The 283,999-nt window shown below is 30.7% G+C and overlaps 10 protein-coding genes and 1 long non-coding RNA gene across 12 annotated transcripts; 5 read left to right on the top strand and 6 right to left on the bottom strand.

Annotated features, from left to right (window-relative positions):
* Positions 1-10,412: 10,412 nt before the first annotated feature.
* On the bottom strand, positions 10,413-12,446 carry LOC135126593 (venom acid phosphatase Acph-1-like). Its single transcript, XM_064052623.1, has 6 exons — positions 12,307-12,446; positions 12,020-12,118; positions 11,728-11,967; positions 11,492-11,680; positions 11,119-11,445; positions 10,413-10,800 (listed from the first exon to the last, which is right to left on the bottom strand). The coding sequence occupies exons 1-6, from the start codon at positions 12,409-12,411 to the stop codon at positions 10,618-10,620; spliced, it is 1,143 nt and encodes a 380-aa protein (XP_063908693.1). The 5' UTR covers positions 12,412-12,446; the 3' UTR covers positions 10,413-10,617.
* A 7,914-nt stretch (positions 12,447-20,360) lies between these two features.
* Positions 20,361-21,221, top strand: LOC135127275 (large ribosomal subunit protein eL24). The gene is made up of 4 exons (XM_064053721.1): positions 20,361-20,446; positions 20,570-20,645; positions 20,749-20,996; positions 21,045-21,221. The coding sequence occupies exons 1-4, from the start codon at positions 20,442-20,444 to the stop codon at positions 21,181-21,183; spliced, it is 468 nt and encodes a 155-aa protein (XP_063909791.1). The 5' UTR covers positions 20,361-20,441; the 3' UTR covers positions 21,184-21,221.
* Positions 21,222-21,325: 104 nt separating this feature from the next.
* Positions 21,326-23,040, top strand: LOC135127274 (uncharacterized protein). Its single transcript, XM_064053720.1, has 5 exons — positions 21,326-21,565; positions 21,612-21,932; positions 22,086-22,434; positions 22,489-22,799; positions 22,848-23,040. Exons 1-5 carry the CDS (start codon positions 21,401-21,403, stop codon positions 22,935-22,937), a joined length of 1,236 nt encoding a protein of 411 aa, XP_063909790.1. The 5' UTR covers positions 21,326-21,400; the 3' UTR covers positions 22,938-23,040.
* LOC135127273 (catenin alpha-like) lies at positions 23,031-35,808 on the bottom strand. The gene is made up of 7 exons (XM_064053719.1): positions 35,481-35,808; positions 33,698-35,268; positions 33,588-33,648; positions 33,464-33,543; positions 33,235-33,416; positions 23,293-23,653; positions 23,031-23,240 (listed from the first exon to the last, which is right to left on the bottom strand). The coding sequence occupies exons 1-7, from the start codon at positions 35,782-35,784 to the stop codon at positions 23,088-23,090; spliced, it is 2,712 nt and encodes a 903-aa protein (XP_063909789.1). The 5' UTR covers positions 35,785-35,808; the 3' UTR covers positions 23,031-23,087.
* A 218-nt stretch (positions 35,809-36,026) lies between these two features.
* Positions 36,027-42,670, bottom strand: LOC135127278 (14 kDa phosphohistidine phosphatase-like). Its single transcript, XM_064053724.1, has 2 exons — positions 42,472-42,670; positions 36,027-36,532 (listed from the first exon to the last, which is right to left on the bottom strand). The coding sequence occupies exons 1-2, from the start codon at positions 42,633-42,635 to the stop codon at positions 36,124-36,126; spliced, it is 573 nt and encodes a 190-aa protein (XP_063909794.1). The 5' UTR covers positions 42,636-42,670; the 3' UTR covers positions 36,027-36,123.
* Positions 42,671-42,754: 84 nt separating this feature from the next.
* LOC135127276 (tyrosine-protein phosphatase non-receptor type 9) lies at positions 42,755-121,286 on the top strand. Its single transcript, XM_064053722.1, has 8 exons — positions 42,755-42,884; positions 72,765-72,995; positions 73,072-73,302; positions 111,785-112,052; positions 112,150-112,599; positions 112,660-112,889; positions 120,027-120,234; positions 120,290-121,286. Exons 1-8 carry the CDS (start codon positions 42,849-42,851, stop codon positions 120,517-120,519), a joined length of 1,884 nt encoding a protein of 627 aa, XP_063909792.1. The 5' UTR covers positions 42,755-42,848; the 3' UTR covers positions 120,520-121,286.
* LOC135127280 (uncharacterized) lies at positions 112,904-116,509 on the top strand. Its single transcript, XR_010280188.1, has 2 exons — positions 112,904-114,306; positions 116,194-116,509. It is a non-coding gene; the product is annotated as an uncharacterized LOC135127280 (long non-coding RNA).
* LOC135127277 (uncharacterized) lies at positions 121,281-129,978 on the bottom strand. Its single transcript, XM_064053723.1, has 9 exons — positions 129,870-129,978; positions 129,426-129,553; positions 129,125-129,332; positions 128,455-128,631; positions 128,249-128,405; positions 122,361-122,541; positions 122,029-122,301; positions 121,584-121,974; positions 121,281-121,533 (listed from the first exon to the last, which is right to left on the bottom strand). Exons 2-9 carry the CDS (start codon positions 129,540-129,542, stop codon positions 121,403-121,405), a joined length of 1,635 nt encoding a protein of 544 aa, XP_063909793.1. The 5' UTR covers positions 129,543-129,553; positions 129,870-129,978; the 3' UTR covers positions 121,281-121,402.
* A 7,395-nt stretch (positions 129,979-137,373) lies between these two features.
* LOC135127282 (histone deacetylase complex subunit SAP18) lies at positions 137,374-138,057 on the top strand. Its single transcript, XM_064053727.1, has 2 exons — positions 137,374-137,535; positions 137,581-138,057. The coding sequence occupies exons 1-2, from the start codon at positions 137,476-137,478 to the stop codon at positions 137,998-138,000; spliced, it is 480 nt and encodes a 159-aa protein (XP_063909797.1). The 5' UTR covers positions 137,374-137,475; the 3' UTR covers positions 138,001-138,057.
* LOC135127281 (uncharacterized) lies at positions 138,043-154,427 on the bottom strand. Of its 2 annotated transcripts, XM_064053726.1 has the most exons (4): positions 154,316-154,427; positions 146,249-146,450; positions 145,944-146,188; positions 138,043-138,528 (listed from the first exon to the last, which is right to left on the bottom strand). In XM_064053726.1, exons 1-4 carry the CDS (start codon positions 154,349-154,351, stop codon positions 138,103-138,105), a joined length of 909 nt encoding a protein of 302 aa, XP_063909796.1. In that variant the 5' UTR covers positions 154,352-154,427; the 3' UTR covers positions 138,043-138,102. The 2 variants fall into 2 exon arrangements, with proteins under 2 accessions (XP_063909796.1, XP_063909795.1); XM_064053725.1 differs by having other exon boundaries at positions 145,944-146,450.
* A 109,471-nt stretch (positions 154,428-263,898) lies between these two features.
* Positions 263,899-270,934, bottom strand: LOC135126594 (serine protease snake-like). Its single transcript, XM_064052624.1, has 6 exons — positions 270,830-270,934; positions 270,582-270,782; positions 270,391-270,533; positions 264,576-264,688; positions 264,170-264,521; positions 263,899-264,117 (listed from the first exon to the last, which is right to left on the bottom strand). The coding sequence occupies exons 1-6, from the start codon at positions 270,900-270,902 to the stop codon at positions 263,947-263,949; spliced, it is 1,053 nt and encodes a 350-aa protein (XP_063908694.1). The 5' UTR covers positions 270,903-270,934; the 3' UTR covers positions 263,899-263,946.
* Positions 270,935-283,999: the final 13,065 nt, after the last annotated feature.

Raw genomic sequence — 283,999 nt, forward strand, 5'->3', positions numbered from 1 at the left:
CCCCGCCGCTGATGTGGAGACTAGGCCGTGTCGTAGAGCTGCACCCAGGAAAAGACAACGTAGTGAGAGTAGTGTCGCTGAAGACGAGCAGCGGTGTAGTGAAACGTGCGGTTAATCGGATTTGTGCGCTCCCAGTGGACGAAGTTGTTGATTAAAATAGAAAGACAGTGAAACGTAAATTACAGTGAATTCAAACAAATAGTGAAAATAAAAAAAAAATTGCGTTTACTGTTCGCATCAAAAAATTGTATAAAAATTACATTATGTTTCATTACAAACAATTGTCATTGCGTTATTCTCGCTGTATACTGTATATATCTTATTTTTCATTAATATAATGTTTGGAGTTGTATTTTATGCTCTTTGGTCATATTGGTGATGTCTTCATTGTGTGTTTGTAAAAATTGTGTTTTGTACCTTTTGTCATTTATGCTGTTTTTAATTATGTCCTTATAATTTAGTGTTATTTGTTTTAACTATGTGAATTTCTAATTTAAGGGCACATTTTAATATGATTTATAACTTTTGAATACTTCAACGGGGGGAGTATGTTCGAGCCACCTGCACGGCGGCTCTCTCACCCGACTGCAGCGAATTTCTTAATCACCCAATGTGAGGGTGCGGCACCCTTTTGTGGGGCCAAGTCTTTATAATTAGGTATAGTTTGTAAAAATAGGAGAGTAAGAATTTGGACTTGAGACTGTTAACATCGTACAAATATACATATTCAAGCGCCACCGTATTTTTATTGTATTTATTACAATTGGTCCTTCGAGTTATCGCAACAACCCTCTACTTTTACGTTTTCTCGACCTTTTCGTGACCTCTAGAGTACGAAGAAATAAATCTCCCGATTCCGTCTCTCATTTCCGTCTGCCTGTCGGTCTGTCTGTCCGTCTGTCTGTCGTCTGTCTGTCTGCCGTCCTGGATTATTTAAAATTATTTTTATCTTTTTATAGTTTTTTGATCGTGTTTTTTGTCTCTTTTTTTGTCGCGTTTTTTTTTTGTTGTCTTTTACTTTTATGTGTTTTTCTTGCGATTTTTTTGTCGCCTTTTATCGCTTTTTATATTGTTGTTCATCGCCTTTTTTCCGCCTTTTTTGCATTTCTTTGTTGGTTTTTGTCATTTCTTTTATGATTTTTTTTCTTTTTTCATCATTTGCTTCTACCTTTTTTGTCCATTTTTACTTTTTTGTTGCGTTTTTTCGCTTACTCTTTGTCGTTTTTTTCGTTTTTATCGCTTTCTTCGTTAGACTTTCAGCGCCTTTTTGTATTGCCGCCGTTTCTTTTGTTGCCTTATTCCGATTTTTTTTCCCATTTTTGTAGCGCTTTTTTTTTGGTTTATTTTTGATGTATTTTTATCGTCTTTTTATAGCTTTTTATATTGTCTTTTCATCGCCCTTTTTTTCGCCATTTCTTTGTTGGTTTTTTCCTTTCCGTTATGAATTTTTTGCCATTTTTTTGAACTTTTTCATCATTTGCTTCTACCTTTTTGGTCCATTTTTTCGCTTATTCTTTGTCGTTTTTTTAATCGCTTGTTTTTTGTTAGACCTTCAGCGCCTTTTTTTAATACCTTTCATTGCCGCTTTTTCTTTTGTCGCTTTTTTCCGATTTTTTTTGTTCACTTCTGGCCTTTTATAGTATTTTCATTGGTCGCATTTTTTGTTCGCCCTTTTTCTTCTCGCCAGTCTTTGTTGCTTTTTCGGCACTATTTTGACGGATTTTTGTATTTTTCGAATTCTTTTTAGCATTTTTTTGTCGTGTCTTGTTCCGTTCTTCGTAACTTCTTTTTTTTTGTTGCGTTTTTCATCTTGGCTCTTTGTCGTATTTTTTATCGGTTTTCATTTTTTTGTTGTCCTTTTCACGCTTATTGTTGTTGGATTTTGTCGTTTCTTATATGAATTTTTTATCATTTTTTGGAGTTTTTTTATCATTTTCTCTATCTTTTTTTCGCGTTTTTTTGCTTATTCTTTGTCGTCGTTTTCCGTTTTTGTCACTTTTTTTATAGCCTTTTTTCCCTTTTTTGTCCACTTCGCCTTTTATAGTCTTCTTATTAGTCGCTTTTTTCTTGTCGCCATTATTTGTTGCTTTTTCGTCATTATTTTGTCGGATTTTTGTATTTTTCGAATCTTTTTTTATCATGTTTTTCCCGTTTTATTTCCTTTTTTATCGCCTTTTCTCTTGCCACGTTTTTTGTAGCTTTTTTTTGGTTGCCTCTATCGTATTTTTTATCGTTTATATCTTATTTTTTTAGCATTTTTGTTGCTTTTCTTCATCCTTTTATGTCATTTTTTACATTTCCTTTTTGTTTTTTGTCGTTGTTTTTTCTATTGTTTTTTTTTGTAGTATATTATCTTTTTCTAGTCGTCATTTTTGTTCCCTTTTTTGCCTTCTTTCAGTCGCCTGTCATTGCTGTTTTCATTTCATACGTTTTACTTGTCACTTTTATTGTCACCTTTTCTCCTTAAATTATTTTTAGCTTTTTGTGGTCTTCTTGGTCGCGTTTTTTATTGTTGATGTATTTTTTGTGACTTTTTTTATAGTCTTCTTATCGCTTTTTATATTGTTTTTTCATCGTCCCTTTTTACGCCTTTTTTGCCTTTCATTTTTTTGAACTTTTTTTATCATTTGCTTCTACCTTTTTTGTCAATTTTTACTTTTTTTTGTCGCGTTTTTTCGCTTATTTTTTTGGCGTTTTTTCCGATTTTTTTTGTTCTCTTCTGGCCTTTTATGTTCTTCTCATTAGTCGCGTTTTTTGTTTGCCATCATTTTTTTTTCGCCATTCTTTGTTGCTTCTTCGTCACTATTTTGACGGATTTTGCATTTTTCTAATCCTTTTTACCCTCTTTTTGTCGTGTCTTTTGTTCCCTTTTTATCGCCTTTTTTGTCACCTTTTCTCTTGTTGCTTTTTTTGTAGCTTCTTTTTTTGTTGCGTTTTTCGTGTTGCTTTTTGCTGTATTTTTTATCGCTTTTAGTTTTTTTTTTTGTTGTCCTTTTCTGGATTTTTTTGTTATCATCTATTGTGGCTTTTTTCGCCTTTTTTTAGTTTTCTTTGTTGCTTATTCTTCAGCCCTTTTTTTGCCATTTTTCACTTTTCGTTTTTGTTTTTTGTCGCTATTTTTTCTTGTGTTTTTTTTTTGTAATTTATTAAGTATATTTTTTAGTCGCGATTTTTGTTCCCTTCTTTGCCTTTTTTTGTCGTTTTTCATTGCTAATTTTTTTAATACGTTTTTCTTGTCAGTTTTATTGTTACCTTCCCCTTTTTTTATTATTTTTGGCTTTTTGTACTCTCCTTGGTCGTGTTTTTGTCTCTTTTTTGTCGCTTTTTTTCTTTTTTTTTTGGTTGCCTTTTAATTTTGTGGTATTTTTCTTGTGACTTTTTTATGGGCTTTTAACGCTTTTAATTTTATATATATATATATATATATATATGATATTTCTTTTTTGGTTTTGTCGATTTTGTTATAAATTTTTTGTGATTTTTTTTTGGTCTTTGTTTATCATGTTTCTCTATCTTTTTCGTCTATTTTTACTTTTTTCTCCTGTTTTTTCGCTTATTCTTTGTCTTTTTTCCGTTTTTATTGCTTTTTTTTGTTAGACCCTCATCTCCTTTTTATTGTTGCAATTCTTTGTTGCTTTTTCGTCACTATTTTGATGGATTTTTGAATTTTTCGAATTCTCTTTAGCCTTTTTTATCGTGTCTTTTGTTCCCTTTTTTATCGCCTTTTTTGTCACCTTTTCTCTTGTTGCGTTTTTAGTAGCTTTTTTTGTTGCATTTTTCATGTTGTCTCTTTGTCGTATTTTTTATAGCTTTTAGTTTTCTTTCGTTTGTTTTTTTTCTTGTTCTTTCCTCGTTTTTTGTTACCGTCTATTGTGGCTTTTTTTCGTCTTTTTGTAATCTTTCTTTCTTGCTTTTCCTTCATCTCCTTTTTTGCCATTCTTCACTTTCCCTTTTTGTTTTTTGTCGCTATTTTTGTTGTTTTTTTTTTTCATGTAATTTATTATCTCTTTCTAGTGGTGATTTTTGTTCTCTTTTTTGCCTTTTTTTTGTCGTTTTTTTTTGATACGTTTTTCTCGTCACTTTTATTGCCACCTTTCCCTTTTTTTATTATTTTTAGCTTTTTGTAGTCTCCTTGGTGTTGTTTTTTGTCCCCATTTTTGTCGCGTTTTTCTCTTTTTTTTTGGTTGCCTTTTATTTTTGATGTATTCTTCTTGCAATTTTTTATTGTCTTTTATCGCTCTTTATATTACTTTTTCATTGCCCTTTTCTCGCCTTTTTTGCCTTTCTTTGTTGGTTTTTGTCGTTTCCGTCATGAATTTTCTGTGAAATTTTGAGTTTTTTTATCATTTTCTTCTACTTTTTTTTGTCCATTTTTACTTTTTTTATTCTTTGTCGTTTTTTCCATTTTTGTTACTTTTTTTTTGTTAGACCTTCAGCGCCCTTTTACTGTCGCGATTCTTTGTTGCTATTTTCGTCACTATTTTGACGAATTTTTGAATTTTTGAATTCTCTTTAGACTTTTTTGTCGTGTCTTTTGTTCCCCTTTTTATCGCCTTTTTTGTCACCTTTTCTCTTGTGTTTTTTGTACCTTTTTTTTTTGTTTTTTGCGTTTTTCATATAGACTCTTTGTCGTATTTTTTTCGCTTTTAGTCTTTTTTTGTTTGTTTTTTGTTGTCCTTTTCTCGCTTTTTTTGGTACCGTCTATTGTGACATTTTTCACTTTTTCTTTTTGTTTTTTGTCGCTGTTTTTGTTGTTTTTTTCTTGTAATTTATTTTCTTTTTGTAGTGGTTATTTTTGTTCCCTTTTTTGCCTTTTTTGTTGCCTTCTCTCTTATTGCGTTTTTTGTAACTTCTTTGTTATATTTCTTATCGCTTTTAGTTTTTTTTTGTTGTCCTTTTCTCGCTTTTTTTGTTACCGTCTATTGTAGCTTTTTTCCACCTATTTTTTTGTTTTTTTTGTTGCTTTTTCTTCATACTTCTTTCTGCCATTTTTCACTTCTCCTTTTTGTTTCTTGTCGCTGTTTTTTTGTTGTTGTTTTTTTTTTTGGTAATTTATTATCTTTTTCTAATCGTCATTTTTATTCCCTTTTTTGCCTTTTTTTGTCGCCTTTCATTGCTGATTATTTTGATACGTTTTTCTTGTCACTTTTATTGTCACCTTTCCCTTTTTTTTATTATTTTTAGCTCTTTGTAGTCTCCTTAATCGTGTTTTTGTACAATTTTTTTGTGACGTTTTTCCATTTGTTTTGCTGCCTTTTAATTTTGATGTATTTTTCTTATGATTTTTTTATCGCCTTTTATCGCTTTTTATATTACTTTTTCATTGCCCTTTTTGCACCTTTTTGATTTTCTTTGTTGGTTTTTGTCGCTTCCGTCATGAATTTTTTGTGATTTTTTTGGACTTTTTTTTATTTTTTTCTATTTTTTTGTCCATTTTTACTTTTTTGTCGCATTTTTTCGCTTATTCTTTGTCATTTTTTCCATTTTTATTGCTTTTTTTTAGACCCTAAGCGCCTTTTTACTGTCGCGATTCTTTATTGCTATTTTCGTCACTATTTTGACGAATTTTTGAATTTTTGAATTCTCTTTAGACTTTTTTGTCGTGTCTTTTGTTTCCTTTTTTATCGCCTTTTTTGTCACCTTTTCTCTTGTTGTGTTTTTTGTAGCTTCTTTTTTTTGTTGCGTTTTTCATGTTGACTCTGTCGAATTTTTTTCGCTTTTAGTCTTTTTTGTTTATTTTTTTTTGTTGTCCTTTTCTCGCTTTTTTTGTTACCGTCTATTGTGGCATTTTTCACTTTTTTTTTGTTTTTTATCGCTGTTTTTGTTGTTTTTTTCTTGCAATTTTTTTTCTTTTTCTAGTGGTTCTTTTTGTTCCCTTTTTGACTTTTTTTGTCGCCTTCTCTCTTGTTGCGTTTTTTGTAACTTCTTTGTTGTATTTTTTATCCCTTTTAGTTTTTTTTTTGTTGTCCTCTCGCTTTTTTTGTTACCGTCTATTGTGGCTTTTTTCACCTTTTTTTTTAGGTTTTTTGTTGCTTTTTCTTCATATTTCTTTATGCCATTTTTCACTTCTCGTTTTTGTTTCTTGTCGCTGTTTCTTTGTTGTTGTTTTTTTTTTTTGTAATTTATTATCTTTTTCTAATCGTCATTTATATTCCCTTTTTTGCCTTTTTTTTGTCGCCTTTCATTGCTGATTATTTTGATACGTTTTTCTTGTCACTTTTATTGTCACCTTTCCCTTTTTTTATTATTTTTAGCTCTTTATAGTCTCCTTGATCGTGTTTTTGTCCCCTTTTCTTGTGACGTTTTTCCTTTTGTTTTGCTGCATTTTAATTTTGATGTATTTTTCTTATGATTTTTTTATCGCCTTTTATCGCTTTTTATATTACTTTTTCATTGCCCTTTTTGCACCTTTTTGATTTTCTTTGTTGGTTTTTGTCGCTTCCGTCATGAATTTTTTGTGATTTTTTTTGGACTTTTTTTATAATTTTTTTCTATTTTTTTGTCCATTTTTACTTTTTTGTCGCGTTTTTTCGCTTATTCTTTGTCATTTTTTCCGTTTTTATTGCTTTTTTTTTTGTTAGACCTTCAGCGCCCTTTTACTGTCGCGATTCTTTGTTGCTATTTTCATCACTATTTTGACGAATTTTTGAATTTTTGAATTCTCTTTAGACTTTTTTGTCGTGTCTTTTGTTTCCTTTTTTATCGCCTTTTTTGTCACCTTTTCTCTTGTTGTGTTTTTTGTAGCTTCTTTTTTTTGTTGCGTTTTTCATGTTGACTCTGTCGAATTTTTTTCGCTTTTAGTCTTTTTTGTTTATTTTTTTTTGTTGTCCTTTTCTCGCTTTTTTTGTTACCGTCTATTGTGGCATTTTTCACTTTTTTTTTGTTTTTTATCGCTGTTTTTGTTGTTTTTTTCTTGCAATTTTTTTTCTTTTTCTAGTGGTTCTTTCTGTTCCCTTTTTGACTTTTTTTGTCGCCTTCTCTCTTGTTGCGTTTTTTGTAACTTCTTTGTTGTATTTTTTATCCCTTTTAGTTTTTTTTTTGTTGTCCTCTCGCTTTTTTTGTTACCGTCTATTGTGGCTTTTTTCACCTTTTTTTTTAGGTTTTTTGTTGCTTTTTCTTCATATTTCTTTATGCCATTTTTCACTTCTCGTTTTTGTTTCTTGTCGCTGTTTCTTTGTTGTTGTTTTTTTTTTTGTAATTTATTATCTTTTTCTAATCGTCATTTATATTCCCTTTTTTGCCTTTTTTTTGTCGCCTTTCATTGCTGATTATTTTGATACGTTTTTCTTGTCACTTTTATTGTCACCTTTCCCTTTTTTTATTATTTTTAGCTCTTTATAGTCTCCTTGATCGTGTTTTTGTCCCCTTTTCTTGTGACGTTTTTCCTTTTGTTTTGCTGCATTTTAATTTTGATGTATTTTTCTTATGATTTTTTTATCGCCTTTTATCGCTTTTTATATTACTTTTTCATTGCCCTTTTTGCACCTTTTTGATTTTCTTTGTTGGTTTTTGTCGCTTCCGTCATGAATTTTTTGTGATTTTTTTTGGACTTTTTTTATAATTTTTTTCTATTTTTTTGTCCATTTTTACTTTTTTGTCGCGTTTTTTCGCTTATTCTTTGTCATTTTTTCCGTTTTTATTGCTTTTTTTTTTTGTTAGACCTTCAGCGCCCTTTTACTGTCGCGATTCTTTGTTGCTATTTTCATCACTATTTTGACGAATTTTTGAATTTTTGAATTCTCTTTAGACTTTTTTGTCGTGTCTTTTGTTTCCTTTTTTATCGCCTTTTTTGTCACCTTTTCTCTTGTTGTGTTTTTTGTAGCTTCTTTTTTTTTGTTGCGTTTTTCATGTTGACTCTATTTTTTTCGCTTTTAGTCTTTTTTGTTTGTTTTTTATTGTCCTTTTCTCGCTTTTTTTGTTACCGTCTATTGTGGCATTTTTCACTTTTTTTTTGTTTTTTGTCGCTGTTTTTGTTGTTTTTTTCTTGTAATTTTTTTTTTCTTTTTCTAGTGGTTGTTTTTGTTCCCTTTTTGCCTTTTTTTGTCGCCTTCTCTCTTGTTGCGTTTTTTGTAACTTCTTTGTTGTATTTTTTATCCCTTTTAGTTTTTTTTGTTGTCCTTCTCTCGCTTTTTTTGTTACCGTCTATTGTGGCTTTTTTCACCTTTTTTTTAGGTTTTTTTGTTGCTTTTTCTTCATATTTCTTTATGCCATTTTTCACTTCTCGTTTTTGTTTCTTGTCGCTGTTTTTTTGTTGTTGTTTTTTTTTTTGTAATTTATTATCTTTTTCTAATCGTCATTTGTATTCCCTTTTTTGCCTTTTTTTGTCGCCTTTCATTGCTGATTATTTTGATACGTTTTTCTTGTCACTTTTACTGTCACCTTTCCCTTTTTTTTTATTATTTTTAGCTCTTTGTAGTCTCCTTGATCGTGTTTTTGTCCCCTTTTTTGTGACGTTTTTCCTTTTGTTAAAGGAAATATTTTTTGATGTATTCTTCTTATGATTTGTTAGTCTTTTATCGCTTTTTATATTACTTTTTCATTGCCTTTTTCGCACCTTTTTGGAATTTCTTTGTTGGTTTTTGTCGTTTCCGTTATGAATTTTTTGTCATTGTCGTCTATCTTTTTATCCATTTTTACTTTGTTGTCGCGTTTTTTTCGCTTTTTCGAATTCTGTTTAGTCTTTTTTATCGTGTCTTTGATTCTCTTTTTTATCGCTTTGTTGCAGTTTTTGTAGCTTTTTTTTGTTTTTTTTTTTGTTGTCCTTTTCTCGCTTTTTTTGTTACCGATTATTATGGCTTTCTTTTTTAGCTTTTTGTTTTTGTCGATCTTTTTGTTGTTTTTTTTTCCTTGTAATTTATTATCTTTTTCTAGTGGTGATTTTTGTTCCCTTTTTTGCCTTTTTTTGTCGCCTTTCATTGCTGTTTTTTTTTTGATACGTTTTCCTTGTCACTTATATCGTCATCTTTCCCTTTGTTTTAATTATTTTTAACCCTTTATAGTCTTCTTGTTCGCGTTTTTTTTTGTCTCCTTTTTTGCCCTTTTTTATTGGTTTTTGTCGTCTCCGTTATGAATTTTTTATTTTTGGATTTTTGTTATCATTTGCTTCTGCCTTTTTTGTCCATTTTTACTTTTTTGTCGTGTTTTTTCCCTTATTCTATGATTTTTGCATTTTTGTTCGCTATTTTTCTTGTTGCGATTCTTTGTTGCTTTTTCGCCACTATTTTGACAGATTTTTGTATTCTTCGAATCCTTTTTGAATTTTTTTGTCGTGTTTTTGATTCCCTTTCTTATCGTCTTTTTTCTCACCTTTTCTCTTATTGCGTTTCTTTTTTTGTTGCGTTTTTTTCATGTTGTTTTTTTGTCGTATTTTTCATCACTTTTAGTTGTTTTGTTTTGTTTTCTTTTTTCTTCTTTTTTCGCTTTTCTTTGTTTTTTATTTTTTTTTCAATGTTAGTTTTTTTAGCCTTTTTTTGATAGCATTCTTTGTCCCATTTCTTGTTATCCTTTTTTTCTCATTTATTTTGTCGTTTTTCTTTGTTTCTTTGTTTTTTTTGTTATGTGACAGAATCTTTTGGCGCGTTTTTTGGTTTATTTTTAATCATTCATCAAAAAATAATAACATCATCACAAAATTCTCCATACGAAAGCTGTTTTCATTCTAGGAAAAACATATCTAAAATTGTTTAAACAATTTCCTAACTTTAGGTAAACATTTTAATGGAGACAAACTTATCAATTTTAATACGAACAGGTGTGTCCAGAACTTCATAAAAATTCGATAAAACATCCTTCATTAGCAGTTCTTAAAATAAATTTTGATTAGTATGAAAGCATATTATTCTGACTATTTCAAGTGAGATTTGAACAGATAAATTCTGATTAACGATTTATAACCTTAAAAAAGGTGTGAAAAATTTCAGAGCAATGTTTTTTTAACTTCCAAGAAAAATTGTATATGATTTTGTCCCCAAACAGTTGGAATCGAATTTTCTTAGCAAAATTTTAAGACGACGTCATCAAACTTTAAGTGGGGACGAACAGACTAATTCTGATATTGTTCTACTGTCAACACTGTAATCTTGAAACGGATTTAGATCCGTCCGGAGTTTCAAACAATATCTAATAACTAACACAGAGTGATCAATAACAAAACAAACTACCCAATCAAACAACACCCACCCCCTTAAAAACTAAAATCCGAATGAGTTATATCGTCCGAAAGAAACAGCCCAAGAAACATGTCGAAACAATACGATACACCGCGATAACGATTTTACAACTTCACGTGAATCAAAAGTGTTGCAAGGACTGTGCGCACGTGTTGACCTTTTTTTCTTTTGATAACTTAGCACACAATTTTTCTCGTCGTGCGTCACCCATTTTTTATTCAGGAAAGAAACAAACAAAATGCACTCGATTGATAACGCTCTATTTTCAATAAATTAACACATTTACGCAATGCAAAATATTAAATACATAAATATTTTAAATAACAATAAATATAATACTGCTGCGACCGCCATGGCGGCGCAGCCATTACTGGCACCGTGGCGCCATCCAGCGGCGACCACGTCAACTAAAAACTAGAGTGCTACAATACTACAGGTAAAACTGCGTTCAAAGCGCGTTGGTGTCTTGAGCGACATCTACACTGTCTCTTTGGCAAGCTTCCCCGATGCTAACAGTCGGTATTAAGTCTTTCTGTAGCTCCTGGAACTGGTCGAAAGGACACAAAATGTCGCATCCGGGGATTTTCAGATCGACGGGCTCGGTGGCTTCCGTGTCGTTTCGGTAGCGAAGCTGAAAACACAAAACGAACAAGGTTGTAATTACAAAAGAACTTGGTTAACCTTGCATCTAAAGAGTAATTAATTTTTTCGCCCAATTTTTGTAATTGATGCGTCACCAAATGATATAAATAAATTTATCGAATTAAGTGGACTTTAACCGATATTTTTATAACTCTATTGTTTACTAAATAAAATATAGTTATGTCGCTCTAATTGAGTTTTTACTGTTCAGTCCAATTACAGTTATCAAAAGGCCTCGACCTTGCTAGCGCGTAATTAAAACCTAATATTAGACCAATTTTTCAATTATGGTATCTGGAAAATTTACCTTGACATAAAACTGATCGTTGGCGCGGTGAATTTCAAACGAGATCGCGCTTCCATATGGGGGAATATGGGCGTCATAGACCTTCAAAGCGTCCAACATGTAGCCCAACGTGGACTCATGACCCGAATACAAGTAGATTTTCTTTCCAGAATTCTGCTCGATTTTTTTCTTCGAGTCGTCCAGAATCTTCTTCAACATGTATCCAGAGTTGATTTGTTTGACCCTCTGGTCGTAGTTATGGTAGCCATAAACCAGAGCGCCGATGCTTTGGGTGGGTTCTGGGAAAACCGTCTTGGTCCACTCTGGCATGATCAAACCCATGTCGCTCTAAAATTTTGCGTCAGATTTTCAAAACCAACATTCTTCGAAATACCTCTGTCTTAAAAATGAAGAAAATGTCTTGGAAGTCCGCCGGGTTGGTCATCGACTTTCCAGATTGTTCCTGGAGGTAGACGTACGAGTCGTTGTAGGGGGTGACATAAGTGTCTTTTATTTCCTGGATTTCGAGCTGGTGGCTGAGGACTTGGGACTTGTATGGACAACTCCCCCACGGGTGGAACAACTGCAACGACAATTTGAAAATCGTGTCACACGTTTCTGGAAACTTACGTCTTCTTCAGCGTCTGTCTTGTACGAGACTGGAATGGGCTGCCACATTAGGTCTTCGTTCCATAGCTGGATGGGACTGGGTGGGAACAACCCGGCTAGCACCAGTTGGGCACTCATTTTGGTCCTTGTGACGTCGGTGCTTCTAACATCGACAATGTCTTCGGTGTAGACGTCCCCAAGAAAGTCACCATAGACGCTCTTGAGGTAGCGGCCAAGTTTGAACTCTCCAAGTTTGCCCTCCTGTATTTTGGACCAAAAATAAAAACTTTTTTTTGAAAAAAAAAAGTCTTACGTTTGTTAAGCCGCCGAAACCAATGGGGTAGAAAGTCTCGTTTTTGTTGGGGTCGGTGGGGTAGAACGAATAAGTAGTTCGAGCTCCATGGCGAAAAATCTATAAAAAAAGGTCATAACAGTATGAACAATGTGCAATTAATATCCTTGTATGTTATATGTGTAGTGACAATTAACCGCAACCTTGAACACCTACCTACCCATTTAATCTTCCTATTATTATTTTTTTAATCATAATTATTAATAATAATAAGTGTAATAATAGTGAAAATAACGAAGGACACTTACCACGCTCACAAGGACCAGTTCCGTGTCCTCCTGGGTAGCAATAGAGGCGCTTTTGGCCCAGCACACAACACTAGCCAGTACGACAAATTTCAAAAACGGTGCCATTTTGCGATCAACTGTGGCTATGGTCTGAGCTTTATGTAATTTATAAATTTATATATCTTGCATTTCTCCCACCTTTCTTCTGAATTGGGTTTGTGTCCTTGAACCTTCATTACGTACATCCCATCTCACTGCAATCTTTGTTTTCGTCTGGAGTGTGCGTGACGTTATTTTCGTGGTCAAAAATTGACCCATTTTTGTGGCTGATAAAAGTGGCGCAAATATTTTCGAAAAAGAATTCAAAAACATGATTAGAAAAATGCGCACGTTATCGCTTATCATATCACTGCTTGGCAACATTGGCAAATTAGTATGGTATGACCAGAGATAAACAAGAGTTTTGTTTTTGTCTATTGTTGCGTGAATTGCAGATGTTGAGATTAGATTTGCAAATTATTTGGTTAATTTTGTTTCATTATATGTATATGTTGTGGTTTTAGCTGTACTATAAATTTGTGTTTATTTATTAAGGAAATTCCAGTTCAGATCTTGGCTTCTTTTATTAAATAACACACTTAGTGCGTGGGGAAATTTACTTTGATTGAATTTAAGGGAATTACTGCACTACCCGGTATAACTTATCATTACAACATAAACATAACGTTATTTTTAGATTTCTGTAAATTTACTTTATCTTAATCCGCTTCCGTATAAAAATGCAAAATTTTTATCTAAAAATAAACGAAAGTCCCTCCAGGTTTTTAAGACCTTGAGAGAAAAAAATGTCACGCTTAAGAAAAACAGCATTTATAGTGAAACAATGATGTAATTGTTAAAATTAGCTATGTCTTTAACATTAAGTTAATATTTGCAAGACATTAAAACTGTGGAAATTGAATTTGACAAATCAGCAACTCACTATATACATATACGTTATATAATTTGAAAAATCGTGAACTCCAAGATTCGAAAAATTTTTAAAATCGATAAACCGAGATGTTAAGAAATCGAAAAATGTAAAATTTAAAAAATTAAAAGTTAGAAATATCGAAGAATTTAAAATCGAGATGTCGAAACATCAAAAAATCGAAAATATGAAAAATTCAAAAATCTAAAATTTAAAAACCCAAAAATTGAGAAATCGAAACTCCTAAATTGAAAAAATCGAAAAATTGAGAAACCGAAATAGGCCAAATTCGAAAAATCGAAAAGTTAAAAATTGAAAATTGATAAATCGAGAAATCGAACAATCAAAGCATGGAAAAATTTTAAAAATGAAACATTAAAAAATCGAAAACTCGAAAAAACAAAAATTGAAAAATAAAATCTAAAACGGGGAAGTCGAAAAATCCAAAATTTTAAAAACGGATAAATTATAATATCAAAAAATTGAAAAATCTAAAAAGTAAAAAAATCTACACATTCCAAAGTCTAGAAATCAAAAATCGAAAAGTCGAAAAACCACAAACCTGTAAAGTCGAAAACTTGAAGAATTGAAGAACTGGAAAATCGAAACGTCGAAAATCAAAAAATGGGAAAATCAAAACATCCATCGATTAATTATTGAAAAATCGAAAAATTGAGAATTTAGTAACCCAAAACTGAAAAATTGAAAAATTAAAAAATTGAATAATAAATATGTAATTTGAAAAATCCAAAAACAAAAATTTCTAAAATTTGAAAAATTAAAGAAAAACTAAAATATCTGAAAAATTAGAAAATTGAAAAAATGAGAAATCAAAAAGTCAAAAAGTGAAGTCGAAAAAACAAAACCTAAAAAAATTGAAAAATTTTAAACCAAAAACCTAAAAAATTGAAAAATTGAAGAATTGAAGAAATGAAAAATCGATAAACTAAGAGTTTACAAAAGTCAAATTTGAAAAATTGCTAAAACCAAATAAAAAATCTTAAAATTGAAGAGGAGAAAAATTGGAAAAACGTAAAATTGAAACATCGAAAAATTGAGAAATTGTAAAATAAATAAACTGAAAAATCACGAAATTGAAATTTTGAAAAATTGAAAAATGAGAGAAAAACTGTAAAATTCCAAAACAGAAACATTCATAAACCAAAAAATTATAAATTTGAAAAATTTAAAAATAGGAAAATCAAAAACCTGAAAAATCGAAAAATTGGAGAATTGAAGAAGTGGAAAATCGAAACAATCGAAAGTCAAGAAATGAGAAAATCAAAACATCGATTAATTGAAAATTCGAACTATTTAAAAATCGTAAAATTGAAGAGAAATAGTGAAAATCGAGAAATTGAAAAATTGAGAAATCGTAAAATCGAAAAATTGAAAAATAAATAATCTGAGAAATCCCAAAACTAAAATTTTGAAAAATTAAAAAATGAAAGAAAAACTGAAAAAGGGAAAAAGTAAAAAAATCTACACATCCCAAGACCTAGAAGTCGAAGAATCGAAATATTGAAAAATCCCAAAACTGAAATGTTCAAAAACTGAGAATCTAAAAAATTGAAAAATTGAGAAATCTAAAACACAAAAAAGTGAAGTCGAAAACTCGAAAGCTTAAACAATAGAAACATTAAAAAACCACAAACCTGTAAAATCGAAAACTTGGAGAATTGAAGAACTGGAAAATCGAAACGTGGAAAGTCAAAAAATGGGAAAATCAAAACATCTATGGATTACTTATTGAAAAATCGATAAATTGAGAATTTAGTAACTCAAAACTAAAAAATATTTAAAAATTGTACAATTCAAGAGAACAGTTGAAAAAACGTAAACTGAAACATCGGAAAACTGAAAAATTGAAATTAAGAATAACTGAAAAATTGAGAAATTGTAAAATCAAAAAATCGAATGATAAATAATCTGAAAAATCCCAAAACAAAAATTTCGAAAATTTGAAAAATTAAAGAAAAACTAAAATATCTCGAAACTAAAACATCCAAAAACTGAAAAATTAGAAAATTGAAAAAATGAGAAATCAAAAAGTGAAAAAGTGAAGTCGAAAAATCGAAACCTAAAGAAATTGAAAAATTTTAAATCAAAAACCTACAAAATTGAAGAATTGAAGAAATGAAAAATCGATAAACTGAGAGTTTACAAAAGTCAATATGTAATAAAGAATCGTAAAATTCAAGAGGAGAAAAATTGAAAAAACGTAAAATTGAAACATCGAAAAATTGAGAAATTGTAAAATAATAAATAAACTGAAAAACCCGAAACTAAAATTTCGTAAAATTGAAAAATGGAGAAAAACTGAAACATTCCAAAACAGAAACATCCAAAAACTAAGAAATTATACTTTGAAAAATAGGAAAATCAAAAAAGTGAAGTCGAAAAATCTAAACCTTAAAAAAAGAAAAATTGAAAAATTAAAAACCTGAAAAATCGAAGAACTGGGAAATCGAAACAATCGAAAGTCAAAAAATGAGAAAATCGATTAATTGAAAAGTCGATTTTTTTTTAAATCGTAAAATTGAAGAGAAATATTGAAAATCGAGAAATTGAAAAATTGAGAAATTGTAAAATCGAAAAATTGAAAAATAAATAATCTTAGAAATCCCAAAACTAAAATTCTGAAAAATTGAAAAATGAAAGAAAAACTGAAGAAGGGAAAAAGTGAAAAATCTCAAAACTGAAATATCCAAAAACTGAGAAATTAAAAAGTTGAAAAAATGAGAAATCAAAAAGTCAAAAAGTGAAGTCGTAACATCAAAACCTAAATAGATTAAAAAATTGAAAAATCAAAAACCTGAAAAACTGAAAAATTGAAGAATTCAACAATTGGAAAATCGAAACAGTTGAAAGTCAAGAAATGGGAAAATCATCAAATCATCAAATCAAAACATTCATCGATTAATTAATGAAAAATCGAAAAATTGAGAATTTTGAAAAATAAAAAATTGAAAAACCAAAAAGTCTAAATATACAAAAATCGTACAATTGAAGAGAAAAATTAAAAAAATCTAAAACTCGAACATCGGAAAATTGAGAAATTGAAAAATTGAAAATCGAGAAATTGAAATCGAGAAATTGAAAAATTGAGAAATTGTAAAATCGAAAAGTTGAATAATAAAAAATCTGAAAAATCCCAAAACAAAAATTTCGAAAATTTGAAAAATTAAAGAAAAACTGAAAAATTTCGAAACTAAAATATCCAAAAATTGAAAAATTGAAACAATCGAAAGTCAAGAAATGAGAAAATCAAAACATCGATTAATCGAAAAATCGAAATATTTAAAATTGAAGAGAAATATTGAAAATCGAGAAATTGAAAAATTGAGAAATTGTAAAATCGAAAAATTGAAAAATAAATAATCTGAAAAATACCAAAACTAAAAATAAAATAATAAATCCAAAAGTCAAAAAGGGAAGTCGAAAAATCAAAACCTAAAAAGATTGAAAAATTGAAAAATCAAAAACCGAAAAAACTGAAAAATTGAAGAATTGTAGAAATGAAAAATGGAGTTTATAAAAGTCAAATTTGAAAAATTGCGAAAAAAACAAATATTTAAAAATCGTAAAATTGCAGAGGAGAAAAAATTGAAAAAACGTAAATTATTATCTAAAAACTGAGAAATTAAAAAATTGAAAAATTGAGAAATCGAAAAACCAAAAAATAAAGTCGAAAAATCGAAACCTTAAAAAAAAGAAAAATTGAAAAATCAAAAACCTGGAAAATCTAAAAACTGAAGAACTGGAAAATCGAAACAGTCAAAAGTCAAGAAATGGGAAAGTTAAAACATCCATCGATTAATTATTGAGAAATCGAAAAATTGAGAATTTAGAAAAATCAAAAAATGAAAAATTAAAAAATCGAAATATTTAAAAATCACAAAATTGAAGAGAAAAATTAAAAAAAAAACGGGAAATTGAGAAATTGAAAAATTGAAAATCGAGAAATTGAAAGCGAGAAATTGAAAAATTGAAAAATAAATAATCTGAAAAATGCCAAAACTAAAATTTCGGAAAATTGAAAAATGAAATAAAGACTGAAGAAAAGAGAAATTGAAAAAACTCAAAATTGAAATATCCAAAAATAGAGAAATTAAAAAATTGAAAAAACGAGAAATCAAAAAGTCAAAAAGTGAAGTCGAAAAATCATAATCTAAAAGAATTGAAAAATTGAAAAATTGAAAAATCAAAAACCTTAAAAATTGAAAAATTGAAGAATTGAAGAAATGAAAAATCGAATTTATAAAACTGAAATTTCGAGAAATTAAAATATGAAAAACAGTGAAAAACCCCACAACTGAAATATCCAAAAACTGAGAAATTAAAAAATTGAAAAATCAAAAAATGAAGTCGAAAAACCGAAAACTTAAAAAGAAGAAAAATTGAAAAATCCTGAAAAATTTTGAAATTGAAGAATTGAAGAACTGGAAAATCGAAACAGTCGAAAGTCAAGAAATGGGAAGTCAGAACATCCATCGATTAAATATTGAAAAATAGAAAAAATGAGAATTTAGAAAAATCAAGAATTGAAAAATTAAAAAATCGAAATATTTAAAAATCGCAAAATTGAAGCGAAAAATTGAAAAAACGTAAGACTGAAATATCGTAAAATTGAGAAACCGGAAAATTGAAAATCGTGAAATTGAAATCGAGAAATTGAAAAATTGAAAAATTGTAAATTCGAAAAATAAATAATCCGAAAAATGCCAAAACTAAAATTTCGAAAAATTGAAAAATGAAAGAAAAACTGAAGAAGAGAAAAATTGAAAAAATGAGAAATCAAAAAGTCAAAAAGTGAAGTCGAAAAATCAAAACCTAAAAAAATTGACCAATTGAAAAATCAAGAACCTAAGAAATTGAAAAATTGAAGAATTGAGGAAATGAAAAATCAAATTTGAAAAATTGCGAAAACCAAATATTTGAAAATCGTAAAATTAAAGAGAAGAAAAATTGGAAAAACGTAAAATTGAAACATCGGAAAATTGAGAAATCGAAAAATTGAAAATCGAGAAATTGAAAAATTGAGAAATTGTAAAATCGAAAAATCAAAAAATGAAGTCGAAAAATCGAAGAATTGAAGAACTGGAAAATCGAAACAGTCGAAAGTAAAGAAATGGGAAAGTCAAAACATCCATCGATTAATTATTGAAAAATTGATAAAATTGAGAATTTAGAAAAATCAAAAATAGAAAAATTGAAAAATCGAAATATTTAAAAATCGCAAAATTGAAGAGAAAAATTGAAAAAACGTAAAACTGAAACATCGAAAAATTGAGAAATTGAAAAATTGTAAATCGAGAAATTGTTAAAATTGCGAATGCTGAAAAATCCCAAAACAAAAATTTGGGAAACTTGAAAAAAGAAAGAAAAACTCAAAAAACTCAAAACTAAAATATCCAAAAACTGAAAAAACAAAAAATTGAAAAAATGAAGAATTGAAGAAGTCAGATTTGAAAAATTTATAAAACAAAATATTTAAAAATCGTAAAATTGAAGAGGAGAAAAATTGGAAAACGTAAAATTGAAACATCGAAAAATTCAGAAAAATTGAAAAATCAAAAACCTAGAAAATCGAAATATTGAAGAATTCAAGAACTGGAAAAAAACAGTCGAAAGTCAAGAAACAGGAAAATCAAAACATCGGTCGATTAATTATTGAAAAATCGAAAAATTGAGAATTAGGAAACATCAAAAATTGAAAAATTGAAAAATAGAAATATTTAAAAATCGTAAAATTGAAGAGAAAAAGTGAAAAAAACTGAAACATAGAAAAATCGAAAAATTGAATACTAAATCATCTTCTGAAAAATCCCAAAACTAAAATTTCGAAAATTTGAAAAATGAAAGAAAAACTGAGAAATCTCAAAACTAAAATATCCAAAAAGTGAAGTCAAAAATTCAAAACCTAAAAAAATTGAAAAATCGGAAAAATGAGGGTTTACAAAAGTCAAAATTGAAAATTTGCTGAAACAAAATATTTAAAAATCGTGAAATTGAAGAAGAGAAAAATTGGAAAGACGTAAAAGTGAAACATCGAAAAATTGAATAACAAAAAAACTAAAAAATCCCAAAACTGAAACTTCGAAAAATAGAAAATGAAAGAAAAACTGAAACATCCGAAAATTAAGAAATTAAAAAATTTTAAAACTGAGAAAACGAAAAATCAAAAAGTGAAGTCGAAAAATCGAAACCTTAAAAAAACAGAAAAAGTGAAAAATTGAAAAACGGAAAAATCGAATCAGTCGAAAGTCAAGATATGGGAAAAAAAAAATCGATTAATAAAAAAAAAATTAATAAAAATTCATGCAAAGTAAATCATAACGTTTCCAAAATAATAAAAGTAACTACACTTTTCCCAAAAAAATCTATTACATGATAACGATTCCAACAAGATTGTTAATTTGCGAAATTTTGCTAGTACCAAACATAATTAAACCATTATTTCTTAATTAAACAAAAAATAGTTGACTTGAGTGCGCTCTCGTCTGTAGATCAAACAAGCCTCAGGCGACGAAACACAATTGTTGCAAAAATAAGCATAATCAGTCTCTGGAATGTCTAGCAATCTCGAAAAATTTTCTCCCTCGATTAGAGTCTCGTTAAAAAGAAATCATACCCTAATAGAACTCTTATTAAGGTGGAACCCTAGACGAGAGGTAATTAGGTAGAATAAATATTGTGAACAAAGATCAAAATTTCCTGGCTTGGACACTAAACTAACCATTCGTCAGTGTTCAATTGAAACCCATTTTTTTTCAATAATTGTTTGTTTTTGTTAAAAATGTTAACAACACACTAGATGCATATATCATTAAACACTGCTTTTATCGTATTTCCATTATTATACCCTCCTGACAAAATTTGAATCATCATGAAAGTTACGTGACATGCTTAACCCATGTGTATTTGAAGTTGCCTACACAACCAAAAATTTAGTGTTGTGCAAGCACATTCATGGAAATGCACAAACACAAAATAATATTTGAATTAAATAATTAAAAAAATAACAATGTATGGGTAACTAGTTGCCAATTCTCGTTAGATGATTTATTTATGTAAAATTTAAACTCCTCTGGAATCACCCTTGTTTAGGGATTTTCGCTCCAAGGTTGGCACTGAAAACTGACAGTTTGGTCTTTTTAGGTTTTCGCTGTGTTAAAGTGTCAACATGAAGTAAGTAAATTCCAATTTCTTAAATAATTTCAACCATCCCAACACAAAATGGACATTTTCAAACATAAAACAACAATCCCACCGGTAATATACATAGCAAACCCTAATTAATCTTTGTTTCAGGATTGGATTGTGTGTATACAGCGGGTACAAAATTTACCCCGGCCATGGCAAAACCATGGTAAAAGCCGACGGAAAGGTAAGACAAACCCCCCAACCCCCATCCAACCAAACCCCAGCCGCCCCATTCCTCAAACAACCCCACAAACTCACCTCTCAATAACATAACCTCACTCTTTCAGACGTTCACTTTCCTCAACTCAAAATGCGAGCGTGCCCACTTAATGAAACGCAACCCCCGCAAAGTAACATGGACGGTGTTGTACAGGCGTAAGCACAAAAAGGGGCAGGAAGAGGAAGCCACCAAGAAGCGCACTCGCAGGACCCAGAAATTCCAGCGCGCCATCGTGGGGGCTTCTCTCAACGACATCATGGCCAAGCGCAACCAGCGACCAGAAGTCAGGAAAGCGCAGCGAGAGCAGGCCATCAGGTAAATCTACAGTGTGCGAGATTCAAAGTTTGTAAAATGGGGTTCCAGGGCTGCTAAAGAGCAGAAGAAGTCTACCAAGACAGCCAAGAAAGCCACGGCGCCTGCGAAACAAGTCAAACAGGTGGCGAAGCAGAAGGCTGCCAAGAACATCCAAAAAGCGGCGCCGAGGGTAGGAGGAAAACGTTAAGACCACTAATTTTATAAATAAAGACGTTATCTATAAAAGTTGTTTTATTTTGCGTAATGCATTCATAGAAAAAAAGTGGTTGGAGATTGTATGACAAACAAGGGGTTGTGTTGGGTCTAGTAGGCGCGGTAGCGTGATTGGTTTGACATTTGACATTTCAGTTTGAGGTTATGTATTTACATGCAAATAGTGACAATTTTTATCCGTTTTATACACCATGAGTGCGCTGGAGGTTGAAGAAAACGTGAATTTGCACGAGTTAGTGTCAGAAAAAATTAAATTCGGCGAGGAATTAATCGCCACGATACACAAATATAAAAATTTAGAAGGGATTCAGAAGTTGCAACGAAAGATAACACAAGAGTTGAATTTCTTGCGACAGGTATTTAGTATAGGTGTGATTATTTTGTCTGATTAGTTTTATATAGATCGTAAAGTCGGGGAAGATTAAAAAAGAACACATTCAGTGCTCAAATTTGACACATTTCTCAGCGGTGGTCAATACCTTGGGAAACATTGAAAAATGTGTCTGTGTTAATAAGGTGGTGGTTCTGGATGATAGGAAAATTGTTATTGATATCATATGTGATGGGGGGTTGACTTGGATGAAAGTAATTGCTAGGAACCCTAAGTCATTGAGTCAGATTTGCATGGGTGATGCTAGCTATGGTGTGAGAAGTGTTATAGACCATGCTGAAGACTATCTAGAGTGTGCTAAACTAAACCCGCATTTATTTCAGATCCCAAAGGTAAGAAACAACTTCAAATTTACAAAATTTTTGTTTAATTGCATGCGAGCGCAGCGAGTCGCTTCAAATTAAAACATTGTAGCTGCTTTTGTGCATTTAACTCTATTGTATTTTCGTAAATTAATAATTTTTATTGCACTCCGTTTTGTCCAGGTAGTATTTGTTTTTGTTAATGGCTTAGGATCTAATCTGGCTGCCAAAATAGAGTCACTTGGAATTAAAGTGGAAGGCGCTAGATTGATAAACGTTGACATTAGCGAAACGGAAGACTCAAACGTGGATAAATTTCGAAAAACTGAAAGAAACGACGTAAATTTATCATCGCCGAATATTTCGCACATTACTAGATTAAATTTAGACGTGTCAGCAATGCTAGCGTACGTCAGTTCAGTATGTAATGGTAGCGCAGGTCTATATGAGTTTCCAAATGGGGTTCTAGCCCAACAAGCCGAGTGGGAGCGACTGCGACCACAGAAACCCATACTAGACGATTTTTTTAAAGGTAAATCTAACCAAAGATACGAGAATCATAATTGTTTTAATGTTTTGTCAACAGGGAAAAAACTGTACTGTTGCGAAACCGCTAGAGACAGTTTTATCAGCATAGTCAACACGGTTGGAGGACCTAGTGAAAAAAAGCGCTCTGAAGAATTTTTAAACCAAGTCAAAGTTCTTCCAGACGACGCTAGCGTCGAAGATACCGAAGAAAAAAATATCGTTAGAAACGTCCAACTAACCCCTGATAAAACCCTCTCAGTCGGTGGCAAAATCAAAGAACGGTCTCTCACGATCTTCACTTTCGGGGACCGCATTGGCGCCGTCACCGTGACGTCCAACGACGGGTTCGTGCGGGCGGCCAAGCAACAGGTCTCTATCAAGATGGTGCTAAGCGGTTTGTTCTAGTTTGGTTTTCAGGGAATCGATTTCGTGGTGTTCGTGCACGAATCGCGGGCCTTGACTGAGCAAAAGGAGCAAACCAGAGGAGTCCGAAGCGAGGAAAAATAGCAGCAGATTTTTTTTACACAGCATCACAGTTGCGTGCCTTTATTTATCAACTGCCAGAGTTTATAAGTTAGTTTGTTTGAATAAAACGCTCACTTAACTGAAACTGTTTTTATTAAATGTGTAAAAGGCTGCGAAAGTGGCGCAGTCGCATCAAATCCCTTCGAACTCGGCCAGGATTGTGATGGGCTTTAGGGGTTTTCGTTGCGACGCTTTGCGGATGACGGCGCGAACTTCTTTGGGTTTTTCTAGCCGGACGAGCGGTTTTTTCTCGGGGGCTTTCATCTTCCAGACGACAATCTGACTCTGAAAACATTTTCCAATAATTAAAATTCCAAATATTTATAGTAACACATACAGCAATTGGCATAGTCCGATTATACTTGGTCGACGCGACGTACGAAGACTTCACAGTTAGCACCACCGCGTTCATCAAATTCTTGGCATTCTCAATCAAAGAAGTCGCACTTTCCACGCCCGCCAGAATCAGCTCCTCGCTTGAATTATTCTCCACGTCGGTCTTCACTTTCGCGATTATATTAATCTGGTGACAGTACAGCGCTACGCGTTCCAAGTAAGCCAACAAATCTTGTTTGGTGGAGCTTTCAGGGCACTGAGTCGCGACTTGTCGCGCCAATTTGTCTAATTTGGTCCCCGTTTCCGAAATTCTTTTAGCTGCGTTGATTACATCGGTCGTGGTTTTCAACGGACCGCGTTGCCTAGAAAATCGGGTTATTGGGGCTCACTGCGCTCGTTGTACCATGATTTAAGTATATTATAGTTGGACAACCTAATACAAATTTTACTTCGCCTAAATAGTGAGCTTTAGGACAAAGAATCCAGGGGGCGCCATCAAACATTAGCAAAGGCAAACACCCTTCATTCTGCTCTTATACGAGGAGTTATCCATAAATCCATAATTAACATTCTTCCGTAAACAGTAATGTGTATAAACATATATGTACAAAATATGAAAATATACTTGACATAAAAAATATGAAGCAATGCGTTGTAACGTGACACGAAAGGATTGTATTTAAATCAATTTGACGCCTATTTTTATTTTACTATATCTGAAGACTGACAGAAACTTTCCAAGGGTTTTTAAACTGGTATAATTGTTTAGTTTTACAAGATTCAGTAAAATTTAGATTCGTGGTGTTAAAAAATATTAACACATTTACTAGTACCTGTTGGGATAAAACTTAGTCTTATCCTAACAGGTATTAGCCCCGCCCACCTTTTGGCAAATGAGATATCTTCTAAAAAAAGAAAGGGTGGGTGGGCGGGGCTAATATCTGTCCAAGATAAGACTAATTTTAGTAAATGACGTATCCTCTAAGAAGCTTAATTAAATTTTTATAAGAAAAGACACCAGAGGCTCCAAGATTGTTTTAAGTTTTTCAAAAAAAAAGGGTCCCAAAATTAACTCAAAAACAGGTCACGTCAGAATTTTCGAAAAATAGAACACCAAAGTCCTACAAAATTATTTGAATGGGTACCCAAGAGCCTCCTGGATTAAAAAAAAACTGTGGCACTCAATATTTTTTCAAATTCATAAAAAATAAAATACTAAACGTTCAAAAGATTTTATCAAGTTCATCCAGCAACAAAAAACCAGATTCATTTAAATTTATCCGGAAATAAAACACCAGGGGACTTAAAATTAGCGCGGACATTTTAAAGATATGATTTTGAAAACTTTGACAATTGTATAAACAACTGGAAATTCTGAAAGAATAGTAAAAAATTTCCGAAAAAATGTCTTCAGAAAACTTGTTGTATATTATTATATCAGAATCAATTTTGCTATAGATCTTCGAATAATAAGTTAAAAATGGGAAAATAATTTCCAAATCCTTTTCAAAAAACTGTTAAAACTCTTCAGTTCGACGGGAAAAGAGCACAACTTTATGGAAAATTCGTCCAGAACGTCTGAAGAAAATTCAGTTCTGAGTCATCAAATAACTGACAAACTTGAAAAATTAATTTGCCAACAGAATTTTTCAAAAACTCAAGCTTTTTGAGAATTCGCCACAGATTATTATTAGTCTGAAGTCACACTATAGCTCGTCAAAATAACAAATAAATGAAAAAATAATTTCGAAAATTTTTCGAAAAAAATAATCGAAATTATGAAAAAGTTTTTTGTATAATTTCGAAAGTGGGATTCAGGGAAGATCAAAAATTTCAAACGGAGAGAGGAGTATTGACTGAGATTTTGAAAATATCTAAAAATACAAAAAAAACTGGGGAGTATAAATTTTAATATTAAAATTTTAATTGCACGATTTTTCGACTTCGCCTTATTGGTTTTTCGATTTCTCAATTTTTGGATATTTCTTTCAGTTTTGATATTTTTCAATACTTCGATTCTTTTATTTTTCGACTTCTAGATGTTTCGATTTTTTATTTTTGGATTTTCAGTTTTTCGTTTTATATACTTTCGATTTTTCAATTTTTCGATTGTCTTATATTTCAATTTCTCAATTTTTCGACTTTTCCATATTTTAATTTTTAAATTTCTAGATTTTTCGGTTTCTCGAGTTTCCAATTCTATATTTTAATTTTTCAAATTTCCGAATTTTAAATTTTTTGAGATCCCAATTTATTGAAATTCGGATGTTTCGATGTTTTGATTGTTCAATCTCTCGCTTTATCAATTTTTCCATATTTAAGTTTTCGATTTTTCAACTTCTTTTTTGGTCTTTTGATTTTTCGATTTGTTGGTTTTTCGATTTTTGCTTTTCGGTTTCTCGATTTTTCGATGTTTCGATTTTTGATTTATGCGATTTTTCAATTGTCCAATTTTTTAAATTTTCGACTTCTCAATTCGTTGAATTTTCAGTTTTTCGATTAAAATTTTGGATTTTCGAATTTTTATTTTTTTGATTTTTTGATGTTTGGATTTCTCCATTTTTCAGTTTTAGGATATTTTAACTTTTCAATGTTTTAAATTTTAGATTTTTCGATTTTTCAGTTCTTCAATATTTTTTTATTTTTCAAATTTTGACGTTTCTGAATTTTTAGTTTTCGGATTTCTCAATTAATCTATTTTTTTATATTCCCATTTCTTCACTTCCCAAAGTTTCGATTTTTCAGTTCTTCAGTTCTTCAATTTTTCGATTATTCAGGTTTTTGATTTTTCAGTTTTTCGATTTTTTAAGTTTGCGATTTTTCGACTCTGCTTTTTTGACTTTTCTGTTTCTTAATTTTTTAATTTCCTAATTTTTCGTTCAATTTTGTGATTTTTCAGTTTTTCGATTTCTCAACTTTAACTTTTCAATTTTTGAATTTTTAGTTTTTTCGATTTTTTGAGTTTTCAGTTCTATATTTCAGTTTTTCAATTTTCCAATTTTTTAATTTCTCAATTTTTTGAATATTTCTTTCAGTTATGAGATTTTCAAAATTTCAATTTTTCGACTTTTCGATTTTTGAATTGATGGATTTTTTTTGATTTCTCGATTTTTTAATTTTTGGATTTTTAATTTATTGTAAAGTTTAAATTTTTCAATTCTGCGACTGTTTTATACTTCGATTTTTCAATTTTTAACTTTCCTTTTCGGCTTCCGACTCCTCAATTTCTCGATCCTTCGATTTTTCGATTTCTCGATGTCTCAGTTTTTGAATTTTTCGATGTTTCGATTTTTGAATTTCTCGGTTTATTGATTTTTTTCTTTTGAGCTTTCCAATTTCTGGATTTTCCAATTTTTCAATGTCCCGATTTTTCAATTTTTCAATTTTTTAAATTGAATTGGATTTCTCGATTCTTCAATTTTGCGATATTTTAATTGTTCAATGTTTTAAATTTTAGATTTTTCGATTTCTCGATTTTTTGACTTTTCAGTTCTTCAGTATTTAAATTTTTCAATTTTTCAAATTTTTACGTTAAATTTTCAGTTTTCTGATTTCTCCATTAATCTATTTTTGATTTTCCCACTTCACAAAGTTTCGATTTTTCAGTTCTTCAATTCTTCGATTTTTCGACTTCGCCTTATTGGTTTTTCGATTTCCCAATTTTTGGATATTTCTTTCAGTTTTGATATTTTTCAATACTTCGATTCTTTGATTTTTCGACTTCTAGATGTTTCGATTTTTTATTTTTGGATTTTCAGTTTTTCGTTTTCTATACTTTCGATTTTTCAATTTTTCGATTGTCTTATATTTCAATTTCCCAATTTTTCAACTTTTCCATATTTTAATTTTTAAATTTCTAGATTTTTCGGTTTCTCGAGTTTCCAGTTCTATATTTTAATTTTTCAAATTTCCGAATTTTTAAATTTTTTGAGATCCCAATTTATTGAGATTCGGATGTTTCGATATTTTGATTGTTCAATCTCTCGTTTTATCAATTTTTCCATATTTAAGTTTTCGATTTTTCAACTTCTTTTTTGGTCTTTTGATTTTTCGATTTGTTGGTTTTTCGATTTTTGCTTTTCGGTTTCTCGATTTTTCGATGTTTCGATTTTTGATTTATGCGATTTTTCGATTCTCTAATTTTTTAATTTCGACTTCTCAATTCGTTGAATTTTCAGTTTTTCGATTTTTAAATTTTAGATTTTCGAATTTTTATTTTTTTGATTTTTTGATGTTTGGATTTCTCCATTTTTCAGTTTTAGGATATTTTAACTTTTCAATGTTTTAAATTTTAGATTTTTCGATTTTTCAGTTCTTCAATATTTTTTTATTTTTCAAATTTTGACGTTTCTGAATTTTTAGTTTTCGGATTTCTCAATTAATCTATTTTTTTATATTCCCATTTCTTCACTTCCCAAAGTTTCGATTTTTCAGTTCTTCAGTTCTTCAATTTTTCGATTTTCAGGTTTTCGATTTCTCAATTTTCCAATTTTTTAATTTCTCAATTTTTTGAATATTTCTTTCAGTTATGAGATTTTCAAAATTTCAATTTTTCGACTTTTCGATTTTTGAATTTCTCGGTTTATTGATTTTTTTCTTTTGAGCTTTCCAATTTCTGGATTTCCCAATTTTTTTTGATTTCTCGATTTTTTAATTTTTGGATTTTCAATTTATTGTAAAGTTTAAATTTTTCAATTCTGCGACTGTTTTATACTTCGATTTTTCAATTTTTCAATTTTTACTTTCCTTTTCGGCTTCCGACTCCTCAATTTCTCGATCCTTCGATTTTTCGATTACTCGATGTCTCAGTTTTTGAATTTTTCCATGTTTCGATTTTTGAATTTCTCGGTTTATTGATTTTTTTCTTTTGAGCTTTCCAATTTCTGGATTTTCCAATTTTTCAATGTCCCGATTTTTCAATTTTTCAATTTTTTAAATTGAATTGGATTTCTCGATTCTTCCATTTTGCGATATTTTAATTGTTCAATGTTCTAAATTTTAGATTTTTCGATTTCTCGATTTTTTGACTTCTCAGTTCTTCGGTATTTAAATTTTTCAATTTTTCAAATTTTTACGTTAAATTTTCAGTTTTCTGATTTCTCAATTAATCTATTTTTGATTTTCCCACTTCACAAAGTTTCGATTTTTCAGTTCTTCAATTCTTCGATTTTTCGACTTCGCCTTATTGGTTTTTGGATTTCTCAATTTTTGGATATTTCTTTCAGTTTTGATATTTTTCAATACTTCGATTCTTTGATTTTTCGACTTCTAGATGTTTCGATTTTTTATTTTTGGATTTTCAGTTTTTCGTTTTCTATACTTTCGATTTTTAAATTTTTCGATTGTCTTATATTTCAATTTCTCAATTTTTCAACTTTTCCATATTTTAATTTTTAAATTTCTAGATTTTTCTTATACGAGGAGTTATCCATAAATCCATAATTAACATTCTTCCGTAAACAGTAATGTGTATAAACATATATGTACAAAATATGAAAATATGCTTGACAAAAAAAATATGAAGCAATGCGTTGTAACGTGACACGAAAGGATTGTATTTAAATCAATTTGACGCCTATTTTTATTTTACTATATCTGAAGACTGACAGAAACTTTCCAAGGGTTTTTAAACTAGTATAATTGTTTAGTTTTACAAGATTTAGTAAAATTTAGATTCGTGGTGTTAAAAAATATTAACACATTTACTAGTACCTGTTAGGATAAAACTTAGTCTTATCCTAACAGGTATTAGCCCCGCCCACCTTTTGGCAAATGAGATATCTTCTAAAAAAAGAAAGGGTGGGTGGGCGGGGCTAATATTTGGTAAGAAAAGACTGATTTTGGCTAATGAGATACCCTCTAAGAAGAGAGAGGGTGGGTGGGTGGGGCTAGTACCTGTTAGGATAAGACTAATTTTAGTAAATGACGCATCCTCTAAGAAGCTTAATTAAATTTTTATAAGAAAAGACACCAGAGGCTCCAAGATTGTTTTAAGTTTTTCAAAAAAAAAGGGTCCCAAAATTAACTCAAAAACAGGTCACGTCAAAATTTTCGAAAAATAGAACACCAAAGTCCTACAAAATTATTTGAATGGGTACCCAAGAGCCTCCTGGATTAAAAAAAAAACTGTGGCACTCAATATTTTTTCAAATTCATAAAAAATAAAATACTAAACGTTCAAAAGATTTTTTCAAGTTCATCCAGCAACAAAAAACCAGATTCATTTAAATTTATCCGGAAATAAAACACCAGGGGACTTAAAATTAGCGCGGACATTTTAAAGATATGATTTTGAAAACTTTGACAATTGTATAAACAACTGGAAATTCTGAAAGAATAGTAAAAAATTTCCGAAAAAATGTCTTCAGAAAACTTGTTGTATATTATTATATCAGAATCAATTTTGCTATAGATCTTCGAATAATAAGTTAAAAATGGGAAAATAATTTCCAAATCCTTTTCAAAAAACTGTTAAAACTCTTCAGTTCGACGGGAAAAGAGCACAACTTTATGGAAAATTCGTCCAGAACGTCTGAAGAAAATTCAGTTCTGAGTCATCAAATAACTGACAAACTTGAAGAATTAATTTGCCAACAGAATTTTTCAAAAACTCAAGCTTTTTGAGAATTCGCCACAGATTATTATTAGTCTGAAGTCACACTAGAGCTCGTCAAAATAACAAATAAATGAAAAAATAATTTCGAAAATTTTTCGAAAAAAATAATCGAAATTTATGAAAAAGTTTTTTGTATAATTTCGAAAGTAGGATTCAGGGAAGATCAAAAATTTCAAACGGAGAGAGGAGTATTGACTGACATTTTGAAAATATCTAAAAATACAAAAAAAAAACTGGGGAGTATAAATTTTAATATTAAAATTTTAATTGCACGATTTTTCGACCTCGCCTTATTGGTTTTTCGATTTCTCAATTTTTGGATATTTCTTTCAGTTTTCATATTTTTCAATACTTCGATTCTTTGATTTTTCGACTTCTAGATGTTACGATTTTTTATTTTTGGATTTTCAGTTTTTCGTTTTCTATACTTTCGATTTTTCAATTTTTCGATTCTTATATTTCAATTTCTCAATGTTTTAATTTTTAAATTTCTAGATTTTTCGGTTTCTCGAGTTTCCAATTCTATATTTTAATTTTTCAAATTTCCGAATTTTTAAATTTTTTGAGATCCCAATTTATTGAGATTCGGATGTTTCGATGTTTTGATTGCTCAATCTCTCGCTTTATCAATTTTTCCATATTTAAGTTTTCGATTTTTCAACTTCTTTTTTGGTCTTTTGATTTTTCGATTTGTTGGTTTTTCGATTTTTGCTTTTCGGTTTCTCGATTTTTCGATGTTTCGATTTTTGATTTATGCGATTTTTCAATTGTCCAATTTTTTAAATTTTCGACTTCTCAATTCGTTGAATTTTCAGTTTTTCGATTTTTAAATTTTAGATTTTCGAATTTTTATTTTTTTAATTTTTTGATGTTTGGATTTCTCCATTTTTCAGTTTTAGGATATTTTAACTTTTCAATGTTTTAAATTTTAGATTTTTCGATTTTTCAGTTCTTCAAAATTTTTTTATTTTTCAAATTTTGACGTTTCTGAATTTTTAGTTTTCGGATTTCTCAGTTAATCTATTTTTTATATTCCTATTTCTTCACTTCCCAAAGTTTCGATTTTTCAGTTCTTCAGTTCTTCAATTTTTCGATTATTCAGGTTTTTGATTTTTCAATTTTTCGATTTTTTAAGTTTGCGATTTTTCGACTCTGCTTTTTTGACTTTTCTGTTTCTTAATTTTTTAATTTCATAATTTTTCGTTCAATTTTGTGATTTTTCAGTTTTTCGTTTTCTCAACTTTAACTTTTCAATTTTTGAATTTTTAGTTTTTTCGATTTTTTGAGTTTTCAGTTCTTCTATATTTCAGTTTTTCAATTTTCCAATTTTTTAATTTCTCAATTTTTTGAATATTTCTTTCAGTTATGAGATTTTCAAAATTTCAATTTTTCGACTTTTCGATTTTTGAATTGATGGATTTTTTTTGATTTCTCGATTTTTTAATTTTTGGATTTTCAATTTATTGCAAACTTTAAATTTTTCAATTCTGCGACTGTTTTATACTTCGATTTTTCAATTTTTCAATTTTTAACTTTCCTTTTCGGCTTCCGACTCCTCAATTTCTCGATCCTTCGATTTTTCGATTTCTCGATGTCTCAGTTTTTGAATTTTTCGATGTTTCGATTTTTGAATTTCTCGGTTTATTGATTTTTTTCTTTTGAGCTTTCCAATTTCTGGATTTTCTAATTTTTCAATGTCCCGATTTTTCAATTTTTCAATTTTTTAAATTGAATTGGATTTCTCGATTCTTCAATTTTGCGATATTTTAATTGTTCACTGTTTTAAATTTTAAATTTTTCGATTTCTCGATTTTTTGACTTTTCAGTTCTTCAGTATTTAAATTTTTCAATTTTTCAAATTTTTACGTTAAATTTTCAGTTTTCTGATTTCTCAATTAATCTATTTTTGATTTTCCCACTTCACAAAGTTTCGATTTTTCAGTTCTTCAATTCTTCGATTTTTCGACTTCGCCTTATTGGTTTTTCGATTTCTCAATTTTTGGATATTTCTTTCAGTTTTGATATTTTTCAATACTTCGATTCTTTGATTTTTCGACTTTTTATTTTTGGATTTTCAGTTTTTCGTTTTCTATACTTTCGATTTTTCAATTTTTCGATTGTCTTATATTTCAATTTCTCAATTTTTCAACTTTTCCATATTTTAATTTTTAAATTTCTAGATTTTTCGGTTTCTCGAGTTTCCAATTCTATATTTTAATTTTTCAAATTTCCGAATTTTTAAATTTTTTGAGATCCCAATTTATTGAGATTCGGATGTTTCGATGTTTTGATTGTTCAATCTCTCGTTTTATCAATTTTTCCATATTTAAGTTTTCGATTTTTCGATTTGGGCCTAGTTCAGTTTCTCAATTTTTCGATTTTTCGACTTCTTTTTTGGTCTTTTGATTTTTCGATTTGTTGGTTTTTCGATTTTTGCTTTTCGGTTTCTCGATTTTTCGATGTTTCGATTTTTGATTTATGCGATTTTTCAATTGTCCAATTTTTTAAATTTTCGACTTCTCAATTCGTTGAATTTTCAGTTTTTCGATTTTTAAATTTTAGTAAAATCGAGAAATCGAAACATAAAAAAATCAAAAAAATTGAAATTGGAAAACCTAAAATTTAAAAATCGAGAAATTGAACAATCGGTTAATTAAAAAATCGAAACATCGAAAAATTGGAAAATCGAAAATTTAAAAATTCCGAAAATTGAAAAACTGAAATATAGAAGAACTGAAAACTCAAAAAATCCAAAAAACTAAAAATTTAAAAATTGAAAAGTTAAAGTTGAGAAATCGAAAAACTGAAAAATCACAAAAATGAACGAAAAATTAGGAAATTAAAAAATTAAGAAACAGAAAAGTCAAAAAAGCAGAGTCGAAAAATCGCAAACTTAAAAAATCGAAAAATTGAAAAATCAAAAACCTGAATAATCGAAAAATTGAAGAACTGAAGAACTGAAAAATCGAAACTTTGGGAAGTGAAGAAATGGGAATATAAAAAAATAGATTAATTGAGAAATTCGAAAACTAAAAATTCAGAAACGTCAAAATTTGAAAAATAAAAAAATATTGAAGAACTGAAAAATCGAAAAATCTAAAATTTAAAACATTGAAAAGTTAAAATATCCTAAAACTGAAAAATGGAGAAATCCAAACATCAAAAAATCAAAAAATTAAAAATTCGAAAATCTAAAATTTAAAAATCGAAAAACTGAAAATTCAACGAATTGAGAAGAAAATATATGTTCATTATTTTCTACATGGGAAAGTGATTGTCCGTATAGGTTGTCCAACTATAATATACTTAAACAATGGTTGTACTCACCGCACGAAGTCCGTCATCTGCATCATAATCATACACATGTATTTGGCAAGAACCACAATGTCGTTACCGGAGTCGTCCCATTTAGCTACCTCTCGATCAAACGTCAGCTTCTCAGTCTGGAAATTTTCGACTTGTTCCAAGATTTTGCTCTTTTCTTTCTCGGGGAGGGCGTTCATCGCTTGCTGAAAGACAATTTTAGAGGGTTTGAATGTTAAACAGTATCACGTACTCTGGCATAAGTCAGCCCGCCCATGTCATCCGTCTCCTCTTCCGTGGTGGTGGTGACAGTTTCAATAATGTGTGTAGTAGCTAAAACAAACTGTTAATTGAGGTTTCAATACACCAATACATACTTCTAGTCTCGGTGTAGGTGTCTTCCAGTTCCACTTCTTCCGGGTCTAAGTCCTCGTCCGCCTATAGAACAGTCGTATCATATTGCAAACTAATCAATTCAATGACTTACTCTATTCATAAGGACCGCTCGTCTCACGTCTCGAACTCCATTATACACCAACCTGGACGCATCTATAAACTCGTTCTCGTCGAACTCCTGGTCCGGATTCTTCTGGATAATTTCGACAATATCCTCTGTCTTGCGTTTAAAAGTCTCCACGTCCTCGTTGAGCATCTTAATCGCTTCAAGCACCCTCTTGGTGTACATACAGGGTTCGTAGTTGTCCATTTCGGAACTCACTACCCCCATGATCCGCTTCGTCCGACCCTGAATACCCTGTGCTACCGCACTAATCATCGCCGGGTTCCTCTCTTGCAAAGCGATCACGTACTGATTTACATCGTCGTACATCTCGTTGTCAAGAACCGAAAGATAGTCATCGATGGTTGTTATATCGTCTACCGCATCCAATAACAGTTGGACTTGACTCTCCCACTCTTTCTTGAAAGTGTCCATGTTTTCTCTAGCCACCACACTCTGTGGTTGCGCTGCTAAAATCCTAGCTGCGTTGATAACCCCTGGACACAGCTCTGCCAACTGCGTAGCTGCATACCGCACCATTTTCACCCCATCCTCGTTGTTGGACATCTCGCAGACCTGATTGGCCACCTCGATCAGTTTATTGCAGTGTTCGGTAAAAATAGCTGCACAGGTTTCCACTTCTTGGACGTCGCCTTCTTCAGCGGCGCGTAGTAGAGCTTGGAACGGCGAATTGGTGTCCAGGAAGCTATCAGCTACCTTGTACGCCAGCGCTTTTCGTAGCTGCCTCTCAAGGTCTTTGGTTTTCCGCGTGACGTCGTCAACGGCTCGGTTTAACTCGTCGCCTTCTGGTCGCTTCATTGACTGACTCAGCAGGTGTTGGAGAGCTTCACGAACCGCGTCACACCCAGACACGATTTTATTCTTGCGATCGTCTTTGATGGCCTCGGAGTCGGTGATGAGCATGGCGCCGTTGATGAGCTCTTCCAGTTGCTGCTCTAGGATTTGCTTACTACGGACCTCTCGGTAGTTTAAGGAGCCGGTGTTCTCGAGGTTGTCTAGGTTGTTGGCGAGTTTGCCGCGTTCTTCGTACTTGCCGGAGCCGTTCTTGGGGGTTTTGCCTTGGGCTGCGTCGTTGATGGTGTCCACGGCTTCGCAAATTTGTTTGAGGATTTGGTCCTTGTTGGCTTTAGCTGCGGGGAGGTCGGGGTGCGACACGTACGCTTTGGAAGCCGACATTAGCATGGTGGAGCTCTTCTTCAGCATGGCTCGAGCGGCTGCCATGTCGTCGCGGATCTGGGGGTCCTTGATTTCTTGCTGGCGTCTGGCAGACTGATTTAGCAAGTTGCGACTGCACTCGTGGTAGTGCTTGAGCTCTTCAATCAGCTGGTCGGTGTTTGGGGCCGTGCGAATTTTCTCGATTGAGGCCTCGACGCCTTGGACCGTCTTCAAAAAGAGTTGGATGTCGATCATGTCGGCGAGGATAAGCAGGCGCGCCACTGAGGCCAGAAGAAGCCGGGCTGCTTTGACCATTTCCGTGCGTTTAATAGAGGCGCAAGGGTCTTGGACGAACTCGTGAGAAGCAAAAGACATCGCGTTACCTTTAACAACGACATTAATACCGTCATTTCCGTGCAAAATAGTAGACAAAAATTAGTCATGACGTACTATTTAAATTTCAACCAATGAAACGGTTTTCGTCCGGCGGGAAATTCAAATTTCGCTCGTCCGACTCAATTTGAATCCCAGCGCCACTATTTACAGTGTTCTGTGTTAAAATTCAGCCGACGCTCGACCCTTGTAATTCACTTACCTGTGGTCCGTATTTCCTCGACAACGCCCAACATCTCCTCGCTTATTTCCGGGTTTTCGCCTGCGATTTGTTCGCCCTTTTCCATGAAATTCTTTATCGCCCTCTCCACTGCGGCCACCAGAACCGCGGCTTTCTTCGACTTGCCTTTCCCTTTCTTGCTTTTATCCGAGTTCACTAGGGTCGTTACCTGGATGATTAAGGGCTGCAGCTGCAGTTCCACCGACCTCGACTTCACCTCGAAGTTCTTGGGGTCCCATTTTAGCTGGATTTGGCCCGTCATGGCGTTGTTCTCAGGACAAATCATATACTGATTGGGGAATGAGTTCACCTCGTCTTATCGGAGCGTTATCACTTGGCAAACAATTTCATACTAATGATGAGTAATAGATAAAACCCGAACACGCCCTAAGCTATTCCAACAACTCAAAATATTGTTGTACCTGGAGCTTTATGTGCACGTTCGGGGCGGAATTGCACCGCGTGACTCATCGCAACACGTGTTGTTATGAAACGTAGAGGTTAGGGAAGATAAAACAAAAACACCAGGATTGAGAATTGCTTTATTTATTTATTTTTTTGTAATAACAAGACTGGTTTTTCGTTATCAGTTCAATGAATTTAGTTCGTAAAAATTACAATTTTACTAATACCCTTCATCCGACCACGTGATTTTGTAGTCGCCATATTTTTGCTTGAGAATTTCCACGGTGACCTGGTGATCCGCGGGCCCGAAGCCCGTCGAGTACCCGTAGACTTTTAATTCTTTGGATTTCGAATCGTGATTGATGCGTCCCCCTCCCAAGACTTTGGTGCGCCAGTCCCTAATCGTGTTGGACGACTTCAAGGCTTGCAGCTCCTCGGTGACTTTGTCGTTGATGTCGGCGTGGTACGGGCATGAGGCGTAGCCTCTGACGATGTTTTTATCCTGAATTTTTCCCTCGGTGTTGGGGGATGTTAGTTTGATCAAGATGTATTTAAAGACGCCGTCGGGGTCGATGTCGACGTCGGGGACTTGGGGGATGACGGATGCCATTTTGCACAGCTGACTGTTCCTGAAAGGGACAACGTATTGATTTATGAGTGTTACGTGGGGACAAAAATAAAATGTTGGTAATTTGAAATATGTCATTTTATCTGTTTATCATATCCGCCAAAAGATTAATGACATCACCACTTTTTCTATTTTTGACATATAGTGTCTCAAAAAAACAAAAGTAGAAATCGATCTATGTCAGATAAACAGTAATTTCTGTACACAATTAACAGACAAACAAAAATGACAAGCAGAGACAGAAAGAGGAAGTGAGATACAGAACGATGGCTAGAAAGAGAAGGAAACACTGATATGCCAAAGTGACATATGATAATAATATAAACATGAAACTAAGAAAAACGGATATGGTAATCTAGAGATAGTGATGGGGAAAAGAGAATAACAGCACAGACAGAAAAATAGGGAGAAGGGGGAGAAAGAAATGGAGAAAAGGAGAAGAGAGACGGTAAGAGTAAGAGGAGTTGAAAAAGCGACGGCGAAGAGAGAGTTAGGGGGACAAAAAAAGAGAGGAGCAGAAAAAGAAAAACTGAGAGTGAGGGAGAGAAAAGAAACACAGAAGAGAAGATAGAGAGAGAGAGAGAGAGCGAGAGGAACAAAAAAGGAAAAAGTGAGGAGAAAATGAGTGATAGCGGGAACTAAACATGAGACGAAGACAGGAGACAACAAGACAGAACTGAGAGAAAAAGAAAGAAGAGGAAGAGACTATGTGTGGGCGGAGAGAGAACAAGAGAGAGAAGGGAAGAAGAATGAGAGAAAGAGAGGGAGAAGACAAAAAACAGAAACATGGAGAAAAAGGGAAACAAAAGATGAAGAGAGGGAGATAAAAAGAGATAGGCAGAGGCCGAGAAAAAAAGATGAACAGAGGAGGAGAAAATATAATAGCGGGAGAGAGAATAAGACACAGAGGGAAAAGAACGGGAAGATGGAGAAAAAGATGTGATAAAAAAGCTATAAGAGAGAGAGTGATAAATGGGAGAATGAGAGAGTGATAAATAGGAAAATGAGACAGTGATAAATGGGAGAATGAGAGAGAGTGATAAACGGGAGAATGAGAGAGAGTGATAAATGGGAGAATGAGAATGATAAATTTGAGAATGAGCGACTCCTGTTTATCATTCTCTCTCATTCTCCCATTTATCACTCTCTCTCATTCTCTTGTTTATCATTATCTCTCTCATTCTTCAATTTATCGCTTTTTCTCTCATTCTCCCATTTACCACTCTCTCTCTCATTCTCATACAATCGCAGAGGACCAATTTAAAAAAATTCGAAAAATTAAGGGAGGTAGAGAAATTTGCTTTTTTCTCGGTTATTTGAAGCAGTACAACAAAAACGAGCACGGAATCGTAATCCTGGGGAAATTGCGCGTAAAATGACAGCCAACACGGTCGAAAAGGACCAATTTTGAAAAATTAGAAAAATAAAGGTGGGCAGACAAATTTGCATTTTTCTCGCTTATTTGGAGAGGTACATCTAAAACGAGCACGGAATCGTAATCCTGAGGAAATTCCGCGTGAAATGACACCCAACACGGTCGATAAGGACCAATTCTGAAAAATTCAAAAAATAAAGGGGGGCAGACAAATTTGCATTTTTCTCGCTTATTTGGAGAGGTACATCAAAAACAAGTACGAAATCGTAATCCTGAGGAAATTCCGCGTGAAATGACGCCCAACACGGTCGATAAGGACCAATTTTCAAAAATTCAAAAAATAAAGGGGGGCAGACAAATTTGCATTTTTCTCACTTATTTGGAGCGAGGTTCATCAAAAACAAGTACGTAATCGTAATCGTGAGGAAATGACGCGTGAAATGACACCCAACACGGTCGAAAAGGACCAATTTTGAAAAATTCAAAAAATAAAGGGGTGAAGACAAATTTGTATTTTTCTCGCTTATTTGGAGAGGTACATCAAAAACAAGTACGGAATCGTAATCCCGAGGAAATTCCGTGTGAAATGACATCCAACACGGTCGATAAGGACCAATTTTGAAAAATTCAAAAAATAAAGGGGGGCAGACAAATTTGCATTTTTCTCCCTTATTTGAAGAAGTACAACAAAAACAAGTACGGAATCGTAATCCTGAGGAAATTCCGCGTGAAATGACACCCAACACGGTCGAAAAGGACCAATTTTGAAAAATTCAAAAAATAAAGGGGGGCAGACAAATTTGCATTTTTCTCGCTTATTTGGAGTTAGATCAAAAACAAGTACGGAATCGTAATCCTGAGGAAATTCCGCGTGAAATGACACCCAACACGGTCGAAAAGGACCAATTTTGAAAAATTCGAAAAATAAAGGGGGGCAGACAAATTTGCATTTTTCTCGCTTATTTGGAGAGGTACATCAAAAACGAATACGGAATCGAAATCCTGAGGAAAATCCACGTAAAATAACACCCAACACGGTCGAAAAGGACCAATTTTGAAAAATTCGAAAAATAAAGGGGGCAGACAAATTTGCATTTTTCTCGATTATTTGAATAGGTACATCAAAAACGAATACGGAATCGTAATCCTGAGGAAATTCCGCGTGAAATGACACCCAACACGGTCGAAAAGGACCAATTTTGAAAAATTAGAAAAATAAAGGGGGGGGCGACAAATTTTCATTTTTCTCGCTTATTTGTAGAAGGATATCAAAAACGAGTACGGAATCGTAATCGTGAGGAAATTCCGCGTGAAATGACAACCCACACGCTCGATTCGGACCAATTTTGAAAAATTCAAAAAATAAAGGGGGGCAGACAAATTTGCATTTTTCTCGCTTATTTCTAGAGATACATAGAAAATGAGTACGAAATCGTAATCCTGAGGCAATTCCGCGTGAAATGACACCCAACACGGTCGAAAAGGACCAATTTTGAAAAATTAGAAAAATAAAGGGGGGGCCGACAAATTTTCTTTTTTCTCGCTTATTTGTAGAAGGATATCAAAAACGAGTACGGAATCGTAATCGTGAGGAAATTCCGCGTGAAATGACAACCCACACGGTCGATTCGGACCAATTTTGAAAAATTAAAAAAACAAAGGGGGCCAGACAAATTTGAATTTTTCTCGCTTATTTCTAGAGATACATCAAAAACGAGTACTGAATCGTAATCTTAAAGCAATTCCGCGTGAAACGACACCCCACACGGTAGATAAGGACCAATTTTGAAAAATTCAAAAAATAGGGGGGGGGCAGACAAATTTGCATTTTTCTCGCTTATTTCTAGAGATACATAGAAAACGAGTACGAAATCGTAATCCTGAGGCAATTCCGCGTGAAATGACACCCAACACGGTCGAAAAGGACCAATTTTGAAAAATTCAAAAAACAAAGGGGGGCAGACAAATTTGAATTTTTCTCCCTTATTTGAAGAAGTACAACAAAAACGAGCACGGAATCGTAATCCTGAGGAAATTCCGCGTGAAATGACACCCCACACGGTCGATAAGGACCAATTTTGGTCTCTCTCATTCTCCCATTTATCACTCTCTCTCATTCTCTCATTTATCACTCTCTCTCATTCTCCCGTTTATCACTCTCTCTCTCTCTCTCTCTCTCATTCTCCCCTTTATCACTCTCTCTCATTCTCCCATTTATCACTGTCTCTCATTTTCCCCTTTATCACTTTCTCTCATTCTCCTATTTATGACTCTCTCTCATTCTCTCATTTATCACTCTCTCTCATTCTTCCGTTTATCACACTCTCATTCTCCCATCTATCACTCTCTCTCATTCTCCCATTTATCACTGTCTCTCATTTTCCCCTTTATCACTTTCTCTCATTCTCACTCATTCTCCCGTTTATCACTCTCTCTCTCATTCTCCCCTTTATCACTTTCTCTCATTCTCCTGTTTATTACTCTCTCTCATTCTCCCATTTATCACTCTCTCTCATTCTCCTGTTTATCACTCTCTCTCATTCTCTCATTTATTACTCTCTCTCATTCTCCCGTTTATCACTCTCTCTCTCTCTCATTCTCCCCTTTATCACTCTCTCTCATTCTCCCATTTATCACTCTCTCTCATTCTCCCGTTTATTATTCTCTCACATTCTCCCGTTTATCACACTCTCATTCTCCCATCTATCACTCTCTCTCATTCTCCCATTTATCACTCTCTCTCATTCTCCCATTTATCACTCTCTCTCTCTCATTTCTTATTAAGGTGGAAAAAGAAAAATAGAGAGAGAGGTAAAAAAAGGAGTGAGGAGAAAATGAGTACCAACAGGAAACTAAATGAGAAAGAGACAGGGGGGGGGGTAGAAAAAGATAGAACTGGCGGAAAAAGAAAGAATGGAACTGCAAAGCTCTCTTTGGTGTTCCATTCTTTTTCCGTCAAAAAAAAACAAAAAGGACGAGGAAGAGAGAATGTGTGGTGGGGGGGAACAACAAGAGATAAAAGGGGAGAAGAAAAAGAGGGGGAAAAACAGAAAAGTGAAGAAAAAATTGGCGAGTGTGAGAGAAAGGGAGGTACAAAGAGGGCGATATAAGAGGTGGAGTGAGGAGGGGGGAGAAAAAATAGCAAAGGTCAGAGCAAAAGAAAGGGGAAGGAAAAGAGAAACGCGGAAAAGAGAGTTGGGGGAGAGGGAACAAGAGAGAGGGGAGAATTCGGAAACAGGGGGAAGATTGAGAAAAAGATGGCAAGGGGGAAAACAGAGGTCTTAAAGACAAGGGGAAAAAAGAGAAAACGGGAGAAAAAGAGGGACGATAACAGTAAATGAGACAAGAAAAACAGAAGGGAAGAAAAAGGAACAGACGAGATAAAGACAGCGAGGGGGAGAAAAGATAGAGAGAAAGAGAGAGAAGGGGGGGTTGAGAAAGAGAGAGAGAGAGAGAGGAGAAAAAAACGATAGAGAGGGGAGAAAATGAAACAGAGAGAAGATGGAGGAAAAGTGAGAATGGAAAGAAACGGATAGAAGTTGTAGAAGAATAGTGACAGGGGGAGAAAAAGAGAGGCGGGAGAGAGAAAAGGGGGAGGAAGAAGAGAAGAGGAAAAAAGGAGCGCACGTGAGAAAAGAAGAGAGAGAGGGACGAAAACGAGAAATACAGAAGGGGCAACGAATGGGAAAGGGAGGATGGGGGATAAAAGAGAGAGAAGGAAAAGAAAAATTGAATAAGAAAAAGTATCTCTCCTGTTTTTATTTGTTGGAAACTAGTGGACTGATGGGTCGAAAATTTTTATGTATGGAATATCGTGTAGATGACAAAACGTTGACGAAAATTCGTGTCGTCGTCTCCCATCAAAAATTTGATGACGTCAGTTCAAAATTTTGCCAAGTAAATCCTGTTTAGATTCTGCAAAGTAACATCTTTCTGCTGTATTTGTAATTTATTAATCCATTATTCCTAGTTTTAACTTTATGTATGAATGTTTCTGGAAAAAATACAATATAGAGAGAAGGAGAAAAAGAAGGGGGTGAAAGAGAGAAATAGGAACAAAACAATGAAGAATGAGATAAACAAAAAGAATAGGAGAAGAAAAACAGGTAAGGGGAGAACGAAGAGCGTGAAAATTGGAAAAAATAGAAAATAGGCAAACAAAGAGCATGGAGTAGGGTGGGAAGGCAGAAAATACCGAAATAAGAAAGTTAGAAAGCTGTAGAAAAAAAAGAGTAGTGGAACAAGGGGAAACAGAGATACAAAATTAGGGCGCCAAAAATTAAAATCAATGTAATTAACACACAAAAAAAATTAGTTGTACAGAAAAAATATGTTGCTTGCCAAAAGTGAACCTAGGAAAATAGGAAAATACCGCGAAAACATCAATGTAAACAAACCGTACGGAAATAACCTTTGGCTCAATTTCGCTAACTGCATTTGGGAAAATTTAGGTTACGTTACGTAACTTTATTGACGCTTTTATGAAAAAGAAAACAAACCCATTGTTTATTAAACAAACACGAAATCACTTCAATAAAGCTACAAATAATTGTAATATCACTCACCACCGGCTACAATTCAGTAACCTCGAAATCAGCAGATTTGACAGCATACCACGAATGACATTTGACAGCTTCACCGGTAATAAAATTGGGGATTTTGGCGAACTGATTGGTATGACAACTATTAGCAATAAAAAATCTTGAAATAGCAACAAATGTAACAACATCGACTAATACAAGTTACAGTTGCATCTGTAAACGTGGCGTTGTACTTTTTGTCCCCAACAAGTTGGAAATTCCTTCAAACGTTGATTAGCCTCGTCCCAGTTGAAAAGTAGGGATTTTCGCAGCGCGCCACACGTTTGCGTCACTGGTTGTCAACTCCGTCGTTTTTTCAGTCAGTTTGTGGATTGTTGTGTGAGGTGTTGTGTGCGTGTACAATGATGGCTGCTACGTTAACCCCAGAACAAGAAGAAGTAAGTTAAATTTAGACTTTTCTTGTTTTTTTCCTCGACTGTTTACACGGAAGAGGGTTTAAAAATAATATGCTTTCGATTTTTCGGCTGTTGCGTTGTTGAGAGCGCCCGTGATGACCGAAACACGGGTTTTAGGTAGGTGTTCTTGGTTAAATTACGGAATTGTGTATTTTATATTTCCTTCCCACGCAAATTGCACACATTAGTCATTGTTTCTATGCTTTATTGCCCAAGTTTTTACCAAATATATCGAGATTGTGTGGTTGCGATAAATTATCGACTACCTGTGGAGTAGATTGTTGTTATTGTGTTTTTTGTGTACTTGGGGTTGCGTGCTGAGGTCGGAAGTGAAATTTTTGGGGGTTTGGCACGCTCAGAGCGTGCGGTTTTTCATTAATTTTGATTTTACGTAAATTTCGACTATCGGGATTTTTTTATCAGGTTGAACTTATGCAACTGATTCACACGGAAGTGGCTTAATTGTGATCACTATTGTGCTGTAAACAGTAAAAATAAACAGGATTCTTATCACCTGTCAGATATTTGGGAGATTTGCGCCTTCCTTGTTTAGATAAGGCGTTTTGTTCGATTTTTAGTATCTTGCCTCCATGTTTTCCCTTCCCACTCGATTCTCGTTTTTGGTTTTAATGAGCACTTGATGCTGTGTTCTTTTTTTGACGGGCTTTAACGAACATTTTTTACACGGTTTTGCGCTTATTACCGTGATTAAAACTAAATATGTACCTTTGAGTGTGGCTGTGTCTGTGGGAGCAAAAATCGTTAAAAGGGAAAGTACACAGCGTTAGACCTACATCTACCAATGGAATCGGTTTAACTATTTATTAGACTCAGAAAATTCTGGATGAAGGAAATTGTTTTTTGTTTTGTTTATTTATAATCTCATTAAACTTTACATGTTAAAAAAGGTTTTAGTTTATAATATATAATCATTCAGCAATTATAAAAAAAGTCACTTTAATTTTTTTTGTGTTTTACTTCCCAAAACAAAAAAATATATATGTTATGCATTTTTTTTGAACTGGTATTTTTTAATTTCTAAAGATTCAAACTTTTCGGGTTAATTAGATTTTGTACCTCGCATCACTGGTTTCAATACCGTTTTTGACGGCCTGAAACCAAAAATTGCCGGACTAGTCCGGTAAAAAACCTAGGAATTTATTTATGATTATTGATATCTGTTGGTATTATCGCTTGGTATTATGTTACTGACAAATAGGTTATCTGTGCATGTTACTGCAATAAATAGATATCTCGATTTTTATTTTGCAATTTAAATTTATTCAATTGATGTCAACCTGAACCTTTCAATGATTCAGTTTGTTGTTTATTCCATTTTTAAATTTTCTATTTTTCAAATTTAGTTCCTTCAATTATTCAATTCTCCATTTTTCTATTAATTTGGTTGACGATTTTTGGTTTTCCGGATTTCGGAGTTCTTTATTTGTTCAATTTGTCAGATATTTCAATTTATTAATTTTTCAGTGGTTCCAATTTTTGATGTTTTTATTTCATTTGGGAATAATTTGTCGGTTTTCATTTTGCTTTTTTCGAGTTTTTAGTTATTCGAATTTTTATTTTTTGAATTTTTCAAATTTTTTGTTGCTTCAATTTTTTTACTGTACAATTTTTCGTTTTCTCTTTTCTTCTATTTTTCAGCTCCCCTTATTTAATTTTATTATGTTTCAATTTTCGTTTCTTCAATTTTTCCATTTTCCTTTAATGTGTTTGACGATTTTATTTTAGTAGGTATTTTTGGTTTTTCAATTTTAGATTTGCAATTTTTCGAGTACATATTTGATTTAAAATTCTTCAATTGATCGATTTCAACTTCTGAATTTTTTATCATCCGAATTTTCTGACTTTTTCATTTTTCACTTTTTTAATTTTTCGATTTTACAATGTTTTCTGTGTTTCGAAGTTGTCAGTTTTTCGATATTTCCTATTTTTCATATTTTCCTTTTTATCGAATATTTTTCAATTTTTCTGTTTTACATTTTTCCGCTTTTTCGATTCTTCTATTTTTTTAATTTTTTGATTTTTTAAATTTCGTTTTTTCATTTTTCCAGTTTCTGTTTAGTGTTTGACGATTTTGTTTTTGCTATTTTTGAATCTTGCAATTTTTCGAGTTTTCAGTTCTTCAGTTGGTCGATTTCAACTTTTGAATTTTTCGATGACCCGAGTTTTCTATTTTTTGACTTCTCAGTTTGTTGTTTTTTTGATTTTTCATTTTTTAACATTTCGTTTTTACAATTATTTCGTTTTCTCAGTGTTTCGAGTTTTCAGTTTCTCGATTTTTAATTTTCCAATTTTTGTATTTTTCGTTACTTCAGTTTTTCGATTTTTCAATTTTTCGATTTTTCCTATTTTCATATTTTCCTTTTTAACGAATAATTTATTTGTCGGTTTTCATTTTGTTATTTTTCGAGTTTTCATTTGTAAATGTTTCAGGTGATTCAACTTGATTTTCCGTTATTCAATCTTTGAATTTTTCGTTTGTACAATTTTTTATTTTTCTATTTTTCAATTTTTCTGTTTAACAATTTTCCGTTTTTTCATTTCAATTTTTTTAATTTTTTGATTTTTTAAATTTCGCTTCTTTAATTTTTCAATTTTCCATTTTCTTACTAATGTGTTTGACGATTTTGTTTTGCTACTTTTGAATCTTACAATTTTTCCAATTTTCAGGTTAAAATTCTTCAGCTGATCGATTTCAACTTTTGAATTTTTCTACTTTTTGACTCGTCAATTTTTTTTTTTTAATAATCAATTTTTGTTATTTTTCGATTTTACAATTTTTGTTTCGAGGTTTCAGTTTCTCGATTTTTAATTTTCCGATTTATCTATTTTTTGTTTCTTCAATTTTTAATTTTTCAATTTTTCAAATTTTTTGTTCCTTCGTTTTTCAGTTGCCTCTATTTACTTTTTTGATTTTTCAATTTTCGTTTCTACAAGTTTTCGGTTTTGTTTGACGATTTCATTTTGCTATTTTTGGATTTTACGATTTTAGATTTCCATTTTTTCAAGTTTTCAATTTAACATTCAAGTGATCGAAAAATTCAGTAGTTAATTTTTCGATCATCCGAGTTTTTTGTTTTTCGACTTGTGTGTTAGTTTTTCATCTTCAATTTTTCATTTTTTTAACCTTTTGATTTTGAAAATTTTTCGTTTTTTCGGTGTTTCGTGTTTTCAGCTTTTCAATTTTCCGATTTTATCAATTTTTCGATAACCTTTCGAATCAAAAACATGGAAAAATGCAAAATTGTAATATTGAATAATCAAAAATGATAAAAACAGGAAGGTATAAAATCAATGAAAACTTTGAAAATCTAATGAAAATTAGAAATCAAGAATTTGGAAAAATCGAAAAATTGAGAAACTTAAAAATCGAAATATTGTAAAATCGAAAAAAGCAAATATGATTAAATCAAAATGTTGAAAATTAAAGAAATCGGAAAATCGGATAATTGAGAAATCTAAAAATTGGAAAATTGAAAAATTGAAAAATTGAAAAATTCGAAAATTGGGGAATTGAAAAATGAGTGATTGAAATTTGAAGAATTGAATAAACGAAAAATGATAAAATCGAAAGAAACATTGAAAAAATAAAGAAAATGGAAAATGGAAAAATTCTGATACTAGATTGAAGACATGAAAGTGAAAAATTTTCGATTTTTCCTATTTTTGATATTTTCCGATTTTTCGAATCGACAAACAAATGATTTTCATTTTGCTATTTTCGATTTTTCAATTATTTGGCTTACAATTTTTTGAGATTTCAAATTAAAATTTTCAGTTGATTCAACTTTATTGTCAATTGTTCAATTTTTCATTTCTTCAATTTTTAATATTTCCTTTTATCGATTTTTTGTTCCCCCAGTTTTTCTATTCCACAATTTTTTAAATGGAAAAATTCAAAATTGTAACATTGAAAAATCGAAAAATTAAAAAAACGGAAAGGTATAAAATGAATGAAAACTTTGAAAAATCTAAAAATTAGAAACCAAGAATTTGAAAAATTGAAGAAACGAAAAATTGAAAAATCGAAAGATTAAAAATTGAGAAACTTAAAAATTGAAATGTTGCAAAATCGAAAAAAAGAAATACGTATTGTAAAATGGAAACGGTGAAAATTAAAGAAATTGGAAAATCGGATAATTGCGAAATCCAAAAAATTGCAAAATTGAAAAATTCGAAAATAGAGGAATTGGAAAATGAAAGATTGAAAATTTGAAGAATTGTATAAACGAAAAATGATAAAATCGAAAGAAAAGTTGAAAAGCAAAGACAATGAAAAATGGAAAAATTGTGATATTAAATCGAGAAAATGAAATTAAAAAGTCGGGAAAATGAAAAACAAAAACCCAGAGCTTCGAAAATTAGAACGAAAAATTTAGTTTTGAAAAATTGCCAATCCGAAAAATTGAAGAAACGAAAAATTGAAAATTTCGGAAGTCAAGAAATCGAAAAATTGATAACATGAAAGTGCAAACAAAATTTTTCAATTTTTTATATTTTCTGATTTATTTGTTTGTTGATTTTCATTTTGTTAGTTTCCGATTTTTCAGTTACTCGAATTACAGATTATTGAGTTTTCAATTGTATTCGACTTGATTTTCCATTATTAAATCTTTTAATTTTCCTGTTTTACAATTTTCCGTTTTTCCGATTCTTCTATTTTATAATTTTTTTGAATTTTCAATTTTCGTTTCTTTAATTCTTCTTTAATGTGTCTGACGATTTTATTTTGCTATTTTTGGATTTTACAATTTTAGATTTGCAATTTTTCGAGTTTTCAATTTAAAATTCTTCATTCAAATCAATTAAAACTTTTGAATTTTTCGATTATCCGAGTTTTCTTTCTATTTTTCGACTTGCTAGTTTTTTGATTTTTTAATTTTTCATTTCTTTGACCTTTCGATTTTACAATTTTTTCATTTTTCTCAGTGTTTCGAATTTCAGTTTCTCAGTTTTTAATTTGCAAAATTGTAACATTGAAAAATGAAAAATGAATAATCGAAAAGGCATAAAATCAATGAAAACTTTGAAAAATCTCAAAAATAGAAATAAAGAATTTGAAAAATTGAAGAAACGAAAAATTGAAAAATCTAAAGATTAAAAATTGAGAAATTTAAAAATCCAAATGTTGAAAATTAAAGAAATCGGAAAATCGGATGATTGAAAAATCCAAAAATTGCCAGATTTAAAAATTCGAAAATTGAGGCATTGAAAAATCAAAGATTGAAAATTTGAAGAATTGAATAAACGAAAAATTATAAAATCGAAAGAAAATCAAAAATGGAAAATGGAAAAATTCAGATATTAAATCGATAAAATGAAATTTAAAAATTGAGAAAATGAAAAATGAAAATCAAGAACTTGAAAAAGTGAGGAAACGAAAAATTAAAAAAAAATTAGTATCGAAACATTGCAAAATTGAAAACATCGAAGCGCAAAAATTTTTTTCGATTTTTCCTATTTTTCTTTTTATCGAATAATTTGTTTGTAGGTTTTCATGTTGCTATTTTTCGATTTTCCAATTATTTGAATTACACTTTTTTGAGGGTTGAAATGTATATTTTTCAGTTGATTCAACTTGATTTTCAATCATTCAATTTTTCGTTTCTTCAATTTTTATTATTTCTATTTTTCAAAGTTTTTGTTGCTTCAGTTTTTCTATTGTTCTACAATTTTTTAAATAGAAAAGTCAACAATGAAAAAAAAGAAAGGGTATAAAATGAATTTAAAAATATAAAAATCAGAAACCAAGAATTTGTAAAATTGAAGAAACGAAAAATTGAAAAATCGAAAGATTAAAAATTGGGAAACTTAGAAATCGAAATGTTGAAAATTAAAGAAATTGGAAAATCGTATAATTGACAAATCCAAAAGTTGCAAAACTGAAAAATTAAAAAATTCGAAAATTGAGGAATTGAAAAATCAAGGATTGAAAATTTGAAGAATTGAATAAACGAAAAATGATAAAATAATACATTGAAAAAATTAAGAAAATGAAAAATCGAAAAATTTTGTCAAGAACTTGAATAATTGGGGAAACGAAAAATTGAAATATGTATCGAAAAATGGAAAAAAATTATCGAAAAATTGCAAATCGAAAAATCGAAAATTTTGGAAGTCGAGAAATCGAAAAATTGAAAACATCAAAGTGTAAAAAGAAATTTTCGATTTTTCCTGTATTTTTTTCATATATTCCGTTTTATCGAGTAATTTGTTTGTCGATTTTCATTTTGTTGTTTTTCGATTTTTCAATTATTCGACTTACAATTTTTTGAGGTTTCAAATTAAAATTTTTCAGTTAAATCTACGATTTTTTTATTCTTCCATTTTTCAATTCCCTGCACTTAATTTTTGATTTTTCAAATTTAGTACTTCAATTTTGCATTTTCCATTCTTCCGTTTTTATTTTGCTATTTTTCGAATTGCAATTTTGCGAGTTTTCAATTGAAAATTCTCCAGTTGATCGATTTCAAATTTTCCATTTTTCAATTTTTCGATTCGCTATTTTTCAATTTTCGGATACATATTTGAAGTTTTCATTATTTCAATTTTAAAATTTTTCAGTTGCTCCATTTATGATTTTTTGGTTTTTCAAGTTTTTAGTTTCTCAATTTTTCAAAATTTTGCTGAGTAAATTCTACTTAAAATAGGCAGGTTTTTGGAAAAAAAAAATTAGAAAGAAGGGGGAGAAAAAGACTGAAGAGCGAGAAAAACATAGAACAGCAAGAAGAAAAAGACAAAGGAGAAAGTGGAACAGTCAAAAAGTTTTAGTTTTAACTTTGGTCATGTAAGTTTTTGAAAAAAAATATTGTACTATGTATTTAACTTAGAAACTAGAAAACCGATTACTTTGAAATTTTCAGTCTTTAAGGTTATCGGGACCATGGTAAGAATCTCAGAATTTTTGTACTTTAATTTAATTGTTGTTTAATCTTTTTTTAAATTTAGATACAACACTAATATTGAATTAACGATTATACAAGAATGATTAAAATTTATTTATTCGTGTCCTCTAAAAAGTTAAACAGGTCGTAGTATAACATTATTATTACCATATATTTCTGTTAAAAATGTGGTTCTAGGTATTTTTAATTTTTAGTTGTGCTAATCTGCTTTATCTTATATTTTCGAAATTATTAGAACACATATTTCTTTGTATGATTGATCTAAGAAAGTTCTTTAGTTGTGTTCTAGTTGCGATGGAAGTTGTTTTTTTTTCCTGGAAACGGAATTCTAAACCTAGATTTCTCTAGGTACATAAGAAAAGTAAATCCTAGCGATTAATTTAATACCAAATTTTTTTTACCGGGAACTACTAGAAGTGAAAGATCGTTAATTAGATGGAGTCATTTCACTAAATGGAACATTAATAAATACGATGTAAATATCTCTAAACGCATTCGTAAGATGTTTAAAAACGGGAAAGCAATGCCCAGTGTTTTAGTTGTTAAATTAAAAAAATAAATAAATATAGTTTTTTTTTTGTTTAATTGTGTATTATTCACGTCATCCATTTTTTGCGCCACGTTTGTTGAATCAATTTTTCCTTAATGGTCCGTTACGTGCAATTAAGCGTGGTCGTCGGGCATTTATCCGCTTTGATAATCACAAGTTGTTAAATAAGAATGGCAAAATTTGCGGCAAAACCGACCAGGTAAAATTGATTTATAATTACCGATTAATGAACATAATGACTAGTTGTTTCGAGGATTTATAACTGACATAAATCTCAATCAAGCCCTGGAACAATATTAATCTCCCGACTCGCTCAGAAGTAACATCTGATATATCCGCTTCGACACGTTATATTCACAAAAATAACTTTTTATAGTACCCATATGTCGGTTCATCTGGAAGTTTTCACGTAAACATTAGCCGCAATCAAATTCTCCGAACGCACATTCAACGAACGAATAACCGAAGAATTTCGATAAATCGGAGTGCATTAATTCGTTCGTAGTAAAACTGCGTATCGCCGAGTACTGCGTCGCAGTAACCAGCGATGAGCCATCAATGAAAACCACACAATAACCTTTATTTTTATCAGTTTCCATTTGTCATTCATGCACCTCCCGGAGGTCGACGCCGTCGAACGCACTCGGGTTTTAACACTCCGAAGAAAAATGGGAATAGACACCCTTTCATAAACACGCCGGAGCGGCCGGTGATTTTATGGCAGGCGTTGTTTATTTTTACGTTCGTTAAATGAGGACGCAAATAGAAGTTTCCGGTAGAGACGCTTTGGCAAGAGTGACTTCCGTTTTAATAATCGACGACTTTCCTCGGGTCGTGACTTGCCGTTTCGTGCCGTTAAATGGATTATTTGTCGGGTTTGGTGTGGCGTGGCGAAAAAATCGCGATTTTATGAGCGCTGGATTGTTTAGATGAGCGGAAATTGTATTACGTGGAAGATTCCCGGAGGAATTCGGTTTCACGGTTTTGAAAATAATTCGAAGAATGGAATGCTTGGCTGGCGATTGTTGCAGCGTGTTGGATAATTGCGGTTTGGGGGGCGCGGGAGGGGGGCTCGACCGAGGTACTTCCCCGATGACTAGTTTTAAAACTGGATTGAAGTTTGTGAATTCGTAAATGCGATCTTGGTTTTCTGGGTATAATTTTTGTCCTTTTGTCTGCAGGAAGTTCGAAAATGGATGGTTGTGATCTTTCTTTTTTACCAAAGTCTTCAGAGTTATTATTAAACCTTTCATTTTTGGAACAGGCTACCTAAAAATAAACGGTGCTGACGTCACTTGTTCGATTCCGTTCTCTTTATAAACAAAACAATGAGTACTAGTTTTGTCTTGAATTTACTACGTGACGCTCCATATTTAAAAAACATGCCTTTTTTAATTTTTTTTACCGATAACCTCTGCATACATCATTTCCGTATCCGTGTCTATTCAGTTTTTCGATTTTCGTATTGCAATTTTTCGATTTTTCAACTTTTGAATTTTTCATTTTGTCAATTTTCGATCAAAAAAAATTAGTTCAATGAAACTGAAATTAGCAAATTCTAAACAAAAAAGGTTTGCATTATTTTTACCGATTTAAACTTTAAAATCGAGAAAAAAGTCAAAAAACGAGTACCTAATTGAAAATTGAAAAGTCGGAAGATTCAAAGCAAGAAAAATTAAAATACACACATATAAGATATCTAAAAACTGAGAAATTAAAAATGGAGAAACTGGATAATTGAAAATTGAAAAATCGAAGTGTTGAAAAATTCCAAAGATGAAATCGATCAACTGAAAATTCAAAAAACCGAAGATCAAAACCTGTAAAATCTAAAAACTAATTACCAGATTGAAAAATAGAAAATTAAAAATTTTGAAAAATCCAAAAATTGAAATATCGAAAAATTAAAAACCGGGATTTAAAAAAAAACAAAAATTGTAAAATCAAAAACTACAAAATCGAGAAACTTGAAAATTGAAAAAAAATTGAAAAATTGAAAAAACGAATATTACAAAATTAGTATTATTTGTTATTAGAAAATCGAAAAATTGAAATGAAATTGAAAACTCAAAAAACTGAAAACCTGAATCTGCAAAATTTAAAAATAAATTAAACTTTACGTGATTGAAATATCAAACAATTAAAAATAGAGAAATTGAAAAATCGAACTGAAAAATTCCAAAGTTGAAATAATCAACTGAAAAATCTAAAATTGAAAAATCAAAAAGTTGTAAATCGAACATTGTAAAAATGAAACAAATTACCTAATCGAAACACAACAAATTGAAAACTAGGATAAATCCAAGAGTTGAAATATCGGAAAATTAAAAAAACGAAAAATTGTAAAATCAAAAATTATAAAATTGAGAAATTTGAAAATTGAAGAAATATCGCAAAATTGAAAAAGCGAGTATGATAAAATTAGTATTGATTGTATTATTGAAAAATCGAAAAATTAAAGAAACGAAATTTGAAAAAATAAAAAAAAAAATGGAGAAAGAAAAATTGAAAAGTCAAAAAATTAAAAATCGAGAAAATGAAAAATTTTAAAATAGCTGAAAATTCAAAAATTCTGGAATAAAAAAAATCGACATATCGAATTTCAAAGTTGAAATCGATCACTTGAAAAATTTGAAATTGAAAATCAGAATTTGTAAAATCAAAAACAAATTGCCTTTAAAGTTTACCTAATTGAAACATCGAAAAATTCAAAATACGAATGATTGTAAAATGTAGAAACTTGAAAATTGAAAAATCGAAACATTGTAAAATTAGTATTATACGTATTATTACAAAATCGAAAAATTAAAGAAACGAAATTGGAAAAAATCGGAAAATTTGAAATCGAGAAATTGAAAACTAGAAAAATTGAAAAAAAGTAGAATTTGTAAAATCAAAAAATGAAACGAAAAATTGAAAAATCAAAAAATTAAAAAATTTTAAATTGGAAACTCAAAAAATTGCAAAATTAAAACTAAAAACTCGAAAATATCGCAAAGTTAAAAATCGAGAAATTCGAGGAACTTTGAAATGGAAAAATTAAAAAATTACAAAATTAGTGTTATGTATAATATGTATATAACAAAATCGAAAACTTTGAAGAAACGAAATTTGAAAAAATCAGAAAATTTCAAATCGAGAAATTGAAAACTAGAACACAGAAACAAAATTGAAATTGTAAAATCAAAAGTTGAACAAGGGAAAAATTGAAAAATCAAAAAATTAAAAATCGAAAAACCGAAAAATTCCACATTTGAAATCGGATCCATTGAAAAATTTTAAATTGAAAACCTAAAAGATTGCAAATCGAAAAGTGAAAAATTGAAAAACAAATTACCAATCGGAAAATAGAAAATTGAAAAATCGGAAAAAACGAAACAAAAGCGAAAGGTAAAAAAAAATGAAAAATTAAAAATGGAGAAACTGGATAATTGAAAATTCAAAAAACTGGAAATCAAAACCTGTAAAATCTAAGAACAAAGTACCAGATTGAAAAGAAAATTAAAAACTCTGAAAAATCCAAAAATTGAAATGTCGAAAAATTAAAAATCGGGTTTAAAAAAATACCAAAATTGTAAAATCAATTTTTTTTTTCCTCTACTCTGTAATTTCTCTGTTAAATAATAATAATAATAAAAAAACTGTAAAATCAAGAAACTTGAAAATTGAAGAAAAATCGAAAAATTAGTATTATTTATTATTAGAAAATCGAAAAATTGAAATGAAATTTGAAAAAATTAAAAAATTTGAAATCTATATTCAAACTTTAAAAAACGAAAGATTACAATATCAAAAATTAAAAAATTTAAGAACCGAATTGTTAAAATTGAAAATTCAAAAAATTTAAAATCGGAATGTGTAAAATCTAAAAATAATTTCAACTTTACGTCATTGAAATATCAAAAAATTAAAAATAGAGAAATTGAAAAAATGAAAAATTCCAAAGTTGAAATAATCGTAGATTAAAGATAAGTTACCACATTACATAGCAAATTGAAAACTAGTATAAATCCAAGAGTTGAAATATCGAAAAATGAAAAAGTGGAAAATTAAAAATACGAAAAATTGTAAAATCAAAAATTATAAAATGGAGAAATTTGAAAATTGAAGAAATAACGAAAAATTGAAAAAGCGAATATTATAAAAATTAGTATAAAATTGTATTATTACAAAATCGAAAATTTGAAAAATGAAATTTGAAAAAATAAAAAAAATTGAAATCTAAATTCAACATTTGAGAAATAAAAACAAAAAATAGAAATTGTAAAATCAAAAATTGAAGAAGCGAAAAATTGAAAACTAAAAAAATTAAAAATCGGGGATGAAAAATTGAAACATCTAAAAATTAGAAATCGAGAAAATGAAAAACTTTCAAAAACGAAAGATTAAAATATCTAAAAATTGAAAAATTGTGGAATAAAAAAAAATAAAAATCAAATTATTGACAAATTCCAAAGTTGAAATCGATCAACTGAAAATTCAAAAAACTGAAAATCAAGACCTGTAAAATCGGAAAAGAAATAAATTACCAGATTGAAAAATAGAAAATTTAAAAATCGGGAGATTAAAAAAACGGAAAATCGTAAAATTAAAAACTGTAAAATCAAGAAACTTGAAAATTGAAGAAAAATCGAAACATTGAAAAACGAATAAGTATTATAAAATTAAAAAAAAAAAGAAATGAAATTTGAAAAAATTAAAAAATTGGAAATCTAAATTCAACACTAGAAAAATAGAAACAAAAAATAGAAATTGTAAAATCAAATACATATTTAAGACGCAAGAAATTGAAAAATCAAAAAAATTGAAATCGAGAACGAAAAATTAAAAATCGAGAAAATTTAAAAAACGAAAGATTATAATTTCAAAAATGAAAAAATTTTAGAATCAAATTGTTAAAAAACTCAAAAGTTGAAATCGATCGTTTGAAAAATTTAAAATTGAAAATTGAAAAAACTGAAATTCAGAATCTGTAAAATCTAAAAATAAATTCAACTTTACGTGATTGAAATATCAAAAAATTAAAAATATAGAAATTGAAAAAATGAAAAATCGAACTGAAAAATTGTAAATCGGAAATTATAAAATCGAAAAACCAGTTACCAAATTACATAGCAAATTGAAAACTAGTATAAATCCAAGAGTTGAAATGTCGAAAAATTAAAAAAACGAAAAATTGTAAAATCAAAAATTATAAAATCGAGAAATTTGAAATTTGAAGAAATATCGAAAAATTGAAAAAGCGAATATTATAAAATTAGTATTATGATTGTATTATTACAAAATCGAAAATTTAAAAAACGAAATTTGAAAAAATAAAAAAAAAGTGAAATCTAAATTGAACACTAGAAAAATAGAAACAAAAAATAGAAATTGTAAAATAAAAAATTGAAGAAGCAAGGAATTGAAAAATAAAAAAAATTAAAAATCGAGGAAGAAAAATTGAAAAATCGAAAAATTAAAAATCGAGAAAATGAAAAACTTTCAAAAACGAAAGATTAAAATATTTAAAAATTGAAAAATTGTGGAATCAAAAGTGAATGAAAAATCAAATTGTTGAAAAATTCCAAAGTTGAAATCGATAACTTGAAAAATTTTAAATTGAAAATTCAAAAAACTGAAAATCAGAATCTGTAAAATCGACTTGAAAACTGAAAAATCGAAACCTTATATAATTATAGTAGTATTATATGTAGTTATTACAAAAAATCGTAAAATTGAAACAAAATTTGAAAAAATTAGAAAAATTGAAATCAAGAAACTGAAAAGTAGAAAAATAGAAATTGTAATATAAGAAATTGTAGAAGCGAAAAATTGAAAAATCAAAAAATTTAAGGTCGGGAAATTGAAAAATCGGACATTTTAAAAAACGAAAAATTAAAAACTCCAACTGAAAAATTTCAAAGTTGAATTCGATCAATTGAAAAATTTAAAATTGACAACTTAAAAAATTCCAAATCGAAAATTGTAAAATCGAAAACTTAAAAATTTAAAATTCGAAAATTTCCACAAATTAAAAATCCAGGAATTTAGAAATTGAAAAATCAAAAGATTATAAAGTTAATGTTGGTTATTACATATTACAAAATCGAAAAATTGAAACGAAATTTGACAAAATCAGAAAATTTGAAATCGAGAAATTGAAAACTAGAAAAACAGAAAAAACAGTAGAAATTGTAAATAAAAATTGAGAGACTGAAAAATCGAATCGAAAAATTCCACATTTGAAAACGATCAATTGAAAAATTTTAAATTGAAAACTCAAAAGATTGTAAATCGAAGACCAATTTTCCTAATCGGAAAATACAAAATTCAAAACTTGACAATATCAAAAATTTAAAAATCGAGAAATTGAAAAACCGAAAAATTGTAAAAATCGAAAGTCGATAAACTGAAAAATCGGAAATTTTAAAAAATGAAAAATTGAAAACTCAAATTGAAATTGTAAAATTGAAAAACAGATTGCCTAATCGAAAAATTCAAAATTCGAAAAAACTGTAAAATCGAGGATCGTAGAAATTGAAAAATTAAAAGATTATAAAATTAATGTTAGTTACCGGAATTTGAAAAAATTTGAAAATTTGAGATCGAGAAATTGAAAACTAGAAAAATAGAGAAAACAATAGAAATTGTAAAATTAAAAATTGAACAAGCTGAAAACTGAAAAATCAAAAAATTAAATATCGAGAAACTGAAAAATCGAATAATTGAAAAATTACACATTTGAAACCCACTAATTAAAAAATCTAAATTAAAAACTCAAAAGATTGCGAATGGAAGAACAAATTTCCTAATCGGAAAATAGAAAATTGAAGACACGAAGATATCGAAAAATTTAAAATCGAGAAATTGAAAAAACGAAAAATTGTAAAATCAAAATCTGTAAAATCGAGAACCTCAGAAATTGAAAAATCAAAAAATTGTAAAATCAGTATTATGTATTACATATTACAAAATCGAAAAATTGAAGAATCGAAATTTGAAAAAATCAGAAAATTTGAAATCGAGAAATTGAAAACTAGAAAAATTGAAAAATCAAAAAGTGAATAATCGGGATTGAAAAATTCGACATTTCCAATCGATCAATTGAAAAATTTAAATTTGAAAACTCAGAAGATTGCAAATCAAAAAACAAATTTCCTAATCGAAAAATAGAAAATAGACAAATCGGAAAAAAAACGAAAAATTGTAAAAGCGAAAGGTGAAAAAATGAAAAATGAAAACATAAAAAAAACTGAAAATGTCGAAAAATTCTTATCGATTAATTGAAAAATTTGTAATTGAAAACTCGAAAAATTGCAAATCGAAAATTGTAAAATCAAGAAATAGCAAAATAAAAATCGAAGAAACTAAGTTCGGAAAATCAAAAAATTAAGAACCTAGGAATCGAAAAATAGAAGAATCGACAAAACGAAACATTGTAAAATAGGAAAACTCAAGGAACAAAAAATTTGAGGAATCGAAAAATGAAAAATTAAAACAACGAAATATTGAAACATCGAATATTGGAAAAATTCAAAATGACATCAGTTGAAAAACTAAGAAACTGAATAATGGAATAATTGAAAAATTCCAAAGTTGAAATCGATTAAATGAAAAATTTTAAGTTGAAAAATCAAAAAATTGCAAATCGAAAACAGCAAAATAACAATTTACAAACATCGAAAAATGGAAAATTGAAAAAACTAGATTTGGAACTTCAAAAAATCGAAAATCTTGGAACTGAAAAATAGAATAATCGAAAGAATGAATAATTGTGAAATATAAACATTTAAAATCGAGAAACTGAAAAATCTAAAAATTGTAAAACAAAAAGTCATAAAATAAGTAATAATAATAACTGAAAAATTGCCACGCGATCAGATAAAAAAATTTAAATTGAAAACGTAGAAAATTGCAAATCAAATATGTAATTGAAACATCGAATACAATAGCAAAATGAAAACCGAAAAAGTAAACGATGAAAAATAGGAAAATCGAAAAGTTTATAAATAGAAAACTCTGAAAAATCGAAGAAACGAAAATCGGAAAATTAAAAATTGAGGTACTGAAAAATTGAAAAAAAAAAATTTTTGTTGAAAAATTTACCCTAGAGAGAAGCGAAAAATCATCCTCGAAAAATTTTCGCGAAAATCGAGACCTCAAAGCCATTGTTTCTAATTCGGAGATCCTTGACGAGAGCGAAGTCAAGGACTACTCTGCTGGAAATAATTTTCATACACCAGGAGTAATTATTAATAATTAAATAGACAAATAAACTTTTTGTTTTTTTGATTGCGGGTTTTACCAAATACGAGGGCTACTCAGAAAAGATTAACAATACAATAGCAACGCCTTGCTTTCGCAACTGCTTTTTACATTTTTATTTCAGAGGTTTCTTCAACAAACAAAATTAATCAACGTTTCACACAAAGAATGCTCAAAATTAATACTCAACCCAATTGTTACACTAGAAAGAAGGCGACCGAAAAAACCGATTGCATTGTTTCTGTGTCACCAGAGATAATAATCGGATTAAATATAAATTATCAACTCAATGTCTTGTTTGTTAATGTGTCTTACTGTCTTCGTGTTGAGTTCGTGGCCGGCAAATGATGACTGTCAAAACGTTTAAACTTTCGTTTAGATAGTTATCAGAATTTACATAACATTTATTGTGTCCACCCTTCACTTCAATGTGGTCTTTATTAATTCTCGCGTAATTAAGCATTAAAATACGCATTTCTTGAATACTCTGTATACGAGGAGTTGGTCAGTTTCTGTTGCAAACATGACACGAGGTTTTCAGTTTTTTCTATCCGACTATTATCATCAGTGACTTAATTGAATATTATTGAATCGACTGACCTTGTGAACGCCACAATAAAACTTTTATCGACATTTAACTTCATGTCATTACTAGGACATTGCAATGGAGGTATGGGCGATAATAAATTTATTTTTTCTAATGTATAGAAGAAAAAGTGCGACCCTCAAGCCGGAGCCCTGAGGCTCTCCAGATGTTTCGAAACCCGTCAGTCGAACAACCATTAAACAAATATGATAATCATAATAATTATTGCAATGTTTCCCGTTTAATGGAGGATATTACAATTAATTCTGACTCACCTCCTGTACAAAACGGTGTTGCGGCTTTTATCGATGCAAATCTCCGACGATTTTCTCTCGCATTTATTTTTAGCCAGAAATTCAAAGCGACGATCGACGTCTTTAATTAGGAAGCGAAGAATTTGATCAATGCTTGTCGACACTCTATTTTTAATGTTATTTTGGCAGTGGCGTAGCTAACTTCCACTGCGCCCCCCGCAGTTTATAGTAAGCGCCCCCATACACTAAATTTAAAAAGTAATATAAAATTAATATAAAATTACTGGTTTTTTAAAGTTTTTTTTATAACACACTTATCATTTTCTTTCATCTCAATGTTATGTTGTTGTCATCCATTCTTAACAGAATCATTAAGGACTAAATTGAGGTTATGTGTAGCGCAATGAACATATTCGGCGTAATGATGTTGTTTCAAGTTCTTAATTTTTTCTTATATCATTTTCCCGATTTTTTAATTTTCATTTTCTGGATTTTATATCACAATTTTTCGTTTATTCAATTTTTCACATTTTCAATTTCTTGATTTTCCAATTTTCAATATTTAGATTTTACAATAATTTTCGTGTTTTCGACCGCAATTTTTCGATCTTTAAGTTTCTCAATTTTTAATCTTTCGATTTTTGAATTTTCCGTTTCTTCAATTTCTCAAGTTTTTAGATTTCTCGAAGCTTTCCTTTTATACTTTTGCGTTTTTTCATTTTGAGTTTTCAATTTTACAATTTTTCTATTTTATAGCTTTTCCATTTTGTTTATTCGGAAAGTAGAAACTTCGAAAAATTGAAAAATCGGAAAATTAAAAAATTGGAAAAAATTGAAAAAACCAAAAATTGCAAAATCGATAAAACGGAAAATCGAATGGAATTTGTTTTTACGATTTTTTAACTTCGATTTTTTAAATTTTTTAATCTGTATTTCAATTTTTCGATTTTTGGAATTTTCTGTTTATCGATTTTTTTAGTTTTTCGATTTTTCCGTTTATCTTTTTTTTAAGTAAATATTTCAATTTTGAATTTTCCGATTTCGGCCTATTTCGATTTCTCGATCTTTTTAAGTCTCAAGTTTTCGATTTCGATTTCTTGGTTTTTCGATTTTCAAAATTTTCGATTTTTCTAGTATATATTTTAAATTTTCGGTTTTTTAAATTTTCCATTTTTCGCTTTTATAATCTTTATGTTTCGATTTCCTGATTTTTATTTTTTAATGTGTTTCAATTTTTCCATTTTTGGAATTTTCGATTTCTCATCTCAATTTTCCAATTTTAAAAATTTTTCGATTTCTCGATTTTTAAATTTTTGGCTATCTCAATTTTTCAACATCGCAATTTTGGGAATTTTTCATTTTCTATATTTTTCAGATTTTCCATATTTTCATTTTCCCGATTTTGTAATTTTCATTTTCTTGATTTTATATCACAACTTTTCATTTTTCCATTACCTTTATTTTTTCAATGTTTCTTTGGATTTTATAATTTTTTGTTTATTCAATTTTTTACATTTTCAATCTTTGATTTTTTAAGTTCTTGATTTCCAATTTTTTTATTTTCCGAAGCTTTCATTTTGTACTTTTTCAGTTTTACAATTTTTCTATTTTATAATTTTTCGATTTTGTTTATTCGAAAAGTTAAAAACTCGAAAAAGTGAAAAATTGAAACAATGCAAAACTAAAAACCGAGAAACTTAAAAATCTAAAACAAATTAATGAAATTCTGAAAATCGAAACACTGAAAAAACGAGAAATTGTAAAAAAGAAAAGTTAAAAAAATGAAAAATAAATTAAAATATCAAAAAATTCAAAAAGTTCTAAAATCAAAAAGTCTAAAATTGAGAAACTTAGAGATTGAAAAATTAAAAAAAATGTGAAATTAGTACATATCATGTATTACATATTACCAAAACGAAAAACTGAAGAAACTAAATTTGAAAAACCCAGAAAATGAAAAATCGAGAAACTGAAAAATTTAAAAATTCAAAAAACCAAAAATTTAAAAATCGAATTGAAAAATTCCACATTTGAAATCGATGAATTGAAAAATTTTAAACTTAAAACGAATAATTCTAAAAACGAAAGGTAAAAAAACGAAAAGTTAAGACATTAAAAACTGAAAATATCGAAAAATTGAAAATTCGGCTGATCGAAAAATTCAAAATTTATCGATCAGTTGAAATAAAAAAATTGCAAATCGAAGGTTGTAAAATGCAAAAATAACAAAATAAAAATCTTCATATGTACAAGTAAATCGAAAAATTGACGAAACAAAGTTCCAAAAATCGAAAAGTTAAAAATCTAGGAACTGAAAAATAAAAGAATCGGCAAAATGACAGATTGTAAAATAGAAAAACTGAAGGAACTAAAAATTTGAGAAACAGAAAAATGTAAAATTAAAGAAACGAAAAATTCAAAATGACACCAATTCAAAAATTAAGAAACTGAAAAATCGAATTATTGAAAAATTCCAAAGTTGAAATCGATCAAATGAAAAATAGAATAATCGAAAATATAAAATTGAAAAATGAATTATCTAATCGGAAAATGAAAAATTGAAAAATCGAAGCACACAAAAAACGAGAAATTGTAAAATCGAAAGGTTAAAAAATGAAAGATTAAAAATATTTCAATTTTGAATTTTCCGATTTCGGCCTATTTCGATTTCTCGATCTTTTGAAGTCTTAAGTTTTCGATTTCGATTTCTTGGTTTTTCGATTTTCAAAATTTTCGATTTTTCTAGTATATATTTTAAATTTTCGGTTTTTTAAATTTTCCATTTTTCGCTTTTATAATCTTTGTTTCGATTTCCCGATTTTTATTTTTTAATGTGTTTCAATTTTTCCATTTTTGGAATTTTCGATTTCTCATACCTCAATTTTCCAATTTAAAAAATTTTTCGATTTTTCGATTTTTAAATTTTTGGCTAACTCAATTTTTCAACATCGCAATTTTGGGAATTTTTCAATTTCTATATTTTCAGATTTTTCATATTTTCATTTGCCTGATTTTGTAATTTTCATTTTCTTGATTTTATATCACAACTTTTCTCATTTTTCCATTGCCTTTATTTTTTCAATGTTTCTTTGGATTTTATAATTTTTTGTTTATTCAATTTTTTACATTTTCAATCTTTGATTTTTTAAGTTCTTGATTTCCAATTTTTTTATTTTCCGAAGCTTTCATTTAGTACTTTTTCAGTTTTACAATTTTTCTATTTTATAATTTTTCGATTTTGTTTATTCGCAAAAGTTAAAAACTCGAAAAAGTGAAAAATTGAAACAATGCAAAACTAAAAACCGAGAAACTTAAAAATCTAAAAAAAATTAACGAATCGAAGAATGGGAAAGAAGAAAAACCATTCGAATTGAAAAATCGGAAAATCCAAAAATTGTAAAATCGAAAAATTATAGAATCTTGAAAACTGTAAAGTCCAAAAACTGTGACATTCAAACACCGAAAAATTGAAAAATTCCAAAAACGAAAAACTGAAAAAGTGAACAACTTTAAAAATTATAATTATTAGGAGTGTTACATAATTAAAATGAAAACTAGAAAAACTGTAAATGAAAAATTAAAGAAACGGAAAATTGAAAGCCGAAAATTGAAAAAATAAAGAAAATTAAAAACCCACATGAAAAATTGCTAATCGAAAAATTGACGAAATTAAAAACTGAAAACTCGTGAAATTTGCAAACTCTAAAATTTGAAACATCTAAAAGTTGGAAAATCAAGAACTGAAAAATCGAGAAATCCAAAATTTTCAAAACTGAAAAATCGAAATTTTGGAAAATCGAAAAACCGACGAATTCAAACTGAAAAAAGATCGAGAATTCAAAATGTCGAAAAATCTAAATATTTAAAATTTAAAAAATAGAAAAATTTAACGTTAAAAAAAAATACAAAATTAAAAAGTCGAAAAATCGAGAAATCGAGAAATGGAAAAATGAAAATTTAGAAAAACCAAAGATTGAAAAGCATAAAAAAAATTTAAATCGGGAAATCGGAACGTAAAAAAAATAAAATCGAAAAATTGAAAAATTTTAAATTTAAAAATTCGAAAACTTGAAAAACCGAAAAACTGAAGAAATGAAAAACTAAAAAATCGACAAATTGAAAAATTTCAAAACTGAAAAGTCGGAAAATTGAAAAACCCAAAAATCGATTTCCGGTAAGTCGAAAAATCAAAATTTAAAAAGTTGAAAAATGAAAATATCAAAAAACTGAAAAATATAAGAAATGTTGAAAAATTGAGAAATCGAAAACTTGAAAAATCCAGAAATCGAAAAAATGAACGAAAAGTAAAAACATTTTAAAATCGAAAAAACGAAAAATCGAGATGTAAGAAATCGAAAATTCCAAAATCGAAAAATTGGAATACACATTAAAAAGGTTAAAATCGGGAGATCGAAGCATTACAAAACATAAAATCGAAAAATGGAGAATTTTAAAAATCTAAAAACTTGAAGAAATAAAAAATTGAAAAATGGCAAAGCCGAGAAATCGAAATTAAAAAATTGAGACATCAAAAGATCCGTGAAATGGAGAAATCGAAATAGCCCGAAATCGAAAAACCGGAAAATTTAAAACTGAAATACACATTTAAACTTAAAAAAAAAACGATAAATCAAAATATTCAAAATTCGAAAAATCAGAAATTTTAAAAATCGAAACATCGAGAAATCGAAATATCAAAAAGTGAAAAATTTTAAATTAAAAAATTGGAGATATTGAAAAATCCCAAAGTTGGAACAACGAAAACTTCAAAAATAGATAAATTGGAGCGAAAAATCAAAGAATTGTTTAATAGAGAAATTGAGAAATGTAAAAATGAAAATTAAAAAAAGGCAAAAATTGAAAAATTGTAAAACTGAAATATCGAAATTTTGGAAAATCGAAAAACCGACGAATTCAAACTGAAAAAAGATCGAGAATTCAAAATGTCGAAAAATCTAAATATCTAAAATTTAAAAAATAGAAAAATTACAATAACGAAAAATTTAACATTAAAAAAAAACACAAAATTAAAAAGTCGAAAAATCGAGAAATCGAGAAATGGAAAAATGAAAATTTAGAAAAACCAAGGATTGAAAAGTATAAAAAAATTAAAATCGGGAAATCGGAACGTAAAAAAAATAAAATCGAAAAATTGAAAAATTTTAAATTAAAAAATTCGAAAACTTTAAAAATTTCAAAACTGAAAAGTCGGAAAATTGAAAAACCCAAAAATCGATTTCCGGTAAGTCGAAAAATCAAAATTTAAAAAGTTGAAAAATGAAAATATCAAAAAACTGAAAAATATAAGAAATGTTGAAAAATTGAGAAATCGAAAACTTGAAAAATCCAGAAATCGCAAAAAAGAACGAAAAGTAAAAACATTTTAAAATCGAAAAAAATGAAAAATCGAGATGTAAGAAATCGAAAATTCCAAAATCGAAAAATTGGAATACACATTAAAAAGGTTAAAATCGGGAGATCGAAGCATTACAAAACATAAAATCGAAAAATGGAGAATTTTAAAAATCTAAAAACTTGAAGAAATAAAAAATTGAAAAATGGCAAAGCCGAGAAATCGAAATTAAAAAATTGAGACATCAAAAGATCCGTGAAATGGAGAAATCGAAATAGCCCGAAATCGAAAAACCGGAAAATTTAAAACTGAAGTACACATTTAAACTTAAAAAAAAAACGATAAATCAAAATATTCAAAATTCGAAAAATCAGAAATTTTAAAAATCGAAACATCGAGAAATCGAAATATCAAAAAAGTGAAAAATTTTAAATAAAAAAATTGGAGATATTGAAAAATCCCAAAGTTGGAACAACGAAAACTTCAAAAATAGATAAATTGGAAAGAGGAAAAAGCGAAAAATCAAAGAATTGTTTAATAGAGAAATTGAGAAATGTAAAAATGAAAATTAAAAAAAGGCAAAAATTGAAAAATTGTAAAACTGAAATATCGAAATTTTGGAAAATCGAAAAACCGACGAATTCAAACTGAAAAAAGATCGAGAATTCAAAATGTCGAAAAATCTAAATATCTAAAATTTAAAAAATAGAAAAATTACAATAACGAAAAATTTAAAATTAAAAAAAACACAAAATTAAAAAGTCGAAAAATCGAGAAATGGAAAAATGAAAATTTAGAAAAACCAAAGATTGAAAAGCATAACAAAAATTAAAATCGGGAAATCGGAACGTAAAAAAAATAAAATCGAAAAATTGAAAAATTTTAAATTTAAAAATTCGAAAACTTGAAAAACCGAAAAACTGAAGAAATGAAAAACTAAAAAATCGACAAATTGAAAAATTTCAAAACTGAAAAGTCGGGAAATTGAAAAACCCAAAAATCGATTTCCGGTAAGTCGAAAAATCAAAATTTAAAAAGTCGAAAAATGAAAATATCAAAAAACTGAAGAATATAAGACATTCTCAAAATTGAAATGTTGAAAAATTGAGAAATCGAAAACTTGAAAAATCCAGAAATCGAAAAAAAGACCGAAAAGTAAAAACATTTTAAAATCGAAAAAACGAAAAATCGAGATGTAAGAAATCGAAAATTCCAAAATCGAAAAATTGGAATACACATTAAAAAGGTTAAAATCGGGAGATCGAAGCATTACAAAACATAAAATCGAAAAATGGAGAATTTTAAAAATCTAAAAACTTGAAGAAATAAAAAATTGAAAAATGGCAAAGCCGAGAAATCGAAATTAAAAAATTGAGACATCAAAAGATCCGTGAAATGGAGAAATCGAAATAGCCCGAAATCGAAAAACCGGAAAATTTAAAACTGAAGTACACATTTAAACTTAAAAAAAAAACGATAAATCAAAATATTCAAAATTCGAAAAATCAGAAATTTTAAAAATCGGAACATCGAGAAATCGAAATATCAAAAAAGTGAAAAATTTTAAATTAAAAAATTGGAGATATTGAAAAATCCCAAAGTTGGAACAACGAAAACTTCAAAAATAGATAAATTGGAAAGAGGAAAAAGCGAAAAATCAAAGAATTGTTTAATAGAGAAATTGAGAAATGTAAAAATGAAAATTAAAAAAAGGCAAAAATTGAAAAATTGTAAAACTGAAATATCGAAATTTTGGAAAATCGAAAAACCGACGAATTCAAACTGAAAAAAGATCGAGAATTCAAAATGTCGAAAAATCTAAATATCTAAAATTTAAAAAATAGAAAAATTACAATAACGAAAAATTTAAAATTAAAAAAAACACAAAATTAAAAAGTCGAAAAATCGAGAAATCTAGAAATGGAAAAATGAAAATTTAGAAAAACCAAAGATTGAAAAGCATAAAAAAAATTAAAATCGGGAAATCGGAACGTAAGAAAAAATAAAATCGAAAAATTGAAAAATTTTAAATTTAAAAATTCGAAAACTTGAAAAACCGAAAAACTGAAGAAATGAAAAACTAAAAAATCGACAAATTGAAAAATTTCAAAACTGAAAAGTCGGAAAATTGAAAAACCCAAAAATCGATTTCCGGTAAGTCGAAAAATCAAAATTTAAAAAGTTGAAAAATGAAAATATCAAAAAAACTGAAAAATATAAGACATTCTCAAAGTTGAAATGTTGAAAAATTGAGAAATCGAAAACTTGAAAAATCCAGAAATCGAAAAAAAGAACGAAAAGTAAAAACATTTTAAAATCGAAAAAACGAAAAATCGAGATGTAAGAAATCGAAAATTCCAAAATCGAAAAATTGGAATACTCATTAAAAAGGTTAAAATCGGGAGATCGAAGCATTACAAAACATAAAATCGAAAAATGGAGAATTTTAAAAATCTAAAAACTTGAAGAAATAAAAAATTGAAAAATGGCAAAGCCGAGAAATCGAAATTAAAAAATTGAGACATCAAAAGATCCGTGAAATGGAGAAATCGAAATAGCCCGAAATCGAAAAACCGGAAAATTTAAAACTGAAATACACATTTAAACTTAAAAAAAAAACGATAAATCAAAATATTCAAAATTCGAAAAATCAGAAATTTTAAAAATCGGAACATCGAGAAATCGAAATATCAAAAAAGTGAAAAATTTTAAATTAAAAAATTGGAGATATTAAAAAATCCCAAAGTTGGAACAACGAAAACTTCAAAAATAGATAAATTGGAAAGAGGAAAAAGCGAAAAATCAAAGAATTGTTTAATAGAGAAATTGAGAAATGTAAAAATGAAAATTAAAAAAAGGTAAAAAATGAAAAATTGTAAAACTGAAATATCGAAATTTTGGAAAATCGAAAAACCGACGAATTCAAACTGAAAAAAGATCGAGAATTCAAAATGTCGAAAAATCTAAATATCTAAAATTTAAAAAATAGAAAAATTACAATAACGAAAAATTTAACATTAAAAAAAACACAAAATTAAAAAGTCGAAAAATCGAGAAATGGAAAAATGAAAATTTAGAAAAACCAAAGATTGAAAAGCATAAAAAAAATTAAAATCGGGAAATCGGAACGTAAAAAAAATAAAATCGAAAAATTGAAAAATTTTAAATTTAAAAATTCGAAAACTTGAAAAACCGAAAAACTGAAGAAATGAAAAACTAAAAAATCGACAAATTGAAAAATTTCAAAACTGAAAAGTCGGAAAATTGAAAAACCCAAAAATCGATTTCCGGTAAGTCGAAAAATCAAAATTTAAAAAGTTGAAAAATGAAAATATCAGAAATATAAGACATTCTCAAAATTGAAATGTTGAAAAATTGAGAAATCGAAAACTTGAAAAATCCAGAAATCGAAAAAAGAACGAAAAGTAAAAACTTTTTAAAATCGAAAAAACGAAAAATCGAGATGTAAGAAATCGAAAATTCCAAAATCGAAAAATTGGAATACACATTAAAAAGGTTAACATCGGGAGATCGAAGCATTACAAAACATAAAATCGAAAGATGGAGAATTTTAAAAATCTAAAAACTTGAAGAAATAAAAAATTGAAAAATGGCAAAGCCGAGAAATCGAAATTAAAAAATTGAGACATCAAAAGATCCGTGAAATGGAGAAATCGAAATAGCCCGAAATCGAAAAACCGGAAAATTTAAAACTGAAATACACATTTAAACTTAAAAAAAAAACGATAAATCAAAATATTCAAAATTCGAAAAATCAGAAATTTTAAAAATCGAAACATCGAGGAATCGAAATATCAAAAAAGTGAAAAATTTTAAATTAAAAAATTGGAGATATTAAAAAATCCCATAGTTGGAACAACGAAAACTTCAAAAATAGATAAATTGGAAAGAGGAAAAAGCGAAAAATCAAAGAATTGTTTAATAGAGAAATTGAGAAATGTAAAAATGAAAATTAAAAAAAGGCAAAAATTGAAAAATTGTAAAACTGAAATATCGAAATTTTGGAAAATCGAAAAACCGACGAATTCAAACTGAAAAAAGATCGAGAATTCAAAATGTCGAAAAATCTAAATATCTAAAATTTAAAAAATAGAAAAATTACAATAACGAAAAATTTAACATTAAAAAAAAACACAAAATTAAAAAGTCGAAAAATCGAGAAATCGAGAAATGGAAAAATGAAAATTTAGAAAAACCAAGGATTGAAAAGTATAAAAAAATTAAAATCGGGAAATCGGAACGTAAAAAAAATAAAATCGAAAAATTGAAAAATTTTAAATTAAAAAATTCGAAAACTTGAAAAACCGAAAAACTGAAGAAATGAAAAACTAAAAAATCGACAAATTGAAAAATCTCAAAACTGAAAAGTCGAAAAATTGAAAAACCCAAAAATCGATTTCCGGTAAGTCGAAAAATCAAAATTTAAAAAGTTGAAAAATGAAAATATCAAAAAACTGAAAGATATAAGAATTGTTGAAAAATTGAGAAATCGAAAACTTGAAAAATCCAGAAATCGAAAAAAAGAACGAAAAGTAAAAACATTTTAAAATGGAAAAAACGAAAAATCGAGATGTAAGAAATCGAAAATTCCAAAATCGAAAAATTGGAATACACATTAAAAAGGTTAAAATCGGGAGATCGAAGCATTACAAAACATAAAATCGAAAAATGGAGAATTTTAAAAATCTAAAAACTTGAAGAAATAAAAAATTGAAAAATGGCAAAGCCGAGAAATCGAAATAAAAAAATTGAGACATCAAAAGATCCGTGAAATGGAGAAATCGAAATAGCCCGAAATCGAAAAACCGGAAAATTTAAAACTGAAATACACATTTATACTTAAAAAAAAACGATAAATCAAAATATTTAAAATTCGAAAAATCAGAAATTTTAAAAATCGAAACATCGAGAAATCGAAATATCAAAAAAGTGAAAAATTTTAAATTAAAAAATTGGAGATATTGAAAAATCCCAAAGTTGGAACAACGAAAACTTCAAAAACAGATAAATTGGAAAGAGGAAAAAGCGAAAAATCAAAGAATTGTTTAATAGAGAAATTGGGAAATGTAAAAATGAAAATTAAAAAAAGGCAAAAATTGAAAAATTGTAAAACTGAAATATCGAAATTTTGGAAAATCGAAAAACCGACGAATTCAAACTGAAAAAAGATCGAGAATTCAAAATGTCGAAAAATCTAAATATCTAAAATTAAAAAAATAGAAAAATTACAATAACGAAAAATTTAACATTAAAAAAAAACACAAAATTAAAAAGTCGAAAAATCGAGAAATGGAAAAATGAAAATTTAGAAAAACCAAAGATTGAAAAGCAAAAAAAAAATTAAAATCGGGACATCGGAACGTAAGAAAAAATAAAATCGAAAAATTGAAAAATTTTAAATTTAAAAATTCGAAAACTTGAAAAACCGAAAAACTGAAGAAATGAAAAACTAAAAAATCGACAAATTGAAAAATTTCAAAACTGAAAAGTCAGGGGAATTGAAAAACCCAAAAATCGATTTCCGGTAAGTCGAAAAATCAAAATTTAAAAAGTTGAAAAATGAAAATATCAAAAAACTGAAAAATATAAGACATTCTCAAAATTGAAATGTTGAAAAATTGAGAAATCGAAAACTTGAAAAATCCAGAAATCGAAAAAAAGAACGAAAAGTAAAAACATTTTAAAATCGAAAAAACGAAAAATCGAGATGTAAGAAATCGAAAATTCCAAAATCGAAAAATTGGAATACTCATTAAAAAGGTTAAAATCGGGAGATCGAAGCATTACAAAACATAAAATCGAAAAATGGAGAATTTTGAAAATCTAAAAACTTGAAGAAATAAAAAATTGAAAAATGGCAAAGCCGAGAAATCGAAATTAAAAAATTGAGACATCAAAAGATCCGTGAAATGGAGAAATCGAAATAGCCCGAAATCGAAAAACCGGAAAATTTAAAACAGAAATACACATTTAAACTTAAAAAAAAACGATAAATCAAAATATTCAAAATTCGAAAAATCAGAAATTTTAAAAATCGAAACATCGAGAAATCGAAATATCAAAAAAGTGAAAAATTTTAAATTAAAAAATTGGAGATATTGAAAAATCCCAAAGTTGGAACAACGAAAACTTCAAAAATAGATAAATTGGAAAGAGGAAAAAGCGAAAAATCAAAGAATTGTTTAATAGAGAAATTGAGAAATGTTAAAATGAAAATTAAAAAAAGGCAAAAATTGAAAAATTGTAAAACTGAAATATCGAAATTTTGGAAAATCGAAAAACCGACGAATTCAAACTGAAAAAAGATCGAGAATTCAAAATGTCGAAAAATCTAAATATCTAAAATTTAAAAAATAGAAAAATTACAATAACGAAAAATTTAACATTAAAAAAAAACACAAAAATAAAAAGTCGAAAAATCGAGAAATGGAAAAATGAAAATTTAGAAAAACCAAAGATTGAAAAGCATAAAAAAAATTAAAATCGGGAAATCGGAACGTAAAAAAAAATAAAATCGAAAAATTGAAAAATTTTAAATTTAAAAATTCGAAAACTTGAAAAACCGAAAAACTGAAGAAATGAAAAACTAAAAAATCGACAAATTGAAAAATTTCAGAACTGAAAAGTCGGAAAATTGAAAAACCCAAAAATCGATTTCCGGTAAGTCGAAAAATCAAAATTTAAAAAGTTGAAAAATGAAAATATCAAAAAACTGAAAAATATAAGACATTCTCAAAATTGGAATGTTGAAAAATTGAGAAATCGAAAACTTGAAAAATCCAGAAATCGAAAAAAAGAACGAAAAGTAAAAACATTTTAAAATCGAAAAAACGAAAAATCGAGATGCAAGAAATCGAAAATTCCAAAATCGAAAAATTGGAATACACATTGAAAAGGTTAAAATCGGGAGATCGAAGCATTACAAAACATAAAATCGAAAAATGGAGAATTTTAAAACTCAAAAGATCCGTGAAATGGAGAAATCGAAATAGCCCGAGATCGAAAAACCGGAAAATTTAAAACTGAAATACACATTTAAACTTAAAAAAAAAACGATAAATCAAAATATTCAAAATTCGAAAAATCAGAAATTTTAAAAATCGAAACATCGAGAAATCGAAATATCAAAAAAGTGAAAAATTTTAAATAAAAAATTGGAGATATTGAAAAATCTCAAAATTGGAACAACGAAAACTCCAAAAATCGATAAATTGGAAAGAGGAAAAATCGAAAAATCAAAGAATTGTTTAATAGAGAAATTGAGAAATGTAAAAATGAAAATTTAAAAAAGGCAAAAATTGTAAAACTGAAATATCGAAAAATTAAGTAAACTAAAAATCGAGAAATCAAGAAATCGAAAAATTGTAATTCAGTTTTGTTTTATTTTTCCACAAAAATTTCGATTTTTAATTTATATAACATTTATTTGACAATACTGTAGAACTGAAGAAACGAAAAATAGAAACATTGAAAAACCAAAAATCGAGAAAAAATTAATGAATCAAAGAACGAATTAAATCGAAAAATGTGAAGTCCAAAGATCTAAAAATTAAGAAATTCCAAAAACGAAAAATTGAAAAAGTGAACAACTCTAATAAAAATTATAATTATTATTACATATCTAAAATGAAAACTAGAAAACCTGCAAATCAAAAATTGAAGAAACGAAAAGTTGAAAACAAAAAAAATTGAAAAATCCCAAAACTGAAAAATTTCAAATTGAGAAAAAGAAAAAATATAAAAACTCGTTCCTCGCGCGTTAAAATATATCGATTATTAATCGCCTTTATTGCGGGGTCTGCGGGGGTGCCATTTACGCCACTGTATTTTGGGCGTATTGTCTCCTTTTTTGTTATTTTTCCCTCGAACTGTTGTCCGCCTCGTTTTCGCCTTCCCAGGAATCCGCTGACTCCTCGTTTACGTTCCAGGCAACGAAAGATTTCATCGAGAAAGTCAACGCAAAATTCCGCCGAAAGTGGGGACCAGTCTCGTGGTCTACGGCTGTTCGATTCCTCTACGCCCGAAAATTCGACGTTCTTCGGGCCCTGGTGCTCTACGAACAGCACGGGCTGACGAGACAACGCGAAGGCCTAAGCTGTTTCGACCCGCACAAAGAACCCCTTCATTCGGAACTATTGACAGGGAAGTTCACAATTTTGGTAAGTGGGTTGCATATGCGCCTCTCCCGCTGACGTACTAATTAGATGTCTGTCATTACGTGTTTATCTTTTCCAGCCGAAAAGAGATGCCACCGATGCCGCAATCGCTGTGTTCACTGCTCACAAACACCAACCGGCCAGCAGCACCCACCAAGTCACTCTCCAGGGGGTCGTGTACCAACTTGACGCCGCCCTGCAGAACCCGGTGACCCAGAAGGCCGGGATAGTGTTCATTTATGACATGTCGAATTCGAAGTATTCGAACTTCGATTACGACTTGTCGCAGAAAATTTTAACTTTGTTGAAGGTAAGTAAGTCGCTCCGGAACGACATTGGAGATGACCAGGATTCGGCATTGTTCTCCTCATCCTGTAATTTTTTTAATTGTTTTATTCATTCAAATGACTTGGTTTTGAGCGCGTGTAGCCTTGACCTTGCCGGTGATTACATTTTCCCAATTATTGTGTATATGAACGAATGCTGTGGGAGTTCATAAAACAAATAATAAACATCAGTATTTTGCGTCATCTTTTATGGTCGGCTGTGTTATTGTTTGGTTGTGTGGACATTGAGAAAATGGATGGAGGGTAAAGCGCCCACATTCGTGTAAACCTTGCGTCGCAAGGTTGCTGGTTGTTGGAAATTGCGTGGTAATAAGGCTACCTGTGGAGATACTTTAAATATGACTAACGGACGGAGTTAGAAAACAGATAAAAGTTTGATTATGTGCGGGATTTAGGAGTGATGTCAGTGTAAACTAAGAATTTAGAGTTGCACAGTTCTAAGAGTCTGTTTTGAAATTCTCCGATCACGTTTTATGACACCACGCTCCTTTTTATTAATTCTTGGTACTGTTGTGCGTTCTTTGCAATTTCACACATCGTCATCTGATAAAAATTGTAATAAAACCGCAGTAGATGAGTGATGATTGGAAAGGGAGACCTACTTTTTATTTTTTATGAGCTGTGAAACGTCGAGAAAACATGACATTGGTCTGTCTGTCCGTCGTCTGTGTCAATTTATGTTAGACCGATAACCGCTGTTTTACATTTTATAAAACAACGTATTCCTATAGTTGTAGTTTATGAATCTGGGTTGAGTTTTCACCCGAGATATCCAAATTAAAAAAAAAAAATTAACCATTTACTCCCTCGAAAAATCGAAAGATCGAGGCAATCCATGCATCAAAAACCCGAAAAATCTAAGATTTAAAAAATCGAAGCAATAAAATTTCGAAAAATTGAAAACTCCACAATTTGAAATATTTACAAAATTAAAATGTCAAGAAATTGAGAAAATCTAAAACTTGAAAAATCGAGAAGTCGAAAAATGGAAAAGTGGAAAATTTAAGAATGGAAAAACTGCAAAATCGTGAAATTGAAAAATCCCAAAATTGAAATGTCGAAAAATGGAGAAAAATCGGAAGATAAAAAAATTGGAAAATCGAAACATCTAGAAATCGAAATGTCGAGAAGTCGAAAAAGCGAAAAATCGAGAAATTGAATTGGCATAAATTCGAAAAAATAAAAAATTGAAAGATTCACAATTCAAAAAAATTAATAGATCAAACAATCGAAATCTCGATAAATCCAGAAATTGGAATATCGAAAAATTTACAAACTCATTTTTAAATTCTCTTTTTGTTCAATTTATCGATTTTTCATTTTTGGTTTTTGTAATTCAATTTTTCAGTTTCTCGATTTTAGATTTTACGGTTTTTCAAAGTTTGCTTTTTCGATTGCTCCATTTTTCAATTTGTTCTTCAATTTAAAATTTTTCATTTTTTCAATTTTTCAGTTTCTGGATTTTTAATTTTTCAATTTCTGGACATTTTTATTTTTTGTTCTTTCAGACCGATTTTTCAGTCTTTCATTTTCTTAATAATCATTTTTCAGTTTCACCTTTTGTTCCATTTTTCGATACTTTCAATTTCAAAGACAGATTTTTCGATATTGCACTTTTGAATTTCTCAATTTTCGTATTTTAAAATTTCTAGTTTTTCAATTTTTGATTTTTTAATTTTTAATTTATCGATTTTTAAATCTTTGGAGTTTGCGATTTTACAATTTTGCAATTTTTCGCCTTTTCAGTTTTTTGATTTTTTATTTTCAAAGTTTTCAATGTTACAATCTTTTAATTTTACAGTCTTTCGAATTTTCAATTTTTGATTCTTGAAAACTGTGATTTTTAAATTTCTCTTTTTGTTTAATTTTTCGTATTTTAATTTTCCAATTTCAATGTTACATTTTTCGATTTTACAAATTTGCAAATTTTCGATTTCTCAATTTTCCAGTTTCAAAATATTTCTTTTTTTCAATTTTTAATTTATCGATTTTTAAATTTTACAATTTTCCAATTTTTCTTCTTTTTGAGTTTCTTGATTTTTCATTTTTCAAGTAGTCGACATTTCACTGTTGCAATTTTCCAATTTTTCATTTTCTAATCGATTTTCCAGTTTTCAATTTTATTGAATTTACAGATCGAGAATTTTACGATTTTTCAAAATTTTTGCTTTTTCGATTTCTCCTTTTATTTCATCAATTTTTCGGTTTGATTTTCAATTTAAAATTTTTCAATTTTTCGATGTTTCGTTTTTTCAATTTGTCTTTTCCGATTTTTCAGTTTTTCGATTTTCGATTTTTGAAATTGACTTGGCATAAAATCGAAAAAATAAAAAATTGAAAGCTTCACAATTCAAAAAAATTAATAGATCAAACAATCGAAATCTCGATAAATCCAGAAATTGGAATATCGAAAAATTTACAAACTGAAAATTCAAAAAATCAAAAATTTTATAAATTGAAAAATCAAATACTCTAAAATTTAAAAAATAGAGAAATTAAAATGTGGTAAAATTGAAAAATGAAGAAATCGAAACATGAAAAACATTTTAAAGTAAAGTTGAAAAATCAAAATATTGAAAAATTCTAAAACAGAAATATCCAAAAATCGATAAATCGATATATCTAAAAATCTAAGAAAACTTGAAGAATCGAAAAATTGAAAAATAGAAAATTCGGAAATTAAAAAAATTGAAAATTCAAATTTAACAAAATCCATAAATCGAAAAATTGGTAAGTAAATAGGGCAATTGAAAAATCGAAACATCGAAATCTCATTTTGAAAAATGGGAAATTCAAAAATTTAAAAACCGAAAAAGTGAAAAATCGGAACCAAAAATAGAAATATTGCAAAATTGTAAAACAGGAATATTAAAAAATTGATAAATCGATATTTCTAAAAATCAAAGAAAAATTGAAGAATCGAAAAATTGGAAGATTGGATAAAGTCGAAATTTCGGAAATTAAGAAAATTGAAAATTTAAATTAAAAAAAATTGATAAATCGAAAAATTGGGAAATATTACAATCGAAACATCGAAATCTCAGTTTGAAAAATTGGGAAATTGGAAAATGGAAAAATGAAAAATTTTAAACATCGAAAAATTGAAAAAACGAAAAATTGAGAAATTTAATTGGCATTAAATTAAAAAAATTTAAAAATTGAAAGATTCGAATTCAGAAAGTCTATAAATTGAACAATCGAAAAATTTAAAAACTGAAAAATCGGAAAATCAAAAATTTTAAAAATTAAATACTCTACAATTTAAAAAATAAAGGAATTAAAATGTGGTAAAATTGAAGAATCGAAAAATCGTAACATGAAAAAAATTGAAAAATAAAATTTAAAAAAATCGAGAAATCAAAAAATCGAAACGAAAAATTCAAAAATCAAAATATTGAAAAATTCTAAAACAGAAATACATATCTAAAAACTGTTAAATCGATATATCTAAAGATCAAAGAAAAATTAAAGAACCGAAAAATTGAAGGATTGAGAAAACGAAAAGTCAAAAAATAAATAAATTGAAAATTTAAATTAAAAACATCGATAAATCGAAAAATTGGAAAAAATGACACTCGAAACATCGAAATCTCAGTTTCAAAAATTGAGAAGTTGAAAAATTTAAAAACCGAAATATTGAAAAATCAAAACATCGAGAAATTGAAACATCAAAAAATTTAAAAATTCGAAAAACTGAAAAATAGAAAATCAAAGAACTGGAAAATCGAGAAAGCGAATAATCTAAAATTTAAAAAGTAGGAGAATTAAGCTGCAAAATTGAACAATCGAAAAATTGAAAAACGTAAATTTTAATAAATCGAGAAATCAAAAAGTCCAAAAATTGAAAAATCTAAATATTGAAGAATTCCAAAACAGAAATATCGAAAAAATGAAGAAACTGAAATTTTAAATATCGAGAAATCGAAAATTTAAAAAATTGAAAAATCGAAAAATTGAGGAACTGAAAAAGTCAAAATCGGGAAATTGGGACGTCGAGAAATCGAAACATCGGAAAAGTGGAGAAATTGAAAAGCCGATAATTCGATTAATTAAAAAATCGAACATTTAGAAGCGCCAAAAATTGAAAAACTAGAGAACCGAAAAATTGAAAAATAAAATTTAAAAAAATCAAAATATTGAAAAATTTTAAAACAGAAATATCGAAAAATTGATAAATCGATATATCTAAAGATCAAAGAAAAATTGAAGAATCGAAAAATGGAAGATTGAAAAATCGAAAAGTTGAAAATTAAAAACATTGAAGATTTAAATTTAAAAAAATCCATAAATAATAAATCGAAGATTTGGGAAAGAGGACAATCGAAAAATCGGAACATCGAAATCTTGGTTTGAAAAATTGAAAAATTTCAAAATTTAAAAACCGAAAAATTGAAAAAACAAAAAATCATAAATTTTAAACGAAAAACAGAACCGAGAAGTTGAAAAATCAAAAGGTCGAGAAATCGAAGAACTGAAAAATCGAGAAATCGATTGATCTAAAATTTAAAAAGTAGAAAAATTAAAATATAACATTGAACAATGGAAAAATTGAGGAAATTTAAAAAAATGGAAAAATCGAAAAATTAAAAAATCAAAACACTGAAAAATTCCAAAACAGAGATATCGAAAAAATGAAAAATCGAAGAAAAATTGAGGAAACCAAAAATTTGAAAGATCGAAAAATGGAAAACTTAAAAAATCCAAAAAATAAAAAACCTAACAAATTGAAGAACTGAAAAAATCGAAATTTGAGAACTTGGGACGTCGAGAAATCGAAACAGGAAAGTGGACAAATTGAAAACCCGAAAATTTTTTTAATCAAAAAATTTAAAAAGAATAGAATCGAAAAATTGTAAATTCAAAATACAATTGAAAAATTCCAAAACAGAAATAGCCAAAAATTAAAGAATCGAAAAATTGGAAGTTTGAAAAATCGAAAAGTTGAAAATCAAAAAAATTGAAAATGTAAATTTAAAAAATCGATAAATCGAAAAATTGGGAAATGGGATAATCGAAAAATCGAACAAACAAATATTGAGAAATTCCAAAATAGAAATATCGACAAATTGATAAATCGATATACCTAACGAAGAAATGAAAAATCGAAGAAAAATTGAAGAATCGAAAATTTGAAAGATCGAGAAATCGAAAAGCCGAAAGAATAAAAACTCAACACGGATTCATAAACCACAAATGGAAATGGCGGCATTCTATTGTTTCTGAAATGATCAGACAAATTTTGGTTAATGTTTGACATTCCTTACATATCTGTTTAAGAAAAATCGTCACAGATGGCGAATAGCCAGACGGACGGAAACTGGAGATCTATTTATTCGTATTAAGGGGTCATGAAGCGTCCAGAAAACAAACTTTAGCAGATAATTGCAAACATTTTTGATTTTGACTTTTCTCTACGCAGTCCCATTTTGAATATTATTTTTAAAAATAGTGGCATCTCATAAGAACGTCCACGTCCCTATGAAACTAAATTATTCTGAAGAAATCAACTTCGACAGTATATGGGCAGTGAGCACATGTAAGCTGGCAGAGTCGGCATTTTTTTTTTTTTAATTATTTTACACTAAGCCTTTTTTATATACGTTGTTAAAAAAAATTATGCATCTGTTAACTTTATTGATTTTGATAAAAATTATCATCAAAGAAATCTGACTTGACTGCTTAGGACTTGGTCCCGATCTGAGTGTGAGGAAGTACTGTATATATTCTTTAGACCGATTTTTTTAGAATAATTCTGTTTTTCTGTTTAAGATATCATAAGCAAGTTTTGGAGGCGTCAATCAGATCCAGCTGCCACCATGTCTTTTTAGTATTTTTTTATTCAATCGTAGAAAAGAAAAAACGTTATAAAATACATTTTCAGTGATTCTCAGTTCCGTGCGTGTTAAAAGTAAACGTACGTTTGAAAAGTCGCTATCAATTAAGCAGAACGAGAAAGTTATATGGGTCGCTTCAACGGAATTCGCGCTCGTTGACAGTTAACAAATTGGCAACACTTTCTTCACTAGTAAACATAATATTTTCAAGAAAGCAACTACACAGTTCTACTTTGCGTCTAACCACTGCTGCAATTATTGTAAAAAATCATAAATGTCACGTCAGGTGACGTCACTAGACCAGACATATTTCTACCATTGGGTAACACCGTTTAAATATTACTCATTTAAGTGAGTTTTTGTCATCTTGTTTGTCAACATAAGTACTATTTCTGTCTCAGGTTTCGGAAAAAATGATCAAATACTTGGTTTTAGTTACAAAGGAAGTGTGTCATTCCTACGTAAAATTCGGTATTGATTTTAATCACCGAGTTCGCATTTGAAAGAGATACTTTATCGGAGTCTGGTTCTTAATTTGCTTCTTGTTCGAATATTGACTTTACTTCATCCCCCACCTTTCTGCGAAATCACCAAAGGACTAATTTTAAACTCAAAGTATCTGCTTTCATAACAAACCAGCGTAATTTGGCCCAATTTGCTTTTTCGCAGAAATGTACATTGTATTATTCAAATATTGTATCTTGAATTCACACTGTGAGTAGATTGGATGAAATTGCGAACTTTATGTTCTAACTTCGTTGATGTTTTAAGATTGAAGAGACCACAACGAATTACAGTAACCGATAATAATATTTGTTTCTATATTTAAACCCAAAGTCTATCAATTATAATCAATTTTGTCGTTTTGTGATAAGCATACCAATGTCGTGCTGTTTTCATGTACTGAACACATTTACAGTTAACACGGTATCAGTTGATAACTGGTTGTCAATTAATCTGGAACATATTGTTACGATTGACGGACGAATAATAAATCGGGTGTTGGTAAAACTCAAAAAAAAATTATTTCTTCAGGTCGAATTACAACACTATCTATTGCGACGAATATGTACAGAAATTATTCCGGCGCTCTCGACTGTCTTCACTGGATGAATGAATCCATTACCTACGGTCGCCTCCATTTAAACCCATAGTCTCTGATCGAGATCCTTCACGAACATCCATCGCGACTCCGCTTCGAGACTCCCCTGGACGCCGCTTCGAGACGCTCCAGACCTGTCTTTATGCGCCCGCCTCTCGGCCGTCAACAGCGATGATTCACCCATCAGCGCCGTGCGTACGTCCAGAAGGCTCTCGACCGCCATAGGCGTCGTACTGGGGCGGCGTAAGGGTGTATTTCGTAACACTGCCCCCCTCTTCAAATCCGATCGTCCCGATCGGAAGCGTCTTCGTTGTTTCCTTCGTACCGTTTTAGTCGATCGAGATGAACGATCTTCATCTTCGTCTTTGGTCCACGTTGGATCCGATAAACTACGTCATTTATTCTAGTGACGATAGTGTATGGACCTTCCCAGTCAGGAGCCAGTTTTGGGCAACGTCCCTTCTTCCGTCGGGGGTTATACAGCCACACTAAGTCATCTTCCTGGAATCCGCCACAGTTGGCCTTCACATCATAACGGGTCTTCATTCGGTCACTGGCAATCTTGATCCGGCCCCTCACTAGTTCATGCACGTTGACCAACTTCTCTTTCAGTTCGTCCACGTAGTCACGTACTTCCATTGGTTCTTCGGATGGCAATCCAAAGACTAGGTCACAGGGCAGCCGCAGTTCCTTCCCAAATACAACGTGAGCAGGTGTTTGGCCCGTGGTGTCGTGGATAGCTGCGCGGTAGGCCAGCAGGAATAGTGGAAGGTGCTGGTCCCAATCCCTTTGGTGCTCTTCTACCACTTTCGAAAGGTGTTGCTCCATAGTCCGATTGAACCTTTCCACCATGCCGTCGGACTGTGGGTGTAGTGGCGTTGTCCTTGTCTTACGTATTCCCAGTAGCTGCATCACTCTTTGGAAGACGTTGGATTCGAAATTGCGTCCCTGGTCTGAGTGAAGTTCCAAGGGGACGCCAAACCTACTGATCCAATTGTCAACCAGTACTTTCGCGACCGTGACGGCTTCCTGATTTGGAATGGCATAGGCATCTGGCCACTTGCTGAAGTAGTCGCTAGCCACCAGGATAAACTTGTTGCCGTCGTTTGTTACAGGGAACGGACCGGCCACATCGATGGCGATTCTTTCGAAAGGTGCCCCAACATTATATTTCTTCATCTTTCCCCTCGCCCTGGTATGAGGACCTTGGCTGGCCGCACACGTCGTACACTTGCGACACCAACTTTCGACATCGTCACGATAACCTACCCAATAAAACCTCTCCCGGATTTTCGACAAAGTTTTGTTCACTCCGAAGTGGGCTCCAGATGTTCCGGCATGAACTTCCTCTAAGACCTTGGAAACCTTTACCTTGGGGAGTACCAGCATCGTCTTAGAGGTACGCCCATCAGGACTCTCCCACTTTCGCTTCAAGAGCCCATTTTCCATGACCAGGGAATCCCATTGGGCCCATAACGCCTTCAAACTGGGGGATTGGTCGGACAATTCTGCCCAGCCGGGTCGTTTGACTCCTTCCTCCTTCCACTTTAGTATTGGTCCGATTATGTCGTCTGCTTCTTGCTCACGCTTTAACCGCGCCGTTGTCCATTCTTCATCTTGCTCAAAAATCGTCCGACGAACGGGCAGGTTCCCTTCTTCCGCGTCGATCCTGTCGCAGTGCTTGCACTCTCCACACGGACGTCTTGACAAAGCGTCAGCGTTGTTGTGAAGTCGACCCGCTCGGTGTTTGATCCTAAAGTGGTACTGCTGTAGTCTTTCCAGCCAACGCGCTACTTGGCCCTCGGGATTCTTTATCCGTAGTAGCCACGAGAGGGCAGCGTGGTCGGTCCTGATCAGAAACTCCTGTCCGTATAGATACTTGTGGAAGTGGTTGACGGCTTTGACAATGGCTAGCAGTTCCTTCCTTGTGGCACAGTAATTTCTCTCTGGTTTGGAATGTAATTTACTAAAATATTCGATAACCCTTTCCTCCCCATCTTGTATCTGCGACAATACGGCCCCAACTCCCGAGTTACTCGCATCGGTATCGAGGACGAACCTTCCTTTGTCCCTGGGGTAAGCCAAAATGGGGCTGGTGCACAAAGCCGTCTTCAGTCTCTTAAAGGCCATCTCACATGTACTGCTCCACTTGAAAGTCGCCTTCTGCTCCGTCAGTTGGTGTAACGGTGCTGCGATGTCGGCATACCCTTCTACAAATCGTCGGTAATATGTGCAGAGTCCCAAGAAGCTTCGTAGTTCATGCTTGTCTCTTGGTATGGGCCAATCCCGGATAGCAAGAACTTTCGTCGGGTTGGTTTCTATTCCTTTCTCCGACACGATATGGCCCAGGAATTCGACTCTTTTCTGGAAGAGCGAGCATTTCTTGGGATTTAGTTTCAAACGAGCCTTTTCCATTCGTTCTAGCACCTCCTCGAGATTCTTCAGATGGTCGTCAAACGTTTTGCCCATAATCATGACGTCGTCGAGGTATACCAGACAGGTCTTCCATGTCAGTCCTTTTAGCACCATCTCCATCAGCCGCTCGAATGTTGCTGGCGCATTACATAACCCGAAGGGCATAACGGTGAAGTGATAGAGGCCACTTCCGGTGGAGAACGCAGTCTTTTCTTTGTCGTCCGGGTGCAAGCCTACTTGCCAGTAGCCACTCTTCAAGTCCAAGGTCGAAAACCACGCCGAGCCGGATAAGGTCGTCAAGGTATCGTCTATTCGAGGAAGGGGGTAACTGTCTTTCTTCGTGACGTCGTTCAGTTTCCTGTAATCGACGCAAAATCGGGTAGTCCCGTCCTTCTTGGTAACCAAGACTACTGGAGATGACCACGCGCTGTTGGATTCTTCAATTACCCCATCTCTCAACATGTTGTCCACGAGTCTTGTAGCTTCTTCTTGTTTGGCTAGGGGTAGTCTTCGAGGAGCCTGACGGATCGGTTGCGTGTCACCAGTGTTTATTCGGTGTTCTACGATGTTGGTCTTCCCGAATGGTTCCTCCTCTGAGGCGAAGACATTACGGTGCCTACGAATGAGTCCTTTGGCCAGTTTTCTCTCACGAGCAGACAGCTGGTCCCAGTTGACCTCCAAGCCTTTGGTATCCCCTTCCTTAGACTCATTCTCAACGTCTTCTTCCTCGCAGTTCAATACTCGGGCGACTGGCTCACACATTCCGATAATCTCCCCTTTTCTAATATTGACTGCATTGGGAAACACGTTTGCCACACGTAAGGGTATGTCACGATCGGTTTTGACTAGGGTGCTCGCGATCAGGAGCTTGTGGGTCGAGTCATGTGCCGGCTGCACCATCCCCAAACTGTATCCGGGGTTCGTCTCTACTCTGGCGGGGACGATGACTTCTGCATTACCATCTACCTTCGTTGTCTGACAGACCACTAGTCTGACTGTTGCAGCTTCCACATTCGGACGTCCCAACACAAATTCTTCGGCTCCGAAACGCAGAATTTTCTGTTCTGGGTCGATCATTAAACCATACCGGCTGATTAGGTCCATACCCAGAATGAAATCGTCAGCGATTTCCGCCACCAGAACTTCATGCTTTATTCGGAGTCGACCGAGCTCTACATTCACCACCGCTGTACCCAGAACCGGTGTTGTTTCTCCCGTGACCGTCTTCACATTCGTGGCGGTACGTACTGATTTAATTTGGCAATTTTGTAACCTGGATCTGCGTGCAAGGGACACTTCGGCTCCTGTGTCGATGATGATCTTCGATTCCCGTCCATTGATTTTTCCGCTGATTGTCGGACTGTCGACGCTCCCCGCGATACTTCTAACCATTACAGTTGTTGGGGCTTCTCTTTTAGCAGCCAGTACGCGCCCCGAGATACCGACTGCCTTTAGTTTTCCTGCTCCTGATATAGACGAGGTCGCGGCTGCGATCTCCTCATCGGCCCTGGCGATCTAACACGGCAATCCCTCCTAACATGCCCTTGACGCCCACACCTGTAACATTCTAGGCGCCCTCCATGTTGTCTAGAACTGCCCGTCTTGATTTCGGCAATTATTTCGCGGGCGAGTTTCTCAAAGTTCTCGCTCATTTTGTCGAGACTCTCTTGAATAGGGTTTACTTCGCCCTCAACCCCAATGCCTCGTATCTTAACGTTGGAACGAGGTGAGCTGTTGTATGCGGCGTCCACTTCTAACGCTCGAATCAGCGCCTCGGATGGTTTCTTGAACCCGGAGATTTGCAGGACTCTTCTTACCTCACTATCTCTTACGCCGTTTACGAAGGTTTCTGCTGCCAGTCTGTCTTGGAAGTCTTGCGGAGCTTCAGGATAGGCGAGGTGTACCAAACGTTTAACATCAGCCGCAAACTCCTGAAGAGATTCACTACTCTTCTGAATCCTAGATTTAAGCTGCGCTACGAAAACTTGCCGGAGGTGTTCATCTCCAAATCTGAGTTCGAGGGCGGTCGTCAAAGCGGTATAGTCCTTCTGGTTCTCTTCTGATAATGTCTGTAGAATCTCCAGGGCCGCACCTCGTAGTGCTACTACCAAAACGGTCGCTTTCTGTTGGTCATTCCAGCTATTCGACAAGGCCGCAGCTTCAAATTGCTTCTTATAAGTAGTCCACGACGTCTGCCCATCGAAAATAGGGGGTTGAACTCTCACCGGACTGAATTCTGCAGGGGTCGCAATTGTAGGTCGTGGTGTTTGCAACCTTTCTTCGAGCTTCTTGATCTTGTTTTCCATTTCATTTCTCACCTCGTCCACTTCATTTCGCACGACTTGGAGGATTTCGCTTCGGCTGTTCAAAAGTGTAGTTTGCATAGCTTTTAAATTTTCTTCCATTATTCTTTGATTTTCTTCCATTATTCTGCGATCTTCTTTTCCATTTTCTTCCATTATTCTTCGATCTTCTTTTCTACTTTCTTCCATTATTCTTTGATTTTCGCTCAACATTTTCATCATTTTTGTCAGTTGTTCCTCCATGTTGGCTGTTTGCGCTCTTGTGGTAGTCGGCATAAAATTTTCTTCTAGAAACTTCTAGAGCCTTGACAGATGTCAATTCTCGAAGCCAATGTCAGGTGATGAAAGTCTAATTCCGTTATTCCACTCTTACCGCGGGAGAGAATTTTCTCGAAAGTTCACTTTGTTCCGGTCTCCCCTAGTAGCACCAACCAAATTCGAATCCCGATTTATTTCACAATTAATCCCACTCCTGACACCAGTGTTACGATTGACGGACGAATAATAAATCGGGTGTTGGTAAAACTCAAAAAAAAATTATTTCTTCAGGTCGAATTACAACACTATCTATTGCGACGAATATGTACAGAAATTATTCCGGCGCTCTCGACTGTCTTCACTGGATGAATGAATCCATTACCTACGGTCGCCTCCATTTAAACCCATAGTCTCTGATCGAGATCCTTCACGAACATCCATCGCGACTCCGCTTCGAGACTCCCCTGGACGCCGCTTCGAGACGCTCCAGACCTGTCTTTATGCGCCCGCCTCTCGGCCGTCAACAGCGATGATTCACCCATCAGCGCCGTGCGTACGTCCAGAAGGCTCTCGACCGCCATAGGCGTCGTACTGGGGCGGCGTAAGGGTGTATTTCGTAACAATATTGTGTAAACACGTTATTGACATGTTTGAAAATTGATGGAACGGATCAAGAAGCTGACATGCTAAAAGAGTTGGATCTAGTTGGCTTGAAGTTGGGTGTACTGTACCTGAGATGACGTCATCAGTTGTTTGAAAGGGATATGCAGACACTTTAATTTTAAGCTTCCTGTAACCTGCGGATTTTTGATGTAATGTGAAATTAGACGTTTGTTCAAATGAATCTTATTTTAGTTGTTTAGCAGCGGAATTTTTTCAAGTTAATAGAGGTCACTGCAGTAAACAATGGGAAAGTCGGTAATTCTGTTGCAAGATGAAAGTTTCGGATGTAAAATACAGACATTAAGCAACAGCTGTGAATCAACAAAAAATCCAGGATGGGTAATCAAGACAAGATAAACTAATTGCAAGGTCAATCACTGCTGGAAGCTACAGAAATAGAACCAATATGACGATGTGGAGGATAAATTTCTTGTTGTGGCGTTTTACAGCTTTTAGAGGTTCCGTTTGACTGTCTGCCGTGTGTCTGTTGGAATTTTGCTTTAGATTTAGTTACAAAAAACTTACTAGATGTTAGTTTTATCAGTTGGAGGTTATGATTTAAAAAAATACAAAGAAAAAGTTCTTGATAACAACGACAAACTGACTCACGTTTCCTTTCGCTTAAAAACGACATTGTTTTGTTATCAAAATTAGTAAACTAAGTAAAGTCAAAACGACGACGATTTATTTCGAATTTACAGAGCCGTCTGCGTCGACAACTATTTTTTAATAAATGATTACATTTTGTTTTTCCTTTTGTTGTTATAAAATTGTAAATGAAGACGGCATTTGTGAAATTTCTTCGCAAAAATTAGCCCAAGGTTATCTAAATTCCCTCACTTTAGATTATTAAATAAATTTGTAAAATTTCGTTCGGCTAAGTTTATTTTTTGTGATAACCTTTGTTGAGTTAAAGTAGAAGTAGGTCTGGATTATCCGATTATTATTTATTGAACTACAGATAAAGAAACAAGCTGTGTCCAGTTGAAAAATTTGTGATTTGTCGTACAGAAGAATGTGGTGAAAAACGTATGTGTTGTATTGGTTCATAATATTGTGTGTAAATGACATTTGACACAGTCGTTGACAAGTATGTATTGATTTTATTATACGGAGAAGTGAGGTTAGGTTGTACCATAGAATATTCTCTCATTTGATTTGCCAATTTTAAATTCTTTGGTTTTTCGATTTTGCAATTTCTGGATGTCTTTATTGTTCGTTTTTTGAATTTTGAATTTTTGATTTTTCCATTGTCCGATTTTTCAGGTTCGCCATTCTTTCAATTTCTTGTCTTTTATATTTCAAATTGTAATATTTTTTCGATGTTGGAATTTTTCCATTTTTCAGTTTCAGGATATTTGTATTTTACATTTTTTTTATTTTTCAGTTTCTCCATTTTTCAATTTGCTTTATCAATTTCTCGATTTTACCAATTCTTCGGTTTCTGTTTTTCAATTTTTCAATGTTCCGTTTTGTTCAATTTTTCTATTTTACAAATTTCCGATTTTTCAGTTTGTCGATTTTCTACTAGTTTTTTCAATTTTTGATTTTTGAATTTTTAATTTATCGATTTTTAAATGTTTGGATTTTTCAGTTTTACAATTTTTCGCTTTTTCAGTTTTTCAGTTATCAAATTTTTAATGTCACAACTTTTTTATTATACAATTTTTCGAATTTTCAATTTTTGATTTTTCGAAAATCTGATTTTTACATTTCTCGTTTTGATCAATTTTTCGATTTTTAATTTTCCAATTTTAATATTACACTTTTTTGATTTTACCAATTATCACATTTTCGTTTTTTCAATTTCCCAGTTTCAAGATAATTCGTTTTTTCAATTTTACAATTTTGCAATTTTTTGCTTTCTCAGTTTCCCGTTTTTTCGTTTTTCAAGTGTTTGTGGTTTCATTTTTCATTTTTGGTTTTTCTAATTCGATTTTCCAGTTAAATTTTTTCAATTTCTTGATTTTATATTTTATCATTTTTGAAAGTTTGCTTTTTTTTGATTTCTTCATTTATTTCATCAATTTTTAGGTTTTGTTTTTCAATTTAAAATTTTTCAGTTTTTCGATGTTTTCTCTTTTTTAATTTTTCTATTTCATAATTTTCCGGTTATTTAATTTTTCGATTTTCCATGTTTCAAGTTCTCAATGTAAAATTTTACGATTTTTAATTTTCCAATTTTATAATATTACATTTTTTTGAATTTGCAAGGTTTCGTTTTCTCAATTTTCCAGTTTCGTGTTTTCAATTTTGCAATTTTTTGCTTCTTCAGTTTCTCGATTTTTTATTTTTCAAACGTTCGTAGATTCCAATTTTTCGATTTTTCATTTTTGGTTTCCTAATCCGATTTTCCAGTTCCTCAATATTTTCAATTTCCCGATTTTTCAAAGTTTTCTTTTTCGATTTCTCCATTTATTTCATCAATTTTTCGGTTTGTTTTTCAATTTAAATTTTTTCAATTTTTTGATGTTTGTTTTTTTTTCAATTTTTCTATTTCACAATGATTCGATTTTCCAGTTTTCAAGTTCTCAATGATAAATTTTTTGATTTTTAATTTTCTAATTTCAATGTTATACTTTTTCGATTTTACAAATTTTCAAATTTTACCATTTTGCAGTTTTTTACTTTTTCAGTTTCTCGATTTTTCTTTTCAATTCTTTGTAGTTTTTCGATTTTTCATTTTTGGTTTTTCTAATTCGATTTTTCAGTTCCTCCGTTTTTCAATTTATCAATTTTAGATTTTACAATTTTTTCAAAGTTTGCTTTTTTGATTTCTCCGTTTATTTATCAAGTTTTCGTTTTTTCAATTTTTCTAATTTACAATTTTCCGATTTTTCAGTTTCTCGATTTTTAATTTTCAGTTTCAGTGTTAAATTTTTGGATATCACACTTTTCAATTTTCCAGTTTTAAAGTTTTTGTTTTTTTTTTTCACTTTTTGTGTTTTCAACTTTTAATTTATCGATTTTTAAAATTTTTGTATTTTCAAGTTTTACAATTTTGCAGTTTTTCGATTTTTAATTTTCCATTTTTAATGTTACACTTTTTCGATTTAACAAAATTTCAAATTTTTGTTTTCTCAATTTTCCAGTTTCAAAATATTTCGATTTTTCAATTTCTAATTTATTGATTTTTCAATTTTACAATTTTGCAATTTTTTTTGAGTTTCTTGAGTTTTCATTTTTCAAGTGTTCGACATTTCACTGTTGCAATTTTTCGATTTTGCGTTTTGCTGATTCGATCTTCCAGTTTCTTAATTTTATGCAATTTCTCGATTGAGAATTTTACGATTTTTCAAGTGTTCGCCATTTGACTGTTGCAATTTTTCGATTTTCCGTTTTGCTAATTCGATTTTCCAGTTTCTTAATTTTATTCAATTTCTCGATTGAGAATTTTACGATTTTTCAAAGTTTGCTTTTGCGATTTCTGTTTTATTTCATCAATTCTTCGGTTTGATTTTCATTTTAAAATTTTTCAATTTCGTTTTTTCAATTTTTCTGTTTTACATTTTTTCGATTTTTCTGTTTTTGGATTTTCCATTTTTCTAGTTTTCAATGTTACAATTTTTCGATTTTACAAAATTACAAATTTTCGTTTTCTCACAATTTTCCAGTTTCAAAATATGCATTTCGTTTTCTAAATTTTTGATTTATCAATTTTTCAATTTTACAATTTTGCAATTTTTTTTGAGTTTCTTAATTTTTTTTTTCAAGTGTTCGACATTTCACTGTTGCAATTTTTCCATTTTCCGTTTTGCTAATTCGATTTTCCAGTTTCTTAATTTTATTCAATTTCTCGATTGAGAATTTTACGATTTTTCAAAGTTTGCTTTTCCGATTTCTGTTTTATTTCATCAATTTTTCGGTTTGATTTCCATTTTAAAATTTTTCAATTTCGTTTTTTCAATTTTTCTATTTTACATTTTTCCGATTTTTCAGTTTTTGGATTTTCCATTTTTCAAGTTTTCAATGTTACAATTTTTCGATTTTACAAAATTACAAATTTTCGTTTTCTCACAATTTTCCAGTTTCAAAATATGCATTTCGTTTTTTAAATTTTTGATTTATCAATTTTTCAAATGTTCGTTTTTTCAATGTTGCAATTCTTAGATTTTTCGTCTTTGGTTTTTCTAATTCGATTTTTCAGTTTCTTCATTTTTTCAGTTTTTCGATTTTAGATTTTACGATTTTTCAAGGTTTGCTTTTTCGATTTCTCCATTTTACGATTTTTGAATTTTTGAATTTTTGGACGTTTTTATTTTTTGTTTTTTCAGATCGATTTTTAGTTTTTGATTTTCTTAATAACCAATTTTTTAGTTTCTCCAATTGTTTCATTTTTCGATATTTGAATTTTTCGATATTTAATTTTTCAATTTCAAGGATAGATTTTTCGATATTGCTCTTTTCAATTTCTTAATTTTCCTATTTTTGCAATTTTTAGTTTTTCAATTTTTTATTTATCGATTTTTAAATGTTTGGATTTTTCGATTTTTCATGTTTCGATGTCACAGTTTTTGATTTTACAATTTTTTGAATTTTTAATTTTTGATTTTTCGAAAATCCAATTTTTTCATTTCTCGATTTGTTAAATTTTTCGATGATTGAATTTTCATTTCCAGGTGTAAAATTTTTGTTTCTTCAATTTTAAATTTATCGATTTTTCATTCTTTTCGACTTATAGTAATCGAGTTCATCGGACGACTTGTCAGTTTCATCTTTTCTCGACGTTTCATGACTCCTGGAGCATGAAAAAAGTGGTCTCCCGTTTCCGTCTGTCTGTCATCGGTCTGTTTGGATTGTTATTAGGCAATTTCCGAAACTACTGGACCGATTGTTGTCAAATTTTGTATGTATGTTGGAAATATCAAGTCATTTGAAAATTGTACATATTAAATGGGTTTTAAATTGTATAAAATAACATAGTACGTGTAGTTGATAAATCAGTGTTAAGTTTTTACCCGAGACATCCAATTTTTGAACTTTGAATATATATGTAAACAATATCTAACAAAATTTTGAATGACGTCATCAAGTTTTTAGAGGGAATGATGATATGAATTTTGGGTCGAGTTTTTCCATCTTCATGATTACACAAAATTTTAAAAATCGGGGGAGTCTTAAGCTTGATAATAAAAATATTGGCAGCAATGAAAGAGAATGTTATATTACTTATCATGAACGACTTCTATTATCTCTACTTCTCAAGCGTAAGCATGTTTTCTTGACGTTTCATGACCCGTACAGTACGAAACCTTGAATAAAATTTAGTAAATGGTTTTAATTTTACTAGAAAATTACAAAAATATGTTGTTTGGTTAATTCATGTGAATATGAGTAATCTGATTGGTGTTGCTATGCGGATTGTAGATTTGCGACGACTCGGCCAACTCGATTAATGTAGACTATGCAGAAAACATTAAACATTTATTTTATGATAGACGCTCAAAGGGCTCGCTATTTACGTCGTAACAATAATAAAAGTCTCAAATAATTTTTTTTAATTCTGGGATGTATCAAGTTTTGATTTGTGTAATGTTATTATATAAATCACTGTCAATTTAAGCTTCACCATAACGTTACATAACGAATAGCGAAGATTTCTTTGACAGGAAACCATGAAAAATCGTCCTGACATGTATAGGATATTGATTAGGTTCGGGAGGACGAACAATCACATCGAAACTCTTCACCAATTTTTTTTTGTGTACAGAAGTATGTACATACAGTGTCATTTAAAATATGATGGTAAACAACACACTGTGTTCAAACAGTGCGCTGTAATATTATAAATAGCGTTTTATTAAGTGCCAATTTACGTAGCAAATATTTTGGTCCCTGTGTGTTGTAAAAATTCGTTTCAGGTGGTCGACATTACGGGGAAGTTTAAATTTTTTTTTTTCTGTGGTGTCTAAGTAGAAGCATTTTTCCAAAAACCCCAAACCCACTAATCCAATTCCACCAGGGCCCCCTCCAGCCCAAAACCGCGTAACCCCGGCACCCATTTCCACAAAGCAAAACCTACTTATTACGGTGATTAAGCGTACGCAACCGCATTTTTTCCATTGTATTTATATGAACCTGTTACGCTAATTATTTCGAGCTTATTAATACGGCAACGTCGTCCAGCGCGTTTTAACAGTCGGAAACATCTCCAAGTGAGTCATTCGCATTCGTTCCGTGTTTGTAAACGCACACGTTTCGGAAGTGCCGTGCCAAAATTCCGCCGAATTCCCTTCCCCGAAATTTTCGTTTATTTTCGCGTCGAAATCGCCGTCGGTCCGGGGGCGGTGCGCAGGCGCGGCGTCGGCGGCGTCGCGACGAACGAACCATCGATTTTAGTCGCATGAAACGTTTTTGATCTGTTGCACCAGAAGGTTGTTCGGAGGGTAGAAATCACCCCGAGTGTCGTTAAAGGGGTCCGGGGTCGGTGCAGGGTCGGCGGTTGGTCTGGAGCCGAGGAGTAGGTAAGAGGCGAATTACGTAATTTCTGTGCGGTTTGGGTGCATTTTCGGCTTTTTGGGGGTGAAGTGTGCTGGAAAGTGGGAGGATTTGGTAACGATTGGTAAAAACTGAGGGATGATGCGGAAATTAGCGGGTTATGTTCTAGAAGCGACTTCTGCTTGTTGTGATGCACCGGGTGCAGTGAGGGGTGCGTTTGTAGTCGGAGGGGGAAATGCATGCTGCGAGGGGTGAAGGGCATTGGCGTAATGTGGGGGCAAAGGTAAAAGGTGTTATTGAAGCGGCGTTTACGTGGTAGAGGTGAGTGGGCATTTCCGATTTTTTTTATGTTTATTTACTTTTGTTCAGTAGTTGGATTGTGATAAGTGATTTAAAAACCTGTAATGGTAATTGTTGTATAATGTCGTTTTTTAATCATACGGTTGGGTAAAAACTGGAAAACGGTGTAATTGAATGCTAAAAGTAGGTGGGTATTTATTGACTGACGTATTTTGGCGAATTTTACAAGTGTCGTAAAGTTCGGGCGATAAACGCCATTGCTGCCAGAATCCAGCTGTCTGATAAACCGAACAACATAACCTCAAAATGCGGCCGTGAATGTCAAAAGTCACATCCGTGTACCGGTGTTTTAATTTGACAATAGCTCGCGTATTAGTGGAGTTATCGATCTGCGGTTAAAGTTGCTGGTTATGAAATCGTGTAAAACTGTGAAGGAAGGTCAAATAGGGACGGCATCACATTTTTAAAGGTTTTGATAAAATTATATTAGCATTTATTTTCCTTTAAATAGTAATAATAATAATTTTTAGTGTCTAGTGAATAAAAAAATTGTGAATTAAAGATTTCGTAGCAATCATTTGCACAGGCGATTTATTTTAAGATTCTAATTATATTCATTTTTCACGAGTGTGACAGTTTGGGGCGTGAGTCGAAGATGAATGTCGCAAACTTTGTTATTCGTGAAAAACGAGCAATCGATCATTTGCCATTTTTTTTAGCTCGTGAAACTTTTAGAAAATCCGAATTCTTTCATTGTTTAATAGTGTTTTATTTAGTCTTTTCGTGGCTTGAGTGTTATTAATTCTGAAAAATTGTATATATATAGGGTGAGTCACTTATCGCGCGCTCCTCGAGATCTCATTAATTATTAGAAATAGAAAAAAGCTCAATATTAAAGTTGTATAGTTTTCTGAGGACCTTATACAAAAATAATTTTCAACTATACAAAGTGTTGCGTATCAATTTTCTTGAATTTCTTTTAGCGACCGAATGGTTCAGGAGAAAAATCGCAGTGGCCTATTTTTAAAATCTGGTTTACAATATTTTGTGGAAAGAGAAATAAAGATCCGTGCTTTTTTGTGATATAGAGTTTAAGCTCTAATGTACAGAGAATTTATGAAAAGATTTAAATTGGAACAATTTTCAAATACATACGTACAAATCTTTGAAAACCTTTTTTATAAAAAATGTGAAACTACTAATTGAAAAAAAAATTACATTTCATGAAGAAACCACGTTGGAAATGAATTAAAAAAATTTTCGTTATGAAAAATTTTTACTTTTGTAAATATTTATGTATGTAAGCTCACAAAAAAATAAAATTGACTGGTAATTTTATGAATATCTAGACTTGAACAAAAATCATATTATTGAAATATCAAGAGAAAAAAATTACACTCAAAATCTTTGAAAACGTTTTTTTTTAAACGTGAAACTACTATGTAATTGAAAAAAATTAAATTGCATGAAGAAACCACGCTGGAAATTAATAATTAAGAAAATTTCCAAAAATTTTACCCCCATTTCAAAACACAAATGATACGCCGCTGGTCAAAGTCTAAGTGACAGATTATGATGACCTAACATGTACTTCTCACAATATTTCCACCACTTAAGATTAATATTTGGAAAATATAATAAGATAATTTTGGTAATAATTGCACTTCTGGCATTTTCAAAAATACCGAAAATAATTTGGACACTATCTCAAAAAAGTGACAATGTGGAAAAATTAGGGTAAAAACACGAACCATTAAGAAACAAAATCTTCTGGAAAATATAGAATCTGAAGCTTTCAAAATTGGCAAATTTTTGATAGTTTTGCGAAAATTTTCATTACTACTACGTCATATAATTTAAAATCTCTGAAAATTTTTACTTTTGTAAATATTTATGAATGTAAGCTCACAAAAAAATAAAATTGGTTGGCAATTTTATGAATATCTAGGCTTGAACAAAAATCATATTATTGAAATATCAAGAGAAAACAAATGACACTCAAAATCTTTGAAAATATTTTTTTTTAAACGTGAAACTACTGATTGAAAAAAAAAATTGCATGAAGAAACCACGCTGGAAATTAATAATTAAGAAAATTTCCAAAAATTTTACCCCCATTTCAAAACACAAATGATACGCCGCTGGGCAAAGTCTAAGTGACAGATTGTGATGACCTAACATGTACTTCTCACAATATTTCCGCCACTTAAGATTAATATTTGGAAAATATAATATGATAATTTTGGTAATAATTGCACTTTTGGCATTTTCAAAAATACCGAAAATAATTTGAGCATTCTCAAAAAAGTGACAATGTGGAAAAATTACGGTAAAAACACAAACCATTAAGAAACAAAATCTTCTGGAAAATATAGAACCTGAAGCTTTTAAAATTGGCAAATTTTTGATAGTTTTGCCAAACTTTTCATTACTACTACGTCATATAATTTAGAATCTTGGAAAATTTTTACTGTTGTAAATATTTATGTATGTAAGCTCACAAAAAGATAAAATTGGCTGGTAATTTTATGAATATTTAGACTTGTACAAAATCATATTATTGAAATATCAAGAGAAAACAAATGACACTCAAAATCTTTGAAAATATTTTTTTTAAAGGTGAAACTGCTAATTGAAAAAATTAAATTGCATGAAGAAACCACGCTGGAAATTAATAATTAAGTAAATTTCCAAAAATGTTGCCCCCATTTCAAAACACAAATGATACGCCGCTGGTCAAAGTCTAAGTGGCAGATTATAATGACCTAACATGTACTTCTCACAATATTTCCACCACTTAAGATTATTATTTGGAAAATATAATATGATAATTTTGGTAATAATTGCACTTTTGGCATTTTCAAAAATACCGAAAATAATTTGGACACTATCTCAAAAAAGTGACAATGTGGAAAAATTAGGGTAAAAACACAAATCATTCAGAAACAAAATCTTCTGGAAAATATAGAATCTGAAGCTTTCAAAATTGGCAAATTTTTGATAGTTTTGCCAAAATTTTCATTACTACTACGTCATATAATTTAGAATCTTTGAAAATTTTTACTTTTGTAAATATTTATGTATGTAAGCTGACAAAAAAATAAAATTGACTGGTAATTTTATGAATATCTAGACTTGAACAAAAATCATATTATTGAAATATCAAGAGAAAACAAATTACACTCAAAATCTTTGAAAACATTTTTTTTAAATGTGAAACTACTAATTGAAAAAAAATAAATTGCATGAAGAAACCACGCTGGAAATTAATAATTAAGAAAATTTTCAAAAATTTTGCCCCCATTTTAAAACAAAAATGATACGCCGCTGGTCAAAGTCTAAGTGACAGATTATGATGATCTAACATATATTTCCACCACTTAAGATTAATATTTGGAAAATATAATATGATAATTTTGGTAATAATTGCCTTTTTGGGATTTTCAAAAATACCGAAAATAATTTGAATACTGTCTCAAAAAAGTGACAATATGGAAAAATTACGGTAAAAACACAACCCATTAAGAAACAAAATCTTCTGGAAAATATAGAACCTGAAGCTTTCAAAATTGGCAAATTTTTGATAGTTTTGCCAAAATTTTCATTACTACTACGTCATATAATTTAGAATCTTTGAAAATTTTTACTTTTGTAAATATTTATGTATGTAAGCTCACAAAAAAATAAAATTGACTGGTAATTTTATGAATATCTAGACTTGAACAAAAATCATATTATTGAAATATCAAGAGAAAACAAATTACACTCAAAATCTTTGAAAACATTTTTTTTAAACGTGAAACTACTAATTGAAAAAAAATAAATTGCATGAAGAAACCACGCTGGAAATTAATAATTAAGAAAATTTCCAAAAATTTTACCCCCATTTGAAAACACAAATGATACGCCGCTGGTCAAAGTCTAAGTGACAGATTATGATGACATAACATGTACTTCTCACAATATTTCCACCACTTAAGATTAATATTTGGAAAATATAATATGATAATTTTGGTAATAATTGCATTTTTGGCATTTTCAAAAGTACCGAAAATAATTTGAACACTGTCTCAAAAAAGTGATAATGTGGAAAAATTAGGGTAAAAACAAAATCTTCTGGGAGAAATAGAATCTGTAACATTCAAAATTGGCATTTTTTTTATAATTTTACAAAAGTTTTGTTCACTAATGCATCATAAAGAATTTAAATTTCACAAAGAAACCGCGACGGAAATTAACGAAGATAATTTTCGTTACGAAAACTTTCCAAAAATTTCAAAACGCAAATGACACGCCACTGGTCAACGGCTAAGTGACAGCTTGTAATAATTACTTAGAAAATTAGGCGTAAAACTAGAACAAAACTATTAACTGAAAACTATTCAAATAAACGTCATGACGAAACTATCTCGAAATTAGTAATCTTTTCAAAAATTTTGCCCCGGAAGTGGAATAATCGCTCAGTCAAATCGCCAACATACCAATCATACCAGCGGCGCGCCAGAAAATGGGGTTCTCGTGAAGAATCCCCCATTATCGACGCCCACTGACCACACACGGCCCATAAAAGACACCGCTAGCTCATTGTCTCCGATATGTAGTGTGACACAACGCCTCTTTGTTCCCCAATTCCGTATTCCTTTCCGTTCGTTTAGTGTGCCGTCAATTCCGTAATTTACTCACCTATTTCAGTCATGTAATGGAACTTCCTCTCGTTGTCTCAACCGACTGTACACAGCCGCTAAATCTAATCATTGTTATTTTTAAAAGATACGAATGATTCAGTGCGTAACTTTGTGCACACAGCTTTCCGCAATTTTTCCACTAGTGGAGGCCCGAGCAACAGGGAATTACGCGCTTCCGGTACTCATGCTTGTTAACACTTATGTAGTGTCTTTATGTCGTTGGTGCAGTTTCAAGTGGATGCAAAAATTTGCTCAATATTGTTGCTAAGTCGAGTTATGTGTTGCGTATTAATTTCAAAATTTTATAGATCGAGTTTGAGAAATATCGTTTCCTGGTGGTGATATTGTTGGTGCTGGTAGATTCGGTAATTTCGGATCAGGGCTATTAAAGTTATAGGGTCCGGCCCACGTGAAGATGATTAGACTGCTACACAATCATTAATTTACGCCCAAACGGTATCAAGTAAAATTGTGAACAATGAAAAATAATTATGCACAGTTGTGCACTTACTTATTATATAATTGTTCTCATATAATTTTTTACCAGATTTAAGTTGTTCTTGTCGTGAAATGGAGTCAAAGCTCCAATGGAAGTCGAGTAAATAATATTTTGTTTCATAAATATGCAAATTTTCCAGCACGTTAATGGCGGTTTTAAGTGTAAACTTTTCACGTTAAAGGAATAGAAAAAAATGGCTTCCAACGGATTTGTTAAGGTAATGAGTAGTCATTAAACATTTACTTTGAGAAAGGTTTAAGGATTTGTATCTCAAAGCAGAAAGATGTCTTTTTCATTATGGACTAGGTACGTGAATACTTTAAATATACAAGCTGCAGATTTGTCCACCGAATTTAGTAGCAGGTTGTCATTCTGTTTCATGGTTTGGGAGCGTTTTTCGTGTTTTTAGACTGAGAAGATGACAGCTGTTGAACCGCTTCGATAGTGTATATACAAAATATAGTGTTTTTTCTGTGGTCTAAATTCTGTTAGAAATACAAAAATTATCATTTTGCAAATTTCTGTATTGAACTTTTCGGTTTATTCTTGAAAATTAAATTCGAAGTATTTACGTAAATTTTAAACTCCTGCGTCCTTTCATTTCCTTTTTATTTTTATTTTTTGACGACTTGCCACATCCTGATTTATAAAATTTTTGTTTCCTATTTGTTCCATTCCATAAAGTGGGACCCAAAGTAAAAAAAATGTCTTGGTCAAAATGGGGAAAAACGACCACAAAAAATTGCTAATATTGAGACTAAAAAAGGGAACGGCGATAAAAAAAGAACAAAAAAATCACTACAAAAAAAAACTCAAAGACAATGCACTCAACTCAAAACGCTAACCAAAATGGTTTGATCGTGATCATCTCCACCAATAAAACTACGTCACCTCAAAATTTTGCATAGTAAATGTTATTTAATTTTTCCAAAATATCATACTTCTAAACTCGTTTTATTTTCTATTTTGTGATCTTTTTATCAGTTTTTTAAGTCACCTTTTTGTGTTGTATTTTTATCGTCCCTTTTGTCCCCTTTTTCTTCGCATTTTTTTGGAGATTCTTTGTCGTAGCTTTTTTTCGCATTTTTTGATGATTTTCTTTACCTCTGTCTTTGCATTTTTTTTTTGTTGCTTTTTATGAACTTTTGTACTTAGCTTTGGTTTTTTGAGTTTTTTGTGAACTCTTTTGTTGCGCTTTTTTGTGGAGTTTTTAGCGTTTTTTTCCTTTTTTGTTGGCTCTCTTTTTTAGTAGCATTTCTTTTGGCCCCCTTTTGCCATCAGTTTTGTGGAGTTTTTTTTTTTTGAATTTTTAATTAATTTTTTTGTCCATTATGCATTTTTTTGTCGCCTGTTTTGTAGACTTCTCAATTTTTCATTTTGTTTGTTGTATTTTTTGGGACCATTTTAACTCTTCTGTTTTTTGTAACCTTGTTGCGCTACTTTTTTGTAATCTTCCTTTTTTTTGAGTATTGAGTATTTGTTTGTCGATTTTTACTTGTAATGATTTTTTGACCCTTTTTTTAATTTTTTATCGTCTTTTTGTTCCTTTTTGGTCGCATTTTTGCCCCTTCTTTTTCGTGGCCCTTTTTTTAAGATGATTTCGGTGGTTTTTGTGGACTTTCGTCCTTTTTTTTTATTTTTTTATTTCGCGGTTGTTTTTTGTAACTTTTTTGTAATTGTCTTTGTTGCAATTTTTGTGGAACCTTTGTTTTTTTTTGACACCAATTTTTTGTTGCATTTCTTTATGGATTTTTTGGCTTCCATTTTCAGTTGCTTTTTGGATTGCATTTTTTCTCATTTTTGATAGATTTTTGTCTGTTCTTTTCGCATTTTTGTCGCCTTTATTCTAGACTTTTTCTCCATTTTTCATTGTCTTTTGGTTCCTCACTTCTTTTGTAGTCGCCCTTTTTGAGGATTTTTTTGTCGCCTTTTACTAGTAGCAATTTTTTTTGCCCTTTTATCTCGCCTTTTTTTGTGTTTTTTTATCGTCTTTTTTGTCGCTTTTTTTCGTCAAATTTTTTGCCCGTTTTTTCGCATTTTTAATATTTTCTCATATCGTGAAAGCACCAAAATCCTCAAACTCTCAAAACACAAAAATCCTCAGAATTCTCAAATTCTCAAAACATCAAAATCCAAAAATACTCAAAACACCAAAATCCACAAATACTCAAACACCAAACTCCTCAGAATCCCCAAATCCTTAAAATATCAAAATTGTCAAATCCTCAAAACACCAAAACCCTCAAATTCTAAGAATACACCAAAGTCCTCAAATTCTCATCACAATCCTCAAATCCTCAAAACAAAAATCCTTAAAACTTCAAAATCCCCCCACCAAAATTTTGAGGATTTTTCGAATGGATTTGTTTTTTCTTTCCAATTTTTCAATTTATTATTTTTTTTCCATTATTAAGTTTCGTTTCTTCAGTTCTTCGGTTTGCAGTTTTTCTATTTTTCACTTTCTCGGTTTTGGAATTTTTCTTTTTTTGTAGTCCCCTTTTTTGAGAATTTTTTGTCGCCTTTTACTAGTAGCGATTTTTTGCCCTTTTTTTACGGTGTTTTTGTGTTTTTTATCGTCTTTTTTGGTAAAATTTTTGTCCGATTTTTTCGCATTTTTAATGTTTTCTCAAATCTTCAAAACAGCAAAATCCTCAAGTGCTCAAAACACAAAAATCCTCAAATCTTCAAAACACCAAAATTCTCAAATCTTCAAATCTTCAACATAAATATTCAAATCCTCAAAACACCAAAATCCTCAAATCCTCCACCAAAATTCTCAAATCTTCAAATCCTCAGAATCCTCAAATCCGTGAAATATCAAAATTCTCAAGTCCTCATAATTACAAAATCCTCAAATTCTAAGAACACACCAAAATCCCCAAATTCTCAAAAACATCACAATCCTCAAATCCTCAAAACATCAAAATCCTCAAAACTTCAAAATCCCCCCAACCAGAATTTTGAGGATTTTTCCAATGGATTCGTTTTTTCTTTCCAATTTTTCAATGTATTAATTTTTTTCCATTATTAAGTTTCGGTTTTTCAGTTTTTCGATTTTTCACTTTCTCGATTTTGGAATTTTTCTTTTTTTGTAGTCCCCTTTTTTGAGAATTTTTTGTCGCCTTTTAGTAGTAGCTTTTTTTTGCCCTCTTTTTTACGTTTTTTTTTTCTGTTTTTTATCGTCTTTTTGGTCAAATTTTTTGCCCGATTTTTTCGCATTTTTAATGTTTTCTCAAATCTTCAAACCAGCTAAATCCTTAAGTGCTCAAATTTTAAAGTGTTAGATTATTTATGCTGTTTGTTATTACTGTATTGCTTAATTGGCGTATAATAAAGTATTATTATTATTATTATTATTATTAAAACACAAAAATTCTCAAATCCTCAAAAAATCAAAATTCTCAAATCCTCCACAAAAATTCTCAAATCTTCAAATCCTCAGAATCCTCAAATCCTCAAAACATCAAAATCCTCAAAAACTCAAAACACAAAAATCTGCAATACCCAAAACACCAAAATCCTCAAATCCTCCAAACACCAAAATCCCCAAATTCTCAAAATACCAAAATCCTCAAATCTTCAAAATCCCCAAATCCTCAAAACAAAATCCTCAAATACTCAAAACAACAAAATCCTCAAATACTCAAATCACCAAAATCCCCAAATCCTCAAAACTCCAAAATCTTCAAATCCTCAATACACCAAAATCCTCCAACCAAAATTTTGAGGATTTTTCGATTGGATTCATTTTTTTCTTTCCAATTTCTCGATTCCGTCATTTTTTTTCGATTTTTAGTGTTTCAAAGTTTCGATTTTTCGTTTCTGCAGTTTTTCGATTTTACAATATTTCGTTTTTTCAGTTTTTTGATTTTTCAGTATTTCAGTTCTTTAATTCTTCTAGCGCCTTTTCTTGAGGATTTTATTGTCACCTTTTACTAATAACGATTTTTTATTATTTTTCTTCTCGCCTTTTTTTGTCGTTCATTTTCGTCATATTTCTTGCCCCATTTTTTCGTATTATTAATGTTTTTTATTGTCCTGTGTGCTCGTGCTTTTGGTCGTTTTTTTTTTTGGGGAGGTTTTGTCCTTTTTTTCTTTTCTTTTCTGCCTTTTGTTTGTTGCAGTTGTCTTCTAATACTTTTTTTTGTTCTTTAAAATGTCTTTTTTTGTACCAATTTTTATTCTCTTTTTTGTGAACTTTTTTTCTCCTTTTTTTCTGTACCTTTTCCTTTAGCAACATTCCTTTATGGCATTTTTGGTTATTTTCGGTCACTTTTGTAGTGCCCTTTTTCTCATTTTTTGATAGATTTTTCGTCTTTCACATTTTTTGTTAACTTTTCTGTGGACTTTTTGTAATTTATTTTTATTGTCTTATTTTTGTTACTTTTTTTTTTGAATTTTTTTCGTTACTTTTTTGTGGTCGCGTTTTTGCCCACTTTTTAATTTTTTAGCCTTTGTCATCGCAATTTTTTAGTCGCTTGCCTTTTGTCTGTTGCTTTTTTTGTAGCCCTTTTGTTTTACTTGCATTTCGTAATGGCATTTTTGCTTTCCCTTCCAGCCACTTTTTCAAGTAGTCTTTTTTTCATTTTGAATGGATTTTTTTGTCCTGGTTTCACATTTTTGTCGCTTTTTTGTGGAAATATTTTATCACTTGTTTTATCCTTTTTTTGTTGCACCGTTTTCGCTTTTTTTTGTCGCCCTTTTTTATTGTTTTTCATGTTCTTCCTAAAAAGTTAATGAAAAATTTGATTGCGAAAAACTCAATTGAAACACACTCATAGCATACTTCTTTGCGTTTAGTTTAATAATCCACACCTGTTTTCTTTTAACTTTCAGGGGTCATCATAAAAAAATTTTATTCGCAATTTCAAATTTTGTAATTTCTCAAAAAAAAAACAAGATTTGTTTGATTGTACTTCAACGGCGGGGGAAGTTCTAAATAACTTCGCAAAAATGTTTCTGTCGTGTTAAGCAAACTTTTTTTACATTTAATATTTCACCTTTCGTTGCTCAGCATTCTTTTTAATTTTTAGTAGAACATATTTTTTTCTTTTTTTTTTATTAAGTTTGTATCCTTTCTGGAGTACGAATTTTGCACTTCGTTCTTTTTTATCTATCCAATATTCGAAGAGTTGAGTAATATCTACTTTCATTGCATTGAAACTCATATAATTACCATGGTGATTCACGTGAATCGGCGTTAATTAAAATCATACTTAACAAGTCCTTTCCCATGTGCTCATCTTTTAAGAAGATAATAGATTTTTGACAGCCAAATTTACATTGCGTTAAAAATAAAACAACCTCATTTATGAATCTTGCCTTGAGTAATTTCACACACTTATTTTAAAAAATACATCAAAATTACATTTTTTGACGGCAGTCGTTTTTAAGAATCTGTAATAACGAATATGTAAATCGGGCACCAGTTTTTGAAAAAATCGATAATTGTATTTTTTAACAAACAACCTAAAACATTCGATTAGTCAGCGATATAATCGTCGTTCGTAACCCTGATCGCAATTTTGACATTTCGGTATTGCCGGAACCAATCAAGAATAAGACATTCAATACAGCGAAGTGATTTGGCGATTAGTTCCGCCATTTCGAAGTTCAATCACGTCAATTAAAAAACACCTTCCTTTGTCACGTACTAGCCTACCCAGAACTGGCCAAATCGAGTTATAAATGAAACTCAACCCCTCGTTGCTGAGCATAATCCTGTTAGAATTTTCACCCGAAATTGTACAGTCACTGTATGTTAATTTTAGTGTAATCGTAGCCACTGCCAGTGTTTTCACGACGCTTTACGGTAGCAAGCCAATGGGGGTCAGTGCAGTTTTTCACGTTTCGCTTTATGATAAGAATGTAGGTGTGCGATGTGGGTCATTAATAAGCGATAAAAAGTCGAAAGATATGAGGGCTCGTCAGGCTGGCAACGCCGCCGCCTATTTCTAAAAGATTATTCACAATGCAATTTATGTAACAGCACCTGATGGAAAGCCGTGCCAAATATTGTTAAGGTGGCTATTCAACTGGAGCAGAAAATAGGAAAGTGCGGTCGATACCGCAGACAAATGGCTTTCCTTTTAGGCGATCATAGTTATTGGAAAATGAATAGATAATTGCGACAACGCGGATAATGGGAACAGGAATGCCGCCGGTTGTCTTTCGAGATAAACGTAATTTACGTTTACTGTTGGTACGTCCTATTTTATATTGGCACAGTCACGCAGGATATTAACTCGTAATTTATCACGAGTTATGACATTATAATGGTGCTAGTAGCGGCTCGGCTAATTGTGCTGTTTATGCTTTCGAACACGATTTTTTCGAAATGAGGCTTTGTCGTGGCAGAGAGAGTAATAAGTTGGAAAAAGTGTAATGGACGAGTTGTCAGGCGTGTTGATTATGTGGGGGATGTCGTAGATGGGTTCGGACAAAGATTAAAAAAGAACGAACAAATTTCGCTTCTTTGAAAAATTTTTGTTACTTCAGGTTTCAGATTTGAAATTTTTCGAGTTTTCAAGTTTAAATTTTTCAGTTTTTCAGTTTTCCAACCTTCGAATTGCAATTTTTCGATTTGAGTTTTCCGGGTTTTCAGTTTTTAATTTTTCAAATTTCGGGTTGCAATTTTTCAATTGCGATTTCTGAATTTTTCACTTTTTTGTTTCTTCAGTTTTGAGATTATGCAATTTTTCGTTTTTTCAATTTCAGTTCTCGATTTATACATTTTTTGCTATTTTTCTAGTTTTCATTTTAAATAATATGTACTAATAATTATAATTTCAAACTACTTCATTTTTTCAATTTTACAATTTTAGATTTTTTTCATTTTTCAATTATAGGGATTTTAAAACGTTTCCAATGTTTCGATATTTCTCTGTTGTAGTTTTTCGACTTTTCAATTTTGACGATTTCATAATTGTTAGATTTTACAATTTTTGAGTTTTCCAATTTTTTGATCTTTCAGTTTTTCACTTCTTCAATTTTTCGATTTATAATTTTTCGTTTTCGTATTTTATTTTCTTTATTGTTGTCAATTTTTCGGTTTTCAGTGTTCTGATTATATAATTTTTCTTTTTTTCAATGTGAAGTTTCTCAAATTTTGGAATTTTTCTGTTTCAACTTTGACATTTTTTAATTCTTCGTTGTTTCAAAATTTGATTTTTCAGTTTCTTGATTTTTCAATTTTTTGTTTCTTCAATTTTTGATTTGCAGTTTCTCTAGTTTTTGTTTTAAATGTGTATCTAATAATAATTATCATTTTTTAGTTTTTCAATTTTAGAATTTCAGAATTTTTCGATTTCTAATTTTTCAATTTCTCGATATATTAGTTTTTCGACTTACAATTGTGACGATTCTATAATTTTTTGATTTTATAATCCCAAAATCCTCAAGTCCTCAAAACACCAAAATCTCCAAACATCAAAATCCTCAAATCTTCTAGAGTTCTCAGAACAGCAAAAACCTTAAAATCCTTAAATACTCTAAACAGCAAAATCCTCACATCCTTAAAACACAAAAATTCTCAAATCGTCAAAACACCAAAATCCTCAAATCCTCCAAAACACCAAAATTCTCAAATTCTCGAAACACCAAAATTCCCAAATCTTCAAATCCCAGAATCCTCGAAAGATCAAAAACCTTAAAATCCTCAAAACCTCCCAAACACCAAAATCCTCACATCCTCAAAACACAAAAATTCGCAAATCGTCAAAACACTAAAATCCTCAAATCCTCCCAAACACCAAAATCCTCAAATCCACCAAACACCATAATCCACGTCCTCAAAACCACAAAATTCCCAAAACTCCAAAATCTTCAACTCCCAGAATCCTCAGAACATCAAAAACCTGAAAAGACTCGAAACACCAAAATCCTCCAACCAAAATTTTCAGGATTTTGGTTTCGATTCGTTTTTTCTTTCCAATTTTTCAGTTCATTAATTTTATTAGATATGCAAGTTTATCGATTTTTTGTTTTTCAATTTCAACAAAAATCCTCAAATCCTCCATCAAAATCCTAAAAATACCAAAATCTTTAAATACTCATCAATTCACCAAAATCCAAATTTTGGAGGATTTTTTGATTGGATTCGCTTTTTCTTTCCATTTTTTCCATTCATTAAATTTTTTTCGGTTTTTAGTTTTTCAATTTCAAAATCCTCAAATTCTCGACCAAAATCCTCAAATTTTAAAATCCTCAGAATTCTCAAAAGATCAAAATTCTCAACTACTCAAAACACCAAAATCCTCAAATCCCCCAAACACCAAAAGCTCCAAATCCTCAAAACACCAAAATTCTCAAATCCTCAAAACAACAAGATCCTCAAAATACTAAAATCCTCAAATACTCAAGTCACGAAAATCCCCAAATCCTCAAAACTTCAAAATCCTCCAACCAAAATTTTCAGGATTTTGGTTTCAATTCGTTTTTTCTTTCCAATTTTTCAATTCATTAATTTTTTTAGATAATAATAATAATAGTGCTTTATTACGCCGAAAGATATAAAGGCATTACATAAAGTACATAACAAAATATTAACATAACAATTCATATTAACATAATAGTAACAATTTGCGACATTCTTTCTTGAAGGCGTTGAGGGAGATACCAAAAAACTCTAAAGTGTTGCATTCGTTAGCAATCATCAAAACGCTATTTAGAGGCGAATGTAATGCATAATTCGTTTTATGAACTGGTATAAAAAACAGCCTAGGCGTACGAACCTTACGGATTGACACATTAAGACCTACCAACGCTAGCAATATGGGGGCTTCAATTAAACCATTTAATAATTTAAAAAGAAAACATAGTTTGTGATACTTACGACGATTTTCTAGTGTATGTACTGACAGATAAGATGCAACAAGGTCTGTATCTGCTAACACAATACCATCACCACACAACTTATATTTGACATATTTTAAAAGTTTGACTTGGACAGCTTCAATTCGGCTTATGTGAGTGATATAAAACGGTGACCAGTTGACACAATTGAATTCCAATATCGATCGGACTAACGAATAGTATAATATCAGAATGGTTCTGATGTTACTGAAGTTCACCGTCCACCGCTTTAAACACCCCAAAAGTTTTCTACCTCTAGAAACAACATATTCACAGTGACTGACGAAAGATAATTTAGTGTCTAAATAGATACCCAAATCCTTGGCATTGCTAACTATGTCTAAGGGCGTATTTTCTAGTAGGTACAATGGAACTGAGGGACGACTTTTGCGACTAAAGCACATTGCTTTGCATTTTTTAATGTTAAGAGACATATGATTGAGTTTACACCAATCGTTAAGACATATAAGATCATTTGTCAAAGTATTTATGTCATACATGGAATCAATCTTCTTATATAACTTCAAGTCATCTGCATACAGTAAGGAATTTGAGTTGAAATTCAAGCAGATATCGTTAATGAAGATATTAAATAAAAGTGGTCCTATAACCGAGCCTTGAGGAACTCCAGATGTTGATTCGTAGGTAGATGACTTGAACTTCATTAATTGTACAAAATGTAGACGATGACTGATATAAGATTGAATCCATGAAAGTAAAGGATCACGAACGCCGTAGAGTAGAAGTTTGTGTATCAAAATGGTGTGATCAACAGAATCAAACGCCTTGTGGAAGTCTGTGTAGATGCAGTGAATTTCCGAACCGTCCTCAATTGCATTAAAAATATCATTTATGTATACAAAGAGATTAGATTCAGTTGATCTACCAGAACAAAAACCATGTTGTGACACACTGATTACGTTTCTAAAAGAATCACTTATGAAACTGGACACAATGTTTTCAAAGATTTTCGATAGAACTGAAATTATACTAATCGGTCGATAGTTTTCAATGTCTTGCTTATTGCCAGATTTAAAGATTGGTACCACACGTGCAGATTTCCACAAGTCAGGAAATTTTCCCGAACTTATTGAAATAGAGAAAATTCGTGTTAGTGGTATAACCAATGAATCTCTGCAAGTTTATCGATTTTTTGTTTTTCAATTTCAACAAAAATCCTCAAATCCTCCATCAAAATCTTCAAATCCTCTACCAAAATCCTCAAATCCTTTACCAACATCCTCAAATCCTCGACTATAATCCTCACATCCCCAAAACAACAAAATCCTAAAAATACCAAAATCTTTAAATGCTCATCAAATCACCAAAATCCAAATTTTGGAGGATTTTTTGATTGGATTCGCTTTTTCTTGCCATTTTTTTCCATTCATTAAATTTTTTGCGGTTTTTTAGTTTTTCAATTTCAAAATCCTCAAATTCTTGACCAAAATCCTCAAATTTTAAAATCCTCAGAATCCTCAAAAGATCAAAATTCTCAGCTACTCAAAACACCAAAATCCTCAAATTCCCCAAACACCAAAAGCTCCAAATCCTCAAAACACCAAAATTCTCAAATCCTCAAAACAACAAGATCCTCAAAATACTAAAACCCTCAAATACTCAAGTCACGAAAATTCCCAAATCCTCAAAACTTCAATATCCTCCAACCAAAATTTTCAGGATTTTAGTTTCAATTGGTTTTTTCTTTCCAATTTTTCAATTCATTAATTTTTTTAGATATGCAAGTTTATGGATTTTTTGTTTTTCAATTTAACAAAAATCCTCAAATCCTCCATCAAAATCTTCAAATCCTCTACCAAAATCCTCAAATCCTTTACCAACATCCTCAAATCCTCGACGATAATCCTCACATCCCCAAAACAACAAAATCCTAAAAATACCAAAATCTTTAAATACTCATCAAATCACCAAAATCCAAATTTTGGAGGATTTTTTGATTGGATTCGCTTTTTCTTTCCATTTTTTCCATTCATTATATTTTTTTCGGTTTTTAGTTTTTCAATTTCAAAATCCTCAAATTCTCGACCAAAATCCTCAAATTTTAAAATCCTCAGAATCCTCAAAAGATCAAAATTCTCAACTAGTCAAAACACCAAAATCCTCAAATTCCCCAAACACCAAAAGCTCCAAATCCTCAAAACACCAAAATTCTCAAATCCTCAAAACAACAAGATCCTCAAAATACTAAAATCCTCAAATACTCAAGTCACGAAAATCCCCAAATCCTCAAAACTTCAAAATCCTCCAACCAAAATTTTCAGGATTTTGGTTTCAATTCGTTTTTTCTTTCCAATTTTTCAATTCATTAATTTTTTTAGACATGCAAGTTTATGGATTTTTTGTTTTTCAATTTAACAAAAATCCTCAAATCCTTTACCTACATCCTCAAATCCTCGACGATAATCCTCACATCCCCAAAACAACAAAATCCTAAAAATACCAAAATCTTTAAATACTCGTCAAATCACCAAAATCCAAATTTTGGAGGATTTTTTGATTGGATTCGCTTTTTCTTTCCATTTTTTCCATTCATTATATTTTTTTCGGTTGTTAGTTTTTCAATTTCAAAATCCTCAAATTCTCGACCAAAATCCTCAAATTTTAAAATCCTCAGGATCCTCAAAAGATCAAAATTCTCAACTACTCAAAACACCAAAATCCTCAAATTCCCCAAACACCAAAAGCTCCAAATCCTCAAAACACAAATTCTCAAATCCTCAAAACAACAAGATCCTGAAAATACTAAAATCCTCAAATACTCAAGTCACGAAAATCCCCAAATCCTCAAAACTTCAAAATCCTCCAACCAAAATTTTCAAGATTTTGGTTTCAATTCGTTTTTTCTTTCCAATTTTTCGATTCATTAATTTTTTTAGATATTCAAGTTTATCGATTTTTAGTTTTTCAATTTCAACAAAAATCCTCAAATCCTCAAATTCTCTACCAAAATCCTCAAATCCCCCACTAAAATCCTCAAATCTTTGAATCCTCGAATCCTCAAAATATCCAAATCTTCAACAACTGAAAACATTAAAATCCTCAAATACTCAAAATCCTCAAATCCTCAAAACGTCATAATCCTCAATTCCCCAAAACAATAAAATCCTGAAATCCTCCAAATACCAAAAGCCTCAAATCATCAAAACACCAAAATCCCCCAAATCAAAAAATCCTCATTCGATTCGTTCTTTCTTTCCAATTTTTCGATTCATTAATTTTTTTCGATTTTTAGTTTTTGAGTTTCAAAATCCTCAAATTCTCCACCAAAATTCTGAAATTTTCAAATCCTCAGAATCCTCAAAAGATGAAAATTCTCAAATACTCAAAACACCAAAATCCTCAAATACTCGAAACACCAAAATCCCCAACTCCTCAAATCACAATATTCTTAAAACACTAAACTCCTCCAACCAAAATTTTTAGGATGTTTTGATTGGATTCGTTTTCTCTTTCAATTTTTCGATTCATTAATTTTTGTTCGACTTTTAAGTTTATCGTTTAGTGTTTGAATATTTTGATTTTTCGTTTCTTTAGTTCTTCAATTTGCAGTTTTTCGATTTTCTAGTTTCTCGATTTTGCAATTTTTCAATTTTTCAAATTTTAGTTTTTTTTTGTTTCTTCAATTTTTGGATTTTTTAATCTTTCGTTTCTTCAAATTTTCGATTTTGCAATTTTTGGTTTTGAATTTTTATTTTCTTTATTTTTACACTTTTTCGATTTTTCAATGTTCGGATTTTATAATTTTTTGTATGTTTCAATTTTTGGATTAGAAATGTTTTGTTTTCGGTTTTTCAATGTTCAGATTTTAGTTTTTCCTTTTTCGGGGTGAAATTTTTCAATTTTTGGATTTCTCAATTTTCCGATTTGCAATTTTTGTTTTCAATTTTTCTAGTGTTCATTTTAAAGATGCAAAATTAATAATAATAATAATTTTGACGTTTGTATAATATTTCGATTTTTAAGTTTCCCTATTTTTAGCTTTTCAATGTTTGGATTTTTGGTTGCTTCAGTTTTTCAATTCGCAATTTTTCGATTTTCCACATTTTAGTTTTTCGATTTTTCAATTTTCGAATTAAAATGAAAAAATATAAAATGGAAACTTTGGAAAATCTAAAAATTGGCAAGAATTTGAAAAATTGGAAAATCAAAAAAACCTGAATTGAAAAAACGAAAATATGAAAAATGAAAAAACCAAAAATTGTGCTTTTAAAAAATTGCAAAATCGAAGAAAAAGAAAAACTACAAAACGTCAACATTTTGGGATGACGTCATCAGTTATTTGGGAGGGGATGAACAAATAAATTTTAGTTAATTTGATTATTCGATTTTGCAATTTCGAACTTAAATTGCAAAATGTTGTAGTACCATATTGATTTTTCGCGTTTTACAATCTACATTCTACACGACGGTCGTAGTACATACAAAATTTGACTACAATCGGTCCAGCAGTTTTTATGATTATCTGTGTAATAAAAAGGCAGACAGAAACGGGAGACTTATTTCTTCGTACTCTAAGTGTTATGAAAGTTAGTCGAAAATTAAAACGTTAAAAAAATATTTGAACTAATTTTATCGTTATCTTGGAACAGGGGATTACTTTCCGCAGAACACCTAATGATTACCTGTTGTAATTTTGTTGTGTCACGTTCTTAGAACACTTCTGGTGAACAGTTTTGGGCTCATTTCAGAAAATCCACCTTCCTATTTTACGAATGAACTCGTAATTGTGCCGCTTTTCAGAAATCTCGACTATACTACCGTGAAAGTAACGTATAGGCGTTCCAACTTCGTCCAGCTAACATCTCAGTTGTTAATAACCCATTCCGCCCGCAATCAAAGCCCACTTCGCCCCCACCCATATTTCACCTTTAATGAATATGCATGCCAAATGCAAATCCCCAGTCCCAGCGAAGTTCCATTCCTATTCCGTTTAATTCGCCTCCCAGGACCGATCCATAACCTCATCTAACTCAAAATTTCACAACAACAAGCACTTAGGCGTAATTCCCACCCATCCCGTCCTACTCAAAATTCATGTTCCGTTCAGAATATAAATAAGTGTTTTTTGTTGCAGGGTGGCTATCCGGCCAAACTTAAAAAGGTGCTCATAGTAACGGCCCCCTTGTGGTTCAAAGCCCCATTCAAAATTCTCCGTCTATTCGTGAGGGAAAAGCTCCGCGAACGAGTCTACACAGTCTCGGTAGCACAATTGTTGACGCACATACCCAGAGAATCTCTGCCTACCCAGCTTGGAGGCTCCCTCATCCTGGACCATAATGGTTGGCTATCGTTCTGTATGCAGTCAATGACCGCTCGGGAGGAATCGCCGCTGCCGCAGTACGGTTAGTAGCCCATTTTTAGACCTCAAAACGCACACGCATGAATTGCGCCGATAACGGCACATAAGATCCGCGGCATTTTTGACGCGCGCTTTTCCAGATGGCAAGACGCCATCCCCGCAGAAACGCATCCGTACACCCACAGAAATCGAGATTTCTTCATCGACCAATAACATAAACGTGGATAGTTGGACGGAGGAGGGCAACTTGAATCCGCCCAGTAGCGCGTCGAGCGGCTTCTCCGACGATGACTCTCTCCACGGCGACGGCGCCGCCCTCACTATGCCCCAGCTGGTCGACTACGTTAGGGACAGAGGGCGCTCCGGGCTCATGCAGGAGTACGCCGAGATCCGGTCCAGGCCCCCCGATGGGACGTTTAACGTGGCCAAAATGAAAAACAACTTGCCGAAAAACCGCTATACTGACGTGTTGTGCTACGATCATAGTAGAGTGATTCTTTCGGAAATCGATAGTGATAAAGACAGTGATTATATTCACGCCAACTTCGTCGATGGGTACAAGCAGAAGAATGCTTTTATCAACACGCAAGGTAGGTGGAGACGGCTCGCTTCGCTCGCCCTCGATATTTCACAAAAATCTGTCGTTGTAGGTCCGCTGCCTAAGACGACGAACGAATTTTGGCGAATGATATGGGAACAACACACCTTAGTTATAGTTATGACGACTAGAGTGATGGAAAGAGGGCGTCCGAAATGCCACCAGTACTGGGAAACCGAGGCTGGTGGCGAAGCAACTTATGGTCAATTCACGGTGAAAACGATAGCTGTTGAGCCGGATCCGGATTACACAGTTACCACGATCAACCTTATCAACAACAAAGTAAGTCATTTTTTTCGCAGCGGCAAAAATTTCTTAATTATAGCCCGTTTACCGAACAGATGGAGTGACCACGTGCGCATAATGTGTCTAAAATTGCCAGTATTATATGTAATTCTTGTTACTACTCTAAAACTAACGATAAAAGTTAACTGTTAAAAGTCAGGTTTTGTCAAAGTCAGGTCACGTCAAGATATTCTCGGATCTTAAGTTAGTATATTGTTTAAAATGTATCAAGTCTCGTGCCAAGTCAGGTCATCTTTAGGTCATGTTCAAGTCCGATAATGTCAATGTTTCATTACGTCAATGTTTCATTACGTCAAGTCAGGTCATGCCAAAGTCATTAAGTCAAGTTGGGTATTCTCAGAATCGGGACGTGTCAAGCCACGTCAAATTCAGGTAATGTTAAGTCAGGTCATCTCAGTCAGGCTATGTCAAAATTATGTATTATTAAATCAGGTCATCTCAGAGTCAAGTAATGAAAAAGTCAGTTAATGCAAAGTCAGGCCATGTCAAAATCAAATCACTTCAAAGGCACGTAATGTCAGAGTCTAGTCCCGTCAAAGTCAGGTCATGTCAAATTCTGGCCAGGTCAAGCCAAGACATGTGAAATCCACGTCATATTGAGTTAGGACATGCTTGTTCAAGCCATGTCAACGCCAGATCATGTCAATGGTTTATCATGTTTTATTGAAGTCAGATCATGTTATATCAAGTCAGGTCTTCTCAAAATCGGGACGTATCAAGTCAGGCCACGTCAAAATTAGGTGGTATTAAGTCTAGTCATCTCAAAGTCAAGTCATGGTAAAGTTAGATAATGTAAAATCAGGCCATGTCGAAGTCAGGTCGATTCACAATTAGACCGTCATGTCAAATTCTGCTCATGTCAAATCAAGACATGTCAATGCCGGATCATGTCAAGTTTGATAGTGTCAAGTCACGCCAGATCTAGTTAGATCATCTCAAAGTTTGGTCATGTCAAAGTCAGATCATGTCTAGATAGGTAATGTTAAGTCAGATTATCTCAAAGTCAGGGCATGTCAAAATTAGGTCTTATTAAGTCAGATCATCTCAGAGTTAAGTCATGACAAAGTCAGTTAATGTAACATCGAGCTATGTCAGAATCAGCTCGCCTCAAAATCAGATCACTTCAAGTCACATCATGTTAAGGTCAAGTCATGTCAAAAGTCAGGTCATTTTGAGTTCAGATCACTTCAAGTCACATCCTGTCAAATTTTGCTCATGTCAAGTCAAGACATGTCAAGTCCACGTCATATTGAGTCAGGTCATGTTAGTTCAACCCATGTCGATGCCAGATCATGTCAAGTCAGACCAGATCTGGTTAGATCATCTCAAAGTTTGGTCATGTCAAAGTCCATGTCAATTCAAGTCATGTCAACGGCAAATCATGTCAAGTCAGGTCATCTCAAAGTCAGGCCTTGTCAAAATTAGGTCTGATTGAGTCAGATCATCTTAGAGTCAAGTCATGACAAAGTCAGTTAACGTAAAATCAGGCCATGTCAAAATCAGCTCGACTCAAATCAGATCACTTCAAGTCACGTCATGTCAAATTCTGCTTCAAGTCACTTCATGTCAAAGTGAAGTTATGTCAGAGCCAGATCATGTCAAGTTTGATAGTGTCAAGTCAGGCCAGATCTAGTTATTTAGATCACCTCAAAGTTTGGCCATGTCAAAGTCAGATCATGTTAACTCAGGTAATGTTAAGTCAGATCATCTCAAAATCAGGGCATGTCAAAATTAGATCATATTAAAGACAAGTGATCTCAGAGTTAAGTCATGACAAAGTCAGTTAATGTAACATCAAGCCATGTCAGAATCAGCTCGCCTCAAAATCAGATCACTTCAAGTCACATCATGTTAAAGTCAAGTCATGTGAAAAGTCAGGTCATGTTGAGTTCAGATCACTTCAAGTTACATCCTGTCAAATTCTGCTGTTGTCAAGTCAAGACGTGTCAAATCCACGTCATATTGTGTTAGGTCATGTTAGTTCAACCCATGTCGATGCCAGATCATGGCAAGTTATATAATGTCAAGTTAGGCCAGATCTAGTTAGATCACCTCAGAGTTTGGTCATGTCAAAGTCTATGTCAATTCAAGGCATGTCAACGCCAAATCATGTCAAGTCAGGTCATCTCAAAGTCAGGCCGTGTCAAAATTAGGTCTGATTAAGTCAGGTCATCTAAGAGTCAAGGCATGACAAAGTCAGTTAATGTAAAATCAGATCATGTCAAAATGAGCTCGACTCAAATTATGTAGATCATTTCAAGTGACGTCGTATCAAATTCTGCTCAGGTCAAGTTAAGACATGTTAAATCCACGTTATATTGAGTTAGGTCATGATAATTCAATCCATGTCAACGCCGGATGAAGTCAAGTCTGGTAGTGTCAAGGCAGGCTAGATCTCGTCAGGTCATCTCAAAGTCAGGCCATGTCAAAATTAGGTCTTACTGTGAGGTCATCTCAGAGTCAAGTCATGACAAAATTGTCAGTTAATGTAAAATCAGGTCATGTCCAAATAAGCTCGACTCAAAATCAGATCACTGTCAAAGTCAAGTCATGTCAAAAATCAGGTAGTGTAAAATCCAGTCATGTTAAAGTCATATTATTCCAAGTCACGTCCTGTCAAATTCTGCTCAGGTCAAATCAAGCCATGTCAACGCCGAATCATGTCAAGTTTGATAGTGTCAAGTCAGGACAGATCTAGTTAAATCATCTCAAAGTCAGGCCATGTCAAAATTAGGTCTTATTAAGTAAGGTCCTCTCAGAGTCAAATCATGACAAAGTCAGTTAGCGTAAAATCAGGCCATGTCAAAATCAGTTCGACTCAAATCGGATCACTTCAAGTCACGTCATGTCCAATTCTGCTCAGGTCAAATCAAGACATGTCAAATCCACGTCATATTGAGTTAAGTCATGATAGTTCAACCCATGTCAGCGCCGGATCATGTCAAGTTTGATGGTATCAAGTCAGGCCAGATTTCGTCAAGTCATCTCAAAGTCAGGCCATGTCAAAATTAGGTCTTACTGTGAGATCATCTCAGAGTTAAGTCATGACAAAATTGTCAGTTAATGTAAAATCAGGTCATGTCCAAATAAGCTCGACTCAAAATCAGATCACTGTCAAAGTCAAGTCATGTCAAAAATCAGGTCCTGTAAAATCCGGTCATGTTAAAGTCATATCATTCCAAGTCACATCCTGTCAAATTCTGCTCAGGTCAAATCCACGTCATATTGAGTTAGGTCATGTTAGTTCAACCCATGTCAATGTCAGATCATGTCAAGTCAGACCAGATCTGGTTAGATCATCTCAAAGTTTGGTCATGTCAAAGTCCATGTCAATTCAAGTCATGTCAACGCCAAATCATGTCAAGTCAGGTCATCTCAAAGTCAGGCCATGTCAAAATTAGATCTTATTAAATCAGGCCACTTTAAGTTACGTCATGTCATGTCCACGTCATATTGAGTTAGGTCATGTTTGTTCAATCCATGTCAACGCCAGATCATCTCAAGTCAAGCCAGATCTAGTTAGGTCATCTCAAAATTAAGTCTTATTAAGACAGGTCATCTCAGTCAAGTCATGACAAAGCCAGTTAATGTAAAATCACGCCATGTCAAAATCAGCTCGATTCAAAATCAGGTTACGTCAAGTCGCGTCATGACAAAGTCAAGTCATGTCAAAAGTCAGGCCATGTAAAATCCAGTCATGATAAAGTCAGTGTCAGATTCTGCTCATTTCAAGTCAAGACATGTCAAATCTACATCATATTAAGTTAGGTCATGTTAGTTCAACCCAAGTCAGCGCTAGATCATGTCAAGTTAGATATTGTCAAGTCAGACTAGATCTAGTTAGGTCATCTCAAAGTTTGGTTATGTCAAAGATCATGTCAATTCAAGCCATGTCAACGAAAATCATGTCCAGTCAGGTAATGTTAAGGCAGGCCATCCCAAAGTCAGGCCATGTCAAAATTAGGTCTTATTATGTCAGGTCATATCAGAGTCAAGCCATGACAAAGTCAGTTCATGTAAAATCAGGCCATGTCAGAATCAGTTCAACTCAAATCAGATCACTTCAAGTCACGTCATGTCAAAGTCAAGTCATGTCAAAAGTCAGGTCATGTAAGATCCGTTCATGTTAAAGTCAGATCATTCCAAGTCACGTCATGTCAGATCTACGTCATATTCCGTTAGATCATGTTAGTTCAACCTATCTCAACGCCAGATCATGTCAAGTTAGATAGAGTCAGGTCAGGTCATGTCAAAGTCCATGTCAATTCAGGCCATGTCAAGTTAGGTCTTATTAAAGTCAGATCATGTTAAAGTCTAGTTAATCAAGTCAGATCTTCTCAGAATCGCGTCATGTCAAGTCAGACCTTGTTAAAATTAGGTCTTTAAGTCAGGTCATTTCAAAGTCAATTTATGACAAAGTCACCGAATGTAAAATCAGGCCCTGTCAAAGTCAGTTTGACTCAAAATCATATGACTTCAAGTCACGTCATATCGAAGTCAGGTTATGTCAAATCAGGTCATGTAAAATCCGGTCATTTCAAAGTCAGATTCACTCCAAGTTACGTCATCTCAAATTCTGCTCAAATTGAGTCAAGACAGGTCAAAGTCCGGTTATGTTAATGTTTCATTATGTCAAGTCGGGTGTTCTCAGAATCGGGTCATGTCAAGTCAGGCCATGTCCAAATTAGGTCTATTAAGTCAGCTTGACTCAAAATCAAATCACTTCAAGTCATATCATGGCAAGATTAGATAACATCAAAGTCATGCAATGTCAAGGCAGGTCATGTAAAATCCGGTAATGTCAAAGTCAGATGACTCCAAGTCACGTCATGTCATTATTTCATCGTGTCAAACCATGTCTTATTAAAGTCAAATCATGTCAAAATTACGTCATATTAAGTCAGGGCATGCCAGTCAGGTCACGTATTAAGTCAAGTCATTTTTCGCAACTTAAGTTCAAGTCAGATCAGATCAGAACGAGCCAGGTCATCTCAAGTCAGGTGATGTATAATCGAGTTACGTCATGTCATGTCAAAATTCAGGTGATGTGAAAGTTAGGTTCAGTAAAGTCATTTTTCAGATCTTCAGTTCGTGTATGTTTTAAATAGTGTTATTTTTGCTACATTAATTTTTCTATCAATTTCGTGACAATTTTCTTTCTCACCCATACATGTCAACGTTAAGTTACATAAAGTCAGGTCATGACAAAGTCAAATAAAGTCATTTTTCGGATCTTAAGTTCGTATATTGTCATGGCAACTCATATCATGTCAAGTGAGGTCATCTCAGTCAGGTAATGTAAACTCAGGTTATGTCAAAGTCATGTTAAGTCAAATTCGGTCATGTCAAAGTCAGGTCACTCCAAGATACGTCAAACTCAGATCATTTTAAGTTGGGTCATGTCGGTTCAAGCCATATCAACGCCAGATCAAGTCAAGTCAGGCCATGTCAAAGTCTGGTTATATCAGGTCAGGTCTTCTCAGAATCGGGTTCTCAAGTCAGGTCATGTTATGTCAAAATCCTGTCATATCGTGTCAAAGTCAGGTCTTAATTGATTCACGTAAGTCTCACGTAGTGAGACCATATCAAGTTAGGTAATGTAAAATCAAGCAATGTCAAAGTCAGCTCGAGCAAAAATCAGATTTCTTCAAGTCACGTCATGTCAAATTCTGCTCGAGTCGAGTCAAGACACGTCAAATTTAGGTCATTTTAAGATATCTATATCAGGTCATCTGAAAGTCAGGTAATGTAAACTCAGGCCATGTCAAAATTAACTCGATCAAAAATCAAATCACTTCAAGTCACCTCATGTCAAAGTCAGGTGTTATCAAAGTCATGTTATATAAAAATTCGGTTATGTTAAAGTCAGGTCACTTCAAGACACGCCAAATTCAGCTAACATTAAGTCTGGTTATGTCAGAATTGGATTCTCAAGTCAGGTCGTGTCATTTCAAAATCATGTCATGTGTCAAAATCAGGTCAGGTCAGGTCATGTGTCGGATCTTAAGTTGTAATGTAAAATGAGCTGTCAGTCAGCTCGAGTCAAAATCAGATGACTTCAAGTCACGTCATGTCAAATTCTGTTCAAGTCGAATCAAGGCACGTTAAATTCAGGTCATTTTAAGATATCAAATCAAGCCATGTGAGGTCTGGTAATGTTAAGTCGGGTCATCTGAAAGTTAGGTTATGTCAAAATTTCATCAAGTCCAGTCTAATCAAAATCAGGTCTGAGTTTATAAAATTTTTACCTCAAAAGACAAGGATCACTGTGAAATAATTCATCACAATTTTTTTTTTAGACCATAATCTAAAAGTTTGCCACTGGTTGACTTTAAAATCTTCAATAATAAAAGAAAAAGTTCCATGTTGAAAATTTCAATACACTTTTTGTCCAAGTAATGAAGAAAGATTTTTTTTGGTGGAAATTTGAAAACACTTAGTGTAGCAAAAATGACATTGTTAGAATCAGTAGTGTTTGGTTAAATTATAGTTAAAAATCTAAGACAAAATTTTGAATAGTTTTTGAAATATGACGTCCTAAAGCACCAAAAAGGGCAATTTTAAAATCATGAAAATTCAAGAATATTTCGATTCACTGCGAAACTTGAATATACGAAAATGAAATTTTAACATGAATAGAAACGAAAAGATAATGAAGATCTTAGATAGATTGGTATATTTTTGATAACTGACAACCCCGCCGCGATTCCCCCACATAAACCACATCTTTTACGGCTTTTCTACGCCGCCAAGTCGAACCGGAACGCACTTCAAATTTTTATTCACGTGTAATTCTCCTAACTTAACACCGATCAAACCACTCCGTTAATCGCGCAAAACCCACAAACGACGCAAAATGTCAGCCCATAAAAACAAACGACCTGATTTTCTGGCTTGTTGACTCAGCCCGCATACCGGAAGCAAATTCTCCACCGTCCCAGAAACTCCGACGCACTAGCTAATTAGCCACTCACACGTGGACGCCGACTTCAAAGGTCATCCACGAGCTCCAGTGAACCGTAACCCGGCCTTTCGAAGGACGCGACGCGAATTTTGATGGGTCATGAAACACCTATTATTAACCACACACCAACACCCCCATTTTTTTTCCAGACCGACGAGTCCAGGGAGGTCTCGCACTGGCAGTTCACCTCGTGGCCCGACTACGGAGTCCCGCGCTCCGCCAAGGCCATGCTCGAGTTCCTGGAGCGGGTGCGGAGGAAACAGAACGCCATGGTGGTGGCGCTGGGCGATACGTGGGCGGGGCACCCGCGGGGGCCGCCCATCGTGGTGCACTGCAGCGCGGGGATTGGGCGAACAGGTACAGTAGAAAAATCGCCCGTGGATTGAAGTGAGTGATTGGTGGTGTGTTTTAGGTACTTTTTGTACGCTGGACATCTGCATATCCCGGCTGGAGGACCTGGGGACGGCGGATATCCGAGGGACGGTCGAACGAATCCGCTCACAACGCGCATATTCCATCCAAATGCCTGACCAGTACATTTTCTGCCACCTCGCTTTGATAGAGTATGCTCTTATGAAGGGGCATCTGCAGTCGGCGGACCTGACTGGGTTCGACCCGGGTGCGGATGACGATTCGGATTAAGTTGTTATTAGTTGTGCTTTAAATTCCAAAATGTGAAGTGAATGTATTGTTAAAGGGCGATTATTTATTTTTTAGTTGTATTGTCAAACAATTTATCAGTCTTTTGTTGTCTCGAACAAGTTCCTTGTACAGAAGATGGTTTGTTTGGAGGAGAAACGTTAAGTTTGCTTTTAAAGGAGGGGGAGTAGACGTGGATGTGGTCGTACGACTTGTGATTTTAGGTGAATCTTGCAGGTTACTGCGATTTTACATATCTTCCTTTGTTTTTTCGCCGTGGTTGTCGCAGAAATAAAAATAGAGCTATCTTGTAATATGACATTCAAGCGATTGTTTGAAATATTACAGGTTTATTTTTATATCCTAATCCGATAGATGTGAATGTACCTACAACCATTGAAACTATAAAGTTTATTGTTGAATTTAACGCTTCCTTATCAAAAGATGTACTAAATAATTCATAGGTAGACTAAATCGAGTTCTTGATCTTGAACTTTACTATAAAGACTGTCCAATTTTAAATAAAAGCGTGTACTACTTCTACTTGTTTATGAGCTATTTTGAATAGAAACCCCGATTGCGTTGACGTTGAGTTTACCAACTTCCATTACGAGGTTATAAGCCAAAATACTAGGTTTAATCGGATCTTTTGATCCCTAATAACTTTTGTGTACTAAGTATTATTTTCATTATTGTGACATAGTTGAATTTATCGAAACCTGTGTATTGTAAATATTGTATTCTGATTTCTTAATACAAAACGCTTTTTATACCATCTTTTATTTAAAAACCAAGCGAGATCTTTGGCCTAATTTAAAATCGCACTTCCACTACACAACAAAAAAGTATAAAATTATCAACAATAAAATATCACCGAAATAAGTACTTAAAGCTTAGATTTAAGTGTGACCGCGCGCTCCTTCAAATGCCTCCTGAGAATCTTCCCCGTGGGATTCCGAGGAATTTCGTCCACGAACACAACGCCCCCTCGTATCTGCTTTTGGGACGAAACGTTATCTACAAAGAAATCGATAAACCACGGATACCAACCCAACAACAAAACAAACCTGCGACGAATTTGATTAATTCTTTTTCTGAGGTAGTTTTGCCCGGTTTTTTCACCACAAATGCGAGCGGTAGTTCCCCGGCCCGTTCGTCCGGCAAGCCGATAACAGCGGCATCTGCCACCGCCGGGTGAGTAATTAACAGCGCCTCCAACTCCGCTGGCGCCACCTGATAACCCTTATATTTAACCAATTCTTTAATCCTGTCAACGATGTAAAAGTAGCCATCGTCGTCGTAGTAGGCCACGTCGCCCGTGTGTATCCACCCATCCTTGTCTATCGTGTTGGCGGTAGCTACCGGGTCCCCGATATACCCCTTCATTATCAAAGGTCCCTTGAAACAAATTTCGCCCTCTTTATACGGACCTAGGGCTTTGCCGTCGTCGCCGATCACCTACCACACAATTTTTTTTTAATAATAACTCGGAACAAATAATGGAGTGATTACTTTGGCCATCATTCCTGGAACGATTTTCCCAACTGATCCCACTTTTGTGACCCCCAAAGGGCTCACTAGAACCCCCAAAGTGGTCTCCGTCATGCCATACCCTTGAGACACGTGTTTCACTTTGAAGCGCTCCTTCAGTTCTCGTTCCATGTCTTTCCCCATGGGGGCAGCACCCGTCCGGATTTCCTCGATGCCGGAGAGGTCGTATTGTTTGGTTAAAGGGTGCTTCAGAAGCACCAACATGACTGGTGGCGGCACTACCAACCGTTTTATCTATGACACAATTGTATATTTTTTTTGTTTTTTTTTTAAGCTGATTTAAAATAATGTACCCTGTATTTGATTAGTGCGTCTAAGAAAACCTTCGTCTTGAATTTGGTCAAGACGGCCATTTTTTTGCCGCGCAGAAGGTTCAGGAACATCAACATGAAACCCATGGAGTGGAAAAATGGCGCCAGGCCCATCATGGCGTCGCTGGGGTCGTCGTTCTCGACGATTTGGGCCACCGTGGTTCTGACAAAATATGTAAAGTAAATTTGTTAAGTAGGAAAGGTGGCGTTTTTACTTCGTAAAAGCTAAGGAAATTTTATAAAATAACACTCGTATATGTTTTTGTATACCTAATACCTAATCCTACCTAAAATGTGCAAAGTCTATACTTGTGATTTATCACTGCATTCATATGTATTTTTCAGAACTGCTTATACAGGTGATTCCAAAAGAAGCTGGATTTGTTGAATTGTGCCCCATGGGCGAGGTAAGTTCTGTCTAATAAATAGCTTTGGACCAATTTTTTTATTTTGTATTTTTTTTTTGATTTTTTAGTTTTATATTTTTACATTTCTTCGATTTCTCAATTGTCTGGTTTTTAATCAATAAATTTTTCAATTATCAGATTTTCCAATTTCTCGATGATTATTTTAGTAGTTTAATACATACTTGAATTTTAGAACTTTTTCGGTTTAAATTTTTTAGATTTTTCAATTTTTGATTTTACAGCTGAGATTTTTCGACTTAATGCTTCAATTTTACGATTTTGTAATTTTTTGATTTTTAATTTCCGGAATTTCATTGTTTCGATTTTCTGATTTTTGATTTAATACTTCAAAATTTCCATGTCCAATTTTAAAATTACAAGATTTTTCGGTTTTGTAATTCTGCAAATATTTTTGATTTTTTACGTTTATATTTTTACAATTTTTCGATTTCTCAACTGTCCAGTTTTTAATGAATCAGTTTTTCAATGATCAGATTTTCCAATTTCTCGATTTTTCAATGTTTTGGTTTTGGAATCCTTCGATTTCTCAATTTTACAATTTTTTAATTTTTAATTGTTGAAAATTTTAATTTTTCAGTTTAATTATATTACTCCTCTACAATTTTTCTATTTTACATTTTTACAACATTGTGAATGTCTCAATTATACGGTTTTTAATTAATCAATTTCTGAATTTTCAATTTTTCAAGTTTTTGATTTTCAATTCCACAATTTCGCGATTTTTGGATTTTTAAATTTTGTAATTTTTCTATAATTTTGCAAATTTTTGATTTTTCTGTCTTGTACATTTACAATGTTTCGATTTCTCAACTCTACAGTTTTTAATAATCAGTGTTTCAATTATTACATTTAAAAAAAAATCGGTTTTGGAATCTTTGGATTTTTCATTTTTATAGTGTAATAAATTTTGCAATTTTTCAATTTTGTTGTTTGACAATTTTTCAATTTTTTTGCGTTTATTGTTCAATGTTTCAATTTTAATTTTCCAAATTTTTGATTTTTCAATTTCATAACTTTGCAATTCTTCGGTTTTTCAATTTTGTAATTTTGCAATTAATTTTTATTTTTCAGGTTTATATTTTAACAATTTTTCGATTTCTCGACTCTCCAGTTTTAATGGATCAGTTTTTCAATTATCAGATTTTCGAATTTCCCGGTTTTTCAATTTTTTGGTTCTGGAATTCTCCGATTTTTCAATTTAATAATTTTGCAATTTTTCATTTTTAGTTTCATAAATTTTCGAGTTTACAATTATCCAATTTTTGAATTTTGAGGTTTCACAATTTTTCAATTTTTTTGCTCTTTATTGTTCCAAATTTCAATTTTAATTTTTAAAATTTTTTATTTTTCAATTATCCCAATTTCACTGTTTTGATTTTGTAATTTAATATTTTCAAATTTCCAATTTCAATTTTCCAGGTTTTTGATTTTTCAAGTTCATAATTTTGCATTTCTTCGGTTTTTCAATTTTGTTATTTTGCAATTATTTTTGATTTTTCAGGTTTATAAATTTTTACAATTTTTCGATTTCTCGACTGTACAGTTTTTAATGAATCAGATTTTCGAATTTCTCGATTTTTCAATTTTTTGGTTCTGGAATCCTTCGATTTTTCAATTTAATAATTTTGCAAATTTTCATTTTTACAGTTTTATAAATTTTCGAGTTTACAGTTATCCAAATTTTCAATTCGAAATGTCACAATTTTTTAATTTTTAATTGTCAAAATTTTAATTTTAATTTTTCAAATTTTTGATTTTTCATCTTTCTGAATTTTCTCTTGCATTTATACAATATTTCGGATGTCTCAATTATACAGTATTTCATTAATCAATTTCTGAATTTTCAATTTTATAATTCTTCGTTTTTTTAATTTTGCGTTTTTTCAATCATTGTTTTTAATTTTAATTTTTTTAAATTTCAATTTTTTGATCATCGATTTCACAATTTCGCAATTTTTCGATTTTTAAATTTTGTTATTTTCCTATTTACAATTTTTCGATTGTCAACTTTGTAATTTTGCGAATTTTTGATTTTTCTGTCTTATAAATTAACAATGTTTCGATTTCTCAATTCTACAGTTTTTAATGAATCAGTGTTTCAATTACCAGATTTAAAAAAAAAATCGATTTTGCGATCATTCGATTTTGCATTTTTCAATTATTCATTTTTTTAATTTATAATTTTGCAATTTTTCATTTTTACAGTCTAATAAATTTTCGAGTTTACAATTATCCAATTTTTCAATTTTGTAGTTTCACAATTTGTCAATTTTTTTTTTCCAAATTTCAATTTGAATTTTTCAAATTTTTTATTTTTCAATTATCCAAATTTCACTGTTCTGATTTTTTTATTTAATATTTCCAAATTTCGAATTCAAATTTTCCAGGTTTTTGAGTTTCTAATTTCATAATTTTGCAGTTCTTTGGTTTTTCAATTTTGTAATTTTGCAATTATTTTTGACTTTTCAGGTTCATACTTTTACAATTTTTCAATTTCTCGACTGTCCAGTTTTTCAATTATCAGATTTTCGAATTTCTCGATTTTTCAATTTTTCGGTTTTGGAATCCTTCGATTTTTCGAGTTTACAATTATCCAAATTTTCGAGTTTATAGTTGTCCAAATTTTCAATTTGAAATTTTACAATTTTTTAATTTTTATTGTTCAAAATAAATTTTAATTTTGCAAGTTTTTGATTTTTTAGTTTAATTATATTACAATTCTTCTATTTTGCTTTTTTTACACTATTTTTGGATGTCTCAATTATACAGTTTTTAATTAATCAATTTCTGAATTTTAAATTTTATAATTCTTCGTTTTTCCAGTTATAGTTTTTGTATTTCATTTTTCAAAATTTCAATTTTCAATTTTTCGATTTTTAAATTTTTGTAATTTTTGAATTTACAATTTTTCGATTTTCAACTTTGTAATTTTGCAAATTTTTAATTTTTCTGTCTTATACATTTACAATGTTTCGATTTCTCAATTCTCCATTTTTAATAATTAATCAGTTTTTCAATTATCAGTTAAAAAAATTTTTGGTTCGATTTTTTATTTTTCAATTGCTCGTTTTTTCAATTTATAAATTAATTGTTCAAAATTTTAATTTTTTGATTTAATATTTCAAAATTTCCATTTCCAATTGTCCAAGTTTTTGATTTTTCATGTTTATATTTTAACAATTTTTCGATTTCTCGACTGTCCAGTTTTTAATGAATCAGTTTTTCAATTATCAGAATTTCCCAATTTCTCAAATTTTTTAAGTTCTCCAATTCTTCAATTTAATAATTTTGCAATTTTTCATTTTTTGATAAATTTTCGAGTTTACGATTATCCAAATTTTCAATTTTATAATTCTTCGTTTTTTAAATTTCACGTTTTTTGATTTTTAATTTTTCGAAATTCAATTTTCAATTATTTGATTTTTAAATTTTGTAATTTTTCTATTTACAATTTTTCGATTTTCAACTTGGTAATTTTGCAATTTTTTTATTTTTCTGTCTTATACCTACATTTACAATATGTACTTCGATTTCTCAATTCTCCAGTTTTTAATAATCAGTTTTTCAATTATCAGAGTTAAAAATTTTTTTGGTTTTGGAATCCTTCGATTTTTCAGTTTTCAATTGTTCGTTTTTTTCATTTTTACAGATTAATAAATTTTCGGCTTTTCAATTTTTATCCAATTTTGTAGTTTACAATTTTTCAATCTTTTGGCCTTTTATTGTTCAAAATTTCAATTTTGATTTTTCAAATTTTTGATTTTTCAGTTTAATTATTTTAAAATTTGTCGACTTGTCAATTTTACATTTTTACTATTTTTCGATGTCTCAATTATTCGGTTTTTAATTAATCAAATTCTAAGTTTTCAATTTCATAATTCTTCATTTTTTAATATCTCGTTTATCCAAAAAATCAAATTTTGATTTTTCAGTTGACCGAATTTCATTTTTTCGATTTTTAATTTTTCAAAATTTCCATTTTCAGTTTCATAATTTCGCAAATTTTCAATTTTGTAATTTTTTATTTTTCTGTATTATATTTTTACGATTTTTCATTTCTCAATTATCCGAGTTTCGTTGTTTTGATTTTACAATTTTAGATTTTTAATTTTTCAAAATTTCGATTTTCAATTTTGTAGTTTTTCAATTGTTTTCAATTATGTATCCTATTTTTCAACTTTTCGATTTTAAAATTATTCGATTTTCAATTTTATATTTATGCAGTTTTTAAGTTTTACAGTTTAATAATTTTTCAAAATTTCAATTTTCTATTTTTCAAGTTTTTGATTTTCAATTTCACAATTTCGCGATTTTTGAACTTTTAAATTTTGTAATTTTTCTGTTTTACAATTTTTCGATTTTCAACTTTGTAATTTTGCAAATTTTTGATTTTTCCGACTTATACATTTACAATGTTTCGATTTCTCAATTCTCCAGTTTTTAATGAATCCGTTTTTCAATTATTAGATTTAAAAAAAATTCTGTTTTGGAATCCTTCCATTTTTCATTTTTCAGTTGTTCGTTTTTTCAGTTTATAATTTTGCAATTTTTCGTTTTTACAGTTTAATAAATTTTCGGCTTTACAATTATCCAATTTTGCTGTTTTACAATTTTTCAATTTTTTTGCTTTTTATTGTTCAGAATTTCAATTTTAATTTTTCAAATTTTGGAATTTTCGAATTGTCAATTTTACATTTTTACTATTTTTCGATGTCTCAGTTATTCGGTTTTTAATTAGTCAGATTCTGAGTGTTCAATTCCATAATTCTTCGTTTTTCAAATGTGTCGTTTTTCCAAAAATTCAAATTTTGATTTTTCAGTTAGCCGAATTTCATTGTTTCGATTTTCCAATTTCGATTTTTAACTTTTCAAAATTTCAATTTTCAGTTTTTGATTTTACAGTTTCATAATTTCGCAAATTTTCTATTTTGTAATTCTTTTTCTGTTTTTATTTTTACGATTTTTGATTTCTCAATTATCCGAATTTCGTTGTTTTGATTTTCCAATTTGATTTTTAATTTCTCAAAATTTTGATTTTCAATTTTTTTCAACTTTTCGATTTTAAAATTATCGATTTTCAATTTTATATTTATGCAGTTTTACAGTTTAAAAATTTTTAAATTCTATAATTCTGCGACTTTTTTTAATTTTTTACTGCTGTTTTTATATTTTTTGATTTCTCAATTTGTCAAAAAATTTAACCTATAGAGGTTATCATAAATAAAAGTTCGCAAAATCAAATTTTATTATTTTTCAAAGAAACGGGATTTGTTCGACTGTACTTCAAATGGCACGGAAGTTTTGTCGAAATAACCTTCAACCAATTTAAAAAACCATAAATTAAAAAAAAGTTCGACTCCATAAAATAAATTACGTTGATAAGAGTCGTCAACCAAGTCATAAAATTTTATGAATATACAAAACTATTAGCTGTTTTTTTACCTCATAACGTCGATATAAACCGTCATACTTTCATGAGTGCACATGACGCCTTTCGGCAAGCCTGTGGTTCCCGAGGACATCAAAATCGTCGCTATGCTTTCTGTTGGCTCCACTGGAGTGGCCTGGAAGCTTTCGTCTATATTGTCGGGATCGGCTCCTGCGATTCTCGAATTTAGGGATTTTGTCGCGTTGGGGTTGGATTTTACCTGCTACGATGTCGTCAAGCATGGTCACTTTTTTGTGGTTAAGTTTCTTCTTACCGAAGAGGACGATGTGCTGGAGGAATGGATGTTCCGGCAAGACACGTGTCATTTTTTGGATGGTTTGGGGCGAGCAGAAAACCACCCTTGGTTTAGATAGGCCGAGAACATGTTTCAGCTCGCCTGTAGTAAAATTTAGTTACTTATAGTTGGCATTGATTTTCAGTATTACCAAATATAACTTCAATTAATTTACATGCTTAAGTTTATGGCTGTTATAGTTAGCGTTGGTTTTCAGTGTTACCAAACGTAACTATTACAAAAAAAAAAAAAACTGATATAACAGTTTATGGTCTTTATGATTTTTTTTTTAAATTAACCTTATTGCTTATCAATAAATTTACAATTTTAAGTTTATGACTGGACATTAAATAACCAATAAAGAAATATATAACAACTGTTATTATTATGTAAAGTCACGCTGCGACCTTCAATTCAAAGTTCAATTGTTTATTGATGATTAGATAAAACGAGATTTCTGTAACTCATAGTCATTTAAACAAACGACGTCATAAAGTCACATAGACAAAAATTGATATGATGGAAGACCTCTTCTCATACCATAAGTATGAATGAGATTATTTATTAAATTCACGCGTTATCATGATGTACTCACCTGGAGTATAATCAGGGTTCAGGGGGGCAAATACTAATCCTGCTAAAAATGTGGCTACAGTAACAACAGCAAATTCTAGCCTATTTTCGCTAATAATCGAAATTGATTCTTGAGCGTTAACACCTATACTTCTGAACCACTCTGCTATTTTAATGGCTCGGCTAAGCAATAAATTGGCGGGCAATTCTTCATCTGTGGCAGCATCAACCTAAACATTAAACAATCATAAGAACAAGTGTACAATTAATAATTAATTTGAATGGCATTTTTACATTATTAATGAAGACCAAAATACACTTACTTGTAAAACATTATCACAGTGCGTTTTCAGTAAGAGTAGCAACAATTCCCCTAAAGAGCCTTCCAGAAACCGTTCTAATTCAGGTCCCACGAGAACGTTTTGTTCGGTTTCTGTCATTTTTGCGGCACCTGTGGAAAGTAAAACAATCACTGCAGTGTAAAGTTTGGAAGTGATAACAACAAACTTAAAAACAATACTTAAGTAGCCCCCACTCCTACTCAAATTAGCGTGTCATTATTTTGTTGTGTTATCAACTTGACGGTTATTAAAAAAAAACTCAAGGAAACATAATTATGCAACAAAAAATCATCACTATATTGTTGAAAAGCATAGATAGCAACAATGGGGTACCAACAATTAAAACAAGTGTGTCATGACTATGTATGTGTGGGTTTTAAGTACCATAAACATGGAATTAATGCTATATTTAGAAAAATACATTACCTGAATTGTGAGCGGCTTTTTAGCATGTAGGTTGCACTTTAGGTTAGGTTTGAGCTTCAGAAAATGTCAATAAAATGTCATACGATTTACGCAACCAATGAGAAGCGTTGTTGTGGTACGAAGGTTACGCCTATTTTGAGGCAGTGGCGTTGCAGGCGCCTGAACTTATGGACTTTGGTTTATTTTAATTTGCACTGTAATAATTACTTCTCCTAAAAAATGATTATAGTCGTTATCACTGTACTTACAGTAAATTATTGTCTTCAGTTTAGTAAATAATTGATTTATTATATTTTTAAAATGTAATTTATTACTATTATTTGTAAATAGAATTAGTATTAAGGTAGCATTACAATCAACAAATTTAAAGTATACTTTTATTTTAATAAGGAATTGTAGGTTCCGTGTAAAAGGATTAGTTTTGTAATATCATGGTTTACAATTAATACAAAATCTGTTGTTTCATATTTAAAATAGGTATTTTTTATTTTGATTGTAGGCAACCAACAATACCGATGTCTAATAATAAGAGTCGTTTAACTATCTATTAACTAATCTTGGATTGATACTACTTATTTGTCAACTGAAGGTTTAAACTTTAGGTGATCTTTAGGTTATGTCACTTGTGTCATTCTATCTTGAAGCTTAAATGAATCTAAAAATTGAAATATTAAAAAATTTAAAAATCTCGAAATCGAAAGATCAGAAATCAAAAAACCGGAAAATAATAACTATCTATTAACTAATCTTGGACTGACACTACTTATTTGTCAACTGGAGGTTTAAACTTTAGGTGATCTTTAGGTTATGTCACTTGTGCCATTCTATCTTGAGGCTTAAATGAATCTAAAAATTGAAATACTAAAAAATTTAAAAATCTGGAAATCGAAACATCAAAAATCAAAAACCGGAAAATAAAAAAACGAGAAATCGAACAACCTAAGATTTCAAAATCGAAAATTGAAAAATGAATAAATTGAAAAATTCCAAAACTGAAATGTCGAAAAATTGAAAAATGAAACAACGAAAATTGAAAAAACCAAAAATCTAAAGATCTAAATGTCGAAAAATTGAAAAATCGATTTAATTGAAAAATTTAAACATCAAGAAGTCGAACAATGAAAAGATCGAGAAATCCAAATAGTCTGACGAAAAACTAAAAATTGAAAAATTGACAATTTTAAAATTAAAAAAAAGATAACTCAAAAATCCAAAAGATCGAAAAATCAAAAATTCCAAAAACTGAATAATCTATAAATCGTTCAAACTAAAATTTAAAAAGTCATAAAATTAAAATATGAAAAAATTGAAGAATCAAAGAATTGAGAAAACGAGGAATCGAATCGTCAAAAAATCGAAACATTGAAAAATTGGAAAATCGAATAACAGGAAAATTGAAAAATCTGAACACCCAAACTTCAAAGTATCGAAAAATTGAAGAATCGAAATATTGAAGAGTCTCAAGACTGAGATATGGAAAAATAGTCAAATCGAAAAATCAAAAAATTCCAAAACTGGAAAAATTCAGAAACTGAAAAATTGAAAACTCGAGAAATCGAAAAGTCCAACAACCGAAAAGTTGAAAAAACGAAAATTTAAAGAGTCAAAAAACCGAAAAATCAGAATCAAAAACCTGAAAAGTCGAAGATTTGAAAAACTGAAAAATTAAAAGGTTGAGATTTTGAGAAATAGGAAAATAAAAAAGTCCAAAATTTAGAAACGCCAAAAATACAAAATTTTAAAAACATAAAACTGAAATATGTATTGAAAAATTGAGAAATTGAGAAATTAAAAAAATGAGAAATTGGAAAATAGAGAAATTGACGAATCAAAAAACTGAAATCGATAATTTGACAAATCGAGAATTAAAATCGAAAAATTCAAGAATCAAAAAAGTGAAAAATCCGAAAACTAAAACATTGAAAAATTGAAAAATCGAGTAACCGAAAAGTTGAACGAACGAAAATTTTACAAAGTCAAAAAATTGAAAAATCAGAATCAAAAACCGGAAAAGTCGAAGATTTGAGAAACTGAAAAATCAAAAGATCGAGATTTTGAGAAATAGGAAAATAAAAAAATCGAAAATTAAGGAGCGACAAAAATTGAAGATTTAAAAATATAAAAATCGAAAACTTGAAGAATCGTAAAACTGAAATATTAGAAAATTGAGAAATTGAAAAATAAAAAAAATCTAAGATATCCATAATTTGAAAAATAGACAAATTGATGTATTGAAAAATTGACGAATCAAAAAACTGAAATCGATAATAATTTGAAAAATCGAGAATTAGAAGAATTGAAAAATCCAAAATTTAAAAAATCGAAAAATTGAAAAATTGAAAAATTGAATAACAGGAAAATTGAAAAATTTTAAAGTCTAAACTTCAAAATATCGAATAAATTGAAGAATCAAAATTTTGAAAAGTTCCAGGACTGAGATATGGAAAAATGGCCAAATCGAAAAAATAGAAAAATCAAAAAAATCCAAAATTGGAACATCAAAAAATTTAGAAATTGAAAAACTGAAAACTTGAGAAGTCGAAAAGTCGAACAGGCTAAAAATTGAAAAAACGAAAATTTAAAAAGTCAATAAACTGAAAAATCCGAATCAAAAATCTGAAAACTAGAAGATTTGAAAAACTTAAAAATCAATAGGTCGAAATTTTGAGAAATAGGAAAATAAAAAAATCGAAAATTTAGAAACGCCAAAAATTGAAAATTTTAAAAATATAAAACTGAAATATTGGAAATTTGAGTAATCGAGAAATAAATAAAATGAAATATCAATAATTTGGAAAATAGAGAAGTTGACGAATCAAAAAACTGAAATCGATAATTTGAAAAATCGAGAATTAGGAGAATTGAAAAATCGAAAATTTGAAAAATCAAAAAAGTGAAAAATCGGAAAACTGAAACATCGAGAAATTGAAAACTCGAACAATCGAAAAGTTGAAAAAACGAAAATTTAAAAAGTCAAAAAATTGAAAAATCAAAATCAAAAACCTGAAAGTCGAAGATTTGAAAAATTTTAAAATCAACAGGTCGAGATTTTGAGAAATAATAAAATAAAAAGTTGAAAATGTAGAACCCCCAAAAATTTAAAATTTTTAAAATATAACTATAGAAAAATTGGAGAATCGTAAAACTTAAATATTGGAAAATCGAGAAATCGAGAAATAAAAAAATGAGATATCAATAATTTGACAAATAGAAAAACTGATGAATTGAGAAATTGTCGAATCAAAAAACCAAAATCGATAATTCGAAAAATTGAAAATTAGAAGAAATGAAAAATCGAAAAAATGAAGAATCAAAAAAAGTGAAAAATCGGAAAACCAAAAATCGACAAATTGAGAAACCGAAAAATTGAAAACTTGAGAAATCGAAAAGTCGAACAACCGAAAACTTGAAGAAACGAAAATTTAAAAAGTCAAAAAATTGAAAAATAAGAATCAAAATCTTGAAAAGTCGAACATTTGAAAAACTGAAAAATCAAAAGGTCGAGATTTTGAGAAAGCGGAAAATCAAAAAATTGAAAATTCAGAAACGGAAAAAATTTAAAATTTTAGAATCGTAAAACTGATATATTGGAAAATTGAGAAATCGAAAAATAAAAAAATAAGATCGATAATCTGAAAAATAGAGAAATTAATGAATTAAGAAATTGACGAATCAAAAAACCGAAATCGATAATTTGAAAAATCGAAAATTAGAAGAACTGAAAAATTGAAAAATTGAAGAATCAAAAAAGTGAAAAATCCGAAAACTAAAACATCGAAAAGTTGAGAAACCGAAAAATTGAAATTCGAGAAATCGAAAAGTCGAACAACCGAAAAGTTGAAAAAAAAAACGAAAATTTAAGTTAAAAAATTGAAAAATAAGAATCAAAATCTTGAAAAGTCGAAAATTTGAAAACCTGAAAAATCAGAAGGTCGAGATTTTGAGAAATGGGAAAATAAAAACTGAGAATTTTAAAAACATAAAAATCGAAAAATTAAAGAATCGTAAAACTGAAATATTGGAATACTGAGAAATCGAAAAATAAAAAAATGCTATATCGATAATCTGAAAAATTGAGAAATTGTTGAATTGAGAAATTGACGAATCAAAAAACCGAAATCGATAATTTGAAAAATCGAGAATTAGAAGAATTAAAAAATCGAAAAATTGAAGAATCAAGAAAGTGAAAAATCCGAAAACTAAAACATCGAAAAATTGAGAAACAAAAAAATTGAAAACTCGAGAAATCGAAAAGTCGAACAAGCGAAAAGTTGAAAAAAAAACTAAAATTTAAGTCAAAAAATTGAAAAATAAGAATCAAAATCTTGAAAAGTCGAAAATTTGAAAAACTGAAAAATCAAAAGGTCGAGATTTTGAGAAATGGGAAAATAAAAACTGAGAATTTTAAAAACATAAAAAACGAAAAATTAAAGAATCGTAAAACTGAAATATTGGAATACTGAGAAATCGAAAAATAAAAAAATAAGATCGATAATCTGAAAAATAGAGAAATTAATGAATTAAGAAATTGACGAATCAAAAAACCGAAATCGATAATTTGAAAAATCGAAAATTAGAAGAACTGAAAAATTGAAAAATTGAAGAATCAAGAAAGTGAAAAATCCGAAAACTAAAACATCGAAAAGTTGAGAAACCGAAAAATTGAAATTCGAGAAATCGAAAAGTCGAACAACCGAAAAGTTGAAAAAAAAAAACGAAAATTTAAGTCAAAAATTGAAAAATAAGAATTAAAATCTTGAAAAGTCGAACATTTGAAAAACTGAAAAATCAAAAGGTCGAGATTTTGAGAAAGCGGAAAATCAAAAAATTGAAAATTCAGAAACGGAAAAAATTGAAAATTTTAGAATCGTAAAACTGATATATTGGAAAATTGAGAAATCGAAAAATAAAAAAATAAGATATCGATAATCTGAAAAATAAAGAAATTAATGAATTAAGAAATTGACGAATCGAAAAACCGAAATCCATAATTTGAAAAATCGAAAATTAGAAGAACTGAAAAATTGAAAAATTGAAGAATCAAAAAAGTTAAAAAACCGAAAACTAAAGCATCGAATTGAGAAACCGGAAAATTGAAAACTCGAGAAATCGAAAAGTCGAACAACCGAAAAGTTGAAAAAAAAAAAACTAAAATTTAAGTCAAAAAATTGAAAAATAAAAATGAAAATCTTGAAAAGTTGAAAATTTGAAAAACTGAAAAATCAAAAGGTCGAGATTTTGAGAAATAGGAAAATCAAAAATCGAAAATTAAAAAACGGAAAAAATTGAAAATTTTAAAAATATAAAAATTAGAAAATTTTAGAATCGTAGAACTGATTATATTGGAAAATTGAGAAATCGAACAATAAAGAAAAATGAGATATGGATAATTTGAAAAATAGAGCAATTGATGAATTGAGAAATTGACGAATCAAAAAACTGAAGTGGATATTTGAAAAATCGAAAATTAGAAGAATTGAAAAATCGAAAAATTGAAGAATCAAAAAGTGAAAATTCTGAAAACTAAAATATCGAAAAACTGAGAAACCGAAAAATTGAAATTCGAGAAATCGGAAAGTCGAACAAGCGAAAAGTTGAAAAAACGGAAATTTAAAAAGTCAAAAAACTGAAAAATCAGAATCAAAAACCTGAAAAGTCGAAGATTTGACAAACTGAAAAATCAAAAGGTCGAGATTTTGAGAAATAGGGAAATAAAAAAGTTGAAACTGTAGAAACGCCAAAAACTGAAAATTTTAAAAATATAAAAATCGAAAAATTGAAGAATTGTAAAACTGAAATATTGGAAAATTTAGAAATCGAGGAATAAAAAAAATGATGTATCAATAAATTGAAAAATCGAAAAATTGAAGAATCAAAAAAGTGAAAAATCCGAAAACTAAAAAATTGAAAACTCAAGGAATTGAAAAATTAAAAATTGAAAAATTGGCAGTTTTAAAATAAAAAAAATCTATAAATCGAAATATCAAAAGAATGAAGAATCAAAAATACAAAAATTAAAAAAATTGAATAACAGAAAAATCGCATGTCTGAAAAATCAAAAATTCTAAAATTTTAAAAATCGAATAATTGAAGAATCAAAAAATGGTAAACAGGAATCGAATCATCAAAAAATCGAAACATTGAGAAATTGAGAAATCGAAAAATTTAAAATTCCAAAACTGAAATACCGAAAAATTGACAAATCGAAAAATCTAAAATCGAGAGGTCAAAAAATCGAAAGATCCAAAATTCGAAAGAGCAAAAAAATGAAAAACCTAAAATTAAAAAGTTCGAAAAGTTGCAAAATAAAAAAATCGAATTACAGAAAAATCGAAAAATCGAAAAATCTAAACAAAGTATCGGAAAACTAAAATATGGAACAAATTGAAAAATTGAAAGATTCAAAAGTACCAAGACTGAAATATCGAAAAATACCTAAATTGAAAATAAATAATGTTGTAATAATTTTAAAAATTCTCTTTTTGTTAATGTTTTTTTTTCTATATTTTTAGTTTTGGAATTGTTTGCCTACAAAACCAAAAAGAATTTTTTTTTGGGTTTTTGAAAATATGTTTAATTTTGCTATAATGGTGTTGTAATAAATGAAATATTCATTAATAAAATGAATATAATATAACTTATAATAATAATAATAATAATATTAATGTTTATTAGTACCTATAACAAAAGTCGTTGTACAAGTCACAAATTCAATACAAGGCACATTACATACATATGGATTTCTATAAGTTTAAAATCAAGTCATAACATTGGATGGGGGCACAATTACTGAGGTAACACTGAGGAATTCATAATAATTGTAAAATGCATTTTTGATGAGATAATCTGATATTTGTCTCTTAAATTGCTTTATACCAAGATTTTGAGTACTTTCTGATAATTTATTGTAAAATTTGACAGAGTAATAATTGAATGACTGGTTTCTTTTTAACCTTACAAAATTTGGAAGAAGTGCAGCGTTGTGAAGTGTATTATACGAGTGAATATCTTTGTGTCTCATATGATTATTGATGTTAAGTTTAAGATGTAGCAGTGAATTTAATATATATATTGACGGTATAGGGTTAATATTCTTAAGGATGTAAAATATGAGCGGCAATCATTCCACTGATGGTTGGATAGATATCCGGATTTTTACCAGATTAATCTAGGATAAATTACGGAAAAATTCCAGATTTTTAACCGGATAAATGTCAGGGATAGTTATCCAGCCATTAAAGCTATTTTTGAAAGTAGTCGGTTATTTAACAACAATTTCTGAAAATTTTCTTATCGCATTTTTTGCGGAGGTTTTTATTCTTAGACTGTTGACATTTGTGAATTTATAGAAGATTGCAGTCAAAATAAAAGATAAATGTTCGTTGATTTATAAATGATTTGTCAACGTTTTAAAAATAAATTTGAACCCTATCTTAGTTACCTAAGCGCCGCCTCTGGCTGCTCCTCAAGTGACATCCAGCGCCCCCTATCACATTTTTGCAACGACTTAAATGCGATAAACAAAGTCTAACCTCACTTTTAGTGTAACTCATAATCACCCACTAATAAATAAAAACGTCTTGATAATTCCCACTCAAGCGCCACAATGGCATCAGTGGACGTCGTAATCGAAGAAAAAAAGGACGACGCCGTCGACCGACAAAAAGTAAGCCCACCTAACCTCAAACTCCACCTCACACTCTCTTTGCAGATTTGCCCATTTCTCCTGCGCGTTTTCGTCTCCTCGAACGGCTACCACTTCAAACCCACGGACTACAACAAAGGCAACACCCCACAGAACGAACTCCAAATATACACCTGGAAAGACGCCACTTTGCACGAACTGACCCAACTAGTCAAAGAAGTGAACCCAGAAGCGCGCCGAAAAGGTACAAAGTTCAACTTTTCTCTAGTTTTCCCGGACATGAGGGTGCCCATCTACCGAATGCGGGAGATTGGGAGCACGACCACCGGAATCAAGGGCCCTGACGACCTGAAAACGCTGAGTCAGTCGCGGTTTTCCATCGGGGATTTCATGGACATCGCGATCACCCCGGCGGACTCGTGGGGGTCAGGCGGGAGGAAGGGGTACTCCCAAAACTACAACAACCACCGACAGAGGCCCTACTGATTTTATGAACCGTTCTTAATTTAAGCCAGAAATAAACACAGATTTTGTATTAATTAATTTATTTGTATGGCATTATAATTACAATACGACTAATACCTAACCCTAGAATTGCCCCCCGGGCGGGGGCCGGAACTGCGGCGGCTTTCTCGGCTGCAGTTGCACCTGGGGCCGCTCGGGTAGCAATTGTTCCTCTTCTTCCGGCTCGTCACACTTGTTCCCAGTTTCGTACGAGTACTGTCTGCGCACCCCGTCGGGGTCCACGTAGCCGTACTTCCCGCGGGTGATGCAGTCCGTTCCCAACGTTTCTTCCTTGAAGGTGCCGTCTTCATTCTCGAAGCCCCAGGTGATGCTGCCGTCGGGGTTGTCGGTTCTGTATTTTCGCAGAATCTGGACTGGGGGCTTGCGGGTGCGTCCAGGGCGGCCGTTGTGGCCGTCTTCGTCTAGGTACTGCGAGGGCTGGCGGGCTGGGTGGCTCCTGGTGGGCTGGCGGACGGGCTGGGGGGCCTGGATGGGAATTTGTTGACGAACCTGTGAAAAAATGTCGACCGGTTTATAAAAAAAACAGGTTTGTGGCTATTTTTAGTGTTATTGTGTTATAACGTTCACTTTCTTTTCGTGGTGGCGTAAATTTGTTATTATAATTTATTTTGTTTGGAATTTTAATGTGAAAGCGAGTTGGTGTGGTTTTATTCATTGCCTTCACGGTGCAGTGAATGAGTCGGTTTTTTCAATTTGTTTTGTTGTGTTTTTTGGGATAAAAACGATTTAGAGAGGTGAAGAAAAGGAGAAAATGTGTTTGGAATGTTGCAAATTTATTATTGTTTACTAAGATGTAAACCATAAAACCAAAATAGGTTTAAATGTTTTAGACTTAACATTTTTCTTGTTACGTAAGTAAATTAAAAAAGTTGCATAAAAGTATTAAGGAAATTACATTTTAAATAAAATACAGTCGTCGTGTTATGTATGCAAATTGTTCATTTTTTATTTATAATAATATCCCAAAAATCCAGCCCAAGGTTGTCTAGAGGAGAGGAGAGTGGGTCGGATCGCATACTCGTAAAACGAGACCAAACAACTGATTTTTGTGTCATATAGATTAAAATTGTTTTCTTTTTGTTAAAAACTGCATTCTTTTGACATTTCAGCTTCCAAACTTGAAAATTTGATTAAATTTCGCAATTACCCGCTGTCCAAATCGTCTTCACTCTCCCCTAAACCGGTTATGCGCTTGCTAATCTAGTTCGAATTTTAAATTAACACTGCAACAATTTCTTTATGTTTATGGAAGTTGTTGATATTGTACATCGATCAAGGATGCCAAAAAAATTAGAGCATTAAACAAGTTTGTGGCGTTCTTGTACAATTAATTATGATTTTAATTAGAGAAATAACATTTCATAGTTGTTTAGTCAGCGATTATTTAAAGATTTTCTTATGAAGTTTTTAATGGATTTATTATACAACTGAGGTAATTTCGACAATGACGGCGACTTTTTAAATGATGCAAATCGTCAACACAACGAGCTTCGCCAATAAGGTGGGCGCCAAGATTTATTCATCCCACTAAGAAAACTGATGCTTTGTTCTTTAATGATATGTTTTTATTTTCTCAGCACTGATTATGCAGTCGACCTCAAAAAATTAATGTGCGATTTGTGTCTCGATTGTCACAGTTTATGTAATTTCTCGAAACACACCTATTTAATTTTAATGAGCGTTACGTCGTGTAGGTATATATGAAAATTAATGTATGTATCCCCACCAACAAGGTGGTGACGTCATTTCAAGAAGTTATTTAATAAGGCGATTATAGTCGAGACGAATTTAATTTTAATGTTTTAAGAGTAAATAAGTGTTTAAAGTTTGGCTTAATTTTTGGACGACTTGTTCTGGATGACATTCGAGAAATCAAAATTCAAACAATTTAAAAAAATCCGAAAAGTCGAATAAAATCGGCGTGGGTTACACTCAACAATTTATTTCTTAGTAAGTACACGACTAATTACAGAGTGATTATGTACAAAATAATTCCTGCTCAACTTGACTGGGTTTTTTCGACACTCGTTGGAGTCGGCTCGACTGAATCATAATTATTCCCGCATTATTTAAACGCATGCTTTCCTTCTAGAGGTTTCGTGATCGAGGTCTTTCTGGAATTCATACGACTTCCACTTCCAGGCTTTCCAGGCCACCGCACGATGAGTCATCATCGCCGTATCTACTAGAACCCATAGGCGCCGTACCGGGGCGGCGTATGGGTTTCTTTCGTAACAATATCGAAAAATTAAAAATCCAGAAATTCCCAAAATGGAAATGGTGAAAAATGGAGAAATTAGAAAGTTGAATAATTGAAGAGTAGAAAAATTTAAAAAAATGGAAAAGCCTAGATGTCAAGAAATCGGAAATTCGAAAAAGCTTAACATCTTTAATAAAAAATTTAAAGGAAATCGAAACATTAAAAAACCGTAAAATGGAAAATTTGAAATATGAGAAGATCGGGAAATTGAATCATTGAAATAGTCCAAATCACAAATTAAAAATAGAAAAACTGATAAATTAAAAAACCCATAAATCCAAAAATCAAAAAATTTAAAAATTTGGAAATTAAACAATCGCAAAATCGAAATATCGTATTCACGGGAAATTGAAAAATCGAAACATCAAAAAATTAAAAAATTTAAAATCAAAAAATCCAGAATGGAAAAATCGAAAGTTGAAAATTTATAAATTCCGAAAAATTGAAAAATAGAAAAATCGAATGGGAAAAACGAAAAATATAGAATTTAAAAATCGAAACTTTAAAAAATCCAAAAATTGAAGAATAAAGAAACTGAAAAATTGAAGAATAGAAACATCAAAAAATCACAAAAATTGAGAAATCGAGAAATCGAAAAGTTGAAGAATTGAAAAATTGAAGAATCGAAATATGCATTAGAAATCCTAAAATTGAAACATCGAAAATTTGATTAATCCAAAAATCGAAAAATTAGGAAATCCAAAAATTGAATGAAACATCAAAAAATCGTAAAATCAAAATGTGAAAAATCGAAAAATTTACAAATTAAAAAGTCCAGTAATCGGGAAATGGAAAATCAAAAAATCGAAAAATCAAATATTGAAACATTGAATATTAAGAAAATCAAAAAATCCAAAAAATATAAAAAACGAAAAACTGAAGAACCGAAATAATAATGTAAAATCTCAAAACTGAAATATCGAAAATTTGATAAATCCAAAAATTGAATAAATGGAAAAATTGTAAAATTTAGAAATTGGAAAATCTGAAATTTAAAATATCGGAAAATTGAAGAATCAAAACATTGAAAAATAGAAAATTCCAAGAACTGAAAAATGGAAAAAACGAAAATTCTAAAATTTAAAAACTTCGAAAAATTGAAGAATCAAAAATCTAAAAATTAAGGAATCGAAATATGTATCAACAAATTGAAAAATTGAGAAATCGAAACATCAAAAAATTGAAAAATTTAAAATCAAAAATCCAGTAATTGAAAAATGGAAAGTTGAAATTTTACAAATTTCGAAAAATTGAAAAATAGAAATTTCCAAAAATTGAAGAATAAAAAAATCGCAAAAATTCAGAAATCGAGAAATCGAAAAGTTGAAGAATTGAAAAATCGAAGAATCGAAATATGTATTGAAAATCCTAAAATTGAAATATCGAAAAATTGTTTAATCCAAAAATCGAAGAACTGGGAAATCCCAAAACTTATGAAACATCAAAAAACCGTAAAATCGAAAATTTGAAGAACCGAAAAACTGAAAAATAAAAAAAAAACGAGAAATCGAAATATCTAAAATTTGAAAATTTGAGATTGAAAATTAAAAAACTTAAGGAATTGAAAATTAGAAAGTATGTAGATAAACTGAAATGCCAGAAAATCATCGAACAATTGAAAAATTCAAAAATCGAAAAGCCAGAAATCAAAAAAATCGAAAGATCGAAAAATCGAGAAATTGAAATAGCCCGAATCAAAAATTGAAAATTGAAAAATTGCGAAATTGAAAAAACCTACAAATCCAAAAATCGAAAAATTGAAAAGTTTGGAAATTAAACAATCGAAAAATTGACACATCGTAATAACGAGAAATTGAAAAGTCGAGAAATCGATGCATCGAAAAATTGTAAAATTTAAAATCAAAAGATCTAAAATTAAATTTATAAAATCCGAGAAATTGAAAAATTGAATGGGAAAAACGAAAAATGTAGAATTTAAAAACCGAAAAATTAAAATTTCCAAAAATTGAAGAATAAAAAAACTGAAAAATTGAGGAATAGAAATGTCAAAAAATCGCAAAAATTGAGAAATCGAAAAATCGAAAATATGAAGAATTCAACTAGGTATGTATTGAAAATCCTAAAATTGAAATATCGAAGAACTGATTAATCGAAAAATCGGAAAACTGGGAAATCCTAAAACTGAATAAAAAACCGTGAAATCAAAAGGTGAAAAATTGAAAAATTTACAAATCGAAAAGTCGAGAAATCAGGAAATGAGAAAATCAAAAAAGCGAATAACCAAATATTTTATATATCGAAAAATTGAAAAACTAGAAAATTTAACACCGAAAAGTCGAAAAATGGAAACATCAAATATTAAGAAATTCGAAAAATCAAAATAAAAAGAAATAGAAAAATCGAAAAATTGAAGAAATCGGAAAATTGTAAAATCGAGAAATTGGAGAAACTGAAATTTAAAACATCGGAAAATTGAAGAATCAAAAAATTGAAAAATAGAAAATTCGAAGAACTGAAAAATGGAAAAAACGAAAAATTTAAAATTCAAAAAAAATCGCAAAATTGAGAAATCAAAAACCTAAAAAATTGAGGAATCGAAATATCATAAAATCGCAAAATTGAGAAATCGAAAAATTGAAAGGTTGAAGAATCGAAAAGTTAGTTAATCGAAAAATTGGGAAATCCCAAAACTGGAACATCGAAAAATTGTGAAAGCAACAAGGTGAAAAATCAAAAATTTACAAAAATCAAAACTGATAAATCAAAAACATGAAAAATCGAAGAATCGAAGGATTGAAAAGTTGAAAAATCAAAAAAACTAAATATCGAACATCGAAAAGTCGAGAAATCGAGAAATGGGAAAATCAAAAAATCGAAAAATCAAATATTTTATATAACGAAAAATTGAAAACCAAAAAATCTAGTACCGAGAAGTCAAAAATTGAAACATCAAAAATTAAGAAATTCAAAAATCGAAAAAATAGAAAAATCGAAGAACTGAAAAAGTGAGAAAACGAAAAACTGAAGAACAGAAAAATCGAAAAGTTGAAGAACCGAAATATTGTAAAATTCCAAAACTAAAATATCTAAAATTTGATATAATCGAAAAATTGTAAAATCGTCAAATCAAAAAATTGTAAAAAAAATCGAAGAACTGAAAAATGGAGAAAAAGGATAAAAAAACTGAAAAATTGAGGAATCGAAACATAAAAAAAATGGCAAAACTGACAAATCAAAACATCGAAAAATCGAAAATTTAGAAAAGCCAAAAATTGAAAATTTCAAAAATATAAAAATGGAAAAATTGCAGAATCGAAAAATTGTAAGAATCGTAAAATTGAGATATTGAAAAATTGAGAAATCGCACGATAAAAAAAATGAGAAATCGGTAATTTGAAAAAGCCAGAAATTGATAAATTGAAAAATCGAAAAATTGAAGAATCAAGTAGCTGAAATTGATAATATTGGAATATCGAGATATCGAAAAATAAAAAAATGAGATATTGATAATTCGAAAAATCGAGAAATTGATGAATTGATAAATCGAACAACTGAAGACCTAAAAAAGGGAAAAATCCGAAAACTGAAATATCGAAAAATTGAGAAACAGAAAAATTGAAAACTCAAAAAATCCAAAAGTCGAAAAATCGAAAAGTTGAAAAAATGGTAATTTAAAAAATCAAAAAAATTGGGGAATAAAAATCAAAAACTTGAAAAATCGGAAAATTTAAAAATAGAAACATCAAAAAAATTAAGAAATCGGAAAGTTGAAAAATCGGAAACGTAGAAACGTCAAAATTCGAAAATTTGAAAAATATGAAACTCGAAAAATTGACGACTCGAAAAATTGAGAAAACTGAAATATGTATTGAAAATCGAGAAATCGAAAAGTTGAAAAATCAAAAAATTGATTAATTGATAAATCGAGAATTCGAAAGATCGACAAATCGAAAACGTAGAAACGCCAAAATTAGAAAATCTGAAAAGTATGAAAATCGAAAAATTGAAAAATCAAAAAATTGAAAAAATTAAAATATTGAAAATCGAGAAAACGAAAAATAAAAAAACTCAGAAATCGATAATTCGAAAAAGCGAGAAATTGATGAATTAAAAAACTGAAATGGACAATTTGGACAACTGAGAAATAGAAAAGTTGAAAGAGCGAAAAATTGAAGAACCAAAAAAATCAAAATCCGAAAAGTGAAATATCGAAAATTTGAGAAACCGAAAAATTGAAAGCTCAAGAAATCTAAAAGTCGAGAAGTCGTAAAGTTGAAAGAAAAATCGGAATATCGAAAAATCGAGAAATTGAAAAGTTGAAGAATCGAAAACGCAGAAACGCCAAAATTTGAAAATTTGTAAAATATGAAAAATCGAAAAATTGAAGAATCGTAAATTGAAGAATTGAAAAACTGAAGAATCGAGAAATTGAATGAAAAAATTGAAATATTGAAAATCGAGAATTCGAAAAGTTGAAAAATCAAAAAATTGAACAATCGAAAAATTGAAAAATCGAAAAAGTGAAGAATAAAAAAATGGAAAAAACCGAAATATTAAAAATCGAGAATATGAAAAATAAAAAAATTGAGAAATTCATAATTTGAAAAATCGAGAAATTGATGAATTGAAAAATTGAGAACCTGAAGAATGAAAAAACTGAAATCAATAGACAGACGGAAACGAGAGACCTTTTTTTTCGTATTCTGGAGGCCATGAAACGTCCAGAAAACATGCAAGTGCCAGTCGCCTGACGGACTCCATTACAATATTTCCGTATGACACTCGAGAAGTAAAAAGGTTAAGTGTATCAAGTTTAGTATAAGTGAATAATAAAAAAAAGGGAAAGGTCAGCGACGCTATTAAGTTCAAGTTGCGTATCGCTTCTATTGTGTTTAATTTATTGAGTGACACTGACCTAAGACAGGCATCAATTTTTCCTCCCTAGGGACACAAATTTAATTTATTAATTCGGCTGTGCCCGCCATTTTGAGATACTTTTCATTACACGACCTTCATGCCATCAGCTATATTTTTTGTTTATAATTAAAAGCAAACAAAGCCCGTTGTGTATGTATTAATTTTTTGCGACCGAATTAATATGCAAAAAACGAACACCAAAAGCGATATTTTGGGTGGAAAATACATTTTTGTACAACAGACTGCGATTTTTGTAACCATTATTTTTTGTGTTAGGTATTGAAAAAATTAATTTGGAAGACGATTTTTTACAGTATTTCGGTCCGAATTCGTCCCGAGTTTTAAAGTCACCGAGCTTTTGAACATTCAGACCTAAGCTTTATGTCGTTGGTAACAATAGTTCCTTTGAGACTATAAACTATTGAGCGATTTTTCTCAATGTGGAGTCGTTTTAAGAACCACAACTCGATTTAAGTGCCACCAACATGAGATATTATATTATTGTGAAGATTTTATTGTACGTTGTTAAAACGATTTGATTAAAAGATCTCGACCGTGTAAGAAAGACGGCTTTAATAATAAATTTAAGCTTTAATTTTAATAATTTATTCTTTTTTGAAGCTGAAAATTTTAATTGAAGAAATATCACGCTGTGTCCAAATTCCTTCATATTTATTTCTTAGCTTGTGAAACAGATTTTTTAATTTGCGTCATTCGTACAGTTCCGGTTCTAAAATAATGAATCCGACACCTTATTAGTCATTACCTGGGCGTGCCTCACAGGCTGCGGCTGCCTCAGCGGCGGCCCCTCCTCCCTGGGTTCCTGCCTCAGTAGCGGTCTCGGCACGTTCTCCCTGGGCTCCTGTCTCAGCGGCGGCGTGGGTCTGGGGGCGGGCGCGCTGTCCCTGATGCTCTCCCTCAGGACCGGGATGGGGCGCTCAGGCCGGAAGTGCACCGGACGCTGGTTGTCCTCCTCCGGCCCGGAGGCCTGCCTGACTGCCGACTGAAGCGCTGAAATGCCCAGTTTAGTAACCTCGTCGTCGAAGTGGCCCGGCGAGGGCGTGGAGGGACCTTCTTCGGGCTCCTCCACAACGGGCCGGATGGGCGCGGGGGCGGCGTTGATCGGCGGCGGCGGCCGACGCAGACGCAAGGGCGGTGGCGAGTCGCCGTTGACTCGATTGTTGCGGAAGGGGGCCGGGCGGGCCTGGCCCACGAGCACGGCGCCGGGGATGTTGAGTCGGGGGGGCAGCTGGGCGGCGGCGTGGACGGCTAGCTGGAAAAAGTCAATTTTTACTTTCTGAGCTTCATCTCCAAATTTTACAATAGTAAATTTGTTTTTATTTTTAGAAAATAAGATACTCCTGTATTTGTGATGTATGAATCCGTGTTGAGTTTTCACCCTACACATCCAGATTTTTGGGAAAAATGAAAATTGTGTTACACCATTTTTCAATTTAATTTTGATATTGCAGAAACGAATGCTCTGAAATGTTGTAAACGTTTTAAGGTTATCCTAATCATAGTAAATCGTTAATCAAAATTGATTCGTTTATTCTCTTCCAAAAAATTGATGACGTCAGCTCAAAATTTTGCCGAATAAATCCTTTTTGAAGTATGCAAAAAAATATGACTCTATATTTGTAGTTTATCAGTGATTCAAAAAATTTAATGTATGTATTATACATAAAAAAATAAAATTCACAAAAACAAACCTTATAATTTTTCGAAAAATCTGGATTTATGTATATATTACAATTTTTTGTTGTTTAATTTTTGTTTAATTTTTCAATTTTCAATACCTCGGCTTCCAAATTTTTCAATTTTTCATTTTTCGATTTTTCAGAATCTCAAATTTTTAATTTTAACTTTCTCGATTTTATATCACAGTTTTTCGATTTTTTATTTCTTTTATTTTTTCAATTTTGCAATTTTTTCTGGTTTTTCGATTTTTTTAATTTTGAATATTTCGATTTTACAATATTTCGTTTTTTCGATTTTTAAGTTTCTCAATTTTCAATTTTCCGATTTTTCAATTGTCGTTTCTTTAACAGTTCAAGTTCTTGATTTCCTAGTTTGTATACGTTTCCACGTTTTCCTATATGTATACTTTTTGTTTTTTTTTTATTTTTGATGTTTCAATTTTACAATTTGTAATTTTTCCATTTTTTTGATTGGAAAAGTTGAAATATAGAAATTCTGAAAAATCGGAAAGTTAAAATATCGAAAAATCTAAAAATCGAAAAGTTAAAAATTGAAAAACCAAAATAAACGGAAAAAATTGAAAAATCGAAAAACTAAAATAACGAAAAATTGCAAAATAGAAAAAGTATCAAATCGAAGAATTAAAGAAATGAAATATTGAAACATTGAACAACTAAACATCCAGAAACTTATTTTAAAAATCGAAAAAAATAATAATTAATAAAACATTGGAAATTAGAAAAAAACGAATCCAAACGAAAAATCCTCTAAATTTTGGTTGGAGGATTTTGGTATTTTGAGGACATGAGGATTTTAAAGATTTGAAAATTCGAGGATTTTAGAATTTTGACGATGTAAGGATTTTGGTGTTTTGAGGATTTGAGCATTTTGGTGTTTTGAGGATTTTGGTGTTTTCAGGCTTTTGATCTTTTGAGGATTTGAAGATTCTGAGGTTTTGAGAATTTGAGGATTCTGAGGATTTGAGTATTTTGAGAATTTGGAGATTTTGGTGTTTTGGGGATTTGAGGATTTTAAAGTTTTGAGGATTTGAGCATTTTGGTGTTTTAAGGATTTTGGTGTTTTCAGGCTTTTGATCTTTTGAGGATTCTGAGGCTTTGCGAATTTGAGGATTCTGAGGATTTGAGTATTTTGAGGATTTGAAGATTTTGGTGTTTTGGGGATTTGAGGATTTTAATGTTTTGAGGATTTGAGGATTTTGGTGTTTTGAGGATTTCAGAATTTTTGAGTTTTAGGTATTTGAGGATTTTGTTGTTTTGAGGATTTGAGGATTAGAGAATCTGAGGATTTTAGTGTTTTGGGGATTTGGGGATTTTGTTGTTTTTTGGATTTGAGAATTTTGCAATTTTTTGGATTTGAGGATTGTAAAATCGAAAAATTATAGAATCGTCAAAATTAAAAAAGTTAAAAATTGAAAAACCAAAACATCGGAAAAAATTGAAAACTCGAAAAACTGAAAAAACGAAAAACTGCAAAATAGCAAAAGCGTCTAATCGAAAAACTACAAATCGGAGAACCGAAGAAACGAAATATCGAAACATTGAACAACTTAGATTAAAAAATCGAGAAACTTAAATTAAAAATCGAAAAAAATAATGAATCAAAAAATTGAAAATTAGAAAAACGAATCTAAACGAAAAATCCTCTAAATTTTGGTAGGAAGATTTTGGTATTTTGAGGATATGGGGATTTTAAGGATTTGAAGATTTGAGAATTTTAGTGTTTTGGATTTTAGTGTTTTGAGCATTTGAGAATTTAAGTAGTTGTTTTGAGGATTTAGGGATTATGATGTTTTAAAGATTCGAGGATTTTGGTATTTTGAGTATTTGAGGATTTTGTTGTTTTGAGGATTTGAGGATTTTGGTGTTTTGAGGATTTCAGAATTTTTGAGTTTTAGGTATTTGAGGATTTTGTTGTTTTGAGGATTTGAGGATTAGAGAATCTGAGGATTTTAGTGTTTTGGGGATTTGGGGATTTTGTTGTTTTTTGGATTTGAGAATTTTGCAATTTTTTGGATTTGAGGATTGTAAAATCGAAAAATTATAGAATCGTCAAAATTAAAAAAGTTAAAAATTGAAAAACCAAAACATCGGAAAAAATTGAAAACTCGAAAAACTGAAAAAACGAAAAACTGCAAAATAGCAAAAGCGTCTAATCGAAAAACTACAAATCGGAGAACCGAAGAAACGAAATATCGTAACATTGAACAACTTAGATTAAAAAATCGAGAAACTTAAATTAAAAATCGAAAAAAATAATGAATCAAAAAATTGAAAATTAGAAAAACGAATCTAAACGAAAAATCCTCTAAATTTTGGTAGGAAGATTTTGGTATTTTGAGGATATGGGGATTTTAAGGATTTGAAGATTTGAGAATTTTAGTGTTTTGGATTTTAGTGTTTTGAGCATTTGAGAATTTAAGTAGTTGTTTTGAGGATTTAGGGATTATGATGTTTTAAAGATTCGAGGATTTTGGTATTTTGAGTATTTGAGGATTTTGTTGTTTTGAGAATTTTGATGTTTTGCGGATTTGATGATTCTGAGGATTTGAGAATTTGAGTATTTTGGTGTTTTGAGGATTTAAAGATTTTGGTGTTTTGAGGATTTGAGAATTTTGGTGTTTTGAGGACTTGAGGATTTTGGTATTTTAGGTATTCGAGAATTTTGGTGTTGTGAGGATTTTGATGTTTTGGATTTGAAAATTTTGCTGTTTTTTTGGGTTTGAGGAGTGTAAAATCGAAAAATTATACATTCGTCAAAATTGCAAAGTCGAAAAACTGTAATATATCGAGAAATTGAAAAGTTAAGAAACACAAAAGTTAAAAATCGAAAAACCAAAAAATCGGAAAAAATTGAAAACTCGAAATACTGAAAAAACGAAAAATTGCAAAATAGAAAAAGTGTCAAATCGAAAAATTATAAATCAAAGAACTGAGGTAACGACATATGGAAACATTGAAAAACTAAAAATCGAGAAACTTAACTTAAAAACCGAAAAAATAATGAATAAAAAAATTGGAAATTTTGAAAAAACGGATCCAAACGAAAAATCCAGATTTTGTTTGGAGGATTTTGGTTTTTTGAGGATTTGAAGATTTTGCTGTTTTGAGGATTTGAGGATTTTCGTGTTTTGAGGATTTTCATGTTTTGAGGATTTGAGGATTCGAGAATTTGAAGATTTTGCTGTTTTGAGGTTTTGAGGATTTTCGTGTTTTTTGGATTTGAGGATTTTGCGGTTTTTTGGAGTTGAGAATTGTAAAATCGAAAAATTATAGAATCGTCAAAATTGTAAAGTCGAAAAACTGTAATATATCAAGAAATTGAAAAATTTAAAAATACAAAAGTTAAAAATCGAAAACCAAAAAATCGGAAAAAACTGAAAACTCAAAAAACTGATTAAAAAATTGCAAAATATAAAAAGTCTCAAATCAAAAAATTACAAATCGATGAACTGCAGTAACTAAATATCGAAACATTGAAAAACAAAAAATCGAAAAAATAATGAATAAAAAAATTGGAAATTAGAAAAAGCGAATCCAAACAAAAAATCCTCTAAATTTGGTTCAAGGATTTTGGTATTTTCAAGATATGAGAATTTTAAGGATTTGAAGATATGAGGATTTTAGTGTTTTGAGCATTTGAGTATTTAGTTGTTTTGAGGATGAGGATTTTGATGTTTTCAGGATTTGAAGATTTTGGTGTTTTGAGAATTAGTGTGGTGAAGAACCGAAGAAACGAAATATCGAAACATTGAAAAACTAAAAATCGAGAAACTTAACTTACAAATCGAAAAAAAAATTAATCAAAAAATTGGAAACTAGAAAAACGAATCCAAACGAAAAATCCTCTAAATTTTGGTGTTTTGAGGATATGAGGAGTTTAAGGATTTGGAGATTTGAGGATTTCAGTGTTTTGAATGAACATTTGAGGATTTAATTGTTTTGAGGATGTGAAGATTTTAATGTTTTGAAAATATGAGGATTTTGGTGTTTTGAGTATTTGAGGATTTTGAGGATTTTGGTGTTTTGAGGATTTGAAGTTTTTAGTGTTTTGGGGACTTTGGGATTTTGGTGTTTTTTGGATTTGAGGATTGTAAAATCGAAAAATTATAGAATCGTCAAAATTGTAAAATCGAAAAACTGTAATCTATCGAGCAATTGAAAAATTTAAAAATAGTAAAGTCAAAAATCCAAAAAGAAAAAAATCGGAAAAATTTGCAAAAGGGAAAAAGTTGCAAATCGAAAAATTACAAATCGAAGAACTGAAGAAACGCAATATCGAAACACTGAAAAACTAAAAATCTAGAAGGTTAACTTAAAAATGAAAAAAAATGAATAAAAAAATTGGAAATTAGAAAAAACGGATTCAAACGAAAAATCCTCTAATTTTGGTTGGAAGATTTTGGTGTTTTGAGGATATGGGGATTTTAAGGATTTGAAAATTTGAGGATTTTGGTGTTTTGAGCATTTGAGGATTTTGGTGTTTTTAGGATTTGTAGGATTCTGAGGATTTGAGAATTTGAGTATTTTGGTGTTTTGAGGATTTGAAGATTTTGCTCTTTTGGGTATTTGAGGATTTTAGGATTTTGGTGATTTTTGGATTTGAGCATTTTGCTGTTTTTTGGATATGAGAATTGTAAAATCGAAAAATTACAGAATCGTCAAAATTGTAAAGCCGAAAACTGTAATATATCGAGAAATTGAAAAATATAAAAATAGAAAAGTTAAAAATCGAAAAACCAAAAAATTGGAGAAAATCGAAAATTCAAAAAACTGAAAAAACGAAAAATTGCAAAATAGAAAAAGTGTCAAATCCAAAAATTACAAATTGAAGAATTGACGAAATGAAATATTGAAACATTGAACAACTAAACATCGAGAAACTTGAATTCAAAATTGAACAAAATAATGAATCAAAAAATTTGAAATTAGAAAAAACGAATTCAAACGAAAAATCCTCTAATTTTGGTTGGAGGATTTTGGTCTTTTGAGGATATGAGAATTTTAAGGATTTGAAGATATGAGGATTTTAGTGTTTTGAACATTTGACGATGTTGTTTTGAGGATGTGAGGATTTTGGTGTTTTGAGGATTTGAGGATTTTGGTGTTTTTAGGATTTGTAGGATTCTGAGGATTTGAGAATTTGAGTATTTTGGTGTTTTGAGGATTTGAAGATTTTGCTCTTTTGGGTATTTGAGGATTTTAGGATTTTGGTGATTTTTGGATTTGAGCATTTTGCTGTTTTTTGGATATGAGAATTGTAAAATCGAAAAATTACAGAATCGTCAAAATTGTAAAGCCGAAAACTGTAATATATCGAGAAATTGAAAAATATAAAAATAGAAAAGTTAAAAATCGAAAAACCAAAAAATTGGAGAAAATCGAAAATTCAAAAAACTGAAAAAACGAAAAATTGCAAAATAGAAAAAGTGTCAAATCCAAAAATTACAAATTGAAGAATTGACGAAATGAAATATTGAAACATTGAACAACTAAACATCGAGAAACTTGAATTCAAAATTGAACAAAATAATGAATCAAAAAATTTGAAATTAGAAAAAACGAATTCAAACGAAAAATCCTCTAATTTTGGTTGGAGGATTTTGGTCTTTTGAGGATATGAGAATTTTAAGGATTCGAAGATATGAGGATTTTAGTGTTTTGAACATTTGACGATGTTGTTTTGAGGATGTGAGGATTTTGGTGTTTTGAGGATTTGAGGATTTTGCTGTTTTTTGGATCTGAGAATTGTAAAATCGAAAAATTACAGAATCGTCAAAATTGTAAGTCGAAAAACTGTAATATATCCACACATTGAAAAATATAAAAATAGAAAAGTTAAAAATCGAAAAACCAAAAAATCGGAGAAAATTGAAAACTCAAAAACATAAAAAAAAACGAAAATTGCAAAATAGAAAGAGTGTGAAATCGAAAAATTACAAATCGAAGAATGAAGTAACGAAATATCGAAACATTGGAAAACTAAAAATCGAGATATTGAACTTAAAAATCGAAAACAATATTAAATAAAAAAATTGGAAATTAAAACAACGAATCCAAACGAAAAACTCCCTAAATTTTGGTTGGAGGATTTTGGCGTTTTCAGGATATGAGGATTTTAAGAATTTGAAGATTTGGCAATTTTGGTGTTTTGAGGATTTGAGAATTTTGGGTGTTTTGAGGATTTGAGGATTTTGATGTTTTGACGATTTCAGAATTTGAGTATTTTGTTGTTTTGTAGATTTTAAGATTTTGGTGTTTTGGGGATTTGAGGATTGTAAAATCGAAAAATTGTACAATCGCCAAAATTGTAAAGTTGAAACCCTGTGATATATCGAGAAGAAATTAAAAATCGAAAAATTGAAAGATTGAATAAATGAAAAAATTTTAAGATCCAATAATTGAAAAAAAGATAAATTCTAAAGTCATAAAATTCAAAAAGTGATGCTTTTTAAATTATAATGATTAGAAAAAAATAGAAAAAACGCAAATCAAAAATGGAAGAAACGAAACATTGAACACTGAAACACTGAAAAATTGAAACAAAAAAGGGAATAAAAAACCTAAACGAAAAATTGAAGAAATGATAAACTGAAAAACCAAAAATTAAAAATTAAAAACTTGTGAAATTCCAACTCGAAAAAAAAGCTGCGCCTCTGGTTTTAACTTTGTAGAAAAATCGCAATTTTTTTTTATAATTTTCAAGGAAGCGATATTCGTTAGGTTGTATTTCAGGGACGAGGAAAGTTCTGTCGAAATAAATTCGACCAATTTTTTACTTTTACTTAGGCTGAATTTAGGATAAGCATGCTAATGGTAATGGTTGCGTAAAGTGTAGACTTTAATGTATTCGTAAACTTTAGTTTTTCCTGCGGAAATTTCAGAACACGCAACTAATTAATGCGCAACGTAAGCGTGAGTGTGCGTTACCTTTGTAATAATGCTCTTATTACAAAACGAAATTTTGAGAAGGATGAAAGTGGAGCAAGTGAATTTAAATTAGTTGCATAATGAGCCGACTTGACCACGGATATTTTCAATCATATTTGAATAATTCAGTCGCATAGAAGGTGCGGAATTTTTCCCTCCGTCCGTACCAATCGCCACCAAAATTAGTAAAGTACGAGTAAAAGTAAGAGCAAGGTTGATCGCAATCTATCAAAGTCTGTTATGGCATGTATTCGGAATTCCAAGGATACCGCCTCTGGCAAAAAACTGCACTATTTCAATTACTAATAATAACTTTCAAGTCCACAATTTCCAAAGAAAACTCAAAACTCCGGCTAGTCGTAAATGGCGAGTATCCAAAGGTCATCCGATGGTACCGATTATGGTAAATGCACCAGCGACCGGCTTTTAATTTCTTGCATAAGCCTGCACTATTGCGTCAACCGGATTTTGATTTTTCTCACAGCCTTACCGCAACGAGCGCGCACAAAATCGAAGAAATCTTCATTCTGTCCACTTCAACCACTAATCATATCACAACTGGAACGTGCCCACTGGTACCAAGTATTATATATAAGCCGCACCCCACTGGGTATGCATTCTCGTCTCGTGGTCTGGCCAAGCCCATTGCAGACTCAATATCCACTTTCACACTCGAAGAAGTGCCTAATTGTGACCAGTGGCGTCGATGGGTACTGTGGAAGGGCGACGGGGTTTTATGGCGTACTGCAAGACAGGCATAAAACCGTACCGTCGAATACTTAAAAAAAGTCATTGAACAGGTTTTAAGAATGCTTATAAAACCTGAATAAAACAAATATGTTGGGAATTTGTGAAAAAAATCACTTGGACTGAGATGAGTAGAAAACCGCCCAACGTTGCTTTTCCATGTTTTGCGCAGATCAATGTTTGTTCATTGATAACGTATGATTATTAATGGAAATTTTGTGAAGGCACTTAGATTCATGAATATTTTAAAAACCGTTTGCTGCTTGGCACTGACTGTTGGCGTTTTACCATTTTGCCGGTACGATATCCAATTTTTCACTTATTCGCATTTACATGTTGTATGAAACTGAAATCGGAAACCCCTAATCTATTTTTTCTGTTCGCTTAATTACCGAGATGAAACCTACTGTGGACAAAAAGTGGCTGTAACATTACACAAATGAAGTATCATATTTAGAGGATTATTTTTTACTTCTGTTTTGGTTTCCCATATTGTTATTTTAGCCACGGATTTGGCTTAAAAAATAATTAAAAACGAATTTTTATTTTGGGTTTAGTTTTTCTCCGGGTTACAGTGTCGTATTAGATTGTTTCGTTTTTTGGAAAAATTGGTGAAACAGTATTTCAGCAGAACTTACCTCGCCCCTGAAGAGCAGTTCCACAAATCCCGCTTCTTTAAAAAAATGTAAAAAAAATATCGAGAAATCGAACATCGAAAAATTAAACATCGGAATTATGATAAATCAAGAAATCGAGCAATCAAAAAATTGTAATATTGAAAAATCGAAAAATTAAAAAATTGAAAAATAAAACATTTCAAAAATCAAAAACTGAAAAACCGAAAAATCGAAACATCAAAAAATGTAAAATTTAATAAATCAAAAATTTGGAAAATTCAGAAATTCCCCTAAATTGAAATGTTGAAAAATCGAAATATCGAGAAATAGAAAAATTGAAAAATTAAAAAAATTGGAAAACGTGCGATGTCGAGAAATCGAAAAACTGGAATATTAAAAAATGTAGAGTTTAAGAAATCGAAAAATTGATGAATTAAAACATCCCAAAACTGAAATGTCGAAAAATTGAAAAATCGAAACCACGACAATTGGAAAATCAAAAATTTTAAAAATCGAAAACTCAGAAGTCGAAAAATCAGAAATTAAAAAAAATCGAGAAATTGAAATATGTATTTAAAATTTAAAGCAACGAAAAATTGGAGAATCAAGAAATTGATAAATTGAAAAGTGGAAGAATTGAAGAATCGAAATATTGAAAAATCTAAATATAGAAGAATTGAACATAGCAAAACTGAATATTGAAAAATGCGAAATCTAAATTTTGAAAAATCGGAAAATCGAAAAATTAAAAATCGAAAAAACGAAGAAAAATAGAGAAATCGAAAAATCTAAAATGCAAATTATCTAAAAATTGAAGAATCAAAAAATTAAAAAATTGAAAAATTGGAGAAATCGAAAAATAGAAATACTGGAAAATCTTGAAATTGAAATATGGAAAAATTGCTAAATTCAAAACTTGAAAAATTTAAAAATCCCAACACTGAAACATCGAAATATTGAGAAATGGAAAACTGAAAAATGGAGAAATCGAAAATCCGAAAACCGAAAATTTAAAAAATTTAAAAATGGAAAAATGAGAAACCTGAAAAATGGAAAAATTGTAAAATTCAAAAATTTGAAAAATAAGAAATTGGAAAACTGAAAAAACGAACAATCCAAAAATCGAACATCAAAAAATTGAAAAATCAAAAATTAAAAAATTTGAAAAATTGAAAAATCGAAAAATTGAAGAAATCAAAAATGAAAGATCGAAAAATTGAAAAATATAAACACTTGCAACAGAAAAATTAAAAAATTAAAATTTATAATATCAAAAAATTGAAGAATTGAAATATTGAAAAATTTCAAAACTGAAATATGTATTGAATAATTGATAAATCGAAAAAGTGAACAAACGAGAAATCGAAAATTCGAAATTGGTAAATAAAGAGTTGAAAAATTGAGAAATTGAAAAATTGAAGAAACGAAAAATTGAAAGATCGAAAAAGCGAGAAATCGAAACACGGAAATATTCAGAAATTGAGAAATCGAAAAATTGGAATCCGAAATCGGAAATTCACCAATAAAAAAATCCAAACATCTAGATAACTTGAGAATTCCAAACATTGAAAAATTGAAAAACTGGTTAAGTTATATCCGAGTGGAAAAATGGAAAAATGGAAAAATCGAAATTTCAAAAAATTGAAAAAGCAGAAATTAAAAAATCCGAAAAATTGAGAAATCAAACAATTGAAAAATCGGGAAATCGAAATCCGGAAAAATCAAAAAGTCGAAAAATCGAAAACTTAAAATGCCAAAAAATTGAAAAATCAAACACCTGAAAAATGGAAAAATTGTAAAATTTAAAAATCGAAAAATAAGAAATTGGAAAACTGAAAAAACGAACAATCGAAAAATCGAACACCAAAAAATTAAAACACCAAAAATTAATTAACAAATTGGAAAAATTGAAACATAAAAAAATAGAACAATTGAAAAATCGAAAAATCTAATATCGAGAAACTGAAGCATCAATATACCAAAAATTGAAAAATCGAAAAATTGAAGAAATCCCAAAAATAAAAAAAATTGAAAAATAAAAAAACGAAGCACAACAATTAAAATTTAAAATATCAAAAAATTGAAGAATCGAAATATTGAAAAATTTCAAAACTGAAATATCGAGTAATTGCTAAATCAAAAAAGTGAACAAACGAGAAATCGAAAATTCGAAAAATTTAAAAATTTGGTAAATAAAAACTTGAAAAATTGAAAAATTGGGAAATTGAGAAAGAGAGAAATCGAAGCACGAAGATATCGAGAAATTGAGAAATCTAACAAGCCCAAACGAAAAATTAAAATCGGAAAATTGGACACCGAAAAAGTCGGGAAACTCACCAATCAAAATATGGAAAGATCTAGATAAATTGAGAATTCCACTGATTGAAAAACTGTAAAATCTATATCTGAAAAGTAAAAAATCGAAAAATCGAAAAACCGAATTTTCCAAAAATTGCAAAAGCAGAAATTAAAAAAATTCGAAAAATTGAGAAATCAAAAAATTGAAAAATTGGGAAATCGAGAACGGGCAAAATCAAAACGTCGAAAAATCGAAAATTTCAAATAACAAAGAAATTGAAAAATCAATCACCTGAAAAATAGAAAAATCGACAATTTAAAATACCCAAAACGTGAAAAATCAAAAACCTGAAAAACCAAAAATTTGAAAAATCGGTATATTGAAAAATTCAGAAATTGGATGATCAAAAAATCGAGAAATCAAAAAATCAAAAAATCGAGAAATCGAAAAGTTGAATGATCGATTAATCGAGAAATCGAGAATTCGAAAAATCAGTCCAAACCTAAGAAACGCGAGAAATAAAAAAAATTAAAAATGAAAAAAAAATTTAAACTGAAAAATTGAAGAATCGAAAAATTGTAGATAACTGAAAAATCGGAAAAACGAAAAATCTCAAATTTAAAGCATCGAAAAAATGAAGAATCAGCAATTGAAAAGTTGAAAAATCAAAAAATTTAAGAATCAAAATATTCAAAAATTTCAAAAATGAAAAATTGAAATACTGATAAGCAGAAAAATGAAAATATAAAAAAATTGAACATACCAAAAATGAAACATTGAAAAATTGCGAAATCTAGGTATTGAAAAATCGAGAAATCGAAAAATTAAAAAATGAAAAATCGAAAAATTGAAGAAAAGAAAAAACGAAGAAAAACGGAGAAATCAAAAATTTAAAATTTAAAATACATATCTAAAAATTGAAGAGTAAAAAAATTGTAAAATCGAGAATTTCACAAATCCCAAAAACTTGAAAAATTTCAAAAATGAAATACTGAAAATTTGATAAATCGCAAAATCGAAAAACTGAAGATATCCCAAAAATGAAAAACCGAAAAATTGGAAAATTCAAAACGAACAATAGAAAAATCAAAAAATTAAAATTTAGAATATCGAAAAATTGAAGAATCCAGATATGTTTTGGAAAATTTCAAAACTGAAATATCGAATAACTGAGAAATCGATAAAATGAAAAAACGACAAATCGGAAACCCGAAAGACCGAAAGGTCGATAAGTTTAAAAAATTGTTAAATCAAAAACTTGAAAAATCAAAAAATTGAGAAATCGAAAAATCGAAGAAATGAAAAATCCAAAATCAGAGAAACTGAACCACGAAAAGATGGAGAAATTGAGAAATGGAATAAGCCAAAACTAAAAATTAAAAATTGAGAAACTGAAAAATTTTAAATTAAAAAAAATCAAAAAATCGGAAAATTGGAAACCGAAAAATCAGGAAAGTCACTAATCAAAAAATCTAAACATCTAGATAAATCGAGACTTCCAAAAACTGAAAAATCGACAAATCGAAACATTAAAAAATCGAAAAATTAAAAAACTGGAAAAACATGTCGGAGGAGTAGAAAAATCGAAATTTCAATAAATTGAAAAATCAGAAATTAAAAAATTCGAAAAATGGAAGAAGCAAGAAATTGAAAAATTGACAAATCGAAAAAAAATAATGGAATATTGAAAAATTTCAAAACTGAATTATTGAAAAATTCATAAATCAAAACTTGGAAAATCCCAAAATTGAATCATGAATTGAGCGATCGAAAATTTGAAAAATTGAAAAATTGAAGAATCGAAATATCGAAAAATTGAGAAATCAAAAAACCGAAAAATCGGGAAATCGGAAAAAATCGATAAATTGAAGAATTCTAAAAATGAAAAATCAAAAACCTTGAAATCGAAACTTCGCAAACTTGAGAAATCGAGTAATGGGAAGTTCAAAAATCGAAAAATCAAAAAGTCAAAAAATCGAGAAATCGAAGTTTAACAAATCGAAAAAATTCAGAAGTGGAAAAACTTTAAATTCGAAAAATTAAAGAAACAAAAAATTGAAGTTACAAATGAGAAATCGAAAATTTGAAAAATCGAGAAATTGAGATTTGGGAAAATTGAAGAATCAAAAACTGAAATATCGAAAAATTGTTACACAATTTTGGTTTTGTCTCTAAAAATTTCGATGTCTAGGAAAAATTGAACACGGATTCATAAACCATAAGTGGAGGACTAGGTTGTTTTATAAAATTTAAGTAACATTTACTATTGTAAGATTTGGAGATGACGTCATTCGATTGTTGGTGGGGATGATCCGACAAATTTTGATTAGCGATTTACCATCTATGTACATACAAAATTTAACAACTATTTGTCCGGTAATTTCGGATATTATCTGTCTAATAAAAATGGATGGAAACGAGGGACCTATTTCACCGTACTCTAGGGGTCACAAAACGTCGAAAAAACATACAAGCAGCCAATCATCCGACTGTTGATAAATAAACCACAATTTGTCGTTTCTAAACTTTGAACATCTCACCACATGACATAACGTATTTATGGAATGCATAACCAGCGCTCTTGGCCTACTATACTTTTCAACATTAAATGTTTACTTTCTATTTCTTGTAGACACCACATTGTTTTTTCCTTACATTTTTAAGTGACAAGAGAAAATTACTGCAGTTTGCAGACGTACAGTCGTGAGAAATAAATTCCTGTAATAAATTTTCAGTGCAGGTGTAACGCAACCTGCGGCAGCTTTTAAAACTGTCCCGAACGCAAAACAGAAAAATAAAACATGCCAATATTTTTTGAGATGGTGTCATCAGCTGCAGAGAGAACGAATAAATAATTTTTATTTTATGTTGAGTAATCTCTAAATTAGTTCTAACGTGTTGCCAAATTTTGAAAGAAGTACGTCATGTAGGTTTTGAGGCAAACTGTAAATTTCTAGAGATAATTTTGCCAAAAAAAAATGTTTTTTTGAGACAAAGAGAAAATTGACGACTGAGAGAAATGAACGTAAGATAATGGAAGCCCCACCTTGCACCTACGCCGCTGATTGTTCCGAATACCCGTTCTTAGCACTTTGACAGTCCATTTGCATCAAAAAGGCCCCGGAATTGCCTTTTGACACCCGTTCCGATCGTGTGCTTATTATGTGTGTGTACACTCTGCTTGGTATTCACGCCGAATTGTCATCGGTATGAGCCTTTTCTTGTTTTTTTAACACCGCAGAATAATAAAAGCGAATTTAAAAGGGAAAGTGCATGAAAATTTCTGTTTCGCACGTGTCGCCGAAAGTGTTCGCTCAATTTCTCTGTGCACTCAATCAAGAAGTGCAAAACCTCGAAACACATTTTTCTCGTAAAGGTCAAGAGTTAGATAAATCGATTATACAACGGGTCGTTAGCCGATGACGGATTTTTTGCGTTTTCGTCTACTCGTAAACAATTAATAATTCAGGAAAATTCATTGCGTCAGGTCGGCGCGTAAGTGCCGTTTATGTAATTGCCGTAAGCGTAATATGTTTCGTTTTATTTTGACAAGTAACATTCTTGCTGCTTTTCGAGGATTATTTCCGCTTTCTCCGTGTTCTGTAGCGTTTAATTGCTAGATAACCTTGTAAATGCTCGAGTGAACAGCTCTAGTTTGCTCAACGTTCGTCTTTATTAATATCGGAAGTAAATAAACCGGCAAAAAACTTACATAGGGGATTAAATTTGCATCTTGAGGATTTGTGTAGTGTAAGCTGCTTAAATGCATGTAAAGGTCGGGTGTTCTGTTAGTGCTTTTTGGTGCGATGTCGCTGAGTCTGTATTTAACGGAAAACGGTTTAAAATTGACTTTGTAGAGGGAATTACGAATTATTGACTTCGAGGCAGTTAACTGCATTGCAAATTTGTCGGATCTTGAAGAAATTTGTCTCGACATTATATGTATTTATGTCTAAGAATGTTTGTTTGTTCTATTAAACTTAATAATTTCTGGTTTTGTAGTTGTCAATTAGAGTCGCCCTTCCCTTGGCCTACATAACTACTTAATTAATACCGCTTTTGTAGTTATTTTTTGTTTTTATTCTTGGACATATTTAAACACTAAATCAGCGCAATTTTACACACATTAATAACTAATAAAGGAAGTCATCGACTTTCCCTCAACGCTCGCATTCCACCACCGTGCGTCCATTGTTTCAGGGATTTTATTGAACCTTGGTGAAATTTACAACATTACAATGCGTAGCTGCACTTCAACTAAGCCATTTTGATGAAAAAATACCGATTTCTGACTCGAATTTGAATATTTGTTGATTTTACACAACGAACGAAACTTGTACAAAATTTATATACATCGTGCTGACGTAATCACGATGATCATACTTGTAGGAGCCGTGATGGCCCCCGAAGATTATAATTGTCAAAGGTAGGACCCGACTTTGTAGTACGTATTAGCTTTTAGTTAGTTATTAACTAACTTAGTCGAAGTTTCGCCACGAACTTTGAAACAATTTCAGAATCGTCACTAGTTGGTAATAATTAACCGTCAATTTGTAGCGACGTATTTGTTGTAATGCTAGATTAATGCTAAAATATTGGCATTAATGTTTAATTTCTTGAATAATCGAAGACTGAAACGGAATTATTTATTAGGCGTGTTGTTAATTTTAAGCGCCACTATTGAAATTCATTTTGCCGGCGTCAGAATTTCGTATTCAAAATGAATCAGTTGTGGGAGTTGGAGACATTAAACATGCGCTTTCGAAATTCAGATTTTATGCAAAATTGGTGAGAGATTCACAGATGTATTAGTTCTGGGCTAAGTTTTTCTCGTTTGTGAAAGAAATCAACTGGAGGGGGGATTTTTTAACGCTGGTGTAATTTTGTTTTAAAAGAACTAACGTCAAATTTAGGTTTTTTCGAAACGGTGTTTTCGTGATTGAAAAATTTCTAAGGTTGATTTGAAATTCGAAAAACTGAAAAATCAAAAAAAGGAGAAATCGAAAAATCTAAAATTTAAAAATCGAAACCATTGATAAATCGAAAACTCCCAAAACTGATACATCAAAATCTTGATAAATCGAGAACTCGAATAATTGAAAAATCGATAAATCGAAACACCAAAAAAGAGAAATATTGAAACATTTTTAAAATCAAAAAATTGAAAAACTGCAAAATCTAAAGCCAAGAAGTCGAAAAATCGAAAGCTCGAGAAATTGAAACATCAAAAAATTGAAAAATTGAAAAATCGAGAAATTGAAAAGTCTAAGTAATTACAAAATTGAAATATTGAAAATTTTTGAAAATGTGAAAACCGAAATGTCGAGAAATCGGAAATTCAAAAAATTGAAAAATAAAAAAATCTAAACTTTAACAATCGAAACTGAAAAATCAAAAATATCGATAAACTGAAAAATCCCAAAACTGAAATGTAGAGAAATTGAAAAATCAAAACATGGCAAAGTTCGAAAACTTAAAATCCTAAAAATCGTAAAGCTGAAAAATCGAAAAACCGACAAAATGGAACAATTACAAATTGAAAAATTGAAACATCGAAGTCTCGATAAAACGAGAAATCGAACAACCGAAAAATCGAGATATTGAAACACCAAAAATATCGAAAAATTGAAAAAATTTTAAAAATCAAAAAATTGGAAAAGTGAAAATTCTAAAATCGTGAAGTCGAAAAATCGAAAAATCTAGAAATGGAAACATCAAAAATTGAAAATCTGAAAAATCCAGAAATAGAGAAATCGAAAACTGGGAAAATTGAATAATCGAAATACTGAAAACTCCCAAATCTTAAAATCTAGAAAAAATCGATAAACAGATAACTCGAAAAATTAAAAAAACCCAAAACTGAAACATCGAAAAATTGAGAAATTAAAAAAAAGCAAAGTCAAAAAATTGAATAATGGAAAAATTGATAAGTTGAAAAATCAAGAACCCAAAAATTCGAAAAATTGAATAAAATGAAAAACTGAAAAACCTAAAATCTAAAAATCCAAAGATAGAGAAATTGAAACATCAAAAAATTGAAAAATTGAAAAAGGGAGAAATCGAAAAATCGGAAATTTGTAGAATCGACATCTTGAAAATTCCTAAATCTGAAATCTCGAAAAAATTGTAAAATGGATAAATCGAAAAATTGAAAAATCCCAAAACCGAAACATCAACGAATCAAAAATATCGATAAACTGAAAAATACCAAAACTGAAATGTAGAGAAATTGGAAAATCAAAACATCGAAAAGTTCGAAAACTTAAAATCCTAAAAATCGTAAAGCTGAATAATCGAAAAACCGACAAAATGGAACAATTACAAATTGAAAAATTGAAACATCGAAGTCTCGATAAATCGAAAAATCGAGATATTGAAACACCAAAAATATCGAAAAATTGAAAAAATTTTAAAAATCAAAAAATTGGAAAAGTTAAAATTCTAAAATCGAGAAGTGGAAAAATCGAAAAATCTAGAAATGGAAACATCAAAAATTGAAAATCTGAAAAATCCAGAAATAGAGAAATCGAAAACTGGGAAAATTGAATAATCGACATACTGAAAACTCCCAAATCTTAAAATCTAGAAAAAATCGATAAATCGATAATTCGAAAAATTAAAAAAATCCAAAACTGAAACATCGAGAAATTAAAATAAAGCAAAGTCAAAAAATTGAACAATGGAAAAATCGATAAGTTGAAAAATCAAAAACCTAAAAAATCGAGAAACTGAAACATCAAAAATTTGAAAAATTGAGAAATCGAGAAAATGTGAAATCGAAAAATCGGAAAATTGAAGAATCAACATATTGAAAATTCCCAAATCTAAAATCTCGAAAAAATTGATAAATTGATAACTCAAAAAATTGAAAACTACCAAAACTGGAACATCAAAAAATTGAGAAATCGAAAAATTGAAAATTCAAAAATTTGAAAAGTCGAAAAATGGATAAGTTGCAAAATCAAGAACCCAAAAATTCGAAAAATTGAATAAAATGAAAAACTGAAAAAACTAAAATCTAAAAATCCAAAGATAGAGAAATTGAAACATCAAAAAATTGAAAAATTGAAAAAGCGAGAAATCGAAAAATCGGAAATTTGTAGAATCGACATCTTGAAAACTCCTAAATCTGAAATCTCGAAAAAATTGTTAAATCGATAAATCGAAAAATTGAAAAATCCCAAAACCGAAACATCATCGAAAAATTGAAAAATCAAAAAACCGAGCAATCGAATAATCTAAAATTTAAAAATCGAAAATATTGATAAGTTGAAAAAATTGGAAAACTGAAAAATCGAAAAATCGGGAAATTGAAACATCGAAAACTTTGAAAAATTCAGATATCGATAAATCGGAAAATTGAAGAATCGAAATATTGAAAAATCCCAAATCTGAAATCTCGAAAAAATTGGTAAATCGATAAATCGAAAACTTAGAAAATCCTAAAACTGTAATATCGAAAAATTGAGAACTCGATAAATTGAAAAATCGAGAAATTGAAATGTCGAAAAATCGATAAGTTGAAAAATCAAAAACCTAAAAAATCGAAAACTTGGAAAACTGGAAAATCTAAAACCTAGAAGTCGGAAAATTGAAATATCGGGAAATTGAAACATCAAAAAATTGAAAAATTGAAAAATCGGGAAATCGAGAAATCGAAAAATCGGAAATTTGAAGAATCAACATCTTGAAAACTCCTAAATCTGAAAGCTCGAAAAAAGTGATAAAGCGATAAATCGAAAAATTGAAAAATCCTAAAACCGAAACATCGAAAAATTGAAAAATCAAAAATTTTTCAAGTCAAAAAATCGATAACCTGTAAAATCAGAAACCCAAAAAAATCGTAAAATTGAGAAAATTGGAAAACTGAAAAATCTAAAACCGAGGAACTGAAACATCAAAAAATTGAAAAATTGAAAAATCTAGATATCGATAAATCGGAAAATTGAAGAATCGGAATATTGAAAAATCCCAAATCTGAAATCTCGAAAAAATTGATAAATCGAAAACTTAAAAAATCCTAAAACTGTAATATCGAAATACTGAAAAATCAAGAAATTGAAAACTCGAAAGATTGATAAGTTGAAAACTTAAAAATGTAAAAAATCGATAAATTGAAAAATTAAGAAGTTAAAAAGTTGAAAAACTAAAAAATAAAAAAATTCAGAAATCGAAAATCAAAAATTGAAAGACGGAAAGTTGAAAAATCGAAATCCGAAACGTTGAAAAATGGAAAAATCCGGCGGTCGAAACATTGAAAAATTTAAAATAGAGAAAAATCGAAAGATCCAGATTTTGAAAAATTCACAAAATTGAAAATCTAGAAATCAGAAGAAGTTTGAAAAACTGAAAAATTGAAAAACTGAAAAATAAAAAAAACGATAAATCCAAAAATCTAAAATTTAAAAGAATAGAAATTAAAAATTCAAAAATTGTAAAATCCTTAAATTAAAAAGTCGAAACATCGAAAAATTGGAGGATCAAAAAATCTAAAAATCGAAAAGGCAAAAAATCGAAAAACTGAAACATCTAGAAATTGAAACATGAAAAAATAGAAAAATGGAGAAATTCAGGAATCTAAATACTCTAAACGAAAAATTAAAAAATAAAAAATTGGAAAATCGAACAATTGAAACATTAAAAAATCGTAAATTGAATCGAAAATTCTAAAGTTTAAAAAATCGGCAAATTAAAAACCGAGGAGTCGAGAAATTGAAAAACCAATAGTCGAAAATTTAAAAATTACAAAAATTGATAAATAAAAATGTCGAAAAACTGGAGAATCGAAAAATTGAAAAATCTAAAATCTAAAAAAGAGGAAAAATTAAACTATCGATAAAATGGAGAATCAAAAATTTGGAAAATCGAGAATTCGCGAAATTGAAAAATCGAAATGACAAAAAATCGAACAATTGAAGAATCGAAAAATTGAAAAATACTACAAATGAAACATCGAAAATTTGACAAATCGATAAATCCAAAGAAAACTCGAAAAATCGAAAAGTCAAAAAATCGAAAAATCGAGTACTCAAAATATTGAAAAATTTAAATTTAAAAAAATTAAAATAGCGAAAAAATGAAAAATCCACATTTAAAAAAATTTTCAAAATTGAAATGTTCAAAAATCGAAAAATCAAAAACATGAAAAATCGAGAATTAGAAAATCAGAAAAATTTTTTAAATGGAGAAACTGAGATATCCAGAAATCGGAAATTCGAAAAATCGGAAAATTGGAATATTCCGAAATTAAAAGATCGGGAAACCGAAATACTGAAAAAATGTAAAATCAAAATATTAAAAAATCGAAAAATGCAAAATTCAAGAAGTTGAAAACCTGAAAAAGTGAAAAACTGAAAAATTGAGAACACGAGAAATCGAAAAATCTAAAATTTAAAAAAATCGAAACTGAAAAATCCAAAAATTGGAAAATCCCTACACTGAAATGTCGAATAATTGAAAAGTCGAAACATCAATAAATTGGAGAATCGAAAACTCGAGAAATCCAAGAATCGAAGTAATCCAAACGGAAAATTAAAATGAAAAATTGAAATAATGAAATTAAAAAAAAATCGATAAATCGAAAAATGGAAAAAGTGAAAAACGAAAAATTCAAACCTCAAGAAAAAAAAAAAAAATAAAAATCGAAGAATTGAAATATAAAAAAATCGTAATTGAATCGAATATTCTAAAATTTAAAAATCGACAAATTGAAAAATTGAAGAGTCGAGGAATTGAAAAACTAATACGCGAAAATTTAAAAATTGATAAATAGGAAAGTCGAAGATTGGAAAATCGAGAAATTGAAAAATCTAAAATCTAAAAAAAGGAAAAATTAAAGTAGAGATAAATTGAAGAATCAAAAATTTGGAAAATTGAGTATTCGCGAAATTGAAAAATAGAAGAACTGGAAAATCGAGAAACTGAATAATCTAAAATCTAAAAAAAGGAAAAATTAAACTATCCATAAATTGAATCAACAATTTGTAAAATCGAGAATTAGAGAAATTGAAAAATCGAAATGTCAAAAATCGAACAATTGAAGAATCAAAAGATTGAAAATTACTACAAATGAAACATTTCAAATTTAAAAAATCGAATAATCAAAAAATTCTAAAATCTGAAATATCTAAAATCGGGGGGGGGGGGTCGAAGAATCGAAATATCGAAAAGCCAAACATCAAACAATCGAGAAATTTTACATTAACTACTTCGAAAAATTGAAAGGACCTGAAAAATCGAAAAGTCGAAAAACCTGAAGAATTAAAACATAGGAATACTGAAGAATCGTAAAATTAAAAAACGAAACATCAAAAAAAATCGAAAAATTGAAAAATTCAGAAGTCAAAAAATTCAAAAATCGGGAAATCGAAACATCAAAAAATCGAAAATTTAAAAAATCAAAAAATCAAAAAGTTGAAAACATGGATAACTGAAGAATTGAAAAATAAAAAAATCGAGAAGTTGAGAAATTGAAAAATCGATTCATCGAGGAATTGAAAAATATACAAATTGAAAACTTAGAAACGCCAAAGGTTGAAAATTTGAAGAATGGAAAAATTCAAAAATCCAAACAATGAAAAATCGTAAAATTGAACCATCGAAAAATTGAAAAGTGGAAAATATCGAATAATCGAAAAATAAAAAAATTGAGAAATTGAAAATTTGAAAAATTAAAAAATTGAAAAATTGGAACAATTAAGTATTATTTGAAGGCGTATTCATAAACCACAATTCCAGATTGATGTTAGTTTTTAACATTAAAAAGCATTGATTAACAAATACAAGGAATTAACACTTAGTATAATAGAACTGCGCTAAATCAAAAGTTCGAAACTATGTAGTTACTTTTAAAAGGAAAAAATTTGATCTTTTAAATCCTAAAGTTTCGATATTATAAACTTCGAACTCGATTTTTTTCAATGTTTTTGTTATTCCCTTGTTGTACTTACCACACTTCCAGTTTTAGTTATTCCAGACTAAAGTTTATGAACTAAAAAAATGTCGGAAAAAGTTTCATAATTTCGCTAGGCGTGTGGTTTAAAATTTATTTAAAAACTAAGTCCAAGGGAATGTAACTTCTCGACTAAAATGCAAAACCTTAAATCATTTTTAAACGATTTAATTTCGGGAATAATTCACTTTTAACGAGCGCAAATTTACATATGTACACAATTAAAGGAAATATAAAAAACGTGCGAAAGTCGTATAAAAATATCTCGAACGAAAACATTTTTAATTGCTCGCAAATGCAATAATTCTTTCCAGTTGCAAAAAATATTGAAAAAGCGATTAAGATGTAAATCCCGGGGTTAACTACTTCAACCGAATTATCCCAGCTGTTGTAAAATTTTAATTATATCCGTATATTATGAATTTTTTAGAACGAGCATGTTCTAGCGTAATTCTCGCCTAGTAGTTTGAACATTACGTTAATAATTACACCACTTCCAACAACAGAAATCGATACTTTGCATTTGCATGCAATAAAACCCCCAGGGAAGGTTATAAAGTTCATTTAATAATATGCATAAAGTTCGTTCGAGTATTCAATGAATTCGTTCCATCACCACTTCGAACTCGTGCTCGCTTGACCGAGCTCGGAAGAAACTTGAAAAACAGATAGGCAAGTCGCCGAACAGAAATATTTATAACGTTGCCTACGCCACTCATTTTTTGATCACATTGATTGATTCGCAATTTTAACACGAGACGCATCAACTTCGCTGTCGATAAAACATTCTTTAAGTGAATTTCACGCAACTTAACCCTGAAAAGTTGTTCACTTTTGTGTGAGTTTTACTTTGACGTTTTCTGGACAGCATATTATTTGAAAGCACTCTAGCCAGAAAATGTGTTATAAATGATCGCAGAATAGACCGGTAAAGGAGCCGCCGCAATCTATCATTTGCATAATAAAACTCGAATTAAGCACAACCAGGGAAATCGCAAACACCGTGTGCGGGAAATTAAACTTTTATTGAATCAATTTTCTCGGATGTGTGGCGACAACTTGATGCGCAGGAGCGCAGATAAACAACGTTTTGGTGTTCGTGGTGGTTTGAGCTGCGGTTGGTGTCGTTTGAGCGCGATTTTAAAAGTGAAAGCAGTTTAAATATTGTTTCCGTAATCGTTAATTGTATATAGTAGTTACACGCTACATTTCCCACTGAGTAGGAAACGGTGGACATTATGCACGCTTTTCATTTCCCACGTTGCTTCCGTAGCTTTGTAAATTCGTTTCACTATTTAAAAAATATTTACCAACATTGAGTAAATTTAATTGATCATACACTCGTTTCAACCAATCACAACACAGCAGATGGGCTTCATGTTAAAACTGGCGCAAATGTGAACACTGTGTGGTCGAGTGCTTTTTAACCGGATTTTTAAATTTTTAAGGAATCTTAAATTTTTTGGTTTTACGGTTTCTCATTTTTGTGATTTTTCGATTTTCCTTTGGATTAATTCGTTTTTTCCATTTTTATTTTGCAATTTTACGATGTCAAAATTTTCAAACTTCAGTCTTCAGTTGCTCGATTTTTAATTGTTCGATTTTTTGTTCATTCAATTTTTTGGTCTGCAATTTTTCGAGTTTTCAGTTTAAAATTTCTCATTTATTCCTTTGTAATTTTGCGATAAATATTTCAATTTCTCGAGCTTTGAACTTAAAATTTTCAAATTTTCGTTTTTTTAATTTTTCAGTTTCAGTTTTTCATTTTACATTTTTTTTATTTTAAATTTTTTCGAGTTTTCTAAATTTAGATTTCAACTTATGAATCTTTCACTTGCAATTTCAATTTTCCAACTTTTTTGTTTTATTTCTTCAATTTTTTGATTTGCGATTTTTCGAGTTTTCAATTTTAAATTTTTGAGTGATTTAATTTTTCGTGTAAAATTATTTTATTTTTCAGTTTCTCGAATTTCAAGTTTTTCAAATTTTCGTATCTTCAGTTTTCAATTACATTTTCAATTTATTTTATTCGATTTTTCACCCTTTATATTTTTAATTTCAAAATTGTTTCATTTTTCAGTTTCTCAAATTTTAATTTTTGGATTTTTCAATTTTTCGGTTTTATAATTTTTCTATTAATTTTCTAGTTTCAGATTTCAACTTTTGAATTTTTCAATTATTTGATTTTCCAATTTTGTTTCTTTAGTTTTCTACTTTACAATTTTTCAGTTTTTTTACATTGTCATATGAATTTCGTTTGTTCGATTTTCGGATTTTTCAGTTCCTCGATTTTAATTTTTCGTTTTTACTATTTTTTGCATTTGCAATTTTTTGAATTTTAAATTTTCAAAGCATTCAATTTTTCGTTTCCTTTGTAACTTTTCGATTTTTTCAGTTTCTGGATTTTTCAATTTTTCGTATTTTCAATTTTTTGATTTGAAATTTTTAGATTTTTCTGTTTTTTCAATTACCGGTTTTTTAAATGTTTAGTTTCTTCAGTTTTCAATTTACAATTTTTCGATTTACACATATTTTAATTTTTTTCAAAATTTTGAATTCTAATTTTTCGATTTTTCGTTTCTTCAATTTCTTGTTTAGAATTTTTTAATTTTAAAATTGTTAGTTACCTATTTTGATATGTAAGTATTTCGTTTCTTCGCTTATTCGATTTTTAAAGATGTGATTTTCCAATTTTTCGTTTGTTCAATTTTGTGATTCGCATTTTTCGTTTCCTTCGTAATTTTTTGATTTTAAAATTACTTTATTTTTTAGTTTCTCGAATTTTAAGTTTTTCAAATTTTCGTATCTTCAGTTTTTTGGTTTCAAATTTTTCAAGTTTCCAATTAAATTTTCATTTTTTTTTTGTTCGTGTGTCACCCTTTATTTTTTTAATTTCAAAATTGTTTGAGTTTTCAGTTCCTCGAATTTTAATTTTTGGATTTTTCAATTTTTCGGTTTTATCATTTTTCTATTAATTTTCTATTTTTATATTTCAACTTTTGCATTTTTCAATTATTTGATTTTTCAATTTTGTTTCTGTAGTTTTCTACTTTATAATTTTTCAGTTTTTTGACATTATCATATGAATTTCGTTTGTTCGATTTTTGGATTTTTCAGTTTGTCGATTTTAATTTTTCGTTTTTTCTAACTTTTTTATTTGCAACTTTTCGAATTTTGAATTTCAAATTTTCAAAGCATTCAATTTTTCGTTTCCTTTGTCACTTTTCGCTTTTAAAGCGATTAGTTTTTCAGTTTGTGGGTTTTTCAATTTTTCGTATTTTCAATTTTTTAGATTTTTTGTTTTTATATTTCAACTTTACAATTTTTCAGTTATCGGATTTTTAAATCTTTTGTTTGTTCAGTTTTCCATTTACAATTTTTCGATTTTCATATATTTTAATTTTTGCAATTTCTTGATTTTTAATTTCTCGATTTTTCATTTCTTCAATTTCTTGTTTATAATGTTTTTAAATATTATACAATTTTTAGTTATCTATTTTGATATGTATCTCGTTTTTTCGGTTACTTGATTTTTAAAGATTTGATTTTCCAATTTTTCGTTACTTAAATTTTTTGATTTTCGTTTTTCGTTACCTTGATAATTTATTCGATTTTTCAGTTCCTCGTTTTTCAGATTTTTCAATTTATCGTACCTTCAATTTTTTGCTTTGAAAAGTTTTAAGTTTTCAATTAAATTTTCGTTGTTTTTTGTTCGATTTATCACCCTTTAATTTTTCAATTTCAAAATTGTTCGACTTTTTAGTTCTTCGAATTTTAATTTTTCGATTTCTCACTTTTTCGGTTTTATAATTTTTCAATTTTTTTATTTTTAGGTTTCAACTTTTGAATATTTCAAATATTCGATTTTTCAATTTTGTTTCTTTGCTTTTCTACTTTATATTTTTTTGTTTCTGACATTGTCATATGAATTTCGTTTTTTTTGATTTTGGATTTTTCAGTTTCTCGATTTTAATTTTTCGTTTCTTATGTTTTTTTATTTGCAATTTTTCGAATTTTGAATTTCAAATTTTCAAAGAATTCAGTTTTTCGTTCTCTTTATAATTTTTCGATTTTAAAGTTATTAGATTTTCAGTTTTTCGGTTTTTAATTTTTCAAATTTTCATATTTTCATTTTTTTGACTTGAAATTTTTAAATTTTTCTGTTTTTAGATTTAATTTTAGAATTTTTCAGTTACTGGATTTTTAAATCTTTTGTTTCTTCAGTTTTTCGAATTACAATTTTTCGATTTCCACATTTTTAAATTTTTTCAATTTCTTGTTTATAATTTTTTGTTTTTAAAATTTTTAGTTACCTATTTTGATATGTTTCTTTTTTTTTCGGTTACTCGATTTATAATTATTTGATTTTTCAATTTTTCGTTTTCTTTGTACTTTTTTGATTTTAAAATTATTCGATTTTTCAGTTTATCGATTTTCAAAAGTTTAAAATTTTCGTATTATTTGCATTGAATTTTTTCAAGTTTTTAATGAAATTTTCGGCTTTTTTGTTCGATTTATCGCTATTTAATTTTTTAATTTCAAAATTGTTCGACTTTTCAGTTCTTCGAATTTTAATTTTTTAATTTCTCAATTTTTCGGTTTTATAATTTTTTTATTTTTCTATTTTTAGATTTCAACTTTTGAATTTTTCAATTATTCGATTTTTCAATTTTGTTATTTTAGTTTTCTGTTTTAAATTTCTTCGCTTTTTGACATTGTCATATGTATTTCGTTTGTTCGATATTTGGATTTTTCAGTTTCTCGATTTCAATTTTTCGTTTCTTCATTTTTTTTTCAAATCTTTCGAATTTTGAATTTCAAATTTTCAAATCATTCAATTTTTCGTTTCCTTTATAATTTTTCGATTTTAAAGTTATTAGATTTTCAGTTTCTCAATTTCTAATTTTTCAATTTTTTGTATTTTCAATTTTTTTATTTGAATTTTTTTGATTTTTATGTTTTTAGATTTCAACTTTAGAAATTTTCAGTTACTGGATTTTTAAATCTTTTGTTTCTTCAGTTTTTCGATTTACATTTTTTCGATTTTCAATTTTTTAATTTTTTCATTTTTTTGATTTTTAATTTTTCGATTTTTCGTTTCTTCAGTTTTTTGATTGGTTACTCAAGTTTACAATTTAAAATTTTTCAATAAAATGTTTCGTTTTCTTTGGAATTTTTCGATTTTAAAACTATTCCATTTTTCAATTTCCCGATTTTGAATTTACAATTTTTCGATTTTTTTTTCAGTTTTTTGAATCCTAATTTTTCAATTTTTATCTATTTTAATTTTTCATTTCTTTAATTTTAGATTTTTCGATTCTTCAGTTTCTCGGTTGGTAAATTTTCGTTTTCATTTAAAATTTTTCAGATTCTGATTTTGAAGATTTTGAGTTTCAATTCAAATTGAAACCAAAAGTCGAAAACTGAAACATTCAAAAGTGAAAAATCGGAATGTTGAAAAAGGTGAAATTGACAAATCGAAAAACTGCGAATCGAAAAGGTGAAGAAACGAAAAACTGAAAAACCGAAAATTTGAAAAAATAAAAAATTGAATAAACGGAAAATTAAAACATCTGAAAACAGAAAAATCGCAGATTTAAAGAAACCAAATTTGAAAAACTGAAACTCGAAAGATTCAAGAAACGAAAAATTGAAGAAACAAAAGTTGAAAAACTGAAAAATTTTAAATGAAAACTCGAAAAATTGCAATCGAAACATTTAAAAATGGAAAAATTAAAATATCTAAAAACTTAAAAATCGAAAAATTGAAGAAACGAAAGTTGAAAAATTGAAAAATTTAAAATTAAAATTAGAAAAATTGCAAAAGAAAAAAAAACTGAAGAAACAATAAAATAAAAAAAAAAACAAAATTGTAAAATAGAAAAATTGTAAGATCGGAAAATGCATATTGCAAAACTGAAGAAAAGAAAAATTGAAAAATCGGAAAATTTAAAGTCGAGAAACTGAGAAATCGAAAAATTGAAAAAATGGAAAGTTAAAATGACAAAAAATGATGAAATTAAAAAATTACAAATCGAAAAATTGTAGATGCTAACAATTTCTAAAACAAATTCTAAATTTGAACAATCGAAAAACTGAAAAATTTAAAATTGAAAACTCAAAAAATTGTAAATCGAATAACTGAAGAAACGAAAATTCAAAAACAACAAAAATTGAAAAATCGGAAAATTTAAAATAAAAATTCGGGAAATTGAAGAAACGAAAAACCAAAAACAACAAAAATTGGAAAATTGGAAAAATGGAAAAATGGGAAACTTAAAAGACTGCAAATCGAAAAATTGTAGAAAAAAAAAACAAATTTTGTAAAATAGAAAAACTTAGAGTCGGGAAACTGAAAACTCGGAAAATTAAAACGTCAAAAAATTGTGAAATCAGAAAATTACAAGTCGAAAATTGAACAAACTAACAATTGAAACATTGAGAAATTTCTAACGTTGAAAAATTGAAAAATTGAAAAAACGGAATTGAAGATTCTCAAAATTAAATTATCTGAAAATTGAAAAATCGCAGAATTGAAGAAACGAAAAACAGAAGGAAAGAAAAGTTGAAAAATCAAAAAATTAAAAATTAAAACTCGAAAAATTGCAAATCGAATCATTGAAGAAACGACAAAGTCCGAAAACAAAAATTGTAAAATCGAAATTTACAAGATCGAATAACTCCATAATTGTAGAATTGAAGAAACAACAAATTGTAAAAAAGCGAAAAAGTGGAAGAAATAATTAATGGAAAAAATAGAAAATCGAAAAATTGAAAATTAAAAACTCGAAAAATTATGGAAACGAAACCGAAAATTTGTGAAATCGGAAAATGTAAAAACTGAAAAACAATATAAAATTATAATTTTTCAGTTTTTAGTCGCATGAATATCTGAGTCCAGCGGTTTTCCTGAACACAACCCTGAAATTTACGCAAATTTTCAATAGACATACGTCGCTTGGAGAAAATCGACGAAGCTCCCTGATCAGGAAAATCGTACGAGCATTATTAGTCATTAATAGAGCTATAAAATTTTATTAGTATACAAAATCGGTAGTTTTTTCAACAAAAATTTACATTCACGAATATTTGAAAACCATTTGCTGCTTTTGATTGCATATTTTATTTTTTACAGCCGCCAGTTCATTTGAATATCCGTGTTTTCAATTTACACTGAAACACCAATGGATCGAATAATTTCAGTGTATGTTAGGGCTTTCATGTGACTATTTGTGTTACAAACAATGAGTCTTTTGAGTTTAGCAGTTTCGTATAATTAGCTAAACACGTTCATGCTTCTATTGTACTACGAAATGTAATTGGTTTAGTAGCTTAATTAGCATTTTATTATTAACTAAAGTAACCCAAGTAACCGTAAATTTCTAGATATTGTTTTTGAATTTTGAAGAAATATTTAAAACGATAGCGTGTTTAAAGCTAGTGTTAGTCGTATTCCCCCGCTCTTTTTATCGATCTAGAAGTAGTGGGGCGCTGGGGCGTGGCCAGCATTTATGTATAAATAGTTGCGTCGTAACGCTACATCGTAGTCTGGTTAGACGTTTTCGGAGGTCGAAAGGTGAAAAAATCGAGAAACACACACTGTTATATAAATTCATTAGCCCGTGTATCGCAACGTACATGATGTTGCGTTATTATGTGACAATAACACCTAAACCGTTGTATGTGTAACAGAAATACATTCGTTTGAAGTAGAACACGTTTGTTCAGTGACGTGTATTCGCCCCGAAGCATAAATTGATGGTTCGGGAGCGAAACAAAGCCACGACAACTTAGCAAAATGTTGACATTTCATTACCCCATTTAATCTTAAAGCTTAGTAATAGTTACTCAAACAGAAATAAATAATGAGTACGGTTAGGTCGCGGTTGAACTGTACTGCTTTAAATTACATTACGCACGTAAAATAGCAAATTTGTGTTTAATTACATCGAGTTGTAATAAATGGGAACCGCTTGTTATGCCTGTAACTGCGCCCTTGAGGCAGACGTTCTACTTTCTCACTCCGCATCCGCTGCATTAAATTCATATGGAGAGTTAAAGTTTGGTGTGTTCACTAAATCTTACCTGGAAATAACAAACGTACGCGGAATTACTTTATCTATTATTTGTGGCCGTTTTCTAAATCGGGCGGAGATGCGAGTTTATTTGATTATTTCGTAGACATAAATCCTCGCAAGGACTCACAAATCATCGGGAATGTTTTCAATTAAGCCGCTTCACTAAGCTGCAACGACGACACATAAATCTGTGTGACTTACAAACCAAAGCAAAACAGGAACATCGGCAAATGTTGGCTTTTGGTGAGCTGCTGGAGCGCGGGACGGCGGAACCGCGGTTTGCTGCTCGGCAACGAAAAACGCCGAGTTCTAGGGGTGGTTTTTACTTACCGAACGATAACTAAGGGAGGTATCGCAGTATTTGCGCTTTTTGTTGATTCACAGAGGGTGGAGTACTTTCCTACGGTGAACTTAATTTTCACAAATATGCTGACGTCCCGATTATAGAATTAATAACTTTACTCAGATAAAAATGTAACTGTTTACAAAATAAATATTATAAAACTTTATCACTAATTACTGAAAGAGATTTAATATTTTTGAGGGGCTTATATTTTCCTTTAAATGTCTTGATATTTGAATAAATGAATAAAACCAAAACAAATTGAGAGAAAGATATTGACATTTTTTCAGTATCGATTTAACAGACGATAAGTGTTCCCATAAAGACGCGTCTATTTCCATTATCTGAAGAGATATCATGAAAATAAGCACACATTCATGATCCTAAGAAAATGTTTAATAAGAATTAAAAACTTCCTGTCAGATTTGATAATTTTTATATTTCTGTATAATAGGTGGAGGCGCCGGGATAATAAAAAATTTAAAAAGAGTATACTTCTGGATTCGTAAGGGATTACTGAAAGAGATTTTATATTTTGGAAGGAATTACATACTATTTTAAATGTCTTGAAGTTTTAATAAAATAACAAAACCAACACAAATTTGAATAAAGAGAATTAGGCATTTTTCAGCATAGATTTAACAGACCATAAATGTTGCCATTGAGAGGCGTCTATTTTCATTATATAGTTTTAAAATAAATTTCAATCCCGGGGCCTCCAAAAGTTTTTTCAAAAAATTGAAATTTGACGAAATGAGCTCACAATGTTCTCTTCAGAAATGTTGTAAGATTACGAATCTGTTCTTTTCGCCATGTCTTTTCAAATAACGGAGAAAAATCTGCTTGTAAGGAAAAATACCCCATTTTTCTCAAAACCAGTTATTTATTTTCCTTCAGGTCTATGTGTGTTTCGCTATTTCTGAAAGGAGTTCCTACAGATTTTTGTAATAAATAATTTTAAAGTAAATTTTTATACCTGCGCCTCCACCATTTTTATCAAAATTTAAACTTGACGAAATGAGCTCACAATGTTATCATTCTTTTCATTAATTTTTTTAGGATCACGAATTTGTTCTTCTTTTCGCAATGTCTTTTCAGATAACGGAGAAAAATATGTTTATAAGGAAAAAACAGCACATTTTTCTCAAAACCGATCAATTATTTTCCATCAAGTCTACGTTTGTCCGGATATTTAATTCAGATCAAAACATAACAAAAAAATCATAATTTCTTTTAATATACACTATTGCTGGAAGGAGTTACTACACATTTTTCTAATAAATAATTTTAAAGCAAATTTTTGTCCCGGAGATTCCACCATTTTTATCAAAAAAATTAAACTCGACGAAATGAGCTCACAATGTTATCATTCTTTTCAGAAATTTTCTTAGGATCACGAATTTGTTCTTCTTTTCCCAATGTCTTTTCAAATGACGGCTAAAAATATAAGCAAAAAATACCACAATTTTCTCAAAACCGGTCAATGATTTTCCTTCAAGTCTATGTTTGTCCGGCTGTTTAATTTTGATCAAAACATCCAAAGGAAATCATAATTTCTTTTAATATACACTATTTCTAAAAGGAGTTCCTACACCTTTTTCTAATAAATAATTTTAAAACAAATTTTTATCCCGGCGCCTCCACCTTTTTTATGAAAAAATTTAAATTTGACGAAATGAGCTTACAATGTTATCATTCTTTTCTCAAAATCGGTCAATGATTTTCATTCAAGTCTATGTTTGTTCGGCTATTTAATTTAGATCAAAACATCCAAAGAAAATAATAATTTCTTTTAATATTCACTATTTCTGAAAGGAGTTCCTGCATATTGTTCTAATAAATAATTTTAAAGAAAATTTTTATCCCGGCGCCTCCACCATTTTGATAAAAAAAAAATTAAACTTGATGAAATGAGCTCAGTGTTATTATACTTTTCAGAAATTTCCTCAGGATCACGAATTTCTTCTTCTTTTCGTAATGTATTTTCAGACAACGGAGAAAAATATGTTTGTAAGGAAAAAATACCACATTTTTCTCAAAACCGGCCAATGATTTTCCTTCAAGTCTATGTTTGTCCGGCTATTTAATTTAGATCAAAACATCCAAAGAAAATCATAATTTCTGTTAATATACACTATTTCAGAAAGGAGTTCCTACACATTTTTCCAATAAATAATTTTAAAGCAAATTTTTATCCAGGCGCCTCCACCGTTTTTATCAAAAAATTCAACTTGACGAAATGAGCTCACAATGTTATCATTCTTTTCAGAAATTTTCTCAAAATCACGAATTTGTTCTTCTTTTCGCAATGTATTTTCAGATAACGGAGAAAAACATGTATTGTTTATAAGGAAAAATACCACATTTTTCTCAAAACCGGTCAATGATTTTCCTTCAAGTCTATGTTTGCCCGGCTATTTAATTTAGATCAAAACATCCAAAGAATATCTGGATTCTGGATTCTGGATTCTTAAATTATGGGGTCTGACCGTAGCCAGCCGGCACTTAGGCCTCGCCTTTGGGCCCATTGTACCTTCCCCAAGTCCATATCAGGGTGTCTTCCCGCTCCTCTACTCGTCAAGCCACCCAACTGCTTGAATGTACTTGAGTAATGCAGAGGGTGGAAACTCCCTGATATTTGCCATACTAGGCCAGATGTCCCCTAGTATGGATTCCCTGTAGGAGGCTAGGGCTGGACACTCACGAAGAATGTGCTCAGCTGTTTCCTCTTCTTCATTGCATCCACGACAGATTGGGTCTGTTACCACCCCTATCGTATGTAGATGTTTGTTAAACTGGTAATGTCCCGTAAGGAATCCTACCAGTTTACGCAGTTTGTCCCTTGAAAGTGAGAGATAAAATTTCGTCAACTTACGGTCTGGTGTCGCCATACAAGCTCTACTATGCCGACAGCTGCTCAATTTCACCCATATCTGCTCATGGCGTCTCTGGGTATATTGCTTTACGAGTTCGTTCGAGAGGGCGACCGAAGGCGTGATTGCCGGTTCGGGTCCCCAGAAGGGCATGCGCGCGGCTCGCTTCGCCATCTCATCTGCCCTCTCGTTTCCTTCGTTGCCACTGTGTCCTTTGATCCAACAAAGTTCCACACTATTCCTCTGCGTTACATACTTTAGCGTTTGTCTGCACTCCCAAACCAGCCCGGATCGAACCATACAGCTGTCCAGGGCTAGTAGTGCAGACTTGCTGTCAGTAAGTATGCGTATTGATTTGTTGCCGATTTCACGTTCAGCAATGATTCTAGCTCCCAGCATTATTCCCATCAGTTCTGTTTGTAAGACAGACGTCTGGGTGCCGAGAGGTACACTGATTTGTGCGTTCAGTTGTTCGGAGTAGATGCCGGCTCCTGAACCACTATCTGTTTTGGCACCATCGACATAGATTTCTATGTCGGCTCGTCCTTCTGAATTATCATTCATTGATATTCTATATGCCTTCTCATATATTAATTTTGTGCCCATTCGGTCACACCCCATCCTTAACAAGGGTATTCTGTTGAACGCCTCCGTTAAGATCCGAGTGTGCTTCGTTGTGCGGCCTTGCTTGTTCCATACTCCCAGAGAGTGAAGTCTTAGAGACGTCGTTCTTGCCGCTTCCTCTATGTAAAGGTTAAGAGGTGCTAAGCAAAGAAGAGTCTCCAGAGCCGCTGTGGGAGTGGTCCTCATTGCTCCTGTAACACTGAGACACGCCATTCTCTGAACGTGTTCAAGTTGCAGGGCTGTTGTTTTTTGTCTGGCTCTGGGCCACCAAACTAAAGCTCCATAGCACAGCATCGGTCTAGAAAGAATATCATAATTTCTTTTAATATACACTATTTCTGAAAGGAGTTCCTACACATTTTTCTAATAAATAATTTTAAAGCAAATTTTTATCCCGGCGCCTCCACCATTTTGATCGAAAAATTTAAACTTGACGAAATGAGATCACAGTGTTATCATTCTTTTCAGAAATATTCTCAGGATCACGAATTTGTTCCTTTTTTCCGCAATGTCTTTTAAGATAACGGAGAAAAATATGTTTATAAGGAAAAATTACCACATTTTTCTCAAAACCGGTCAATGATTTTCCATCAAGTCTATGTTTGACCGGCTATCTATTTTTGATCAAAACATCCAAAGAAAATCATCATTTTTTTTAATATACACTATTTCTGATAGGGGTTCCTACATATTTTTTCTAATAAATAATTTTAAAGAAAATTTTTATCCCGTCGGCTCCACCATTTTTATCAAAAAAATTTAAACTGACGAAATGAGCTCACAGTGTTATCATTCTTTTCAGAAATTTTCTCAGGATCACGAATTTGTTCTTCTTTTCGCAATGTATTTTCAGATAACGGAGAAAAATATGTCCATAAGGAAAAAATACTACATTTTTCCCAAAACCGGTCAATAATTTTCGTTCAAACCTATGTTCGTCCCGCTATTTAATTTAGATATCAAAACATCTAAAATTTTCCATAATTTCTTTTAATATACACTATTTCTGAAAGGAGTTCATACACATTTTTCTAATAAATAATTTTAAAGCTAATTTTTATCCCGGCGCCTCCACCATTTTTATAAAAATTTTTAACTTGACAAAATGAGCACACAATGTTATAATTCTTTTCAGAAATTTTTTCAGGATAACGAATCTGTCTTTTTTTCGCAATGTCTTTTCAAATGACGGCCAAAAATATCTTTATGAGGAAAAAAATACCACATTTTTCTAAAAATCGGTCATTTAATTTCCTTCGAGTGTATGTTTGTCCACCTATTTATTTTAATTAAATAACTAGGCATTTGTTCAGCATTGCTTTCAGACGATAAATGTTGCCATAGAGAGGTGTTTTTAATGTTCTGTCAGATTTGTTAATTTTTATATTTTTGTAAAATTGTTGAGATAATAAAAAATTTAAAAAGTGTATACATACTTCATAATTAGTAAGGAATTACAACACGAGATTTTATATTTTGGGAGGAATTACATACTTTTTAAATGTCTTGAAGTTTTAATAAAATAATAAAACCAACACGAATTTCAATAAAAATAACTAGGCATTTTTTGACCAAGGATTTAACAGAGGATAAGTGTTCCCATAGAGAACCTTCTATTTACATTATCTCAAGAGATATCATGAAAATAAACACATATTCATGATCCTGAGAAAACGTTTAATAAAAATTATCAATTTTGTGGCAAATTGGTTAATTTTTATATTTTCATAAAATTAGTGGAGGCGCCGGGATAATAAAAAATTTAAATAGTGTATACACAGGATTCGTAAGGAATTACTGCAAGAGGTTTTATATTTTGAAAGGAATTAAATAGTTCTTTAAATATCTTAAAGGTTTAATAAAATAACAAAACCAAAACAAATTTGAATATAGATAATTAGGTAATTTTTTGAGAATCGATTTAACAGACTATAAGTGTTCCCATAGAGAGGCGTCTATTTACATTATCTGAAGAGATATCATGAAAATAAGCACATATTCATGGTCCTGAGAACACGTTTAATAAAAATTATCAATTTTGTGTCAAATTGGTTAATTTTTATATTTTCATAAAATTGGATGAGGCGCCGGCATAATAAAAAATTTAAAAAGTGTGTACTACAGGATTCGCAAGGAATTACTGCAAGAGGTTTTATATTTTGGAAGGAATTAAATAGTTCTTTAAATATCTTGAAGGTTTAATAAAATAACAAAACCAAAACAAATTTGAATATAGATAATTAGGTATTTTTTTGAGAATCGATTTAACAGACTATAAGTGTTCCCATAGAGAGGCGTCTATTTACATTATCTGAAGAGATATCATCAAAATAAGCACATTATCATGGTCCTGAGAACACGTTTAATAAAAATTATCAATTTTGTGTCAATCTGGTTAATTTTTATATTTTCATAAAATTGGTGAAGGCGCCGGAATAATAAAAAAATTAAAGAGTGTATACGACAGGATTCGTAAGGAATTATTGTAAGGGGTTTTAAATATTTGGGAGGAATTAAATAGTTCTTTAAATATCTTGAAGGTTTGATAAAATAATAAAACCAACACAAACTTGAATAAAGATAACTAGAGATTTTTTGACTATGGATTTAACAGAGGATAAGTGTTCCCATAGAGGGGCGTCTATTTACATTACCTGAAGAGAAATCATGAAAATAAGCACATATTCAAGATCCTGAGAACACGTTTAATAAAAATTATCAATTTTGTGTCAAATTGGTTAATTTTTATATTTTCATAAAATTAGTGGAGGCGCCGGGATAATAAAAAATTTAAAAAGTGTATACTACAGGATTCGTAAGGAATTGCTGCATGAGGTTTTATATTTTGGAGGGGATTAAATACTCCTTTCAATATCTTGAGGGTTAAATAAAATGACAAAACCAACCCAAATTTGAATAGAGATAATTAGGCATTTTTTGATAATCGTTTTAACAGACGATAAGTGTTAACATAGAGAAGCGTCTATTTACATTATGTGAATCGATATCATGAAAATAAGCACATATTCATGATCCTGAGAACACGTTTAATAAAAATTATCGATTTTGTGTCAAATTGGTTAATTTCTATATTTCCATAAAATTGGTGGAGGCGCCGGGATAATAAAAAATTTAAATAGTGTATACTACATGATTCGTAAGGAATTGCTGCATGAGGTTTTATATTTTGGAGGGGATTAAATACTCCTTTCAATATCTTGAGGGTTAAATAAAATGACAAAACCAACCCAAATTTGAATAGAGATAATTAGGCATTTTTTGATAATCGTTTTAACAGACGATAAGTGTTCCCACAGAGAAGCGTCTATTTACATTATCTGAAGAGATATCATGAAAATAAGCACATATTCATGATCCTGAGAACACGTTTAATAAAAATTATCAATTTAATGTTAAATTCGTTAATTTTTAAATTTTCATAAAATTGTTGGAGGCGCCGGGATAATAAAAAATTTAAAAAGTGTATACTATAGATTAGTAAGGAATTACTTGAAGAGGTTATATATTGTGGACAGAATTAATTAGTTCTTTATATATCTTGAAGGTTTAATAAAATAATAAAACCAACACGAATTTGAATAAAGATAATTAGACATTTTTTGAGCATCGATTTAACAGACGATAAGTGTTCCCATAGAAAAGCGTCTATTTACATTATCTGAAGAGATATCATGGAAATAAGCACATATTCATTATCCTGAGAACACGTTTAATAAAAATTATCAATTTAATGTTAAATTCGTTAATTTTTAAATTTTCATAAAATTGGTGGAGGCGCCGGGATAATAAAAAATTTATAAAGTGTATACTATAGGATTAGTAAGGAATTACTTGAAGAGGTTATATATTGTGGACAGAATAAATTAGTTCTTTATATATCTTGAAGGTTTAATAAAATAATAAAACCAACACGAATTTGAATAAAGAAAATTAGACATTTTTTAAGCATCGATTTAACAGACGATAAGTGTTCCCATAGAGAAGCGTCTATTTACATTATCTGAAGAGATATCATGAAAATAAGCACACATTCATGATCCTGAGAACACGTGTAATAAAAATTATCAATTTAATGTCATATTGGTTGATTTTTATATTTTCATAAAATTGGTGGAGGCGCTGGGATAATAAAAAAATTTAAAAAGTGTATACTACAGGCTTCGTAAGGAATTACTGCATGAGGTTTTATATTTTGGAGGGGATTAAATACTCCCTTCAATATCTTGAGGGTTAAATAAAATGACAAAACCAACCCAAATTTGAATAGAGATAATTAAGCATTTTTTGAGGATCGATTTAACAGACGATAAGTGTTCCCATAGAGAAGCGTCTATTTACATTATCTGAAGAGATATCATGAAAATAAGCACATGTTCATGATCCTGAGAACACGTTTAATAAAAATCGTCAATTTTGTGTCAAATTGGTTGATTTTTATATTTTCATAAAATTGGGAGAGGCGCCAGGATAATAAAATATTTAAAAAGTGAAAATTACAGGATTCGTAAGGAATTACTGCAAGAGATTTTATATTTTGGAAGGAATTAAATAGTTGTTTAAACATCTTGAAGGTTTAATAAAATAACAATTATAATAATTGTTTCCATAAAGACGGTTTTTTTTTTCTATTATCTGGTGGGATATCATGAAAATAATCACACATTCGTTACCCTGAGGATATTTTCAATGAGACTGATCTATTTTCATCCAGATTTGTTATTTTCAATTGTTTGTGTATAATTGGTGGAGGCGCCGGAATAATAAAGAGATTTAAGTTCGTTCACTGTTTTGATGTTTGAAAAAAGTAATAAAACCAACACAGATTTGAACCAAAATATAAATACTTTTCAGGATCGAATAAATAGACGATAATTGTTTTCATAAAAACGCGTCTGCTTCCATTGTCTACATATTCGTGATCCTGGGGAGATTTTTAATGAGAATTTTAAGATTCTAACGAATTACTGGAAGACATTTTTTATTTCTGAAGGAATTATAAACTTCTTTAAATGTTTTGATGTTTCAATAAAAATAACAAACCCGACTCAGATTTGAACCAAAACATCGATATTTTTGAGGATCGAATAAGCAGGCGATAATTGCTTTCACAAAGATGTGTGGCTATTTCTATTATCTGAAGAAAAATCATAAAAATAATGACACATGCGTGATCTTGATTTGTTATTTTTAATTAATGTTCGTGCAAAATTAATGGAGGTGCCGGGATAATAATTTTTTTTTTAAATATTTGCCTCAAGATTTGTAAGGAATTACTGCAAGGAAGTAAAATCTTGATATTTCAGTAGAATAGTTGAACCAAGATATAGGTAGGCATTTCTTCAGGATCGTTTTAACGGATGATAATTGTTTCCATAAACGCACGCTTTTCTCCATTGTCTGGAGAAATCTGACGAAAATAATCCCCAGGTTGAGATCTTGAGAAAATTTGTAATTGTCGTTCAGATTATTTCAATTAAAATTCTTAAGAAATCACCACAAGAGATTTTATATTTTAGAAATTGTGTCAATCCCTCTAGAAGAATCATGAGATTTTACAATTTTATATGTTCGTTTCCCGCAAAAATAACCCGAACTGTATAAAACTGTCGCCAAATCTCACTTTGACGCTTCCAAACCTGGCGCGAACTCCCCGTTAGCGGCGCGAATTAAAAAGAGAATCGCCGCCGCCCCCGGAATTGGATTTATTTTGAAAGGCGTTCGGCCGTCCCCGTGCCGCAATTCCGTAAAAACCGGGGTTAAAGGTAACGCGATTAATAACTCGCATCGGCCGTAATTTCTCGCACTTCTCGTTTATTTCGGCCGGTCCAACCCCCTCGATGCGTAGAATAAATTCATTACGCAGCCAATACGTTTCATATGCAGCACATCTCCCTATTATCGGCCAGCGTGATTTATTAAAACAGCGAAAGTTGCACGGGGGGCGTAATGAAAAAATATAAGCCCAAGAGGCACCCGCCATAAATCTCGTTTAAGTTGCACCTAAATCATAAATCGCGAACGTCTCGGGTCAACAGTTTATTTATAATTAATCGTTTCGAAGGCGATTATCCGCGAAATTTACAACGATGTCAAAACTCCACTTAATCTCGTACGAACATCGGAATTGCTAATTTCGAAGCGTGGCCACGCGACGTTAAAATATAATAAATTTTTGGTAACGCGATATTTAGCACGTGATATTTGAAAGCGCTATCGGCGTAATCGAGACGTGTGACGTTTGAGTTACACACACGAATAAATTAGGTTGTTAATTGTTGGTATCGATGGGTGGTGGGACTGCTTTATTGTGTTATTTATGGCGATGATTTACATCGCGAAAGTTGACGGGTTTATAAACGCGGGACGGACACGCGATTTTCGAGCGGAGGTGTTGGCCGCTAACGAGAGGGTGGAATAACAAAGTGGGATTTTTGATAACATTTAAATAAATATAATAAACACGTTTATTTTTTCTGGGGGAGATTAGTCCATTTAATATTTGGAAATTTATTCCGGTCTTAGCGTCATTAGATTTTTTTCATTTCTGGTTAAAAAAAATAAATACGTGTTTATGACAAGCTGTCTCATGGTGGTTGCATTACACGGTGGAGGGAACGCAGATGTGCGCTGTTTAGTGAGAATGAGCTGGAGCATCATCGTGTCATTTTATCATCATCACCGCCACAACTTTGATTCCGGAAATAGTTTTGAGTTTAGCAAAAAACCCCATTCAACAAGTTGCACTCGGATTATCTCGCCTCACATGATTAAATGTGGCGTGTGTGTACCATCTGGACTCGTTTCCTGAATTCTAGCTCAGATAATTTAGGCCACGATGCACCCGAAACTGCATAAACAAGCCTCATCTGTATTCTTCTAGCGCAAGTTTTACGTAAAACAGGACCCCGGCTCTATGCGGCGTTATTATTGTACATTTTCATAAAAGTCGTCTCAAAGCCGGCAGTGCGTATCAGCAAAGAGCCAGAATCCATTTTCGTGCGAATTCAGTCGATATTTGCTCGTATATAACGCCTACGTTAAACTGCCGGTTCGGCATATTGCGGTTACTCAAGCTAAAACATCTAATATTGTAAAGTTAATCCGATTCCCGACTCGGTTTATAATGAAATCGCGCTAAAATACACCCGAAAAAATTCCGACTCGTCAAAGTGGACAAATTTGCTCGCGAATTCCTGCCGGCAAGCAAAAACGCGCACGAACAACGGAGTGTTTAATAATTGACTAATTAATTTCTATTAGGCTAAATTTTACTTTTACAGGAAGTTCATTAATTATCGGGCGTTCACGAACCCTGATTAAAATTCACCTTTAAACTGATGTTAAGTTAAACTTTTCATTAAAGCTATAAACCTCGCCGTTAGGTGTTTACATATTTTAGGAGGTTTCCAGTTGGTGCCGTTTCTCTTGCCTACAACTTGATTGTTTATTGAACACGAAGCACACTGGAGCTGTTAATGGGAGAGAAACGAATCGAGAATTAAATTCGGAGAGATAAAGGAAAATAAACAGCCTTGGAAGTTCGGGAAACGCAAATTTTACGTGTGTTGTCGAATTTTACATACCGGAACTTGTTTCATTTCATTTATTCCGCTTAAATGTACACACGGTAGTTTTTAAAACAGCTATCTAAATTCAAATTGAGAGCGATTTTCAGCAGCCGATAATGAAACATTCCCAGGCCGCTACGAACCTTTCGGAAAATATTTACCTTTTTTTTTCAGATGGTTAAAGTAGGATCCCCATTTATAATATTTAGAGAATATTTTAAGCAAAAAAGCATTAAATAAGCATAACACTTTCATTAAAAAAGTTTTATTTTAAGCAGTTTTATTTAGGTAGCTGGGTACAATAACCCTTTTTTCTAGAAAATCTTCAACGGTCTTGCCGCAAAATGCCGAAATAAAATAGTGATGATGGGATTGGAAATAGAAACAGGAGAGCAGAAGCAGATAATTGGTAAAGTGACAAAATTTTTAGAAGAGAAAGTCAAAGTAGAGAGTAAAGTTAAAAACGCGTACAAAATTGCAGAGAAAGTTTATGTAGTGGAATTCGAAAACAGAGAAGAAAAAATAAAAAAGCAAGAAGAACTTAAAAGGGTCGTCAATTTACATAAATGATGATCTGACGAAAACGGAAAGAAAAATTCAAAACAAGATAAAAGAAGAGGCAACAAAAGAGAAATAAAGGAAAAATGGTTAGAATGGGATATAAAAAGTTAACTGTAGACGGCAGAAATTTTAAATGGAATGAAGAAGAGGGCAGACTTAAGAAGGCAGAAAATATTTAGTAAAGAGCCAAAAGAGAAGGAAGAAAACGAGGAAAAAGGGAAGCAAACAAGGCAAAGGAATAGGAAAAGGAATAGAGGATGTAGATAGGGAAACCGGAAAAGGTGTTTTGGAATGTCCAAGGGTTGCGAAAAAAGGGAAAGGAGTTCTGGGACTACGTGGGAAAATTTGATGTTGTGGGGCTAGTAGAGACTTGGGTGCAAAGAGAAAACTGGGAGAAATTGGAAGAGACACTACCACAAGAATATGTGTGGTAGTGTCAAGGGCGACAAAGGAAAAGAAAAAGGGGACAGCAAGCGGGGGAATAGTAATGGGAATTCGAAAAGAAATGCAAGAATTGGAAAAGGGAAGTAATAATAAAAACGGACTAATGAAGAAAATAATACAGTTGGATAACAATCGATGGGAAATAATAACCGTTTATAGCAAGAAAATGGAGGAAACCAAGATAAACATAGAAATGGAAACAAAAGAAAAAGGAGATGAAAAAATACTTATAGGAGGGGATTTTAACGCAAGATTGGGCGATAAGGGGACAAGAATAATAGATAAAGAAAAGGGAAAGAAAAGAGGATCAAAAGATAAAGCAAATAACAAAGAAAGGAAAATATTGTGGCAGATAATAGAAGAAATGGGATGGGAAATTTTGAATGGAAACAAGGAAGGAGATGAAGAAGGAGAATGGACGTACGTAGGGGCGATGGGAGAATCAATTATAGATTATGGGATTATCAACGAAGAGGCGTGGGAAGAAATAGAGAGTTTCAAAGTGGGGGAAAGGGTAGAATCAGATCACATGCCTCTAGAAATAAAAATCAAAGGAAAAGAGCAAGAGTACGAAAAACAAGAGAGAATACACGAAAGAAAAGAATTAGAAAAAAGAATATGGCATGAAGAGGGAATTCAAAGATACAGAAGTAGACTAGAAAAAAAGAAATCCGAAGTAAAAGAAGATATAGAAGCTATGATGACTGAGCAACCTAATTGTAGAAGCAACGGAAAAAAGAAAGATATACATATGGCAAGGGAGGGATAATGGATGGAACGGAGAATGTAGTGAGTTGAAGAGAAAAGCAAGGGAAAAATTAAGAAAATGGAAGAATAACAAGGGAAGGAAAGAAGAGTACATAAAAGCAAGAGAGAATTATAGGAGAAAATGGGAAGAAAGAAAAAGAGAAAAACGAGAAGAAGAAGAGAAGACAATAAATTTTCTGAAAACAGAAGAGCAAAACTTGAAAAAATTTAAATATCGAAGAACTGAAATTAAAAATCGAGAAATCGAGAAATCTAAAATTTTAAAAAATGAAAAATTAAAATATCAAAAAATTAAAAAATCTAAAATTAAAAAAATCGAAAAAGTAGAAAAATCGTCACATTGAAACATCCAGAATTTAAAAATCGAATAGTCGAAGAACGAAGTATTGAAAAATCCCAAAGCTGAAACATTAAAGAAAAACTGAAGAATGGAAAAACTGAAATTTCCAAAAATTGGGAATCTAAAAAATCTAAAATTTGAAGAAACAAAAAATTGAAAAACAGAAAATTTAAAATCTAGAAGTGGAAAAATCGAAAGGTTAAGTCAAAACATTTGAAAAAATCGAAAATTTGAAAAATTGAATTATCGAAGAACTGAAATGAAAAACTGAGAAATTGAAAAATCTAAAACTTTAAAAATTAAAAATTTGAAAAACTTAATATTTAAAAATCGAAAAATTGAAAAATTGAAAAAGTAAAGAAATCGACACATTGAAAAATCTAGAAGTCAAAAATAGAAAAATCGAAGAATCAAAATATTGAAAAATTTCAAACTTGAAAAATGAAAGAAAAACTGAAGAATGGAAAAACTGAAATATCCAAAAATTGAGCATCTAGGACATCGAAACATTGAAAAATCAAAAATCAAAAAGTAAACTGGAAAATCGAAACCGTTGAAAATCAAGAAATGGGAAAACCAATAGATTGATTAATTGAAAAATCGAAAAATTGAGTGTTTAGAGAAGTTAAAAATGAAAAACTGAAATATGTATTTAAAAATCGTAAAATTGAAGAGGAGAAAATTTGGAAATCGTAAAATTGAAAATCCTTAAATTAAAGAATTGAGAAATTGTAAAATCGAAGAATTGAATAATAAATAAGTTGAAAAATTCCAAAACTGAAATTTCGAAAAATTGAAAAAAGACAGAAAAACTGAAAAATCCCGAAAGTGAAAAATGAAAGAAAAACTGAAGAATGGAAAAACTGGAATATCCAAAAACTGAGAATCTAAAAAATCGAAAACTTGAAAATAGGGAAAATTGAAAAATAGAAAATCTAGAATCTAGAAGTCGAAAAATCAAAGGAAAAGAGCAAGAGTACGAAAAGCAAGAGAGAAGACATGAAAGAAAAGTATTAGAAAAAAGAACATGGCATGAAGAGGGAATTCAAAGATACAGAAGTAGACTAGAAAAAAAGAAATTCGAAGTAAAAGAAGATATAGAAGCTATGATGGTGGAACTGAGCAACCTAATTGTAGAAGCTACGGAAAAAAGAAAGATATACATATGGCAAGGGAGGGATAATGGATGGAACGGAGAATGTAGTGAGTTGAAGAGAAAAGCAAGGGAAAAATTAAGAAAATGGAAGAATAACAAGGGAAGGAAAGAAGAGTACCTAAAAGCAAGAGAGAATTATAGGAGAAAATGGGAAGAAAGAAAAAGAAAAAAACGAGAAGAAGAGAAGACAATAAGTCCCTGAAAAAAGAAGAGCAAGTATGGAGATATATAAACAAGGAACGGAGAAGGAAGACTGAAATCAGCGGGAAAATCAAAATACATGAATGGAAAGCACACTTTATGGAATTATTGGGAGGTTGTGAGGAAAAAGCTGCAAAATAAATAAAGGAATCACAACGACGGAAGAAATGTGGAGAGGTTCGGAAATAACAAAAGATGAAATAGAAAGACACATTGGAATTCTGAAAAGAGGAAAGGCACCAGGATGGGATGGAATCCAGAACAAAGCGTGGATGTTCGGGACAGAAGAAGTGAAAGAAAAGATATGGGAAGTGGTAAATGGAGTTTGGAAGGGAAAAGGGTTTCCTCGGCAGTGGAGAGAAGGTATAATAATCCCATTATTTAAAAAGGGGCAAAAAAGTGATGTGAAGAACTACCGAGGGATTACCTTGCTCAATACGGCGTACAAGTTATATGCAATGATACTCGATGAGAGGTTACGAAAGGAGATGGAAACAAGGGGTATGTTACCAGACGATCAGACAGGGTTTAGGAAAGGAAGAGGTACTATGGACAATGTGTACATCCTGCGGTATTTAGTGGGAAGAGAAATAAGGGAAGAGGGTGGACGAATGTACGCATTGTTCATAGATTTCAAAGCAGCGTTTGATAGCGTGAATAGAGAGAAAATGTGGGAGAATTTGAGGAGAAAGGGAGTAGATGCATACTTGGTAACGAAAACGGAAGAAACAGTAAATACGGTGAGAGTGAAGGATGCCCACTCAGACCCTCATTGTTTGCAGCTTATCTAGGAGATATAGATGAAATGTTCAGAAAAGCACAGACAGGAGGGGTGGTAATGGGCAAAGAGAAAGTGTGGTCGTTGGCGGACGCAGATGATTTGGTGATTGTGGCAAAGAAAAGAGAAGAAATGAAAGCAATGATTAAAAGTTTGGAGAAGTATGTAAAAAAAAAGGAATTGGAAGTGAATGTGGAAAAAACAAAAATGGTGGTGTTTGGGAAGAAAGTAAGAAAGGAGAAGGAAGAGTGGGCATGGAGAGGGAAGAAAATTGAACAGGTGAAAGAATTCCAGTACTTACATTAAAGAGCAATAACTCGGATAGAGCGCATATTCAAGAAATGGTCCAAAAAGCGAACAAAGTGGTAGGAATAGTATGGGGAATAGGAGAGAGAAAATTTGGACATGATTATAAGAGAAGAATAATGATGTTTGGTCAAAAGTGTATTCATGTACGGAGCTGAGATTTGGGGATGGAGGGAATATGAAGAAATAGAGAGAGTGCAAGAAAAATACTTGAAATGGATATTGGGATTGGAAAAGTATACGCCGGGGTATATAGTGAGAGAATAAACATAAGGGAGAAAATGAAAGTGGAGAAGTTCAGTGAGAGAGGTAATTGCAAGATATTGCAAAAATGTTGGAAAGAAATAAGAAAGGAAGGGGGAAAACATGTTTGAAACGAAAGGGACAAGTATTATGAAGGAAAGGAATATGCATGTGAAGAAATAGAGAGAATGAGAGAAATGGGAAGGAGTATGAAAAAAGAATTGAGTGTAAGAGATAAGGATATAGATAAGCAAGAACGTAGATCGAGAATATCGGAGTCTAAATATAATGCAGACTATAGAAAAATAGTAAAGGATGAAGTACAAAAGTACACACACAGAAAGAGTATAAAGGAGAACAGAATGATGTCGAGATTTAGGTGTGGAAATGAAGAGAAAGAGAATAATTTTTGGATGGATGAAACTGACAGAAGGTGTAGGATATGTTGGAGAGAGGGAGAAACAATAGAGCGTATGCTGGAAGGATTTGAAGGATTGAGAGAATCGGAGGAAAGTAGGGAAGAAGTGCTAAATGAGGATGGAAGAGGACTGGACTGGATGAAAGAAGTATGGAAGATAAGGGGTGGGCAAGCAGAAAGAATAGAATATTTATTATATAACACTCGAATTTTTATTTTATTTTATTTTATTTATTTTTATTGTTATTGATTTATCTGAGGTAGATTAAGTTAATTTGTACCCCTACTGGGAATATTATTAAGCCTGTAAGGCAAATAATAAATTAATACTAGAAAATCTTTAACGGTCTTGCCGCAAAATGCAGAAAAAGAACATCTGGTTAAAAGCTTTAATTCATTATCAACGGAAGTAAGGATTTGACTTTTTTCCTTCTTAATATGCAGACTCTTCATAACAAACGACTGAAAGCATTTTAAAATGGTAAATTTTATTTCCCACACTTCTTTAAAAAATTATCATATTAAACAAGTTTTCAAATTCTCGTCGTGAATAGAAAACTACGCACATTTAAGCAAAAACAACGAAAATACAAACCCCGCCCACCCACCCGCATCTCGATTGTGATAAATTTTCTTATTCGTCGTGAGCCGAATGGCTACATTTAATTTTGGCTTTCTTTTTTACTAAAAAATTTTCTGTGAACAACACGTTTATTTACGAACACGTTTCTCATGGTAATTTGTCGTTGAAAAATAAGAATTTTGCAATTATGTTCCGCCTTCTTGCTTACAACTAATAAAGGAAAATCGTCACAATTGAGACAGGGTGGGTGGGCGGGGTTTATGATTTGACTTTTTTCTTTCTTAATATGCAGACTCTTCATCACAAACGACTGAAAACATTTTTAAAATGGTAAATTTTATTTCCTACACTTCTTTAAAAATTTATCATATTAAACAAGTTTTCAAATTCTCGTCGTGAATAGAAAACTGCGCACATTTAAGAAAAAAAAAAAAACAAAATACAAACCCCGCCCAACCACCCGCATCTCGATTGTGACAAATTTTCTTATTCGTCGTGAGCCGAATGGTGAAGCTTAATTTTGGTTTTCCTTTTTACTTAAAAACTTTCTGTGAACAACACGTTTATTTACGAAGACGTTTCACATGGTAATTTCTAGTTGAAAAATAAGAATTTTGCAATTAAGCTCCGCCTTCTTGCTCACAATAAAGAAAAATCGTCACAATTGAGACAGGGTGGGTGGGCGGGGCTTATGATTTGACTTTTTTCCTTCTTAATATGCAGACTCTTCATCACAAATCTATGGAGTATGTTTCCAATCCTATAATAAAATTTTATCACCCAAACGACCGGAACCTATTCACAGAAAGGGTCTTGAGTAAGTGTAGAAATCCGCTCTCTAATAATATTCTATTCTAATATTTTTAGCTTTTAGTACTTATTACTTATTTATTTGCATTATTATCACTATTATTATCCTTTTAAAACGTCAGCAGCGTCAGCTCACCCCATAATCCGAATTTATTTCATCCCGCTAATTAAAAGCACTTAGCGCAACTGCACGAATCTCCCTCTCCCCGACAGAATCACATCATCGCACCGCCAACTTCGCTCAGCTTTAAATCGCACCCTCCACAAAACGCCTTTATCCATAAACCCGAAGTGCACTTGCACTCCTTTGACACGATCATTAACCTCGACTTATGACGAGTTTAAAATGCAATGAAGACACCAGCATCCATAATAACGACATAAAGTACACCAGCGTTAGATGTAATGACGGGCCACTGTGTTAGATAAGATGGAGCACTTTACACGCACACGGGTCTTCTCTTATTCATCCCCGGTGTGCCATTCTTCTTCATCATTCCTGGTTTACGGACTAAATCTCGGTTCTGAACTGTCTGACTTTTACATACGACCGCCGACACACGCGCTACAGGGTGGTGAATTTAAAATCGGGTTTTGAGACCGGTAATTTCCGCAAGTGCGAATGCGTTATTGGGGATAATTTCGGCGCAGATTTCACTCGAAATGGGATTTAACGTCACGGAAAGTCGACAGAGATGGCTGGAACCACAGCGACCAAGAGCAATTAATTTTACTCCAATCAATTTTGACGCTCGTATTAATTAGTTTGTTCTCTCTTCATTGTGGCACTCGCAGTTTAAATATGGCGTTGCGGATGATTCGAGCAACAGATCGCAATCAAAATTTTGTTTGAGGGGCACGTAGAAGCCATTGGTAAAAAATCCGAAACGCGCTGACCCGCAGTTGATTTTATTTCGATCAAAGCTGGGAATTCATTGATATTCATACATTATTGCATGCAGATGACTGCACGGAGTTTCGTTAGCATTTTGTCGTCTTCATCTAACATTTTTAAATTATGAGCAGCAGACAAGTTGTTTTTTCGGAACTTCCCATGCCGCTGAAGCACAAGCGAACAAGGTCGGTGTCTTAAACAAATTGTAACATTTTATTGTACAAATCGTCCTGAGAACTTTGTGATGTCCCTCTCACGGCCTGGCTAGCTCCTTCGTCGTTGCGGGGTGATGGGTCGTTCGACTGTCTTGACCTTGGGCGCCAGTGTGTCACAAGAGGGCACACAAAAAAAAAAAGAAAGATGACAGGAAAGCCGAAGAAGAGAAAGAACGAAGAGTGGAATAATTAGAATAAAGAGAAGAAAAGGAAGGAAAGGGAAAAAAGGGAGAAGCAACAAATACCCGGTCTAATCACGTATATAATCTGGATTCTACAGGGTGTCTCAGAAATAAGTACATTAATTTTAACCAGTAGCAGAACCCGTGAAACGGAACAACTTTTTTATCTAGCATTTTTTCGAAAACTCAAGTCGAATTTCGAATTTTCCCACCCATATATTCACGAGCCGTCTATGTTCACCTTAAATAATAACTTAAATAATAGCAACACTACAACAATGAAGAAGGTACCGTAGCAACCGTTTTGACGCTGACAATCATTTTTATGTCAATGTTTTTATTAAACGTTGTCTATTTAAAGTTTGTTTGGCACAGATTTCTAATTTATAGACGAAATGTGTTGAAATGGCTTTGTTTTCAAATCTGGAATGCACCGATATCGTTTTAACGTACGGTGCAGCTCGGGGAAACGGCACTCGCGCCCAAGGAATTTTTTCAGAAAACCTCCCAAATCGTCTGCCAAATGTGCGCAGTTTTAAGAACCTTGCAGCATTTTCGAGAGTACGGATCTTTTAAACCTGCACCTCACGAGGGGGGTAAGTTACGTAGTAATAGAATTGCTAATATTGAAGAGGCTGTTTTGAAGAGTGTCGAAGCTCGACCGGGCACTAGCACGTATCACTGTCTAGTGTGCTGTATCGGAGAGTAGTATTTGGAGGATACTCAGAGAACAAATATACCCCTTTCAGGACCAGAAAGTTCAGTTATTGAAAATTGAAACTAACAGACTTACCGCGTAGGCAAAAGTTTTGTGAGTGGGTTAATAGAAAAATAAACGAACAAGCAAATTTTGTATCTCTTATACCATCAACTGATGAGGTCGGTTACACGGGGGAAGGTGTTCAACACCCACATTTGGGCCGATGAAATTCCGTACGCCATTAGGGAGCAGGATTTTCAATTTCTCTCTAAATGTTTGTCACATTGACAAGATTAGGAAAATACGTATCCTAGTAACTGTTTTTGACCATAAATTATTAATTATAATAATTATTAGTGTCCATGGGTGACTGAGCATCCATGGGCGGGTAACCTTAATTGGGGTATAACTTTAACAATTTTTAACTTGATAATTAAAAAGTTCTTGACAAAACTCTACTAAGAAAAGTTGTTGAGTTCAATGAGCTCTATAACTGATTAAAATTAATGTACTTATTTCTGAGACACCCTGTATATACAAAAAAATTAATATAAATTGGGGGGGGGGGGGCGGCAGCAGCTCGTTGGTAGGTGGATTGACGACCCTGGTTAACCGGCGACCCGTGACGATTGGAGGCAAAACAAAAAACTGGCACAACGCAAACTGGGACGCACCCGGTTTCTCCCGGACGATCGGCGAGCACTTCCCGGCGATCGGCGCGCACTTCCCGGCGACTTACCGTATTGGTACCAATACGCAGAACGCCCGTTCCCGTCTCCGCGGTCCTGTTGAGGTCAGCTTCGCTTCCTGTGCCTCTCCTGGACTCCGTTGGCCTATGGTGTTCTCGCCTCAGCCCTTTTCTCGTCTCTCCAAACACGGTCTCTCTTCCCAAAGCCTCGACACCGGCCCTCCTCGTCTTCACCCAACGCTCGCCTCTCCCCTCTTTTTTTTTTTCTCCTTTTTTTCCTCGCCTCGTCGCTCGTCGCTCCCGCCGAGCTGCGCCGCCGCGTAAATGTCAAATGTCACGTTACAACTTGTTTGATTTACAGACCAGAGCACGCTCAGGCGAGTATCGACTCTAAACGTTTTGACGCGATTTGGTTGATTTAGACTATAATTTCTGCGGAAAATAGTTATTTTATATGGAATAAGTGAACTTATTTAGATGGTTTTATTTGCAAATAATATATCACATGTCATATGTTTCATCCGATTTTCACATGCACCTAACTCTTGTTAAACTGAGAATTAATTTTTGAATTGTGTTTTCTACTAGCAAAACGTCTTAAATTAATAATATTGCTGAAATCGAAATAATCCAACGGATTTTTTTCGGAAAAATGTAGTTATGTTTATGTTTTGGAAACATTATGTTCTACTTTATATGAATTTTTAAATGTTTTTAGTGACAATTTTTGTGGTTATTTAATACTTTTTATGATTTTAACACTGAAAAAAAAAAATAATGAAAGATTAAAATAATCGCAAATGGAGAAATCAAAAATCGAAAAATCAAGATGTCAAGAAATCGAAACATTAAAAAATCAAAAAAACGAAAAATTCAAAAATCTAAAATTTAAAAAACAAAAAATAAAAAATCGAAAAACCGAAACTCCCAAATTTAAAAAATCGAAAAATTGAAAAATCGGTTAATTGAAAAATCTGGACATCGAAAAACCGAAAATTCGAAAAGTAAAAAATGGAAAAACCGAGAAATCGGAAAATCTGAAGATTGGCAAATCGAGAAGAATCGAAATATGGAAGTCATGAAGTCGAAAAATAAAAAAATTGACGAACCGAAATGGGCCAAAATAGAAAATACGAAAGGTTAAAAGTTGGAAAAACGAAAAATCTAAAAGCGGAAAAATAAAAAACGAAAAAACGGAAAAACTAAGAAACCGAAATAAGCCAAAATCGAATAGTTATAAATTGAAAAACTGATAAATCGAGAAACTGAACAATCAAAAATCAAAACATCCAAATCTCTATAAATCGGGAAATCAAAACATTGAAAAATTAAAAAATCTGAGGAATGGAAAAACTAAGAATCTAAAATCTAGAAGCCGAAAAATTGAAAGATTAAGAAATCATTTGAAAAATCCTAAAACTTGAAAAAATTGAAATATCGAAGAACTGAAATTAAAAATCGAGAAATCGAGAAATCTGAAATTTTAAAAACTGAAAAATTAAAATATCAAAAAATTAAAAAATCTAAAATTGAAAAATCCAGAACTAAAAAATCGAAAAGCCGAAGAACGAAGTATTGAAAAATCCCAAAACTGAAAAATGAAAAAAAAAAACTGAAGAATGGAAAAACTGAAATATCCAAAAATTGAGAATCCAAAAATCTAAAATATGTATTAATTGTTCAAAAATTAAAATATCAAAAATTTAAAAATTTAAAATTAAAAAATCGAAACATTGCAAAATCGAAAAAGTAGAGAAATCCGGAAGTTAAAAACCGAAAAGTCGAAGAATCGAAATATTGAAAAATCCCAAAATTGAAAAATGAAAGAAAAACTGAAATACCCAAAAACTCAGAATCTTAAAAATCGAAAATTTGAAATAAACGAAAAATTGGAAAACAGAAAATCTAAAACTTAGAAGTCGAAAAATCAAAAAATGAAGAAATCGAAACATTTGAAAAATTTGGAAACTTGAAAAATTGAAATGTCCATGAACTGAAATGGAAAATCGAGAAATCGAAAAATCGAAAATTCTAAAAATTGAAAAATTAAAATATCAAAAATCTAAAATTTATAAATCGAAAAAGCAGAAAACTAGACATATTGAAAAATCCAGAAGTTAAAAATCGAAATATTGAACAATTCCAAAATTGAAAAAAAAGAAAAACTGAAGAATGGAAAAACTAAAATATCCAAAAACTGAGAATTTGAAAAAACGAAAAATTGAAAAACAGAAAATCGAAAACCTAGAAGCCGAAAAATTGAAATATCGAAAAACTAAAATGAAAAATCGAGAAATCGAAAAATCTAAAATTTTAAAATTGAAAAATTAAAATATCAAAAAATTCAAAAATGTAAAATTTAGAAATCAAAAAGTAGAAAACTAGACACAATGAAAAATTCAGAAGTTAAAAATAGAAAAGTCGAAGAATCGAAATACTGAGCAACCCCAACATTGAAAAATGAAAGAAAAACTGAAGAATAGAAAAACTGAAATATCCAAAAACTGAGAATCTAGAACACTGACAAATTGAAAACTCAAAAATCAAAAAAGTAAAGTCGAAAAACCGAAACTTTAAAAAACCGAAAAATTGAAGGATTGAAGAACTAGAAAATCGAAACCTTCGAAAGTCAAGAAATGGGAAAATCAATAGATCGATTAATAGAAAAATCGAAAAATTGACTATTTAGAAAAGTCAAAAATTGAAACATTGAAAAATCGAAATATTTAAAAATCGTAAAATTAAAGAGGAAAAAATTGAAAAAACGTAAAACTAAAACATCAGAAAATTTAGAAATCGAAAAATTGAAAATCGTGAAATTGAAGAATTGAGAACTTGTAAAATCGAAAATTTGAATAATAAATAAACTGAAAAATCCCAAAACTGAAATTTAAAAATAAATGAAAAATCAAATAAAAACTGAAAAATTCCAAAACTGAAATATCCAAAAACCGAGAAATTAAAAATCTGAAGAATTGGGAAATCAAAATGTTAAAAAAGTAAAGTCGGAAAATCAAAAACTTAAAAAATTGAAAAATTGAAGAATTTAAGAAACGAAAAATCGAAAAACTGAGAGTTTATAAAAGTCAGATTTTAAAAATTGAAAAATTCAAATATCAAAAAATTCAAAAATCTAAAATTTGAAAATCAAAAATATAAAAAGTAGAATAATCGACATTCGAAAAATCTCAAAAGTGAAAATTCGAAAAACTAAAAAATGAAGGAAAAATTGAAGAATGGAAAAACTGAAATATCCGAAAATTGAGAATCAAAAAAATCGATAAATTGAAAAATCATAAACCTGAAATATCGAAAAATTCAGGAATTGGAAAACTGGAAAATCAAAACTGTCGAAAGTCAAGAAATAGCAAAATCAGAACATCGATTAATTGAAAAATCGAAAAATTGAGAATTTAGAAAAGTCAGAATTTGAAAAATTGAGGAATTGAAAAATCAAAAAATTTAATAATAAATAATCTGAAAAGTCCCGAAACTGAAATTTCGAAAAATGGATGAATTAACGAAAAACTGAATAATGGAAAAACTAAAAAATTTCAAAACTAAAGTATTCAAAAGCTGGGAAATTAAAAAATTGAAAAATTGAGAAATCAAAAAGTTAAAAAAATTAAAATCTTAAAAAATTGAAAAATTAATAAATCAAAGACCTAAAAAATTGAAAAATTGACGAATTCAAGAAATGAAATATCGAATGACTGCGAGCTTATAAAAGTCAAATTTGAAAAATTGAAAAATCGAAATGCTTAAAAATCGTAAAGTTGTAGAGGAGAAAAATTGAAAAAACGTAAAATTGAAACATCGGAAAATTTGGAAATCGAAAAATTGAAAATGGCGAAATTGAAGAATTGAGAAATTGTAAAATCGAAAAAACAAATGATAAATAAACTGAAAAATCCCAAAACTGAAATTTCTAAAAATTGAAAGATAAAAAAAAACTTAAAAATCCCAAAACTTAAATATCCAAAAATTGAGAAATTAAAAAATTGAAAAATTCAGCATTCGAAGAGTTAAAAAAGTGAAGTCGAAAAATCAAAATCTTGAAAAATTGAAAAATTAAAAAATCAAAAACTTAAAAAATTGAAAAATTGAAGAATTGTTAAAATGAAAAATCGAAAAACTGAGTTTATAAAAGTCAAATTTTAAAAATTGAAAAATCGAAATATTTGGAAGTCGTAAGATTGAAGAGGAGAAAAATTGGAAAAACGTAAAATTGAAACAGTGGAAAATTTGGAAATCGAAAAATTGAAAATCGCGAAATTGAAGAATTGAGAAATTGTAAAATCGAAAAAACAAGTGATAAATAAACTGAAAAATCCCAAAACTGAAATTTCTAAAAATTGAAAGATGAAAAAAAAACTGAAAAATCCCAAAACTTAAATATCCAAAAATTGAGAAATTAAAAAATTGAAAAATTCAGCATTCGAAGAGTTAAAAAAGTGAAGACGAAAAATCAAAATCTTAAAAAATTGAAAAATTAAAAAATGAAAAACTTAAAAAATTGAAAAATTGAAGAATTGTTAAAATGAAGAATCGAAAAACTGAGTTTATAAAAGTCAAATTTTAAAAATTGAAAAATCGAAATATTTGGAAGTCGTAAGATTGTAGAGGAGAAAAATTGGAAAAACGTAAAATTGAAACAGTGGAAAATTTGGAAATCGAAAAATCGAGAATCGTGAAATTGAAGGATTGAGAAATTGTAAAATCCAAAAATTCAAAATAAATAAACTGAAAATTCCCAATAGTAAAATTTCGACTAATCGAAAAATTGAAGAATTGAAAAACTGATAAATCGAAACAGTCGGAAGTCAAGACATGGGAAAATGAAAACATCGATTTAATGAAAAATCGTAAAATTGAAAGCCTTTTAATCTTCTTGGGTTATTGCTAAAATTTAAATAAAAAATAATTAAAAATCCATGCAAAGTAGATCCTAACGTTTCCAAAAGATAAAAATAACTACATTAAAAAAAATGTTTACTTTTTCGTTGTATGTATTGTGGTAAGCGCCAGTATATTTTAATTATATCGAGCGGCCAATCAATTAATAGTGCGATTATTTGATCTCCTTTTGAGAAAAATACATATGTTGCACGTTACGACTTGAAATTTTAAGCAAACACACATGTGTTTCGTAGATCTGGAAAATATCTGTCATGGGTCACTTTAAGAAATTTTGTATGCATGTTAGCGTAGGACCAGATTATTTCTTTCTCAGAATTTCGGTTGCACACGGCGCCACAAAAAAATGTTAGGGATTTCTGGAAATCGTAAAAGCTACAAAATCCACTTAATAAGTATTGCGTCGTGTTAAAGATTAGGGGTGTGTCCAATCGTCCAGATGCATAGTGGTTTTAGTGCAGTGTTTAAAATATTCCTTTTCAACGACTGTTAAAGTAATTTCAATCGTCAATTTTAGTCAAATAACCTTAATTACAAGTCAAAGCGTAATAACAATATGAATATTTGATCTTGTGATGCTTTCTCTTGTTTTTTAAAATTAAATGAAGGTTCAATTTTAAATCTTCAAGTTTCAGTACACTGCATATTATTAATAAGCACATCCAGTTAGAATTAAATAAATTTTGTTAACTTGAAATCACCTGTAACAATTGTCTAGCCATTTATTAGTGAGTTTGCAACAATTGGCCACTTTGGCATGGTCCACTGTAATGCACATATGCGCGATAATAGAGCGTAGCCAAAGTCGACAGGTTCCCAGCGTCAGCGTCCACTTGATCCCAATAAGGGTGCAGATGGCCCTGCATTCCGCGAAATGTGAAAAAGTATCAGATTACAGTGCAGGTTCAGTCAATTAGCTAAACATGAAATAATTGAAATATTTAGGAAACAATTAAATAAACACAAAAACAAAAATCTGTTGAAAGGAATAATTTGTTTCTGATTTGTTTAGAAGATCTAAATTCAATAATTTAGTTCAACCCTTTGCGTGAGGCGACAATCAAGGGGCAGAATTTAGTTAGCTATTTGTTTTATTTTTTTTTATTATTTTATTCCATTAATTTTAATGTCATGTAGGTATGAGATTTAGAATGTTTCAAACTTAATAACAGCATTATTTTGAATGAAAAATAGAATATCTTTTTCTGCTGTTCAAGAATAGAGTCAACCCTTTTTGATAGAGACAGGTATAAAATTGTAGGCGAGAGGTGTAAACGATTGTCGCCCAGCAATAACATAGCTTAACAATTTAGTTGGGTGTGAGGAAATAGGAAAAATCATCGATTTTCTTTGCGCAGTTCGATGTTAGACAAGGGGCGACCTCTTTGAGAGGGTAGTTTAACAACTATTCCAGTTTCCTTTACACATAACAATCGATCTAAATTCAATAATCTTTCTTTCAGGAATAATAAACAAAATTTGTTGTAGAGATTTCAGTGTCAATGCTTTGGAAAATTTGTCAAAAAAAAAAAAACACACATCTACAACAACTTTTGGAAAATAAGTTGTATAGATTTATTCGGTGATTATAACTTTTGATCACGCCATTTATCCAACGGATATTGTTGGATAACAAATTTGTAAACTTCAGGACATTAATTGTCATTAACAATTATAATTAATAATTAGATTGTTACATAAAATTGGTTCGGTCAATTTAAGAGAGGGGAGTAGGAGAGCAGAGCTTAAGCCTGTTAATGAGCCAATCACGGCACAGAATTCGTAAAAATTTGCCCACTGGTACTGCGACGGCTCCAGGTTTTGGCGTCACTATTTAAGTAAAAGTAGGGTGAAAGAAGGGGACTTTTTTAACTTTGCCTTCTGGGGGTTAAAAGCCGTTTTATATAGTTCGTGCAGAAGAAAGACTTTTTAACTTTTTTAACTTTGCCTTCTGGGGGGTTAAAAGCCGTTTTATATAGTTCGTGCAGAAGAAAGACTTTTTAACTTTTTTTAACTTTGCCTTCTGGGGGTTAAAAGCAGTTTGCGTAGTTTGTGAAAAAGAAAAATTGTGTGTTAACTTCAGTTAGTTAAAATTTGGTGCTAGTGAAGTTACCCAGAGAGTTCTTTCGTTGCAGTACCACAGTATTCACAGGTAACTCAAAAATTGTCAATCCGGAACACTTAGAAGTGTTTAGTCATTTGTTTTAAAAAGACCAAAAATCAACTTACTCCAGTAGGTCACAAATAATGTTGATAAAATGTTTTGTTGAATTAAACCTTGAGTGGAAAAGAATTGTCATTATCCAAATTTAAAGGTGTTATTTCTTTCTGTTGTTCACTTTCAAAGTTTAGGAACATACAGAAAATGTATCTGAACTTTATTTGGTGGTTAAATTACTTGCTGAGGTTTTATAACATGAACGGAAAATCTAAAATGAGCAGTTAAGAAAGTGATAGGAAAAGAAAGGGGTTTCACCACAAATAGAAATAAAAAAGAAGGGGGACGAATTTAATTACTTCCAAAATTTGGACGCATAATGAGTAAATTTCATATGCATCTACTGCATTGCATAAATTAATTTCGACTTGGTTTTTTTTTGTTGTTTTAACGTGGACCGTCTTTGCTAATTGTTGAATGCCTGAAATTACGAGCTCGTTTGCCACCGCTGGATACACAAACCAAAACACACACACACACAAAAACAGAAACAAAAAAAAGGAAGTTGTTTCTCAAAAAAAAAAAAAACAGAAACAAAAAAAGGAAGTTGTTTCTCAAAAAAATCAACAGAGTGCTAGAAACGTCCTATAACTATAGAAGCCCCGTTTCCCGCTCAAAACATAATTTTTTTATGTAAGCGAGTCATTCGTTAATAAACTGGCCAATTCGTCGATGGTGCCGTTGTTCCAACCCCATCGCAATTCGCCGAGGCGCGTCCACATAAATCGCCGGTTCCTTTGGTACGCCTCGTTCCGGGAAATGTTTTTTTAATGATCACCTGGCGAGATAGCATGTGAGCGTAAGGCATGGCGTAAACGTAACTTTTGCTCAGCGTAATAAATACTCGATTTTGCTCGCGGTGCTAGGGCGAAACTAAACTGTGGCATGAATTAACCCTTTCATAAGCGCTAAGCGGAAGCGAAATATTGTCGACAGCGTAACTTCGGATGATAGGGCGTAAACTTGTGGCAGCGCCACGATTTGATGTAATTAGAGAAATTTATTTTTTTGTTGGTCATTTGCATTTCTCTTGGATCGGAGCGGGCTAAATGTACCTGTTGTTAGGGCTGAAAATTGGGTTTCTTACCGCTCATCTACTTGAAAAAAAAAACAAATAAATAAAACAATTAACTTAAAGAAATTATAACAATAAAAAAAAAACTCTTAACTAGATGGGGAAACTCGTAAAGCGTAAATAATCATAGTTAGTAATATTTTGTTTTAAAAATATTCAAACACTAACTCTCTGAAAATTGTTGAAGAAAAATTCTCTTAGTAACACAAATGACCTCTCTTTGTTGACCAAATCATACTTAGGGGTACAATATTGATGTATTGCCTCTGTTATTTTATTATCTTTAATTTCCGAACTGTGACTGGAAATATGTTGATTTCTGTGATTTTATTAATAAATTTGTAAACTGAATATAATTCTGCGTTGTCTTTAAAACATGTTCTCCCATGCGTTATGACACTACTTTATAAAACAAATCTGGAAATTTAGTGGTAAATTTAGTGAAAAGAAAAAAAAACTTAAACATCAGTGCAATTAATAATTAATAAGACACAACGTAGGGTAAGTGAAATTTTATTTTATTTATTTAATTTGCTACAAATGACGATCACAGGTCTAATCACGATAACGTTACAATATTCAATTTTTCTGGCGTCTCCGTAAAAGAGGGGACTTGGATAATTTTTTTTTTCTTCATTTTTTGAAGAATAATTTGTCATCTCACCACAGTATGTAATGATGATAGAAACGGGTTAAGATGTATACGAAATCACGGAACAAATCGTTTCTGAACACTTAGAGTCGACATTGGCCTGAGTCCGCTCTGGTCTGTAGATCAAACAAGTTCTGAGGCGCGAAATTCACCGCTTTAATTTGTTTGTACAAAAAAAAACAAACACTCCCAGAATTTCAGAATAATCTGAAAATTACTTGAATAACATCTCCAGCTCCTCCAATACTCTACGATTAAAAAATAATTTCCCTGAAAAGTCCGCACCACACTAACCGGTCGCTCTCCCCGAGTCCAACCTCCCTAATAGATCAGACGTGTTATTTGAGATAATAATTTATAGACATGGGAACAGTGTAATTGTACACTTTGTCAAATAAAATCCAATTACAGTCCGTATCCGGTGTTTCAGGCGGTTGCGGAAATCTTTACGTGCCAAGAATAGTGGAGTTTGAGAATCGCGTTAATGGTACAACAATGGTCTTGATTAATGATATACAAGCTTTTGTCTTAATTGATACGTCTTAATCTAGCAATATTCCGCATTATCCGCGACAGAAATGTCGGAGGTAATGAGTTCTTTTAATCATTTGCCTTCTCTGCATTTATCGTGCCGGAAAAAGATGAATAAGGCCGCGATGAAGTGATGAAACGATGGGTTCTGAGGGCTTTAGCGGGATAATTGATCGATTTTCTTTGAGAGTGCATAATTGCGCTTTTGTACGTGGAGCGATTTTTGCGAAACATGCAAGCGTTTTAACTTTATTAACTCGGAGATTTTGTTGTTGCTTGCTATGAAATTTCATAATTAATTTCTAGAGTTGCTCGTTCTGTAAGTGTATTTTTTGCGTTTATTCCAATTTCCTTATACTAAATTCCACACAAAACCGACGAATTGAAGTCTTAACGTAAAATTCAGCCTGATGTCGGTATGCAAATCAGTGTTTTCGGGAACCCCATTCAGAGAAGATTGCCGCACAACGAGGTGTTGATTGACACTCATTTAATTAAACTTAAATGAAAGCGTCGACAAGAGTAGGTACTTAATTGGCCGGCTTTAAGCAAATCGAGGGTTTATTCATTTACACAATACTTATTTCGGTATGGATTTTCCAGAAAACGTCAAGGTGGGGGCGTTTCTATTGTTCGGAAAATGAACCACAACTGAGCTTTTTGTGGCGCCACGAAATACACACCACTGTGATTAACACGATCAGACTATTCCTGAATTTTAACTTTTAAAACACGACGCAAACATACGGAAACGAATCCCGCTTGTGTTTTATTATAAAGTTTGAAAAATCTATTCCGGAGCTGCGCTGAATTATGAAAACACGAATTAGTTTCAGGAAGTGCGAGTATTAAATTAAAAAAGCTAAATCCAGTTGCGACTTCCGGAGTTTGCTTTCCCGTTCTGCGTAGCAAAACACATTCCCTGGTTAATTTTATTGTCCGTGTGAGCTTTTACGCGATTAAAATTCAAACTCGATACAACAGTGGCAAACTTACTCCGGTTGATAGTACCTTAATTCCGGACTAAATGCACGATTCCGGTAGCTTTTGTCGTAATGAAACAAAGCCGTTGTCGTATTTATCCGAGTATATTGTTCGGCTCCCCATAAAGTAATCCGGCAAAAACCATAATTGCGCTAGTTTAGTTACTACTACTCCGATCTGGTCTGCATAGAGCTGTTTAACGTGATCCGACTGTTCGTTTAAATTTCAGACGTCAGTGTTTAAAAGGCGAAAATCGCGTTAGTCTGTTTGTGTTAGTTAACCTTATTATGGGAAATTTATGGCGCCGCCCCGATCTGGTGCGATGTGTTCATTTATTATTTTCGTCTGCCAAACCTTTGTATAAATTAATGATGTACTCTACAATTTTCCCCGAGAAAAACAAAGAATTTATTTACTGCTTCGCGAACTCTTGGTTAGACCTTGTTGTCATTAATCATTTTTTGTGCGGTCTTATTGAAAAACGTTAGCGACGCTCATGAATATTATTTCGGGAAAAGATCCGTATTGTTCTAACGGAAACATGGTTAATCTTGTAATCTGTACCTTTTTGCGGTTTTAATCGCTTCAAATTTTTGTTTTCGGCCAACTTACTGTAAAGCACCAGATTATAATAAAACGCAGAAAGGATCGGCTCGTGTGTTTTGTTTGTACATTCGCGGCCTGAAATTCAATAAGCTTTTATCATTTTTATCATAAAAGAAAAAACGGCTGGGGACGGTGTGTTTGCTTTTTTTTAATGTAATTCATGTGATGGGGGTATAAATGGTAATCAGTGAGCTGTTACACTATTTTTAATCCGCGTTGATTTCCGGGTGATGAATGATATATTGTTAGTAAAACAAAAAGTTTAGTACAATAAATAGAGAATGAAGCTACTGATTTATATATGACGTGTTAAACAAACCTGAAAGCGCTAATCTGAGAATCTAAATTCGACTGTTTGAAAGTCAAATCGAAACCTCTTTGATATAATATTAACGCAATAAATCTTTCATGCGAGCTCCTTTCCTCTGCTGAAAATGAATAAATACGAAACGTTAAAGTTTTGTTTTTCAGACATAAACTGAAGTCTGTATAAACCATAGAAAACGTGTACCAAATTATAATAAAGCAAGTTTCGATAAACGTAGACACTCGATTATCTTTCCTCTCTGAGAATTTCATTTCTTCCCGATAGCGAATATTGACGATTACAGAACTCGTAAAAGTATATGAACTCGGGAGACACTTATTAAAGTTAGATTTCAAACCGATTTTAATTGATTTTATGACGTAGAAGCATTTTCAGGCATTTAAAGCGCTTCCAAAATTTAATATTATAGAATTCCATTTAGGAGACGGGTCTGGGGCGGAGGCCCTAAAATGTTATTGCTCTTTTACAACGTTTTCAAGAAAACATGTAAAACCGGCACCGATACATCTTTGTAGCTGCATTACATGTCCGTTTTACACACACCCGGGGTAATAACTAGTTATCTTTGCACTCCGCAAAAATGGAGCTTTTAACTTGCGGAATTTCAGGCGGAACTCTACTTTTGCCGAAGAGACCTAATGGAACTCCATACGCAAGCTTTCTTTGTTCTAAAATGCAGGGCATGTGTTCCATTAGGTGCATGTGCGGGATGCGCCACTTAGACTTTCAGAGGGAGGAATTTTCGCGCTAATAAAAATTATGCACTCGAGTGTAAGGTACACATTTTTTTTTCGGTGGTGTTAAGCGTGCTCGTGTGGGAACTGAGCAGTTGCATTTTTGCGAAGTTTATGAATAATTTAAACATTTGTGTTACGGTTTTTTGAGGTGAGTCAGGTCAAAACGCGCGCCCCTGGCGGGCCAAAAAAATTCTCGAAGTTGAAGGACGTGTGTTTATACTAAATGGAATCATAAATTTTTAAAGGTTATGAGTTCATTAATGCGTTTATTTATATTCGATGTTGTTTTGCTTATGTGTTTAATGTTTTTAGCCAGATTCGACATAGTGGAAATTTCTTTTTTGATAAAGTCGTTTAAAAATTCTCAAAAACTCAGGCTTGTAGATCTTGACGTGCTGATTCCAAAAATATAGCGCTAGTAATAGTCGAAATTTTGTACTGAGAAATTGCGGTTATCTACATTTTTTCCCGTTGGTTATCTTCTTTAAATATATTTCATATTATCGTCAGTTGTGCAGACGGAGAAATATAACATCTTATAATAAGTTTTGATATAATTTTGAACTTTCTTAGCAATCAACTAAAACAAATACGTAGTTAAAATTTTTTATTTTATTTTCAGTTTGTTCTACCTATTTATCATGTTAATGAAATACATTTTCTCAGATTTCACGTATTCATTCCATTGTTTTAAATCACATAAAAGCATCATTCACAGAAAGGGACTTTTTAAAATCGTGCTCCATTCTTTTTTATATTTTCATTGAAACAAAATTATTTCCACACCGCTATTTTAAACAAAGTCTCTTTAAATTCGCATGGAAACAAAGAATTATTGTAGCAAAACAAACGCCGTCAAAGGCTCTTTTTACAATGAAATATGGCATTTGAGATACGTTAAATACGTGATAAACCCAACCCTTTCAAAGTGAAATCTTCTCGGGGGCGGCAATTGTTTCTTTTGTGTCTCCAACTGTCTTTTTAGAGAATGTGAAACCGTCTGAGAGGCGCGAACTGACTTTTTTTTTAAGAAAGTGAAACCTTCTCGGAGGCCCCAAATGAGTTTTTGTTAAGAACGTGGAACCATCTCGGGGGTCCCATTTGTTTCTTTGTAAGAATGTCAGACCTTGTCAAGGCTCTCAACTGTCTTTTTTTTTAAGGTGAAAACTTCTCGGGGCTCTTAACTGTCTTTTTTTTTGAAGGGGAGACCTTCTCCTAACCCACAATTGTCTTTTTTTTAGAGAATGAGAAATCTTCTCGGAGGCCTGAATAGTCTTTTTTTTAAAGAAAGTGAAACCTTCTCGAGGGTCCCAATTGTGTTTTATTAAGTAGGTGAAACCTTCTCGGGGGCGCCAATTGCTGCTTTTGTAAGAATGTGAAACCTTCTCAGGGGCCACAATTATTTCTTTTGTATGAATATGAAACCTTGTCGGGGCTCCCAACTGTCCTTTTTTTTAGATAATGTGAAACCTTCTCGGAACCCTAAACTGTCTTTTTTTAAGAAGGTGAAATCTTATCGGGGGACGGAATTATTTCTTTTGTGAGAATGTAAAACCTTCTCAGGGTCTCCAACTGTGTTTTTAGAAAATGCGAAACCTTTTGAGAGCCCCGAACTGTCTTATTTTAAAGAAAGTGAAGCCTTCTCGGAAGCCCCAAATGAGTTTTTTTTAAGAACGTGTAACTATCTCGGGGGGCCCAATTGTTTCTTTGTAAGAATGTCAAACCTTGTCAAGGCTCTCAATTGTCTTTTTTTATGAAGGGAAGATCTTCTCCTAACCCACAATTGTCTTTTTTTTAGAGAATGAGAAATCTTCTCGGAGGCCTGAATTGTCTTTTTTTTAAAGAAAGTGAAACCTTCTCGAGGATCCCAACTGTGTTTCATTAAGAAGGTGAAACCTTCTCGGGGGCGCCAATTGTTGTATATGTGAGAATGTGAAACCTTCTCAGGGGCCCCAATTCATTCTTTTGTACGAATATGAAACCTTGAGTGGGGCCCCTAACTGTCCTTTTTTTTAGAGAATGTGAAACCTTCTCGGAAGCGTTAACTGCCTTTTTTTAACAAGGTGAAACCTTCTTGGGGGCGGCAATTGTTCCCTTTGTGATAATGTAAAACTTTCTCAGAGTCTCCAACTGTCGTTTTAGAGAATGTTAAACCTTCTGAGAGGCGCGAACTGGCTTTTTTTTTAAGAAAGTGAAACCTTCTCGGTGGCCCCAAATTGATTTTTTTTTATGAACGTGGAACCATCTCGGAGGCCCCAATTGTTTCTTTGTAAGAATGTCAAACCTTGTCAAGGCTCTCAATTGTCTTTTTTTTTTAAGGTGAAACCTTCCCCGGGTTCTCAACTGTCTTTTCAGAGAATGTGAAACCTTCTCGTAGGCCCGAATTATTTTTTTACGAATGTGAAACCTTCCCGGGGGTCCCAAATGTTATTTTTTAAGATGGTGAAATCTTCTGGATGGACGCAATTGTTTTTTTTGTAAGAATGCGAAACCTTCTCAACGGTCTCAACTGTCTTTTTTTTAAGGTGAAACCTTCTCGGGGCTCTTAACTGCCTTTTTTGAAGGGGTGACCTTCTCCTAACCCACAATTGTTCTTTTTTTAGAGAATGAGAAATCTTCTCGGAGGCCTGAATTGTCTTTTTTTTAAAGAAAGTGAAACCTTCTCGAGGATCCCAACTGTGTTTTATTAAGAATGTGAAACCTTCTTGGGGGTCCCAATTGTTGCTTTTGTAAGAATGTAAAACTTTCTCTGGGTCTCCAACTGTCTTTTTAGAGAATGTGAAACCTTCTGAAAGGTGCGAACTGTCTTTTTTTTAAGAAAGTGAAACCTTCTCGGAGGCCCCAAATGAGTGTTTTTTAAGAACGTGGAATCATCTCGGGGGCCACAATTGTTTCTTTGTAAGAATATCAAACCTTCTCAAGACTCTCAACTGTCTTTTTTTAGAGAATGTGAAACCTTTTCAGAGGCCCGAATTATTTTTTTACGAAAGTGAAACCTCCTCGGGGGACCCAAATGTGATTTTTTAAGAAGGTGAAACCTGCTGGGGGGACCCAATTGATTTTTTTGTTAGAATGTGAGACCTTATCAAGGCTCTAAACTCTCTTTTTTTTCTGAAGGGGAAACCTTCTCAAGGCTCTCAACTGTCTTTTTTTTAAGGTGATACCTTTCCAGGGCTCTCAACTGTTTTTTTTGAGAGAATGTGAAACCTTCTCAGAGGCCCGAATTGTTTTTTTTACGAAAGTGAAACCTCCTCGGGGGTTCCAAATGTGATTTTTTAAGAAGGTGAAACCTTTTGGGGGGACCCAATTGTTTTTTTTGTTATAATGTGAAACCTGCTCAAGGCTCTAAACTCTCTTTTTTTCTAAAGGGGAAACGTTCTCAGGGCTCTCAACTGTCTTTTTCTAGAGAATGTGAAACCTTCTGAAAGGCGCGAACTGTCTTTTTTTTAAGAAAGTGAAACCTTCTCGGAGGCCCCAAATGAGTTTTTTTTAAGAATGTGGAATCATCTCCGGGGCCTCAATTGTTTCTTTGTAAGTAGGTCAAACCTTCCCAAGGCCCTCAACTGTCTTTTTTCTTAAGGTGAAACCTTCCCCGGGTCCTAAAGTGTCTTTTGTTAGAGAATGTGATACCTTCTCGGAGGCTCGAATTATTAAACCTCCTTGGGGGTTCCAAATGTGATTTTTTAAGAAAGTGAACTCTTCTGGGGGAACACAATTGTTTTTTTTTGTAAGAATGTGAAACCTTCTCAAGGGTTCCAACTGTGTTTTATTAAGAAGGTGAAACCTTCTCGGGGGCCCCAATTGTTGCTTTTGTAAGAATGTGAAACCTTTTTGGAAATCCCAACTGTCTTTCTTTTTAGGTGAAACCTTCTCGGGGCCCCAATTGTTTTTTATCGAGGTGAAATCTTCTCGGAGGTCGCAACTGTCTTTTAAGAATTCGAAACCTTCTCGGGGGTTTGAATTGTCATTTTTTTGAAGCTGAAGACTTCTCGGGGCCCCCAGTTGTGTTTTCCTAAAGAATGTGAAACCTTAACGGAGGTCTAAACTGTCTTTTTTTAAGAAAGTGAAACCTTTGGGGGGGTTCCAGTTGTTTTTTTTTTTTAAAGCGAAACCTTCTCGGGGGCCCCAGTTGTTTCATTTGCAAGAATGTGAAACTGTCTCGGAGCTCCCAACTGTCCTTTTTTTTTAAATGTGAAACCTTCTCGGGGGTCCCGACTGTCTTTTTTAAGAAAATGAAACCTTCTCGGGGGCCCCAATTGTTTCTGTTGCAAGAATGTGAAACCGCCTCGGGGCTCCCAACTGTTTTTTTTTGTGGTGAAACCTTCTCGGGCTCCCAACTCTTTTTTTTTTTTAAGATGAAACCTTCTCGAGGGCCGCAACTATTTTTTTGTAAGAATTTGTAACCTTCTTGGGGGTCCTACTTGTCTTTTTTTAAGAAAGTGAAACCTTCTCGAGGGTTCCAGTTGTCCTTTTTTAAAAGGCGAAACCTTCTCGGAGGCCCCAGTTGTTTTTTTTGCAAGAATGTGAAACCGTCTCGAAGCTCCCAACTGTGTTTTTTTTTAATGTGAAACCTTCTCGGGGATCCCAATGGTCTCTTTTTAAGAAGGTGAATCCTTCTCGGGGATCCCAATTGTTTATTTTGCAAGAATGTGAAACCGCTTCGGGGCTCCCAACTGTCTTTTTTTTTGTGGTGGAACCTTCTCAGGGTCCCAACTGTCTTTTTAGAGAATGTGAAACCTTCTCGGGGCTCTAAACTGTCCTTCTTTAGAGAATGTGAAACTTTCTCGGAACCCTGAACTGACTTTTTTTGAGAAGCTGAAACCTTCTCGCGAGCCCGAATTGGTTCTTTTGTAAGAATGTGAGAGCTTCTCGGGGCTCTTAACTGTCTTTTTTTTCTAAAGGGGAAACCTTCTCGGAGCCCACAATTGTCTTTTTTAGAGAATGTGAAATCTTCTCGGATTCTTGAACTGTCTTTTTTTAAAAAGTGAAACCTTCAAGTGTCCCAACTGAGTTTCTTATAAGAAGGTGAAACCTTCTAGGGGCCCCAATTGTTTCTTTTGTAACAATGTGAAACCTTTTTGGAAATCCCAACTGTCTTTCTTTTTAAGTTAAACCTTCTCGGTGCTCCAAACGTCTTTTATGGAGGTGAAATCTTCTCGGAGGTCACAACTGTCTTTTAAGAATGCGAAACCTTCTCGGGGGTTTGAACTGTCATTTTTTTGAAGCTGAAAGCTTCTCTGGTCCCCCAACTGTGTTTTTCTAAATAATGTGAAACCTTCTCGGAGGTCCCAACTCTCTTTTTTTAAGAAATTGAAACCTTTTCGAGGGTTTAAGTTGTCCTTTTTTAAAAGGCGAAACCTTCTCGGAGGCCCCAGTTGTTTTTTTGCCAGAATGTGAAACCGCCTCGGGGCTCCCCAATGTCTTTTTTTTTGTGGTGAAACCTTTTCGAGGTCCCAACTTTCTTTTTTTTTAAAGGTGAAACGTTCTCGAGGGCCGCAACTATTTTTTTGTAAGAATTTGTAACCTTCTTGGGGGTCCTACTTGTCTTTTTTTAAGAAAGTGAAACCTTCTCGGGGGTTCCAGTTGTTTTTTTTTAAAGGCGAAACCTTCTCGGAGGCCCCAGTTGTTTTTTTTTGCAAGAATGTGAAACCGTCTCGAAGGTCCCAACTGAGTTTTTTTTTAATGTGAAACCTTCTCGGGGATCCGAATTGTCTCTTTTTAAGAAGGTGAATCCTTCTCGGGGATCCCAATTGATTATTTTGCAAGAATGTGAAACCGCTTCGGGGCTCCCAACTGTCTTTTTTTGTGGTGAAACCTTCTCAGGGTCCCAACTGTCTTTTTAGAGAATGTGAAACCTTCTCGGGGCTCTCAACTGTCCTTCTTTAGAGAATGTGAAACTTTCTCGGAACCCTGAACTGACTTTTTTTGAGAAGCTGAAACCTTCTCGCGAGCCCGATTTGGTTCTTTTGTAAGAATGTGAAAGCTTCTCGGGGCTCTTAACTGTCTTTTTTTTTCTAAAGGGGAAACCTTCTCGGAGCCCACAATTGTCTTTTTTAGAGAATGTGAAATCTTCTCGGAGGCTTGAACTGTCTTTTTTTTTTAAGTAAAACCTTCAAGTGTTCCAACTGAGTTTCTTTTAAGAAGGTGAAACCTTCTAGGGGCCCCAATTGTTTCTTTTGTAACAATGTGAAACCTTTTTGGAAATCCCAACTGTTTTTCTTTTTAAGTGAAATCTTCTCGGGGCTCCAATTGTCTTTTATCGAGGTGAAATCTTCTCGGAGTTCACAACTGTCTTTTAAGAATGCGAAACCTTCTCGGGGGTTTGAAGTGTCATGTTTTTGAAGCTGAAAGCTTTTCTGGTCCCCCAACTGTGTTTTTCTAAATAATGTGAAACCTTCTCGGAGGTCGCAACTCTCTTTTTTTAAGAAAGTGAAACCTTCTCGGGGGTTCCAGTGGTCCTTTTTTAAAAGGCGAAACCTTCTCGGATGCCCCAGTTGTTTTTTTGCAAGAATGTGAAACAGCCTCGGGGCTCCCAACTGTCTTTTTTTAGTGGTGAAATCTTCTCGGGGTCCCAACTTTCTTTTTTTTAAAGGTGAATCGTTCTCGAGGGCTGCAACTATTTTTTTGTAAGAATATGTAACCTTCTTGGGGGTCCCACTTGTCTTTTTTTAAGAAGGTGAAACCTTCTCGGGGGTTCCAGTTGTCTTTTTTTAAAAGGCGAAACCTTCTCGGAGGCCCCTGTTGTTTTTTTTTGCAAGAATGTGAAACCGTCTCGGAGCTCCCAACTGTCTTTTTTTTTTAATGTGAAACCTTCTCGGGGATCCTAATTGTCTCTTTTTAAGAAGGTGAAACCTTGTCGGGGGTCCCAACTGTGTGTTTTTAAGAAGGCGAAACCTCGGGGATCCCAGTTGTTTGTTTTTTTTAAGGTGGTATCTTCTCGGCAATTTCAACTGTCTCTTTTAAAAATGTAAAACCTTCTCGGGGGTCCCAAATTTCTTTTTTAAATATAGTGAATCCTTTTTGGGGGTTCCAACTATATATTTTTTTAAAGAATGTCAAACTTTCTCTGGGTCAAACTGTCTTTTTTAAGAATTTGAATTCTTCTTTATTAGTCTTATTCTTGGACTGATACTTCCTATATTGTTTTTACCGCGTAGTGATTAAGACGAAAAAGTTAAATTTTGGAAAATCAAGTATATATTATCATTTTTACATTTCTTACTTGAAATGGAGGCGAAAATTTGGATTTAAATTTAGTGCCAACGCCACAGTCGTCTTTAAGACTTGTTCAAACTAAGAAATTTGTTTACTTTCGAATTAGCATTAGTGCGCACCCCCAGCTAGACCGATATCCGGCGATAATTCAATCCGACTTCCACTGCTCCACTTCCGGTCCGAAACCAGCGTGTGTTGACCCCCAGCCACCGCACATAACACACAAAGAACATTTTTGCGTAACGCCAAGAATGCCCACTCATCCCGTACTACGCTCACCCTTCCAGCCCCGAGTTTTACATAATTTAGAGCGCGTCATACTCCCTTTAACCTGTTTTAGAAGCTGTCCTTTAAAAACTCCGACCCACCTCAGAATCAATGCAAGAATCTGTCGGCGGCACCAAACAAAGGTAAACATATCCAGTCCCCGGGGACGGTTGTTCGTGTGGCTGCATTCACGTTGGCGATTTGCCAGCGGCGGCCCTTTGGTGGCCACAGCCTCAGGACGTGCGGTTTAATATTTGGCTCGTTAAAATTTTTAACTAGGAAATAGAGCAGAACGTACGAGGCGTGAAAAATGATCGCGATGTGGAGTCTGGTCAGGATTGGTTTAATGGAGGTTGCTTTGTACAGAGAGGGTGTGCAGACGTGACGTAATTTTATTTTATTTTAGGAGCCGAGAATTGGTTTTGTTTAAATTTTCTTGTTGCTTGAAATTTTTCTCTAGATTACGTCGTCACTTTTCCGGTGAGGATAAGTATATCAATTGTAACAACTGTGTTGTCATAATGCAGGAAAACGAGATAGTCGATAAAATAAATTGCTTTCGTTGAAGGATTCTTGTAAACAGTTCTAAAAATAAAAACAAGCTTATTATTGAAGGACAAGTAGTCCACTTCAGAGCGCTCTTTTGATAAATATTTGCTCCGTTATCAACTTTATGGGAGAGATTAAATTAATTTTGACCCCGGCGCCTCCACCTTTTTTTTTACAAAATTTAAATTTATTCAAATATGTCTCAGGGTAAACTACCCTCATTGAAAATTCTCTCCGGAACACGAATCTGTAATTATTTTCGCTATTTCTCTTGAAGCAACGAAGATAAGTGGATTTTAAAGTAAAAAAATTAAAGTTCAAACAAGAAATCGTTTATCTTATTTCAGATCTGTGCCTCCTTTTTCGTTGTACTTAGATGCCAATATTTTGAATGGAACGAGTATTTTCTTTTTCTTTAAACATTTTTCAGATAGGTATTTTTGCAATAGTTTTTTTCCTGGCCTCTCCACCATTATTGAAAGATGTACCAAAATAGACTATTCTTATTGAGAATTCTCTTAGGAACAAGAATATGTATTTATTTTTTCCCGGGCTCCTGAAATAACGGAGATAAGTGGATTTTAATGCAAAAAAAAAGAAAATTTCGTCAAATCGATTCGACAAGAGATCGTTTATCTTATTTCAAATCCGTATCATCCCCTTGTTATTGTTTTTAAATTGCAATATTTTTAACGAAAGGAGGTATTTCTTTTGCAATATATCATTTCATGTAGCAGTTTCGTAAATTTTTATGAGGGAAATATGTTTAAATTTAATTTTTATGGCACATTCACCAAATTTATGCGAAAAACTGTCACAAACTAAACAACTTTTATTGTAAATCAACTCAGGAATACGTCAAATCGATCAAACAGGAATGTATACCTCCCTTTTTATTGTCTTCAGGTTTTAATACTTTTAACGAAAGGTGTGATTTTTTTTTAAATATCAATTCGAATACCAGCTTCTTAAAATTTTTTTCAGTTTTTAAAAATTTAAGTTTTCCTTTGTTTTTTTTTAATTTTTAAATTTTTCGTTTACTCTTTACTTCAATAGTTCAGTTTGGGGATTTTTCAATCTGTTGTTTCTTCAGTTTCTCGATATTTGGAATTTTCGATTTCTTGACTTTTTACTTTTCATTTACTCAATTTTCCAATATATCAGTTTTTCAATTCTTCAATTTTTGGTTTTTAAAATTTTTCGATTTTTTATTTTACAATCTTTGGCGTTTCTAAATTTTCAATTTTTCGCTTTCTCTAATTTTCGATGAATTGAATGTTTGATTTTTCTTCGTTCCGATTTTTAAATTTTCCAATTTTTCGTTTCCTCAAGAAATTGAAAAATTCCCAAAACTGAAGTGCTGAAAAATTGAAAAATCGAAATAAATATTAAAAAATTTTAATTTGGAAAATTCAAGCATCAAAAAATGGTAAAATCGAAAAATGGTTTAAAACCAAAATATAAAATTTTGAAATATCGAAAAATTAACAAAAAATCTAAAAATCGAGAAACCGAAAAATCTAAAATTTATAAAATCAAATTGAAAAATTGAAAAACTTCAATACTGGAAAATCTGAGAAATCGAAAAATTGAAAAATAAAGAAATCCGAAAAATTGAAAAATCGGAAAACTTAAAAATCTAAAAAAAAAAATCAAAAAATTTTTAATTTAAAAAATCGAAAAATGAAAATATCGAGAAATTGAAAAATTCAGGTAAACGAAAAGCTACTAAAATGAGATGCTGGAATGTTGAAATACATATTAAAAAATTTTAAATTGGAAAATCGAAAATCAAAAAATCGTAAAATCGAAAAATGGAAAAATCAAAATTGTACAATTTAAAAAATTGAAAAACTGAAACAAAAAATCTAGAAATCGACACACTGAAAATCTAAGTTCTATAAAATTGAAAAATTGAGCAATCGATAAATCTAAATTGAAAAACTGGAAAATAGCGAAATCGAAACATCGAAAAAACTGGAAATCGAGCAGTCAAAAAGTCGAAAAATCGAAAAATTCGAAACTGAAAAATTCAAAGTTAAAAAAAACAGATACATTGAAAGATCGAAACAGTCGAAAAATTGAAAAACTGATACACTTAAAATCGAAAGGTCAAAAAATCGATTAATCGACAAATCGAAAAATCGTAAAAGTGAAAGATCTAAAATTTAAAACTTCGAAAAATTGAAAAATGGAGAAATCAAAACATCAAAAAGTAGAAAAATTAAATATCGAAAAAACAAAAAAAATCGAAGTATTTAAAAAGCTAAAAAATGGGAAAAATCCCAAAACTGAAACATGGAAAATTTGAAAAATTGTGAAATTGAGAAAACGAAAAACTGAAAAATTGATTCATCTAGATATTGAAAAATCATTAAATTCAAATATCGGGAAATTGAAAAATCCAACAACGAAAAATTACTAAAATGAAAAACAAACAGATCGAAAACTCGAAAAATTCAAATACATATTAAAACATTTAAAATCAAAATAGAAAATCAGAAGATAGTAAAATCGAACAATAAAAAAACTCAAAAATGTAAAATTTAAGACATCGAAAAACTGAAACAAAAAATCTAGAAATCGACAAATCGAAAAATCTAAAATGTAAAAAATCGAAAATTGAATAATCGAGAAACTGAAAAATCCCAAACTGAAATGAAAAATTGAAAAACCGAGAAATCGAAATCGAAAAATTGAAAAATAAATTAATTAATCGAAAAATCTAGAATTTAGGAACCCCAAAAAATGAAAAATTGGAAAACTTAAAAACTGAACAGAAATATCAAAAAATTTTAAATTTAAAAAATCGAAAAATAAAATATCGAAAAACTGAAAAATTCAGAAATGAAAAATTACTAAAACCAGATGTTGGAAAATTGAGAAATCGAAAACACGAAAAATTGAAAAATTGAAATACATATTAAAAAAATTTAAACCACACAATTTAAAAAATCGAAAAACTAAAACAAAAATTTAGAAATCGAGACATTAAAAATCTAAGATTTATAAAATTAAAAAATTGAAACATCTATATCTCGATAAATCGGGAAATCGAAATGAAAAATCGAAAAATTTAAATTTCGAAAAATTAAAAAATTCAAAAATCAAAAATTTTAAAAATCGAAAAATTCAAAAACCGTTACATCTGAAAGCGAAAAGTCAAAAAATCGAATATTCGAGAAATCAAAATATGGAAAAATGAATAATTTAAGATTTAAAAATTCGAAAAATTGAAAAATAGAGAAATCAAAACATCAAAAAATAAAAGAATTAAAAAATTAAATATCGATAACCTGGAAAACTTAAAATTGAAACAACGAAAAATTACTGCAATTAAAAAAATTGAAAAAACGAAAAATTGAAACACATAAATTAAAACATTTAAAATGAAAATCGAAAATCAAAAAATGTTAAATCGAAAAATCATGAAAAAATCAAAAATTCGAAATTTAAGAAATCGGAAAATCAAACAAAAAATCTAGAAATCCAGAAATTGAAGAATCTAATATTTAAAAATTCGAAACATTGAAAAATAGAAAAATTGAACAAACAAGAAACTGAAAAATCCCAAAATTGACTGTCGAAAAATCGAAAAACCGAAAAATTGAGAGATCGAAATAGCCCAAAATCGAAAAATCGACAAATTCGGGATTGAAAAATTTAAACTTAAAGATCAATAAACTGAAAAATTGAAAAATAAAAAAATCTAAACCTCAATAAATCGAGAAATCGAAACGAAAATTCAAAAAATTGAAGAACCGAAAAATCCAAAACTTAAAAATTCCCAAAATCAAAGAACCGAAAAATCGAAAAATTAAAACATTGAAAAATGAAAAATAGAGAAATCAAAACATCAAAAAATAAAAGAATTAAAAAAATTAAAAATCGATAACCTGGAAAACTTAAGAAATCGTAAAATTGAAACAACAATTTGAAAAATCGAAAAGTTGGAACGACAAAAATTCCAAAAATAGATTCATCCAGAAATTGAAAAATCGTAAAACTGAAACATCGGAAAATTGAAAACCCAGCAACGAAAAATTACTAAAATGAAAACAGGAATCGCAAACTCGAAAAATTGAAACACATAAATTATAATATTTAAAATCAAAACCGAAATTCAAAAAATGTTAAAACGGAAAACAATGAAAAAATCAAAAATGTAAAATTTAAGAAATCGAAAAATGAAACAAAAAATCTAGAAATCCAAAAATTGAAAAATCTAAAATTTAAAAAACCGCAACATTGAAAAATAGAAAAATTGAACAATCGAGAAACTGAAAAATCCCAAAACTGACATGTCGAAGAATCGAAAAACCGAAAAATTGAGAAATCGAAATAGCCCATAGTCGAAAGTCGACAAATTCGATATTGAAAAATTTAATCTTAAAGAACTGATAAACCGAAAAATTGATAAATCAAAACATCTAAACCTCAATAAATCGAGAAATCGAAACGAAAAATCGAAAAATTGAAAAACCGAAAAAACCAAAACTTAAAAATTCCAAAAATCAAAGAACAGAAAAATCGAAAAATTAAAATAAAAAATTGAAAAATTAGAAAATCAAAACATCAAAAAATAAAAGAATTAAAAAATTAAATATCGATAACCTGGAAAGCTTGAGAAATCGCAAAATTGAAACAACGAAAAATTGAAAAATCGAAAAGTTGAAACGACGAAAATTCAAAAAATAGATTCATCGAGAAATTGAAAAATCGTAAAACTGAAATATCGGAAAATTGAAAAACCTAGCAACGAAAAATTACTAAAATGAAAACAGAAATCGCAAACTCGAAAAATTGAAATATATATTAAAACATTTAAAATCAAAATCGAAAATCAAAAGATATTAAATCGAAAAGCAATGAAAAAATAAAAAATGTAAAATTTAAGAAATCGAAAAATGAAACAAAATCTAGAAATCCAAAAATTGAAAAATCTAATATTTAAAAAATCGAAACATTGAAAAATAGAAAAATTGAACAATGGAGAAACTGAAAAATCCCAAAACTCACATGTCGAAATATCGAAAAACCGAGAAATTGAGAGATCGAAATAGCTCAAAATCGAAAAGTCGACAAATTCGAGATTGAAAAATTTAAACTTAAAGAACCGATAAACTGAAAAATTGAAAAATCAAAACATCTAAACCTCAATAAATCGAGAAATCGAAACCAAAATTCAAAAAATTGAAAAACCGAAAAATCCAAAACTTAAAAATTCCCAAAATCAAAGAACCGAAAAATCGAAAAATTAAAACATTGAAAAATTGAAAAACAGAAATCAAAACATCAAAAAATATAAGAATTAAAAAATTAAAAATCGATAACCTGGAAAACTTGAGAAATCGTAATATTGAAACACCGAAAAATTGAAAAATCGAAAAGTTGGAACCACGAAAATTCAAAAAATAGATTCATCGAGAATTTGAAAAATCGTAAAACTGAAATATCGGAAAATTGAAAAACTCAGCAACGAAAAATTACTAAAATGAAAACAGGAATCGCAAACTCGAAAAATTGAAATACATATTAAAACATTTAAAATCAAAATCGAAAATCAAAAAATGTTAAATCGAAAAATAATGAAAAAATCAAAAATGTAAAATTTAAGAAATCGAAAAATGAAACAAAAAATCTAGAAATCCAGAAATTGAAAAATCTAAAATTTAAAAAATCGAAACATTGAAAAATAGAAAAATTGAACAATCGAGAAACTGAAAATTCCCAAAATTGACTGTCGAAAAATCGAAAAACCGAAAAATTGAGAGATCGATATAGCCCAAAATCGAAAAACCGAAAAATTGAAAAATCAAAACATCTAAACCTCAATAAACAGAGAAATCGAAACGAAAAATCAAAGAACCGAAAAATCGAAAAATTAAAACATTGGAAAATCGAAAAATAGATAAATCAAAATATCAAAAAAGTCATGAAAATTTTCTTTCTTAAAATTTTTTGAAGGAAATAAATTTAAATTTAACTGTTTGTACTCTGGTTGTAAATTATTTCAGGAACACGAATCTGTATCTATTTTCCTGATATCTCTCGAACCAATAACGATAAGTGGATTTTGATGTAAAAAAAATAAAGTGCGTCGAATCGATCCAACAGGAGATCGCTCCTTTCCCATTCTTAACAAATATCAATATATTAAAGATATGAGGAATTTATTTTCACTTAGGTATTTTTAAATTATTTTTCCGGGCGCATCCACCATTATTATACAAAAATTAAATTAGTTGAAATTTCAAACTTGTACCAAACTAGACTACTCTTATCGGAAATTCTCTTCGGAATACGAATGCGCATTTATTTTCGTCCGACTTCTTGAAACAACGGAGATAAGTAGATTTTAATGCAAAAAAAAAATAAATTTAGTCCAATCCATTCAACAAGAAATCGTTTCTTAGTTTAAATTTGTTCCTCCATTGTTGTCGTTCTCAAATTTTAATATGTTTAAGGAAAAGAGTAATTTTCTAGCTACTAAATTTATGGGAAAATGAAATTAGTCGAAATTTGAAATTCGTACGAAAGTAGACTGGCAATTCTCTGAGGAATACCAATGTGTGTTTATTTTCGTCCGACTTCCTGAAACAACGGAGATAAGCGGATTTTTATGTAAAATAAGTAAAAAGTCGTCAAATCGATCCGACAAGAGATCATTTATCTTATTTAAAATTTGTATCTCCCTTGTTTATCGTCTTCAAGTTTCAATATTTTCAAGAGAAGTACTGATTTATTTTAAAATAGATTATTTCAAGTGGTAGTTTCCTAAGATTTTTCCCGAGAATACGAGTATGTATTTATTTTCGTCATATCTCTTGAAACATCGCAGATAAGATGCTCTTTTTTCGTTTCGCTTTTCTTTTTCCTTTGTAAACTTAGACTTAATAGAGACTTCATAATTCATGCGTAAAATTATACGCCAAGCGCTAACTTCACTTGATTGCACCATCTTCCTTTCCTTAGTCTTATATTAGTAATATTAATAATAGTTAGTTTCCGGCCTCCATCTGGGTACAAACTTTACAGCAAATAATAATTACTATGAACATTATGAAGTAGATATTAACTCTTATAATTTGCTCGTAGGATGAAGTGTGCTCGTTAGAATTAATATTAATTATTTTTTGATCAAGATTACCTCGGAGAATTAAGATTAATCGTCAGATCGCAACTATTTTAGCTTAAAATGGAAAATAAAACTAATTTCGAACGGTGTTGTAGAAATGAAAAGCCCAAAGTAAGAAAAATGTGTTATTGTAGTTCATGTGTTTTGTGTATTTATCGACTTATATTTTATTTCAAACACAGTTTTTAGTTTCAGCGCCCATTACATAATTCCAGTCGCGTTAAAAATAATAGCCCTCTAAATCCTTCAGGCGAGCTTTTTTAAATCAAATTTATGAGTATACCATATCCTATCTTGATATATTATGTTTGCTGTTTCTTCCTATAGCGTTTGCATATTTTTTCACAATGCCGTCATCCGCTGCACTGAATTCCTGCAGCGGCAAATCCCCGTTTGTTCATTAAAACTGAAACAAAGCTCGCCCTCCTCCCGACCGTGAACTACCATTAGACAGATAATGCACAATAATAGTCAATTCACGCTTTATGCACATTTCAATCGTATTTGCAAAAGGGAATTTTGCGCGGTATTACTTTGACGATTAAACAAACCCGACTTTTGATTCCCGGATCCCGGATTCGATTGAATAATAATTCCGATGAAAGTGAAATCAATTAAAACTTGTTATAAATGGGGAAATACGAGGACATGCCTTTATTGTCTCGATAAAACTAATTTAACAGCTCGCGCCGCAAAGATTCGCCGATTCTATAGCATAGAACTAATGCCGACATTGTCTATAATGTCTGCAGCCAAAGTTAGATTAATCTAAAGCTGAATGAAACACCTGCCCGTTCCATTTCCATGAATAATTACTCCGCAAATAGAATTTGCTCGCAAAAATTTACCCCTCTGCGGAATCGCTTTGAAACTTGAATAAACCGAAGAACGGTTTTTACTTTTGTAGAACGAGGAGGCGTTTTTAGGGTGAAACTTGTTGCAGATATAAAGACTTGCTCAAAAATTAATGGCCGACTTTAAATCAATGCTATATCATCTTGTCTGAGATAAATCTAATTCAAACTGAAAAATACAAAAAATAATAAAACGGAGAAATCTCCAGGCCGAGACGTCCCCTCATCCCGATATTGACTACCATGTCGCAATAATTCACGCCGAAGAAGCTTCCACGGAGCTGTTGCTTATTTCTTTAACACGACAGCGAATTAACATTTTTATAAAAGACGCGCAGAATGATTAATTCTGGCGCTGCCGACATTAATTTAAATAAAATTTTGGACGCAACTTTTATTTTCCAGATGTGAAACTCAGCTTCTTAAGTTAAGCTGATTACGGCTGCTCGCTAATGTAACTGCTTTGGAATTGTATTTTAATGAAAGAGAATCGAATAAATAATCTTCTTTTACTTATTAACAAACAGGGTTTTTAAAAAATCGGATTTGGGTTGAATTTTTCTAGTTCTGTTTTGTGGCACGAAGTTAAAGTGAACGGATTATGAATAAAGAAGATTGTTTCTGTTCGTGTCGGTTTCAGAATTAAAAAGATTAAAACTAGTTTCAGCGGAATATGCGAGAATTTGGTTTTGTTTTTGTTGGGGCGCTGGAGAGGATTTAATGCCGGTTGTTGTTGGCTAAAACAGAAATAAATGAATTAATAAGGAAAAATCGAGTTATATGGAATATTCAAAGAACGGAATAGAACGCAAATTACGTTGAATTGGTTTATTTATCATAAATTTTAAACACAACATGAAAATAAGTATCAAGTTTATTTAATTACCTGGGGCTTCCACTACTCTTTTCTCCGGGTAATCAACGCGTGTTTATTTTAATCATATCATTCCAAAAATCCTGTTAACATTATTTTAAAATATCTTCAAATTATTTTGAAACAAATTATTCTTTTCAGTAATTTTGTCAAATTATTTGTTAGCCCGGCGCCTCCACCATTTCATCATAGAAATTAAACTTTCTTAAATTAGGTTTAACTATAGTAGGTTTATTTAAAATTTTGTCACAATCATAAATTCCATCAAAATTAATTTTATAAAAAAATTTACAAAATTCAAGCCTAGGATCTTATTTTCAAACTGTTTTTGTAGTGTTGTCCTAAACACTCATAAATATTTGTAAAAATGCATAGTTTCTTATACGATATATGATTTAGTGTATTAATTTATGAAAAGTGTGGAAACGAATAAATTTCAAAATTATTTGTTATCCCGGCGCCTCCACCATTTTTAACTTAGAACTTAAACTTGGTCAATTTGGTTTTAAAATGAACTGTTGTTATTAGAATTTTGTCAGAATTATAATTTATTGTTTATTTTTGTTATGCTTGTTCAATAGGGGGCGAAAACACATGTTTTGGAATAAAATTAATTTTATTTAACAAAACATTCCAAAAGGGATAATTTATTTTTGATTAAATGTATTGTTGTTTTGTGATTTTATTTGAATACGAGTATTTGGGAAGTCGTATATTTATTTTGAAATATATAATTTCGTGTTTCAGTTTATTCAAACAACGCTTTTAAATATAAAAATTTATTTCATCAAATTTATCTCAAAATTGGTTGTTTAAGGAAATTTTCTCCGGATCACCAGTCTCCGATTTTTCGCCGTATCGCTCCAGAAACCCTATTAACACGTAATGTTGTGCACAGCGATTGTCATATTTGCAGAAAGCCATAATTTTTTTTTTATATTTTATTTCGAGCAGCTTTTTACAAAAATATGAAAACAAATAATTCTAAAATTATTTGTTATCCCGGCGCCTCCACCATTTTCTACATAGAAATTAAACCTGCTTAAATTAGGTTAAAATTAGAGTAATTTTGTTGAAAATGTTGTCAGAATCATAAACCTGTGTTAGTTTTGATGTATTTCTTTAAAATGAGGAAAACTTTGAACATAAAAATTAAATAAAAAAAATATACCCAAAGCGGAATGTACCTATAATTTTTTTGATTTGTAATTCGATTCAGGTATCAATATGTTTAATATTTTTATTTCTTTCGGTAGTTTTAAAAATTTTTGAATTAAATTGACCAGTTTTAATTTCAAAATTATTTGTTATCTCGGCGCCTCCACCATTTTTAACCTAGTAATGAAAGTTGGTTTTGACATCAACTGTTCTTATCCGAAAATGGGTTGCTCTTTTAGAAAATTATTTCCGTATATCAATGGCTACTTCGCTCCAAAAAGCGTAGAAATATGTGGTATTTTTTTAAAAAATATATTTTTTTTAAATTAGGAAAAAAAATATCAAAAGACCATTTTTAATCTGTCTTTGTAGTGTTATAATGAACATCTGTGAATATATTTGAAGAAGTGTATAGTTCATTATGAAATATATTACTTCGTGCTTGAATTTATTAAAAGCGTGGAAACAGATAATTAATTTTCAAATTATTTGTTATCCCGGCGCCTCCACCATTTTTTTCATAGAAATTAAATTTGCTTAAATTAGGTTTAAAATAGAGTAGATTTATTGGAAATTTTGTCAGAACTATAAAGTTTTGACTATTTTTGCTGTTTTTAAAATGGGAAAAACCGACACAGTCAAAATTAATTTCATAAAAAAAAAATCTAACAGGAATCATGTATGTATCAATTTTTACGTAGAATTTTTATTCAAGGCTTGGATGACTTTTATGGTTCCTAGAACACTAAAAAATAGGTCCCCTTTTGCATCTTGTCTGTTGTTTATCTGTCATTTCTGTCGATTTTTATTGGAATGAGTGTAGTTTATGAATCCGTGTTGAGGTTTTACCCTACACGTTCAGCTTTTTGATAGAAAATAAAAATTGTATAAGAACATTTCACAATGTTAATCACTAATCAAAATGTATTTGTTCATTCCTTCTCAAATTTAATGACGTCGTCTTAAAATTTTGCTTTATAAAGCCTATACAAAATATCTCAAAAAAAAGTAGGAAAAGAAAGAATTTATTATATTGACTAAATCAAAAAAGTTTATCTCATTTTTCTGAAATTTTGGGTATGCAGGTTATTTATAACTGTACTATACAAACTTTTTTTTAAATTCTATTAAATTAATTTATATTTTCTGTAATTGGGTATATATATCGGTACAAAATAAATGTTTATTTATTTATTTAATTCAACAACATTTCAGAAAATACCTCATTTTGTCAGTAATTTGACAGAGTAAATACAAATATAGACCATTTATCAAAACGAAAAAAAGGTGGTAATTTTGACAACTTTTTCAAAAGCAAAATTTTTCAGTGGGGAAAAATGAAAATTTCGGCTAATTTTCAACAATTTTCGAAATTTAACTAGAGCCATTTTCTTGTAAGTAGATTTCGGCTTACAGAAATTAGTTTCGGCCTCACTTCTTCCACAGCTCCCACCACTTTTCCAGAATCCCCTTGAAAAATTGAAATTTTAGGTTTAACAAAATCAGACCGAATATTTTTAAATCTTAGAGCATATGTTATGTTTTTGGTATCAACACAACAAAATCTATGTCCCAGAATTTTTCGGAAATTTTTTCGAAAGCAAAATTTTTCGAAACCTCAAGATAAGACTGATTTTGGCAAATGATATACCTTCTAAGAAAATAGAGGGCGTGTGGGTGGGGATAGTACTTGCTGAGAAAAGATTGAAATGACAAATGAAATAACCTCCAAGAAAATAATGTTTTTGGAATCAGTACGACGAAATTTGTATCGCAGAAATTTTTGGAATTTTTTTCCCAACTTTTTCAAAAGCCAAATTTTTCACAATCTACGAAATTCAACTAAGCGTGGAAACAAATAATTTTCAAATTATTTGTTATCCCGGCGCCTCCACCATTTTTAACTTAGAAATTAAACTGGCTTAAATTGGTTTCAAATGAACTCTTTTTGTTAGAATTTCCCCAGAATAACGTATCTCTGTTTATACTTTTGTTGCATCTCTTCAAAAGCAAGAGAGCACCAAAAAAATATTCGAAAAGGGATATTTTATTTTGGATTAAATGTATTCTTGTTTTGTTATTTTACTCAGACACCATTTTTCAACTTTTTCAAAATTTTTCAAAAAATGTTTTTAAAAATGAATCATTTTCATGGGACATCCACTAATTTGAATGAAAATTTTTATTCTGTCAAATTTTTTTAGGAATTTTTTCCGGATGAACAGTTCTGTTTATCTTGGCCGTATCACTCCAGAAACGTGTTTAGGTGTTACTACGTAATAATTATTTAATGTAAGAAATTGGTTAAAAATGGTCCGAAAAGAAATTTTTAAATCTGCTCGAGTAGTGTTATTCTGTACAGATTTTAATATATTTGGAAAAAGTCATCGTTTCTTTTATAATATCTTACTTCAAGCAGCAATTAAAAAAAACATGAAAACAAATCATTTCGTCCTTTTCCGTCCTTTTCGTCCTTTTTCGTCCTTTTCCGTTCTTTTGTCGTGCTTTTCGTCCTTTATGTCCTTTTTCGTTCTTTCCGCCCTTAGTCGTCCTTTTTCGTCTTTTTTCGTCCCTTTCGTCCTTTTTCGTTCCGTGTGTCCTGTTTTGTACTTTTCTGTACTTTTCGTTCGTTTTCGTCCTTTTTAGTTCTTTTCGTCCTTTTTCGACTTTTTCGTCCTTTTCGTTCTTTTTCGTCCTAATTCGTCCTTTTTCGTCCTTTTCGTCTTTTTCGTCCTTTTTGTCTTTTTCGTCCTTTTTGTTCTTTTTCGTCCTTTTTGTCCTTTTCGTTTTGTCGTCCTTATCGCCTTTTTTCGTCTTTTTTCAACATTTTCGTCCTTTTTCGTCCTATTTCGTCTTTTTTGGTCCTTTTCGTCCTTTGACGTCCTTTTTCGATCTGTTTCGTCCTCTTTCGTCCTTTTCGTCGTTTTTCGTCTTTTTCAACGTTTCCGTCCTTTTTCGTCCTCTTTGTCCTTTTTCGTCCTTGTTCAACTTTATCGTCCTCTTTCGTCCTATCTCGTCCTTTTCGGTCCTTTTCGTCCTTTTTCGTCCTTTGTCATCCTTCTTCGTACTTTTTGTTCTTTTTCGTCCTTTTTCGTACTCTGTCGTCCTTTTCGTCCTTTCTCGTCCCTTTTCAATCTTGTTCTGTTTCATCCTTCTTCGTCCTTTTCGTCCTTATTCGACTTTTTTGTCCTTTTCGTGCTTCTCCGTTCTTTTTCATCCCTTTCGTTCTTTTTCGTCCTCTTCGTCCTTTTTCGTCCTTTTTCGTCCTTTGTCATCCTTCTTCGTTCTTTTTTGTTCTTTTTCGTCCCTTTTCGTACTTTGTCGTCCTTTTCGTCCTTTCTCGTCCCTTTTCAATCTTGTCGTCCTTTTTCGTCCTTCTTCGTCCTTTTAGTCCTTATCCGACTTTTTTGTCCTTTTCGTCCTTCTCCGTTCTTTTTCGTCCTTTTCGTCCTTTTTCGTCCTTTTTCGTTCTTCCTGTCCTTTGCCGTTCTTTTTCGTCCTTTGCCGTTCTTTTTCGTCCTTGTTCATCCTCTTTCGTCCTTTCCGTCCTTTTTGGTCCTTTTTCGTTCCTCGCTTCCTTTTTCGTCCTTTTCGTTCTTTATTACTTTTTCGACCTTTACGTTCTTTTTCGTCCTTTTCGTCCTTTTTCGTTCTTCTTCGTCCTTGTGGTTCTTTGTCGTCCTTTTTCGAATTTTTTGTCCTTTTCGTAATATTTCATCCGTTTCGTCCTTTTCGTCCTTTTTCGTTCTTTTTCGTCCTTTTTCGTCCTTATTCGACCTTTTCGTCCTTTCTCGTCTTTTTCGTCTTGTTTCGACTTTTTCATCCTTTTCGTTCTTTTTCGTCCTATTTCGTCTTGTTTGGTCCTTTTCGTCCTTTTTCGTCCTATTTCCTCCTTTCGTCCTCTTTTGTCCTTGCTCGTCCTTTTCGTCAATTTTCGTCCTTCTCGTCCTTTTTCATCCTTTTCGTCCTTTTTCGTCCTTTTTCAACTTATTTGTCCTCTTTCGTCCTATCTTGTCCCTTTTGGTCCTTTTTGTCCTTTTTCGTTCTTTTTTGTCCTTTTGGTTCTTTGTCGTCCTTTTTCGACCTTTTTGTCCTTTTCGTAATATTTCATCCGTTTCGTCCTTTTCGTCCTTTTCGTCCTTTTTCGTTCTTTTTCGCTCCTTTTCGTCCTTGTTCGTCCTTATTCGACCTTTTCGTCCCTTCTAGTCTTTTTCGTCCTTTTTCGACTTTTTCGTCCTTTTCGTTCTTTTTCGTCCAATGTCGTCCTTTTTCGTCCTCTTTCGTCCTTCTGCGGTCTTTTTCGTCTTTTTTCGTTCTATTTAGTCCTTTTTCGTCCTAATCGTAAATTTTCATCCTTCTCGTCCTTTGAGTCCTTTTTCGTTCTGTTTCAACTTTTTCGTCCTAGTTCGTCCTTTTTGGTTCTTTTCGTCCTTTGTTGTCCTTTTTTGTCCTTTTCGTCGTTTTTCGTACTTCTTCGTTCTTTTTCGTCCTTTACTTTCGAATTATTTGTTATCCCGGCGCCTCCATCATTTTTATCATAGAAATTGAACTTGGTTAAATTAGTTTAAAAAATGTAATAGGTTTATTGGAAATTTTGTCAGAATTATATCTATTACACTGTTAAAAACTTGTGTTTTTTTGCTGTATCTCTTTAAAATGAGAAAAACCCACGGCAGCAAAATTAAATAAAAAAAAAATTACCGTAAAGCATAACGTGTTTATCCAATTTTTAGATTTGTTATTCTATGTACAAGCAATTTAATTATTTTCTTCAATCTGTTATTATATTGTTATCCTAAACACTTATTAAAATTTTTTTGAAAATGCATAGTTTTTATGAAATATATTTTTTGAAAAATTATGCGATTGCTCAAATAGAATGATACTGAATAAAATAATAAAACAAAAATACAATTAATCCAAATTGAATTATTCCTTTTTGAATACTCCTATATTTTTTTTATTTTAATTTTGTTCCAAAATATCTGGCTTATCTATACCCCTTACTTTTGTAGAGATAACAAAAATAAACAGTAATCCGTGATTCTCGCAATATTCTAATAAGAAAAGTTCATTTTAAAACCCATTTTGTCAAATTTAATTTCAAGGGAAAAAATGGTGGAGGCGCCGGAACAACAAATAATTTTCAAATTATTTACTGTCCCGGCGCCTCCACCATTTTTACCATAGGAATTAAACTAGTCCAAATCTGTCTCAAAGTAATTTGTTTTTGTAATGCATGTATCTTAAAAAACTATGCTTGTTTTGTTATTCTGTTCAGATATCACCATATTTGACGAAATCCCGAAGTCTCCGCTCTTGTTTTGTGAAACATTAATATTAAATTTACTACAGAAACGGTCATTTATTTGCTCCACATCTGTGATTTTTCTGTTGTATTACGAAACCATTTCACAAAAAATTTCAACAGGTTTTAAATTCGCAAAACATCGTTAAGTTGTCTTTGAGTAGAAGTCCAAAAAAGATCGAGTCGTCGTATCAGATTTATTTTGTGTCGAAATAATCACTTCAGTTAAAAAAAGCTCTTTTAGTGAAACTCGAACATTCTTGTACGCTGTAAACATCGACATCGATACCTACATCCACATTTTTTGCGTGTTTTTACCCTTAAACGACGTTGTTGTTTATGAAATCCGCCACGAATTAAACGTTCGCAATTCAGCAGTTTTTAAATGCAGGATTCTTGCATTCGGTTTTTTCCAGACGATTGTGTGTTTGTATTTGTGCTCCGGCTTTGTTATGTTCCCCGTTGCAGAAATTCAGGTCTTTGTTTTAACTCGGAGCTGATGCATGTTTCAAGAAGCTACATTCCTGCAATCGTTTTGTGCAGGAGCTTTGTAAACATTGCATTTGTATTTCATTTTGTTTTTATATTGTGTTTACATCTCGTGCAGGCACTTCCTCTCGCAGGAAATAATCACATTTGAAATATAAAATTTTCATGCCTCTCTCACCGCACCAGGAAATAGAATAAAACCCAGCATTTGGAATTATTGAAAAATCACCTCTATGTATAATTCTGCGTTGCGTGCCGCCACGCCGCAAAAATTTCTATGAATGTCCGTGAAGGGCCATTATTTTTTTATGCCTCGCACTTTTAACACAATGTGTAAAAGTAGGTGAACAAGATTCAATCTAAAATAGCAGTCATCAATTTCCAGGCTTTTGTCCGAGAGCCAATATTTTACACGCCACTTCTATTCATCGTATTTTAGACATGATGCACTGTATTAGTTAACGGACAGTACGTATTGATTGATATACAACACATGTAGCCCGTAAATAAAAAGATCGGACCCAGATTAATTGACAAAATAACAAAAGCCGACACTCTTTATAAATGCAAAGCGATTTTTTGCTCCGTCTCAGGAGTACATCGTGATTGAGTCAGGATTTCACAAAAGCGCACTTCCAGGAGAATAACGCTTAATGGCTTATGCTCGGCTACACTCGCAGGAATACGGTTTTTATTTGCGGGAGCTTAATAATTACTCGTGTAATGCAAACGGAATAAAATGTATCGAGCATAATTTTGAGTGCTTAAATAGGCCGCTTTTGAGCGTACTCGCCGGATCCTTCAGGGAGGATTTTAATGAGGCTGGGCATAATTCAACTTTTGCAGGAATACGCTGCAGAGTTTCTGATCATTTTTACTTCGTGTTTTCTTCATGGTTTACGGTTCATATACGTATATAATACACAATTGCAGCAGGTCCCGCGTTTCCGATTTTTTTATTTGAAAGCGTATATTGTTTACTCCCCAAACATTCAAGCATTTTTTGTCGAATTTTATGTGGCCTTCTTTCTCGCTTCGGTCTTGTTTTTGTCGCATTTTTTGTCACATTTTTGACCCGTTTTTAATTGACATTTTTTCCTCCCTTCTTTGTCTCGCTTTTTGTCGCCTTTTTTTTCGTTTTTTTTTTCTCGTGTATGTCGCTTATGTTTTATTCCATTTTTAGCACCTTTTTTTGTCGCGCTCTCATCTCCATTTTTGAGGTTGTTTTAGATGCTTTTTTGTTTTTAGTCTGTCGCATTTGTTGCCGTTTCTGTATTGTTTTTTGTCACGTTTTGTTCGTAGTTCTTTTTTTCATCTTTTCCCTATCACTTTTTTTTGACTGATTTTTCTTGTCACTTTTCTCGCGTTTTTTTTATTGTTCCCTTCTTTAGTTAGCGCTTTTAGTTGCCTTCTTTCGTCTTCTTCCCATTTCTTGAGGTTTTATTTTTTCCTCTTTATCTCCCCTTTTTTGTTGTCGTATTCTTGTAGCTTTTTTGTTGTTCTAGATCGTTCTTTTTTGTCGCCTGTTCAGTCATTTTTGCTTTTGTTGTCGTTGTTCTTATACCCATTTTTGTTACTTTTGTTAGTTACCCTTTCTTGACACCTTTTGTCATTTTTTTTTTGTTTATAGTATTTTTACACTTCTTATTCTTTTTTCTGTTTTTTTTCGCTTTTTGTATCGTCGTTTATATTGGCTTCTTTGCCTTTTCCCCATCTTTTGTCACGTTAGTTTTACTTTATTCTGTTGCCTCTTTATTAAACTTTTTTTGTAACTTTTTTTCATTTATTTTTTGTTGCCCTTTCTTCGTAGTATTTCATGTTTATATTTTTTTGCACTGTTTCCTATTTTTTGCGCCTTTTTCGCTTTTTTTATCATAATTTGTCTCAATTTTTTTACCGCGTTTTTTATCTTTAGTATTTTGTGGCCTCTTTGTATTTTTGTTTTATAGGCTTTTCTGATTTTCTTTACTGTCTTTATACTTTTTTTGTCATGTTTTGCTCATTTTTTATCTTATTTTTTTCCTCCTTTTGTACTTTCTTCAATCGGCCCTTTTGTTCTTCTTTTTATCATGTATTTTTTAACCGTCGTTTATAGTTGCCCTTTTTACCTGTTTCCAATTTCTAGTCACGTAGTTTTACTTTGTTTTGTTGCTTTTTTGTGTCCATTTTGTCACTTGGTTTCTTGTTGCTCTTTCTTTATCTTTTTTTGTCTCCTCCTTTTTATTGTCATTTTTTGTTGATGTAATTTTTTCGTCACGTTTTTTCACTCTTTATTTATAGCTTTTCTACGTGTTTTTGTCGTTTTAGTTGCCTTCTCTGTAGTTTTTTGATATTTTGTTTTTTTTGGATTTTTTGTAACATTTATTTGTACTTCTCCTTAAACGTCGCTCTCAGTTCCTTATTTTGTTCAATTCCGGTTTTTGCTATTATTTTTGCCCGTTTTGTTTCCTATTTTTCTGTTTCTTCGACTTATTATTGTCGCTTTTTGTGATTCTTTCAATCATTTTTATGACAATTTTCATGTCGTTTTGTCAGCTTTTTTTATCACGTTTTCCACTTCTTGTTATCGCTTCCTTCTGCCTTCCTTTTGTCGTTTTTTCGCCTTTTTGTTCGACTTCTTTTGCTCTTTATTTGCCTTTTTCTTGTTTTTTGCCGCCTATTCAATCCTTTTTTTGCGTTTGTTATAATTTTTTGTAGCCTTTTTTTTTTCGCTTTTTTCATGATTTTTCTGTTTTTTTTTTTGTATAATTTCTTGGGAATTCTTTACAACTTTTTTCCGGTTCTTTTGTCGGCTTTTCTGTTCTCTTTGTCTTTATCGTTTTTTTATTATCGTAGTTTTTAGTAGCTTTTTTGCCTTTACCCCATCTTTTGTCAAGTTAGTTTTTTGTTGTCCTTTCTTGGTGTTTTTTGTAGCTTTATTTTTATTTGTTGCTTATTCTGCTTTTACGTTTTTTCGCTCTTTTTTATTGCTTTTTACGCCTTCTTTTGTAGTCTTTTTTGTCTTTTTTGGAGTATATTTTTAAACTCTTTTTCATCGCCACTTTTAGTTCCCATTTTTTTGTGGTCTGGTTATTAACCATTTTTATCTTCTTTTTTCCGGCATTTTTCGTTGCCATTTTTCGGCTTTTTCGTTCCTACTTTTTTATTACGTTAATTTTGCTCCTTCTCTTTTGTTGTCTTTTTCTTGTCCTTTGTCCCGTTTTGTCGTTGTATCGCATTTTTTACCATTTTTCTCTTTTTTCCTTTTCGCCTTTTTCTGTTTTTTTTCTCTACTAAAAAAAGTTGTTTTTTTGCCGTTTTTTTGTAAATTTTGTATCACAGGCTTATTTTTTTGTCGCTTTTTTCTTTCTTTCCGCGTTTTGTCATTTAATTTTCCCCTGCTGCATTTTGTGCTCTTTTTGTCATTTTCTTCTCATTTGTTTTTTGCTCTTTCTTTGTCATTATTTTGACGCCTCGTTTTGTCATTTTTTGCCCATTTTTATGTAATTTTTTCCTCTTTTTGTCCTTTCTTCAATCGACCCCTTTGTCTTTTTTTTATCGTTTATTTTTTAACCATCGTTTATAGTTGCCTTTTTTACCTTTTTCCAATCTTGTCACGTTGGTTTTACTTTCTTTTCTTGCTTTTTTGAGTCCGCTTTATTCTCATTTTTTTGTTACTTTTTGGTCACGTTTTTTCATTCTTTGTTATAGCAGCTTTTCTACGTTTTTTTTTTGTCTTTTAACTGCCTTCGATGTCGTTTTTTTGACTTTTTTGTTGTTTTTTTTTATTGAATATTTTGTAACATATTTTTGTACCTTTCTTTAATTGCCCCTTTTAGTTTCTTTTTTTGTCTAATTCCCATTTTTGGTCTTATTTTTGCTCTTTTTGTTTCCTACTTTCCACTTCTTTTTGTTGATCTGTCTTCGATTTATTATTGTCGTTTTATGTGGTTCCTTCAACCATTTTCATCGCCGTTTTTTTTTGTCGCCGTTCCTTAGACTTTTTTCTTCCATATTTTGTTGTCGTTTTTTATCACTATTTTTGTTATCACGCTTTCCACATCTTGTTATCGCTCTCTTTCGTCTTTTTTTCGTCGTTTTTTCGCCTTTTTTTGTTGTTTTTACCCGATCTTTTTTGCTCTTGATTCGCCCTTTCTTTCTTGCTTTTTCTCTCTTTTTTATGGTCTATTCAATTATTTTTTGTGTTTATTTCATCATTTTTTTATAGCCATTTTTTGTTTTTTTCATTGTTTCTTCCTCTTGTGTAATTTTTTCCGACTTTTTTCCGCTTCTCTTGTCGGCTTTTTTTTATATATTTCGTTTTTTCTTGTCGCATTTTTTTCGTCTCTCTGTCTCATTTTTTCTGCCTTCTCTTTCACCTTTTTTTTTTGCCATATTTTTTGTGGTCCCTCTTTTTCATCGGTGCTTTTAGTTCTTTTTTTCGCCTTTTACTCATTTTTATCTTTTTTCCGACATTTTTTTTGTTGCCTTTTTTTTTGATCCGATTTTCTTGTTACGTTCCTATTTCTCTCTTTCTTTTCACTTTTCTTTTATCGTTTTTTCGTATCTTTTGTCCCTTTTTGTAATCTTTTTTGTTGCATTCTTTGCCCTTTTACACTTTATCCTTTTCGCTCTTGCTTCTGTTTTTTTGTTCTTTATTTTTTAGTCCTCTTTTCTTTGGAACCTCTTTGTAATTTTTGTTTCAGAGTCTTAATTTTTCGCGTTTCTTTGTGTTTTTTGAGCCTTTTCTATCGCCTTTTTCCAGTTTTTCCTTTTTTGCCTTTTTTCCACCTTTCGTCGCTTAACTTTCTTTGGTTGCATTTTTGTGCTCTTTTTGTTACTTTTTTCTCATTTGTTGGTTGATGCTCTTTCTTCGCCTTTATTTTGAGGCCTCCTTTTTTTTGCTTTTGTTTATGTTGCCTTTTTTGTCACATTTTCCTTCCTTCTTCAGTTTTTTTGCCTTTTCTTTTGACGACCTTCTGTCGCATTTTTTCTGCTTTCCGTTTCACCTTTTTTTGCTTTTCTTTTCATTTTATAATGCCTCTTGCCATATTTTTTGTCGCATATTATACATTTTTTTAATCTCCGCTTTTTGTTCTTTTTCCGCTTTTCCTCATTTTTTGTGGTCTGATTTCACTGGTCAACAAAATTCAATTTTTTCTCTCTAACTTTGACATAATTGTAATGTTTTCGTTTAATTTGTCTCTGTGTTTGTAACAAAGGGCATAAACCTTACAACTTAGCTCAATTAAAAATAAAAATGCATATTTGATGTTAAAAACAAAAAAGCAGGTAAAACAACTTAATTTTTGTATCTTTAACGGCAAAAAGTGATGTATTAACAAAAGAACAACCATAATTAAGAAAAAAACAACGATTGTAGTTTAAAAAACAAAAAAAAACAAAAGAAACAGCTAAGACCGACGTTTTTTCGGTTGCCTCCTATAGATTTCATTGGAGCTGTTTCGCTTGATGGTCCCGCAGTATTCTGCGAGCATTTAGGTGTTCCATCGATCTTGGTAACGTTTTTGTATTCACAAAATGCCCAGATGGAAGCGTTCTCCATGTCCGTCACTCACGTCGTCATAATTTTTGGGGAAAAAATCAAGATACGAATACATAAAATGCACTTTTAAGAATATGTTATTTTAAAATTTTTTATATGATGATAACATGTTTTTTATTTACTGAACGTAGTTTTCTTATTGTTTCCCAAGAAGTTTGTAGCAATTTGATCACAAAAAAATACACCTTATAGAAAGTTTCCTATTACTTAATAGTACGATTTTTGTATTTTTCAAAGGATAATATTGAAGATTACTTTTAAATGAGAGCTAAGTTTGGGTTTAGCCGTTTATAATATCATTTAAAATTGTTAATTAAATAATAATTGGCTGCTATAATAAAAGTTAGAGCTTAGCTGTTGACCAGTGATTTTTAGCCATTTTTATTATCTCCTTTTTCCGGTATTTTTTTGTTGCCCTTTTTTTGACCCGATTTTTTTGTTACGTTCCTTTTCTCTCTTTTTTTTTTCCACCTTTCTTTTATCGTTTTTCGTCTCTTTTGTTTCTTTTTGTAGTTTTTTTTATCGCATTTTTTGCCCTTTTGCACTTTGTCCTTTTCGCTCTTTCTTCTGGTTTTTTCCTTTATTTTTTAGTCTTCTTTTCTTCGGAGCCTTTTTGTAATTTTTGTTTCGCAGCCTTATTTTTTCGCGTTTTTTTTTGTTTTTTTGTCCCTTTTATATTGCCTTTTTCCGGTTTTTCCTTTTTTTTCCTTTTCTCCACCTTTTGTCGCTTAACTTTCTTTGGTTGCATATTTGTGCTCGTTTTATCACTTTTTTCTCATTTGTTGTTTAATGCTCTTTCTTCGCCTTTATTTTGAGGCCTCCTTCTTTTGTTGCTTTTGTTTATGTTGCCTTTTTTGTCACATGTTTCCTTCGTTCTTAAATTTTTTTTTTGCCTTTTGTTTTGACGTCTTTTTGTCGAATTTTTTTCTGCCTTCTGTTTTATCTTTTTTTTTGCTTTTCTTTTCATTTTATAATGCCTCTTGCCATATTTTTTGTCGCATATTATACATTTTTTTAATCTTCGCTTTTTGTTCTTTTTTCGCTTTTCCTCATTTTTGTGGTCTGATTTTTAGCCATTTTTATTATCTCCTTTTTCCGGTATTTTTTTCTTGCCCTTTTTTGACCCGATTTTTTTGTTACGTTCCTTTTCTCTCTTTTTTTCCACCTTTCTTTTATCGTTTTTCGTCTCTTTTGTTTCTTTTTGTAGTTTTTTTTATCGCATTTTTTGCCCTTTTGCACTTTGTCCTTTTCGCTCTTTCTTCTGGTTTTTTTCCTTTATTTTTTAGTCCTCCTTTCTTTGGAGCCTTTTTGTAATTTTTATTTCATAGCCTTATTTTTTCGTTTTTTGTGTTTTTTGGCCCTTTTCTATCGCCTTTTTCCAGTTTTTTCTTTTTTGCCTTTTCTCCATCTTTTGTCGCTTAACTTTCTTTGGTTGCATTTTTGTGCTCTTTTTCTCACTTTTTTCTCATTTGTTGTTTGATGCTCTTTCTTCGCCTTTATTTTGAGGCCTCCTTCTTTTGCTGCTTTTGTTTATGTTGCCTTTTTTGTCACGTTTCCTTCCTTCTTACAGTTTTTTTGCCCTTTCTTTTGACGTCCTTTTGTCGCATTTTTTTCCGCCTTCTGTTTCACTTTTTTTGCTTTTATTTTCCTTTTTTAATGGCTTCTTGCCATATTTTTGTCGCATATTATACATTTTTTGAATCGTCGCTTTTTGTTCTTTTTTCGCTTTTTCCTCATTTTTATCTTCTTTTTCCGGCATTTTTTTGTTGGCCTTTTTTGTCCCTACTTTTTTATGACGTTCCTTTTTCTGCGTTGTTTCCACCTTTCTTTTATCGTTTTTTCGTCTCTTTTATCCCGTTTTGTAGTTTTTTTAATCACATTTTTTGCCTTTTTTTCCTTTTTTCTTTTCGTTTTTGCTTTAGTTTATTTTTCTTTTTCATTTTAGTAGTCTTTTCTTGGGAGCCTTTTCGTAGTTTTTGTTCATAGCCTTGTTTTCTAGTTTTTTTTGTTGTTTTTTGGCCCTTTTCTATCGCTTTTTGCTTTTTGCCTTTTCTCCATCTTTTGTCTTTCTTCGGTTGCATTTTTGTGCTCCTTTTGCCACTTTTTTCTCATTTGTTTTTGTTGCTTTTGCTTCGCCTTTATTTTGACGTCCCCGTCTTTTGTTGCTTTTGTTTACGTTGCCTTTCCTGTCACATATTTCCTTCTTTCTTATAGTTTTTTTACCTTTTCTTTTGCCGTCCTTCTGTTTCATCTTTTTTGCTTTTCTTTTCATTTTTTAATTCCTTCTTGGCATATTTTTTGTGGTATGTTGTACTTTTTTTTAATTGTCGCTTTTAGTTCTTTTTTCGCATTTTTCCTTATTTTTTGGAGGCTGATTTTAAACCATTTTTAGCTTCTTTTTTCCATTTTCTTTTTATTGCCCTTTTTTGTCTTTACTTTTTTGTTACGTTCCTTTTTCTCTCTTTCTTTCCGCCTTTCTTTTATCGTTTTTTCGTCTCTTTTGTCCCATTTTGAAGTTTTTTGATCACATTTTTCGCCCTTTTTCCTTATCTCACTCTTTCTTTTTTTTTTTTCTACTTTTTTAGTCGTCTTTTCGTTAGAACTTTTTCTTAATTGTTGTTTCATAGCCCTGTTTTTTCGCTTGTTTAGGTTTTTTGCTCTTTTCTATCTCCTTTTTGCCGCTTTTGCTTTGTTTGCCTTTTCTCCAACTTTTGTCACTTTTTTTCATTTATTTTTTCTTGCTCTTTCTTTGCCTTTATTTTGACACCTTCTACTTTTGTTGCTTTTGTTTATGTCGACTTTTTTGTCACATTTTTCGCTACTTTTTATAGTTTTTTTTGCCTTTTTTTGTCGTCTTCTTTGTCTTTTCTTTATTACTTATTTTTTAATCCCCTTTTTTTCAACTAATTTTTGTCATCGTTCTTTCTTCTTATTATTTGACGTCTTTTTTGCCTCTTTTGGTTGCGTTTTTGCATTTGTTAAGTCCTTTTATTACTACACATTTTTTTATCTTTTTTAATCGCTGCGTTTCGTCCTTTTTTTCTCACTTTTCCCATTTTTGGCTTTTTATTTTTGTTTCTTTTGTTAATCAGTCTTTCTTGACACTTTTTTGTTCCTTTGTTCTGTATAGCTTTCTTTTCTCTCGCTTTTTTCTGTCCTTTTTGAATGTTTTTTTCCCTTTTTTTTTGTATTTTTGTCCTCTTCTATCCCTCCTTTTACAGCAATTTTTTCCCATTTTTGTGTTTTTTTTTGTTTGCTACTTTTTTGTGGAAGTTTTTATCCCCGTTTCTTGCTTTTTTTTGTTTTTCAAAAAAAAAAAATTGGTGACATCATTTAGAAAAACGAAATTTCATCGAATTAATTTAAGTCTAGGATTCTGTACAGCCTTCTTTTATCTCTCCTTTTTTTGTTTTTTTAAATCTTTTTTTATTTTCTCTTGTATTTTTGTCCTCTTTTCTATTGTTCCTTTTGTAACAATTTTTTGTTGTGTTTATTTCTTTTGTTTGCTACTTCTTTGTAGTAATTTTTGCCGCTGTTTCTGTCGTTTTTTTGTAGTAAAAAAAATTTTTTTTTTTAAAAACGCGCGCCAAATTTAAAATTAGAATTTCACAGGTGTCTCAGAGACAATTTCATCGAATTAATTTAACTTAAAATTTAAAATTATTTTCAAATATACAGGACGTTTGATTTGTAAATTACACTCTACAGTTGCATAGCTTTCGCAGACTTGTTTAAAAAAGCACTGAAATATCGATTGAAAATTTACTTACGTGTTTATCTTCGCGTTTTTCTGCGCGAATAACCTGTGCCGTAAGTCGCACTTTCCGCCCTCGTCACATAAACACCCATTCTTTGTTCGCGGCTATCGCCTTAATTTTCAGCCACCATTTTCATTTTATTTATGTCCTAAGCTGTTTTCTTCGGTTGTCGGGAATTAAAAGCATACAGTCACGTTTCAGATCAAGGCAAGAGATTGTGGAAACTTTTGAAGAGCGGCTGCATTCCCACAGGAATTATCCCGACTCGGAATAGATGGAGACATTGCTTGCTCACACGCAGAGATTCGCCGCACAACTTAAATGATAAAAATTTGTTTCTTCCTCAGATAGTTGCGTGATAGCGGAACGTCATATTGATTATCCTTCCCGCAATCCCGCCTTTACGACCAGGTTTATTGTCATTTCGGCCGAAATTTTTATACTTAATTTGGCAACTCACCAACTTTAAAGAAGGTCCGTTGTAATGACTTCGGAACTTTGTATCCGGGTCGGGGTATGTAAATAAGACAAATTTAATACGAAACTAACTTATGAAAGCATTATGTTAAGGCGAAAAATGTGGGACGTGCTCACGATTCATGCAACCAGACGTAATTGAGTTTGCGAAATTATATTCAAATGTTGCTGATTAATATGCGTTTTTCTCTGTTCTAAGGGCAGCCTTTCTTCGACTCCGGGGACTCGATTATAGCTATAAAGCATTATATATTTTTTTAATTTTGCATTTATAACTCCGACTCCACTGGGGATTCTCCCGTTTTTATTAAAGCGTACATAAAAGATATATTTGAGAAAAAAAGATACACTTCATCACTTGAGCTGAATACATTAAAACGGCTTAAAATGCGCGGGTTGGCTTCTGGGAGCCGATTTTAGCGAATGTGGGGGTGGTTATTTCGTTTTATTTTTGTATATTATGCTTGATACGTTAGTAACATCATTTTTAATACCTCAGTGATAATAATAATAATAAATGATCCCTTCAAATGAATTTATTCATAGTGCGTTTATATTATAAAATTAAAAATAATGAAACTATGTATGTAATAATTTTCACCCAGCTCATTATGATAAATACAATTACATTATTACAAATTAAAGACACTTTATTACAGAAACTTATCCTGTATAAGCAAATATATTTTAGAAAAATTCATAACAACGAATTCTGCTTTTTTGAAAATTTATAAAATTTTTTCGCCAACCTCTGTAAAAACTAAACCCAAATTAAACCTAAAAAGTAAAACATCGGAATATCGATAAATCGAAAAATCAAGAAATCCAGAAATGAAAAACTCTCAAAACTGAAACGTCGGAAAATTAAGAAATCGAAAATTTGAAAAACCGAGAAATCGAGAAAGCAAAATAGAAAATTGAAACATGGAAAGATCGAAAAATCGAAAAAATGAGAAATCTAAAAATTTAAACGAAAAATTGAAAGAGCTGAAATTAAAAAACAATCACACAAAATTTTGAGAATCGAAAAAGTGAAATAAAATAATCGAAAAATCGAAAAATTGAGAAATCCCAAAACTGAAAATAATAATAGAGACATTAATCGAAAAATTTAAAATTTATGAACGCCAAAAATTGAAAAATCGAAAAATTGAAAGGTCGAAAAATCAAAATATCAAAAGTAGAAAAATCCAGAAACGAAAGATTACTAAAATGAAATGCTGAAAACTGAGAAATCGAAAAATACCTACTAAAAAATTTTAAATCGTGAAATCGAAACATCGAAAATGGAAAAATAAAAAAAATAACATTTAAAAATGGAAAAACAAAAATCTAGAAACCAGGACAATGAAAAATATAAAATTTATAAAATCGAAAAATTGAAAAATCTTTAAACTGAAATGTCGAAAACTCCAAAATTGAGAAATCAAGAAATCGAAATTGAAAGATTGAACATCGCTTAATCGATCAGTCGAAAATCGAAATATTGAAAAATTGTAAAATAGAAAAATTCCAAACTAGAATGTCAAAAACTTGAGAAAAAAATTAAAAGTCGATTAATCGAAAAATTAATCATAAAATCTAAAATTTAGGAATACCAAAAATTTTAAATCTAGGAAGCGAACCATCAAAAAATCGAAAAATGGAAAAATCAAAATTGTAAAATTTAAAAACCGAAAATTTAAAACAAAAGATCTAGAAATCGAGAAATCGAAACATTTAAAAATGGAAAAACTAAAACAAAAATCTAGAAACCGGGACAACGAAAAACATAAAATTTATAAAATCGAAAAATTGAAAAATCTTTAAACTGAAATGTCGAAAACTCCAAAATTGAGAAATCAAGAAATCGAAATTGAAAGATTGAACATCGCTTAATCGATCAGTCGAAAATCGAAATATTGAAAAATTGTAAAATAGAAAAATTCCAAAACTAGAATGTCAAAAACTTGAGAAAAAAATTAAAAGTCGATTAATCGAAAAATTAATCATAAAATCTAAAATTTAGGAATACCAAAAATTTTAAATCGAGGAAGCGAACCATCAAAAAATCGAAAAATGGAAAAATCAAAAGTGTAAAATTTAAAAACCGAAAATTTAAAACAAAACATCTAGAAATCGAGAAATCGAAACATTTGAAAATGGAAAAACTAAAACAAAAATCTAGAAAGCGGGACAACGAAAAATATAAAATTTATAAAATCGAAAAATTGAAAAATCTTTAAACTGAAATGTCGAAAACTCCAAAATTGAGAAATCAAGAAATCGAAATTGAAAGATTGAACATCGCTTAATCGATCAGTCGAAAATCGAAATATTGAAAAATTGTAAAATAGAAAAATTCCAAAACTAGAATGTCAAAAACTTGAGAAAAAAATTAAAAGTCGATTAATCGAAAAATTAATCATAAAATCTAAAATTCAGGAATACCAAAAATTTTAAATCGAGAAAGCGAACCATCAAAAAATCGAAAAATGGAAAAATCAAAAGTGTAAAATTTAAAAACCGAAAATTTAAAACAAAACATCTAGAAATCGAGAAATCGAAACATTTAAAAATGGAAAAACTAAAACAAAAATCTAGAAACCGGGACAACGAAAAATATAAAATTTATAAAATCGAAAAATTGAAAAATCTTTAAACTGAAAATATGTCGAAATCTCCAAAATTGAGAAATCAAAAATCGAAATTGAAAAATTGAACATCGCTTAATCGATCAGTCGAAAATCGAAAAATTGAAAAATCGAAATATTGAAAAATTGTAAAATAGAAAAATTCCAAAACTAAAATGTCAAAAACTTGAGAAAAAAATTAAAAGTCGATTAATCGAAAAATTAATCATAAAATCTAAAATTTAGGAATACCAAAAATTTTAAATCTAGGAAGCGAACCATCAAAAAATCGAAAAATGGAAAAATCAAAAGTGTAAAATTTAAAAACCGAAAATTTAAAACAAAACATCTAGAAATCGAGAAATCGAAAAATCTAAAATTGATAAAATCGAAAAACTAAACAATCGAAAAACTGAAAAAATCCCAAGACTGAAATGTTGAAAAATCGAAAAACCGAGAAACCGAAAAATCAAAATTGAAAAATTGAAACATGGCGCAATCGAAACATCAAAAGATCGAGAAATCGAGCAGTCGAAAAACGGAAATATTGAGAAATTCCAAAAATTGAAAAATCCCAAAACTAAAACACTGAAAACTTGAGAAATCGAAAAATTGAAAAATAGAGAAACTGGAAAGACTAAAAATCGAAAAGTCAAAAAATTGAAAATCGATTAATATAGAAATTATTCCAAAAACCTAAAATTTAGCAACGCCAAAAATTGACAAACCGAAAAATTTTAAAATCGAAAAAGAAACTTCAAAAAATCTAAAATTGATAAAATCGAGAAATGAAAACATGGAAAAATTGAAAAATCCAGAAACGAAATATTACTAAAATGAAATACTGAAAAATTGGCAAATCCAAAACTCGAAAAATCGAAATACATCTTAAAAAATTTTGAATCGGGATATCGAAACATCAAAAAACCGTAAAATCGAACAGTGGAAGAATCAAAAATCTAAAAATTATAAAATCGAAAAATTGAACAATCAAAAAATTGAAAAATCTCAAAACTGACATATCGCGAAATCAAAACATCAAAAGATAGAGAAATTGGGAAGTAGAAAAATAAAAAATCGCAAAATTTTGAGAATTCGAAAGAGTAAAATAAAAAAAATCGAGTAGTCGAAATTGAGACTTCGAAATAGCCCAAAATCGAAAAATCGATAAATTCAAAATTGAAACACTTAAACCTAATCACCATATCTCGATAAATCAAGGAATCGAAATGAAAAATCGAAAAATTCAAAAAGCGAAAAATTGAAAACTCTAGGAATCAAGAATTTTAAAAATCGAAAAATTGAAAATCTGAAAAATTTAAAAATAGAAGTCAAAAAATGGGAAAATTGAGAAATCGATTTATCATACAAGTGAAAAATCTGAATTTTAAAAATTCGAAGAAATGAAAAATAAAAAAGTCGAAGAACCGAAAAATCGGGAAATCAAAATAGTTAAAATTTAATAAATCCAAAAAAAAAACATTGAAACATTGAAAAATGGAGAAATCAAAACATCAAGAATGGAAACATTTAACAATCGAAAGTCTAAAAAATGCCAAAACTGAAATGTCTAAAAATTGAAAAACCCAGAAACCGAGAAATTGGAACCTCAAAAGATCCAGAAATCGAGAAGTCGAACCGTCGAAAAATTGAAAAATTCAAAGAGCGAAAAATTGAAAAATCTAGGAATCAAGAATTTTAAAAATCGAAAAATTGAAAATCTGAAAAATTTAAAAATAGAAGTTAAAAAATCGGAAAATTGAGAAATCGATTGATTATGAAAGTGAAAAATCTAAAATTAAAAAATTCGAAGAAATGAAAAATAGAAAAATCGAAGAACCGAAAAATAGAGAAATGAAAATATTTAAAATTTAGCAATTCGAAAAAAAAAACATTGAAAAATTAAAAAATGGAGAAATCAAAACATCAAAAATCGAAAAATGTAACAATCGAAAGAGCAAAAAATGCCAAAACTGAAATGTCGAGGAACTGAAAAACCCAGAAATCGAGAAATCGAAATTGAATAAATTAAACATCGCGAAATCGAAACCTCAAAAGATCCAGGAATCGAGAAGTCGAACCGTCGAAAAATCGAAAAGTTGAAAGATCGAAATAGCTCAAAATTGAAAAATTTATGATAAATTCGAAATTGAAAAATTTAAACTTAGCCGAGAAATCGAAAAACTGAAACACTGAAATATCTAAATCTTGATAAATCATGAAATCTAAAAGAAAATCGAAAAAATTAAAAAATCCAAAAATCAAAAATTTTAAAAATCGGAAAATTGAAAAACCGAAAAATTTAAAAGCGATAAGTCAAAAAATCGAAACATCGAGAAATTGAAAAATCGAAAAAGTGTAAAATCTGAAATTTAAAAATTCGAAAAATTGAGAAATAGAAATATCCAAGAACTGAAAAATCAAAAAATCGAGAAATCAAAATATTACCTAAAATTAAAAAAATCGAAAAATTGAACAATCAAAAAATTGAAAAATCTCACAACTGAAATATCGCGAAATCGAAACATCAAAAGATTGAGAAATTGCGAAGTAGAAAAATGAAAAATTGAGAAATCGAAAAATTGAAAATCGCAAAATTTTAAGAATTCGAAAATGTAAAATAAAAAAAATCGAGTAGTCGAAATTGAGACATCGAAATAGCCCAAAATCGAAAAATTGGCAAATTCGAAATTGAAAAATTTAAACTTGACCGCTAAATCTCGATAAATCAAGAAATCGAAATGAAAAATCGAAAAATTCAAACAGCGAAAAATTGAAAAATCTTGGAATCGAGAATTTTAAAAATCGAAAAATTGAAAATCTGAAAAATTTAAAAATAGAAGTCAAAAAACCGGAAAATTGAGAAATCGATTCATCATAAAAGTGAAAAATCTAAAATTTAAAAATTCGAAGAAATGAAAAATAGAAAAAACGAAGAACCGAAAAATCGAGCAATCAAAGTATTTAAAATTTAACAAATCGAAAAAAAAACATTGAAAAATTAAAAAATGGAGAAATGAAAACATCAAAAATCGAAAAATTTAACAATCGAAAGAGTAAAAAGTGCCAAAACTGAAATGTCGATAAATTGAAAAAGCCAGAAATCAAAAATTTTAAAAATCGGATAATTGAAAAACCGAAAAATTTAAAAGCGATAAGTCAAAAAATCGAAAAATCGAGAAATCGAAAAATACAAAAAGGTGTAAAATCTGAAATTTAAAAATTCGAAAAATTCAGAAATAGAAATATCGAAAAACTGAAAAATCAAAAAATCGAGAAATCAAAATATTACTTAAAATGTAAAAAATCGAAAAGTTGAAAAATAGAGAAATTGGAACATTAAAAATTTGAAAAAAATTAAATAACCTAAAAATTTAAAATTAAAAAAATTGCAAATTTGGAAAATCGAAAAAAAAATCAAAAAATCGAAAAGTGGAAAGACCTTATCGGAAAATCACAAAATTGAAGATCCCAAAACTGAAACATGGAAAACTTGAGAAATCGAAAAATTGAGAAAACGAAAAACTGAAAAATCGAGAAATCGGAAAGACGAAAAATCGAAGAATCGAAAAATTGTTTCATCGAGAAATTGAGAAATCGAAAAATCGAATATTTATAAGAGCCAAAAAGTGAAATATCGAAAAATTGAACAATCGAAAAAGTGAAAAATCCTAAAATTGATATGTCGACTAATTGAAGAAGCGGGAAATCGAAATTTAAAAATTGAAACATCGCGAAGTCGAAAAATCAAAAGATAGAGAAATCTAGAAGTCGAGCGGTCGAAAAATCGAAAAATTGAGAAATCGAAGTAGCCTAAAATCGAAAAATCTATAAATTCGAACTTGAAAAATTTAACCTCAAAAAAACCGACAAAACGAAAAACTGAAAGTCGAAACATCTAAATCCCGATAAATCGAGAAAGAAAAATAAAAAAATCGAAAAATTGAAAAATCCAAAATTTAAAAATTCGAAAAATTGAAAAATAGAAAAATGGAAAAGTCGAGAAATTAAAATATTTAGAATTTAAAAAAATCGAAACTTAGGACATTTAAAAATTGGAAATAGGAAAATTGAAACATCGATTAATCGAGAAATTGAGAAATCGAAAAAACGAAAATTTAGAAACACAAACAATTGAAAAATCCAGAAACGAAAAATTACTAAGGTGAAGTGCTGAAAAATAGAGAATTGAAAAACTCGAAAACTCGAAAAATTGAAATACGAGTACATATTAAAAAAATGGTCTAATGTTACTTGGACAGAATTTCTCTCGCCCTTGAAGTACGATATAGTAAATTCCAGTTCTTTGAAAGATTATAAAAAAATTATAATTTTCTGATAAACTTTATATAGTAAAAACCAGTGGTGTAAATGACAACTTCGAACCCCCTAAGACGCGGGGGTGCAAATTCCAAGGAGGTGCCGGCCGCAGATATACAGACAATATGAAATGTATTGTAAGCAAATAACCAACGGAAAAGTGTGTATTATTATCAGTGTACAATTGTACATACTTAACTTCGATTGTTTATGTTTATACATCGAAAAAATGTCACTTAGAAATTTATTTAATTAGAGTGAGTTGTCTCCTCAAAACCGAAGACTAAAATGATTAATCAAACCCAGTGGAATAAAATGTTTTAAATATGGTTATTATTATTCTTATTTAATCATAATTAAATAAAAATGTGGGTATTTTCACCTATGTCTTTACTGCGATCTTATAGCAACTCTAAAACGTCGCTACTAAAATTTTTCTTGTGCGTGTGGTGCGGTGGTGCGTGTCGTAAAAAATATTCTGTATGAAAATTTGTTCCAGCAGATTTATCTCGTAATTGAATTAAATTCTCGCCTTATTTATCGTATTTGTAACAGCTATCGTCGTTCGTGCCACCGCCATAAACTCCACTTCAACGGCCCCACTTTAATGCAGTCTTCGTCGTTATTATGCGCCATTATTATGCAAATACCTCAAGTTACCCGTAAAAAAGACGCAAAGATATCTTATAATAATTAATTAATCTCTGCGAGTTTTTCGTCTTCGATATCGATTGTGCATATTAAGCTTAGGATATTGAAAAGTTGACGCCTAATGAATATGGAGATTACAGTTCAGTGTTCTTCACTCGCCTTAAAATTGGAAAGTCATTTGCATCGAAAAATATCATCTCTCAGCGCCAAAAAACAGCGCTACAGCCAGGGCCGGATTCGCTGATCGCCGACGTAAACAAAAAGTGCCGCCCTCCACTTTTGCATTTCATATATTTTACGAAAAAATATTTCACAAAAATAATTAATATCAGAAATTCCACTGCCGTGAGCACGCCCCTGCTTCCACAGACACCTCCCCGAAAAACCAAATATAAACTCTAGTTAATGTGCGGCAGCCCCAAATACAGTAGTCCGAACAGATGGCAAGGCATTTTCATTAGAAATGTTAGGTGGCTCAGATTCCTGAGCAAGCAGTGATAGATCATCAAGGTACGCTAGATTGCAAACGCTACTATTAATCACCTTCACCGAAATCCTGCGAAATCCTGCAACCTTAAATGGAACATGCGACGACGCCGCGATAAATATAGACCTGCTTATGTTTCTTCATAACGGGCTGAACTTTTGTCTGAACTTTGTGCCGTGACGTATTTTACATAAATGGGAATGTGGCGTACGCCCGAAATAGGCCAGCGGCGTCCCGGGGGATTCCTGCATGCGATCGCCGAGATAAAGGGGCGACGTATTGCGTTTGCATCCCTAATAGTTACAAATGATACTTTCGCGGAAAAGGTGGCTGAAAGTAGGGTTCGATTTTCTCCGAAAAAAGGGTGCGTGGGTGTGTGCCGAAGCAAGACGGTGGGTTTTGTTTAAATCGGGGATTTTTTAATCAAAGTTGGGGGAAAGGTCGATCGACGCGTTGGGGAGGGGGGAAGTATGGACGGGGTACGAATACGCATTAGAGCTGCCTCAAATTAACCAATTTATAAAAATGTGGTTGTTTTAATTCATCATTATTTTAAGACCCACCACTGACCCGGAAATGACTGGCATTCAGGCAAGACTTCTATCATTAGTGGTACTAAGACCAACTAATGATATGCATTAATTAGATTAATAAAAATATTTTAAGGTCCTAGAACTACAGCATACAAATTCGTCTACTATTACTCTCTAATTTTATCCCATAGCCAAGAATCTAGCTCCAAATGAAGTGACGTCATCTCAGCAGTGAATCTTATTTAAATTTTATAAAATAACATATTTCTCCATTTATGGTTTAAGAATCCGTTTTGAGTTTTTGTTTTTCAGTTTTTTCGATTTTTAAAATCTTTTATCTTAGATTTTTCAATTTTTCGGTTTTTCGTTTTGGGTTTTGGTTTTTTGAAATTCACATTTTTGATTTTTCGATTTTACGATTTTTTGATGTTTCGATATCCCCATTTTAGATTTTTTAATTTGTATTTCAATTTTGCAAGTTTTCGAGTTTTCAATTTCTCTATGTTTCAGCATTTCATTTTAGCAATTTTCCGATATTTCAGTTTTACGATTTTTTACTTTTTGGATTCTTAAATTTTGTATTTTTTGATTTTTAAATTTTTCATTGTTCAATTCTTTGCGCTTCTAAATTTTCGATTTTTCAATTTCCCAATTTCCCGATGAATCGATTTTTCGATTTTTCGTCGTTGCGACTTTTCGATTTTTCAATTTTTCGATTTCTCAAGTTTTCCATGTTTCAGTTTAAGGATTATGAGACTTTTCAATACTTCAATTTTTCTATTTAGATATTTTAATTTTTCGATTTCTCGATTTTTCATTTCTCAAATTTTTCTATTTTTCAGTTTTGCAATTTTTAAATTTTTGATTTAGTACTTTTTCGATGTTTCAATTTCTCGATTTTTTGGCTTTCTGATTTTAGATTTTTCGGTCTTTTAATTTTTAAAATTTTTGTTTGTTAGATTTTTCAATTTTTCGGTTTTTATAATTTTCGATTTTTTATTTGGATCTTAATTTGTCGAAATTTAGATGTTTCTATTTTCAGATTTTTCTGAAAGTTAAAATTTTTTCGATGTTTCAGTTTCCCGATTAAAAATTTTTTCCTGTTTACTTGCGGTTTTCAGTATCTCTTTTTGATAATTTTTCGTTTCTGGATTTCTCAGTTTTTTGTTATTTTCATTTTTCGATTTTTTAGATTTTACATTTTTTGATGTGTTTCTTTTTCGATTGTTTGACCGCTCGATTTTTCGATTTTTTTTTGATGTTTCGATTTTGCGATGTTTCAATTTTTAAGTTCGATTTCTTCATTTCTCGGTTTTTTGATTTTTCGGCATTTCAGTATTGGTATTTTTCAGATTTTCAATTGTTCCATTTCTTGTTTTTTCATTTTTCGATTATTCAATTTTTCGATTATTAAATTTTGTATTTTTAAATTTTTCGATTTTTCATTCTACAGTTTTTGGCGTTTCTAAATTTTCGATTTCTGCTTTCTCAATTTTTTGAGATTTTTCGATTTTTCAATCCAATGTTTCATATATTTTCTAATTTTATTTTCTAATTTGTCAATATTTCAATCTTGGGGTTTTTCGATTTTTGGATTCTTAAATTTTCGGCTTCTCGAATTTTTAAATTTTAGATTTCTCGATTTTTCAACTTTTCGATGATTTAATTATTCGATTTTTTAAATTTTTATGTCTCAGTTTTTTTTTTAATTCCTCAATTTTTCGACTTCGATTTATGGAAACTTCACTTTTCGAATTTTAACTTTTAGATTTTTCGATGTTTCGATTTCTCTATTTTTTCAATCTTTCAGTTCTTTAGTTCTTCGATATTTAAATTTTTTAATTTTGAAAAATTTTTAATTATTTGATAACCGATTTTCCGATTTTTCAGTTTTTCAATTCTCCTAAGTTTTTAATTTTTCCAGTTTTTGAATTTTAGATTTTTCAGTTTTTTTTTGTTTCGGTTTCTCCATCTTTCGGTTTTTTCAACTAACCTGATTTTTAAGTTTTTCAATTTTTCGATTTTCAATTTTTTTTTTTATTTTTCAGGTTTCTAATTTTTCGAATTTCGGATTTTTCAATTTTTCGATGTTTCAGTTTTGGTATTTTAAGATTTTCCATTCAATTTTTGTCGATTTTTCAATTTTCGATATTTCTGTGTTGGGAATTTTCTTCAGTTTTTCGTTCTCGATTTTTTACTTTTCGATTTTTGATTTTACGAATTTTTAAATTTTACATTTTCTAGTTCTTTATTTCCATTTCTCGATCTTTCGGTTTTTCGGTTTATCAATTTTTCGATTCTCAATTTTTTTGGATTTTTTAGATTTATGGATTTTTAGAATTTTCGATTTTTTCATTTTTCGATATCCCTGTTTTTCGATTTTGGCTATTTCGTTAATTAGATTTTTCAATTTTTCGATGTGTGAGTTTTGGTATTTTAAAATTTTCCATTCAATTTTTGTCGATTTTTCAATTTTTCGATATTTCTGTTTTGGGATTTTTCTTCAGTTCTTCGTTCTCGATTTTTTACTTTTCGATTTTTTGATTTTTCGAATTTTTAAATTTTACATTTTCTAGTTCTTTATTTCTATTTCTCGATCTTTCGATTTTTCGGTTTATCAATTTTTCGATTCTCAGTTTTTTTGGAGTTTTTAGATTTTTGGATTTTTAGAATTTTAGATTTTTCTATTTTTCGATATTCCTGTTTTCCGATTTTGGGCTATTTCGTTAATTTGATTTTTCAATTTTTCGATGTTTCAGTTTTGGTATTTTAAAATTTTCCATTCAATTTTTGTCGATTTTTCAATTTTTCGATATTTCTGTTTTGGGATTTTTCTTCAGTTTTTCGTTCTCGATTTTTTACTTTTCGATTTTTTGAATTTTTAAATTTTACATTTTCCAGTTCTTTATTTCGCTTTCTTGAGCTTTCGATTTTTCAGTTTATCAATTTTTCGATTCTCAATTTTTTTGGATTTTCTAGATTTTTGGATTTTTAGAATTTTCGATATTCCTGTTTTTCGATTTTGGGCTATTTCGTTAACTTGATTTTTCGATTTTTCGAATTCTTGGCTTTTCGATTTCTATATTTCTTAATGTTTGGATTCCTCTATATTTCAATTTGCCAGTTTTTCGATATTTCGTTTCTTCGATTTCTCGGTTTTTAGGATTGTTCGACTTTTCGGTTTTTCGAGTTTTAATCGAAATATATTTACTTATTCCCTCCAAAAAATTGATGACGTCAGCTCAAAATTTTGCCGTATAAATCCTATCTAAATTATGAAAAATGTGATGAGTCTGTACTTGTAATTTATCATTCCATCCATATTTTTTGGATTTGCTTATACAGGGTGATTCAAAAAAATTTATGAATCAGTCAACTTATTTAACTGATTAAATCAATACTTTGAAATCTTGCAGACGTGTTAAAGTTATTGCAAGCCTGGTAAATTGTTAATTAAAACACATCTGTTTATTCCCCCCAAAAAAATTAATGACGTCATCTCAAAATTTTGCCGAATAAATTCTACCCAAAATGTGCAAAATATGATGAGTTTTTACTTGTGATTTATCATTGTATTTATATTGTTTAGTTTTGTCAAAAAAATTTATGAATGAGTTAGTTTATTTTATTGATTAAATCAGGAACGGCTGACTCTATTTTCTCAGAAAATTTTGGGAATTCAATACTGTTATTTTTAGTATTATACTACACCAATCTAAGTTGATACTTGGACTACTTTTCTTTTGTTTTATGACTAGTATTGTTCGATTGTGGTTTAGTTAATAAATGTTAGTCCTGTTTTGAGAAGACAAACTCATTAAAATCAAACTAACTTCTACGTGACATTCTTTCGATGTATAAACATAAATAAACACTTGAGCGTCAGATTGCTATTACCTAGTGTTGAAAGTTAAGGATTCTTAGAGATGGATTATTTTAAATTCACAATGGTGAGTTATCGGACTCTGACAACGGACTGTCAGTCAGTAGCGTAACATGCGCACTTCAGAAGGGGGTGGTTTTTAAATTAATTTTTCTTTATCGCAAACAATAACACGCAGAAACATAAACTTAAGTGAAAATAGGCCGAAAAAAGTAAATTAAAGCCATATAAAACAGAAATCCATTTTGATGCGATGTGCTAAATTCGTCGTAATTTTGCTTTGCATAGAAAAAGAATGAGATTACAATCACCGTACGCTACGTGAATGAAACGTAGCGTAACGTGCGATGGGTTTTTGATTAACACCTCTCTGAAACCCGAAATCGATTCACTAACCGATTGTAACAATTGTGGTTTTAATTCTGATAAATTTTGAAACCCGACAATGGATTTGAAGTGAATGGAACTTGATTAGTTTGCCTAATGAACTTATCAAACTCTGACCCCAGGCAATATAAAGTTTACAGTTATGTAACTGGATGGGTGATGAACTATTTATTCGATATCGAACAATACAGCACTTGCAATTGCGACAATCCTGCTCAACCTGAATGAACTTTTACTAACTCGGTGAGTGCGAATAAACAGAGATTGTGCTCAGTTCGTCAGCCGGTAGTGATTTTATTGTGCAGAAACCGGTGCAGGAATATGAAAGGAATGCACACTGCTTCCATTCGTCTAACTTCAGATCCACACTGCGGCTTTATCCGATCATGTTTCGTACACATCCCGTATTGTTCCGAGATGATGTTAAATAAAACACGCTCCGAATCGATTCAACCCTCTGAATAAATTCAAACGGCATTTTGATGGTCGCTGTAGGTGGGTTAGATTTATAGATGACCGTTGGATTTGAATATGCAATAAAGTGGAAGTTGGCAAATGCACGATATCCATATAAGTCAAAACAAAGACTCCGCCGGTCTTACCTGAAGTGAATTTATCGTAACGGTGGTTGCAATAATGTACCTTTTGGCAAAATCGATTCCGAGATATAAAGCAGTAAATCTTAAGAATTTCCCTGAGAGCGGATATAATATCACATTATTTTTTTAATATTGAAATAAGTTATTGAGTATGGCATTCTAAATTGTATTGTGCTCTATATTGGTTCTAGAAACGCGTAATCAATATTTTAATATCAGAAAGTGGGATGCGTACGGGTTGGGCTATGAGGTTTTTTATTGACAGTAATATTGGAATTAATTAGTTTTAGGGCATTCCGGCTGGAATTGAGTGCCTATTTATCAACTTCAGCACATCGCGTGATTTGTAAAGTGAATAGACGTTCGACTAATGGAAGGAAATGGTGCCATATCAAAGAAATGGAGTGTGTTAGACAATCCCTGTTGTTTGCCTAAATCGTTTGTATTCTGAAGCGTTTAGCGAATTTATGACCTCGTTCGAATTTGCCGCCACTTTTTCAAACGCACACTTTATGTGAGGAGCTGAACTTTTACTAGGTCATATTCAATTTGTGTCTGACGGCACTCTGGAAAACGTACTTTTATCCCCTAGTGGATATGACGTGGCGCAGAAAGTGGGATTTTTTTAGCAAGTTTACCATCTTTTATTTACTTTAGTGGCATAAAAAAGGCACTCGAAAATGACGGAAAGCGCGCTTTTTGCTTTTTTGTGGGGAGTGTTGTGGTGAATACAAAATGAGCGAATAATGGGCAATATTTTTCAGCAAAATAACCCCGGTTTTTAAAATGACATTATTATTATTATTATTAAATACAAATTTGAAGATTAAGAAAGCAAAAACAGATAAAAGAAAAACTCCATTTTAGATAGGTAAATTTGTGGCCACACGGTTTGCTCAATCCTATTTTTATCAAAAAAAAAAATTGAAATATCGAAAAATCGCAAGATCTCAAAAAACCTAAAATTTAAAAAATGGAAAAATTGAAAAATACGGTACCTGAAAAATTCCCAAAACTGAAAATCGAAATGTCGAAATGCAAAACAAAGTAGTAAAGAAGTCGAACATCAAAACATCGAAAAAGTGAAAATTCAACAAACTGAAATTTTAAAATTCAAAAATTCGAAAAATTGAAAAATGTAAGAACAAAAAATAAAGAAAATCAGAAAATGAGAATTGAAAAAATCCAAAATTTTAATAATTGGGAAATTAAAATGTAGAAAAATTGAAAAATCCAGAAATCAAATTATCAAATAATCGGAAAATTGCAAAATTGAATATTCGAAAAATCCAAAAAAGGGAGAAATTGAGAAATCAAAATTCCAGCATGTAAACCATCGCAAATATTGAGAAATCGAAAAATTGAATAATCGGAAAACTGAGAAATCGGGAACTTGAATAACTACAAAGCTCTAATGACGAAAAATTGGGAAATCAAAATATTGAAAAATTGAAACATGGAAAAATTGGAAAACCAAAAAATTGATAAACCGAGAAACGGAAACATTAAAAATCGGAAACATCGTGAAATCGAGAAGTTGAAAAATCAAAATAGAGAACTCGAAATAGACAAATTTTTAATATTGAAAAATTTGTAATTAAAAAAATCATAATGCGAAAAATTCAAAATGAAGAAATTGAACGATCAGAATATCGAAACAACGGAATCTCGATAAAACAAGAAATCGAAAAATTGAAAAGTCAAAAACTGAAAAATCGAAAGATGGAGTAATGGAAAAATTTTAAAAACTAAAATCGAGAAGTCGAAAAATCGGAGGATCAATAAATCAACAAAAAACTGAAAAATCTAAAATTTAAAATATTGAAAAAATTTAAAAATCAATAAATTGGAAGTTCGAAATAAGCCAAAATCAAAAAATCAGAAAGTTAAAAATAAAAAAATTGGAAAATTTGAAATTAAAAAAAATGATAAAACGAAAAATCCAAAAATCGAGAAATTGAACGATGAAAATACCGAAATATCGTATTCTCGATAAATCGAGAAAATGAAAAATTGCATAATCGTAAAGTGAAAAATGGATAAATTTAAAACTTCGAAAAATTGAAATAGCAAAAAAATCGAAAAATCGATCTATCAAAAAATCTAAAAATCGAAAAACCGAAAAATCGAGAAGTTGAAAAATCAGTAAATTGAGAACTCGAAATTGGCCAAAATCAAAAAATTGAAAAGTTAAAAATTGAAAAATTGAAAAATCGAAGAACAAAAAAATAAGGAAAATCAGAAAACGAGAATTGAAAAAATCCAAAATTTTAATAATTGGGAAATTAAAATGTAGAAAAATTGAAAAATCGAGAAATCGAACATCAGATATTCGAAAATCCAAAAAAGGGAGAAATTGAGAAATCAAAATTCCAGCATTTAAACCATCGTAAATATTGAAAAATCGAAAAATTGAATAATCGGGAACTTGAATAATTACAAAACTCTAATGACTAAAAATTGGGAAATCAAAATATTGAAAAATCGAAACATGGAAAAATTGGAAAAGCAAAAAATCGAAAAATCGAGAAATCGAAACATTCAAAAACGGAAACATCGTGAAATCAAGAAATCAAAAATTCGAGAACTTGAAAAATCAAAAAATAGAGAACTCGAAATAGGCAAAAATAAAAAAATCGGAAAGTTAAAAATTGAAAAATTTGAAATTAAAGAAATTCATAATACGAAAAATTCAAAATGGAGAAATTGAACGATCAAAATATCGGAACAACGGAATCTCGATAAAACGAGAAATCCAAAAATTGAAAAGTCAAATACTGAAAAATCGAAAAATGGAGCAATGGAAAAATTTAAAAAACTAAAATCAAGAAGTCGAAAATTCGGAGGATCAATAAATCAACAAAAAACTGAAAAATCTAAAATTTAAAATATTGAAAAATTTTAAAAATCAATAAATTGGAAGCTCGAAATAAGCCAAAATCAAAAAATCAGAAAGTTAAAAAATAAAAAAAATAAATAAAAAAATTTGAAATAAAAAAAAAATGATAAAACGTGAATTCAAAAATCGAGAAATTGAACGATCAAAATACCGAAACATCCGAATCTCGATAACTTGAGAAAATGAAAAATTGAAAAAACGGAAACTGAAAAATCGATAAATTTAAAAATTCGAAAAATTGAAATATCAAAAAATCGAAAAATCGATCCATCAAAAAATCTAAAAATTGAAAAACCGAAAAATCGAGAAGTTGAAAAATCAGTAAATTGAGAACTCGAAATTGGCCAAAATCAAAAAATTGAAAAGTTAAAAATTGAAAAATTGAAAAATCGAAGAACAAAAAAATAAAGAAAATCAGAACACGAGAATTGAAAAAATCCAAAATTTTAATAATTGGGAAATTAAAATGTAGAAAAATTGAAAAATCGAGAAATCGAACATCAAATATTCGAAAAATCCAAAAAAGGGAGAAATTGAGAAATCAAAATTCCAGCATTTAAACCATCGCAAATTTTGAAAAATCGAAAAATTGAATAATTGGAAGACTGAGAAATCGGGAACTTGAATAATTACAAAACTCTAATGACGAAAAATTGGGAAATCAAAATATTGAAAAATCGAAACATGGAAAAATTGGAAAACCAAAAAATCGAAAAATCGAGAAATGGAAACATTCAAAAACGGAAACATTGTGAAATCGAGAAATCAAAAATTCGAGAAGTTGAAAAATCAAAAAAAAAAGAACTCGAAATAGGCAAAATCAAAAAATCGGAAAGTTCAGAATTGAAAAAGTGAAAAATTTGAAATTAAAAAAAAATCATAATAGTACGAAAAAATCAAAATGGAGAAATTGAACGATCAAAATATCGAAACAACGGAATCTGGAGAAAACGAGAAATCGATAAATGGAAAAATCAAAAACTGAAAAATCGAAAAATGGAGCAACGGAAAAATTTAAAAAACTAAAATCGAGGAGTCGAAAAATTGGAGGATCAATAAATCAACAAAAAACTGAAAAATCTAAAATTTAAAATATTGAACAAATTGAAAAATCGATAAAGTGAAAGCTCGAAATAAGTCCAAATCAAAAAATCGAAAAGTTAAAAATAAAAAATTAAAAAATTTGAAATTAAAGAAAATGTTAAAACGAAAAATTCAAAAATCGTGAAATTGAACGATCAAAATACCGAAACATCGGAATCTCGACAAATCGAGAAAATGAAGAATTGAAAAATCAAAAACTGAAAAATCGATAAATTTAAAAATTCGAAAAATTGAAAAAACGAAACATCAAAACTGAAAAATCGAAAAATTTTTAAACCGAAATATTGAAAAATCTAAAAATTCAAAAATTCGAAAAATTGAAAAATTAAAATATCTAAAAATCGATACGTCAAACCGAAAAATTGAAAAACTAAAAAATCGAAATCTCGAAAAGTCGTGAAGTTAGAAAAATTTGAAATAAAATGTCAATAAAAAATTCAGTAATCGAGAAATTGAACGATCAAAATATGAAAACATCGAAATCTCAATAAATCGAGAAATCGAAAAATTTAAAAATTAAAAACTGAAAAATCAAATATTTTTTGAATCGAAAAATTGAAAAACTGAGAAATTCCAAATTAAAAAAAATTGATAATATGAAAAATTCAAAAATCGAGAAATTGACGGTCAACATATTGAAACATCGGAATCTCGATAAATCGACAAATTGAAAAATTGTAAAAATCAAAAACTGAAAAATTGAAAAATTTTAATATCGAACAATGAAAAGTCAAAAAATTTAAATTTTCTGAATCGAAAAATTGAAAAATCAAAACAACAAAAAACTGAAAAATTGAGAAATGGAAAAATTTTAAAAACTAAAATCGAAAAGTCGAAAAATCGAAGGATCAATAAATCAACAAAAAACTGAAAAATCTAAAATTTAAAATATTGAAAAAATTTAAAAATCAATAAATTGAAAGCTCGAAATAAGCCAAAATCAAAAAATCAAAAAGGCAAAAAATAAAAAATTGAAAAATTTGAGATTAAAAAAAATGATATAGCGAAAAATTCAAAAATCGAGAAATTGAACGATCAAAATACCGAAACATCGGAATCTCGATAAATCGAGAAAATGAAAAATTGAAAAATCAAAAACTGAAAAATCGATAAATTTAAAAATTCGAAAAATTGAAATATCGAAAAATCGAATAATTGAAAAACTGAAAAATCGAGAAGTTGAAAAATCAGTAAATTGAGAACTCGAAATTGGCCAAAATGAAAAAATCGAAAAGTAAAAAATTGAAAAATTGAAAAATTTGAAATTCAAAAAAATGATAAGACGAAAAATCCAAAAATTGAGAAATTGAACTATCAAGATATGGAAACATCGAAATCTCGATATATCGAAAAAAAAAACTGAAAAATTGAAAAATTCGAAAAATTGAAAAAATGAAAAATCAAAAACTGAAAAATCGAAAAATTTTAATACCGAAAAATTGAAAAAATGAAAAATCAAAAACTGAAAAATCGAAAAATTTTAATACCGAAAAATTGACAAATCTAAAGATTCAAAAATTCGAAAATTTGAAAATTTAAAATATCGAAAAATTGATACGTCAAAAAACCGAAAAATTGAAAAACTAAAAAATCAAAATCTACAAAAGTCGGGAAGTTAAAAATTGAAAAACTTGGAATTAAAAAAAAATGTCAATGAAAAGTCCAGTAATGGAGAAATTGAACGATCAAAATATGAAAACATCGCAATCTCAGTAAATCGAGAAATCGATAAATTGAAAAATCAAAAAATCTAAAATCGAGAAGTCGAAAAATCAGAACAGCGGTAAATCAAAATAATAAAAAACTAAAATCATATAGTCGAGATTAAAACATCAAAAATATACCAAAATCAAAAAATCTGAAAGTTAAAAATCGAAACATTGAAAAATTTGAAATTAAAAAAAAATTGATAATATGAAAAATTCAAAAATCGAGAAATTGAACAACCAAAATATCGAAACATCGGAATCTCGATAAATCGACAAATTGAAAAATTGAAAAATCAAAAACTGAAAAATTGAAAAATCAAAAACTGAAAAATTGAAAAATTTGAAATTAAAAAAAAAATTGATAATATGAAAAATTCAAAAATCGAAAAATTGTACAACCAAAATATCGAAACATCGGAATCTCGATAAATCGACAAATTGAAAAATTGAAAAATCAAAAACTGAAAAATTGAAAAATTTTAAATTAAAAAAAAATATATGAAAAATTCAAAAATCGAGAAATTGAACAACCAAAATATCGAAACATCGGAATCTCGATAAATCGACAAATTGAAAAATTGAAAAATCAAAAACTGAAAAATTGAAAAATTTTAATACCGAAGAATTGAAAAATCAAAAAATTAAAAATTTTCTGAATCGAAAAATTGAAAAATCGGAAAATCTGAAATCGAGAAGTCGAAAAATTGGAATATCAATGAATCAAAACAACAAAAAACTGAAAAATTTAATATTTAAAAATTCGAAAAATTGAAAAATTAAATTATCGAGAAATTGAAAAATTACAAAACTGAAATGACGAAAATTTGGGCAATAGAAATATTGAAAAGTTGAAATATCCAAAGACTGGAAAATAAAAAAATGGAAAAACCGAAAAGTCGAAACATGGAAAAAACGAGAAATGGAACCATCGAAAAATTTAAAAACTGAAACGTCCAGATATAAAGGAATCAATATATCAAATCATCGAAAAATCAAGAAATTGAAAAGTCGAGAAATTGAAAAATAAAAAATTGAGAACTCGAAATAGGTCAAAATCAAAAAATCAAAAAGTTAAAAACTGAAAAATTGAAAAATTAAAAATAAAATTGAAAAACGAAAAATCTAAAATCGAGAAGTCGAAAAATTGGAAGATCAATAAATCAAAACGGGCAAAAATTCAAAAATCTAAAATTCGAAAATTCGAGAAATTGAAAAATCGGGAAGTCGAAAAATCGAAAGATTGAAGAATCAAAATATCGAAACATCGCAAAATAAAAATATCCGAAAAATTGAAGAATAGAAAGACTAAAAGAATCCAAAATTTAAACATCGAAAACTTAAATATCGAAGTTTTCGAAAATCGAAAAGTTAAAAAATTCAAAACCTGATAACTCAAAAATCGAAAAATCGAAGAATTGAAAACTGAAAAATCGAAACATTCAAAAGTCGAGAAATCGAGAAATGGGAAAATCAAAAATCGATAAATCGAGAAATTGTAAAATCAAAAAATTGAAAATAGAAAAGTGAAAAAACTGAAAAAGTATGACAACTTCCAAAACAGAAATGTTGGAAAATTGAGAAAAGTTACTTTTGTGGCATAATAAGAGACACTCGAAAATGAGGTAAAGCGCACTTTTTACTTTTTTGTGGGGAGTGTTGTGGTGCATCAGACTTGAAAAATATAACCAAATAATGAGAAATATTTTTAGCTAAATATCCCGACTCTTTAAAATGACATTGTTAAATCGCGATATAATAACTATTAAACACAAATTGGAAGATTAAGAAAGCAAAAACACATTCGAAATTCCATTTTAATTACTTTTAATAAAAATCATTGCATCGATGTTACAATTGTGGCCACACTGTTTGCTCAATCCAGTCCACGTGTTCTGAAACATTTACAAATTGCATTTTCGTTTTGACTGATCTTCTCCAGTAGTGACTCGTAATTCCCACCAAATCGTGCATACAGTAGACATCATTGTCGACCGCTAAGAGAACTTTGCCTGAAAGTTCCTGAAATTTTTCATAAAATAAACCAAAATAAAAAAATTATAAATTTCATTACTTTGGACTTATCGTAGGGAGGTCGAGTACCGTAATCCACACAGATTTCTTTGGAATTATTATTTGGGTTGTGGTTACATAAGAAAGCAAATTCTTTAACCAAGTCTAGTTGATTACCATAGTTTTCCCAACCAACAGACACGATGCGGGTTTTAAGTCCGGTGTTCAGACATGCTGGGAAAATTTTTCTATCGAGCTTGACTGGTTTTTCTAATTTTAAAACTGCTAGATCGTTTGTAAGAGATTTTTTGGTGTACTCTGGATGTGGTATAAGTTCTAGTACTTTGAACACGTTTTGAGTTTCGGGGTTTGATATTTTATTGGAATTTAGAGCCACAACGGTGGGTGGTCCACTAGAAAAAACTATTTTAGAGAAGAACATTTTTTTCTAATTAATAATTACGAACAGTGAAGGATTGCTTAGAAAAGTTGCAGTAGTTAAAACGTGTTGCTCGCTGATTAAAACACCCGTTGATAACCATTCGTAGTCAGACGCGTCATTCCCATAACCTATGAGTGCCTGGAATGAAAGTTAATAAGAAAAATTGGTCGAAAAAAAATTTAAAAATCGAAAAATTGAAAACTTGTAAAATCGAAATTTGAAAAATCAAGAAAATTGAAAACAAAAAAACTGAAATATCAAAAATTTAGGAATTCCAAAAATTGAAAAATAGAAATATCGAAGAACTGAAAAAAAAACGAGAAATCGAGAAATCGATAAATCTAAAATTTAAAAGATTGACAAATTAAAATATCGCAAAAATTAAACAATTGAAAAACTGTAAAAGCGAGGAAACGAAACACCAAAAAATGGAAGAATTGAAAATTCCAAAGTATAAGATTTACAATCGAAAAGTCAAAAAATCAAAAATTTTAAAAATCGACCAATTGACAAACGAAAAATCGAAATCCAAAAAATTTAAAAGTTGAAATTTCGGAAAATTCAAAAGTCCAGGAATTGAAATTCCCAAAATTAGACGCTGAAAATTGAGAAATCGAGAACTTGAAAAGTGGAGAAATCTAAAAATCGAAAAGTTGAAAAATTTTCAAAACCACAACCGAAATATAAAGAAATCGAAACATTAATAAATCGAAAAACTGAAAATTCAAAAATCGAAAAATTCTAAAAAAAATCAAAGTTGAAACAATAGCAAAAATTGGAAACCTGGAAAATTGGATAATCGAAAAACAGAAAAATCGAGAAATTGAAAAATTCCACAACTGAAATAAGGACAAATTGGTAAATCGAAAAATCAAAAGTCAAAAAGTCGAAAAATCGAAAATCATAAAAATCATAAATAAGTCTAAATTGAAAAGTTAATAATTGAAAAAGTCAAAAATTTAAAAATTCAACAATTTGAGAAAGTGAGAAATCAAAAAAATTAACAAATTTAAAATCGAAAAATTGAAAAACGAAAACTCGAAATCCGAAACGTCGAAAAAGCGAAACATCGAGCACCCGAAACATTCAAATTTTGAAAAATTCAGAAATTCAAAAATAGAAATTCTCAAAATTTAAATGCTGACAGTTGAGAATTCGAAAACTTGAAAAAAGAAGTCTAAAAATTGAAAAGTCAAAAAATTTTAAAAATTAGTAAACTAGGTTGTAAATAAATCGAAATATCAAAACGTCGAAAATTAAAATCTTAAAAAACTGAAAAGTCAAAAATTTAAAAATTCGAAAAATTAAGAAATAGAAATGTCGAAGAATTGAAAAATCAAAACATCGAGGAATCGAGAAATCGAGAAATCAAAAAATCTAAAATTTAAATATCAATTGAAAAATTAAAATAACGATTAATTCAAAAATTCAAAAATCCAAGATATAAAAATCCCAGAATTGAAAAATCAAAACATTCACGGTGAATAATTGGAAAATAGAAAAATCGAAAATTCGAAAAGTGGAAAAAGTTCGAAATATTGAGAAATCAAAATAGGTCCAAATCGAAATATCGACTTGTTTAAAATGGAAAAATTGAAAAATTTAAATTAAAAAAAATCCTCAAGTCGAAAAAGTGAGAAATCAAAAAATTTTACAAATCGAAAAACCGAAAAATTTGACAATGATAAAAATTAAAAATGGAGTCAAAGAATTTAAAAATTGAAAAATTGAAAAACGAAAAATTGAAATGGGAAAAGCCGGAAAATCAAAAGATCGAGTAATCGAAAAATTAAAATTTTAGAAAATTAAAAAATCCAGAACTTGAAATTCCCAAAATTTAAATCCTGAAAAATTGGGAAATCGAAAACTTGAAAAGTAAATAAATGTAAAATAGAAATATAGAAATCAATAATTGAAAACTCAAAAAAATTAAAAATCAAAATTAAAAAAATTCTAAAAATTGGATAAATTAAAAAGTTGAGAAATTGAAAAATCGAAAAATTGAAAAATCTAAGTTTTAACAACCAAAAAATTGAAAAATCAAAATAACGATGAACTGAAAAATCCAATAATTAAAAAATTTCCAAAATTGAAATGCTTAAAAATTGCGAAATAGAAAACGTGAAAAATCAAGAAATGTATTAATCGAAAAGTCGAAGAAATTTAAATCGAATCGAATCGAAAAATTGAAAATGTATAATTAAAAAAATAGATAAATCGAGAAAGTGAGAAATCAAAAAAATTAAAAATCGAAAAACTGAAAAATCAATAATGTAAGATTTAAAAATCCAAAAATTGTAAAATGGAAAAGTGGAAAAATCAAAATTTAAACAATCGCAAAAATTGAAAATTTGGAAAATTGGATAATCGAAAACAGAAAAATCGAGAAATTGAAAAATTCCATAACTGAAATGACGAAAAATTGGGAAATCGAAAAATCAAAAAGCCAAAAAGTCGAAAAATGGAAATCAAAAATCGAAACAGGAAAAGATTGAGCAATCGAGAAATCGAAAAATCGACAAGTTGGAAAATCGAAATATTTAGAAATCGAAATAAGTCAAAATCGAAAAGTTAAAAATTGAAAAATAGAAAAATTTAAAATTGAAAATTCCGATAAACGGAATTAAATGAAAAATTGAAAAATTAAAAAAATTAAAAATCGAAAAATCAAAAACTTTCAATTCGAAAAATTGAAAAAACGAAAAATGGAAATGCGAAAAATTCAGAAATCCAGAATTGAAATTCTCAAAATTGAAATGCTGGAAGTTGAAATCGAAAACTTGACATGTCTGAAAATATCTAAAAATTGAAAAGTCGAAAAATTTAAAAAATCACAAAACTAAGTTATAAATAAATCAAAGTAACAAAAAAATCGACGATTGAATTCTTAAAAAACTGAAAAATCAAAAATTAAAAAATAGAGAAATCCAGAAATCAAAAAAACTAAAATTTAAATAATTCAAAAATTAAAATATCGATAAATTAATGAGTCGAAAAATTGAAAAATCCAAAAATCCAAGATTTAAAAATGGCAAAATTGAAAAATCAAAACAATGAATAATAGGAAAATCGAAAAATCGAAAATCCGAAAAGTGGAAAATCGATTACATTGAGAAATTAGAATAGATCAAAATTGAAAAATAGTCGAGTTTAAAATGGAAAAATTCGAAAATTTAAAACAAAAATTCGAGAAAGTGAGAAATAGAAAAAAAATACAAATCGAAAAAGTTAAAGATTTGAAGATAAAAAGAAATTAAAAATTAAAAATCAAAAAATTAACGATTTTACAAATCGAAAAATTTAAAAAAGGAAAAAGCGAAATTCGAAAAGTTGAAAAATCGAAAGATAAAGAAAAATTAAAATTTGAGAAAATTCAAAAGTCCAGAAACTGAAATGCTGAAAAATTGAGTAATCGAAAACTGGAAAAATCTGAAAATCGAAAAATTTTTAAAATCAAAAACCGAGTTGTAAAAGACTGAAAAATAGAAAATTCAGAAAACTAAAAAATCAAAAATTGAAAAACAGAAGTATCGAAGAATTGAAAAATCAAAAAATTCAGGAATTGAGAAAACGAGAAATCAAGAAATCTAAAATTTAAAAAAATAAAAAATTGAAAAATCGATAAATTAAACAGTCGACAAATTGAAAAACCGAAAAATTTGAAAATCCAAGATTTAAAAATCGAAAAATGGAAAAATCAAAACATTGAATAATGGGAAGATCGAACAATCGAAATATCCAAAAATCAAAATAACGAAAAAGTGAAAAATCCAGCAATTCAAAAATTCCCAATTTTGGGAAAAAAAAATCTGAAAAAGTGCGAAATCGAAAACTTGAAAAATAAAAATGTCGAACAATTTTTAAACCGTAAAACCGAGTTGTAAAGAAATCGAAAAATTGAAAACTCAAAAAACTGAAAAATAAAAGATCTCAGAAATCGAGAAATCGAGAAATGGAGGAATCTATAATTTAAAAAAATTAAAAATTAAAATATGTAGAAAAAGATCAAAAAACAGAAATTGAGAATTCGAATTGAAGCATTTCAACACTGAAACGATGAAAAATTGGGTAATCGAAATATTGAAAAATCGAAAAATCGAAAAATCAAAAACGTGAAAAACTAAAAGTCGAAAAACCGAAGAATTGCAGAATTGAGAACCTGAAAAATCGAAACATTAAAAAGTCGGGAAATTAAAAAATGGAAAATTTAGTAATCAAAAAATCGAAAAATTTGGAAATCGAAAACTTGAAAAATAAAAATGTCGAACAATTTCTAAACCGTAAAACCGAGTTGTAAAGAAATCGAAAAATTGAAAACTCAAAAAACTGAAAAATAAAAGATCTCGGAAATCGAGAAATCGAGAAATGGAAGAATCCATAATTTAACAAAATTAAAAATTAAAATATGTAGAAAAAGATCAAAAAACAGAAATTGAGAATTCGAATTGAAGCATTTCAACACTGAAACGACGAAAAATTGGGTAATCGAAATATTGAAAAATCGAAAACCCGAAAAATCAAAAACCTGAAAAACCAAAAGTCGAAAAACCGAAGAATTGCAAAATTGGGAACCTGAAAAATCGAAACATTAAAATCTCGGGAAATTAAAAAATGGGAAATGTAGAAATCAAAAAATCGAAAAATTTGGAAATCGAAAAATTGAAGAGTTGAAGCACTGATAAATCGTAAAACTGAAAAATTAAAAATTAAAATATTCGATAAGTCGAGAAAGTGATAAATCGGAAAATTTTACAAATCGAAAAACTGAAACATTTGAAAATCAAGAAATTGAAAAATAAAAAATTTAAAAATCGAAAAATCGATAATTTTAAAAATCGAAAAAGTGAAAAACTCGAAATCCGAAATGTCGAAAAATTGAGAGATTGAGCGATTGAAAAATCGAAAAGTTAAAATTTCGGAAAATTCAAATATCCAAATGTTTGAATTTTCAAAATTTAAATGCTGGAAAAATTGAGAAACGAAAACTTGAAAAGTGGGGAAATCTAAAAACCGAAAATTCCAAAAATTTTAAAAAGCACGGAACCGAAATGTAAAGAAATCGAAACATCAAAAAATCAAAAATTGAAAACTCAAGAAACTGAAAAATAAAAAAATTCAAAACTCGAAAATTGAGAAACTGAGAAACAGAGGAGAGATAGAGAAATCTAGAAATAGAATATACTAAAATCTAAAATTTAGGAAAAGATCGAAAAATTCCAAAACTGAAATGACGAAAAATTGCGAAATCTAAATCGATAATTTAAATATTGGAAAAATTGAAATAATAATAAATCTTGAAGAGCTGAAAATTAAAATAATCAGGAAATTGAAATTTTTAAAATTAAAAAAAAAAAATAAAATTTAAAATATCGAAAAATTGACCCCTTCAGAAATCAAAACGTCAAAACAGTCGAAAAATTGAAAAACTGAAAAACTGAGACTTAAAAATCGAGATATTTAAATATCGAAAAAGTAAACAATAGAGAAATCGAAAAATTAAAGAACCAAAATATTGAAAACTTCCAAAACTAAAATATCGAAAAATTTAAAAATGGAGAAAAAAATTGAAAAATCGAACAATTGAAAATTTCCAAAATTGAAACATCGAAAAATTGAATAATCAAATAGTCGAAATATCAAAAATTCAAAAAATTGAAAAATTGAGGTTTTTACCCGAAAAACCAAAAATCGAGAAACCGAAAAATGAAAGAATTCAAAAACTTAAAAATCGAAACATTGAAACGTTAGCCGATAGACTCGATTACAGTACTTCCTTAGCTAACGCTCTGGAAGAAATAAATAGAAATATATAACTTGAATATGAAAAACAATTAATCTACCATAAAGGGAAATTCGTCTGTCTGCAAGCTTTCAGGAATTAGTGAAATTTTTTCAAGTCCACACCGTCTTATTCTTATAGTCTCTGTTGCAGGAGCCACCGGAGGTATAATTTCTTCGTGTACATTCGAATATTCCTTGCATTCTGAAAAATCGATAACAGAAATTTGTTCACAGAGAGCTGGAGTTTTACTTTTTTGACTCATTCTTTCATGTTTATCACTGTCTGCTTTGTTTTCATTATTTGGACAACAGACTACGGGTTGTTGACCTTCGAAACGACATATCTGGGGATAATTAACTCCCTTTCGTAAATTTTCAATAGCTGGTGCACAGTTTGTGAACAGTGTGCATTTTCCTGTAGAGTTTGTATCACGTAGGGTGCAAATATCATCTAAAAATGTTTAATTTTAGTGTTCATTTGAGATATTTCTTACTTACTTTGGCTTGTTTGGCTTGTGGCAGAACGTACGACTTGAAATAGTGCGAAAACACACACAGCTACACACTTCATCTTGTAGTGATAAAAACTAACAAGTAGCTGTATTTAACTGCAATTGAACATGCGAGGGAATCTACACTGGAATAACCCGGACCAGTTTGAGAACCTCGGGTCTTTCGCCTGACCTTCGGGAATTCAATATTTATCAGTGTTTTAGAACGAATTCCGAGGTGGTTATTTTAATCGCAACATTAGTCTCCAAATTTAGATCTCGCACTGGAACACCTTTAGCATTTTCCTTACACAATTCATAAATAACCACCGTTCGAGTTATGCAAATCTAGCGAAATAGCAGGACGTAAATCATCCGTTTCGTCCACCTGAAACGGCATTTGACGATAAACTTCTGCAAAAACAATTATTTAAGCCCACGCTTGAACAAAGACCTTACCATGTTTTCTGGCCAAAGTGTATCACAGCAAACAATAAATCTGGAAAAGCGTAGGTCGCGGCGTGCATGTTAATTTCAAATTTTGGGGAGTTTATCAAGTTGTGACATTCCTTTCATATTTAAATAATGTTTAGATTGGACGCATGTTTTTAAAACGTGACGTATCTTTGTTCGTCAAGGTTGAATTCGTATCAGGTCCGCTATCCCTCAGGAAAATTATTCCGCAGATCTTACGACTCCTTCAGGCATATCCGGGAATTTCACCGGCAGATCGCGCTTATTGCATTGGGGAAAGTTTCGAAAAATTGTTATTTACGACGGGAGGAAGACATTGTGTTCTGGAATGTTCACTTGGTGGATAATTTTGAATAGAAATGAGATCCGTTTTTGTTTCATGGAAGTGTGTAATCAGATTGGAAATGTTGTAAATTGTGGTGGTTAAAATTTCTACAAATACAAGAAAAAACGTGAGGGTAGGGAAATATTGACGGTTTTAAATTAGCATTTTCTAGAAAAGGGACAAGATTGCGGTTTTAACGTAATGGAACATGGAACTAGTTTCGGCTTTACTACAACGGGAAGAAAAGCGGTGAAAAATGCTCATAGAATCGACAAAACGGGCATATAACTTTAGCGAGGTTGGAAAAATGAAGAACAAATTTTACTTGGCAGCAAAACCCGATTTGCTCAAAGCTTTAAAGTTCCTAAACCGTCACAGGTGCTTTAGAGATTTTTCTAAAAGGAATTTAAAACTACTAAATTATTTGCAATGAAAGTCTTCAAGTGCCAATTATATATTAAGAATAAAAAAAAATACTGTTCTACGACGTTGTAGAGCACCAAGTAATAAAACAAACACCGTATTTTAAGCAATTAATTTTTATGTCTTAATAAAACTTGCAAGTCCTCGTAAAACAGTTTAGTAAATTAGAAACTTTTTATATTATCTATCTTGATAATAATAAGTAATCAGTCTCGAGACGGGGTAAGAGGAAATGAGAATTCTCCGTTTGTTCTCGAGGACGCTTCAACTGGAATTATTTTGTTCTCGGTCTATGCATCTCTTCCTCATTAATTACCCATTTCGGCTTTGATTGTCCCCTTCCTTGTTTTATTCCTCCTTATACTATTTTTATCGCTCTTTTTTGTCACATGAATTTTTCTTCCTCTGTTTTCTATTCTTCTGGTCATTCGTATTCTCTAAAAGTTGGAATTCTCAAAATGCTTAATTCGGAGTGTTAAACTCACTTTTTTTGCAACTGAATTCAACATTTGGAAGAAATAATTTGACTACGGGCTACTATTTTGGTAAAAAAAAACCCTCTTTATTTGATCATTTTTACACTTTTCAAGCCTGATCCACCACAACACTCCCCACAAAAAAGTAAAAAACCCGCTTTAAATCGTGTTCAAGTGTTTTGGAATTAGTAATTAGTTTACAAATTCTTTGAGAATCAAGTGTAAGAACAAAACAACAAGATATAGTTCCAGACTTTTGAGAAAATAATTTTTTCACTGGAATTTTAGCGCACGTTTTGTAAACGAAGTCAACATTTAGAAATAATAATTTTACTTTATAAATTCGGTTTATCATTTTAGTGCCTCATTAATAGATCATTTTTATAGTTTTCAAACATAAGCGACCACAATACTCCCCACAAGAAAGTAAAAAATGTGTTTTATATTGTTTTTAAGAGTCTTCATTTTTCAAATCTCATTCTCTTTTTTCATTTGTCATTTCTTCTAATTTCTCATTTCTACTCATTCCTCATTTCGCATTCATTTCTCATTTATCATTTCGTAATTCTCATTCCCTATTTCGCGTTTATAATTTCGCATTTCTTTTATCTCGTTTCACCTTTCTTATTTCCCAATTTTAGTTTCTCATTTGGCATTTCGCGTTTCTTAGTTCTCATTTTTCACATTTCACTTTTCGTTTCGCATTTCCCATTTCCCATTTCGCATTTCGAATTACCAATTTCTCATTTGGTATTTCGTATTCCTATTTTCTCATTTTGGATTAATTTCGCATTTCCAACTTTTTATTTCACATTTTTTAATTTGCTTTTCTTACTTCATACTTCTCATTTCGCATTTCGCGTTTTATAGTTATCATTTTTTACATCCCGTTTCTTATTTCACATTTTGCATTCATTTCGCATTTCGGATTTCTCATTTCGCATTTCCAATTTTTCATTTCGCATTTCTCACTTTTAATTTTTCTAATTTTGCATTTCACGTTTTCTGGTGCTCATTTTTAACAGCTCATTTCCGGTTTCTCATTTTCCGCTCCCCATTTCCCATTTTCTGTTTGGCATTTTGCATTCGTGTTTTCTCATTTCGCATTCATTTCTCATTTCCGATCTTTCATTTGGGCTCTCCATTTCCTCATTTCGCATTTATTATTTCCTATTTTTCGTTTCTCATGTCACACTAATTATGCATTTTATTTTCGCATTTTTCGTTTCGTATTTGTAATCCCTCATTTCCCATTCTAATTCTTCATTTCCCACTCTAATTCCTCATTTCGCATTTATTCATCATTCGGAAATTTCCATTTTCTAATTTCGCGTTTCTTCTTTGTCATTTCCCATTTAACATTTTTTATCGCATTTTTCATTTCTTATTTCCCATTTTTCATTCTCCATTTTCATTTCGTATTTCTATTTTCTCATTTCGCATTTCGCGTTTCCTAGTTCTCAGTTTTCACATTTCACTTTTCGTTTCGCATTTTCCGATTCCCATTTCGCATTTCCAATTACCAATTTCGCATTTCGTATTTCGTATTTCTCCTTTCTCATTTTGCATTCATTTGGCATTTCCGATTTATCATTTCGCATTTCGAAATTTTTATTTCACATTTTTCAATTTGCTTTTCATATTACATACTTCTCATTTCGCATTTCGCGTTTTATAGTTATCATTTTTTACATCCCGTTTCTTATTTCACATTTTGCATTCATTTCGCATTTCGGATTTCTCATTTCGCATTTCCAATTTTTCATTACGCATTTCTCACTTTTAATTTTTCTAATTTTGCATTTCACGTTTTCTGGTGCTCATTTTTAACAGTTCATTTCCGGTTTCTCATTTTCCGCTCCCCATTTCCCATTTCCTGTTTCGCATTTTGCATTACTATTTTCTCATTTCGCATTCATTTCTCATTTCCGATCTTTCATTTGGGCTCTCCATTTCCTCATTTCGCATTTATCATTTCCTATTTTTCGTTTCTCATGTCACACTAATTATGCATTTTATTTTCGCATTTTTCATTTCGTATTTGTAATCCCTCATTTCCCATTCTAATTCTTCATTTCCCACTCTAATTCCTCATTTCGCATTTATTCATCATTCGGAATTTTCCATTTTCTAATTTCGCGTTTCTTCTTTGTCGTTTCCCATTTAACATTTTTTATCGCATTTTTCATTTCTTATTTCCCATTTTTCATTCTCCATTTTCATTTCGTATTTCTATTTTCTCATTTCGCATTTCGCGTTTCCTAGTTCTCATTTTTCACATTTCACTTCTCGTTTCGCATTCCCGTTTCGCATTTCGCATTTCGAATTACCAATTTCGCATTTCGTATTTCGTGTTTTTCCTTTCTCATTTTGCATTCATTTGGCATTTCCGATTTATCATTTCGCATTTCGAAATTTTTATTTCACATTTTTCAATTTGCTTTTCTTATTTCATACTTCTCATTTCACATTTCACGTTTTATAGTTATCATTTTTTACATCCCATTTCTTATTTCATATTTTGCATTCATTTCGCATTTCGGATTTCTCATTTCGCATTTCCAATTTTTCATTACGCATTTCTCATTTTTAATTATTCTAATTTTGCATTTCTGGTGCTCATTTTTAACAGTTCATTTCCGATTTCTCATTTTCCGCTCCCCATTTCCCATTTCCTGTTTCGCATTTTGCATTACTATTTTTTCATTTCGTATTCATTTCTCATTTCCGATCTTTCATTTGGGCTCTCCATTTCCTTATTTCGCATTTATCATTTCCTATTTCGCGTTTATAATTTCGCATTTCTTTTATTTCGTTTCGGCTTTCTTATTGCGCAATTTTAGTTTCTCATTTCGCATTTATCATTTCCTATTTTTCGTTACTCATGTCACACTTATTATGCATTTTACTTTCGTATTTTTAATCCCTCATTTCCCATTCTAATTCCTCATTTCGCATTTATTCATCATTCGGAATTTTCCATTTTCTAGTTTCGCGTTTCTTCTTAGTCATTTCCCATTTGACATTTTTTATCGTATTTTTCAATTCTTATTTCTCCATTTTCATTTCGTATTTCTATTTTCTCATTTTGCATTCATTTGGCATTTACGATTTATCATTTCGCATTTCCAAATTTTTATTTCACATTTTTCAATTTGCTTTTCTTATTTCATACTTCTCATTTCACATTTCACGTTTTCTAGTTCTCATTTTTAACAGCTCATTTCCGGTTTCTCATTTTCCGCTCCCTATTTCCCATTTCCCGTTTCGCATTTTGAATTACTGTTTTCTCATTTCGCATTTCGCATTTCCCATTTCTCAATCCGTATTTTCAGTTTTTCATTTCGCTTTTCTCATTGCGTATTTCGAGTTTCTGATGTTTCATTTTGCATTTCTCATTTCCTATCTTTCATTTGGGCATTTTCTCATTTCGCATTGATCATTTCCTGTTTCGCGTTTCTCGTGTTTCATTCTTCATTTCCCATTTGTCATTTCTCAGGTCTTCTCATTTCCTATTTCGATTTCATTTCTAGTGTCCCATTTCGAATTTCTCATTTCTAATTTCGCACTTCTCGTTTCTCATTTCCCATTTGACATTTTTAATCGCATTTTTATTTCTTATTTCGTATTTCCCATTTCTCATTATCAAGACTTCTTTTCGAATTTTACAGTTTCTGAATTTTACAAGTTCTTGATTTCCATATTTTAGATTTTTCAAAGTTTTCAATTTATACTTTTCGTTTTTGTCATCTTTGATTTTTCTAAAATCAAAAACTCAGATATAATAAATTGAAAATGAAAAATTTTCAAAATCGAAAAATTGAAAAATCCTAAAACTGAAAAATCATAAAAAACGAGAAATCTAAAAATTAAACTATCGAGAAGTCGAAACATTTGAAAAATTAAAAATTGAATCATTTAAAATCGATAAATCAAAACATCGAGAAATTAAAAAAATCCAAATATGTATTGAAAAACTGATAAACTGAGAAATCGAAAATCTGAACAATCGAGAAATTGAAAAGTCCCAAAATTGAAACATCGAAATACTGGAAAACTGAAAAGTCTAAAAATCGTAAAACCGAAAAAAAACAAAAATTCGAAAAATTGATATATTGAAAAACTGAAACATCAAAAGATCGAGAAATCGAAATAGCCGAAGATCGAAAAACTGAAAACAAAAAGGAACGATAAACCGAAAAATCAAGAAATTTAAAAGTCGGGAAATTGGACAATCGAAAAATCGAAACATCGAAATCTAGAAAAAAAAAATGAAAAAGTTAAAAAGGGATATCGAAATTTCGAAAAGTGGATTAATTTTAAATCGAAAAACCGAGATGTCGAGAAATTGAAGAAAAACTTTTTAAAAATTGAAAATTGAAAAAATCGTAACCTGAAAAATAAAAAAAAAACGAGAAATCAAAAACCTAAAATTATAAATATTGAAAAAGTGAAAAATTGAAACACTGAAAAACTAAAAATCAGGATATTTAAAAATCGAAAAAATTAAAAACCGAAGAAGTAAAAAATAGAGAAATCGAAAAATCGGAAGGTTGAATAATTTTAAAAATCAAAAAAGCCAGTTATAATAAATCGAAACAGAAAAATTTTCAAAATTAAAAAATCCTAAAACTGAAAAATCATGAAAAACGAGAAATCTAAAAATTAAATGATCGAGAAGTCGAAACATTTGAAAAATTAGAAATTGAAACATTTAAACTTAAAAAAAATCGATAAATCAAAAAATCGAGAAATTAAAAAAATCGAAATTTGTATTGAAAAACTGATAAATTGAGGAATCGAAAACCTGAAAAATCGAGTCCCAAAATTGAAACATCGAAAAACTGGAAAACTGAAAACTCTAAAAATCGTAAAACCGAAAAAAAAATTCGAAAAATTGATATATTGAAAAATTGAAACATCAAAAGATTGAGAAATCGAAATAACCGAAGATCGAAAAACTGAAAAAAAACGATAAACCGAAAAATCGAAACATCGAAATCTCGAAAAAAAAAATTAAAAAAATGAAAATGCAAAAAAGGGATATCGAAAATTCAAACACTGGATTAATTTTAAAAATCGAAAAACCGATATGTCGAGACATCGAAGAAAAAATTTTTAAAAATTGAAAATTGAAAAAATCGTAACCAGAAAAATCAAAAAAACGAGAAATCGAGATACCCAAAATTTCAAATATTGAAAAAACGAAAAATTGAAACACTGAAAAGCTAAAAATCGGGACATTTAAAAATCGAAAAAATGAAAAACCGAAAAAATAAAAAATAGAGAAATTGAAAAATCGGAAAGTTGATTAATTTTAAAATAAATGAACCGTTATACAAGAAATCGAAATGCCCATTTCGCATTTCGCATTACCAATTTCGTATTTCTCCTTGCTTATTTTGTATTTCCCATTTCCCATTTCTCATTCTCAATTTTTGATTTCTCATTTTTCATTTTTTATTTCGTATTTCTAATTTCTCATTTCGCATTTTTCGTTTTTCACGTTTCACTTTTCGTTTCCCATTTCTCATTTCCCATTTTGCATTTCGCATTACCAATTTCTTATTTCGTATTTCGTATTTCTCTTTTCTCATTTTGTATTCATTCGCATTTCCGAATCGGAAGCAAATGAGAAAATATTCGAGAATGTAGAGAAAACTGGAAGAATGTGAGAGAATCTGTGAAAATCAGAGAATTTAAGATTATCTGGAAGAATCTGAGACAATCTAGAAGAATCTAGAAGAGTTTGCAGGGACCTGAAAGAATCTAAAAGATCTGAAACATTCCGAGAGAAGAAAGAAGAATCTGAGTTAATCGAAAAAAATAAGTATCTGGGAAGATTTGGAAAGACTGCAATGATCCGAAAGGGGATAAAAATTATGAGGGTTATTGAAAGAATCTGAGCGAATCTCAGAGATGTTGAAAGAATCTGAAAGAATTTGAGAGATTCGGAAAGATTCTGAAGGAATCTGAGATAATTTTAGGGAATTTGAGGAATTTGAGAAAATTTGAGGAAAAGTCAGAAATTTTGAAAGAATCTCAAGGAATCTGAGAAAATCTCAAAGGCTGTGGGAGAATCTGAAGGAACCTGGGAAAATCTGAGAGATCCTGAAAGAAATTCGGAGAGATTCGGAGGCATTTAAAGGATTCGGAAAGAATTTGAGAGAACCTAGGAAATCTAATTAAATCTGATTGAATTTAAATGAATTTAAAAGAATTAAAAAAGAATCTAGAAGAATCTAGAAGAATTTTCAAGAATCTATGAAATCTATGATTCTGGAATAATGCGAAGAAATCCATAAGAAGGTGAAAGAACCTGAGGGAAGTTGATAGAAAAGAAACTGAAAGAATCTGAGAGCATCTGGAGTAATCTGCAAGAATCTAGAGAAAAAAGAGAACGTTAAAGAATCTGAAGGAATATGAAGGAATCTGAGAGAATTTCAAAGGCTGGGGGAGACTCTGAAGGAACCTGGGAAAATCTAAGAGAACCTAAGAGAAATTCGGAGAGATTCGGAGGCATTTAAAGGATTCGGAGAGAATTTGAGAGAACCTAGGAAATCTAATTAAATCTGATTGAGTTTGAAAGAATTTGGGGGAATGTCAAAGAATCTCGAGAATCTAGAAGAATATAGGGGAAACTAGAAGAATCTAAAAGAATTTGAAAGAATTAAAACATAATCTAGAAGGATCTAGAAGAATCTAGAAGAATCTGGAATAATCTATGAAATCTGTGATTCTGGAATAATGTGGAATTCATAAGAACCTGAAAGAACCAGAGAGAATTTGATAGAAAAGAAACTGAAAGAATCTGAGAGAATTTGGAGTAATTTACAAGGATTTAGAAAAAAAAGACAACATGAAAGAATATGAAGGAATCTGAGAAAATTTCAAAGGCTGTGGGAGACTCTGAAGGAACCTGGGAAAATCTAAAAGAACCTAAGAGAAATTCGGAGGCTTTTAAAGGATTTCGAGAGAATTTGAGAGAACCTAGGAAATCTGATTAAATCTGGTTGAATCTGGAAGAATTTGAGAAAATGTCAAAGAATCTCGAGAATATAGAAGAATATAGAGGAAACCAGAAGAATCTAGAAGAATTTAAAAGAATTAAAAATTAATCTAGAAGGATCTAGAAAAATCTTGAAAAATCTTGAAGAATCTATGAAATCTATGATTCTGGAATAATGTGAAGGAATCCATAAGAAGCTGAAAGAACCTGAGAGAACTTGATAGAAAAGAAACTGAAAGAATCTGAGAGAATCTGGAGTAATCTACAAGAATCCAGAAAAAAAAGAGAACGTGAAAGAATCTGAAGGAATTTGAGAGAGCCGGAAGGAATCTGAGGGAATTTGAAAGAATTTCAGAGAATTTGAGAAAATTTGAAAGAATTTGAGAGAATCTGAGATTTCCCAATTCGCGTTTCGCATTACCAATTTTTCATTTCGCATTTCACACTCATTTCGCATTTCCGATTTCTCATTCCATATTTCCAGTTTTTCGTTTTGCATTTCTCATTTCCGTGTCTGATTTTTCATTTCACAATTCTTATTTCGCATTTCTAAATTCTTATTTTAGAATGAAATAGAAAATACAAAAAAACGTAATGCAATTATACGAGAAAATTATTTTTCCACTTGAATTTTTGCAAACGAACTAGAAAATCGAAATCGAGTTCAACCGTTGGAAGGAATAATTACACTTTAGAGACTCGGGTTATTATTTTTATAATTTTCAAGCCTAGTCCACCACAACACTCCCTACACAAAAGTAAAAATGTGCTTTACGTCGTCTCCAAGTGTCTTTGCAATTATTAAACTCTTGTGGAAGCAAGCGAGAGAATAAACCAACCAAATATAATTAAAGCTTTTCCAGAATTTTAACAAATTAATTAAGCACAGTTTAAAATTCACTAAAAACAATCCTGTAATTCTCGGAAATGAAAAAAAAATCTAGCAAGCAAAAAATTCAACGTAGCAATTACCCACGATTTGCTTGAGCAACACAGCGAGAGCATTAATAAACGAACAAAAAAACAAATAGCGCTTGTTAACAGAAAACGCCATATAGACACAACAAATACAGAATTTTTACATTTAGAAAATAAAAGAATTAACTTAATATTATGAAACACAACCAAACCTCCACAAACTAATGATCAAAAAGAAGTTTCACACGATTCCGTTTTTAAAACAATCATCGCGATAAAGCGAGGAATTTAAAGCGACTGACCTGCTCGAGGAGGGAAAATTCCCCAGATCCGGTCTCGAACACAAATTTGATCTTAAACAGACAGTAATTGGGAAGTTATTTTGTGATTCCAGACATTTTTGCGCTGTATGATTACAAAATTCCTTGTATTTTGTAGAATTCGGCTTGAGTGATGTGGAGTCCAAAAGTGTGACATTGAAAATTGTTTCTAGAGCTTCGAAGGCGGCAAGCGGCCGGGGGCGGTAACGAGACACTAAACTAATAAAGAGTGCGCCACATTTTCACCTACACTTATTGTTTTACCCAGAAATATACTTTTGAAACCAGCGACGTATTTTTAGCTCAAAACTCACATGAATTTATATTGGAAACGTAAGAATTTATGAATTAAGAATAGTCGCTGCTTTATTATGAAGAGAATGTCGCGTCTGGAATTTGTTTCGATCTGTGTGTGTGTGTTTTGGGGCTCGAACGGTCGCAGGCCTCGGTCGTGCATTCTTGATGCGACAAATTACAATTACAGCCCTTGGGTCATAAACAACTATTACATAGTAGTCGATGCCAACATTCATCCATTCATCTTCTCTTTACAGGCTCGAAGCTCGAATGTCTGGTTAAGTTTTCTCTTTTCAGCACAACGCCACATCTGCACTATTTGTTAAAAACGCCCATATCTCCATATTAAGCAAAAATGGTAAACGTGATTGCGGGCGCGTAGAAGTTGGAGGATTTCCTCTCTGAAAATTGCGAAGTTTGTTTCTACGTTGTCTTTAAGCTGTCTCCGTTAAAGAAAATATTATCATATACATCCTCTCCCTGGGTGATTTTCCGGCGACGTGTGCTCGAGGAAAATTTTTGTGAATAAGAAGATTAGAGTGAACGTGGAACCGACGATGGTTCGTTCTGCACCGCCAACTTTATTGTGCTTGTATATAGGCATTTTCTTGCGGAAAACTCCCATTTAACGCGATCTCTTTATTTTCATTAAATCGTCCACGAAAGAGTTACGTTTTGTTATAAAACGAAAGTATTTACATATGTTTCTGGTGTTAGTTCCGGCTTTTATGGTTCAATAAAGGCAAAAATAAAACCGTGAGTAATGCGGTGCAGCGAGCAAATAGCTACTCAAAACTCGCATTATTAGAGTCGAGCAACAAAACTAAACAATTTATAACAACCGAACGGCAAAGTTTAGTTCCTCATAAATAAATATCGATTGTTGTGTCAATGTGAAATATCGTCGGGAAAGAAAAACTTTGAACGGGAGTTTAGGAAAATTGCTGAGCATTTATAGATGCTCGAGATACAACTAAGAGAGCTTTTTTTGAAATGTCAGCTTAATGCAAACAGATTACGTATTCAAATCTGGATTATCTCGGCTTGCATTTGATTAAGAGCCGTGCCGTTATTGCATTACATCACAAAAGATGTTAACTGCAAAACATCAATCATTTTGGTGTAAATGGTTTCCCGTTAAGCTCCATTGTACGGAATTAATTTGCAATGCTCCGGGTTTTGGTAGCGTACAGTGAAATACACACTTATTATTTATGTTATGTTAATGAATATTGTAATTTGCTACATTACGGGCCAAATGCGTTGTGTGCAAATATCCCATTTTAATTTCGCCGCGTTGCACTGCGGAATGTCTAACGAGTGTGTGATGAGGCTCCAACTCCTGGTTTGATGGGCGCTTTGTTGGAGTGCAACTTTACTGCGTAAATAGTTTCGTCGAAATGCAGTTGTGGCTTGGGCTGAATTATCTCGGTTGAGAGAGGTACAATTTACACGAAGTGCAACAAATTGCAAAAACTTCTCTTGGTTGTGAGTGCATTCGCTCATGGTGACACCGTCAGCCATAATTAGAGCAATTATTTGAGCTCGCGGAAAAATGCACTTTTTGTACAAACTAAACAGCAAACCAACGACACGTCATCTAAATTTTTAGAGGAATTTTTTTTCATTTCAATTTTAGCGCAATTATTTTGCAATGTTCATCATTTACAAGCAATGATTTCATTTTGAGGATTTCGTTTATTAGTTTTGTAAAAAATATCATTCGATAGTTTTTATAGTTTTTAAGTATGATCCACCACAACACTCCCCACAAAAAAGTTAAGAATATGGTTCGCGTCATTATAATTTCGCATTTATTTCCCATTTGACATTCCGAATTTTCCATTTCTTTTTTCTAATTTTTTTAACTTATCACTCATGTTTCATTTCGTATTTCTTTTTCCATTTCTCACTTCTCATTTCGCACTAATTTTGCCTTTCTAATTTCTCATTTGGTATTTTACATTTCTTATTTCCAATTTTTCATTTCCCATTCCAATCTCTCAACTCCCAAATCTCGTCTCTCAGCTCTCATCCCAAATCCGTCATTTCGTGTATGTCATTTCTCATCTCTTATCTCTCTTTTCTCATTTTTCGGTCCTTCTCATTCCTTATTACTCATTTTACAGTTCACGTTTCTCATTTTGCATTTATTTTTTTCTCATTTCTTATTCATTTCGTAATTTTTATTTATAATTTCGCATTCATGTCGCGTTTTTAATTACTCATTTCGCAGTTCTCAATTCCTATTTGTTAATTCTCATTTTCCGTCTCCCATTTCTCATTTCGCTTTTATTCCAGATTTCTCAATTCTCATTTCCTTTCATTTCTCATTTTGTGATTCTCATTTCTCATTTCGCGTTTATCTTTTCGCATTTATTTTTCCTCATTTCGCATTTATTTTTCCTCATTTCGCTTTCATTCCAGATTTCTCACTTTTCATTTTCTCTCGTTTCTCATTTCGCGTTCATCCTTGATTTCGTATATCTTTTTTTTTTCATTTTACACTTCTCATTTCGCACTCGTTTTGCCTTTCTAATTTCTGATTTTTCAGTTGGTATGTTACATTTCTTTTTTCCAGTTTTTCATTTCTCATTCCGAATCTTCCATCTCTTAAATCTCGTCTCTCATCTCCCATCTGATATTTCTTATCTGTCATTTTTCATGTCATCCCCTATTTTCTAATTTCTTGTTTCTTCTGGTTCCTTATTTTTCATTTTGTAATTCTCATTTCTTATTTCGCGTTTATCCTTTCGCATTTATTTTTTCTCATTTCTCATTCATTTTGTAATTGTTATTTATAAATTCGCATTCATTTCATATTTTTGATTACTCATTTGGTATTTCTCATTTCGCATTTGTTATTTCTCATTTTCCGTCACTCATTTTTCAGTTCGAATTTCTTCTTTTTCATTTCTCAATTCTCATTTCGCAC

Source organism: Zophobas morio, unplaced genomic scaffold (genome assembly GCF_036711695.1).
Source record: "Zophobas morio isolate AGI-343-1 ecotype UQ-CSIRO unplaced genomic scaffold, CSIRO_AGI_Zmor_V1 ptg000011l, whole genome shotgun sequence".
In the NCBI taxonomy this organism is placed as follows: domain Eukaryota; kingdom Metazoa; phylum Arthropoda; class Insecta; order Coleoptera; family Tenebrionidae; genus Zophobas; species Zophobas morio.

Coding starts and splice junctions, on each gene's coding strand:
- LOC135126593 (XM_064052623.1), bottom strand. CDS start 12,411: ATGGCACCGTTTTTGAAATTTGTCGTACTGGCTAGTGTTGTGTGCTGG. Junction 11,968..12,019: donor GTTTCGGCGGCTTAACAAAC/GTAAGACTTTTT, acceptor TCCAAAATACAG/GAGGGCAAACTTGGAGAGTT. Junction 11,446..11,491: donor TCTTCATTTTTAAGACAGAG/GTATTTCGAAGA, acceptor GCAAAATTTTAG/AGCGACATGGGTTTGATCAT.
- LOC135127275 (XM_064053721.1), top strand. Junction 20,646..20,748: donor TGGTAAAAGCCGACGGAAAG/GTAAGACAAACC, acceptor TCACTCTTTCAG/ACGTTCACTTTCCTCAACTC. Junction 20,997..21,044: donor CAGCGAGAGCAGGCCATCAG/GTAAATCTACAG, acceptor ATGGGGTTCCAG/GGCTGCTAAAGAGCAGAAGA.
- LOC135127274 (XM_064053720.1), top strand. CDS start 21,401: ATGAGTGCGCTGGAGGTTGAAGAAAACGTGAATTTGCACGAGTTAGTG. Junction 21,566..21,611: donor AGTTGAATTTCTTGCGACAG/GTATTTAGTATA, acceptor AGTTTTATATAG/ATCGTAAAGTCGGGGAAGAT. Junction 21,933..22,085: donor ATTTATTTCAGATCCCAAAG/GTAAGAAACAAC, acceptor CGTTTTGTCCAG/GTAGTATTTGTTTTTGTTAA.
- LOC135127273 (XM_064053719.1), bottom strand. CDS start 35,784: ATGATTTGTCCTGAGAACAACGCCATGACGGGCCAAATCCAGCTAAAA. Junction 23,654..33,234: donor CAGATGACGGACTTCGTGCG/GTGAGTACAACC, acceptor CCGATTTTCTAG/GCAACGCGGTCCGTTGAAAA. Junction 23,241..23,292: donor ATCGGACTATGCCAATTGCT/GTATGTGTTACT, acceptor AAATGTTTTCAG/AGTCAGATTGTCGTCTGGAA.
- LOC135127278 (XM_064053724.1), bottom strand. CDS start 42,635: ATGTTGTTACATTTGTTGCTATTTCAAGATTTTTTATTGCTAATAGTT. Junction 36,533..42,471: donor TTACTGAATTGTAGCCGGTG/GTGAGTGATATT, acceptor TGTCCCTTTCAG/GAACAGTCAGCTGTGCAAAA.
- LOC135127276 (XM_064053722.1), top strand. CDS start 42,849: ATGATGGCTGCTACGTTAACCCCAGAACAAGAAGAA. Junction 72,996..73,071: donor CAGGGAAGTTCACAATTTTG/GTAAGTGGGTTG, acceptor TATCTTTTCCAG/CCGAAAAGAGATGCCACCGA. Junction 73,303..111,784: donor AAATTTTAACTTTGTTGAAG/GTAAGTAAGTCG, acceptor TTTTTGTTGCAG/GGTGGCTATCCGGCCAAACT.
- LOC135127277 (XM_064053723.1), bottom strand. CDS start 129,542: ATGACAGAAACCGAACAAAACGTTCTCGTGGGACCTGAATTAGAACGG. Junction 128,406..128,454: donor GCTTGACGACATCGTAGCAG/GTAAAATCCAAC, acceptor CGAGAATCGCAG/GAGCCGATCCCGACAATATA. Junction 121,534..121,583: donor ATTAATCAAATTCGTCGCAG/GTTTGTTTTGTT, acceptor ATTTCTTTGTAG/ATAACGTTTCGTCCCAAAAG.
- LOC135127282 (XM_064053727.1), top strand. CDS start 137,476: ATGGCATCAGTGGACGTCGTAATCGAAGAAAAAAAGGACGACGCCGTC. Junction 137,536..137,580: donor ACGCCGTCGACCGACAAAAA/GTAAGCCCACCT, acceptor CTCTCTTTGCAG/ATTTGCCCATTTCTCCTGCG.
- LOC135127281 (XM_064053725.1), bottom strand. CDS start 154,351: ATGAAGATTTCTTCGATTTTGTGCGCGCTCGTTGCG. Junction 146,451..154,315: donor TTTTGTGCGCGCTCGTTGCG/GTAAGGCTGTGA, acceptor GACTTTTTCCAG/CTAGCCGTCCACGCCGCCGC. Junction 138,529..145,943: donor AGCCTGTGAGGCACGCCCAG/GTAATGACTAAT, acceptor ATTTTTTCACAG/GTTCGTCAACAAATTCCCAT.
- LOC135126594 (XM_064052624.1), bottom strand. CDS start 270,902: ATGAAGTGTGTAGCTGTGTGTGTTTTCGCACTATTTCAAGTCGTACGT. Junction 270,783..270,829: donor CACAAGCCAAACAAGCCAAA/GTAAGTAAGAAA, acceptor AAACATTTTTAG/ATGATATTTGCACCCTACGT. Junction 264,522..264,575: donor TTTCTAAGCAATCCTTCACT/GTTCGTAATTAT, acceptor AGTTTTTTCTAG/TGGACCACCCACCGTTGTGG.